Source organism: Petaurus breviceps, unplaced genomic scaffold (assembly GCF_028583685.1).
Source record: "Petaurus breviceps papuanus isolate PSGF00001 unplaced genomic scaffold, PetGlider_PUasm1.0 90692, whole genome shotgun sequence".
Lineage (NCBI taxonomy): Eukaryota > Metazoa > Chordata > Mammalia > Diprotodontia > Petauridae > Petaurus > Petaurus breviceps.
The window spans coordinates 7,677,402-7,902,056 of NW_027187313.1; the positions used below are offsets into that span (position 1 = coordinate 7,677,402).

At 39.1% G+C, this 224,655-nt stretch overlaps 7 protein-coding genes, 9 non-coding genes and 3 pseudogenes across 23 annotated transcripts in view; 11 read left to right on the forward strand and 8 right to left on the reverse strand.

The window, feature by feature from the left end:
* Positions 1-353, reverse strand: part of ZBTB37 (zinc finger and BTB domain containing 37) — a 31,915-nt gene extending 31,562 nt beyond the window's left edge. For 2 of the 4 annotated variants that reach the window (XR_011163887.1, XR_011163886.1), the window contains exon 1: positions 175-307. Coding sequence is in view for 2 of the 4 variants with exons in the window: in XM_069065547.1 (XP_068921648.1) it covers positions 175-298 (124 nt within the window). In the remaining 2 variants the exon portion in view is untranslated. Of the gene's footprint in view, positions 1-174 lie in introns of all 4 variants that reach the window. The other 2 variants (XM_069065548.1, XM_069065547.1) reach the window with 2 other exon arrangements.
* Positions 354-929: 576 nt separating this feature from the next.
* Positions 930-1,007, forward strand: LOC138144254 (small nucleolar RNA SNORD74). Its single transcript, XR_011163895.1, has one exon. It is a non-coding gene; the product is annotated as a small nucleolar RNA SNORD74 (small nucleolar RNA).
* Positions 1,008-1,575: 568 nt separating this feature from the next.
* Positions 1,576-1,637, forward strand: LOC138144262 (small nucleolar RNA SNORD75). The gene has a single exon (XR_011163902.1). It is a non-coding gene; the product is annotated as a small nucleolar RNA SNORD75 (small nucleolar RNA).
* Positions 1,638-2,088: 451 nt separating this feature from the next.
* On the forward strand, positions 2,089-2,159 carry LOC138144260 (small nucleolar RNA SNORD77). Its single transcript, XR_011163900.1, has one exon. It is a non-coding gene; the product is annotated as a small nucleolar RNA SNORD77 (small nucleolar RNA).
* A 737-nt stretch (positions 2,160-2,896) lies between these two features.
* LOC138144255 (small nucleolar RNA SNORD44) lies at positions 2,897-2,959 on the forward strand. Its single transcript, XR_011163896.1, has one exon. It is a non-coding gene; the product is annotated as a small nucleolar RNA SNORD44 (small nucleolar RNA).
* Positions 2,960-3,367: 408 nt separating this feature from the next.
* Positions 3,368-3,432, forward strand: LOC138144261 (small nucleolar RNA SNORD78). The gene has a single exon (XR_011163901.1). It is a non-coding gene; the product is annotated as a small nucleolar RNA SNORD78 (small nucleolar RNA).
* A 534-nt stretch (positions 3,433-3,966) lies between these two features.
* LOC138144265 (small nucleolar RNA SNORD79) lies at positions 3,967-4,047 on the forward strand. Its single transcript, XR_011163905.1, has one exon. It is a non-coding gene; the product is annotated as a small nucleolar RNA SNORD79 (small nucleolar RNA).
* Positions 4,048-4,263: 216 nt separating this feature from the next.
* On the forward strand, positions 4,264-4,346 carry LOC138144256 (small nucleolar RNA snR60/Z15/Z230/Z193/J17). Its single transcript, XR_011163897.1, has one exon. It is a non-coding gene; the product is annotated as a small nucleolar RNA snR60/Z15/Z230/Z193/J17 (small nucleolar RNA).
* Positions 4,347-4,662: 316 nt separating this feature from the next.
* Positions 4,663-4,742, forward strand: LOC138144267 (small nucleolar RNA SNORD47). The gene has a single exon (XR_011163907.1). It is a non-coding gene; the product is annotated as a small nucleolar RNA SNORD47 (small nucleolar RNA).
* Positions 4,743-5,035: 293 nt separating this feature from the next.
* On the forward strand, positions 5,036-5,114 carry LOC138144266 (small nucleolar RNA SNORD47). Its single transcript, XR_011163906.1, has one exon. It is a non-coding gene; the product is annotated as a small nucleolar RNA SNORD47 (small nucleolar RNA).
* Positions 5,115-5,470: 356 nt separating this feature from the next.
* LOC138144212 (heme-binding protein 2-like) lies at positions 5,471-17,835 on the reverse strand. The gene is made up of 8 exons (XM_069065556.1): positions 17,698-17,835; positions 11,281-13,361; positions 8,796-8,860; positions 8,356-8,471; positions 7,610-7,745; positions 6,607-6,772; positions 6,255-6,447; positions 5,471-5,952 (listed from the first exon to the last, which is right to left on the reverse strand). The coding sequence occupies exons 4-8, from the start codon at positions 8,428-8,430 to the stop codon at positions 5,908-5,910; spliced, it is 615 nt and encodes a 204-aa protein (XP_068921657.1). The 5' UTR covers positions 8,431-8,471; positions 8,796-8,860; positions 11,281-13,361; positions 17,698-17,835; the 3' UTR covers positions 5,471-5,907.
* Positions 15,015-54,213, reverse strand: DARS2 (aspartyl-tRNA synthetase 2, mitochondrial). 4 transcript variants are annotated; one of them, XM_069065554.1, is made up of 19 exons: positions 54,099-54,213; positions 53,493-53,743; positions 52,826-53,010; positions 51,146-51,245; positions 49,425-49,491; positions 48,660-48,761; positions 47,409-47,504; positions 45,006-45,129; positions 44,037-44,083; positions 42,154-42,260; positions 34,586-34,655; positions 33,841-34,020; positions 29,804-29,911; positions 27,382-27,444; positions 26,113-26,265; positions 19,580-19,798; positions 19,215-19,325; positions 18,607-18,682; positions 15,015-18,130 (listed from the first exon to the last, which is right to left on the reverse strand). In XM_069065554.1, exons 3-19 carry the CDS (start codon positions 52,959-52,961, stop codon positions 17,910-17,912), a joined length of 1,980 nt encoding a protein of 659 aa, XP_068921655.1. In that variant the 5' UTR covers positions 52,962-53,010; positions 53,493-53,743; positions 54,099-54,213; the 3' UTR covers positions 15,015-17,909. The 4 variants fall into 4 exon arrangements, with proteins under 4 accessions (XP_068921655.1, XP_068921654.1, XP_068921653.1 ...); XM_069065553.1 differs by lacking the exon at positions 54,099-54,213 and adding an exon at positions 53,868-54,092; XM_069065552.1 differs by lacking the exon at positions 54,099-54,213 and having other exon boundaries at positions 53,554-54,092.
* Positions 30,804-33,830, reverse strand: LOC138144213 (histone deacetylase complex subunit SAP18 pseudogene; annotated as a pseudogene).
* On the forward strand, positions 54,189-79,974 carry CENPL (centromere protein L). The gene is made up of 5 exons (XM_069065555.1): positions 54,189-54,351; positions 60,466-60,641; positions 70,513-70,764; positions 71,208-71,750; positions 79,330-79,974. The coding sequence occupies exons 2-5, from the start codon at positions 60,468-60,470 to the stop codon at positions 79,399-79,401; spliced, it is 1,041 nt and encodes a 346-aa protein (XP_068921656.1). The 5' UTR covers positions 54,189-54,351; positions 60,466-60,467; the 3' UTR covers positions 79,402-79,974.
* A 13,853-nt stretch (positions 79,975-93,827) lies between these two features.
* Positions 93,828-165,604, reverse strand: KLHL20 (kelch like family member 20). The gene is made up of 12 exons (XM_069065557.1): positions 165,457-165,604; positions 163,032-163,097; positions 141,663-142,236; positions 124,338-124,496; positions 123,360-123,454; positions 112,427-112,542; positions 111,484-111,667; positions 106,300-106,443; positions 104,607-104,740; positions 103,310-103,518; positions 99,547-99,653; positions 93,828-95,641 (listed from the first exon to the last, which is right to left on the reverse strand). The coding sequence occupies exons 2-12, from the start codon at positions 163,052-163,054 to the stop codon at positions 95,557-95,559; spliced, it is 1,830 nt and encodes a 609-aa protein (XP_068921658.1). The 5' UTR covers positions 163,055-163,097; positions 165,457-165,604; the 3' UTR covers positions 93,828-95,556.
* Positions 133,708-138,219, reverse strand: LOC138144242 (lupus La protein homolog pseudogene; annotated as a pseudogene).
* ANKRD45 (ankyrin repeat domain 45) lies at positions 164,720-220,060 on the forward strand. Of its 2 annotated transcripts, XM_069065559.1 has the most exons (6): positions 164,720-164,798; positions 182,576-182,900; positions 188,505-188,672; positions 208,089-208,183; positions 211,756-211,894; positions 219,921-220,060. In XM_069065559.1, the coding sequence occupies exons 1-6, from the start codon at positions 164,778-164,780 to the stop codon at positions 219,941-219,943; spliced, it is 771 nt and encodes a 256-aa protein (XP_068921660.1). In that variant the 5' UTR covers positions 164,720-164,777; the 3' UTR covers positions 219,944-220,060. The 2 variants fall into 2 exon arrangements, with proteins under 2 accessions (XP_068921660.1, XP_068921661.1); XM_069065560.1 differs by lacking the exon at positions 219,921-220,060 and having other exon boundaries at positions 211,756-211,905.
* Positions 181,046-181,415, reverse strand: LOC138144149 (large ribosomal subunit protein uL29-like; annotated as a pseudogene).
* Positions 192,924-197,821, reverse strand: TEX50 (testis expressed 50). The gene is made up of 4 exons (XM_069065607.1): positions 197,514-197,821; positions 194,711-194,746; positions 194,400-194,508; positions 192,924-193,142 (listed from the first exon to the last, which is right to left on the reverse strand). Exons 1-4 carry the CDS (start codon positions 197,819-197,821, stop codon positions 192,924-192,926), a joined length of 672 nt encoding a protein of 223 aa, XP_068921708.1.
* Positions 220,061-224,655: the final 4,595 nt, after the last annotated feature.

The following is a 224,655-nucleotide window of genomic DNA, read 5'->3' on the forward strand; positions in this document are numbered from 1 at the left end:
GGAGGGGGTGGGGTGGGGCGAGAAAGGTCGCCCCGAGCTCCGGGGTCGGGCCCCCCAACCAGGGCCGGGCTGAGGGGGGGCATGGGGCGGGGCGGACCCGAGTGGGCCGAGGGAGAGAGGGGGAGGCCGGGGCGGAGAGCCGGGGCCCGGACCCCGCCGAGGAGCAGTACCTACCTCCGGGGGTGGAAATGGGCCGGAATGGGCCGGAACACCGTCCCGGAAGTGAAACCCCCCGCCCCCTCCCCCCGAGCGGGCGACGTGCCGGAAGGAAATCACTCACCCTTACACCGCCCCCCATCCTCCTCCTCCTCCTCCTCCTCACTTGCCCCCTCCCCCATTACACTCCTCCCCCCCTCCCTCTTCCTCGGCTCTCCTCCGCTCCACTTCCCAGGCCACAGCCCTGTGTCACGTGTACCCCGCGAGTCCCGCCCCCCGCCGCGGGCAGGAGGAGGGGCCACGAATGCGAGGACGGGCGGGGTTGGGGGAAGAAGGGGGCGGGGAGACGGGGAGGGAGGTGCAGGTGGACCCGGCCAGAGGGAAGGCGAAGACCAGCCGCTGCCTTCAGTTCCCGCTCTTTGGCAGAGGCGGGGCGGGGCGGACGTCGCGGGGGCGTCATGACGTCACTCCACCTTTATATAAAGGGCCTCGCGGCGTCAGCTCTTTCTTTCAGAGGCGGCTGCGTATTTCTCTTCTGGTAAGTCCTCCGTATTTATATGCGCTCCAGCCTTTGCGGGCCTGACGTTTGTGGGGTCGGCCGATGACTACCTCCGCGGCCCGGGAGGCGAGCTCATTTTGAACTGCGTCTTCAACAAACGTTGGAAGGCACCGGGTTGTGTTCGGGGCGGCCCTGGGGTGCGAGGCCTCGGGAACCCAAGAGGCCTCACCGCTTTATGCTGAGGCCGCTATGGGAGAGGCGGCTGGCTTTCAGGCCTTGCCCTGTGTGATGAAAGCAACGTTGGTAGGGACATCTGAGACTGCTGATGAGTACCAACGTCTCTGATGCGGGGCCTGGGCCGAGGCTACGTAGGGGTGGGGGGGCGTCGTGGCGCCCAAGGCCTCGGGGCCTGCCGGGCGGCCACTGGGACTCCGCCAAGTGAGCGGGTGACTCACGGGCGCCTGGGGCCGAAACCCAGCGATCACCGCGCACGGGTCTGGGCGGGAAGACCCGGCCTTTGGAGCCGCGCTGGCTCTGGAGCCCCGCTTAGCGAAGGGGCCGAGGGTCGGGGGTGGGGGGGCGGCGGATGGACTGGGTTAGGAGATGGCCAAGACTCGGGCCTGCTTCCGACCCGCGTTTTTCATTCATGGACCGAGTTTGGGTTGTAAGTGAAGGAAGAAGGCTGGACATGGAATAGGTACTGAGGTTTTGGTATCACTTTGCATAGATTGGTTTCCACAAAACCTTGTTTGTGATTTTTAGGCATGGAGCTCGGAAAAGCCGAAGGGGGGCATGCCCCATGCTGGCTTCCAAGGTAAGCAGCCCAACGGGGTTTTCAGGGAGCTTGGGGCCTGGGGTTCTTTGTGTGGTGGTTGGAGGTGCGCACAGCGCTCAGCAAACATGTCAGATGTTAAGCCTGAAGCCCGTGATGGTTCAGAGTAGTGGACAGAAGTCATTTCTGACAACGTTATACACTGAGGCTTTAACATGGAAGGGGAGGTTCCGGAAGCCTCCAACCCGGCTTTTTGCAGTGTTAAGTCCTTTTGTCTGTGTTGCAGTTGCACATGGTGGATGAAGATGAAGTTGCTGTTGCTGATGTAAGTGTTGGATACCTTTCAGTGAACATGCAGCTTTGGGAAATAGTGTCTTGCCATTTAGTGTCTGGCCTAATCTTAAAGCTGTCAAAAGCATGAACGACTGTGCTTTAATGATGAGTTTTTATTTGCTACTCTTGATCATGAATATGATGAGAACTATTACCACCTTTTTCTTACACTGAAGCACTCAAAACTATGCTTAATTTGGAGGCTTGTACACAAGGAAATAGTTATTAAATGCTGCTTATTTCTCTCCCTAGGCTCTGAAGTCTTACAATCACAGGCAAACAGGTAATCACTGTCTCTAGTGAACACTTAAATGACATAGTAAAACAGATACTATGATGGTTGCATAGTTCAGCAGATAGAATAGTGAAGAGTGCTTAATCTTATTATCTGATATGTCTGTTTTATAAGAAAATTTGCTAAACTTTACACAAAAATCAAAGGAATAATTTTTTTTCTTTCCCACATTTACTTTTAGGAATGACAACTGGAAGTAGAAAGGGTAAGGCCTAAAGTCATTCAAAATAGATCATATGGGGAAACTGAGCTCAAGTGCCATTTATAAGTAAAGGCTATTTTAGGCCTATTATAATAAAAACTTTAAAGTTTGAAAAAAAATTAACACTAGAAACACTAGGGACACCTGTTGACAAAACTTATTATTTTACTTTGAAGTAAACATTTGGTCCTACCTCTTATTTCTTATGGGTGAAAAATTGCACTGCAGCTTACCTCCTCCCAGGGCTTTAAGGATACTAATGTAATGATGTTGGTTGTACCCTTGTCCAGTTTTCTGTTGGGTATGTGACAAATTTGAGGCTGTGATACTTTTGGCTTGTTCAGGGTTAGTTCACCAGTTCAGGTTTTGCTGGTATTAGTGTACAATTAAATTTTTTTGGAGGGGCAGTTGGGGTTAAGTGACTTGCCCAAGGTCACATGGCTAGTTTTTGTGTTTTAAGTGTTTGAGGCCTGATTTGAACTCAGGTCCTTCTGACTTTAGGGCTATTGACTGCACCACCTAGAGGTTCCGTATACAATTAATTTTTAAATGTTATTAATATTTAATTTCCTGTTACCTAGGAAATAAATGATGTAATTTCATAACTGAGTTTCAGGGAAGTTGTCCTGCAGTCTTAAGCCTGTATGATGATAAGCCAATAGACTGACTTTATCATGGAGGTCTAATTAGCTCTAACTGATTTCAGGCACTGTTTTAAACTCTCAATACTAATTCTTGTTTGAATGTTACTTAGAACTAATATTGATCTCTTTTAGGCATCAGCTGAATCTTGAAGTTGCTGCAGTTGGATTATTTTGTGAGTTTTTTTAAGTTATCTATGAGACAGTTAAATTGATATAAAGTACTAGTGCAGGAAGAGTTGCTGTCAGATTCAATTTGATTAGTTGTAAAAGAGTCCATAAATAACTGTTATGGAATTTATTTGTGAAATGGGAATAATTGAAGATAATACCCTCCCCCTTTGAGAGTATATGGATCACTTCATTTAAAGAGCATCTTTTCAAAATGTACAGCAATATATTCAATTTGGATTTTGCAAGGATTATTTGGAAATGAAATAACCAATTTTCTAAAGCCACTTAACAGGGTTTATAATGATGTCTTCAAATGTCTGACCTGAAATCAGCGTGTAGATGAATCATAGCACTGAAGTGCCCTGTAATAAATAAAGCAAAACCTTTGTTTCTCTGTGACAAAGTTACATTTAATAAAAATTTTTGGTTTAGGTTTCCCTGGTCTGTCCAGACACTGATTATCACTTGAAGAAACGGGTAAGGAGATGAGATATTGGTATTAACTGGGTAATTTTGGAAAAATGTATCCAATGGTTATCTAGATTTCCTCAAGAACTTTATTGTCCTTGTGTAAAATTTAAAGAAGAAAGATTTAATGCATGCGGAAGGAGCCTATAGTACTTAGATTTTAACCTTCCTTTGGTATGCAATCTGGGCTGTAGTTGATCCATTTGTAAAATGGGCTACCAATTCTAAACTTTAAAGGAAGTCCTAGTGTATGAAGTGATTTTTGAAAAAGCAGGTACCAAAGGTGTTTTTAGATGCATCACTAAGACTAGTTCAAATGACTTGTCATTTTTGTGTGTAATATACAAGGAGTATATAAAGAGGAAACTTGGCTCAAAGATAGGTTAGTCTATGAATGTTATGGGGCTGTAGAGTTGGCTCATGATGTACTGTTAGTGATGATTTATATAGTAAAACAATGGGAATCTCTCTGAAAGAGAATGAGGATTTTATTTTTCTGAAACAGTACAGTTTTTGAAAATGTGTATAGACTGGACAGTTTGGCAAAGACTTCCATTTTTATTTTGTGTGTTTTTTTTTTTTTTTTTTGCAGATGGAAAAGAATTGGTCTGGGGTAACTATTGGTAAATAGTATCTTCTTTCCTGAGCCAAAGGTGATTATAATTTAATAAAATTTGAGAAATAGCAACCAGATTACAATGAGCTAAAAGGGGTGTCTCAAAGTTGATACAATGATGATAACATAGTTCAGCAGATGTATGGTGGTGAACACTAGATTTGTCTTTCGCTCCTATCTGATGTATCTGCTGTTGGAGACACCAGGACTGTCTTTAATGCCTGTAAGTCATTGCCTTAAAGTAATGACTATGCCAAAAATGATTTTGATTTTGAAAAAGGCATTGAGGTGTTTTTTTTGGGGGGTGGGCAATTGTACTTTGCTGCTGCAGTAAATATTCTTAGAATGAGTGTTTTTTTAGCTTATACTGTTTTCTTTGGATAACTTTGACTTGTCTTCATTGCACTGTGTATTTTTTTTTTTCAGCATAAAATACCAAGGGATTGGAGAAAACCTGGTAAGTGAGATTTTAGATCATCCAGTTGGATATTTGAGTCTTTAATTGTAACCAGTGATGTAAAGATTCTGCCAAATGATAGGATGTGATTTTACTCCTAAACCGTTCCATTTTTTTCACACTGAGGTTACATTTAGGAACATGAATGCAGTTGGCAATATCTTATTAATTATCAGGAATTTTATAATCATGTGTTTTGACTAGAAATGGCCTGAATGTGAGGGTATGGGAAAGTTGCACACATGTAAGGGCAAAACAAGGAATTCTCTGCATGGTAAGAGTCCAAATGTCCAAGTTGCAACCTTCTAAAGTTTTGTTATCCTTTTATAGATTTGGCAGAATCGTCAGGAACCTAAATACTGTGGAGAAAGGGTAAGATCTCTTTATCTAGATTTTGTTGATCTTTTGGGTGGCAACTTCTTAACCAGTGATGTTAATGATTCTGCCAAATGAAATGGCTATGATTTCACCCACAAACCGTTCCACTTTTATTCTGAGGTTAATACAGAAATAAATAGTTGTTGCAGGCATTCAAGAACTTTGGTTAATATTACCTTTTTTTCATATAGGAATGCTTTTGATGAGTAGTCAGAAACAAGACTGTTGGCCTAACTTCCAAGTAAGTTAAGGGGAGAAAAAAATAAATCCCTTCCCTGCCTTTTAGAACATGATGACATCATCCTTTACTTGAACTCTCTCACTGATGAAGTGATGAGAAACTAAGGTCTGATTAGGATAAAATTGGGGGAAAGTATTAAGCTTTTTTTTTTTTTTTTAAACTAAGGGTGGCCTTTTTACATTTACAGGTTAGGACCTTTTTGGAGATCTGAGAAGTGGAACAAAACACCAGTATGCTGTTAAAGTGTACACAACAGAATTTATTTTAATAAAATGACATTGCACGTTAATTACTGTAATAATTTTCCTTTAAGAACTTAAAATAGATAAAAAGCTCAGCTCACTTAGCACCATTAAAGGGAAGGATGATCTATGGCATCCACTCTAGACTATGAGGTATACTTGGAAGGAAAGAATATTTAAGTGACATTAGAGAACGTTGAGTATTCATAAACCTCACTGAGTGAGCCTGTCATTTTGAGTAACTAGGATATTTTTTAAAGTAACCATTTTTTAACAAGAAAGGTAGAATTTTATAGAGTTTTTTAAGTTTGCAAAAAACTACATATTTGACAAAAGAACTTGAAAAGGAATTGCAGGTACATACACAGATTCACAAGGTGCAAGTCAATGGCAGTTGAGGTCGGTGCCCAGGTTTTCTTCACTATAGTGTCCATTAGACTAGAAGTTTGCCAATTTTTCCAAGGAAGTTCTTTGCCATCTGTAACTCAAATATTTTCCACAAAATGACTACCTGGACCCTTTATTTAACTTGCCCTCCCCATTTCCCATGAGATTTGTGAGTTTTAATATCTTTATACTAGGTATCTTACTTGAAAGATGATATAATTCATAAGGAACTGGGTGACCTAGAAATTCTCATTGCTTCACGAATGAACCTAGCTCTACATGAAGCCACTGATGCTTCTCTGTGCTCCCCCAAAACTTTTGCCACCACTTTATAATATAGGTTTGGTTTTATTAAGGCTAAGATTTAAGTTGGCACAAAGAGTAATCCCTTACCCACAACCCTTCTAGCTCTTCCTTCTTGAAATACCATACTTCATTATGCCTGTTGAAGAGTCTATAGGGGCTGTTATAACCAGCAGTGTAGTAGAAGTCAGAATGAAAGGATTGGCCCTCTTTCTGCAAAGTATCTGCCAGAGCTTTTGCTTCTTTGCTGTATTTTTCCACAGAAGCAAATCCTCCAAATGACCTGTAATAAGATGTAAAGTCATAGCACCTTAAATTGACATTCTATAGGGAAATGGTGTTGATGGAAACTAGTACAATGTAGGGTGAAGTCCTGATTACACATTGTACTTCCATGCCACGGGGACCTCGACCTCACTGAAGTGGAAGCACAAATAGCTACCTGACGAAAATGGCTGCTCCTTTCCTCTGCTCAAGGAACACATCCGGGTCTGTGGGCTCTGGTGGAGAACTCTGGTGCTTAGTTGGTACAAAGAAGGAAACCTTGTATTCAGTGGTGCCAGGCTGCACCAGGCAGGTCACTGGCACTGTCATCTCAATCTTAGTCTCTGGTAAGAAAAAACTCAATAGTGACTTACATGTATCCTGCTAAAACCATGAAAAGGGCATTAGTTTGAAGAGGCATCAATGTCTTTGCCTTGGGAGCCTTCAAGAAGCAGGTGATAAAGAGGGGCTTGGATGTTTTGATAACTCATTTGAATTTGGGTAGATTACTGGTTTAGGGTACTGTAGCATAGTGCAATAAGGGTTATGTATGTTTTATGTAGGAAAAAGTTAGACCTGTTATTTAAGGAAAAATAGCACAAGCCAGTTACTGAGTGAGTATACATGTAATACACGTATTGGTGCTAACAGCCACCTTGAGGAAAATTACAAAAATACCAATGTTGGCTATCTGGGACAGTTATGAGAAGCTGTTACCCTGGTTTATAGACCTGGAATATGACCAAAAATAGCTTAATATTTTAATCATAGTTTTAAGGACAGTCACCTTGGGCATAAAAGTTATGCCACTCCACAATTAGCTGTAATTTTGTGTTAACATAAGCTCTGGCTAGTTGGCCAGATGGACAGGTTGGAGAACCTACTTAAGGTGAGACCTTAGCAGTTACCTGTTAGGGGATTCAGTACAGGTCACTGCCTTTAAATCGCCTCTACTGCAAATCTGCCATCAGATAGTGGTAGCAATTTATTCTAAGAAAAAGGGCGAAACCAGGTTTGGTTTTGTAATCCAGATGGAGATAGAAACTTAATAGCCTTAGGCCTTTTACATAGTTGGTCTTGTTTATGGAGCCCAGCTCCAGATTTAGGAATACCACCTACATTGCTAAGAAAGGTCATTTTGGGTAGAGTTTGGGGGGTGGGGGGGTTGAGCAGCTGGATACCTGTCTCATTCTCTCCCTGCATGTAGTGGAAGAGTTTCCTGAACCCTTGACGAAGGGCCTCCTTCTGGCTCCCACCTGTGATCACAGTGCTGGCCCATAGGCCAGCCTCATAATGCCGGAGTTCACACCCGGGCACCTGGGAATACAACCATCTTTCAGGATGTGCTCTGGTGGACAACCATTTATTATTTTTATGTTAGTAAGTGGCCTTGTCATACCAGCTTCCCAAAAGCTGAAACTTCAACTGTCAAATCCTTATCTGATAGATTATAGAGACCCGTGAACAAAACCAAAACCAAGTCCTGCACCCCTGATGAACAGCTTAATCAGTAGCCTCTATTCTTAATGTTGCGGATAAACCCTGGCTTCAGAATCTGATGCTGATGAGGTAAGGTCTTAGAACATGTGTGGTGAGAAAAAAGTCAAGGGACCTAAGGAGAGGGGAACAAACAGTACCATTGCTTAGACCTCGTCTTGACTGCCATATTCTGTGATTAACCTCTGTCTAGCCAAATACTGAGTGTCTTCAACATCCATTACTATTTTAACCAGGCAGGGTCCCTACCATCTTGGTAAAATGCCTGTTGATTTGAATGTAGACTATGACCCAGGAAAAACCTTCTAGTGTCAAAACTACCGCAAGCCCAGGATCCTTTTTCAATTGGCTTCATTTCTGCAGAAACCTATGATAAATCTTATTTCACTTCCCACCACAATTATCTATCCCAAATTCTGACAGCATTTACCGAAACCTTGGCTGGACTCCATTTAGGTGACTCTAAGTTCTGCGACAGCAATGACTTTTTTAAGGATCTGATCATGATGTCCACTTCACAGGAAAGAGGTGCTTGAGTGGAGTTAGCTGAAAGAACAGGCAGAGAAAAAGGAGGTCTGATGTCCAGGAACTGGTAAAGGATCACCTTTCATAGGATTCGGCTTTTTCTGTCTTCTCTACTTTTAAACTGGACAGGATAGTCTATCAAGAGAAGAGCCACTCTTGAAATCAGTCTCCTGACAGATTGAAAGGAAGAGTAGTTGTGATCACCCAACTGCTCTTTGAGAAATTATAAGGAAAAGTGTCTTTGAAAGGTTAGAGATGGATAAAAGTAAGATTTTTTTTTTGGAGGGGGAAGGCAAGGCAATTGGAGTTAATGACTTGCCTAAGGTCTCATGGCTAGTAACTTACGTGTCTGAGGCCAGATTTGAACTCGTCCTCCTGATTCCAGGCGGGTGCTCTATTCACTGCGTCACCTAGCCACCCCAAAAGTAAGATTTTTTTTTTAACATGGGAAAAGGTGGCCTCTGGAGACTATTGGCAGACTAGTTTGATAAAAATCTTCAGCAAAACATTCTAGGGTAGACTATTGAATAGATGACTTGTGAGCACATGGAAAAGAAAGGTGCTTGGTAGGAGCCAGAATGTTTGCTAAGGAAAGTCATCCCCAACATGTCCACACTTCACTGGAGTTGCTGGACTGGTAAGTATGGAACCCTTGACCCTTGGAAATCTCTTTTCAAGGATATCCTTGAACAAGAGATGTGATTCAGGATGATAAGGAGTAGCCCAAGAGCGGCAAGCAGCTAACTTCTTGGCTCAGAAGGAGGCACGAAGACTGACTGGCCCAGTCTCTTAACCTGTCTCAGCTTCTTTATCTGTAAAATGGGAATGATAGCAGCACCTGCCTCCCAGGGTGGTTGTGAGGATAATGGGACATTTGTAAAGCTCTTAGCTAACCTTAAAGTTTATTATAAATGCTATTAATATCGACTGGTTGAATGACTCCAGAGTGATAATAAATGAGCGCTAGATGGAAATCTATTGGTAGTGGGTCATAGAACTGTCAGACGCTTTGTCTGTTCAACATAACTTGAGTTTTAAGGTCTACAGAAATGACAGGTCGGTAGAGTAGGCTGTTGGCTGTTTTACAGGCGAGGCAACAGGCACAGAGAAATGATCCGACCGCCAGTAGTCCTAGCATTTATGTAGCACTTTAAGAGGTGTAAAGTGCTTTGCAAATATAGATTCTCACAACAGCCCTGAAGACTAGGTGTTATTATCCCCATTTCATATGTGAGGAAGCTGGAAAAAGCAGAGAGGTGAAGGGAGCTGCCTAGAGTCACACTCAGGTCTCCCTGACTCCAAGGCTAGTGTGCTTTCTGTTATACCACAGTGGTTGCCATGTTATCAGTAAGTTAGTGAAGATACAACAAAATGCTTATCAAATTTGCAGTTACTTCCAAGCTCAGAGCTGCAATGTTTTTTTCTTTTTGGAGGGGGAAGGAAGGGCAATTGGGGTTAAGTGACTTACCCAAGGTCACATGGCTAGTAAGTTTTAAGTGTCTGAGGCCGAATTTGAACTCGGGTCCTGCTTACTCCAAGATGTGCTCTATTCACTGCCACCTAGCCACCTCAAGCGGTAATATTTTTGGGAGCACAGTCAAAGCTTAAAATGTTTTTTTAATCGGTTGCGACTGTGGGCTGAAACTAATAGCTTATAACTTCATTAAGACTTTTGGTACAACTTGTAAAATGTTAGATTTGATATGAGCTTGATAGTTTTCATTTGAAAAAGACATGGGAAGGGACTTTGAGAATGGAATGTGGGGTCACCAACTTGGTGGTTTGGCTCAAACTTTTTCTTGTTTACAAGGGAGGGGTGTGTGTGTGTGAGAGAGATAGAGGAGGTTTACATCCAGAAATGATGTAAAAGTGAAAAGAATCCATTAAAAATTTTTACCTACAGACTCATACATACAGTTAAAAAGAACCTTAAAGATACTGATTATATCTTAGTTGGCCACAAGGTAGCAGTGTGATGCAGCTGTCATAGAAAGGAACATAGGTCATTCAAAAACAAACCCAAACCCTAAACTGTACATGGAAATAGTGAGTCAAGTCCCGCTTGGCAGCCAGCGTTAGCTGTTTATGAATTCTTTTCCAATAGACTGGAAAGTTCGGAAAGCCTGCAGCGGCAGTTGAATGACTGAGGGACAAGAGATAGGCCGAGCTGTGTCAAGAAAACTACCCTGCCAGTGGAAGCTGACTGGCTTGTTGACTGCCAAGTGAAAGAAGAGACGGAGGGAACACCAACATCTGAGAGAAGATAGTGCAGGAGGAGTAAGTTTTAGTAGGATCCCTACCACTATTTCCAGTGTTCTATTTTCACTATTTTCCATCAAAGATGTATAAAAGAGGTGAAAATTCATAGGATCAAAGGTCTAGAGATAGAAAAGGGCTCTCAGAGATGGATCATCTCACCCAATTTCTTTTTACAAATAAAGAAACTGAAGCCTAAAGAGATGAAGTACCGCACTCAAGTTAATATAAAAATGGAGAGTCACCCTAGACCTCTTGTTGCTATTATTTTTCTTACCCATTGAAAGAGATTAGCACTCACAGATTCTCAGTTACTGGGCAGAGCAAGGATGATAGACGAATAGGCTGTAAGCTTTCCACTCTTACAATCTCAATGCTATTATTTCAGTTCAGCCACCAGGGAGGATGGGAGCTGATCAGTCTAATTTATTTGGGTTATTTTATATTTGACTTGTTAAATCAACAATTTGGTAACAGCCTTCAAACAATTTCCAGAATTAAATCTTTCCTCCCCCTCCCATACCTGCCCCAAGTCCTAGAATTGGAAAGAGATTAAGGAATTGTAAATACTCACATCTCCAAACACTGGTCACTGGTCCCTGTTTTCCAAAGTGCAAACACATATCCAGATGTATGCCCTCGTATGTGTGAGAACACTTATGTCACTGTTGCAAGACGAGGACACTCCTTCCACTTTCTATTGGTGCAAACTGTTACAAGAAGCAGAGCATCCTAAGCACCAGCACCCACATATGGGTTGGTGCGCCATCTGCTTGATGAACGCAGCCTGAACAAAGCCTATTGCCATGGACAGTAACAGGAGCACAAAGGGAGGGTTTATGAGCCGCTGTTCTCAAGCTTCAAGATTCAGAAAGCTGGTATTACATAATAAGACAGCTTCTGTTCGCCTCCTAGCCCATTAGGACGTAGATGACACTGCCTCTGAAAGGACCAGCTCCTAGGTTTCATCTTTTCACAGCACTCTAGCCAACTTCCTATGGCAAAAGTGCACTACGGTTGGTGGAGTTTCCTCTTGGTGTGCTCCCATACCAATGGAATCACAGGGTCTGGATTAACAAGGTTTTACATTAGGTTGCCTGGAAAAATAAAGAAGATGAGACCAGAATCTGGACTAAGAATTCTTCAGTTTGACTGGCTCTATGGGAGCTACTTTACTTTAAATGGGGAAGAGAATGAGCATTTATTAGTTTCTACTACATGCCAGGCACTGTTACGTGGGAGGCAATTGGAGTTAAGTGACTTGCCCAGGGTCACACAGCTAGTATCTGAGGCTGGGTTTCAACTCAGGTCTCTCTGACTCCAAGGCCAGTGATCTATCCAGTGCCACCTAGCTGCCCTGTGTTAAATACTTTTTGCAAATGTTTTCTCTTTTGATCTTCACAACAACTTTGCAAGGTAGGTGCTGTTATTATCCCTACTTAACAGCTGAGAAAATTGAGGCAGATAGAGGTTAAGTGACTGGCCCAGGGTGGTAAGTGAGGCTGAATTTGAACTCAGGTCTGCCTGATTCCAAGTCAATTGCTCTCTTGTAGCTTAAACTCAATAAAAGAATAATCACCACTTACTAAGATTGTACTGATTTTCAGGAATAAACTAGTGAGGTATAAAGACAGAATATAAAATAAGCAGAGGGCCTCGGGTTTGCTTTAAGAGGAAGGCACTCCAATTCCATGGCTTAGACCTAGTTGATTCAGGGCCATGTATAGTATGCAGTTTCTGCTTTTCCCAAACATGACTTCAAAATTTTAGGGTATGATTTAGAAATGACTAAAGACACAATATATAGACTCAAGACAACAACCATTAGTCAATATGTATTTAAAGATGCCTTTCTCAGTACTGATTGATGGTACAATAATGATGCATCTGATTCCAGCAAACATACCAGGTGTCTGAAAAAATGTCTGCTGAAGAAAATTCTTATTTGCAACCTGACCTTGCCTAAGTTCTTTCATCCTGGGCTTTGAATTCAGGCAAGTTTGAGTTAACATATCTAAAATAGCAGCATGACCTTGGGCAAATCACTTGGATTAGTCACTAGTACAACACTTTCATTTTAGAGATTAGGAAACTGAGGCTCAGAGAGATGAGTTTGGGGGTTGGAGTTGGGGTCTGGAGTGGGTAGGAGTGGCTATCATGGACAGTAGCTGCTAGAGGAGGAAAAACATTTATAGCAGTATTTTTTTGGGGGGTGTGGTTGTTGTAGCAAGGAACTGGAAACTAAGTATCCATCAATCGAAAAATGGCTGAACCAACATATCAGCATATCATAGGATTTAGGGCTGAAAGGGGCTAGAGTGGAACACTGTATTTCCATAAGAAATGACAAATGGCAGATTCAGAGAAACCTGAGAAGACCTGAGAGGATTTAGAGTGAAGTATGCAAAACAAGAAACAATTTACAGGACAATTACAACAATGAAAACAATGTGAGAACAATGCCCAGATTTCAGGAGACTGATGATGTAGCATGTTTCTCAGGTCTTGGCAGAGAGGTAATGGCTGTTGTTCATCCTTCAATTTTGAAGAGGACCAGTGACATCATGGGTGATGTCTTGACTTGCTTGTGAATTATATCTAAGTGAGGCACAAAGTAGCAACACAGCCTCACTCTCTCCCAGAGTCATTGAAGTCCTGTGGTGAGACAAAAGTCAAGACAACTGGCATTGGCCTAGGATGCAGTGGATGGCCTTGGATGACCACAGCTTCTGGGAGCCACAGGTGAGAGTGAGGCAGGAGACACCAAAGGAGGATGAATGACCCTGACAAGTGCTAATCTTCCTTGAACACCCCACAGAGTTGACGACAAAGCCAGTGTGCAGATTGTTTGGCCTTTATACCTGTACTAGTGAAGGGAGAGCTATTTGGGGGAAGAGTTGTGGTAACGATGCAACAAAAGAGCATCGAAGAGATATTGGAAACATATAGAAGGGGGCAAAAGGAAGTTCAGAAGGAGACATTGGAGAGAAAGGGAATTTTGCTACTATCATGTGAACTTTTATATTCACTTAAACAGAAGCTCAATTTCCCATGCACTCCTCTTTTTTGTTCTTATACATAAAAGTTTATTAAATTCATAATAAAAAATATTAAGAGAAAAATTCTAAGGGGCAGCATTGGCAGGAGTGAGAGAAAGGTCATTTGCTGTTTGGATTGTATAACCTGAACCCTACCTGTAAGAAAAAATCATGGGATATGGGATAAGGCAGTGTGGGTGGACCTTGTGAAGTGCTAACCTAGTTTCAATCCTGCTTCTGACACCAGCTGTGTGACCCTTGGGCAGTCACTTAACTTCCCTAAGTCCATTTCTTAATTGTAAAATGTGATTATGGACACCTTTGGTAGAGACACTTTATAGGGTTGTTGTGAGGCTCAAAGGAGATGAAACTTAAAGTACTGTACAAATATTAGTAATATTATTAATCTAAGTATTATTAGCTGGAGGCCAAGGGCCTCTAGCTAAAGGAAATGATGAGTTCTCTTATTAGCTCCAAAAGTCTTCATGGAGGAGATAAGACTTTCAGCCACTGTTCAAAGTAGAGGAGATACAAAATAGTGAGAAAAGGATATGGGCGTCTATTAAGTGGGAAATGATATTTTAATAGATGTATCTGACAGAATTTTACAGCCAACACCCCCCCCCCCCCCCCCAAAAGATCGAATCCAACTTTCTGTTACAGAGGAGGATAAGCTTCTGTAGAGAAATACAAGTACTGTGTGCTCACCTTGGGCATTACCTGCCAATCCCTTTCCTTGGAAGTAAGGAAACAGTATGGGGACAGCCAATCTTAGAATGACCCATACTTAAGGTTGGTACAAAGGGCTCTATTAATATAGAAAGACCTAAACTTTTAAAAGGAGAAGGGAAGGGGGATTCTTGGAGTAAACAAATCAGTTGCATAGGACCATTGTTTCTAAAGCAGAAGGGCATAAAAGCGAATCCATCAGACATGGGAATAGAAGTATCAGATGACAACAAGGAGAAATTGTTCACAGGACGAGGATCACTGCAGGACAATGGATACCACTGTTCTCCCCAAGATGTAGCAGTCAGCCTCTCTCCACCTCTCCTACCCCCCTTTTAAGCATGTATGTTACACAGTTATTTCTCAGGGTTTTGGCTGGAATCGAACATTTTGGCTTCAATTTGGAATCAGTTTAAGCATTCCCAAACTGATTGAGAATTCACAAATTCCCCAAAAGCTATTAAACTGTACATGCCCTTGACCAAGTGATACATTTAGTGGGTCTATACCCTAAAGAGATCAAAGAGGAAAAGGACCCATATGTACAAAAATATTTATAGCAGCTCTTTTTGTGGTGGCCAAGAATTGGAAACCCATTAACTGGGAAATGGCTGAGCAAGGTATGGTATATGAATGTAATGGAATACTACTGTGCAATAACAAATGATGAAAGGGATGGTTTCAGAAAAACATGGGAAGACATATGAATTGATACAAAGTGAAGTGGGCAGAACCAGGAGAACAATTCACACAATAACAATAATACTGGAAAAGTAATTAACTTTTAAAGACCTAGTAACTGTTCAACACAACAACCAACTACAATTCCAAAGGACTCATAGGAAATATCCTTATATGTCCATATCCTGATAGAATGATGGAGCAAGAATGCCAATTGAAGCATGTTCTCTTCCTTTTTTTTGGGGGGGGGGGGGTGGAGTGAATATAGCTACTGCAGGAATTTGTTTTGCATAACTACACATATATGTAATATGTAAAGCCATATGTAATGGCTTTTATTTTTCTTGCTTTCTCAATGGGTAAGGAAGAGGTTGGGGGGAGGGAAAGAATCTAAAACTGATAACCAAATAGAATTGAATTTAAAAACAGAGATTTCCCAATATACCCTATTCTTTTTTTTTTTTTTTTTGCCTTTTGGAGGGGGGAAGGTAGGGCAATTGGGGTTAAGTGACTTGCCCAATGTCACACGGCTAGTATACCCTATTCTTGAAATTGCCCTAGGACATCTTAAAAGTTAAACTGCCCGTGGATACTTAGCTTTAAATGACTAACTAGAGACAGTGTGATCTGGTATGTAGAAAGACAGAAAGACTTATTGGGATGGAGTCCTACTACTTTGACCCCAGGCAAGTTATTTAACTTCTCACTGTCTCCTAGACTAAAGTCTTGGAACACCTACCCAACTGTGTGTCTGCTGGGGAGGAGAGGTGAGGACCTTTCTGTATCTGCAGAATCACAGTTCTAGTTCAAAAAGCAAAACCCCCCAAATTTAAAAGTGGTAGAATATTACTGAATTTCAGAATAAGCATTTTTGGGTAGACATGAAAAGGACTCAGGCAATATGACTAAATTCTCTGGGATCTAACGCTGACCTCTGAGATTTTTGGGATACTAATAGCACGCTGATTATGATGCCAGGCTTGAGTTTTTGTCAGTGTGTAGCAGGCATAGTGAATAATATCAGGAAATGGGTGATTACATGTTGATGAAAGAGAGGGAGTTGGAAAAGATGGGGCTGCTCTGCCTAATGAAGGCTTCTGTTCACTTCAGAAAAACCTTCAGTTGGTACAGAACAGGAAAACACAAGTACCTTTTATGTCACCATCGAAGTGCTCCCATGAAAAATTTTCTGGTCATCAAGTGCCCACCAAAGTAAGGTGAGACATTGTTGGTTGGCAAGACAAACTTGAGGGAAAGGCACCATCTACTGGTTAGCCAACTTTTCTATAGTATAATCCCATTCATGTTATGTACAATTCAAAACATAGTCGAAGATAAATTTTATTCACCAAAAAAATTTTTTTTTAGCTGACTAGATCATAAGCCCAAGATTGATATCTCTCACCTGAAACCTAATGAAAAATAGCCAGATATATCAAGCTGTTTTAAAATTCTGGACCAAATGCATATTGTCCAATTTAAGGTGAGTCAGGGAAGTATAATTAATCATATTCTTGTTTGTATTTCTGCTGTCAAGTCTAATCATTAATTAATTGAATCAACCTTCTTCTGTTTCTTTCTTTTTTTTTTTGCTTTTTTTTAGAGAGGGGAAGGTAGGACAATTGGGGTTAAGTGACTTGCCCAAGGTCACACGGCTAGTTTTATGTTGTGTCTGAGGCCGGATTTGAACTCAGGTCCTCCTGACTCCAGGGTCGGTGCTCTATTCACTGTGCCACCTAGCCGCCCCACTTCTTTTGTTTCTTTAGTACCATTAAGGTCACATTTATATAGTGCTATTTTATAGGCCATGGAATGTTTTCCTCATGATAATTTAGGAATTGTAGCTGAATGTCGAGAGTCCTGACCCTACAAGGCACAGGTAGTGTGGCAGTCAGCACTTGAACCTTGTGTACTTTCTACTATGCCATTCACATCTTAATAAGTACTGTCATATAGTGATGCTCCTAATCAGGGCAAAGGATCACATTTAATGATTAAATTATTATTCTTTAAAACAACATAAACAGCTGATTTACAAATCTGTTGACATTAGTCTTTGCTTGGGCTTTAGTCATAAATATACAACTGATTAGCTGCCCCTATGTATATATATATTTTTGGTAATTAATAATAGCACCTAACAGATACATAGCACTTTAATTTTTCAATGGATATTATTTAATCCTCATAACCACCTTGAGAGGTAGGTGAACAAGAGGTATCATGATTAGTTGGCAGAGAAAGAAACGGAGGCTGAGAGAAGTGAGATGTCCCTGGGGCACCTGGACCTGGAGCTGGGCCTCTGGACTAACTTCTTGCCTGGTGCTCGGTCCCCTCCCCTACACTGCAAGTGAAACTACAGTTTAGCCAGTTCTCCCAGGGTGATGATAAACCACACCATCCTGACCCTACGATCACAGCAGCTACAGCATTTTCCTGGCATATTTGGATTGTTTTTGCTCTAAAGGATGCATGGGTACACTGGAGAGCCACAATGAGTGGGCACAAAGCCATGACTGATCTCAGAGAGGAGGCTTTCTCACCTGCCCTTGCCATCTGATGGGCACAGAATCTTTCAGTTTGTGACACGAGATGTGCTCTATTACTCAGAGAAAAGGAGACACCCTCCATGTGTTCCTCTCCTTCACTGGTTATCTGGACATTTGCTGGACTTCCTTCTTTCCAAAAGTTCAGGAGTTTGGCCCAAAGCCAGCTTTTCCGAGGGATCCTCAGTCTTGACAAGGCTTGGAAGGACCTACTGTTGGGAAGACTCAGTTTCACAGATGACGGACTTGACATCTTTTCTGTCTGTGACTTCTGGCCACTTGACTTGGATATGGTAGGACTCTATATCTTCAGGAGATACGTAATCCGGGGCATTGCTCATCAGGTCATGTCCCCGGAAGGACTTTGGAAAGGCAATGACATCTCTTATGCTTGGTGCTCCAGTGACAATGCACACAAGTCTATCTAGCCCTGTAAGTGAAACCTCATATTACTAAATAAAAACCATGTGACTTAGGGTTAATAGGCAGTTTTCTATCCAAACTCCAGATAATTTGCTTTATAAAGTTTTTAAGGAGTCAAATATTAATTGGCTCATGAATCTTATTTGTAGGAACATTTTTTTTCTTTTTGAGACTATATATTTTTTTTCTACACTCATTTTAGAGCAGTATTCAGGATCAATATCCAAATGCTATTATAATGAATAACAAAGTTTTGCTAAGAATTTGCTGATGGCTCTCTGTGAACTGGGCAGTAATATATTACTAGGTAACATAAGTGTAAAAGAAAATAGACTCCTTGTTGGGGTACTTACAATCTGGCTGGGCTGCCTGATATTCGTCCCTCTTCTTGCTTGATAAAGTAAGGGACAAGTAGCCCTTGCAAACAGAAGGTAACCAGCACATTGTTTTTTTAGGTGAAAGGAATGATTTTTATGCACTTACCTAAAGCAATTCCTCCATGGGGTGGTGCCCCAAAATCTAAAGCCTGAAGTAGGTGAGAAAGCAGTTTAACATCCTCCTGTAATTCCAAAAAGACAACAGTCTTAAAGCTGCACAGACTTTCCCTTTCTACTCCTGGGGAATCTAGTACTTAAAGAAGTCTAGAAATTCCATTCATCTTTTTTGATGATATAATTCTAGATCTCCTCAAGCCTTTCTTCCTTAAATTTATTCTATATTTTCCAATAACCCTAATTTCCAGAGTGCTGGCTTATATTCTGGATACCATCTTCTATTACCTTTGCTTTAAATCCTAGAAATTTGCCATATTTCAAATCCAAATTAAGGCTATGTAATGAGTGATATTAAAGCCCTTTTAATTTCTTTCCCTCCTAAGTCTTTTCACCATCATTTCAGATTCACATTCGAAATGCTCTGTATTTACGAGCAATGTCTCAAGCTCAACACAAACTACAAAAACTGTAACAGCAGATTGTAAAGTTAACTTTGTAATGTAAAATTACATTGGTTTACTTAGATTAAAATAAACTTTATCAAATGCCAGGATTTTGCATGGATGGTAGCAGAGGAACCCAGAAGAGTAAAGTCACCTTCAACACTGCTTCCAGGACATAGTGTTGCTGCTGTGCATTGTGAATTCGGATAGAGCCACCTCCTATCTCACTGCCATTCAGCACTAAATCATAATGCTGGCTTCGAACCTAGAAAAGAAGTGGGATTTTCATATAATAGAAGGTTGTTGCCCTGTCTTGATTCAGTTCTATAAGTAGAAGGTACTGCAAGTATTGAATGAGCACCAGTTTGCTAATTACTGACTCAAAACAGGCAAAGTGTGGAACAGTTTAAATATTTTTTGAATTGCTAACAGTGAAAATCAGTATTGAAGACTGATGCAGAATTTAGTTTTCTGTCTTGACTTCTCTTCCTTTTTATTTGAATGTATAGAAAATGGTACCTTTTCTGGGTCAGTGTAGAGGAGATGGATGTCGCTGGGGTGAGGAGCAGTAAATGGATGATGGGCTGACTCCAGTTCTGTGGGATCCTTCTCCTTAGGAAGGAAGAGTGGAAATTCCACCACCCAAAGGAAGTGGAACGCAGCTGGGTCACGAAGCACTACTCCTCTGGCCTCCAGAAGGTCAGCACATTCCAGGCGTAATTTTCCTAATACAGAACACTGTGAATGACAGGGAGAGAATAAGTAGAGGAAGACCCAGTCAACTGGCACTCAGACTGAATGGAGGGGCTTGGCTACTGATAGTCCTTGGAATTTGTAGAGAATTGTCTGACAAATTATGAGCTATCAGTTACCAACTGTTGTTTTCCTGACGAAAAGGATGTGAGAAAAGGCAATAAGTCAGTAACACCTATTTTCCCACTAATTTCCAAAGTTGATTTTGCTGGTTTTATATATGCTCCTTCTTGAGGCCTCATGCTGACATGGAAAAATAAACCAAATAAACCAAAAAAATAAACCACTTCCTAACAGAGGAAGTGAAGGGCATTAGAGAAGTACTTTTAATTTTCTGTAAGTGACTGGTACTGGCATCACATGTGCCCTCCCCCCCACAATGAGTGTGTTCTGATGTTGCTGCCTCCACGTTATTCTGAACATATCTGCGGCCATGGGCTTGAGAAATTTCAAGTCACCAACAGGTGATAAGCACCTCACTGACTTTTTGGCAAATGAGAGCTATCTCAAGGACTATGTACCATTACAGTCTGACATGGCAGTACTGGAAGCAGCCTCAGGCCCACCACTTGACTTTTACTATGTTCTCTGTGAATTACATAAGCTTAATGAAGAGTATAAAGCAAGTATGCCAGGAGTAAAGAAGGCTTTGGGCAAGTGGAAGAAACCACAGTAAATGAACACTCATTCTCTGTGGATCTGACGGGAAAAAGTAAAGAAGCCAAGAAGTGAAAACTTAATGCAGTACGAATGAAAGAAACTTTAAAAGGCAAAAGTTGTTGTTAAGTTTTCCATTTTATGGAGGCAAAACCTTAGGATGATGAGACTGAAATGGCCAAAAAAAGAGGAGTATATCTGGTGACCTTCTAAACAAGTTTCTGTGGGCTGTAACGTTCAGGAACTTCACAAACTGGGTGCACCAGAAGACAGTAATGTTGGAACAGACATGTACAAGGAAAGAATGAAAAAAAGCATATATTAGTGTAGGTGCCAGGGATACGAATACGAGTAAGCGGGTTAGGTCAAGTCCTCAAGGGAGTTTACACTCTAACAGAAGACAATACAACAGGGGAGATGTGTCCAGGGTGGAGGGCTTTGGACAAGGAAGTGAGAGGAAATGACAGTAAATGACTAATGTGTCCTTTCCGGAAACGGTAATGTTGATTTGATCATGATTCTCAGAGCTAGCCTTGGAGGGCAAGGAGAGGATGGGAGCAGGAAGCCTATTATGGCACTGCATAGTGAGGAGAGCATAAGCCTGGGTAAACCAAGGAAGGATCAGCTACCCTCGGTCAGGGTCATGGAAGTGGGAGTTCCTATTCTGGGGTGGGTAAGGAACAGGCAAAATGGCTTGGAGAGGCTGGGAAGTAGCACAGTGGGTCTGAGATTAGGCAAGAGAAGGTAGAACCCTCACTAACTAGAGCCCAGGGTCATAGGAATGGGAGCCTTTATAATTTATAATAAAATCTAAAGCCTACTGTCCTTGAAAACTAGCTATAACTAAGCAAAACAAAACAAAATAAAACAAAAACTAAATGCCCCACATGAATAAAGAACAGCCCAGGAACAATGCAGAGCAGCAGCTGGACACATAGCCTCTAGAACACGGGAGGGTAGGACGGTTGTTTCTAAAGGGCTGTTGTCTAAGAGGGATCAAATCTAGTTTGTTATGCTTGACCTCAGAGGCAAGAGCTAAGAACAATGGATAGAAGGTGTAGACTAGTCGGCCTCAGGAGGAGGTCTTAAGGCAGAGGCTGAATGACCACTCACTGCAGATCTTAGAGAGCAGGGGTTGGCAAACCACAGTCTGCAGGCCAAATTTAGTGCACTGCCTGCTTTTGTAAGGCCAGGTCGGTGACCTAAGTATGCTTTTTACATTTTAAAATACAACATACAATTTAAATACAGTTATAACCTTATTAAGAAATGTAAAAACCATTCTTAGCTCAAATTGTACAAAAGTTGGCTGCTGGCTAGATTTGGCCCATAGCTGTGGTTTGTTAACATCTTCATGTAGAAGAAACTGCTACATAGGTATAGGTTGGACTTGACAATCTCTGAAGTCTTCTCCAAATGAGACTATGATTTCACCACCATGTGTGATATCTTTGAGAAAACCATGCCCCCACCTTCCATCCTCCTGAAATGTTTAAAAAGCTGATTATATTCTAGATTTCTTTCAAAGAAGGTCCAGGAGGAATTAAACTTAAGCCAAAACAAAACTATTTTATTTGGCTCATGCCATTACTTGGCTATCCTATTTAAACAGGATTTTCAAACTGAAAACAAAACAATAAGACCACACAACCAAATCTTCTAAATGAATTCATGAGCAATAAAATCTGTAGTTGTTCAGTCTTCTCCACATTATTGCTATTATAAGGAGAGATTATGGGTTACATTTGGCTTTCAAGTTATACTTTAGGACCTCTTGTAAGAGACAATAAAAAGTAAAACTATCACAGATTATTAGAATGAACTTCATAAAAGTGCTGACAATTACTATAAAAGAGGGATCCTATATACTAGCAAGAGAAATCCTATACTTCCCATCACTAGCCCCTTCTCTCTTGCCTTCAGCCATCCAGAAGCCTACTTCCCACTTTGTTTTATCCTTTTGCCTGGCTGCTAACCTGGGAGTCACCACCTCTATTCCTTCTGCTGAGATGGAGGACCAGAGGCCTGATCACCTGCTGAACCTTTATACCCAGCTGACACAAAGAACCTCTGGGCCCTGCTACCCACTCCAAGGAACTCTCAGGACTTAGGTCTTTCCATCTCTTCTGAAGCTAAACTTTATTTTATGCTTTTTTTTTTTTTTGGAGGGGGGAAGGCAGGGCAATTGGGGTTAAGTGACTTGCCCAAGGTCACACGGCTAGTAAGTATGTCAAGTGTGTGAGGCCGAATTTGAACTTGGGTCCTCCTGACTCCAGGTCTGGTACTCTATTCACTGTGCCACTAGCCACCCCTAAACTTTATTCTAGATGTTGTTACTTCCAATGGTGGGGTCCTGGACAACAGACACTACCTCATTTTTTTCCTCTATGTATTCCTAACACTCAGGACAGTGCTTGGCACATTTGCTGCTGTTGTTCAGGCATGGCTGACCCTTTGTGACTCTGTGAACTGTAGCACACCAGTGCTGTCCATGGGACTTTCTTGGTAAAGATAGTGGAGTGGGATACCATTTTCTTCTCTGGTGGACTAAGGCAAATGGAGGTTAAGTGACTTGCGGTCCACACAGCCAGCAAGTGTCTAAGGCTGGTTTTGAACTCAGGTCAGGCCCAGTGCTCTGTGTGAGCCACCTGGCTGCCCATCTAGCTGGCCGGTACATAAAAATGCTTTTTTCATTCATTAATACTGAAGTAGAGATTTAATCTATGTGCAAAATTGCAGGAGAAGGCCAAAGTTTATACTTTACTGACAGAGAACTGTTGCAGCAAGCACCCCAGTGTCCCCAGGGTTCCTGCTCACACAGGTTCTTGGATCTGCTTTGTTAAAGGAAAGCAACTCAAAATGGGTTAACAAGCTTACTTTAATCAGTCAGACATACATCGTTTACCTTGTTCAGGAGAAAAGGTCAGCACCCTGAACCTCAAAGTATACAGGCATAATTATCAAGACAGAAACATCAAGTAGACAGATTTCCAAACTGTCCAACCATTACATCCATACCCAGTCAACATCTGGGTTTCCACATTCTGGGTTTTTCAAAGCTGGGGGACTCTCAACAACGGCTTCCCAGAATTCAGATCAAATCACAGAATACTTCTCAAAGTGAGTCCCAAAACAAAGCTACACATCAGGGCTTATATAGCCTTCTCCTGGCTCAGAGAATGTAACAACCTTATTGACTCACTGGCCAATCAAGAAGTATCTACTGAAAAACCAGCCTCCCACCCCAGGCTTCAGGTGCACATTAGCCTAGGGGCAGGGAAGATCTTCAAAATTGTGTTGACACCTATTCAGGTGTACTAGTAGCTTGTCCTTATAAGAATGCAACCCAGAAAAACACTTGTAAAACTCTATATCTCATAAGTCTATATTATGGAACCCCAATGCAGATTCAAAGTGACAATGGGTCACATTTCAAAGGCAATGAAATGAAGAAGTATTGTATACTAAACAATATAGAATGGATATATCATATTCCATATTATCCAGAAGCATCTGGGTTAATTGAAAGAATGAATGGATTACTGAAAGAACAGTTGAGGAAGTTAAGTTCCAATAATTCATATCAACATTGGAAGGATAATTTGTTCATGGCTTTGCGTAATTTGAATAATAGACCATTGGGAGGAAGTACACCTCTAGCCAGAATGATGACCCCCAATCTGCAAATTAGAAAACAACAAACACACAAGATCCCAAATACTGAGTATTGGACCTTAAGGCCAGATGTCCCAGCACCGTACCCAGGACCACCTGGTTCGGTGGGGTATGATTTACATTGTTTAGAGGACTTTTGGTTGGACAGAAAAGAAATAAGAAAAATCTCCACTGGGATATGCATAAGAATCCCTAAAAATCACTTTGGACAGATTTTACCCAAATCAGGATTAGCAGCTCAAGGAATACATGTATTGGCTGGAGTAACAGATTCTAATTATCAAGGAGAAATTGTTGTAACATTCCAGAATTTAGGTGAAGGGCCCATACAGATTCACAAGAATGATAGGATAGTTCAAGTGATTATCGTTCCTTGTAAAACAATGCCACTTGTAAAAACTGACCCTTCTTCCAAAATAACTGTCACAGGAACTGAAGGATTTGGTTCTACTGATAGAATAAAATCAGGAGCTAAAGTATGGGTAAAACGGAAGCCAGATGATGTTCCAAAGGCTGCAGAGATTATAGCCTATGGGAAGGATAACACTGTAACTATTGTTTATTCTGGAGAAGATGATTACAAAATTGTACCCTTAAGTCATTTATTCTACCGTGAGTGAGGCTACAATAGTCTGGTTATTGTCTCTTTGCTTCTTCTTGATTTTTTGTTTGTTCACCTTGTTAGATTTGTTTCCACAGGCTTGGTACCCTCCATCTGTAGATGCCTGATAGCTTAAGCTGGATGTCACCCCCTGTCTGCAACTGTGATGTGTCACCCTTGGACCTGGCATCAAGCATATTAAAAACTGACCTCTCAAATGGGACCCCTTAGGACAGGGACAGCTCTACATCCGATTTCAGCAGCAAGTAGCCATAGAAGAAGAGATCTTCACCCCTTACCACAAGATTTTGGGGCCCCATTTGTTTGGGGTGGGGGGAATGATGGGGAGCTTGTGCTCAAGCCCCACCCTAAAATATGGTTTTCTGTGTTTATTGTGTGCTATTCTTGTTATATTGTTGTGAAATTTTGTTGACACCAGTTATTCCTACTGTATTTTTGCCAAGCAATGCACATGAAAGATCTTGGGGCCGAATGTAAGGGTTATGGGATTTAAAGATCTTCCATGGCCCATTGGACGTGCTGACGTAGCAGGAAGGGGCGGAGCAAGCGAAAGCGAAAGCCAGGGAAAGCGAGGGAAAGTGAAAGCCAAGCTAGCGTTCCTGGGGGGGCTGGCGGTGGTGGCGACAGTGGCGGCAGCAGCAGCAGAGGCAGCGGCAGCGCGAAGCCCTTTTTGAGTTAGGACTGCTAAGGACTTTCTGCTAAGGACTCCTGCTGAGGACTGCCAGGGGCCGGAGCTGCTGGGAGCCCGCTTCCAGGACGCTGGGTGGTTGCTGTGCGTGGGGAGAGGAGGACCTTTGCCTGAGGTAGCCTGTTCTGTTTTAAAGGCTTGAAAATGTGGGTGCTTTCTACTTTATCTACCTGTGCCAATATCATAACTACTCTGATGGCTTTCACTTTCTGGTTTTGGGACTCAGTCTTTTGGTATCTTAATAAATTTTCTGGTTTATTCCCCCATATGGCAAACATGACGTATTTTTTAATGGATAATTATATCAGCATATTTGTAATCTCCATAGGCATTGTGAATATGGCATTGCTGATACAAGAACTCAAGGATGTTTTTCTTCAGGTACATTATGAAATATTTTTAAAAAGTTGGAGTGAACATATATTTCCATAGAGATGTTGGGCTTAACAAACACATATGCACTCATTCACAGATTGCCATTCTATGAAAATACTCTCCAATTTCTAATGTGTGCTACACAGAACAGAAGCTGGAGCCCCTGCTCTCAATCCTTTATGTATTCCTGGGCCCAGGACAGACCAGACATACACATTTGCCTCTTTAGGAAAAGCCTCTGCTGGGAGTTGGGAATGTGGACATGTGTATATTTTTCCTTACCACTTTCTTGTGCTCTCCAGCAGTTAACAGGAGCACATCTTCCTCCTGGACCCTCATGAGACTGATTAGTGCTGATTTCTCCTCTTCCTTTAAGAGCCTGCTAAGTGAAGACTTCCCGCTTCCACTGGTTTTCAGAAATAAGGGTGAAACCGCCTATGGTGAAGAAAAAGTCATGTTTATCTTCTAAATACCACCCAAAAAATTTGGCAAAGGGCTTTTGTTGAGCAAGAAATTATTTTCTGTTTAAATTATGTTTTTTTTAATCATTTTATAAATCAAATTACTGCAGACACTTTGTTGGAGAAGAATGATCAAATATGTGTTTGGCTCTCCTGAGCCAACAGCTCTAAAAAAACAAACTATAAACAGAGCTGGATGGTAGTCTCTATATTTTTCAGCCAACTGTACAACTATGAAAATGTGGTCTGGGGGCAGCTAGGTGGCACAGTGAATAGAGCACTGGACCTGGAGTCAGGAGGACCTGAGTTCAAATCCAACCTCAGATGCTTGACACTTACTAGCTATGTGACCTTGGACAAGTCACTTAACCCCAACTGCCCTGCCTCCCCCCCTCCAAAAAAAAAAATTGTGGTCTGCTGGAGAATGTGATCTTTGAAAAATGCCTGTTCCCTAGTCATATTTTCACCAGATACTCTTACTGCAGGCACAGTCTAACAGATGTGTGAAAAACAGACATAAAGGTTGGTAGATAGTAATACCTTCTCTATGAGAAAATGTGTACCAGGTAGCGAATCGTTTTTAAGTCGTGTTTGACTCTTCATGACTCCATTTGGGGTTTTCTTGGCAAAGATACTGGAGGGGTTTGCCATTTCCTTCTCCGGCTCATTTTCTAGACATGAAAAGTGAACTAAACAGGGTTAAGTGACTTGCCCAGGGTCACACAGCTGGGCAGTGTTTGAAGCCAGGTTTGAACTCAGGAAGATGAGTCTTTCTGACTCCAGGTCCAGCGCTCCATCCACTGTGTGACCTGGATCCCCCCATATAGGCCTTACAGTTTATAAAACACTTTCCTCTCAACAACTCTGAGGCAGATGACCCCAAAATTATTATCCTCATTTTAGAGACAATGAGCCCTGCAGAGACTGAACAGCTTGCAGTTCAAAAGTGGCAGAGCTGGAACCTGGGCCCAGCTCTTCTGCTTCTAAGTTCAGTGCTTTTTTCTGTGACAGCAAGATGACCCTCATTAAAGGTTCTAGACCATGAAAAGGAAGTAAAAAGCCCCCCATATAATAGACATTCCTTTCTTACCTGATTAAAATGGTCAACAGCAAATTTCCTAATGGCCTCAAAATCTTTACTTTTCAAATATTTCTGGAAAACAAAACGAAGAGGTTGAGCTCTCAGTATGATGTGTGGTTTCACAAACTTATGGCCTTTGTGTAACACACATTAGATGGGACACGAACTCATTGCCATTTTACAACACAATAATTCAATAAAACTAGTTTCTGCTGCTGAACAATAATTACACAGAATTTTATGTTACTGTACTTATTACAGCTACATATCTCACATTTGTGGATCTTTTCTCTTTGGGATGTGGGACCCAGTAGAAGTGCTTTTTTTTTTTTTTACATAGTCTCTGCATCACTTATATTCTGAAAAATAGGTTAATACCTCCTAAATAACAGAATATTCGTAATTTGATGATTAGTAGCTTTATAAATTTTTAAGTCTTCAGTTTTTAACTGTTTTTATATTCGCATGATTTTTTCTGTTAGAATCATCGTCATCATTAAACATTTACTCAGTGCCTACTGTGCCTATTTTACTAGGTACTAGAGACACTTCTCCCTTCTCTCCAAATGGCACTCTATGAGGGGCTTCCATGGGAGCTGGGAGGGCACAGTCTAAGGATTAAATGAAAATAGTTTATTAACTTTTCAGAGGAACATAGTCTGAGGCAGGTCTGAACTGTCGAAGTACAACTACTTCTTTTAAGTAGTAATTTTAAGAAGTTATTTCCAGGTAGTGATGAGCTGGTAAATGTTTAACAATCAAAAAAGTTTTTTTTGGAGGGGGGAAGCTGGCAGGGCAATTGGGGTTAAGTGACTTGCCCAAGGTCACATGGCTAGTAAGTGTTAAGTATCTGAGGCCACATTTGAACTCAGATCCTCCTGACTCCAGGGCTGGTGATCTATTCACTGCACCACCTAGTCACCCCAACAAGCAATTCTCTTGGAGAAAAAATGTATATATGGTACATTCCCTCCCCCTGCAATTTATTATTTATTTTTTGGGGAACATTAATTAAAAAAATTTTTAGTTTCAAATTCTCTCTAAATTCTGTCTCCCACCCATTGAGAAGGAAATGTGATATCAATTATACATGTGAAATCACAAAAATATTCCATCTGTCAAATTTGCAACAACAACAAAAAAGCAAGCAACATAAAGAAAATAAAAAAAAATTATGCTTTAATATGCACTCAGACTCTACCAGTGCTCTCTTTGGAGAATAGCTCTTATTTTTATAAATTCGACTCAGTTCTCTATATATTTGAGAAATGAAGTCTTTTCAGGGAAACTTGCAATAAAACTTTTCAGTTATATTTACTATGTATTTCCCTCCATCCTATTTTCCCCTTTTATCCCACTTTTGTTCTCTTTTTAACTGTCGATTCTAGTGTGTTTTGCTTCTATCTTTTACCTACCCCAATCCACCCTCCTTTTCTGCCTAATATATATATATGTATTATGTGCAAATAGGGGCAATAGTCACGTATTTTAATCTTCCACAATTAAGATACTTTTGTTGATGTTAATTCTTCCAAGAAACATTTCTTCTTTGAGCTAGAATTTCAGTAAGGCAGCTCTGTTGATAATGTAGAGTATCAGTGTACACTATCAATCAATCAATATCAAAATTAATTTATCATATCTAAAATTACTTAACTGTTTCTTAGGACACTTCAGCATATCAAAAATTTCCCAACAATTAATCTTGAAAATAAAAGAATAAGCCATCTTCTGTTACTTTGTTAGTTTTTAAAAATACCATTTTGATACGCTAAACAACTGATACTGAAATCAGCTGAAAATACTCCAACCTCTCTTCAGCCCATGCTGAAGTGCAACCATGCTGGTGGATAACAGTAGGACAGGTCCTAGATTTGTAAGTCTTTTGAGTGGTTAAAAGAACCTGATGTTCTGTGGTGTGTGTGTGTGTGTGTGTGTACTCTTCTGCCTTCCACTTAATAGTATTTTATTTTTTCCAATTACAGGCAAATATAGTTTTCAATATTCACTTTTACAAGATTTTAGTTCCAAATTTTTCTTCTTCCTTCCCCTCACCAAGATGGCATGCAATCTGATATAGAACCTGATGGTCTTTTTTTTGGTGAGGCATTAGGGGTTAAGTGACTTGCCTAGGGTCACACAGCTAGTGAGTGTCAAGTGTCTAAGGCCATATTTGAACTCATGTCCTTCTGACTTGTGGACCGGTGCCATCCACTGTGCCACCTAGTTGCCTTGAATGTGATGTTTTTAACAACCTTATTGCCCTAAGGGGATTTTATAAATGCTTAATGAAGCCAAGATTTTCAGGTAAATTATTTAGCTACAATATAAATGTCTCTCTTAACAAAATTTGTTTCTGCACCAACTTACTAATATGGCATATTTCTATTTCCTGACTGGATGGCTCTGCTAGTAGCAAAATATCACTTACTGATCCTCCAGGAATACAGATGGTTTTGATGGTGCCTTGGGGCTCTGTAAGAACATTTTGAAGAAATTCAATCTCTGTGTTCCTAAATATGTCACTGACATCAACAATCTGGTAGATGAATAACAAAAATGGGCAATAAAACGTGAGTCACAGCAAAGCTTTTATTTTGTTTTTAAATAATTTTGCTAATGTAATTTAATTCATATTTATATATTCATATTTTTGCTCAACACAGAAATTTTCTGTAACTAGTTAATTTAATTCACATGACATGGGAGGAAACTGAGGCAAAGAAGAGTTGTAAGCTGCTTGCTAGTAAATACCTAGTGATAAGACCTGGGTATTTTGACTTTCCCCAATCTCTATATATTATCTTTTCAGAATTGTATTCTGTTCACTTTGGAAGGTTTAAGTAGAGCTTAAATTTTAAGAAGTTCCCCTTGTTCACTGTGAGTTCCCTCTTTTTTCCTTCACCTCTTATCATTCAGAAACCTTCTGACACTATTTCTTAATTCAAACCTAACTCATATAAGGGACCTTACTTCTTATCAAGGCTAACCCCTCTACTTGCTCAAGTGACCTCATTCCATTCCAACCTCTCCAAAAGATGTCCCTTCTATCATTTCTACTCTATCACTTATTTTCCATCTTTTCCTGTCTCATTTCCTACTGCTTACAACTATGCCCATGACTCCCCCAACAGGAAATCCTCTTTTCATCCTTCTGTCCCTGTTCACTATCCTCCTATATCACCTTGTCCCTTTGGGGCTAAACTCCTTGAAAAGGCCATCTACAACAGGAGCCTCTTCTTTCTGCTCACTTAACTCCCTATAATCCAGCTTCTGACCTTATCATTCCACCAAAGCCAAAGCTACTCTCTCCAAAGTGACCAACGATCTCTTAGTTGCCACATCCAACGGCCTCTTCTCATTCCTCATTCTCCTTGATGTCTCTGCTACCTCTGACACTGTTGATCACTGGCTCCTTCCTTGATACTCCCTTTTTTTTTTTCAAGAAACAGTAAGCAAAGTTTAATATGGTCTCATGCAATCTGAGGGAGATGGTGCCCGATTTGGAGGAGTGATTGCTATATCCAAATAATCTCCTATTTGGAACTTCTGAGACTGTAGGGTCATGGAGTCATCAGTCCCCTTTCTGCCAGACATAATGCTGCCAGTCTCTTTCACTTGATAACTGGGTCTTTTAAGATCCATAAAAACATTGGCAAAATTGAAGTGTATACCCTTCTTTCGAGCTTCTGGGTAGACCTCTTTTACTAAACTTGTCAATTCTTTCAAGCTTGCATTCATCCAGGTGCAGATCTGCAGCTCATTCGAAGGCACATTTCCTCGGGAGAACTCTTCCACTCGGTGGTGTCGGCCGTTATTAGTGGTGAAGACCCACAGGAGCAGCGGGCACGTCTTCTCCTGGTCAATGGGCTTCTCCAGTTCCTTCTTAATTTCCTCCCGAGTGATGCGGGACCCTACTGCCATCTTCCTCCTTTGGCCTCCTAGATGATACTCCCTTCTTTCTAGGTTTTCAGGACACCATTCTCTTTGGGTTCTCCTCCTACCTACGTGACCTCTCCTTTCCTGGATCCTCATCTAGACCACACCCTCTAACCTCAGGTGTGCCACTGGGGTTCTATCCTGGGCCCTCTTTTCCCCTCTCTCTATCCTACTTCACTTGGTGATATAACTACCAAACCTATGATGGTAACTCTCAATCTACCTTTCTTGCTCCAACCTCTCTGCTGAACTCCAATCTCCTATCTTCAACTGCCTTCCAGACATCTTGAATTAGATGTCCACAAGACATCTTAAATTCGATTACATATTTATATTATTATACTCAATATGTATGTATGTATGTCTATCTAGAGAGGCTGTGCTCATTATTCCCTCACTTACCGCTTCCTGTCACTGTGGAGGACTATCTCAGTCACTCAGGCTCTCATCTGAGGCGGCATCCTTTGCTCCTTATTATCTCACTTCCCATAGCCAATCCACTGCCAAGGCTTGTCGATTTCACCTTTGAAACATGTCTTGACACTTCCCCTCCTTCCCTCTCACACTGCACCATTCTAGAACAGGTCTTCATCCCCTCATGCCTGGACAGCAGGCTGCAGGTTGGTCTGCTTGCCTTAAGTCTCTTCCAGTCCAGTGTCCTCCATTCAATCACTAAAGTGATTTTCCTAAAGTGTAGGTCTGATCACGTCACCCCCAGTGGCTCCCTATCACTTTAGGATCAAACACAGACCCTTCTGTTTGGCATTTAAAACTTTTCCTAACTTAGTCCCTCCCAACCTTTCAGTCTTCTTATACCTTACTCCTTTTCAAGCTGGTGACATGGCCTCCTGGCTGTTCCACAAACAGGACACCCCATCTCTCTGCTCCAAGCATTTCCTTGGACTGTCTTCTATGTCTGGAGTGTGCACCTTTCTCATCTCTACCTAGCCTTTCCTGTTTTCCTTTAAGTCCCATCTTCTGTAGGGACCCTTCCCCACCCCCTCTGGTAATCATTTCCTATTTATTCTGTATGTAGCTTGTGTATTACTGTCTAGACTGTGTACTCCTTTGAGGGCAGGAACTGTCTTTTGCCTCTTGTTGAATCTCCAGTGTTCAGTACAGTGATCGGTACATAGTAGGTGCTTAAAACTGCTTATTGACTGATTAACTAAAAGTAGAAACACAGGTAATTAAAAAAACCTACCAAGTGATAGAATTTCAGTATTACATAAATCATAAGAATATTATATAAATCAGAGGAAAACACTGAGGACATTTTGAATAGATGCCCTGCTTTAAGGGTTATACCCCCCCCCAAAAAAAGGGTTATACCCTTTCCCACCAGTTAAATACACACTGAATTTAAATAATTTAGTGAAGACACAAAGTATTTCCTATTAATGTCATCGTCATCATCATCATCATCATCACCAAACCTGTGTTCATTTATCTTTCAAAGTACATCTTTGGTCAAAAATTTCTGGTTGGAAGAGTATTTTATGACAGGTCTGATCCTGAGTCTCCATGTTAAGGCTAAGAATAGGATTTTTCATTTGAATTTATGAGTACCTGTTCAGTTGAAATTGGACTAAGATAATTTTAATCAATTTGGAAAAATTATTATATTTCATGTCAGACTTCAATAGCATTATGCCTGAGATACCCTCAAAGTCATGAGGTAAGAGGCATGTATGACTTGAATCACATTGCTATTCCCCAGATTATCAGAGGCTACCCTTCACTAATGTTTGCTACTTTCTATTCTCATATCATCAGTTTTTCTGCTAAGACCACCACATATGTATATGTGTGTATCTACATACACATCTATGTATGTAGATATACACATAGATGAAATCTGAAGTCAGAGGGGATGGGAAAGGGAATAACCTTTATATAGTATCTACTCTGTGCCAGGCCCTGTGCTAAGAATTTTACAAATACCTCATTTGATGTTCACAACAACCCTGGGAGGCATCTGCTATTGTAATCCCCATTTTACAGCTGACTAGACTACGGCAGACAGAGGCTGAGTGATTCACCCCTGGTCACACAGACAGCAAATGTCAGAGGCCACATGTGAACACAGGTCTTCCTGACTTCTATCCACTATACCACCTAGCTGACTCTAAGCTGCCTAGAATTTGATTACTAAAGTCACTGTCCCTAAAATGCAGTACCAGAGTGAACAGAAGGACCTAGTAGTAGTATCACAGGGCTCTAAAGCAGAGGTGTCAAGTTCATGGCCCCTTGAGGCCCAGGTACAAACCAAAGCAGATTAAAATGTAACTGGAAAATGTTCAATAAAATGAATAAAAATACAGCATAAATAATGCAAATTTATGGGTTTTTTAAAGTAAATATGTGGCCCATAGAGATCTCTTTCTATTTCAGTTTGATACCTCTGCTCTATACCCTTTTCACTTTGGTTGATTAGAAAGCAGCCTGATTTAAAAAAATCAGGCAGTGCTCAGTTTAAAATGAAGACTGCAGGAATGTCTTAAAATGCTTCATAGGAAAAATAATTACCTTCATTCCAAAGCGAGTATCTGGTTTATCAGTCCCATAGAAGTCCAAAGCCTCAGTGTAAGTCATAGAAGGGAAAGGAATAGTAACAGGACTTTTGTCCTTTGGCCATGAATACTGAAGCAAACCTTCAATTAATTTCTGGATCCCGGCCTGGTCTATAAAAGACATCTCTATATCAACCTGAAGTCAAGATAATATCACATGGACACAAGTTTCAATGGCTGTTACTAGTATTTATAACCAAATTTTCTTTTTTTTTTTTTAAAGAAACCAAAGGATTTTATAAAGATGTTATACAGATGACAAAAATCACTGGACTTCTATACAGAAGCCACATTCTAGTTGCTTTTTAATTCAGATTTGGATAGCTAAACTAAGTTGACATAGATGAGAGTTTTCATGAATTTTATCAGTAAATTATGGGCATCATTAACAAGTAGAAGAAAATGTTGATATTCTATTGGTAACCTGGAACAATAAGAAGGCACAGTCCATGAATAGGATGGGTCAAAAGTAGGATAATCAGAAGAATAACTGCAATGAAGTTATGTTAGACATATGACTAAAATTATTAAAGAGAAACGAAATAAAATAAAGTAAAGCAGAATGGCTACTGTGGTCTTGGAAATATTTCTCACACAGCAAAATAATAATGATGATAAATTGTGTTTACATAGTGCTTAACACAAATACAGTATCAGGTTAGTCTGAATCTATAAAATTCAGATGAATGAACTCATGATACCTGGGTAAATTCAGGTTGCCTTTCTGGCTTAGAACCTTCATCTCGATAACAACGGGCAACTTGGAAGTATCTACAATTACAAGAACACCATTCATTTAAGCTCTGGAAGAAAGACATGCTCATTTTCCACCAAAGTACCGTCTTAGCCATGCCAGCAAAACACAAATGAGAATGAACGCCACATCAGGAAGCACATTCTACCATTTTTACTGCTGTTCCAATCTAATCTCTTAACCCGTCTGAAGCTATTCTAAACCTTTGCTTCCCTCTTCAACATTCCCATTCCTCTTTCTACACAGTCCACCCCCACTTCTTTTTTTTTCTTTTTTATTTAATTAAATTGGTTTGTTTATTTACTTTTAGTTTACAACATTCAATTCCACAGTCCCTTGAGTTTCAAATTTTCTCCCCTTCCCTCTCCTTCCCTGCCCCAATCATGGCGGCATGCACTCAAATATAGGATCTACAAATATCTTCACATTAATCATTAGTCAGGTTGTAAAGAAGGATTATAACTGATGGAATGATCAGTGGGAAAGAGGAAATAAGAAAAAGAAACACTGCAAGTGGTGTATTTCAGTCTGCATTCAGACTCAGCATCTCTTTCTCTGGATGTGGATATCTCTTTCCATCATGAGTCTTTTGGAGTTGTCTTATATATAACCTTATGTTGCTGAGAGGAGCCCAGTCTATTGAAGTTAGTCGTCACACATACGTTGTGTCTGTGATTGTGTGCAGATTTCTCCTGGCTCTGCTCTTCTCGCTTAGCATCAGTTCATATAAGTCTCTCCAGGTTATTATGAAATCCATCTGCTCCTCATTTCTTATGGCACAGTAGTGTTCCATTACATTCATATACCACAACTTGTTCAGCCATTCCCCCATTGATGGGCATCCCCTTAATTTACAATTCTTTGCCACCACAAAAAGAGTTGCTATAAATATTTTTGTACATATGGGTCCTCCTTCCACTTCTCTGATCTCTTTGGGATGTAATCCTAGAAGTGGTATTGCTAGGTCCACCCCCACTTCTTCATTGAGAACCCTGCTACTTACTTTACTAAAAAAAATTGAGGTGGGTTCTCTCTCCATCTATTCATCTTAATACCCTTTGACATCATCTCCCACTCCTTTTCCCCAGTGTCTGATAGATGTAGCCCCTTCTCTTTGCCAAGGCCAGCTTCTCAACATTCACTTGATCCTATGCCCTTTTTCACTGTTTTTTTTTTTTTTAAGCAATCAGGGTTAAGTAACTTGCTCAAGGTTACACGGCCAGGTGTTTCTGGGTGGGTGCTAAGTGTCCGAGCCCGGGATTCGATCTCCAGGTCTTCTCAAGACTGGAGCCGGTGCTCTTACTTGCTGTGCTACCTGGACGCCCCCCTTTTTCACTGTTAATCATCTTTCAGAATCTGAACCACTCCTATCAAATGGACGCTTCCCTACAAACAAGAACCTATCATCCTTAAAAACTTTCACTAGATATTACCCATCAGTGTAAATTGTTGTCCTTTATCTCTCTATTCTTGGCCAAATGCCACTCAATTCAAAAAGCTTTCCTGAAAGTTAGCAATGATCTCATACTTGCCACATCTGATAGCCTTTTCTTAGTCCTAACCCTTCTCAACCTCTTTTCTACATTTGACACTTCTGATCACCATCTTTTTACTCTTTTTCTTTCTGGGTTTTTGTGACACTGTTCTCTCCTAGTTTGCTTCCTGTCTCATTCCTTCTTAGTTTCCTTTGTTAGCTTACCATCCCTATTATATCCCCTAACTGTAGTTGAGCCTTAGTCTTTTAAAAAATTAAAATTTTTTTCCCCAATTAGATGTAAAAAATTATTTTCTTTAAATGTAGAGTTCCAAATTCTCTCCCTCTTCCCCATTAAGAGGCAAGCAATATGACAAAGGTTTTGTGAAGTCATGTAAAATATAATTCACATTGTGAAATAAAACACAGATCCAAAAAAAATCCCCCAAACCCCCAAATAAGTTTTAAAAAAGTGTGCTTTGATCTTCAATTAGACTCCATCAGTTCTTTCATTGGAGGTGGACGGCATTTTTTATTTTCTCTTCAGTGAACTTCTGTACCTCTTTTCTATTTGGCCAATTCTATTCCTTTTTTCTTTTTTTTTTGCTTTTTGGAGGGGGGAAGGTAGGGCAATTGGGGTTAAGTGACTTGCCCAAGGTCACATGGCTAGTTTTTTGTGTTAAGTGTCTGAGGCTGGGTTTGAACTCAGGTCATCCTGACTCCAGGGCCAGTGCTCTACTCACTGCGCCACCTAACCGCCTCACCAGTTCTACTCTTTAAGGAGTTCTTCTCTTCAGGGAATTTTTGTACATATTTTTCCATTTGGCCAATTCTGCTTTTCTTTTCTTCAATGGATTTTTATGTCTTTTTTTTTTTTTTAACCATTTGGCCTATTCTGTTTATTGAGGAGGGAAGCTAGTTGGCATAGTGAATAGAGCACTAGGCTTGGAACCAGGAAGACTCATTTTCCTGAGTTCAAATCTGGACTCAGACATTTATTTACTGTATGATCCTGGACAAGTCACTTAACCCTGTTTGCCTCAGATCCTCATCTGTAAAATGAGCTGGAAAAGGAAATGGCAAACCATTCTAGTATCTTTGCCAAGAAAATCTCAAATAGGATCACAAAGAATTAGATACAAATGAGATGACTGAACAAGTTTTTAAAATTTTTTTTAAATTTTAAACTTAAATACAAAATGAGAAAAAAAAACCCAAATTGCCATGTATAGAGCAGACCATAATTTCCATTTCAAGAAAACCTATATAATAAATACTACACATTGTTTTCAAAGCTGCCCAGCTTTGTTTTGCTTATTTGTTGATTTTCTTTTGTTCTCTGCTGTGTACTGTTTATTTTTTTCTACCTTCCCCTACCACCCTAAAGAAGGCTACAATTAAGTGTGTATATACACACACACACCTATATATACATACATCTACAATATACATACACACATATCTATCTAGTTACACACATGTACACTCATACACATATATGTAAGACCATACTATGCTTATTTCCTCCTATCATGTTTGTTCGAAGGTGGATAGCATCTTCTTTCATGAGTCTTTCCACGTTTTTCTAAATCAACCAGCTCACCATTTCCTATGTCACAGCAATATTCCAGTCCACTCACATCCTATCTGAGAGATTCTCTATGAAAGATCCCCTCCCCAATTTACTGCATTTCTTCGATTCTTGGTTACATAGGTTTTATTTATACAAGAAAATTTTAATTGAAAATAATCAAAATTATCCTTTTTATACTTAAACAATGCTCTTACCTTATAATATAGTTTAAAATCTAACACTGCGGAATCTACTTCCTTTACATGTTTTTTCCCCTATTTTCTTTGAAGTTCCTTCCTAAACTTTTGTTCTTCCAAATGAACTTTATTATTTTTTTTAACTCAGTAAAATTATTTTTTAGTAATTTAACTGAGATGGCATTGAACAAATAGATTAGTTAGATAAAACTGTCATTTAAAAAATTATTTTGGCTTTACCTATCCTTCAACAATAAATATTACTTCAATTATTTAGATCTGAGTTTACTCATATAAAAATGTTTTATGTTTATGTTCATATAGTTACTGTGTCTCTTCTGGCAGGTATATACTCAGCTATTTTATACTGTCTAGGTATTTTACCTAGATACTCTTTAGTACCTAGACTCTAGGTATTTTAAATGGTCTAAAACAATACTGAATAATATTGCTAACATATAGTATAATTTCTCTATTTTTCACTTTTGATGAAATCTATTTTAACTTTAACTTTGTCTGAGATCATGATTACTATCGCTGATTTTTTTTACATACTAAATTCTACTCCTGGCCTTCATTTTATCTTTGTGTGTATTTCTCATTTTTGTTTCCTGAAAGCAACATATTGTTGAATTCAAGTTTTTAATCTGCTATGTTTCTGTGTTATGGGTAAATTCATCCCATTCACATTCTTAACTACAAGTCCTTGTATATTTTCCTCTTTCCTATTTTTCCTCACTATCCTTCTCACTCCATTTACCCTACTATCCCTCCTCACTTCTCTGCTTTATTTCTACCCACTACCTTGCCTTCCTATTTCTTAATCTACCCACCCTTCCAAGAGTCCCTTCCTTATCCTCTCCCCTCACTTTCTCCCCCTGCCCTCTTATTTCTCTCTGAATTTAGAAGACTTTTATACCCTTTGAGATGTTTCCCTCTTTAACCCATTCCTGGTGAGAGTAAGGTTTCAGCACTCTCCCCCACAACTAGCTTCTGATGTATCAATTTTTCCTTTTATACCTCATTTGTATGAGATAATTGCTTCTTTTTCCTCTCCCTACAGTTTTATTTTTTAGAATCACCCCATCATACTCAGCTCAGCTCATGCTTTTCTTTCAAACTACCCAAATAATGATGACAATCACAAGAGTACTGCCAATATTTTCACATATATGAAGTAAACAATTTGACCTTATTGAGTCCCTTATAACTGGTCTCTGTTCATCTTAGATTTCTCCTGGATGTTATAAATTTTCCCTTAAATTCTGAGGTTTTTGTCACAAAAAACCTGAAAGTCTTGGAGTTTGTTAAATGTTCATTTTTTTTATTCAGGATTATACTTAAGAGCTACCATTCTTTGACTTAGTAGCTGTTAGGTCTTGTGTAATCTTTATTGCAAATTCCATGACGGGTAACTGTTTTTTTTCTTATTTTCTCCTTAATCTGGGAGCTTTGAAATTTGACTATGATATTCCTGTAAGTTTTCCTCCTGGGATCTCTTTCAGGAGGTGATTGGTGAATTTTTTCTATTTCTACTTTACCTTCTTTTTCTAGAATTTCAGGGCAATTTTCCTTGATAATTTCTTATAATATTGTATGAAGATTATTTTTTCTTTTCTTTTTTTGGGGGGGTGGGGTTTGGAGGTCAATTGAGGTTAAGTGACTTGCCCAAGGTCATACGGCTAGTTTTTGTGTTAAGTGTCTGAGGCTGGATCCAAACCCAGGTCCTCCTGACTCCAGGGCCGGAGCTCTATTCACCCAGCCACCCTGAGATTCTTTTTTCTTAATCATAATTTTCAGGTAGTCCAACTTCTCATATTATTTTTCCTCTATCTGTTTTCTAAATTGGCTGGTTTTCTGATGAGATATTTCACTTTCTCTTCTATTTTTCCAGTCTTTGATTGTTTTATGATTTCTTGATGTCTTGTAATGTCATTAGCTTCCCCTTGCCCAATTCAGTTTTCAAGGAATAATTTTCTTCCATAAGTTTTTGAATCTCTATTTCCAGTTGGTTGACTTTCTTTCCATAATTTTCTTGGATTGCTCTTATTTTTTTTCTAATTTTTCCTTGGTCTCTCTTGTTTGATTTTTAAGTCCTTTTTAAGTTCTTCCAAGAACTCTTTTTGGGCTTGGGACCATTTGATGTTTCTTATTGAAAAAGGGGTGACTTTTTAAGTTCTATTATCTTTCTCTGAATATGAACTCAGTTCTTCTCTAGTCCCAAAGTAACTATGGTTGGGTTCTTTCTCCTTTTGCTTATTCATTTTAATATATATATATATATATATATATATATATATATATATTTTTTTTTTTTTTTGTTTTATTTTGTAGAAAGGGCATTGTCCCAAGTTTCTGTTTATTTGTGCTGCTGTTTTCAGAGCTGGAGCGGGGGAGGAAGGGGAGAGAGGTCCTCCTGTAAGTTTTGAGTTCTTCCAAGGCAGTATGATCTAAGGAGAGGTGGGATCACTGTTTTCATGGCCTGTGTTCAGATCTGTGTGACCACAAGAGCTCTCTTGTGCCCTGGAACTGTAATCAGGGTCCGTGCTTCCCTGGGGTCACATACTCTATTGCTCCTTTTTGGTGTGGGATTGTGACTTGAAAGAACATACGGGCAATGCAACAAATTCCTGTGCCTGGTGCCGTAAAGGGTCCCCTGTAATCTCTTTTTGACCACTTGTCTGATCTCCTTACTGTTTGTTAGCTGAAAGCTCTGGAAGCAGGTGCTGCTGATTCAGCCAGGTATAGTCTGAGCTCTACTCTCATCCCAGTGTGAAAGATCTTTCCTGCTGACCAAAGTTGTCTTGGGCTGGAAAATTGTTTCACCTTGTCCTTTTGCTGGTTTGCTCCAAAATTCATTTTGAGGTGTTATTTTAAAGTTTGGAGGGAAATTTGGGAGAACTCAGGCAAGTCCCTGCCTTTACTCCAGCATCTTGGCTCTGCCTCAAGTCTTATTGATTCTAACTCCATATCTTCTCAATCGGCTCCCATTCATAAAACCACCATCCGAGGTTCTGTCCTAGGCTCTCTTTCCTTTTCTCTCCAGCTCCCATGGGTTTACTTACCATTATGGTGCAGATGATTCACACATCTCTACTGTTCAGTGCCAATCTTGCCCCTGAGTACTGGTTTTGTATCCCAAATTGTTTCTTGAACATTTCAAACTGGATGACTTGTAGATATCTCAAACCCTGTATGTCCAAAACTTAACTTATTTTTCCCCTTAACCCTTCTGATTTCTGTCAAAGGCACTGCCATCCTTCCAATATCCATTGTTTACTACCTTGGCATTATTTTGGACTTCCCCACACATTCAGTCTTTAAATCTTGGTGTTTCTAGCCTTCACATCACCTCTCAAACGCAACTCCTTCTTCCCACTCACACAACTACCATTTTAGTTCAGGCCCTCCTAACCTCTAACCTAGATGACTGCAAAGGCCTCTGAACTGACCTTCCTGCCTTAGGTCTCTTTACTCCTGTCACCTCCACCCTTATGTCAAAGCATTTTTCCTTAAGCACAAATCTGACCATGTGGTTTTGCTATTCAATCAATTTTAGTGGCTTCCTACAGCCTGCAGAATAAGTTCTGTTTACCTTGTAATGCCTTACTTACATAACCTGGCTGCAACATTTCTTTCTAGACTCAGTGAACATTATTCCCCTGCCTGCACTTTGGGATATAGTCAAATTGGCCTTCTTTCTTATTCCTCACAAACACTGACACTCTGCTTTCCATTCTGGGGCTGCAGTGGCCATCCTATATGCTGGAAATGTATTCCTTCCTTATTTCTGCATCAGAGAAGATCCTCTTTTCCAGCTCAAGCACCTTTTTTTTGTATTTTTCTGATTCTCCCAATAGCCAGTCCCTCTGAAACTACTTTGTATTTAACTACTTTGCATATATTTGCATTTATTAACTTTATATTTATGTTGTATATATTTTTACATGTACTTTTAATTTTTTTCTTTAGAATGTAAGTTCCTTATGAGAAGGGATTGTTTTGTTCTTTGTACTTGAATCTTCAGCACTGAGTGCATGGCACATAATAATGTCTTAATAAATACTTGATTTATTAAACCTAATTTTTTTCTTCTGCCCATTACTTAAGGGCATTAACCATTCCTAAATCTATACTGGAATCTTTTGGTAACCAATCTATTAGTATAGAATTTTATTTTATGAAACATCTGTAAATATTGTACCCTTCTCAGAAGTCTGAGCTCCTAAACATTCCTGTTTTTGGTAACAGCTAGATTAAAGAAGTCTTACCTGTCAAAACCACCAACCATTAAAAGCTGCTTGAACTGTTGAGGACTCTGAGGAAGAGAATAAAACTTTCCGGGTTCCCTTGATGGTACCACAAATTCTTTTGCACCCTGATATCAAAGTAAGGAAAAGAATGGGGATATTGTTGAAAATTAAAAGCAAAGTATAAATAATTGGCCAAAGCTACTGTTATATATTACCAAGATCAAGCAAGCTGAAGTTAAAAAAGAGTTCTGGCTTAGCAGTTGGAGTCAAGATTATTTTGTGCCTTATTTTCTACTCAAGTAAATATTAACTTATTTCCTACATTTAAAAAACTCATTGAAATGATAAACTCATTAAAAACAGGGACTATTCTTATTTATATCTGTGCCTTCCCTGCTCCACTGCTTTTCTAGTAAACAGTAGACACTTAATTAATGTTTGTTGAATTGTTACTTAAAAACTGTAGTTACTAAGTCAATCAATAAAATTTTGCGTAAAAATACCAGTCTAGTAATTCAGTCTTCTTGGATCCTTCAGATGAAAGAGAATTGTACAGTATGAATCTTTCCCAGTCCCTTATCAATTAATACCAGTTAAATATCTAACAAATATGAAAATAAAACAAAAAAGTTGGACCCAGCATGGTGATCTCATCTGCTCTTATAAGTTCAATTATTATCTCAGCATCACACACACACACACACACACACACACACACACACACAATCTAGTCCTAATCTTTCCTGTACCTCAGTCACATATCACCAATTGCCTGCTAAACTGCAACCTACTTTTTGTAGGTGCCTCAAATGAAAGCATGTCAAATCTTCCCCCTTCCAAAAGTCCCGGTCTCTGCAAAGGCCCTTAGGGCACAGCCATATTTACAGTCACATTGGCTGAAAACCTTGGCATTGCTGACTCTTCCCTTTTTCTATCCTCTTGATTTTATCAATTATTGAGCCTCATTGATCCTAGTTCCATAACATCTCTTGCACCTGCTCCCTCATGAAGCCGCCACCCTGGTTCATCTTATCAATCCTCTTCTGCACTATTTTAACAGCTGCCTAATTCACCCTCCTTGCTTCCAGTTTATCACCTCTCCAGTCCATTCCCTACAGTTGCCAAAATCATCTTTCTAAGGCATAGGTCTGCCAGTGTCAATCCTGAGCTCAAAAATTTCTACTTTTGGGCACAAATATAATTTCAGAGTTGGGTATTTAAAGCAGTCTATATATATATTTTTAAAGCAATTGGGGTTAAGTAACTTGCTCAAGGTTACACGGCCAGGTGTTTCTGGGTGGGTGCTAAGTGTCTGAGCCCGGGATTCCATCTCCAGGTCATCCCGACACTGGGGCCGGTGTTCTTACTCGCTGTGGTACCTGTCCACCCTAGCAGTCTATATTCTTGCTCCTACTCATTTTTCCCGATTTATTTAATAAGATTCTCTTTCACTAACTTTATGTTCCAGTTTAACTAGGCTACTAACTGTTCCCCAACCTTGACATACTGTCTCCTGTCTGTCTCCAGTGCCTGGAATGTACTCTCTCCTCAGAAGCCTTTTGGCCTTTAAGACTCAGCTCATGTCTCACCTTTGGAGGTGAAGCCTTTCTTCAGTCTCTAGTTTGCTGGTACTGATTATCTCCTTGAGTTACCCTGTATGGACTCATCTGTGTACATGTGGTACTACCCCAGAAGAAGATAAACTCCTTAAGGGAAAGTACTATTTCATTTTTGCCTTTCAAACTCCAGAGCCTAGAGCAGCTCCTGGCAAAGAGCTAGTGCTTAATACTTGCTGAGTCAAAGTGAAGTCAGGAGAAAAACAAAATGACATAATGTTCCAGAATATTATTATATTATATTAAGGAAAAAGTAACAGAAAACTGAGTAAGGACCATACGTACCCCTGGAGTTTTCTTAAATAATGTTGGTGTTTCAATATCCACAAACCCTAAGAGAAGAATGTCCAATTTGTAATCAGTCAACCAGAGAAGCCCAGAATGAAGTACACCATCTCTGAGACTGTCCCTAGAATAGGGATCATGACTGGTGGATGCTGCCTGGTTTATTAATCCCAGCTTCCATAAATACCACCAAGAAACAGGTTCTAGGGATTTGGGAAGTCTCATCTTTCTGTAACAACTTTATCTCTGGCATAAAACAATTTATAAACTATTTATGATTCCTCATCTCCTGTTTTTTTCTGAATGTTACATGAGAATACCAAAGATAACAAAAAATTTAAATGAAAACTAGAAATATTTTCCTAGGAAGCACCAAACAGTGATATAAATACAAGAAGATGGTGAAAGAAAATAACCCATATGCCCTAGTGGGAATGGCTGAGAGGAATGAGTAGATAGGAGGCCAAGCAGAAGCACTCCTTGACTTGCCCAAGTCACACAGGGAATAAGTGGCAGAGCTGGCGTGCAAACCCAGGCCCTCTGACACTAAACTCAGGGTCATTTTCACCCGATCATGTCACTTCTCTTAAGGTAGCACTTTAAGTCTTGCAGCCTCCATTTGCTCAGCTACAAAACAGGGGCAATAATTATCTTATGAGTCTGTGATGAAAGCCCTTCATAAGCTTTAAAGAGCACTATAAAGATGAGCTATTATTATTTAGCTTCCCAAGTTTGTTTCAATTAAAGAACTGATAAGCATGCCTTTTGTCTTTGCCATTTCAGATGTTTTCCACCCACTGATTAGATTTCTAGATTATTTTCCTGGTAAAAATATCCTGAAAATAACCATTATTTTACTCCTACTGCTGTATCCACTGAATGCATCCTAAGAACCAGGCAGATAGGTACATTTCAGTAAACAGAGAAGACACAGGAGCACTTAAAGGAACACTCCGCCATTGTTCTTACCATGCAGATTGCAGAGGTATTCCCGCATTCTCATGACCATCTGGGATCTCAGTCTTAGATTATACTGCATTTGGGAACTACGTAAGTCTAAGTAACGATACTTCATACGAAGAGCTTCTGTTTTCTAAAATTTTTAAAAAAAGTGATGTCTTAAGAAATTTCTATCTCTACAAAATATGCTTTAAACAAATATTAAAAGATATAACTTTTCAGACAAATATTTTTTCTAAAGTGTTAGCATAGCTTTAATTTCTATCATATAATCTGTCAGAATTTATGTATCCAGCCCTAATATGTCTTCATTCCAGTTCATCATAATCCAGGAAAATACACTGTTGCTGTTAACCTCATATTTATCTTTTTTTTCTTTTCTATTTTTTTTTTTTTTGCTTTTTGGAGGGGGTAGGGCAGGGCATTTGGGGTTAAGTGACTTGCCCACGGTCACAGGGCTAGTAAGTGTTAAGTGTCTGAGGCCGGATTTGAACTCAGGTCTTTCTGACTCCAGGACTGGTGCTCTATTCACTGCACCACCTAGCCGCCACTAACCTCATATTTATCAAATGCCAGAAGGCACAATCCTAATTCTACAGATTTCTACTTAATCAGTTTCTGATTTAAATTTCAAGTTTTTCCCCCTTGAATGGAACTAGTCTGCTTTGAGAAATGTACCATGTCACTTCTATTTATTTAATCTTTAGTTCAATTTTGAAATTGTTTTAGTAAATAAACACATCAACTAAGAATTTATTCCTTAGCATAGGATTCTCTGAAAGGGATAAAATGTTGGGGAATAGAACAGAAAAGGGAAGGGCTAGTATGCAAACCTTCACAGCAGTAAAAATAGTTGATTGAATCATCAGGGACATGTCAATGGTTATGCTATACCACTTCTGATGTGAAGCTAGGAGGCCAATAAAGAGGTTACTGCAATAGTCTAAAAAAGAAGTGATGAGGGCTTGAACTAGGGTAGTGGCTATGTGACTTAAGGCAAAGGGACAGATGAAAGAGAGACTGTGAGAGGAGAACTCATAAGACTAAACAATGGTTAGATAAATAGAAGTGACTTCAAAGTTGCAAAACCGGAGGACTGAAAAATATGATAGTGTCAACAAAAATATGTTCCAGAAGGAAGGAATGATTGATGTCACCATTACATAAAAGTCAAGCAGAACTAGTTTGAAAAAGTCATCAGATTCAAAAGTTAGGAGACCACAGGTAACCTTGGAAAAAGCCACTTCAGTTGAGTGGTGTATCAGAAAGCAGATAGCAAGGGAGTGGTTGGAAAAGGAAGTGAAAGACTTGGCAATAGGAAAAATAACTTTTTCTAAGGTGTTTGGCTGTGAAAAGGAGATTTCATATACATGCACACAATATATTTATTATATGTGTGTTTCTATGTACATGTGTGTATGCACACCCATACACACACACACACACATACAAACATACACACATACACCCACGTGCAGAGAGAATGTATGACTCTAGCTTGAAAGAATGGTAGAATCAAGTAAAAGATCTTGAAAAGATGGTGATACCTGGGTAAGCCTGCTAGTGGCAAGGGGGGGAACTAGAAGATAAAAGGATCCTGAAGTGGAAAGGGAGGGGAAGGTCCTGGAGAAGACAGAAAGAATGGAATTAAGGTCATACAAATAGAAGAAGGGTTGGCCTTGGCAAGATGAGACCACCCCTTCAACAAAGACTGAATCAAAGGACAAGAGAATGGCTGATAAAGTTCAGGAGTTTCAAGGTGTGGAACTGGGAGAAGATGATACTACAGCAAACGCCTCAGGTGTCTAGAATGCAGGACAGGGCAATGTTTACCTACCTGATGACACAGTATCATTGATTTTTGGAGGTACAGTTTATTTTTCCTTTAGCAGAAATCATCTTAAATTATGGTGATCATGCCTGGTCTTCTCATTAAGCCTGAGGTGGCTGTGATCTTATGAAGGACCTTAACACTATTCTAAACTCAAGCAAATACAGGGTGCCATGTGTACTCTGAATAGATCCCAACCATCATTTTCATGCCAGGTACAGATTTGCTCCCAAGATTAAAAACAATCACAGAAAGATGGCATAGATTAGCAGAGACAGATGAGTTTACCAAAAGTGACAAAGTAACCCTCAAAGAACAGATATCTAGAATGTATGAGGATGAAATATTAATCTACCTCACAGCACAAAACGTGTTTTTTGGATACAAAGGGAACTACAGCTATTTGAGGATGGTTCATAGGGAAGTTGTTACCCGGGAAAATTTAAGGTATCTCTATCATAAAGTGTTTCTATTTCACTGTTTGGAAATCAATCTTTTCTTTGAGTCCCTATTAATATTCTACTTTTCTTTGATAATATCAACATTTCCTGTAAACTGTATATAAAAAAAAAGACAGTGACCTTCATAAAGTCCTTAATTTCAAAGGGCAGCTTCTTGCAGGAATTCAAAAGCTCAGCTGTTTTCACTTCAATTTCAATTTCACCTGTTGGCATTTTCTAAAAAGGGGGAAGAAATATCTCTCTGTAAAATCACACATTAGGACATAGGACCTTGAATCTCTCAAAACAATCTGAGGAGTTTTAGCTGCCGCTTGTTAGGGTATGCTAGTGTATTTGCCCATGGTGTTAAGAGGAAAACTGAATCCCACAATTTAAGATATGATGTGTTATCCTTTTTGCCTTCCCCTATGATTAGTCAAAGTAAGTCCAGCTTTTGTTGCCTTTCCTGGATGCAAGTTTAAGCTTATCAACTTAATTTTAGTAGACTTATGTTCCAGATGAATACACAACCTACTTTCATTTTCCCTCTACATAAAGGCACATGTGTTTGTGTGCACAAATATTTCTTACATACACAAAATTTAAAAATACTTATCATTTACTAAAGGACAAATATATGTATTAATTCAATTTAGTAATCATTTATTAAGTGCCTACTGTGTGCCAGGCACTATGCTAAGTGCTAGGCATACAGCAAAAGACAAAAGATAGTTTCTGCCCTCGAGGAGCCTAGAATCTAATAGGTAAGACAACATGCAAATAGATACATGCAAGCAAGCTGTGTCATTTTTGTGCAGACTTCTTCAAAGGATCTTGCCAATGGCTATCTGTTTATGTGCTATATTTCCCCAGGATGTGAGCTCCTTGAGGGAAAGAACTATTTTTCATTTGGTCCTTGTATCTCTAGAACATAGCACAGAGCTGTGCACAAAGCAAGTGCTTAATCAATGCATGTTGGTGCCACATAATTACGGAACCACATAAACAAACATATAGAAAGGGGTTGCTTTTTGGCCTGGTCCTGCAATTTTATCAGTACTGGGAGCTGCCAGTGAAGAACTCTCATTAAATGACTTGTCCAGGATCACAAAGCCAAGTTATGACTGAGGTGGGTCTTGAACCAAGGTCTTCCTGACTTCAGAGTCAACTCCTATTCCCTATGCCAAGCTACCTTTCATCAAGAGATTTAGGATTGACAAAGCTATCCATCTTCAGTGTTGCTCTAGTAAAAGTCAACATCCATAACTACATGTCCACGTGTACAAACACAATACACATGTGTATAAAGAAACAAATATATACATCTAGACACGCACATATTTCTAATTCCAGTTACATGAAATTTACATAGACAATTTTTGAAATACTAACTGGATTTTCCTGCCCTGGAGGCCGAGAGATAACAGTTCCAGTAACTTGAACAACAGATTCTATGGGAGCTTCACATAACAGCTTCTTCACAGAGGCAGCTGACTACAAGAAGGAAAAAAATAGTTACCAGAAACACAGTAACTTGGAAGGCATTTTTGGGGTCACCAATGTGATTGTTAGAAAAGGATGGGTACTTTACAAATCAAGTGCCAGAGTGTCTCAAATAATGTCATTGTCATTAACTTTAAGGCTCTTACTGAATACCAAAAAGTTTTTTTTTTTTCCTATTAAAGCTCCTTACAACAAAGGAAGTCAAAATCTCATTCAAGAGTTTCTTAACTCTTCCTTTTGTGAAAGAAGGTGAAAAACAGTATTAACCCTTTGAAACCAAAGTCCATGTATTTTGTACAAAAATGCCTCTCTGATTATTAGTGTTAAGGGGAATTCAATTCAACAGAAGTAATAGGCACTAACTTGGCTGATGTCCTACAACCTGATGTCACTAAACTCATCCTGGATCCTTGAGAGTTTATTTCATATTACAGAAACACAAGATTTAAACAAATACTATTTTCCCCTCAGGAGTATAAACACTAATAAGAACCAGTATGCAAAGTAGAAACCAATGCCTGCTGGCCTGGTGACAAAGTGTCAGTACTTAAATCATCCACAGAAGTTGAACTCAAAGCTGCATCTGTACTTGACTAACTTTCCTCCCTGGCAACCAAGAATTATTCCCCAAATAAAAAGACTCTTCTCTCTTACCTCATCTTGGGGAATGACAACTTGAATTAGCCCATGGAAATCTCTCAGGATCAGGAAAAGGCTTTGCCTGATTCACAAAAAATAAACACTTTCAGAAAAAAATGAACTTTTGAGGGCAAGTCTTTAAACACAGTTTAAAAAAATGAAAGTAGTCAAGAGGATTCTCAAATCTATTTTTCATAAAAATTGTGTACTTTTCACTAGCCATCCCACTATATTGAACTGTAGTGTTAAATATAGAGACAGGGACTGCAGCTATGATTTCATTAGTATAGGGAACTCCTGGGTGAGGGAACTCTTCCTCCCAATGTACTTTTCTATAACTTAATCAAAGAAGGTGGCTTAGGGCACTCTCTTAGGTTAACTGAATCACTCATAGTCACATGGCTAATATGTATCCAAGGAAGGACTTTGAACCCAGGTCTTTCTGTTCTCTATAGGGTCTGTTAAAGTCAAGTTGGAAAATTTCTGTTTTGAGTTTATTAGAAACAAATCTAATTAGTAATATTTGGAATACTGTTATATAGATATTTTTCCTTTACCAAAAAACAACCCCCAAAGCACTATTTTCTCAGGACCGATATCCCTTCTTTTTGAGTTTTTTTTTTTTAATCACATAAGCTCTAGAGCTAGAAGTGCTCTTGGAGGCCATCTGAAGGCCTTCTAGTTCAACCCCTTCATCTGACTGATAAGACTTGCTCAAAGTCCCTGAGTCAAGAACACCAGAGGCAGTCTGCATCTGAGCCTTTCCTTTGTATTGTGCTATGTTTTACATCTTTTCAATGTGAATTATGTAGTCAGTGTTAGGATAACTCTTAGAACTGCACAAATACAGTATTTGGGATAAATGGTTTGGTCTTAAAATCTTTAAACATATGGTATTTGTTTAAATCAGTGTTACCAGGACTGTAACATTAGTATTACTACTGCATAGGTGTGAATTCATTTGCCATTTTTCAGGTCGGTTTTAAATAGAATATTTCCACAGTTTTTAATCTTGCTTTAGTGAATAACATTCTTGTATGAAGATCAGACTCCCATAAACTAAATTTAGAAGAAGACAGAATCTTTCTAAACTCCTCTTGGAGCCTAGATTTTGGTCATGGTGGTCAGAAGAGACAGTTCAACCCAAGGACAGGTCTCTGGGCTCCTCTAATTAGTAGCACAACAGAAGACTCACTATGAGGCACTTAAACAAATGCTACTGTTACATAGCTCCTCCTTACAAATATGACTATAGTGGACTACAATCAGGCAGGATTAACATTTAAAAAAATTAAATTCTTATTATGATCTCTACCCTGAACTAAAAGCCACAATCAAGTAGAGGCTGTGAAGTCCACAAAGAGAGACCTCTTTATTTTTTTTTAAAGCAATCGTGGTTAAGTAACTTGCTCAAGGTTACACGGCCAGGTGTTTCTGGGTGTGGTGCTGAGTGTAAGCCCGGATTTGATCTCCAGGTCATCCCAACACTGGGGCTGGTGCTCTCACTCACTGAGCCACTTGGCCGCCCCTAAGCAATCAGGGTTAAGTAACTTGCTCAAGGTTACATGGCCAGTTATTTCTGGGTGTGGTGCTGAGTATTTGAGCCCGGGATTCGATCCCATGGGGTTCTGGAGCTAAGACTTGAATTGAATGTAGGGCCTATGATTACAAATCCAGCATACTGTCACTTTAACACTCAAAAACATCGTTTCCTTAAAAGTTCTAATTCACTTTACCTTCTGTACTGAATCCATCCACACAAGGTAACTTCTTGGCCCAAGTGAGAAGAACGCAATTCTCCACAAGTATTAGTCCGGACAACAAAACTATTGAAATCTATTAAATGAAAAAATACTCATGAAATTACATGAAATATTAATTTAAAAATGAAAATCTGCTTCTTAAATGAGTTTATATTCAAAATGCTTTAAACAAAGGATCCCAAACCACAACAGCCTTGGTATTCTCTTCTGGTGTATAAAGCTTATAGAACATGAAGTCAAACATATATTTCATCAGTGTGGGCCATCTCAACAAAGGCTACAACCCCTCCAAGATTTAACAGACAATCTTTGAGACTTGATATGGAATGTTATCACCTTGTGATCCACCTACTAGTAAGCCCTTCTGTACCTGACTAGTTTGAAGACTACAGATATTTTTTTTTTTGGGGGGGGGGGCCCAGACCTGTACTGAAGGGCTTTCTACGTTGGACTGGACACATCAGCTTAGTCTTGGTTAGCAAAAGTCACCCCCACACCAGAGTGAGTATAATTATATTTAATATGAATAATGATCGAGAGGCAGCATGACCCAGTAGATGCTGGGTTGGTTGCTGAGTCAGAGGAAGACTTGGGTGTAACTTCTGTCTCAGATACATACTGGCTGGGTGTACCTGGGTCAGTCATTTATCCTCTAAGTGCCCCCAAGCAACTCTCTAAGGCTATGGAAGAGAATTGTAGAAGAGTTACCAGTTCTCATTGGTAGATGAGTTTCTGCAAAAGAGCTCCCTACACCAATGGTATCACAGGTAATTGCTGAAAAGATTACCTTGAATTAAACATTTTGACAGGAAGGGATCTTTTAACAACATTGCTTAAGATTCATATAGTACCTTAAGGATTTGCAAAGTGCTTGACATATATGCTCTCATTTTATTCTCAAGAGATTAGCACAGCACCTGGCACCCAGCAAGTGTTGACTTCACAACAATCCTTTTATAAAAGAAGAAACCAAAACCGAGAGAGGATAAGTGACTTGTCCAGGGTCACAAACCTAGCAAATGTCTGAGGCTGGACTTAAATCCAGGTCGGCCTGACTCCGAGGCCAGCCAGCTCCTACCATTGTAGACGTTTCCACGCTAACCATTCCACTGCAGTAATCCTTAAGGAATTTAATAAACAGCGTCCCCCAATTCTACAGTGCTTTAAGAATTCCCTTCCTTCTTACCAGTACGCTACTGATCACCAGAGCAAAGATATCAGGATCTTATGCAAAAGGCCAAGATATTACAACTGGAAAGGGGCCTTAGAGATGATCTAATCCAAGCCTCTTACTACAAGAGTAGATTACTTTTGACTGGTCTTTTAACATCCTGCTTGACAAAACTTTTCAGCAGCAAGAAACAACTCAGTGAAAAGAACATACGTGTGTGCACACATACAGGTCTCTATATGGGGCATCCTAAAAGTCCTACTGCAGTTTATTAAAGGGTAAATATGTGTCTCAAAAGTGTTAGTACAGTTTTAAGCGTTCAAACGGCTTTTTAAGCTTTTAATACCAGCTTAAAACGGCACCAAGACTTTTGGGACACCCCGTATAGAGAAGAAACAGACATCAGACAAATCTACTGACGCTCTGACAGCAGGAGGCCCTTGGCAGTTAAGCAGACCCCACAGGAGTCCACCAGAGTTTACCTGAAATTCTCTTCTGCGTGCTCAGCATCAGATAGCGGGTGAGGGAGCCCAGAAGTGGAGGGGCTGTCTTTCTGAGGGGTCCTGACCAACTCCTGTACATCCTGTACACCAGGCACAGTCCCCTGGGGAAAGGCATGTTGGAGCCACAGGAGGAGCAGCTGCTGGAGGGGCCTTCTGCTGTCAGTCTTGGAGGAACAAAAGGGACTATTTAAGAAAAAAAAAATCCGCTCTCACTTGAGAAAAGAGGATCCCATTCTTGTTGCCTTTCTCTGGACATCACTGGGTCCAGGGACTGACTAACTGCTGTGTGACCGCAGTCCTGCTACAGCACTTGAAAGTCTGCTGCAAGCTCCCAGCTTGGACGTGTGCCGGGGGATGGGCCCGCGCGTGGTGGAACCCACGCGTGCTGGGGGACGGGCGGGGTGGGGAGTGTGCGTTGAGGTAGGGTGGAACCGGTCCCACCCGCAGGTATCCAAGGACAAAAGAGAACATTTGCAGGTACAGAGTGGTTGTAACCCAGACTTAGTCTTACATTTCATCCAATATGCCTAAAAATGTTCATTAAGTTCGGGCCTGCACCAGGCTCAAGGAGGAGCCCAGGAGCTGGGTTGAAAAGCAAGCCTTTTTGGTCCTCCCTCCTCCCACCAGATAGAAAAGGTGCATTTACTTAGCGCCTTCTGCATGCGCGGCGCCGGAGATCCAAAAGCCTTGGACCTCGAGGAGCTTACATTACAGGATCGGATGAGGCTCACTGGGCTGGAGAGCTGGAAGAGAGCGCCGAGACCACAGGGTCCCCTCGATTCATTATGCCAAGGAGGAGGACCCGGGGGTGGGAGAAGGCAAACGACTTGTCCAAGGTCGTACAGTGGCAAAGGGAACTAGAGCCCAGACCCTCGGCCTCCAAATCCACGGCACCTTCTGGAGGAAGAATCAGGAGATGACCAGTCACCTGGACAGGGCACCCCCGGCACTGCCAGCAAGCTCCGCCTCCGTTCCCCGCTCCCGCTCCCACTTCCACCCCAACCCCCAGGCTCTGCCGAACCTCTGGGCGCCCAGCCTCAAAGCCACCGTACGCATGGCGCGTGCGCCCGCCGACGTCGTGCATCATCTCCTGCGCGCCGGATGACGCCGCGGCCACCAAGTTCTCTGCGGACGGATGCCGCGGGGCGGGGGAGGGGCGCGAGGTTTCCCGGCCCAAGTCAACGGTTTCCACAGGGGAAGATTAGCCCGGAAAGCTGGCTGGCTCTAAGCTGGGGGAGGAGGAGTAACTTACGTCAGACCGGATTACGTTGCTCGCCTTTGCCTTTAGTAAAGATGGCGGGCGGCCAGGCGACTCGAGGCCCAAGGGGGAGGAGTAGGCGAGTACCGCGGGGGCGGGGTCGTAGTCTGGCCGCGCAGCCCGTCGGGAAACAATTTCAAACTGGGGCAGGGCCTCGCCTTCAGGATGCCGCCGATCTACCGGACCCGAGGTGATAGTTAAGTGGGTTAGCCGGCACCGGGGCCGCCCTGCCCTCGGCGGGCAGAAGGTAAGACACGGGAACGGAGCCCCGCCGCGGCTTGCGGCCCGTTGGGCCCCCCGGCAGGCGGCCGGGCTTTCCTTCAGCGCGCGCTCTTTCTGAGCCCTGGCCGTGGGCGGCGGTTTTGGCGGCCTTGGACCCAGCTCCTAGCTCTTCTGCCGCGATGACAGCGGCAGGGCCTAGGGGAGTAGGAGAGCCGATTGTTAAACCGCCTCCTTGTCGGGATCTCCGCCCAATGACAACTGTGCCCCCGCCCTGCTTCTGTTTTATTTTTTTTCCACTTTGTCCTCAGCACCTAGCCAGCACCTCGTACGTAGGTGCTTAGCACCCCTGTGTCCCCTTGGAATCCGCTCCCTCCGGCCCCGGGGCTGCCGAGTCCTCCCTGCTCGGACTCTGACTTTCCGTGGCCACGCTCCCAAACCTCCCCCTCTGTGCACTTTGGCTCCCGTAGCCCCCTTCACAGCAAGCACCCCCTCTTTACTGAGTCCGTCTGCAGGGTCCCTCCGCTGCCTGTGCTTGTCATCCCCTCCTGCCCCAGCTCCTTTGCCCTGTATTTGTGTCTCTCCGCCCTAGACTTATGCATCTGCCTGCCTTCTCCTTATTGTATTTAATTTTTGTCTCTGTGTCTCTAGCACCAAGGACAGTGTCTGGCATTCAGAGCCCGTCTCAGCCTAACGCCAGTCTGCCTTTCTAGCCATAGATAGCTCTCCTCCCTATGCTTGATGTGTTCTTCATTTCGATCAAACCAACCTACCTTCACTGCTTACACTGTGCCAAGAACGGAAGATGCAAATAGAAAAAATAAGCCAGTGTCTGCTCCCAAGGAGCTCACATTCTAATGAGGGAGACAAGGCAATCAGCTCTAAGTCAGATGGGAAAAAGTCCCATGACCCATAGGATGCAGCAGGAAAGCAGATATTGATGCTTCTTTAATGTAATTTCCTTTGGTAAAATCACATCAGTTTTTAATGTTGAACTATTTGAATGTGCCAAAGACTTTGGGGGCAAGAGCTTTCTTTTCTAGGTATTAAATAGTGCTGTCTTGTCACTGTCATTTTAAACTTCCTTCTGTTCGCTTCTGTGCATTTAAAAATGCTTCGTTGATTTTTTCTTTCTTTTCACATTGTTACCACTGACTCCTCCTTTATTTTCTTCTATTCACAAAATGTGAAAGTTCTTATCCCCAAAACTTGGATCTTATCAAACACTAGATTTCTGTGGTCATTTACTACTGTGTATTGTGAACCTAATCTATTCCACTGATCCACCACTCTATTTCTTAGCCAGTACCAGATTATTTTGATGGTTATTGTTTTCTAATATAGTTTGAAATCTGGTAGGCTGTCTTCCTTTGCATCTTTATTTCATTGATTTCCTTGATATTGCTGACCTTTTGGTCTTCCAGATGAATTTTGTTATTATTTTTTCCTAGCTCTGTAAAATAATTCTTTGGTAGTTTGATTGGTATGGCACTGAATAAATAAATAAATTTCTGTGGAATTGTCATCTTTATTATATTGGCTCAGCCTCCCCATGAGCAGTTAATATTTCTCCAATTGTTTAGGTCTGTCTTTACTTGTATGAAAATAATGTGTTTTGTAGTAGTGTTCATATGGTCCCTGGGTATATCTCGGCAGGTAGATCAATAAGCATTAGTTATTTATTTCTTGATGCTTCTTCATATCTTTTGACGATTTGTCAATAGGAGAATGCTTCTTATTCTTATAAATTTTAATCAGTTCCTCAATATCTTAAAATGAGATCTTTATCAAAGAAATTTGTCAGAAGTTTTTTCCCCCCTGCTTTTTGGAGAGGGGGGAGGGCTGGGCAATTGGGGTTAAGTGACTTGCCCAAGGTCATAGGGCTAGTAAGTGTTAAGTGTCTGAGGCTGGATTTGAACTCAGGTCCTCCTGTCTCCAGGGCCAGTGTTCTATTCACTGTGCCACCTAGACACCCCTAGAAGTTCTTTTTGAGACAGTTAGAAAGGAAGACTAAGGAGAGATACATGTTAGTTGGAGAGTAGCTTAGCAAATTATGGCAATGTAACGAAATATTATTGTGCATAAAAATGGTGAAAGGGACAGTTTTGGAGGGATGTGGGAGGATTTATATGAACAGCTACAGATCTAAGTGAGTAGAACCTGGAAAACAGTGAATATAGTAACAACATTGTAAAGTTGACCATCTTTGAAGGATTTAAGAATTGTTGAATATAGTAATGAACCATGATTCTAGAGTGGAGCATGTTATCTACTTCCTGACAGAAAAGTGATGCAAAATGCGACATATTTTTGGACATAGTTCAGGAATTTGTTTTGTTTGATTATGCATATTCATTAAAAGTGGTTATTTTTTCTTTTCTCTCTTTTTCTTTTTTGGGGGTGGTATAAAAGAAAGAAAAATAAATTGTAATTGACAAAATAAAATAAAATTAAAAAATGAATGAGTGGGAGTTTAGGCAAGATAGCTTAATGAATGTTAACTCCCCTGCAATACCTCAAAGAAGATATGAAAGAGTCAAAATCAAAATAAGAGGGGAATGGAAAAAATCCCTTGTAGGATAACTCTCCAAAACTAGCAGAACAAAGAATTAGTAATCAAAAAACATTATATAATGAATCCTACAGAATAAAAGAAAGTGAGAGAAAAATATTCATAAAGAAAGAATGACATTACAAAAGCACTATACCTTTAGAAGAATGAATGGGCACACTCTAAGACCCTCCAGAGAGAGTAGTTTACGATCACAAGAAGAAATACAGTGTGTAAGAATGAATTTTCAGAATTTCTACTTTGGTGTTTAGGGACAATTTTTAGATTTGTTGTTCTAGGTTTTTTATAGTTGCTCAGTTAATTGGTTTGTTCCTTCTCTCTTGTTGATGAAGGTATTTAGAGACAGATTTCCTCCTAAGGACTGCTGAATTAGCTGTAGCTTGCAAGTTTTGGTCTATTTTCTTATTATTGTCATTTTCTTTGAAGACATATTCTATTTGTTCTCATGTTTTATTCTTTGACCCATCAATTTTTAGGATTAAATTATTTAGTCTTCAGTTAATTTTAATTTTTCTCCTAAATCTCTTTGTTGAATATAATTCTGATCAGTAAAGAATGTATAGAGTGTTTCTACTTTTTTAGTGAGGTTTTTATACCCTAGGTCATGATCAGTTTTGATAAAGGTGCCATGTATGACTAGAAAAAGCAAAATTCCTTTTTTCCCCATTCAGTAATAGCCAGATATCTATTCTGTCTATTTTTCTGAGCTTCTCTGCAGGTCCTTAATTTCTTCCTTGTTTTATCTTTTTGTTGTATTTGTTTAGAACTGAAATATATATTTTTATATATGTATGTATACATGCATGTACCTATATATATGCATGTATACATATATGTGTAGATATATGTATGTGTATATATACACATAGAGAGAGAGAGAAACCCTTTGTCTTTTAAAAAAAATAATGGTTTTCATGGTGTAATAGTAATGGAATTTAAAGATCCCCCTCTATTGGCTTGGTTTTTGGATTGGATGTGTTAAAACCCAGAGCTTGTGAATCCCACTTGTGGGATGGACTTGTTGATGTGAAAGAGAAGGCTGAACTGGGAGGAGCTAGTGATGGAAATTTAGAGAGACACAAAAAAAGAGAGAGGCAGAACTTTTTGGAAGCAGAATCTTGGAGGCAGAGAGAGACTGAGAGGATTGCTGAGGGCCAGTTTGAATTGCCCAGGACTTTTGAGAGCTGCCACCCAGAGCTGCCAAGGACTGAGGAGACATGGCTGTTTTGCTGGTACTTTGTCTGTCTGTTTTGATGTTGTTTTGCCAGATTTGTCCACTGGTGAAGGACAGTGCTGTTGTTGCAGAGGTTCTGGAACCTTGCTGTTGGTTCAGAGCTCCTGAGACTGTTCTGCAGACAGAGAGTGAATTCTTGAAGACACTGGCAATGTATCTTGTGGCCTTGCTAGGATTTGTCTCCCCAGGAACAAAGATTGCTGAGAACTTGCCTTGGGTCAAGATGAAGAAAAGACCTCCTTTTGGGTATTAAATGCTATGCTTAAGCTTGTTGTAACTCTGGGGTAGATTCAATTGTGATCCAAGGGTGGGGAACTTTTGACCTTTTTGTGCTCTGTGATTGAACAAATGAATGTACTTTACTTATGATTGGAAACTAATCTCCATTTGAGAAGAGGGGCTTTGTGATGGACTAAATGAATGTACAGCCTAGGGGTGGAGTAGTATTTAGAAGAGGGGCTTTGTGATTGATTTAATGAATGTAATGTCCAGGGGTAGGGTAGTACTTGGAGATTATTGAATTACACTTGGTAAATATTGTATTTTGAATGATGTCATATTTTGATTTTCTCTGTTCTTAATTTTTCACTGAATAAAATGGAGAGCACCTATGCTGGCATTTTGAACCTTGGGAAGTTGCCTTTGCTTGGCATTACACATGGAGTGCGCAAATTCTTAAATTCTTTTGTTTTCTTGGTTAGGTGTTTCTGATATCTAACATCTCATTTTCTTCTATTTTTTCAGCCTTTTGATTTTGCTTTAATACTTCTTGCTATCTAATGAATCATTGTTTTTTATTTAGTCTATTATAAACTTTAAGGATTCCATTACTCAGGTAAGTTGATTTACTAAGCTACTTATTCCATTTTCAATCATTTCCTCTAAAGCTTTTATTTCACTATATTTTTTGGAAGACAAGGCAATTGGGGTTAAGTGACTTGCCCAAGGTCACATAGCTTAGTAAATGTGTCAAGTGTCAGAGGCCAGATTTTAACTCAGGTCCTCCTGACTCCAGGCCAGGGCTCTATTCACTGTGCCACTTAGCTGCCCCTATTGCACTTTTCTTTAAACCTCCAGTTTTACTTCTTCTCGGTATTCATGTAGTCCTTATGGGGAAAAAATCCATTTTTTTTCCTTGAATCTCTGCTTGTAGTTGTTAGTTGCTCACTATTCCTTTTTGTGTATCTCTGTATCTACAATAATTTTTGGTACTGGTTGTTGTTTTCTTTGAATTACTAATTTCTCCAGTTTAGTTCCTGAATTGGGCCTATGTTAGGGGTGAGTCATGGCCTCCTGCTATGCTTTTAGTAGGTTGTCCTGTTTGGTTTCTCCCTGGGTTCCTGAGAAGACCTCCAAATTCCGAGGTTAGTGTTCCTCTCCCCTCTCCCTAATACATCTTTGAGTTACAAAATTCAGGAACTTCAGGCCCTCTCTGGCATTTCAGGGCCAGGGTACTAGGGAACCTAGTGCCCCTGGGGCTTATCTGTTCTAGTGTGAGTGCTATTCTAGTTGCTGTCTTGCACTGGTCTCTACCCTGGCTCCTTCTGACCATCCTGGTGGCATCTGGAATTGGGTTTGCCTGTGCTGGTTCTGGCTTTGCTATTAGCCTAATTTTCTCTGTTCATGGACTTCAGGTTGACTTTTTGTGCTTTTATGGGTTGTAATAAGTCTTGGTGTTTTCTCATTGGTTTTCTTAATTATCAGTCAGTTTGGTATGAATTTCAGGTCTTTGCTGAAGTAGGTATGTGGGAACTGGATGGTCTTAGCCAAAAGTCTATTTAGATTACATGGTGAAGGAACTGTGGAAGAGTTTCATTATTCAGGTTTGTTGTTGTTTGGTCATTTTAGTTGTGTCTGACTCTTCATGATACCATTTGGGTTTTGTTGACAGAGATACTGGTTTGGTTTTCCATTTCCTTCTCCAGCTCATTTTACAGATGAGGAAACTGAGGCAAATTGGATTAAGTGACTTGCCTAGGGTCACACGGCTAGTAGGTGTCTGAGGCTGGATTTGAAATCATAAAGATATCCTCTGACTTCAGGCCCACCACTCTTATCTACTGAGCTACCTCACTTCCCATTTTTCAGGTAGGGAGAGCTTAGTTAAGAGGACTTCCAAGGTTTCTTTCATCTCTGAGATTCTAATCTTAAATGACTAATAGGAAATGGCTAGTGGACAATGTGTATGTGTTTTGTGTGTGTGGTGTATGTGTGTGTACATGTAAATGTGTCTATGTGTGTATATAATATGTAACATGTAAGTGTAGTTGTTGAATCTGTAAAAATGCATTAGAGTTTTAGTGTCTAAAATCAATATTATTTTTCTTTTTGTATAGTAATGGATTCATTGAATGTGCCAGAATTTACTCCAAAACACGGGGTACCGCCAAGGCTTAGAGATTACTTTACCGGTGCCAGCCCTTTTCAAAGACAACAAGCATCAGTCAGAAAACATACTCCATTTGGTCAGACACCATGTCGAAGGAAAATTCCTCTGTGCTCACCTTTGCAAGTAAGCTTTATATAGTCTTTATTTCTTGCTTCGGGGATCCATGGTTATCATATCAGCTAGATTTTTTTTTTTTAACCATTGCGTATTGTGGCGTCTTCAGATCTTAATAAATGATTTCATATCTTTCTGTGGACAAAAATAGGTCATCTGCTGGCTAGCTTTTGGGTTATCAATGTAATAGCTCCCATTTTTATAGTGCTTTGAAGTTTTCAAAATAGTTCAATCATAACAACTCAGAGATAGTGCCATCATTTGAAGAACCTCTGATTTTCAGGCTACTTTTTTTTTTTCCAGCAGGTTTTTTCTGCTCTAGGCCTCCCTGCTTTTTTGCCTGGTAACCTGTTCCTTTTCTGTAACCTACATAACTAACTAGAAAAATCGAGTCCACAAACACTTACTAATCAGTTATAATGTACCAGGCACATTGTTAGTCCCTGGGGATCGAAAGACAAAAGTGAAAACATTCCTCACCCTCTGGAAGCTTATGGTCTAGCCAGACTAAATGTACATATACTGAATGCCCATAAAGTGATTTTGTGGGGAGGGTACAGCATCAGGGAAGGCTTCATGTAAGAGAGATTTTTACAGGCCCGGAAGATGATGCTGTGGCTCACAAAGGCCCAGACAAGGCCTGATCAATGTTGGGGCAAGTTGACCCACCAACCACAAAGGCTACTGCCAGGCCTGTCACTGCAGGTCTGGGTCTGGATGGAGCAGGGTAAGACTCAAATGCAGGGCCCCTGGTAGGGGCAGCAGCTACTCCTGGGACTACCAATCCACAGCCTAGAAATTTAAAAAGCCTCTACCTGGACCTCCAGGGACCAGGATGGCAGAGCAAACCCAGGCTGCTCCAATCCCCTGCTCTGACCCTGAAAACATAGTAATTATTGCCCCAGGACAAAACCTTAAACAGTAAAGGCTTGGGAACCCTAAAGGAAGGGCGTGCCTAGGACCCTGCCTCAAAATGGGTGAAAAGCAGACTGCAAAGACAAAGACTCTGGAGTCTTACTATTGTGAGAGGGAGAAACCAAATTCAGAGGGAGACAGTGTTGACTCCACACCCACAGCTGAAGCCTCAACAGGAACTGGTCTCAAGCACAGGAAGCATTCTTAGATGAGCTCAAAAGGAACTTTGAAAACCAAATGAGAGAGATGGAAGATAAAACGAATAATTCTTTTAAAATCAAAATTGCAAAATTAGAAAAACATTACAATGAAGAAAACAGCTCCTTAAAAAGAAAAATGTGTGATATGGAAAAGGAGCTCCAAAAACTACTGGAGGAAAATAATTCGCTAAAAACTAGAAACTGAAGCCAGTAACTCTATGAGGAATCAAGAATTAGTCAAACAAAATATCAAGAATGAAAAATTAGAAAAAGAGGTAAGATATCTCAATGGAAAAATAACTGACCTAGAAAACAAATCCAGGAGAGATAATCTGAGAATCATAGGCCTACCAGAAAATCATGATGAAAAAATAAGCCTGGACAACATCTTCCAAGAGCTCATCAAGTAAAACTGCCCTGAGATACTAGAACCAGAGGGTAAAATATAAATCGAGAGAATCCAGCAGTTACCTCCTGAAAGAGATCCCAAATTGAAAAGTCCGAGAAATGTTGTGGCCAAACTCCAGAACTACCAGGTAAAGGAGGAAATACTACAAGTGGCCAGAAAGAAACAATTCACATCTTGTGGAGCCACAGTGAGGATGGCACAGGATCTGGCAGCCTCTACACTGAAAGAGTGGAGGAATTGGAATACAATTTTTTGCAACGCAAAAGAGCTCGGGTTACAACCAAGGATCACATACCCAGCGAAATTGAACATATTCTTCCATGCAAGGAGATTGTCATTCAGTGCTATAATGGATTTTGAGACCTTCCTGATGAAAAAGCCAGAGCTCAATGGAAAATTCAACCTCCAGTTAAGAGATGCAAGAAAGACATAGAAAGGTGAACAAGGAAAACACACACACACACACACACACACACACACACACACACACACACCCTGTTATTTAATAAGAGTAAACTGTTTATAGACAAGTGGAGGGTATGGTTATAAATTATACAACATGATGATTAAAAAAACCTTATTAAGGGCTACAAAGGCACTGCAATGGAAGAAGAGGAAAAAATGAAGCGGAAAAGGGTAAATTATGCCACACAAAGAGGCATAAAAACAATATAGTAGAGAGAAAGAAGGGAGGGAGATGAGTATTATATGATCTTTTCCTTCATTGGTTCTGGTGCAAGGAGGGAATAACACAACCAGTTAAGTATAGGACTCTATCGAGAAGAGACACAAAACATATCATAATAGAGGGAAAGAGGGGGGGGGGAGAGGAGCTTTGCATGAGATCTGTTCCTGTCAATCTTGGTTTGAAGAAGAAATAACATACTACATTAAGTATCAAAATCTATCATGTCCTACAGGCAGTAGGAGGGGGGAAGGGGTTGAGGGGGGGGTGGTTAGAAGGGAGGGAAGAAGTAAGGGGGAAGAGGAGCTGATAAGAAGGGAATACTGAGGGAGGTCGTGGTCAAAAGGAAAACTCAAGGAGGGGAAGGGAGAAGGGGAGAAAAATAAAAGCATAAACGGGAGGGAATAGGATGGAGGGAAAGAGACAGATGGTAATCATAACTGTGAATGTAAATGGGATAAACTCTCCCATAAAATGAAGGTGGATAGCAAAATGGATTAAAAACCATAATCCTACAATATGTTATTTACAAGAAAAACATCTGAAACAGAGGGATACACACAGGGTAAAGGTAAAAGGCTGGAGTAAAATATATCATGCCTCAGCTAAAGTAAAAAAGGCAGGGGTAGCAATCCTTATCTCAGATAAAGCAAAAGCAAAAATTGATCTAATTAAAAGAGATAAAGAAGGAAACTATATCCTGCTAAAAGGCACCATTGAGAATGAAGCAATATCATTAATTAACATATATGCACCAAGTGGTATAGCATCCATATTCCTAGAGGAGAAGGTAAGGAAATAAGAGGAAGAAATAGATAGCAAAACTATACTAGTGGGGGACCTTAATCTACCCCTCTCTGAACCTGATAAATCCAACCTCAAAATAAACAAGAAGTTAAGGAGATGAATAGAATCTTAGAGAGGGTAGGTATTATAGATCTCTGGAGAAAATTGAATGGGGATAAAAAGGAATATACCTTCTTCTCAGTGGTACATGGCACATACACAAAAATCGACTATGTACTAGGACATAAAAACCTCACTAAGACATAAAAAAAATTCAGTGCAGAAAGGCAGAAATATTAAATGCATCATTCTCAGATCATGATGCAATAAAAATCATATGCAATAAAGGGCCATGGAAAGATAGACTAAAAACTAATTGGAAACTAAGCAGTTTAATCCTAAAGAATGAGTGGGTCAAACAAGAAATTATAGAAACAATCAGTAACTTCATTCAAGAGAATGACAATAATGAGACGACATACCAAAATTTGTGGGATGCAGCAAAGGCTATTCTTAGGGGGAGTTTTATATCCCTGAGTGCATACATGAATAAATTAGAGAAAAGGGAGGGCATTGAGTTAGGCATGCAATTGAAAAAGCTAGAAAAAGAACAAATTGAAAATCTGCAATTAAATACTAAATTAGAAATAATGAAAACCAAAGGAGAGATTAATAAAATTGAAATTAAGAAAACTATTGAATTAATAAATAAAACTTAAGAGCTGGTTTTATGAAAAAGCCAATAAAATTGATAGACCCTTAGCCAATATGATAAAAAATAAGAAAGAAGAAATCTAAATTATGAGTATCAAAAATGAAAAGGGTGAATCTCCCTCCAAAGAAGAGGAAATTAAAACAATAATTAAGAGTTATTTTGCCAAATTATGTACGCATGAATTTGACAATCTTAGTGAAATGGATGAATGTTTACAAAAATATAAGCTGCCCAGATTAACTGAAGAGGAAGTAAATTACTTAAATAACCCCACTCAGAAAAAGAAATTGAACAAGCCATCAGTGAACTCCCTAGGAAAAAATCTCCAGGGCCAGACGGATTTATTAGTGAATTCTGTCAAACATTTAAAGAACAATTGATTCCAATACTCTACAGACTATTTAGGAAAATTAGTGAAGAAGCAGTCCTACCAAATTCTTTTTATGATACAAACATGGTACTGATACTTAAATCAGGAATAGATAAAATAGAAAAAGAAAATTATAGACCAATTTCCCCCATTAATATAGATGCAAAAATTTTAAATAAAATATTAGCAAAAAGACGACAGCAACTTATCACAAGAATAATACACTTTGATCAGGTAGGATTTGTTCCAGGAATGCAAGGATGGTTTAATATGTATATATTAAAGCAATCAGGGTTAAGTAACTTGCTTAAGGTTACATGGCCAGTTATTATTATTTTTGTGTGGGTGCCGAGTATTGGAGGCCAGAACCGATCCCAGGTCTCCTGACACTGGGGCAGGCGCTCTTACTCACTGTTCCACCTGGCTGCCCCTAAGCAATTGGGATTAAGTAACTTGCTCAAGATTACACAGCCAGTTATTTTGTGTGGGTGTTAAGTATCTGAGCCCAGAACTGAACCCAGGTCAAGGATGGTTTAATATTAGGAAAATGATCAGTTTAATGGATCATATCAGCAATAAAACTAGCAGAAACCACATGATTATCTCAATAGATGCAGAAAAGGCTTTTGACAAAGTACAACATCCATTCCTATTAAAAACACTGGAAAGTATAGGAATAAACGGAGCCTTCCTTAAAATAATAAGTAGTATCTATTTAAAGCCATCAGCAAGTATACGCAATGGGGATAAGCTAGAAGCATTTCCAATAATATCAGGGGTGAAACAAGTGTGTCTACTATCACCCCTCTTATTTAATCTGGTACTAGAAGTAGACATTATAAAATATTTGGGAATCTACCTGCTAAAACAAACTCAGGACCTATATGAACACAACTATAAAACACTTTTCACATAAATAAAGTCAGATCTAACTAATTGGAAAAACATCAATTGCTCATGGTTGAGTTGAGCTAATATAATAAAAATGACAATCTTACCTAAATTAAATTATATATTTAGTGCCATACAAATCAAATTACCAAAAAAAAAAATAGTAACAAAATTCATTTGGAAGAACAAAAGGCCCAGAATATCAAGGGAATTAATGAAAAGAAATGCTAGGGAAGGTGACCTAGCTATACTAGATTTTAATCTGTATTATAAAGCAGCAGTCATCAAAACTACTTGGTAATGGCTGAGGAATAGAGCAGTGGATCAATGGAATAGATTGGCTACACAAGACTCAGCAGCCAATGACTATAATAATCTACTCTTTGATAAACCCAAAGACCCCAATTTTTTTGGGATAAGAACTCACTATTTGACAAAAACTGCTAGGAAAACTGGAATACTGTATGGCAGAATCTGGGCATAGACTGTTATCTAACACCGTATACCAAAATTAAGTCTAAATGGGTGCATGACCTAGGTATAAAGGCTGACACTGTACACAGTCTGGGAAAGCAAGGAATAGTTTACCTGTCAGATTTATGGAGAGGGGAAGACTTCATGAACAAACAAGAATTAGAGAGCATTATAAAATGCAAAATGGATAACTTTGATTATATGAAATTGAAAAGCTTCTGTACAAACAGTCAATGTAAACAAGATTAAGAGGAAAGTGGGAAATTGGGAAAGAATTTTTATAACCAATATCTCTGATAAAGGCCTCATTTCTAAAATATACAGAGAATTGAGTAAAATCTATAAGAATACAAGTCATTCCCCAATTGATAAATGGTCAAAGGATATGAACAGGCAGTTCTCAGAGGAAGAAATTCAAGACATCTATAAGCATATGAAAAAATGCTCTAAATCACTATTGATTAGAGAAATGCAAATCAAAACAACTCTGAGGTACCATATCTCACCAGTCATATTGACTAAGATGACAAAACAGGAAAATGATAAATGCTGGAGAGGATGTGGAAAAATTGGAACACTAATACATTGCTGGTGGAGTTGTGAACAGATTCAACCATTCTGGAGAGCAATTTGGAACTATGCCCAAAGGGCTATAAATAATTTCATATCCTTTGACCCAGAAATACCACTTCTAGGGTTGTATCCCAAAGAGATCATAGAAGCAGGAGGAAGACCCATATGTACAAAAATATTTATAGCAGCTCTTTTTGTGGTGGCAAAGAATTAGAAATCAATGGGATGCCCATCAATTGGGGAATGGCTAAACAAGTTAGGATATATGAATGTAATGGAATACTATTGCACCATAAGAAATGAAGAGCAGATGGACTTCATATTTACCTGGAGGGGCTTATACGAACTGATGCTGAGTGAGAAGAGCAGAACCAGGAAAAATTTGCACACAATTACAGATACAACGTATGTGTGATGACCAACTTTGATAGACTGGACTCTTCTCAGAAATGCAGGGATGTAAGTAAACTCCAAAAGACTCATGATGGAGAGAGATGTCTGCATTCAGAAAAAGAACTAGAAAGAACAGAGTTTGAATGCAGATTGAAGCAAAAAAAATAAAAGATTCTTGAACTGAATATTGAAGGAAACTAAGAATTCTAAGAGATGGTGGGTGGTTTCAGTCTAGGTAGGAGCAACAGCCAGTGCAAAGGCCTGGAGGTAGGAGATGGGGTTTCATGTCTAAGAAGCAGTGAGAAGGCCAGTTTGGTTGAATTATAGTATATAGGAGAGTCATTGTAATAAGAGCAGAAATGTATGTTAGAGCCAAGTTGTGAAGGCCTTTAAATGCTGCTACACAGAAATGTTTATATTTATTAAAGAGGTAATAGAGATGCATGAATTTGTACTTAAAATCATCTTTGGCCCTTGAGTGGAGGATATATTAGAGTAGGGAGATAGGAACAAGGCAAGGGAACCACTATGAAGGCTATATTGCAACAGTCTAGGTAAAGGCCTGAATTAGAATAGTTAACTATTTGAATGGAGAGAAAAGATGTATTTAAGATGTTGTGGAGAAATGTACTACAAGATTTGGCAAATGATATGTGAGGAGGGGAAGAATTAGGAGTCTAGGATGACACTGAGATTGTGAACCTGAATAACTGGAAGAATGGTACTATCCTAGACAGAAAAGAAAGAAAGAAAGAAAATTTTGGGAGAGTGGTGAGTTTGAAGGGAAAGATATCAAATGATGTGTTACTGGAGCTCAGGAGAAAGATTAGGGCAGTAAATAAAGATATGGAAGTCATTAGTGTAGTCATGATAATCAAACTCGTTAGCTATTCAGATCACCAACAGAGAGCATGGAGAGAAAGGAGAAGATGTCCCAAGGCATGGCTTTGGGGTATATCCACAGTTAGGAGGCATGATATAGAAGATGAACCAGCAAAGGAGACTGAGACTGAGAAGAAACAATCAGATGGGAGGGGAACAAAAAAGAGCACTGTGATGAAAACCAAGAGAGGAGGGAGTATCCAGGAGGAGAGGATGTTCAACTGTGTCTTAAGCTGCAAAGAGGTCAGAAAGATAAAGATTGAGAAAGACTATCAAATTGGGCATTTAGGAGATCATGAGTGACTTTGGAGAGTGTAGTTTCAGTTGAACAGTGAGTTTGGAAGTCAGATGGTAAAGGGTTGAGAAGTGAGAGGAGATGAGGTATAGGCATTTAGTGTAGACAGCTTTTTCTAGGAGTGCATCTGAAAAAGGAAGGAGAAATATAGTAGGATGATGGCATTTTCAGCTGAAGAAATTAAAGCTGTAATCATTTGAAAAATGTTCTTAATCACTATTGATTAGAGAAATGCACATTAAAACAACTTTGAGGTGCCAAATCACACCGACTGTCAGATTGACTAACATGACAAAACAGGAAAATGATAAATGTTGGAGAAGATGTGGGACAATTGGAACAATAATGCATTGTTGGTGGAGTTGTGAATTAATCCAACCATTTGTATCAGCAATGCCATATTCACAATACCTATGGAGATTACAAATATGCTGATATAATTATCCATTACAAAATACGTCATGCTTGCCATATGGGGAAATAAACTAGAAAATTTATTAAGATACCAAAAGACTGAGTCCCAAAACCAGAAAGTGAAAGCCATCAGAGTAGTTATGATATTGGCACAGGTAGATAAAGTAGAAAGCACCCACATTTTCAAGCCTTTAAAACAGAACAGGCTACCTCAGGCAAAGGTCCTCCTCTCCCCACTCACAGCAACCACCCAGCGTCCGGGAAGCGCGCTCCCAGCAGCTCCAGCCCCTGGCAGTCCTTAGCAGAAATTCTGGCTAAGTCAAAAAGGGCTTTGCGCTGCCGCTGCCTCTGCTGCTGCTGCCGCAGTCGCCACCACCGCCAGCCACCGCAGGAACGCTAGCTTGGCTTCCGCTTCCTCTTTCTCCGCCCCTTCCTGCTACGTCAGCAAGTCCAACGGGGCATGGAAGATCTTTAAATCCCATAACCCTTACACCATTCTGGAGAGAAGTTTGGAACTATGTCCAAAATTGTGTATACCCTTTGTTTGACCCAGCGACACCACTTCTAAGTCTGTATCCCAAAGGGATCATAAAAATGGGAAAAGGGCCCATATGTACAAAGATATTTATAGTAACTTGTGGTAGCAAAGAATTGGAAATTGAGGGGATGCCCATCAATTGGGGAATGACTGAACAACTTGTGGTATATGAATGTAATGGAATATTGTGCTATAAGAAATAACGAGTAGGCAAATTTCAGAAAAACCTGGAAAGACTTACATAAACTGATGCTGAGTGAATGGAGCAGAATCAGGAGAACATTGTACACAGTAACAGCAGCATTGTGTGATGACCAACTTTGATAGACTTAGCTCTTCTTAGCAATCTAAGACAATTTCAAAAGACCCATCACAGAAAATGCTATCCACATCCAGAGAAAGAACTGTGGAGTCTGAATGCAGGTAGAAACATACTGTTTTCTCTCTTTTTTTTCTTTCTTGTGGCTTTCCCCTTTTGTTCTGATTCTTCTTTTACAGTATGACTAATGTGGAAATATGTTTAATATAATGTGTATGTATAGCCTATATCAGATTGCTTGCCATCTTGGGAGGGGGAAGAGTAGGAGGGAAGGAGAAAAAAATTTGGAATGTTGAAAACTATCTTTACATGTAATTGGAAAAAATAAAATACTATTAAGTGGGGAAAAAAAGATTGTACCAGTTTAATTTCATTAGCTCTTCAATAAAATGCCAACATAACTCTTCTTAATGTAATTATTTTGTTTTTTGTAATATTTTTTCCTATTTTTCTTGAAAATCGGTAATCACAGAATATCTAAAGAGCTTTTGAAATCTTCACTTTTAAAACATAGCTATGTAAATATGTATATAGTTAGTCTGTTATCTGTATTGTTTGCCTATATAAACACTACAGTACTAAATATTAATTTAAAGTTCTTTTCTAATTTATTTCTCACAATATTAATATGTTAGATTTTACATATGACTCAATTGAGAACCAGGAATTTGGTCATATACATCTTTTTGATTAATCTTCTCTAAGTGCAGTTAGGAGCTACTATTGTAAATGCTAAGTTGAACCTGTGGGTATAAGTGGGAAAGCTAGGTTGTAAGAAGAAAAAAATACAATTATGTGTTGAGCATCTACTTTTTACTTGTAGGGAAAACAGGAAAGAGTGGGAAAGGTTAAAGGAAGGAATTGTGAAAAGGACTGTCTATGGTAGCAGTGGTAAATTGCTATCAGTACTTTTCAGAAACCATAAGTTAATTATCTTGGGATTAGAATACATAAAGTCTTAAACACTAAGATAAAATCTCCCCTTATATTTTAAAAAACTTAATGTCTCTCTTGATTTTAGGAAAACGTTGACCCACAAAAGATTGACTTTCTTCTGCATAAACAGTGGACCTTATATACTCTGACTCCCATGTATGGGTTCTCCTACACTAATCTTAAAAAGTATTCTATACTTCTGAAGTGTTTCCTTGCTGCTGAAAAGCAAAAAGGACTGGCTGTGGAAATAGGAGAGGATTTTAATTTCAAAGTGACTTTCTCCACTCTCTCAGGAATGAAAGGAACACACCGGGACCCTGCAGCATTTCTTGTACAGGTATGAGATATATTTGTATATATTTTTTACATATATCTAGAATTAATGACTGAACAGAATGTGTAGATAGCTGAGTGATTTTAATTTTCCACTTAATTTAGCAATTTTTAGTTGTATGTTTTCCAGCTTTAGATGTATGATTTTCCAACCCATTTCCTGTTATTTCTTAATTTAGTAATTTGCAAAAGTTTGATTTTTATTTTGACAAATTTAGTCAACTTATATCTCTGTATTCTTCTTTTGTGCTTTATTCAGTTTCATTTCTGCTGCCCTCTTATACCTTCCTGCCTGATGCTTAATGTTTCACTCCTGTTAATTGAAGATATTTCTTCAGTTCCTGACAAAGTATTTCAGTTGTTATAATCAAAGCAAGTTAAGAGAAATAGGAATTTGTAAGTAAGTAGTTGCACTTGAATATTTTTATGTATTTTTTTCTCTCACAGATTGTATCCAAATCCCAACTGTCATCAAAGAATGCAGAAGATAAAGTGGTATGGACAGGTTGGTTTTGCTGTGTGTATGGAGGTAGTTTTCTGGAGAATGTGCCAGATGATTTTACTTGTCTACCTTTGTTCCTTGCAAATGGGGCAGAGTCTAATACAGCCTTAATTGGAACTTGGTTTCAGAAAACCTTTGACTGTTGCTTCACTCGATTAACAATTAGTGCATTCAATCTTTCCTGGATGGCTGCTATGTGGACTTCATGTAATCTGGAACATTATGGGGCTGCTACAGAATTGCTTTGGTCTGTACCCTGTAGCCCTCAGCGTTTGGACATTTCTTATGCAATAAATCCTGAAGATGCAAAAGCTTTGTGGGACAGCATCCACCAAACACCTGAGGAGATAACACAGGAGGAGGTTGACCTATTCATAGACTGCCTTTGTTCACATTTTCACAGACATTTCAAAATCCATTTGTCAGCTACAAAATTGGTCTGTGTGTCAACATCTGTAGCTTCTGCACATACTGATGGGAAAATAAAGGTTAGTTTGAGCAATTAAACTAGAATTAGTTTTGCTTTACGATATAGTTTGTAAAGTAAATGGCAATTAAATTTTTCCAATTAGCAATAAGAAAAGTGAAAAAAAATCATTTAAGTGTAAGTATGAGATAATCTTAATAATTTATTTGCAAAGAGGATGACTTTATTATACCATTGTACATAATATACTTTTATTTCATTGATAAATTATGCCCGAGTCCTAGCTGTCCCACTTAATTTTTATGCTGCTTTAAGGTTTGCAAAGTCTTTTACATATATTATCTCATTTGATGATTCTCATAACAGATCTAGCCATTTTATAGATGAGAAAAACTGAGACAGGTTATGTGACTTGTCCAGAATCACACAGCTAGTGAGTATCTGAGACTGCCTTTAATTCACCCTATCCATTGTGCCATCCAGCTGCCTATGGACAAATCAATTAGCTTGTCTGAGCCTCTGTTTCCTTCAGTATAAAACAGGACACTAGATAGGGAGCCAGAAGTCCTGACACTGATATTGTGCAGCTCTCTGGCTTTGAATGTATCATTTCACATATCTGGGCCTTGGTTTTGCCTTCTGGATAAGGGGTTATTACTCTTTTTAGTGGTTTGGATGTCTTTGATACTTTGGTGAAGCCTGTGGGCGCCTTCTCAAAATAAAGTTTGTAAGTGCTTAAAATAAAATGTATGAGATTTCAAAGGAAACCACTTCTGTTGAAATGTAGTTAACAAAATATTAGAAGAAAAGCACAAGTTCACAGACCTAAGGTTAAGACTAGATATCCAAAAGGTCTTTGCTAGTGGTCAGTCCTATGATTTTATATTCCTATGATCCTATATGAAAAAAGACTAACTACAGGTAAAAAGGTAAGCCATGTCCTATGTATTGAAATCCATATCATCTATGAGAAGAAAATTTGTCTGTTCAAATGCCATTTACAGATTGTATTATAATAATACCTAGTTTTTATATAGTGCTTTAAGGGTTATAAAGTACTTTACAAATACCTCATTTTATCCTCATCACAATTCCAAGATTGTGAAGGGAGATGCTATTATGATCCCCATTTTACAGATGAGGAAACTAAGGCAGACAAAGGTTTAAGTGACTTGCCCAGGGTCCCACAGCTAGAAAGTTTCTAAGGCCAGATTTGAACTCAGGTCTTCCTGACTCCAAGTTCAGCATTCTATCCATTGAGTCACCTAACTACCTCAAGTAACAAGGTAAGTTATTAAGGCTTAAAAACTGTTAGGAATTTAATCATGAGTTTTAAGTTTGGACTTCAGCCATAATGTGTGATATAAGTTGGCATAGAACCCAAATGAGCTTAAACACTTTTATTATGTGATAGCAATTTTAACTGCTAAAAGCTTCCACTTTTTGTCCTTTTTGTTTTGTTTCTTTGAAGTGCTCTTTTTTGGGGGGTAGGGTAGGGAGACTGGGTCTCCCTGTCTCCCATAGGCTGGAAGTTCAGGGCCAACTCATGGGCAGATCCCAGTGTTGATTGGTACAGAAGCTTTGTTCGTCCCACTTAGGTCGTTTTACCCTTCTATAATGATAAAAAAAAAATTAATAAAAAAATAATAGCTAACATTTGTATACTATCTACTATGTGCAGGCATTTTGCTAAGGCTTTACAAATATTTTCTCATTTGACTTTTTTTCACAACAACCCTTTGAGCTAGGGTGGTGTCATTTTCCCCATTTTACAGATGAGGAAACTGAGGGTAACAGAGCTAAAGTGACTTGCTCAGGGTAACACAGCTAGTAAGCATCTGAAGCTGGATTTGAAATTGGGTCTTCCTGACTCCAGGCCTGAACGTCTATCCAATCTTTCCACTTCACCATCTAGCTACCCTTAGTATGCTCTTTGCTTACCATATTAATGTTAGATACATTGTGGATTTGTCATCCTCATTAGTCCTATTCCACTTAAATGATTATAGGCATTGGCCACCACACCTGACCCTAGAGTTCTTGATAGCTGAAGTTGCTAGATACATGATCCTTGGAGAGATGAGGTGTTTCTGTAGATTTAAAATAATCTGACCAAAAATTAGGCTACAATAGAAACTTTCTGACACTGATGCTTATACCAGAAACCATTCACCTTAAAGTGTCACAGAATCTCAGAGGTGGAAGTAGCCTCAGTTAGCATACAGTCTAAATTGAAGAGGAATCCCTTCTGTAAATCTCCACTTACAAGTCTCTAATGAAGGGGAACCTGCTATGTCCCAAGACAGTATTTCAGTTTGAGACGGTTCTAATTGTTAGGAAACCTTTTGTTATGTGTTACTAAAATCTGCCTATTTACAGTTTACACTCATTGGCCTCAGCAGTGGGTAGAGCTGGGTGAGATAAAGCTCTCTTTCACTTGATAACTCTTCAGGCATGCTTCTCCTTTCCCCTCTGCCAGTTTAAACCTTTTCCAGTTTCTTTAACCTGTGGTTACCATACTTTGGAAACACTAGTTTATAGTTGTCTTCTAAACTGTACTTCCCAGATATGAAGATGGTATTGCAGATGGGGGCCTGTGTATAGCTGAGCACAATGGGATCGTCCCCCTCTTTTTTGTAGACGCTATGCTTCTCTCTTAATGTTACCTAGCAGCATTGCTGGCTGCCGAGTCATGCCGTTTCCTCTTCGTGAAAATCTCGAGCTCTTTTTCAGAACTGTTATCTAGCCAGGCCTTCTCCATTCCATACTTGTGACGATGATTTTTTTTTTAAGCAATCGGGGTTTAGTAACTTGCTCAAGGTTACACGGCCAGTTATTTCTGGATGTGGTGCTGAGTATCTGAGACCGGATTTGATCCAGGTCATCCCGACACTGGAGCCGGTACTCTTACTCGCTGAGCCACCTGGCCGCCCCTAAGCAATTGGGGTTAAGTAACTTGCTCAAGGTTACACGGCCAGGTGTTTCTGGGTGGGTGCTGAGTGTCTGAGCCCGGGATTCGATCTCCAGGTCTTCTCAACACTGGAGCCGGTGGTCTTACTCGCTGTGCTACCTGGCCGCCCGACGATGATTTTTTTTAACCCATTTAATCCTGTTACATTTCATCTTCTTTGATTTGGCCCATCTTTCGATTTAGATCCTTTACCTCCCATGTTTTAGCTCTCATTCTCAACTTCCTGTCAAGTGCAAATTAGGCATTCTATTAAATCATTAGTAAAAATGCCAGATAGCATATGGTCATAGAAAAAGTGGTATACCCCACTCATGACCTTCTTCCAAATTGAAAACTCCCTGTTAATGACTACTGTTTGGGTATAGTCATGTAACTCATTTAGATTCCATCAGAATATTCAAATAATAGCCCAGTGATCCCAAGCCTTTTTGAGTATGAACGTATTTAAGTGTCACATGTGACAGCAGTTGTATTATTAATATCTATTAAGAAAATACTATGAATTCAGTAATGTTTTAAACTTATTGATAACTGTACCTACCTTCATTTGAAAACTTGTAATGTATTTATACATGAAACATTAGTCTGCTGAAGTTATCTAGTTAAACAACCATTTATTTTGTGCCTCCTGTTTGCAAAGACCAGGGAAGCAAAGATAGTTATCATCCTCATCATCATAAAATAGCATTTATAATATATCTTCAGGTTTGCAAAGTGCTTTTCATATATTATCTTCTTTTATCCTCACAACAATCTGTGAGATAGGTGTTATTATTTATATTCCCATTTTACAGATGAGGAAAATGAGGATGAAAGAGGCTAAACAATGAAAAGTCATCTCTGCCCTCAAGTGGCTTATATCCTTCTGGGGGATACAACATGAAAATAAGAAGGAAGATTTGAGGAATGATAAAGCACTGACAATTAGAAGAACCAAGAAAGACGTCCTTGTAGGAGTTTGTATTTGAGATGAGCCTTGATTTGAAGGATACTCAAGTATTCCAAGAGGTTCAAGTGAGAAGGGTATGCATTTTAGGCATAGCAGCAGGAAATGGCAGGCTGAGTTCAGGGAACAGCAAGTTGGCCAGCTGCTAGGCTGAATGTCAAGTGTGTAAAGGGGAAGTAATAGGAAATGAATCCAGAAGTTGAGCTGGAGCCCAGTTGTGAAGGCTTTTAATTGACAGGCTAAGGATTTTGTATTTTATCCTATAGGTAATAGGCAACCACTGAAGCTTCTCATTTAGGCAGTGACATTGCGAGACCTGTACTTCCAATACTTTTGGCAATTTGTGGAGGATGAATTGAAGAGGGAAGAGTGCTTCTTTATGATTTGTGGATCTCTCACCAGAACTCAGCAATACCCAGGGTTTCATGGCTCACAAGATTAAGAACCTCTAATATAGCCCACATTTGGAGCACAAGTAAAGCCTGAGAAACTGTTAAATATTTTGCTGAAATCTAGGTATATTACATCCACCGCATTCCCCAGATCAGGCCACTAGGTGGGACAGTGGATGGAACGTTGGACTTGGCAAAAGCAAGAGCTGAGTTTGAATCCTGCCTCAGATACTCGCCAACTTTGTGACCCATGGCAAACCATTTAACTTGTCTCAGACTCAGGTTCCTTATATGTAAAATGGTGATAACCTTAGTTAACATTAGAAATATTAGCTATTATTACTACTACTGCTAGTATAGCCATTATGTCAAGAAATGAGGTCTGGTGAGACCTCATGGTTTTTAATGAAACTGTGCTGCCTCTGAATTTACCCTACTTCCCTTTTAAAATGCTCACATATGTAATCAGTCTACAGAAGGCGTTCATTTCAGCCAACAAACATTTATTAGGTGACTACTGTGTGTTAGGTACTGGAGAAACAAAGACAAAAGTAGTCTCGAATTTTTCCAGGAATAAAACCAAACTCACTGATCTATTCTTTACAGACTCCATGCTTTTCACTCATTTTGGTAATTGGGACATTTGCTCTTCTCCAGTCTTGTGAGATTTTTCCCATTTTCCACCATCCTTTAAATAACACTGACAGTGGTTCAATAATCACATAATTATGATGATGCCAAAGCTAATAGAATTAGAGATTTAGAGCTGAGAGAGCCCATAGAGGTCATCTAATCCAGGACCTTTATTTTATCGGTGAGGGAAGGAAGGCCCAGAAATGTTAGGTCACTTGTCTGAGGTCATGCAGATAGTAAGTGGCAGAACCAGGCTTCAGACTCAGGTCCTCTTATTTTAAATAGAGCATTTGTTCCACTGTACAATAAAAGTAATAATTCTAAGGCTTGCAAGCTTTTATGTACATATACTGTCTTAAAAGTCAGTGCATTTTTACAGTTATTTAAAAAAAAAAGAAAGCTTAATCTGCACTAAGATTTTTGGGACACCTTGTATTTACTCATTGTAGCATAATGGTGATCATAGTTTAGATCTTGAAGGGAACTTACAACCCTGTGAGAGGTTGGTACTTCAGCTATTCTTTCCATTTTATAGATGAGCAAACCAAGACTCAGAACTATTAAGTGACTTGCTTGTGATACTTCTAGTAATGTACCAGACTTGGGGTCCCTGTGCTCTTTCCATTTATATCATGTTGCATCTCTAAGTGTACAAGTACTTTTATCGCTCTGGGCAGTGTGGTTGAGTGGAAAGTACCCTGGCTCTGTTGTTAGAGGAGCTGGGTTTGAATCCTGAGTCTGATGGCACATCACCTAACCTACTTGGGTCTCAGTGTTCTCATCTATTGAATGAGAAGTTTGAACTCGATGACTTCTAGGTTCCTCTTGGCTCTAAATCTCTGATCCTGTGACTTAAGATTTGCAGGACCTGTTTGTTTATGTGCTTTATTAATGCTTTAATCACAATACTGTCATTTTTCAATTATATCCCCCTTCTTGTTCTGATAGATACTCTGGTAAAAAAAAGAAATGCAGTTAAACAGAACAGACCCCCACAATGAACTTGTACAACAGCATCTGCGGTTTTTTTTGGTTTGTTTTTTTATGAGGCAATCAAGGTTAAGTGACTTGTCCAGGGTCACAATCAGTAAGTTTCAAGTGTCTGAGGCCTGATTTGAACTCAGGTTCTCCTGACTCCAGGGCCAGTGCTCTATATATAGTACCACCTACTGACCCAACAGTAACTGCTTTTATCTGTATCTCTAGCCCATCTCTGCTCTCCAAAGGGGAGAGTTAGGATATGAGATAGAGAAGGGTCATTTAGGTTCTCCCACCATCTTTTCACTTAATTTGGGTTTCAACTCCCTCTTCACCATTTCTATTTTATCTTTCCCTGTCTGAAGGTGTGGTAGGACAAAAAAAGAGAAAAGTAAGGGTTGAAACATTCTGTCATCTCTCCAGTGTCCATTAATATCAAATTGTCCCTACTGAGAAGTGTTCTTTGTCTTGCTTAGATTTTTCTCTTGCCCTGAATGTTTTTTTAGAAACCTATATTTCCCATTGTATTCATCACCAGCCTCAAGTCATTTTGAGCTGACCTGTATTGCTTCTGACACTCCTTTTATGAAAGTATTACTCTTTTGCATTCTTCCTCAACTGCTCTTTCATCTTCTGTAAGTCTTTCAAAAGTCTAAACTGTACAATGAATATCCTGACTATCGTTTGCTAGGCAGCTCATTTTCTTCTTCATCAGAATCTGACTTCCTATTTCTGTGATGCTGTCTCCATTTGAGAAGTGGAGGGATAAGAGTCAACAAAGCCAAGAAACTTTCTGTGAATAATCAGAAACTGAAGTAAAGGGTTGCCATTTCCAAAATGGTCTTTTCCTCTCTGATTCCCTTTTACTACAGACAGTACTTTTTTCCTTAGAAGGAGATCCTTGCTTTAACTATATCTCCCTTTTTCCACTGCATCTTGTGTGAGGAGTTCACCTCAACCTTTTTAAGCTATGCCTCTCAGTTACCAGCATAGACTGAGCTGTTTTGGCTTCTACATCAGAAGTGGTGCATGCTCCTAAGATCACCAGATCTTTTTATACAAACTGGTTAGTCATCTTGTACTTGTGAAGTTGATTTTTTTGTACACAAGTGTAAGAATTTATATGTATTTTTGCTTAGTTTCATTAGATTTAGTGCTCTAGCCTATTGAAATATTTTTGTATCTTGAATCTGTCATTTAGTTTACATATCTCTTCTAGCTTTATGTCATCTGAAGATTTGATTAATGTGCCATTTATTATTTTATCCAAGTCATTGGCAAAATGTTGGGACAGTACAAGGCTAACACAGATCCTTGGGCTTCTGCGCTGGAGAGCTTCTGCCCTGTTGACAATGAACCATTGACAACTACTCATCCCATTTGCCTATCCCTTCATTAGGCCTCCTTTTTCTTTCAGGATAGCTTTACACAAGCGCTTGCAGGCACACACATGTGCACGCGCGCACACACACACACACACACACACACACACTTTATAGAGGAAGAAGGATTTTCCCATGGTCACACATAAAATGGAATGTCTAGCAGCAGGAATCATGCATAAAAAATAATGTTGTTTACCTCTAGTTTGTTTAATGATAATAACATTCTAGCAATCAATGTGATGTGAAATTGGTATTATAATTTTAAATCAAATAAACTGCTTTTTGACATACTTCTTTTGCTATAATTTAACCTTAAACATTTCTGTCTTTTGCAGATTCTTTGTAGCAAATATCTGATTGGAGTATTGGCATTTCTGACAGAACTGGCAATTTTTCAAATTGAGTGACATTGTGTGGACTACACATTGTGGATTGATTATATGCTCTTTGGCTGAGATGGGCCAGGTGTGTGAGCTGTGCCATTGCCCGAAGGGGCCATAGCTTTTCACATCCATCGTGGTGCCTGAGGAGTGGTCTCAGCTGGGAAGTTAACAAGGAGCCAGAAGAATGAGAAAGCTGCAGTGGCTGTTACAGGCAGGTGCTGGTTTGTTAGACAAGATGCCTTCAATGCCACCTTCTAGCACTGCTGGAGATTGCTGATTTTCATTGTATATCACCCTTTTTAATTTAATTTAAAGTCCTCTTAAAATTGGTGTGGGACACTAAAACAAGTCTTTCTAATTACATATGAAAGCCTAAGCCCAGTTAGCATCTTAGACTCATCTAGTTAGTTTTGTCCATTAAAAAACTTGCCCTAGACATTTTAATTCATTTTCCTGGAGTGCAACAAAAAGCATTTGCAGAGGAAAAGCAAGAGGGATTAGATTAATGTGTAAAACTTTGGCTGCTAATCCGTTTTTATTTTGTAATGACTTCAATTATTTTTCACTGTTGAAATAAATAAGCATATTTTAATATGACGTAAAGGGTTTGTTTTTAAAATGCTAGGCCTCTTTTCCTTTAAGATTTCAATTGTTATCTCCCATATGGAGAGAGAGATCATGGGCATATTGGATTTAGATTCAGAAGACCTGAGTTATTCAAATTCTAATTTTGTTTTTTCATACCTGTGAGAGCTTGAGCAAATTGCTTTTCTTCTATAAACCTCAGTTTCGTTATCTGTAAAGTGTAGGGGTTGAACTATATCAACTGAGATAATATCTGTACAGTGCTTAACACAGTGCCTGGAACAGAACAGATCCTAAATAAATGCTTATTCCCTTCCATTTCCCCTTAATAATCTTAAAGGTCTTTCCAGCTCTAAATCTTATTCTTTGTAGAAGGTGGGAAGGTAAGCTTTTTTTCTAGCATGGTAGCATTGGGATCTTTTAGTCCAAACCTAGCCTCATGAAATTACATAACATTTAGTTTAGTATTAAAACTGATGTCCTTGGACTATAGATCCAGGTTTCTTTTCCTTCTGTACCACTCTATATCTCTAGGTCCTAGACCTGGATTCATCAAAGATTTTTCAAATTACAACCCAGATTTTATTAATGATAACTACTTCTGTTTCACAAAGACCTACTATTTTATCCTGATTTTGGTGGAAGATTTGACAGGACTATGCCAGCAGAGCACAAGTGTGTAAAGCCTTCACTGTGCTAGAAAAGCTTAAAGTATTGTCTTGGTGACAAACGGTATGTTGTCTGAGGATCAGACTGGGCAAACAGGAAAGGCTTATTAACATCCATGATTTGACCCCTCTGTGATGAATGCTTGGACCATGGCAAACCAATAGAGCAAAGACATATGATGAATGGCCCTCCATTCTGTGTGACCCCCTTCAGCTTCCATAATGACAGTAACAGTGTCAGAAGACTCTCTGAAGAGGGTGCCTAGAATGACACAGTTAATAAGAATTGACTCTAGGTATTCTAAGTGTGAATCTGCCTAGTTGCCGATGAATTAATATACTCTTGATGGATGTAAGCTCTTTGAAGGCGGGATTGTTGTATTTTTGCCCTTATTTATATGTCCAGCACTTACGTGTGGGCACATAACAAGTGCTTGTTGACTATTTATTGTTGAAACTAAACCACACTAATATTGATTTTCTTGAAATAAAACCAGAAGACATGAGGAAGTTGCAGATAAAAGGAAGGGTGATTCACATATTCTTCTTGGAAAGACAAAGAAATTGGCATAATTGGTTTACTGTGCACCCAAAGGTAACAAGAAATAATTTTTGGGATACTTGGTCAGCTTATTTTGCAGTTGCTCATGATTTGTATAAGAAAAAAGACAGTTGTGAGATGATTGTGTTTTATGGACCCAAGTCTACTGGTGAGGATGAAGAGGCAGAGAAATTCTGTTTTATAACTTGACAAGATCCTTCACATTAAGTCAACATATACTTTGATACTTAATGACTTCTGTGCAACCACAGGCACAGGGGAGAGTGGTGCAAAGCATTTTGGAAGACGGCTCATGTTTAAGAAATGAAAGAAGCCAAAGGCTTGAAGACGATTCAGAAGCCTCAAACCTATATATGTCATGAATACTTTATTCCAGAAGAAGGTTAGCAGGCTCTGGCACAGCAAGGTCTGACAAACGAAGTTGTTATCTGTTACAGGAAACTGGTTATTGATGGGAGTCCTATCAGATTCAATTCAGTGTTCAATCAGACCATTGACTAGTTGAAGCAAAGACCAAGTTCAGTATCAAATTAAAGCTTCAACCAAACTTATTTAAATAAGCAGCTATTCCCAAAAAAGACAAAATAGAAAAAAAGGCAAAGTCAGTGATTTTAAAAATCACTATTTTCTGCAAAATCTTAACCAATGTAAGAAAAAGGGCTCCAACAAGTTGGGTAAATCCTCTAGAAGATTTATGGGCCAAGAATGGCACAGGATGACAGGGCATGAATGAGTTGCTATCCGTACCACTGGAGGAACTGATAAAAGCATAAATTCATTGAAATATTGAAGCTTCTTCAGTGTAGAAGGAAGGAGTTTCTTTAGGGGAAATAAAATATCTAAACTGAGAATCTAAACTGAGAATATTGCAACCTGAGAAATCAGGAAAATCGTTTAGTCTGTACAGGGAGAAGAAGATGAAGACAGTTTGTACCTTTACTCAGTATTTTAAATTGAACTTGGCTGAACGGCTTTCTTGTTTTTAAATAAACATTTCATATTTATAATTAAAACAGTTAAAAATCTGAATGTGGTTTTGCTAAAATTATTTTTGAAGAACAATATCTAGAATATATTAGCTTATTGTATACAAAAACAAGTTGTATATCTGTTCTTGGTAATAGTTGCTAGTCTGATACAATATTGTAAACTTCTGAGTGCCCCCCCCTTCCCTAGCTATAGTAAACTTTTTTTTTTTTTTTGCTTTTTGGAGGGCAGGGCAATTGGGGTTAAGTGACTTGCTCAAGGTCACATGGCTAGTAAGTGTTAAGTATCTGAGGCTGCGTTTGAACTCAGGTCCTTCTGACTCCAGGGCCGGCGCTATATTCACTGCCCACCTAGCCACTCCCCATAATTAGAGGTTTACCTTCCAGTTAGAAGTATCTGATTCAAGGCCCCCATTTGTGTTTCCACTTCCTTTCATTCTTAATTCTCTGCAGTTTGACTTCCATCCTCACCATTTAACTGAAATTGCTCTCTTCAAAGTGATTTGAAATTTCTTAACTGTGTCTAATGGCTGTGTCTTCCTCTTAACTCTTCTCGACCTCTCTGCAGCCTTTGACACTGCCATTGAGTCTCTTCTTGATGCTCACTTGTCTCTAGGTTTTTCTGAACACTGATTCTCTTGGTTCTTGTCTGACCACTCCCCATTCTGCTTTGCTGGATCTTCACCCAGGCCCCACCTACAAACTGTGTACCTTCCAAGGTCTTGGGCCTTCTTTCCATATGCCATTTTGATTGATGATCTCCCCATTTCCCACCTCCTTCACAACTTTTGGATTTCTTTGAACTTCTTCATCATGCCTTTCTTCCCCAGGAAAACACATTGGGAAATCTCATTTTCCTGCAAAGTTGAATCTGCCTGGTACTCACACCTTATTAATTCCCTCTGCATCTTAGATTGGATACTGCCTGGAGGGCAGAAAGGGGCTTCACAGGCTTCTTCCTGTCTTCTATGAACTATAGTTTTGGGACTTCTCCACTTTACCCCTGCATTGGGTAACTCCATCTCCTTTATCTCTCGCCTTCCAATTTTCAGCTTTCTTTTGTGTCGTGTATTTATTCATTAGAATACAAACTCTCTGGGGACAGGGACTCTTTTTTTATTTTTAACTTGTGTTTGTATCCCTTACATTTAGCACAGTGCCTGGTTCCAAGTAGCTCATAATAACTTTATTATTATTTTTTTAAGCAATCAGGGTTAAGTAACTTGCTCAAGGTTACACGGCCAGTTATTTCTCGGTGTGCTGCTAAGTGTCAGAGCACGGATTCGATCCCCAGGTCATCCCGACACTGGAGCCGGTGCTCTTACTCGCTGAGACACCTGGCTGCCCCTTATAATAACTGTTTATTGACAGATGTTATCAGCTCCCATGGATTCAGTAATCATATTCTAAGCAGATGATTCTCAGATCTCTAGTCTAGCTCTCATCCCTCTCTTGACCTTCTGTCATGCATCTACAACTATGTATTATGCTCTTGAATCATGGACATCTTAAACTCAGTATGTCCAAAACTGAACTCTTTATCTTTTCCCTAAGACCATGCCTTCTTCCTGATTTCCCTATTCCTATCAAGGGCACCATCATCCACTATCTTTCAGGCTTAGAACGTAGGTGACATCCTGTACTCTTCACTTTCTCTTAACTCCCCTAACCAACCTGTTCCCCAAACCTGTCGATTCTACCTTTGTAACATCTTTTGTATAGATCTCCTTTTCTCCTCTGACACTGCCACCACCCTGTCCAAGTCCTCATCACCTGACATCGGGACTATTGCCATTCTGGTTGGACTGCCAGTCTCAAGTCCCTCCTTACTACACTATCAAAGTGATCTTCCTAAAGCAGTGGTCTTGACCATGTCAGCACCACACCCACTCCCTATCAAGAAACTCTAGTGGCTGCCTATGACCATCTGGATCAGATATAAAATCCTCCCTTTGCTCCGTAACCTATTCCCTTCCTATCTTCCCACATTTCCAGTCTTCTTAGACCTCATTTCCCTCCATACTCTGAGATCCAGTGACAATGCCCTCCTTGCTGTTGCTCACAAAAGACAATCCATCTCTAAACTCTAGGCATTTTCACTGATTGTCCCTTGTTTGGAATGTTCTCCTTCACTGTCTCTGCCTCCTGGTTTCCTTCAAGTCTCAGCCTAAAATCCTACCTTCTGCAAAAAGCCTTTCCTGGTCCCCCTTAATGCCAATGCTTTTTCTCTGATATTATCTCTAATTTATTCTGTATATAGTCAATCCTCAACTTTTATGGGGAGTAACATAGAAAATGGCATAAAAGTAAAAAATGTGAATGTTGATAAATTGAACCTATGGGAAATAGGGACTTAGTTTCCCCTCGATCACCAAAAACTGACTTCTTTGGGGTGGCTAAGTGAATATAGCACTGGTTCTGGAGTCATGAGGACCTGAGTTCAAGTCCGGCCTCAGACATTTTACTTATTAGCCATGTGACCTTGGGCAAGTCACTTTACCCCAATTGCTTCTGCCTCCCCCCCCAAAGCAAAAAAACAAAACAAAAAGACCCTGTCCTCTTTCATTAGAGACTGATGAAAATATACTTTTCTGTATACAATTCTTCATAATAGAACATTAATTCTGATAATATGTACTTTTCCTAACACAGTAACCATGAAATAACCTATAAGATGCAATACACAAAATAAATTGGTTACATGCAAGAGTTTTCTCTCTAGTAATTCACTAGAATTATGACTTTTGTGTTAACATCTTAATTTAAAGAAAAAAAACCAAGACAGATTTCAACCAATATTCACTTTTCATAACACATGAAATCTATAGTATCATACTGTATAGCAAATAAAATTCTTTTTTATTATCTATATTTTCTTTTTTTTTCATTTTTCAAATGCTTTATTAACTTCTGATTTACATCATTCATTTCTGCCAGATTTTGAGTTACAAATTTTCTCCCTGTTTATCCCCTACCCACCGCCTCAAAATAGCAGTCCCACAGGATATCCCCTCCTCCAATCTGCTCTCCCATATCTTCTCCCATAACCCCCTTCGACTTTTCCAGTAGGGCATGGTGGATCTCTATGCCCCAGTGCCTGTATATCTTATTTACCAATTACATGTAATATAGTATTAATAATTGTTATATATGTATATATTTTTTTAAACATTTGATTTTAAAACTTTGAATTCCAGATTCATTCCCTTTCTCCCTTGTCACCCACCCTTACTGGGAAGATAAGCAGTTCAGTATAGGTTGTACATGTGTAGCTAATGCAAAACATGAACATAGTAGATATATTGTAAAAGACAGACTATATTTCCCTCCCTCCTATCCCACCTCCCACTTGTTCTATTCTCTACTTTGATCCTGTCCCTTTTCAAAAGTGGGTGCTTCCAACTTCCCTCCCCCCAGCCTGCCCTCCCTTCCATCATGCCCCCTCTCATCTCCTTCCCCCTCTACTCTTCTGTAGGGTGAGATACCCTATGTAGTGTGTATGTCTTTCCCTCCCTGAGCCAAATTCAATGCGAATAAGGTTAACCCATTCCCTTTTGCCTTCCTGTTCTTCCCCTCCATTGTAACCATTTTCCCTTGCCTCTTCTATATGAGATAGTTTGCCCCATTCTGTCTCTCCCCATCTCCTCTCATTATATTCCTTTCTTACCTCTTAATTTCACCTTTTAAGTATCATTCCTTCCTGTTAAATTGGTCCTGTGCCCTCTATCTATGTATATCTGTAAACATATATACACACATTCACATATGTATTCATATGCCCGTATACCCTCCAATATAGACATATGTATGTGTGTATTTATATATTTCTATTCCCTTCAACTATTTTCATACTGAGAAAAGTTTCATCAGTTATAATTATTGTTTTTCCATGTAGGAATATTAATAGTTCAACTTTGATAAGTTCCTTATTATTTCTTTTCCTTGTTTATCTTCTCATGCTTCTCTTGCTTCTTGTATCTGAATGTCAAATTTTCTATTCAACTCTGGTTTTTTCAGCAAGAATGCTTGAAAGTCCTCTATTCCACTAAATAACCATATTTTCCCCTGAAACATGATACTCAGTTTTGCTGGCTAGGTGATTCTTTGTTTTAATCCCAGCTTCTTTGCCCTCCAGAATATCATATTCCAAGCCCTTTGATCCCTCAGTGTAGAAGCTGCAAGATCCTGAGTTATCCTGATTGTGTTTCCACAATATTCAAATTATTTCTTCCTGGCTGCTTGTAATATTCTCTCCTTGATTTGGGAATTTCAGAACCTGGCTATAATATTCCTAGGAGTTTTCTTTTTTGGGATCTTTCTCAGGAGGTGATCGGTGGATTTTTTCAACCTCTTTTGCCTTCTGGTTCTAAAACATCAGGGCAGTTTTCCTTGAGAATTTCTCGGAGGAGGATTTCTAGGTTCTTTCTTTGATTGTGGCTTTCAGGTAGTCCAACAATTTTTAAATTATCTCTCCTGGATCTATTTTCCAGGTCAGTGGTTTTTCCCATGAGATATTTCACATTGCCTTCTATTCTTTCATTTGTTTGGATCTGTTTAACAGCATCTTGATTTCTCATAAAGTCATTAGCTTCCATTTGCTCCAATCTAATTCTGAAGGAATGATTCTCCTCAGTGAGCTTTTGAGATTCTTTTTCCATCTGGCAAATTTGGCTTTTTAAGGCATTCTCCTCATTGCCTTTTTGAGCTTCTTTTGCCATTTGAGTTAGTCTATTTTTTAAGGTGTTATTTTCCTCAGTCAGGCTGTTGACTCTCATTTTGTAATTTTCTTGCATCGTTCTCATTTCTCTTCCCAATTTTTCCTCCACTTCTCTTATCTGCTTCTTAAGGTCCTCTATGGCCTGTAACCAGATCGTATTTTCCTTTGAGGCTTTTGGTGCAGGAGTTCTGACTTCACTGTCTTCCTCCTGTTCCATGCTTTGATCCTTTTTGTCCCCAAAATAGGAGTCTAATGTTGGATTGCTTTGCTTGGTTTGCTTCCTTTGCCTGGTCATGTTGCCACTCAATTATTTGACTTTTGGGCTTTTTGCCACAGTAGGACTCTGCCACCAGACAGGGGAGCTTCGTTCCAAATGCTGGGGTTTTCTCAGCTGCCGGAGGTATTAGTTGGGTGCCTTCTCTGAAGCCTCCATACGCTCTGGCAAGCTGGTCACACACCTCAGGAGCTCCACCCTAGACCACAATCCAGATCCAAGCAGGTTAAAGCAAGAGTGATTACCCCTCAGACTGGTGCTTGGTCCCCCTACACTATGCAGGCCAGGAGCTGAAGCTGCCACGTGGCAGCTGCTAGGCTGCAGCCCTCAGCAGCTTCTCACCCCGGGGGGGAGAAAGCCTACACACTCCCAACTACTGGGTCCCAAAGTCCACACTGCACTGACCTCTCACTTTGTCCTTAGCATCTATGTGTTGATAAATCTGGAAACTGCCACAGCTGCTGCTGATCTGGAGTTCCTCCAGCTAGTGGTTGGTCAGGCCCACCCTGGGGCTAAAACGTCGGGGTGAGTGGGGCTGGGGTCGGCTCCCAGAACGCTGTGCTGGCCGATTTCTGCCGGGCTGTCCTCAGCGGGAGGTTAGCTTCTCGGCTTCATTTTGTTGGTTCTGTAGCTCCAAAGTTTGTTCAGTCACCTTTTACACGGATTGGAGTTGGTGGGAGCCGGAGTCATGCAGAGGTCCTGTTTCTATTCCACCATCATGACTCCACCCCAGCAAATAAAATTCTTAAAAACGAATAAATTTTTTAACCCAAATCTTACCTTCCACTGTGTCAGATGGCAGTGTGAGGCCATTGTATTATATAATGAATCATTGATTTTTTAACACCAAACTTGGAGCTGACAACAGCTGTAGATATCCCATCATGAAGCTTATCCATGGTTATTTTCGCACTAAGCTGCATCCCTGCCTTTGCATGCTTAGGTTTAGAGCCCAAAGGACTTACATTACAGTCTGGGGGCATAATTGCAACACAGAACTTGAGTTTTAAAGGTAAACAATGAAAATCGGAAACAAATGCAGGGAGCTCTTTATAGCGGCAGGGCAAGCAGGGCTTGTCAGGCACCTACTAGGGGACAAGCTGCCACTAATGTGCGCAGCTGCCAATGTGAAAATTAAAATGAGGTTACTAATAAAATCACGCCAGTGATTGAAGTCATGCAAGGTAAACACACAGATGTCGAACACTGTCTGTCTCTTCTTTGCATGTTTAGTCCCTCATTAAGATTGTGAACTCCTTGAAGGAAGGATGGCACAATATTCTCAGTGGATAGAGCTGGACCTGGAGTCAGAAGGCCCCAATTTCAAATCCCACCTGAGACCCTTACTAGTGACTGTGCAAGTCATTTAATCTCTGCTTTGGTTTCCTTATCTCTAATGGAGATAGATCCCCATCACCTATCTCCTAGGATTGTGCGGATTATTTGTAAACCTTAAAGCACTATAGAAGTGGTATTATTTGTATCCCCAGTACTCTGCACAGTGCCTGATACATAGACACTCAGTAAATGCTTATTGATTTGCCTTTGGTAAATTATAAAATAAAGTTTTCCCCTTCAAGAGTTAGCTGAAATCAACCTGCAAGAAGCCTTTTCTGGTCCTTGAATTTTCACTGGCATCCTTCATATCTGGGGCTCTCTTACTCCTCATCTCCACCTCTTGGTTTCTCTGGCTTCCTTCAAGTCTCAGCTAAGGTTCCACTTTCTGTAATAAGCTCGCAGCTCTCCTTAATCTTAGTGCCTTCCTTCTGTTGATTATCTCTAGTTTATCCTGTATATGTCTTGTTTATATAGTTGTTTTCTTCTTGTCTCTCCCAGTTAAGACAATGAGAGTAGGGCCTGTTTTCTGCCTTTGTATCCTCAGTAATTAGTATGGTACCTGGCCCATGGGAAGTGCTTGCTGATTGACTGGAAAACCCTCCATATAGTACTTAACTTTAAAAAACGAAACTCAAGTCTAGGTAAAGGGTATAGAAATTAATGTATATCTTTGTAACTATTGATTTAACCATTTATTGTTGCTGGATGGTTTTGTGTGTACAACCCTGTATGGGAATATGCACAGGTGCTAAATTGGAATGTTAAATGATTTGGGTTGACCCTATTATAAAACCTTAAATTGGCCTTTTATGCGTGGAATTTCTTGGACCCAAGAGTTTCATTGTTGTTAAAAAGCAAGGAGACGTCAAAGCAATCTTACTCAATCTGCTCAATTATTTCAGCAAATATTTATTAAATGGCTGCTGTGTGCAATGCAAATGAAAATAATCCCTTCCCTAATGAATTTAAATTAGTGGTTCATGTATGTTTGGGGAGGGAAGCTTCATGGAGGTAAGAGGTGGCCTAAGTTGTGGGAATGTAGGAGGAGCAGATGATCAGTTGTGCCTAACTCTTCACGACATATTTAGGGTTTTCCTGGCAAAGATACTGGAGTGGTTTGCCATTGCCTGCTCCAGCTGGAAGCAAGGAAGAATAGGAGATGGTGAATTAATTGGGGGGCTAGTGGAGTTGGGCAGGGTCATACTGCTAGGATGTTAGGTCTGTGTACTGGGTCATGCCACATCTCCACTGGATCTTATATGGAGGATTTGAGGGAATACATGGGTAAGAAATGCTTAGAATGAAAAGGGATGGAGGGTTTATGAGCCACACATATTAATGACATCAAAGTGAAATGAATAGGCATGTGTAAACATGGCAGTGTGCAAAAGCACTTGGAGGTACAGGACCTGGGTTAGATTCCCTGCTCTATTACTTACCTGTATGACCTCAGGCAAATCACTTAACTCCTAATCCCAGTTTGCTCATCTATAAAATGAGGAAGTTGGACTACCAAATAGCAAACTGTGCCCTCTGAGGTCTCTTCTTCTAAATCTAAAGTTGGAAAAATCCCCAGGTGATGTGTGTGTTATGATTTTTAAACCTGAAAATATTCCTACTACATACATAATTTATTACTTCTTTGCTTAAGTTTGTGGAAAGGACTTTTTTAGTCAGGAAAGTATATCAAAGTAGTATGTAAAGTTTTTGGGAAAAAGAGTTAATACATAGACAGTATTCTGCATTTTAACTTCACCAGCATCAAAATGCCCTCCCCACATTGTCAAATATCTGAATCTATTAATTATATCCTTAAATTGCTTGTCTTAATAAAACCACTTTCTTTAAAATATCTTGTTTTTGAACAGTTTTTACATGAAATGCAATATGAAAGTTTTATATATGTTTTCATATGAATAAGAAATGGATTAGCTGCGGCAGAACTGCTGATTAAACAAAAGAGAATATCCTTTTGACTTCAAGATGATTAATTAAGCACTTCCAGAGACAGCCAGAACAATGTCTAGAATCTCAATCCCATTAGAATTTGTGCTGGGTAAGAACACATATTTAAAGAGACTATGTCTATGATTCAATATCTGATCTAAACATCTAAATTCAATCCTCTAGCATATAATTATGTATAATTATATTTTACATGTGCTATCAGTGTCTGGTGGAGCAAGTAAAAATAGCTAACATTTAGATAGCACTATAGTGGCGGCTACGTGGCACAGTGGATAGAGCTCAGGGCCTGGAGTCAGGAAGACCCGAGTTCAAATCCAGCCTCAGACTCTGTGTCACCCTGGGCAAGTCACTTAACTCTGCCACAGTTTCCTCATCTGTAAAATGAGCTGGAGAAGAAAATAGCAAACTGCTCCAATCTCTCTACCAAGAAAACCCCAAATGAGGTCATGAAGAGTCAAACATAACTGAAATTACTGAACAATAACAGCAACAATCAGTTTAACTACAATGAAGGGTATGAAGTAGATATAGGTCCTGTGCTAGGTGCAGGGGACATAAAGATAAAATAAGATTCAACCCCTCCCCTTGAAAGTGAAGGGACACAAGAGGGCATTAGTCCATTCCAGGAGCAGAGTGATAACAGCATTTTTAGGGTTTACAAAACACTCTCCTCCCAACTCTGGGAGGCAAGCAGTATTATCCCCTCTTTTCTTCAGAGGAAACTGAGGCCCAGGGAGTAACTTGCTCAGTCACATACCTGGAAATCAAATCTCCAGTGGTCTTTCCACTACCCTGACCCTGTCTTTCATGGGAAGTAGTGTGACATACTAGAAAAGAAAGTTGTAGCCAGAAGGTGGAATTAAGTTTGTAAAACTCAAGCTTATACATATCTTGTTTTCCTAGGCACATAAAACTTTTTAAACTCCTAAAAACCCTTTAAAAGGGCTATGATGAGATTACTTACAGACACCTTATACTTAAGTATGTATGCTCCAAAAACACTTTATGTGAAGTTATTATAGATCTCTAGGCTCAAAATACTCCTCTCATCTAGGATACCTACTTTCCTTTAAATTAGGAATTCTTAACTTTTTGTATGTCATGGACCCCTTTGGAAGTCTGGTGAAACCAATGGACAGACCCATTTTCTTAATGTTTTTAAGTGAATAAAAGAAATAAACAGCATTACAAAGGAAAATATTTTTTTTTCTGATCCAAATTCAAAGACTCGCTGAAATCTATTAGTAGGTCCTTTGGGGTCCATGGACCCCAGATTAAGGACCCCTGATTTAAATGCTGTCTAACTCACTTCTGTAAGAAAAAGGGAACTGAATATTTGTCAAGACGCAGTGATTGAAAAAAATGGAATGGGAATGAAAGGGCATAGAATTTAACAGTATGTCACAGATTTCTTTTATTATCAGCTAGCATTTATATAGCACTTTAAGGTTTGAAAGGCACTTTATATATTATCTTATTTGATCCTTACAATATAACTCTGTGAGGTAGATGCTATTATTATCCCCATTTTACAGTTGAGGAAAGGGATTAAGTAACTTGCCTAGTGTCTGAGGCAGGAGTCAAACTCAGATCTTCCTGACTATGTAAGTCCTGTGCCCAATTTCCTGCACCACCCTGCTGCCTTCTGGCAATGCCTAAGCTTGGCATGGTAATACCCCCTTCCTCCATATTTAGTGGGTTTTTTTTTTTTTGCCTTTTGGAGGGCAATTGGGTTAAGTAACTTGCCCAAACTTGCCCAAGGTTACACGGCTAGTTTTTTTTGTGTGGGTGTTAAGTGTCTGAGGATGGAACCGAACTTGGGTCCTCCTGACTCTGGGGCTGGCGCTTTACTCACTGTACCACCTAGCTGCCCCCTTTCTCCACATTTAAAGAGTCTAAATTCCTAATTTCAAAACTTGGGAACTGGACCATTCTGAAAACATAGTAACAATATCAATTCTCTTGGACTGTGCCACATTCAGCCAGTTGTAGCACAGTGCCCTTCAAGTCATTCGTGTAGAACTCTCTCACGAGCTCCCCACAGAAGAGGGGAAGAGTTGCCCCAACCTTTCTTCTTCCCCTTAATTTTCATCTCTCTTCCACTTTTCTCTTCTCCCTTTTTTCTATTTCCTTTTTTTCTCATTTTTTCTTTTCTGTTTCTCATCTACTTAGTCAAACTCAGACCTTTAAGATTCCCACTCCCCCCACCACCCTTCAATAGCACAACCAGCCATCACCATTTCACAACCTTTATCCCTAAGCAAATTTTGCTGGGGGCTTGGGAGAGGCAGGGTGGGTACTCATTCTTTCCCTTCTTCACCAAAGAAGCTTGGTTATGGTTGAGAAAATGTTGCTATCTATAAGTAGTTCACAGGTGGATACACAGAATATTACATAGCTGACCATTTCATCTTTCTAAAGAGGCAACTTTGTCTCTTTGCCAAATTCCTACCATGGCTGGGGAGAAAAAAAACCCATGGTGGATTAGGGTGTGTGTGCATATATGTCAATATACACGAATACATATATTGGTATATATAATGAACTGTTTTGCATTATGGTATCCTTTGTTTTGTGGAATGGATGTGTATCAGGAAAGATGGCTGTAAAGCAAATCTTATTTTTAAATTAACACCCACCATAAATTAAAAAAAAAAAAAAGGGAAATGCATTTCCAAAGACAAAAATCTATTGACAGGCTAGGCTGAAAACTTTTGGTGAAGAAGAGTTTGAAATGGTAGATGGTGCCCCTTCATTGCTTTGATTGCTTTGTAGCACTTTCCTAGCTCTGGGTCTTGTGACATGTTTCTTCCTGAAACTACAGGAATTTTTCTTAAGCCTGGGGGTTCCTTAATTCTAGCAATTCTCAGAATTTTGTTCTTCTCCTCTAAAAAGAAGCAATATCAATAGTGTTGGACAGTACTGGATATTTACTACCAGATGCTGCAAACGCATGCATGATGCATTCCAGAAAGAAAAACCCTTAAGTAAGAAACTTTAGGTTATGTAATATAGGTACTTAATCAACACTACACAGTTTAAATAAAACAAGGAAAGCACATTATCTATTGTGGCATCTGGTTCCTGACAATGTTTCAAGTTATAATCCCTTTCTGAACACCTACACTGGGAAGAACCTTACAGAGGTAAGTATTAATGCTATCTCAACCTATGTTAAACTATATAATTAAATGTCATAATTTTGGCTGACAATTCTCAATTCTCTTATTTCTTTAAATTTAAATTACTCACATCTGAATTGTAAAGACAATCTATGAGGTCTATCAATAAGCAAGTAGAAAGCAGCTGGACAGCTGCACTGATCACTAAATAAAAAGGAACAAGCACTAAATAGCATTAAAGAAATTTATTAAGGTAAACACTATTTTTTTTTAACAAGTTACTCATGCTAGAAAAAGCATAAATGATACATGTAAACAACTGTTTACCAAATACTTTTTTTCTTGTAAAGGTGCAAATGATTTTCAAATGTAAACACAAGAATTGCCAACCATTTTTGTTGGGGGAAAAAGGGATGGTCATTCACTTTTGTTGTCATCATGGAAGTCTTATTCCAAGACTTTCATATCAAACACAGGAATAAGGAAACAAGGAAAAAACCCAGAGGAAATGAGGGTTTTTCATCATTGCTTTTCCTTTTCACTAATCTTACATGCCTAGCTCTTCACCAGGGAGGATGAAGACAACAGTGTGTAGCTTTACACGACAAACCAAATATTGTTAGTCAGACGCCTCAGTTGGTTTTGCTCACTAACATGTACTCTTACACAAACTCCAGAATCCCATCTTGTTGCAGGCAGGCCTCAGCCTCTCTCCAGGCCTTTGTACTAAGTGTAAGGACTTGCATAACAGTATTCACTGAGGGGGAGACAACAACTCTCCCTGCTGGTCCGTGGTAGTGATAAGGAAATAGAAAGCAAAGTTGCTTCAGTCTGCAATGCTTTTGAGCAAGAACTCTTGCAGAGTTGCAGATGATTCTGCAGGGTTCTCCAGGCAGTACAGGAGGGTCCCCTAACTGGCTTTTTAGAGGCACTGAGCAGAGCTCTAGTTCTAGCAGAAAAACCTAGGAGGAACATTGTTTTAAAAAGATCGTAATAAAAGCAGTCAATGAACAAGTTCACATAGGAAAACAAGAATCAAGTTGTCACTGAAGAAAACTGCAGCATTTGAGAGTCTAGACTTTTATTGACTTAACATTCCTTTTTGACTTCTAATGTTTTAAAAATGAGGTTTTTTTTAAAGACTTTCAAGTCTTATGGAACTTCAGATAAATAAGAAGGCTGACTACTTAATGTATTTTGGATAATTATTTTTTGTAATTGTGATCCTTAAGAGCCGATCCATCATATATAGTTTTGGAATTGGAATAATCAGAAAAATAGGTTATGTGTAGTCTTATCCCCCCCAAAATGAGCATTTTCAAAGTCAATTACTTTAACAATTACGGGTTTTGTTGTTTATCTTTTTTTTCTTCCTTTTTTGGTGATAAGTACAAAGAAAACTATATAACAAATGAAAACAAAAAAAATAAATATTCTTCTGCACATTGTCAAAAACTTTTGTGCAAAGGTGGCATCTTGTAGGTCAAGTACTTTTTTTCTGAAGCTTTCTGTAAATAAGGCAAAAGTAATGTTTTTAGTATCATTTTCCACTTTTGCCCACTCCATACTATAGCTTCCACGATGTGGGAAATCATTTCATTTCATCTTGGAAGAGGCAACTTGTTCCCTTTGCCAGACTCCCAACACACCTTTTGGTGCTGGGGTCTTGCTTATGCTGGAGTGCTCTGAAGGTTTTTTGCTCAAAAAGCTTATAAGATATTTAAAAAATTAAAACATAAGCGAAGCTTCAATGTGTTGAGAAGAGTCCAGCCAATGTAGTTTCCAATAGCTGCTCTTTCAGGAAAGTCACTGGATTTATATTTCCACATTGAGGCACCGGCAAAGAATACAATTTGATCTGTTTTCAAGAACCTCATACAGCTCCAAAGTCAATGAGTCTTTCCACTAGACACACAGGCATATATGTGAATGAGAACCACAGGGCTTCCTCACAGTCGCTTACCATATGTGAGACTCACAATGTGTCATTTTAATCACACCTACACCACCCCCTAGCCGACGATAATTCATACCACCATATAACCTGCAAAAAAGAGAAACAGAGTCAGATTTTCTAACAGACTCAGAGACCAGTCACATAATACTAGCACAAGATAACAAATTAGTCAAAAATGTTTACAGAAGATATGTTTCTCTGGTGTGTTATACCTTATAGTTAAAAATGAAAAACATAATATGTCCAGGTATTTGGGGATTTCTCTACTCAAATTTCACTTTAAAAAAATCATTAGTCTATCACTCAGCCAATATGTCTTTATTAATTGTCTACCATATACTAGATATTCTGCTAGGCAATGGGGGATATAAAACCCAAAATGAAACAGAACAGAAACCTCTGATTAAAAAAGCCAAAAACCAAAAAAACCCAAGCCCAGAGTAATCACTCATTGCTAGAAGTGCTCACATAAAATCAATATAACAAAATTTAGAACAGAATCTGGTTTCCTGTGATAGGACATGGCCAGCAAAAACTAATGGTATCCTAGGCTGCCCTGAGAAAGGCATGTCCAGGATACTCGATGTGATAGTGATTCATCTGTTGAGGTCATACATCCTGAGGAACTTGTTCTGCTTAGAACATTATGCCTTAAAGGATACCAATGGGGGAGATAGTCCAGAGGGGAACACTGGGGAGGGCAAGGGGACTCGAGGTCACACTGTACAAAGACCAACTGAAAAAACTAGTTATTTAGCCTGGGGGAGAGGGAACATGGACTTGTTTTTGAGCACTTGACAGGATGCTGAATGGAAGAGGTATTAAAAATGTATTCAGAAACTGGGTCAAAGGGTGGAAACTGCTGGGAGGCAAAAGATCTAGCTTTGACCTAAGGAAAAACTGAGAACTATTGCAAAGGAAAAGGAGCTGCTTCACTAGGGATCATCAAGGGAAGGCTGGATGACTAATTACTCCTCAGAAGATGCTATGGTAAGGATCCCTCACAGATTCTATTTGGGCTTGATGGCCTTTGAGAAGCTCCCCAACTCTTAAGTTTCTGTGACAGACTAAATCACCATTACCCATTTCAGTTTGCTGACCTTTTCAACCTAAGGAAAAGAGGACCGAGGAACCATATTTTAGGATTATGAGATTAAAAGTAAAAAAGCTCAATTGTTCCACAAAGTATACAATATTCCAAGTATGCCAAGCTTCAAGTAGATCATTTCTTTTCTTAATTTGAAATATTAAAATAGATGTTGCTACATTGGAAAGAAATATGGCCTCTCTCAGGTCTTCTAAAGTGACTGATATAATTTTCCTCTTTTTTTAAAAAACATATTTGTACTGTTAAAAAAAAAAAAGAAGCAGTGGTGGAGAGACTATGAGAGAAGGAGGATTATAAGAATCATGAAGGGGGGCGGCCAGGTAGCACAGCGAGTAAGAGCTCCGGCTCCAGTGTTGAGAAGACCTGGAGATCGAATCCCGGGCTCAGACACTTAGCACCCACCCAGAAACACCTGGCTGTGTAACCTTGAGCAAGTTACTTAACCCCAATTGCTTAGGGGCGGCCGGGTGGCTTGGCGAGTGGGAGTACCGGCTCCAGTGTTGGGATGGCCTGGAAATCGAGTCCCGGGCTCAGACACTCAGCACCACGCCCGGAGATGACTGGCCGTGTAGCCTTGAGCGGGTTACTTAACCCTGTTTGCTTAAAAAAAAAAAAAAAAAAGAATCATGAGGGCAAAATTCTCTGGGGCTAGTGTAGAAAGGCTGAACCTAGAACGGCAGCCAGAAACATATCACTGTCCTAAGAAAAACCCCTGACGATCTGGTCAGAGTAGTTAATATAGTAGCAAAAAGCTTAGTAATAGATCTTCCAGCACTCTTCCTTCTCCTTACTTTCTTACCAGATCTTGGATAACTCCACAGCCCACACAGTGCCTGACACACGGCAGGCACCCAATCAATACATTTGCTGAATGAATGAGTGAATTCATGTCTCTTTAAATGCTATGACCAAGTCCTTAAAAGGATTCCTGTTGCTGATGAAAACCAGAAGAACCTATCGGGGGAAATGTCTAAATCAGAAGTTGTATTAGTACAGCATGCTGGCTATTTTTTCTTGTAGGGATTACAGCACCTAGTAATACCTGGTTACAGGTTTTAGCAATTACTTTTTGCAAGTCATAATTTAGTAAGAAGGCTAAATTAAATCAAATCCCTACCAAATAAGCACACTTTGGAAGCTCTTCCCAAAATAGTTTAGCATAGGGTTCAAATAATGGAGTAAGTATTCGATGTAAGTGAATTGTAAAAATTCATGCCAATCCAAGGCATATTGACACTATTTTCTTTCCATGCGATCTGACAGATTTATAATGAAATAAATCTCCTACAAGGATAATGATTACTTTAAAATTATCTGCCAATTAATACAGCATACAAGAAACCAGTCTAAAGCAGCATCAGTTGAAAGAGTGGTATTTTCCATAAAAAACTGTCCAAACCTGTTCAGTTACAAGTGACAGAGGCAGAATAGTACCGTATAAAGGCTAGGGGACTACGGTTCCTTCAAGCATTCAATTCTATGACTCACTGATGTCTAATATTGCTAGTATACAAAGGGCAGCGTCTAAAACAAGAAAAATCATTTCCATAGAATAGAACACAAATCTTTAGAGATGATGAAGTAAGTTTGTGATAAGCATTTGCAAAAACCAGACAGGATCTCTCAGATGATCTTAAAGCATCTCACAAATGTAACCTAGGAATGTGGGAGGCGGTTTGGTGTGCCAGAAAGCCACAGGAGGGGCCACGAGATGTGGATCACAGTACTGGCTCTTGGCACTTATTGGGCCAAGTCACATCACACAAGCCTCAGCTTTGTCATCTGTAAAGTGGGACGGTTAACACCTGCCTCATGGGCTGGAAGCACTTTAGAAATATTCGAGGGCTCCTTTTTCACACATGTAGAAACTCAGCTGTAAGATTATGGAATTAAATAGTAGCATCAATGGAAAACTTTGGATGACTTCCCAAATTGTTTTTATCCAACATTCCCCAAAACCCACGATGAAAAGAAATGCCTCACAGTAAGGGAAGAAAGTCACTCAAGCTTGTGTCTTCCAGAGTGCTAGACCAGGGAGTCGGGAGATCTGGTTTCTATTCCCAAACCTACTACTTATTTTACTAAAAGTTATTTAATCTCTCTGCATCTCAGTTTCTTCATCTTTAAAACAATCAAGTTGAATTCGAAGGTTTCATAGCTCTAAAATCACGATTCTATGAATATATAATGAAATCTATTTTAGGACATCACCTACGGAATCATGAGGAGTTACTATAAGCTGATTTGATTATATGTAAAAGCTGTCTGAATACTTTGGCAAAATGATTCAAGGTAATAGTAATATTGCAATGAACAACTTTGGATTATCCATAAAGTTCTCTCTGTGACTAGAGTTATCTTACAAAGGAGCAAATACCTAAAGAACCAATGTCAGGAACTGCATTAGTCTATCAAAAATTTTTCTAACCAGGAGGGGGATCTATAAGGTTAAGATATGGCTGCCTCGGGCAGCCAGGTGGCGCAGTGAATAGATCACTGGCCCTGGAATCAGGAGGACCTGAGTTCAAATCCAGCCTCAGGCACTTAACACCAGCGGTGTGACCTTGGGCAAGTCACTTAATCCCAATTGCCCTGCCCTCCCCCCTCCAAAAAAAAAAGCAAAAAAAAAAAAGGAAGAAAGAAAAGAAATGGCTGCCTCAAGTGATATAAAGACACAAAGATTTTAAAGCTAGATCACTTAACCAATTCATTTTAATATGGGTTCAAGTCAAATCCAATTAAATACTATGATACTAGTCTTTCGAATGAACTCCAAAAGGAACAACTTGACTCAATTATTCCAGATCACATGTTATCTCATGTTCATATAAAGGCCCAAGTTTGCTGTGAATGAGATGATTTTTCAGTACAGCTTGAAGATTACCTCCATGTGTTAGCATCAGGATCAAAGACTTCAATTGTCTTCAAATATGTTGTACCATCAAAACCTCCTACTGCCATAAGCTGTCCATTCACTACTGCAAGGCCAACCTATAGGAAAAAACATAAAAGTTATTCAGGAGACAGAAAGTCATAGCAAATTTTAGACTGGTCTTCCTGATTAGACCGGTCTCTTTAATAAAAAAAACTCTTTAGGCTCTATGATAAAATTAGATAATATATAAAAAAGGGGTTTGAAAACCTGAAAGGGTTACATAAATATCAGCTATTATATTTATTATTAACTAGTATTCAATAAGAGGCAGCAGTGGAAAGTGGGTTGGCCTCTAAAGCAGAAAGATGTGAGTTCAAATTTTGACTCTGATATCCACTCTCTATGTGACCACTGTTAAATTATTTAAGATCACGGAACACTGTAAGACTATTAAAGTATATTGCAATTGTATTGGTATGGAGGCTTTCTTTATCTGAAATTCCTTACACTGATGAAATCATAGGCTTGGACCAAAAAATACTGTTCAAATTTATTTGAATCCTTCCACCCACATGCAGTCATCTTCAGTTTAATTATATATAAATAGAAAAGGAAATGGATAAGTCTATAAATCTGTTGTTAAATGACCAAATTTACAAAATTACAGTTTTAAAAAAAAATGTCAGAAAAAGTCAACAGCTCCCAAAACATTAATATTCAGATGGAAGAAAATAACGTAATATAAGAATATTTACAAATTCCACTCATTGGGAAAATATAATCAAATGGGTATAGTAATGATATCAAAAAGAATAGATAAGCAGGAGAGTATCTACAGAATGGCAACTAGGAGGGTAAAATATCTAAGGACTGGCTGAAGAAATTGGGGACATTTAGTCTGAAGCAGAGAAGACTGGGATAGGGGGATGTAGTAGTTATCTTTACGTATCTGATGGGATGACATATGGAAGAAGGATTTGATTTGTTCTGAAAATTAAAATATGACAAATTTAGATCTGATGAATAAAGGAAAGACTCAACTATCCAAAATGGAATTAGCTGGCTTGGTAGATCCTCCATCATTGGAACTCTATAAGCAGAGGCTGAATAACCACTTTTTAGCTAGGTTGTAGGGAAGAATTTTTTTTTTTGGGGGGGGGGGCATGATTTGGATTAGATGGCTGAGAGTATTTGCAGTTCTGAAACTCTGAATTTAAGCTAAAAGACTGTTCATTAGTTATAAGTAATATGAGTTGATAGTTGTTATTTCCACTCTTTGCTTTATGCTTTGGCAGTATTGATATTTTAGTTTATTATTAGTGCAAACTAGTATTCACTGATGCTAACCAAAATAACTTCACTGCTGTCCTCCCCCTTCCCTGCCGTAGCTACTCTGGAACTTAACTGCAACCTTTTTGGCCAATGTTCCCTTCTTACCCCTTATGGCTGGACAATGGTCCCCTATTTCTATTCTTCTCGAGGGAAACAAGAATCCCCAGTGCCGTCTGATTTTTAGGCCCATTTGTCCTCATTGTGGAGGCTGCTCCCCTCCCTGCATGGAAGACACCCTCCCTGATTTAGGCCTTTTCATCTACCCTGTGGCTAAGCTCTTATGTGTTATCTCCTTTAATTAGAACATGAACATGTCAGAACATGAATTAGACATGAATATGAATTAGAACATGAGAGCTTTTCTCTAGCAAAGTGCTCAGCACAAAGTAAACACTAAATAAATGAATTTTTATTCATTCATTCACTGGTGAACTCATCAGCATGAGTTAAATTTCTATGCTGATGATTGCTAATTCTTTATGTGTAGCCCTAATCCTCCTCTTGACTTCTGGGCCTACATCAGCAACTGCCTAGTAGACAATGTGAAAAGGATATTCCAAAAACATTTCAAACTCAACATGTTCAAGACAGAATTCATTATCTTTTTTGTAAAAATTATTTCTCTTCCAAACTTCCCTATTTCTACTGAAGGCACCATCATTATTCTCGTCCCACCAGATTCAGAATCTTAAGCTGGCATCTTCATCAACTCTTCTCCTTCACTGTACATACATAAAAGAAGGAGGGGCACTTTTAGCCTAAGTTGCTAAATCTTGCAGATTCCCCACCCCCCCTTAAATATCTGCCATACCTGAACCATTCTCACTTATTCCCATGGCCATATCTCCAGTTCAGGCTATCATTACCCCTGACATGAATTACTGCAGGAACCTCCTCATTCATCTCCCTGCCTTCATTCTCTCTCCTATCCAACTCATCCTCCACATATCTACCAAAGTGATTTTTCTAAAGAGCATGTCTGACTATGCCACTTCCCTACTCAGAAAGTTTAGTGGCTCTCCATTGCCTCTAGGATCCTCTGTCTGGCATTTAAATCCCTTCGCAATGTGGTCTAAATCTGTAATACCTTTATTATACATTATTCTCTCTCCCACACTCTATGGAATGTGGCCATCTTGCTATTCCTCACACAGGACACTCCATCTCCCACCTCCTTGCCTTTATACTGGCTGTTCCTCATACCTAGAATAGACTCCCTCTTCACCAACATCTCTTAGCATCCTTTGTTTCTTCAAGATTCAGCTTAAGCTCTACCCTCTATATGAAATCTTTCCTGATCCCCACAACTGCTAGTGCCTCTCCTCCCCAAACTACCCAGTATTTGTTTATAATATACTCTGCACACCCCTACCCCAATATACAGTGTCCTCACAGCAGAATATGAATGAACTCTTTAAAGCACAGGGCATGGAACACAGCAGGTGCTTAATAAATGCTTTTTGATTAACTGGTAGGACTGGTAGCAGGAAGATGCTATTTCTGCCTTAATAACACCTGGATTTGCACAGCTGTACTTTTACATATACTATTCTACCACACCAGAGGTACAGTGGATAGAGAATTGGACCTGGAGGACAGAAGACCTGAATTCAAATAGGCCCTCAGACACTTACCACTCTGTGACTGGGCAAGTCACTTAACTGCTGTCTGCCTCAGTTTCCTCAACTGTAAAATGGGGATAATAATAAAGCATTGACCTAAGAGGGTTGTTGTGTGGAGTGAATGAGACAATATTTACAAAGTGCTTGGTACAGCACTTTAGTAAAGCCCACTGCAGGAACATAATAAATGCTTAGTCCCTTCCTGTTTTCGTTGAAATCTGGGATTAAAAAACGTACTAAAAATATACCAGAATGAATGTATCCTGTACTTGAACTTCTAGAAGTCATCTCTGTCCAGGGCTATGTCTTGTTCAACAAATCTCCTGAGTCGACCTGACAGGGACCTGTATCTCTAGGATGAACTGGGACAGAAGTGACCCCTGGAGATGGGCAATGTCTTGCCTTTCGGTGGCTTGGTCACTGGGCTACAGAGTATTTTGCTAAAATGGTTACAGATCGAATTAGTGTGGAAGAAAGAAGTAGTTGAAGATAACTTACAGCGTGGGAAAAGATGCAAAACATTAAAAATAAACTCAATTTCCTAATTGAGATATGACTCAATACTAGAATTTTAGCTGGTGACAAAAGTACACAAAAGCTTCATTTTTAAAGGTGATACACTGAAAAAAGCTTTCTTCTATGCACAACAAGTAGACTTACAAACAACACCTGCGGTAAACTAAACAATTAGGGAATAGCAGTCCACAGCCTCCATTCTACTGCAATATCCTTTAAAGATTACAGAAAGAATGTTTCCCTGATAATTCCTTTTAACCAGCTCCCAACAAAGAGAAGCCAGGCAGCTCCCTGGTACCTACTCCGCTTCGGCGGGATGTCATGGCCACCACTGGAGACCACTGGTTGGTTCTAGGGTTGTATCTCTCTGCACTGCTGAGCTCAGTGGTATCATCTCTGCCTCCTACTGCATAGATCATATCCTGATACACTGCACAGCCCAGGTGTTTCCGACGGGTCCCCATAGGGGCTATTGTGTGCCAGCGGTTTTCTTGAGGGTTGTAGCGCTCCACTGCAGGGGAAATAAAATCATTAAGGGATTCTTAAAACATCTCCACTTCTTCAGTATATATTGCCAGTGGGCTTTTGTAAGCCCAGATCACTATAACTTCAATGATTTATAGTTTTAAATAAGGCAAATTCTTAATAGGCAGTCCAGATGTTAACTCCCTTTCAGGCTATACTCTTAAATAGAGCAAACTACTTAATAGCAGATAATTATGGAAAGTCACTTCTACCAGTGTGGAATATCACATATTTTCCCAACTGGATGATCTCTTTTAGGCTTATTCTAACATCTGTTCTCCATTATAATATTCAAATGTTCCCATCATCTCTTGCTGAGAGTAGTCTTACTTCCTATGCCAGGAAAGACAAACCGAGAATCCTAATAGGCTCAGGCAAAAATATTCTCTGAGTCTGGGACTGGTAATGATTAAAATCACCAGCTCCCACCAACAGTTGAGTATCTGTTTTCTTGGACAGGAATAAGAAGAATGGATTAAAGCAAAGCATTTCTTTGTAAATGTGACCAAGTTAAAGAAAGTATCTTATTCTTGTTTTCCATAGCTATCTAATAGCTTGGAAAGAAAAGAAGATTGGAACACTTTTGGTCTATCTTAGAAGCTAAACCTGTAGAACAATTTGGGGAAAAGGCAAAGTTTTAGACCATGCCAGGGGATAAATAGCTATCTGTTCAGTGTCTAGAGGTAACTGCTACTCTTTCTATTTTAGAACAAGAGAAGAAAGCTATAGTAACTTGTTTGCACAGAAGCTCTGCCTAGGGCAGTTAGGTGGTGTAGTAAGCCTGGAGACAGGAAGATCTGAGTTCCAGCCTCAGACACTTGGTAGCTGTGTGACCCTGGGCAAGTCACTTAACTGCTTGCCTCAGTTTTTTCATCTGTAAAATGGGTATAATAATGGCATCTGCCTCCCAGGCTGTTGGGAGGATCAAATGAGACAAATGTAAAGTGCTCAGCACAGTGTTTGGCACATAGCAAGTGCTAGAGATTAGCTACTGTCACTATTATTAGTGGTCTGGCATCTTGGCAACTTTTTCATCTGTTTTAGGGAAGCAGTCATATCTTAGAAAGGACTAACCTGTATTGAGAGGAGATGTTCCATCAGAGCCACCCACAGCATATAAAAATCCTCCTAACACAGCCACTGCCACCCCGAGCCTCCTGGTACTCATGGAAGCCACTCGAGTCCACTTATTCTCCTTTGGGTCATATCTGTAGTAAGAAAATGTAAAGCCTGGGTGCATGTTCTGATTAATAGGGAACTCTTTTTGAAGGATCTACATTACACCAAAGATCCTTGAATATATATTCTTGCTTATTATCAAATGCAATGAACCTGTGAACATTTTAATTAGCTTGTGGGGGAAAAATATCCTGTGGATTTATGCCAGAGTCAGAATGAAATATAAGTAGAAAATAGTGAAAATTCAGTTAACATTTACTGGGCTCCAGGGCAGTTAGATTGTGCAGAGAATAGAGTACCAGGTCTGGAGACAGGAAGAACTAAATTTAAATATGACCTCAGAAACCTTTTAGCTGTGTGACTCTAGGCAAGTCACTTGACCCTGTCTACCTCTAGCTGTGTGACCCTGGGCAAGGCACTTAATCTTGTTTGACTTAGTTTCCTCATTGTAAAATAATCTGGAGAAGGAAATGGCAAACCACTCCAGTATCTTTGCCAAGAAAACCCCAAAAGGGGTCATGAAGAGTCGAACACAACTGAAATAACTGAACAAAGGTAAAAAAAAAAAAGACAACTGTGTATAAAGCTGTATAGGGAGATACAAAAGGGAATGTCAGATCTTGAAGAAGAAAGGATATACCACACATAAATACAAAATTATTTCCATAAATCTACCAAGATTTCAGGATAGCACAACTAAGTGCTAGATAACACGGAGACAACGAACTCATTATATATAACGGCAGAAAGAATGCAGAGTGGATGGCAGAACTGGTTAACGAGGGGGACGAGAATGATACTTAGCAAAATTCTTTTAATGATCCCCAAGTTCCTCCTTGAAACTAAGGTCCATTTTTAAAACCCCAACATTGTTTTGTTGTTGTGATGATGGTGAATCATGGAACACTACAGTTTCTTAACAAAGGAAATGAAGAATCACAATGGAGAGGCAAATGGTGGGCGTGAGCAGGGGATAACACATTGAAAACAAGGAATTATAAAGAAGTATGTCAGAAGAGAAATGTCTGAATTAAAAGAAAGATGGACTAATCGGATGTTGAAAATGAAAAGATAACTAATAGATACTTAGCAGGCTCTACTGATATCCTTACGATGTGGAATTGCCTTAAATAATAGTAGAGTTTCAGATTAACTGAACATTTTTCCTGTTAGTCCTTTGAAAAATGCACTTAACGATTCCCTGATTATTGCAATTCTCTATGTAATAGCTTCTTTTAAAAGATCTACACATTTCTTTCCATTCAGAAACTTATTTTATTTTAGAATGTAAGATCCCTGAGTGTAGAAACAATCTTGCTTTTTCTTTGTATAAAAAGGCCCAGTGTTGGGGAAGGTAGGTGGTGCAGTGAATAGGGCACCGGCCCTGGAATCAGGAGGACCTGAATGCAAATCTGGCCTCAGAAACTTAACACTTACTAGCCATGTGACCTTAGGCAAGACACTTAACCCCGAATGCTTTGCCTTCCTCCCTCCAAAAAAGAAAAAGAAAAAAAAAAGCTCCAGTGTCTGGCACTCAGTAAGCACTTAGTAACTGCTTGATTGATTTAAAAGATTTTTAAAAAATCACCTCTCAACAATATTGAGACAAGAGACGCCATCTTGTCCACCTACAGCATACAGATAACCTCCAAGAACTGCTACTCCCACACTGGTCCTGCAGGTGCTGGTAGGGGCCACGTCGCTGCTCCACTGATTTGTTTTTGGATCATACCTGTCAAAATAAATCAACAGCTGAGTTTAGTTTACTCTGCACGCATGGAAAACCTCAGGTTAATTTACAAATTCTTGTCAAAGGGGATATATATTTTTTCCAAAGCTCTAAAGGTTTATAATGTCTAAGACAATGTCCATTGGGAAGTCCAGTTTTATTAATGGTCTCTAGAAACCTAGTACAATTCAGAACCTACATTTCTTTCATTCATTTATTTAGTCTTTATTATAAATTTGTTTGTTTACTTTTAGTTTACAAGATTCAGTTCCACAATCCCAAGTTTCAAATTTTTTTCCCACTCTTTCCCTCTCCCCTCCCCCGGCCATGATGTCATGCAATCAAGTATAGGCTCTGCAAATACTTTCACCTTAGACATTAGTCAGGTTGTAAAGAAGGATTGAAACCGGTGGAATGGACGATGGCAAAGAGGAAACAAAACCAAAAAAGAAAAAGAAAGAGAGCAGGTTGTTTACTTCAGTCTGCATTCAAACTCTGTTCTTTCTAGTTTTTTCTCTGAATGTAGACATCTCCTTCCATCACGAGTCTTTTGGAGTTGTCTTATAACTCTGCATTGCTGAGAAGAGTCCAGTCTATCAAAGCTGGTCGTCATACATACGACATTTCTCCTGGTTCTGCTCTTCTCACTCAGCATCAGTTTGTATAAGTCTCTCCAGGTAAATATGAAGTCCATCTGCTCCTCATTTCTTATAGCACAACAGTATTCCATTACATTCATATACTACAACTTGTTTAGCCATTCCCCAATTGATGGGCACCCCCTTAATTTCTAATTGTTTCCCACCACAAAAAGAGCTGCTATAAATATTTTTGTACATATAGGTCTTCCTCCTGCTTCTATGATCTCTTTGGGATACAATCCTAGAAGTGGTATTACTGGGTCAAAAGCTATGCACTTATTTATAGCTCTTTGGGCATAGTTCCAGATTGCTCACCAGAATGGTTGAATCGGTTCACAACTCTACCAACAATGCATTAGTAGAACCTACATTTCTAAATCTGGATAATAATAGATAACATTTATACAGTACTTTGAGTTTATTAGATGCTTTTATTGGATACACTGGATTATTTTACAGTAGAATACAGGAGAGAACTGAGTGGTAGAGTACACATAGTGCTAGACTCAGAGTCAGGAAGGCTGAATTCAAATTCTCTCTGAGACACTTACTAGCTTTGTGATCTTGCGAAAATTATTTAATCTGTTAGCCTTAGTTTCCACATTTGTAAAATAGATATAATAAGAACACCTACCTCACAGGGTTGTTGTAAAGATCAAATAAATTAACACAAATTAGATAAAGCAAATCTTAAAATGCTACACAAATACTATCATTTGGAAAGGTGAAGAACCATTACAGAATACAGAGATGAATGGAAAAGTAAGTAATGATAATCAAAGGAGTTCGTTTAATGATGCAAACCTAAGACTAAATTCTTGGCAACTGATTGGCTATTGGGAAAAAAGGGCTTGAGGGAGAAAAAAAAGCAAAAATCACTGAGGTTTTAAGCATGAAGAACTAGCAAAATGGTGATGTAGGTAACAGAAGCAAATAAGTGAAGAATGGGTATAGATTTTAGGGAAAAGTAATTAATTTTTGACGTAATGAGTTTAGGTAGAAATGTCTAGCAGATAGCTGAAAATGTGAGTCTGAAGCTCTGGACAAAGGTTGCAACTGTAAATATAAGATATGCAATATATTCACAGATAGTTGAATGGATGAAACTGACAAAGTATAAAGAGAGAAGACTGAGAGTAGAACTTTTGATTAATGTCTACAATAAGATGGTGTGAGAAGGAAGAAGAGCCAGCAAGGAAGATAGATGGAGTATATTTGGCATAGAGCTATGATCAAAGAGAGATTCTTTATAAATAAGGTAGTCCCTCAGATGTTTGTTTTGGTAGATGACATTGTGCTGACTACATCAAGCCATGCTATTATGCAGCTTCCTAAAAAAAGATCTATAAACAATCTAAATGTTTTTTCTAATTAGCCACATGGGAAAAATCAAGTGGATGAAAAAAGCCTATTGTTCAGACTACAAAATGTAGTGGTACAATCTATACAGTTAGTCTACCAGTAATTAGAGATCTTATACAACACAATGGACAATGACAGGGCCTAATACTGAACAGAACAGGCTGAACTGCCTTTAGGATATTGCAGAATCTTTTTTAATATCCCCCAAGTTCACTAAGACCTATCTTTTTAAACACCTACTTTTTTTCTGATGGTATTATATGGTTGTCAGTTATGGAATACTAGACTCTGAAAAACAGAAATTAATCACCCAAAGAGGGAATTAAGAGGCAAATGTTATATATAAGCAGACTGTAAGATACTGCAAACAAGGAATTTGTAATTCTTTGAAACTGCAAAGGAAAATTATGAAGGTAAACCAGTGTAAAGGATATCATAAGAGAAGTAAATGACTAAAAAAAAGATTGGCTTGCTGTGAGGTCAAGGTGAGGGATAACCAACAGATAACTCATGTTATATTGGTATCCTTATAACTGTAGGCAAAACTGAGAAAGGAACCTAGCATACAAGGTTGATCCTCATGGCAAAGCTATGACAGGACATGGAGAAGATTCACACAGGAGGGGTAGCCATGGATGGCTGTAACTGGTATCACTGGAAGAAACATTTACATTAATAACAGATAATAGATCCATTTGAGTATTCATAAAGAGTCAATTCTCTTAAAATGCTTGTTTTGGAAATGTAAGATTGTTCTAATGTGACTGATATATTAGGGAACATTTCTGAGCAGAAAATGAATTTCAAGTTTGCTTCTGTGAAACTTCTTCTGCATCTTTTACCTTTTCCAGAGAAAACTGCCCTACTTCATAGTAAAGCTAGCACCTTTCTGGTACTCACTTCCACAAGAAGATTTCAGGGCTCTGTCAAGGTAAAGTACCATCCATATTTATTGTGTATCTTCTGATGCAGAAGGAGGCAGATCAGAAGGGCTGGTTCAAACCTGTCCTTCCTTCCAGAGGCCTATAGCTGCGATCTACCCAACTTATATGAGACTTCTATCAGCCTGTATAGCTGGGGCATAGGCCAACCAGCAGCCTGAGGCTATGGATGCCACCAGTATTTACTGTACTGTTTATTTATTTCTTAAGAATTTAAGAAGCATGAAACTCTGCTACCATTTTTATTAGAATGCTATCTTTTTCTGTGTGTCACTAAGTTTCTGAGTAAATGTACTCCAATGTTATTTTCCCAATATGCCCTTCAGTTTTTATTGTGTGATTTTGCATGGTGAGGTGCTTTTTGGAAACAAATATGTCATATTATAGAAGAACAGACGATACACTAAAGAAGTTTATAATCTGGAGAGTGCTCTTTTTAAAAAAAAAAACAGTTTAGCGATATGAAGGAGGGGAGAGAGTGGATATAGTAATTTGAGAAAAAACTGAGGAAGTTTTTTCAGGACAGGAAAGATATGAGCTTGTCCGGAAGCAGAGGGAAAGGAAATAAAAAAGAAAGGTAGGCAGAGGGAAAGGTGGTGAGAAAGAATCTGCAAGAGAATAATATACTGAACAGAGCCTGAAAGAGGTGGGAAGGGATAGGAATGAGAGCAAAAGTGTAAGGGCTGACTTTGTTAAGGAGAAGGGCTGCCAGCTTTGAGGTAAGATGGAAAATGAATAGAAAGGGTGAAGATACAGAAAAGTTTTACGGGACAGGCAAAGAGTTGAATGAGATGGCTTTGATATTCTCAATAAAGTGGAAGTGAGTTCATCTACTGAATACTAGCAGCATGGTTTGGGTAGAGTGGAAAAGTATAACATATTCATTGTAGGGAATAAAGATAGGGAGGGAAGGCAGGACTATTTCATTTTTTGTTTCTGCATCTCTGGTGCCTTTACTCTTTAAAGATTTAGTATTTGTTGAAGTGAAGTGGCAGTGAGAGTTCATGTGGACCCAGTAAACAGTTTCCTGATTTAATCCAGGATATTCTATGTCCTCTAAGAATGAACAGGAAGAACAGAGATGGCAGGGGTGACTGAGGGTTGACAACTGGCAGAAAGTAGAAGGGGCAAAAGATTCTAAGATTACTAATAAAAGCATTGTTGAACATTAAGTGATCATGGTGAGTGAAACCAGAAGAGGGCTGATAGGCCTGATGAGAAAGATAAAGAAATTAAGGTCTGTAGCCTGCAATGAGAGCAAACCGTAGGTTTAAGAGGATAAGGGACTGTGATAGCACATGCACAAAAAGTTGCAGTTAGAAAGGGGAATTTGAAAGTTCAAGATTTTAAAAGACCAATCAAAGATTGTTCACATAGGGGCGGCCAGGTAGCACAGCGAGTAAGAGCACCGGCTCCAGTGTCGGGATGACCTAGGGATTGAATCCTGGGCTCAGGCACTTAGCACCCACCCAGAAACACCTGGCTGTGTAACCTTGAGCAAGTTACTTAACCCCAATTGCTTAGGGGCGGCCTGGTGGCTCAGCGAGTAAGAGCACCGGCCCCGGTGTCGGGATAACCTGGGGATCAAATCCGGGCTCAGATACTCAGCACCACACCCAGAAATAACTGGCCGTGTAACTTTGAGCAAGTTACTTAACCCCGATTGCTTAAAAAAAAAAAAAAAAAGGTTGTTCACAAAAACTTAAGTGATTTTAATATAGCAGGAACAATACTAAGTAGGAACTGTTACATCTATTGCCTAAATTCATGTAAAGACCGAAAGCTTTCAGACTAAATATGTACAATCAGCAGCAAGGTGATGCAGTAAATAAAGAGTCAGGAAGACCTGAGTTCAAACCTAGCCTCAGACATTTGTGAACTGCATGACCCTGGGGAAGTCACTTCACCTCTGCTTGCCTCAGTTTTCTCAACTATAAAATAGGGATAATAACACTACCTCCCTCCCAGGGTTGTTGTAGGGCTCAGATGAGATAGCTATAAAGTGCTTTACATAGTGCCTGGCACAAAGTTAGTGGTATGTAAATGTTAGTTATTATCGTTATTCATAGAGGAAAAAAAAAACCATTGCTTCCACTTACCTTTCAACACTGTTGAGATAAGAGGATCCATCATGGCCTCCTACTGCATACAAGAGGTCATCAAGAACACTGACTCCAACCCCACAGCGCCGTTTGCTCATGGATGCTACCATTCTCCACTCATTGGTCTGGGGGTCATATCGTTCCACACTAGAAATGGCGTCCCCACTACACCAGCCACCCACTGAGGGAAACAAAAGAAAAGGAGGGTCAAAAACATAGAATGTATCTCTATAACAAAGAAATAGTTAAATCTTGGCCCAGTGCCAAGTTTAAATGAAAAATATTTTTTAAAATTTATTTACTTTTAGTTTACAACATTTAGTTCTAAAATCCCTTGAGTTCTAAATTTTCTACTCCCTCTTTCCCATGACAGCATGCAATCCGATATAGGTTCTACAAATACCTTCATATTAAATGTCAGTCAAGTTGTAAAGAAGTATAACCAATGGAATGAACAATGAGAAAGAAGGAACGAAACAAAACAAAACAGAAAAGAGAGAGAGCAAGTAGCTTGCTTCCATTTGCATTCAAACTCTGTAGTTCTTTCTCTGGATGTGGATAGCTCTTTCCATCATGAGAAATATTTTTTTCAAAAATAATTTTTTATTATTTAAGAAATATCAAATTATGTCCTTAAAAAAGTTTAATTCTTTTCTGGAACTTTCTCATACTCAAGTATTTTACATATTCAAAAAGGAATTGAAGCAGAAACAGGAATAGATGGAAAAAATCTTTTTTGTCTTTATTCCTATACATAGGTTAATAAATTTATTGGGCATCCTAGTTCTAGCCTTTACCTTCTCTGAAGTCAATCTTTGTCTCTCACACTACCTTCTAATCATAGAGTTTGTATAGCAATGGGTACACCACTGGCAGACATGCAAATACACACAATTAATATTTTGATGTTGATCACACACCAAGCACAATGGACACAAACCTGCAAATAGTACCTCTCCACATCGAATAGGCTTTCGTGGACGTGTCCTTGGTCCTTGCATCAGTGGTCGTTCTTGTGGCAATAAAAGGTAATTTTTAGCTTCATCCACCAAGTCTCTGAGAGAAGATAATTTTATTTTAGAGGTCTGATTAACACTATCAAGCTTTAACATAATTTAGGAATGTGATCTGATGAAAAACATCAAGGATTTATCAAAATAAGTTACAAATGCTAGGTACTGTAAAAGAAAATAAGAACAATAGTGCAAGTCACACCATGAATTGTTTTAGTTATTATTTTCATTATGAATCCACTTTTTCAGTTCTGGAATATGATACTTTATATGTAGCCTGGAATATGAACTTTTCCAAAATAAAAAGTTTTAGTTTGAGGCAAAATGTGCCTTAACAAGAAACCAAACATCGTTGTGCTGAATGTGCAATACCAGTTGCCATGTCTGTATAATTAGTATTTTGTTTTAATCAGTCAAGATCTACCTTCTCATGTCCCACCCTAACCCACCCTTGCCCCATAATGAGATCCCAAGAAAAACAAAACCATTACAAATATGTAGTCAATTGAAACACATTCTCACATTGGCCTTAACCAAAAGAAGTCTCTCACTCTGCGTGCTGAGTCCTTCATCTCTATCAAGAGATGCGTAGCCTATTTCACTGGTAGTCCTTTGGAATCCTGGTTAGTCATTAAGTGATAGAAGTTCAGCGCAATAGTACTCCTTTATATTATATACCATAACATTCATCTACTTCCCAATTTATGGGTACCCCCTGAAAGTCCCATTCTTTGCCACATGAAAGAGCTATATTTTTGGACATCCTTTGTTTTACTAAAGATTAATTCATCCTCTTAAGTTACCCTCTCTCTAAGTTATTTTCCCTCTAATCTACTCTACATCCTTCTCTCCACTCTTTCTTTTATATTTCCCTGAGTGAAATGTATTTCTGTACCCAATTCTGTATCTGGTCTTTTCATCAAGAATGTTTAGAAGTCCTCTATTTCATTAAAAATCCATTTTTCTCCTGTAGTATTTTACTTAGTTTTGCTTGGTAAATTATTCTTAGCTATAAACTTGTATCTTTTGCCTTTTAGAACACCATATTCCCACCTTTCTGCCCCTTCATAGTAGTGCTGGCTACTAAATCATGTGTGATCCCAACGATGGTTCTTTGGTATCTGAAATCTTTCTAGCTGCTTGCAGTATTCTTTGACCTGGAAACTCTGGATTTTGGCTATAATATACCTGGGAATTTTCATTTTGGGGTTTCTTTCAAGGAGACACCAATAGGTTTTTTTCCTACTTTGCCTTTTAAGTCTAGGACATCTGGTTAGTTTTAAGATTTCTTGAAAGAGTATATTTAGGCTTTTTTTTTTTTTGGTCATGATGTTCAGATAGTCTGATGATTCTTAAATTGTTTCTCCTTGATCTATTTTTCAGGTCAGTTGTTTTGCTATAACTTTGCATTTTCTTCTAATTTTTTTCAAACTTTTTGACTTCGATTTAATATTTCTTGGTTTCTCATGAGGTCATTAACTTCTATTTGGTTCATTCTAATTTTAAGGGAGTTTGTTACTTAGGCAAGGTTTTATATCTCTTAACACCAAGTTATTAATTCCCCTTCCAATTCTTGCTTCTATAGTTCTCATTTATTTTCCAATTTTTTTTTCCCCTCTAGTACTGTCATTCCTTTTATAAAAACATTTTAACTTTTTTTTTAAACATAGTTCAGGGGTGGGGGCATGTAGCGGCAAGCACCCCAGCGTCCCCAGGGTGGCTGCCAACACAGGTTCTTAGATCTGCTTTGCTAAAGGAAAGCAACTCAAAATGGGTTAACAAGCTTACTTTAATCAATCAAACATATATCGTTTACCTAGTTCAGGGGAAAAAGGTCAGCACCCTGAACTTCAGAGTATACACACAGAATTATCAAGACAGAGAAACAGATCAAGCAGACAGGTTTCCAAACTGTCCAACCATTACATCCATACCAAATCACAGTTACCATCAACATATGGGTTTTTCAAAGCCAGGGGGTTCTCAACAACGGCTTCCCAGAGTCTCATCTGATCAAATCACACAAAGTGAGCCCCAAAACAAAGCCTCAAATCAGGGTTTATATAGCCTTCTCCTGGGTCAGGTTAACAACCCTGTCGACCCACTGCCCAATCAAAAAGTATCTCCTGAGAAACAAGCCTCCTACCACATGCTCCAGGTGCACTTTAGCCTAGGGGCGGGGAAGATCTTAAAAATTTACATTCCCATTACAGGGCAGCTAGGTGGTACAGTGAACAGAGCACCAGCCGTGGAGTCAGGAGGACCCGAGTTCAAATCTGACCTCAGACACTTAACACTTACTAGCCATGTGACCTTGGGCAAGTCACTTAACCCCAACTGCCCTGCCCTCCCCTCTCCAAAAAGGGGAAAAAAAAGTAAAAAAAAAAAAAACAACAACAAACCAAACCATAGTACAGGGCCTCCATATCTGGAAACACTTCTCCCTGTACTGGTATACTTTTCAGTCCTGCCCTGGATCTGAGACATAGAACTGATATGTGTGAGGTGGTACCCCGGAGTTGTTTTAATTTGCATTTCTCTAGTTATTTGTGATTTAGAACATTTTTTATATGACTACTGATAGATTGATAGTTTTCTTCCTCTGAAAACTGCTGATTTATATACTTTGGCCATTTATCATTTGGGAAATAGCTTTTTTTCCCTTGTAATTGTGACTCAGTTTACTATACATATATCTTTAAAATTAGACCTTGTTGCAAAGATTCCCGTCCTCCCCCTGCCTTCCTTGCTGTTTTTCTAAAATGCAAGTTAATTTAAGTAGGGAAAGAGTACTTACACTTTGGGAATGGGGAGGCAGTTAGGAAATGCATCTTATAGAACATAGCACCTGAAATGCATCTTGAAGGAAGCTAAGGCTTCTAAGAGACTGAAGTGTAGAAGAACTGCACACTCATAATGGGGGGTAGGGGAGAGAGATAGGACAGCTTGTGCTAAGGCACAGAAACGAGATAGAATGTCGGTTTTGGGAAACTGCTAGGAGGCTAATCTAGTTGGGAGATAAGAGTACAATAAAGTATAGAAAGGTAAGTGGAAGTGAAATTGTCAAGAACTCTATTTTTCTTTTCTTTTTTTCAATTACATGTAAAACATCTTTTTGTAACATTTGTTATTTTTTTAATTCTGAGTTCCAAATTTTCTTCTCTCAACTCTCCTTTCCCTTAGGCAAGCAATTTGATATAGATTATACAAGTGAAGTCATGCAAAATATATTTCCATATTAGCTATGCTGCAAAAGAAAACAAACAAAAAAAGAAAAATAAAGTAAAAAAATGTGCTTTGACTTACATTCAGAATCTATTATCAGTTCTTTATCTGGAGGTAGATAGCAATTTTCATCATGAGTCCTTTGACATTGTCTTGAATCATTGTATTGTTCAGAAAAACTGAGTCATTCATAGTTATCTTCATATAATATTGCAGTTATTACTGTGTACAATGTTCTACTGCTTCTGCTCACTTCACTTTGTATAAATTCATATACATCTTCCCAGGCTTTTCTGAGTGTCCTGCTCATGATTTCTTATAGTACAATAGTATTCCATCACAACTTGTTCAGCCATTCCCCAATTGATGGGCAACCTCTCAATTTCTAATTTTTTGTCACCACAAAAACAGCTGCTATAAACATTTTTGTGTACATAGGTACTTTTTCCTTCAATCTCTTTAGGATACAGACTTAGGAGTGGTATTGCTAGGTCAAAGGGAATGCAGTGTTTTAGTACCTTTGAGTACAGTTCCAAATTGCTCTCCAGAATGGCTGATCAGTTCAACTCAACCAATGATGTGTTAGCATCCCAATTTTTCCACATCCCCTCCAACATATCATTTTCCTTTTCTGTCATATTAGCCCTGATAAGTGTGAGGTGGGTAGAACTTTGTTTCTTAAAAATTACACTTTATTTTTTTCAATCAACAAAAATCTGCTTTCTCCCCCCCAACAAAAGAACAAAACCCCTGTGGCAAACATATATAGTCAAGCAAAAAAAAATTAATATAGACAAATGATACATAAATGCATAAATATACCTACATATGCATGCATATGTGTGATGTACATGCATATACATACTTATATGTATATAAATATAAATGAATATATACAAAACACATGCCTCATTCTATACCCTTGGCCTTAAACATCTCTTTCAGGAGGTGGGTAGGCATGTTTCATCATTGGCCCTCTGAAATGATAGTTGGTCATTACAATGATCAGAGTTCGAAATCTACTGAAGTTGTTTATCTTTATGATATTGCTGTCATCATATAAATTGTTGTTCTGATTCTTCCCACTTCACTCTATATCAGTTCATATAAATCTTCTCAGGTTTCTCTGAAACCATCACCTTCATCATTTCGTACTGCAAAATAGTATTCCATAACATTTATATACCATAACTTGCTCAGTCATTTCCCAGTTGATAGATACCCCCTCAGATTCCCATTTTTTGATATGTCAAAAAGAACTATAAATGTCTTAATTATTTAGATAGAGGTGGTTCTGTTTAGAACAAATTCCTTCCAATTTCCCCTTCTCTCCTTTCCTTGTTGAGTGGAATGTATTCCTGTATATGTATGTATGTGTGTGTGTGTGTGTGTGTGTGTGTGTGTATGTATTCTTCCCTCCTTTTACCACCTGAGATTAGAATGAGGTTCAAGTGTGAGGCCCTCCTCCTTCCTCCTTGTTTGTATAGACTTCCTTTTTTTAAATTTTAAATGCTTTATTAGCTTCTGATTTACATCGTTTGTTTCCACCAGATTTTGAGTTACAAATTTTCTCCCCGTTTTTCCCCTACCCACCAACCCAAAATAGCATTCCCACAGGATATCCCCTCCTCCAATCTGTTCTCTCCCGTATTTTCTCCCATACCCCTTTCGACTTTTCCAGTGGATCTCTATGCCTCAATGCCTGTATATCTTATTTCCCAATTACATGTAAAATAGTATTAATAATAGTGTATATATATGTACACACACACATATATATACACACATATATATATGCACACACACACACACACATATATTTGAAAATTTGATTTTAAAACTTTGAATTCCAGATTCATTCCCTTCCTTCCTTGTCACCCAACCTCACTGGGAAGAAAAGCAGTTCAGTATAGGTTGTACATGTGTGCCTAATGCAAAACAATAACATAGTAGATATATTATAAAAGACTGACTATATTTCCCTCCCTCCTATCCCACCTCCCACTTGTTCTATTCTCTACTTTGATCCTGTCCCTTTTCAAAAGTGGGTGCTTCCAACTTCCCTCCCCCCTAGCCTGCCCTCCCTTCCATCATGCCTCCCCTCATCCCCTTCCCCCTCTACTCTCCTGGAGGGTGAGATACCCTATTTAGTGTGTATTTCATTCCCTCCTCAGGCCAAATTCAATGGGAATAAGGTTGACCCATTCCCTTTTGCCTTCCTATTCTTCCCCTCCATTGTAACCATTTTCCCTTGCCTCTTCTATATGAGAGAGTTTACCCCATTCTGTCTCTCCCCATCTCCTCTCATTATATTCCTCTCTCACCTCTTAATTTCACCTTTTAAATATCATCCCTTCCTGTTAAATTGGTCCTGTGCCCTCTATCTATGTATACCTGTAAACATATATACACACATTCACATATGTATTCATATGCCCAAATAACCTCATATGTATATATATTCCCTTCAACTACTGAGAAAAGTTTCATCAGTTACAATTATTGTTTTTCCATGTAGGAATGTTAATAGTTCAACTTTGATAAGTTCCTTATGATTTCTTTTCTCTGTTTACCTTCTCATGCTTCTCTTGCTTCTTGTATTTGAATGTCAAATTTTCTATTCAACTCTGGTTTTTTCATTAAGAATGCTTGAAAGTCCTCTATTCCACTGAATGACCATATTTTCCCCTGAAACATGATATTCAGTTTTGCTGGGTAGGTGACTCTTGGTTTTAATCTCAGCTCCTTTGACCTCCGGAATATCATATTCCAAGCCCTTTGATCCCTCCGTGTAGAAGCTGCCAGATCCTGGGTTATCCTGATTGTGTTTCCACAATATTCAAATTGTTTCTTCCTGGCTGCTTGTAATATTCTCTCCTTGATCTGGGAATTCCGGAACCTGTCTATAATATTCCTAGGAGTTTTCTTTTTGGGATCTGTTTCAGGAGGTGATGGGTGGATTCTTTCAACCTCTGTTTTGCCCTCTGGTACTAAAACATCAGGGCAGTTTTCTTTGAGAACTTCTTGGAGGATGATTTCTAGGTTCTTACTTTGATCATGGCTTTCAGGTAGTCCAACAATTTTTAAATTATCTCTCCTGGATCTATTTTCTAGGTCGGTGGTTTTTCCCATAAGATATTTCACATTGCCTTCTATTCTTTCATTTGTTTGGATCTGTTTAACAGCATCTTGATTTCTCATAAAGTCATTAGCTTCCATTTGCTCCAATCTAATTCTGAAACAATGATTCTCCTCAGGGAGCTTTTGAGATTCTTTTTCCATCTGGCAAATTCGACTTTTTAAGGCATTCTTCTCCTCGTTGTCTTTTTGAGCCTCTTTTGCCATTTGAGTCAGTCTGTTTTTTAAGGTGTTATTTTCCTCAGTCAGGCTGTTGACTCTCATTTCATAATTTTCTTGCATTGTTCTCATTTCTCTTCCCAATTTTTCCTCCACTTCTCTTATCTGCTTCTTAAGGTCCTCTATGGCCTGTAACCAGCTCATATTTTCCTTTGAAGCTTTTGGTGAAGGAGTTCTGACTTCACTGTTTTCCTCCTGTTCCATGCTTTGTTCCTTTTTGTCCCCAAAATAGGAGTCTAATGTTGGAGTCTTCTGTCTGCTTTGTTTCCTTTACCTGGTCATGTCGCCCCTCAGTCACTTGACCCCTGGGCTTTTTGCCACAGTAGGACTCTGTCACCAGACAGGGGAGCTTTCGTCCCAAATGCTGGGGTTTTTTCAGCTGCCGGAGGTATTAGGTAGGTGCCCTCTCTGAGGTCTCCACATGCTCTGGCAAGCTGGACACACACCCCAGGACCTCCACCCTAGACTGCAATCCAGACCCAAGCACGTTAAAGCAAGAGCAATTACCCCTCAGCTTGGTCCCCCTACACTCTGCAGGCCAGGAGCTGAAGCTGCCATGTAGCGCTGGCTGGCTGTGCCTGTGTCTCAGCAGCTTCTTGCCCCAGGGTGGCAAAAGCCACGCACTCCCACTTACTGTTTCCAAAGTCCAGACTGCACTGACCTCTCACTTTGTCCTTCGCATCTATGTGTTGATAAATCTGGAAAAGGCCACAGCTGCTGCTGATCTGGAGTCCCTCTGGCCCGGCTGGTCAGGCCTGCCCTGGGGCTAAAGCCTCAGTGTGGGGCTGGGCTCGGCTCCCAGAGTGCTGTGCTGGATTCCTGCCGGCCTGCCAGGCTGTCCTCAGCTGGAGGTTAGCCTCTCTGTGTCATTTTGTGGGTTCTGCAGCTCCAAAGTTTGTTCAGAGTCCCCTTTTTACATGGATTGGGGAAGGTGGAAGCCGGAGCCACGGGAAGGTTGTGCTTCTACTCTGCCATCTTGGTTCTGCCCCCCGTATAGACTTCTACTAGTGCATCTTGATATATGTAAGATAATTTTTCCTAACCTTCCTTTCCTTTACCCTAGTGTATTCCTCTTTCCCTCTTTTTTCATTATTCTTTTAAGATAATCTAGACATAATAGAACCACTCTTATGCCCTTTAAGTAGATTCCCTCTATCACTACTGATTACAATAGGCCACACATGTATTATCTCTTGAGAATTTATCCCTGTTCATTCATTTAGTATTGTTCACTTCATTCCTATTTTTGAACTTCAAAATTTCTCCATAGCTCCGGTCTTCAACAGGAATGCTTAGAATTCTTCTATTTTATTAAAGGCTCTTCCCCTCACCCCCAGTAGCATCACACTCAGTAGTTGCTGTTTTTCTTTTTTGGAGGGGGTTAGGGCAGGGCAACTGGAGTTAAGTGACTTGCCCAAGGTCACACGGCTAGTAAGTGTTAAGTGTCTGAGGCTGGGTTTGAACTCAGGTCCTCCTGACTCCAGGGCTGGTGCTCTATTCACTGTGCCACCTAGGCGCCCCATTATACTCAGTTTTACTGGACAAATTATTCTTGCCTGTAAGCCTATATTCTTTGCCTTCTGGAATATGATATTCCAAGCTCTCTGCTCCTTCACTGTGATGGCTGCTAAATAAATCATGTGTGATCCTTACTGTGACCCTTCAGTACCCAAACTCTTTCTTTCTGGATGCTTATAGTATTTTTTTCTTTGACCTGGAAGTTATGGATGTGGCTATGATGCTTTTGGGTGTTTTCATCTTGAACTTTTTCTTTCAGATGGTGGCCGTAAATTCTATATCCACTTTCCTCTTTGCTTTTAAGAAATTTGGGCAGTTTTTTTGAAATATGATGTCTCAGTTCTTTTTCTTTCAAGGTGTTCAAGTACTCTAAAGAGTCTTTTTTCTCCTTGATCTGTTTTTCAGGTCAGTTGTTTTTGCTATGATACTTTGTTTTCTTCTATTTTTTTAATTTTAATTTTGCTTTTTGGAGAGCAGTTAGGGTTAAGCAACTTGCCCAAGATCACACGGCTACTAAGTGTTAAATGTCTGAGGCCGGATTTGAACTCAGGTCCTCCTAACTTCAGGGTTGATGCTCTATTTACTGAGCCACCTAGCCGCCCCTTCGAGTTTTAATATTTCTTGTTGTTTCATGAAGTCATCAGCTCATATATTTTTTAATCTCTTGTACCAAACTGCTAATTTTCTTTCTAATTCTTGCTTCCATGGTTCTAATTCCTTTTTTTCTTTCATGCTCTCCTCTCATTTATAAAAATATTTTCAACTTAAAAAAAAATCCAACTCTTCATCTCCTAAGAATTCTAGCTAAATTCTCCCCAAACGATATATTTTTAGAGGCTTTGCTTGTATTCAAGTCATTCTCTTCTTTTGGATTTGTCTTGTGTATCTCTATCAGCATAACAGCTCTTTATGGAGGTGTTCTTTTTTTGTTTGTTCATCTAGCCTACTTTCTGACTATGGGCTTGATTTTTGGGTTGGGATCTTTGTACTTCTGAAAGGGAAGTACTGAGTTGCTCCTGTTGCTGCTTTCTTGAGAGTATCAAATGCTCTGTAATTCTAGGAATCAGGTACAGCTATGGCTGGGAACCCACAAGCTTTCAATGCTCCCAAAATGGACTGACTCAGGGCAAAGTCAGTGACCCACACTGATCTGAGTTCTGCAACTTCTTGACTTGGATTTGGGTCTTAGCAATAGTACCATGCTACTAGACTCAGGCCACTATCAATCTGACCTAGTTATTCCTCTGTAGGCTTCAGGTAGAATCTGGAACTGAGACCTTGATTTGCTCCTGGAATATGAGCCATCCCACTGATGCTTCCTTTTAAATTTGTTCCTGTCTTGGAGCACAAAATAGGGCCAAAACTGTTCCTTATCCTGGCATGCTACCCCTGGGTGCAGGTCTTCTCCATCCACCCTGGAGATACACACACACACACACACACACACACACACACACACACACACACACACACACACACACACACACACACATCTATATATACATATATATATGCATATGTACATGTAGTTCTATCTAAGAGACAATGAATAACTGGTATTGTCCCCTCTGTTTGGACTGATGGACTCTCAATGCCAGCACCATACCTTCATTCTGAGACTACGGAGAATAAGACACAGAAAATATCCTGTATGTAGAACAAGCACTTGGCCGCACCAATCTGATTCCTTTACTAGGTCTTTTAGTACATATGGCTGCCTGAGTCTCAGGCTCTCTGATGGAATGTCATCTCTTTTAGGGAAACTCCAGCTCCATAACTATATTCTAAGATGGCAAGAAGAGAAGGAATACCTACATGACATTCTAGTTGTGGAAGAAGTAACTTGTTTCCTATCCTTGAGTCCTTACAAATACAGGCTCTCTAATAACTTTGGTACCTTAATGCTCTGGATCTCTAAAAGAGTTAAGTCTCTTTTAGAGCAGGCTCTCTAGTGCTTCTGGTACCATGAAGTCTGAGCCCTCTGATGGATATAAATTTCCTCTGGGACAGAACCTTTACTGCCTATGGTTCCTTGAGGTTCAGGATTTCTTATGGTTCTAAGACTGTTGGTAAATGATGATTGTGAGTGGATGCCTGAAGGCTGGACTCAATTTAAGTACAGCATCAGCTACATAGCTTCATAAATGTTTGTTAAATGAATGAATGAAGTGTCTGAACAAGCAAAAACAGTTCAAAGGTTAGAAGCACTACTTCTTAATTCATCCTAAGAAATTTATATTTGTCAGATTTTAGCAGAGAATTGTCTCTTCAAACCCCAAAATGCCTTAAAATCTTTGACTTGTTCAATAAGCATTTAGTATTAACATTGTGGAAATCCACCTTTAGATTTCATAGCCACTTCTATATTAATAAGGATCATAACACAAAAACTAATAGAATGAGGGGCGGCCAGGTGGCTCAGCAAGAGCACTGGCCCCAGTGTCGGGATGACCTGGGGATCGAATCCGGGCTTAGATACTTAGCACCACATCCAGAAATAACTGGCTGTGTAACCTTGAGCAAGTTATTTAACCCCGATTGCTTTAAAAAAAAAAAAACTTATAGAATGGAATAATGTAAGTTCAGTGCTCTTTTGAGCCTTCTCCTCTTGACTCTATCCTAGAAGAAAAACCTACAAAACAATGTGGTTTTAGCACTAAGAAATATAATATACCAAAAGAAGAATAAGTAAATACAAGAAAGATGAGAAAATATAAATGCTTAATCCCTCAATTTCTTCCTGGGAATGGATATTCTTACCTGCATTCTTCATCACTTTTGATCAGGGGATCAGAGCCTACTGTACCCACCAGGAACTTGGGACTAAGCAAAGGTAGACGAACATGCTGCAGCACCTACAAGATAATAAACACTACTAAAGGTACTAGTCTACAATCTGTGGGACATCCAACTGAATGCATGACTCAGGGATAACTACGTTCTCCAATTTTGCTTTCAATTATATTGTGATCTAATTGGAAATGGTGAAATAGAAAAAAAAAAGGAGATGACAGTCCTAAGATAAAGATTTATGGAAGGACATGGATAAGAATCAAAGGTTGAGAAAACATGAAGCAGTTATGATCTGCATCAGAGCGGGGACTAGCCACATTGATGAAACCACAAATTAGAAATATATATAAACAAAAAAAAGATTTTCAAACAACCAATACAGTGATGCAAACATAGTAATATAATTGAGTCTAGTTCTTTACTTCAAGTAACTTATGTCATTTAAGAAGGTTATTGAGTTTTTAGCAAGCATATACACTTCTCTTGAGCTTATGCAAATGGACTTAAACAAAATTAGCAGTAATAGATAAAATCTAGTTAATCTACTAGAGACTACACAAATTAATAATGGTCATTTTCTCAAATGTTTTCCAGTTACTCAGGTTCTATTATCATCTCTTTATTTCTTCTTCCTCCTTTCCCACCCCCCACTACTAAAAAATATCAGGATTTCTAAGATGTTGGGGAAAAATCATGATATTTTTATATCTACTCAGATTTTATAGATCATAACTTACATTATGTTCTAAATTTATAATTGTCATAAAACAGAGTGAAAATTCTCAGGCAAGTAATAGGGTAAGATACTCAGGAGAAGCAGAAATCACGCTGAATGCGCCCTTGGCCAATTCCGGGCTAATTCCACGGTTCTAGACAGAGAAACGTAAGGTTTCTTTTCATGTCTCTGGCGTAGAAGAGATCCTTACTGCACCTTCCCCTTATTACCTGTGGAAGCTGGGGTCGTCTTTCTTGAATGCTGTATTTAACCCAGGCCATCACAGCACTGAACACCTGTTCTTCACTTCGAACATTTAGTTCATCACTGGATATGATGTCAATGAGTTGGTTGGCTGGAAGCAGCATAAACTCCTCACTTTCCATCACCTGTTTCAAAAGTAAGCAAAGGTAAAATGAAAATGTGTGCAGTCACAGACAACTATGATGAGGCCAACATTCCCGTGCAAAAATTATTAACTTGTTCCAGTTTGAATCAATATCAGACAGTGGGACTTAAGAAAGGACAAAATTAGAATTAAGGAATCTTAGCAGTGTCTTAAATAAAGAAAGTCTAGATGTTTTCAATGGTAAAGAGAATTCCTGAGTAAAAAAACTCCCTCTAAAAATGCAGGTTGGTGTCTTCTCTGGAACTTATAATCTTAGAAGGTTGCACAGAACACTGAGAAGTTAAGCCATTTGCTTAGGGTTACTAGAGTCACTAAGCTAGTACGTGTGGGACTTGAAAACCCACAAATTCCTTACTCCAGGGACAGTACTCCACTAGACCAGATTACCTCAAGCAGATACTTAATAAGTGTTTGATGAATTAAGTTGTCCCCCTTACCTGATACCTGAATCCCCTCTAAAATAAACCTCCTAAAAAGCTCATCGTATCCCTCTGTTTGAATGCCTCTAAATAACAGAAAACTTTCTATTTAATAAGAATGACAGCTAAATTTTAATAGTGCTTTAAAATTAGCAAAGTGTTAATATGTATTATCTCTTCTGAAGTAGCCTAATTCATTTTTTTTTCTTTTTAGAGGGCAATTGGGGTTAAATGATTGCCCAGCGTCACATGGCTAATTTGTTTTTGTGTTAAGTATCTGAGGCCGGATTTGAACTTAGGTCCTCCTGGCTCCAGGGCTGGTGCTCTATTCACTGTGCCACCTAGCCGCCCCCAAGTCTAATTCATTTTTGAGCAGCTTTAAATATTAGGAAGTTCTACTGAGTTCTACTATGCCCAAATCACCCAAAATTCCTCTGATTTTGATACTTTGGTTGTAATGTTGCCCTCTAGAGCTACACAGAACAAGTCTAGTCCTTCTTCTTTCAAGTATTTGAATATTATTATGTCTATTCTATCTTTCCTTCTCTGGGCAAAAAATGCTCAGTTTCTTTACCACAGCATGGCTTTAAAATCTCCTCTGCAGACTTAATCTGCAATATACAGGAAGACAGGGTGATTTGAAAGGTCAGATGCTGTAAAGTTAAAAAGGGTGAGGACTAAGAAAAGATCATCCCATTTGTCAATTAAGAGATCACTGGCAACTTTGGAATAACATTTTTAGCTGAATGATGATACTGGAAATTAGACTACAAAGAATTTAGAAAACGGTAAGAGGAAAGTACAGGCATCAGTTTTAGAAAAGTTTTCCTAGGAATTTGGTTGAGAAAGGGCGGGAACCATGTCAAAGAAAAAGTCAGAAGTGAGTGATAAGGAAAATAAGGGGAGGAGAAGAGGCCAAAAGCATCAAAGACTGCTGAATTAAGAAATCCGAATATAAACAGATTAATCAACAACAACAACAACAATAATAGAAGGAAAATGAGTTCAGGCATTTATGAACACTGCAAAATGAAGGACTTGAAGAGACAGAGAAACTGGAATTTGAGAACATGGAACCACAAACTGCTGCACCTAAGTAGTCTAAAAATGAAATGAGAATTATAAGAGCAGAATTAATGTCCTGCACAGCAAAAATAATGAGCAAGCTAGAAAAACTTGCAATGGCAAGCCTCACCAAAGAAACATATGAGAGAACAATACAATGGGAATCCAAATACACATAAGTGAAAGATAAAGTGTAAAGGTTATGGGATTTAAAGATCTTCCATGCCCCATTGGGCTTGCTGACATAGCAGGAAGGGGCGGAGCAAGAGGAAGCGGAAGCCAAACTAGAGTTCCTGCGGTGGCTAGCAGTGGTGGAGATGGAGGCAGCAGCAGCAGCAGCAGCGGCAGTGGCAGCGCGAAGCCCTTTTTGAGTCAGCCAGAATTTCTGCTAAGGACTCCTGCTGAGGACTGCCAGGGGCTTGAGCTGCTGGGAGCACGCTTCCTGGACATTGAGTGGTTGCTGTGAGGGGGGAGAGGAGGACCTCTGCCTGAGGTAGCCTGTTCTGTTTTAAAGGCTTGAGAATGTGGGTGCTTTCTACTTTATCTACCTGTGCCAATTTCATAACTACTCTGATGGCTTTCACTTTCTGGTTTTGGGACTCAGTCTTTTGGTATTTTAATAAATTTTCTAGCTTATTCCCCCATATAGCAAGCCTGATGTATTTTGTGATGGATAATTACATCAGCATATCTGTAATATCCATAGGCATTGTGAATATTGCATTGCTGATACACATAGTAAGAAGTGAAAGAAGAGAAGTAAAAAAACCTAAAAGAATATTAAAAGAAAATATGCTCACCATGTAAGCAAAACATAAGAATCCTGAAGATAAGACTCATGGAAAAAACCCTAAAGATTACAGGTTTCCCAGAAGAATAGGATTGGACAAACAAAACAAAACAAAACAAAAACCCCGTAACATCATAATGAAGGAAATAATAAAGGAGAACTGCCCAGAACTTCTGAACATAGAAAATGAAATTCCAATTGAAAGCATTCACATATCACCTCCAGAAAACATCTCAAGGCTAGGGCGGCTAGGTGGCGCAGTGAGGAGTCAGGTGGAGTCAGGAGGACCTGAGTTAAAATCCAGCCTCAGACACTTAAATCACACTTACTAGCCGTGTGTCCTTGGGCAAGTCACTTAACCTCAATTGCCCTGCTTTCCCCCTCCAAAAAAAAAAATTCAAGGGTGGCCAGGTGGCACAGTGAGTAAGAGTACCGGCCCCAGAGTTGGGATGACTTGGGATTGAATCCAGGCTCTGATACTTAGCACCACAGCCAGAAATAACTGGCCATGTAACCTTGAGCAAGTTACTTAACCCCAAATGCTTAAAAAAAAAAAATCCCAAGGCTACAAATTCCAAGACACATAGTGGTTAAAGTTAACAATTCAATTCAGAAACAAACATCAGAAGAAGTAGTTCAGCAGGATTTTAGAGAGGATAGGTATGATAGATCTCTGGAGAAAACTGAATGGGGATAAAAAGGAATATACTTTCTTCTCAGCGGTTCATGGCACATACTCAAAAACTGACCATGTTCTAGGGCATAAAAACCTCACAATTCTATGCAGTAAGGCAGAAATATTAAATGCATCCTTGTCAGATCATGATGCAATAAAAATTATATGCAATATAGGGCCAGGGAAAGACAGACTAAAAACTAATTGGAAATTAAACAATTTAATCCTAAAGAATGAGTGGGTCAAACAAGAAATTATAGAAATCAGTAATTTCATTCAAGAGAATAATAATAATGAGACAACATACCAAAATCTGTGGGATGCATTAAAGGCAGTTCTTAGGGGAAATTTTATGTCCCTGAGTGCATACATGATTAAATTAGAGAAAAGGGAGCTCAACAAATTGGGCATGCAATTAAAAAACCTAGAAAAAGAACAAATTCAAAATCCCCAATTAAATACTAAATTAGAAATATTGAAGACAAAAGGAGAGATTAATAAAATTGAAATTAAGAAAACTATTGAATTAATAAATAAAACCAAGAGCTGGTTTCATGAAAAAACCAACAAAATTGATAGACCCTTAGTCAATATGATAAAAAAAAAGAAAGAAGAAAACCAAATTATGAGTATCAAAAATGAAAAGGGTGAATCTACCTCCAATGAAGAGGAAATCAAAACAATAATTAGGAATTATTTTTCCCAATTGTATGCACATAAATTTGACAATCTTAGGGAAATGGATGAAATTTACAAACATACAAGTTGCCCAGATTAACTGAAGAGGAAGTAAATTACTTAAATAATCTCATCTCAGAAAAAGAAATTGAACAAGCCATCAGTCAGCTCCCTAGGAAAAAATCTCCAGGGCCAGATGGATTCACTAGTGAATTCTATCAAACATTTAAAGAACAATTGATTCCAATACTCTATAAACTATTTGGGAAAATTAGTGAAGAAGGAGTCCTACCAAGTTCTTTTTATGACACAAATATGGTACTGATACCTAAATCAGGAAGAGATAAAACAGAAAAAGAAAATTATAGACCAATCTCCCTCATGAATATAGATGCAAAAATTCTAAATAAAATACTAGCACAAAGACTACAGCAACTTATCTCAAGAATAATGCACTTTGATCAGGTAGGATTTATTCCAGGAATGCAAGGATGGTTTGATATTAGGAAAACCATCAGTATAATTGATCATATCAACAATAAAACTAGCAGAAACCACATGATCATCTCAATAGATGCAGAAAAGGCTTTTGACAAAATACAACATCCATTCCTATTAAAAACATTAGAAAGTATAGGAATAAATGGAGCCTTCCTTAAAATAATAGGTAGCATCTATTTAAAGCCATCAGCAAGTATTATATGTAATGGGGAGAAGCTAGAAGCATTTCCCATAAGATCAGGGGTGAAACACTATCACCCCTCTTATTCAACCTGGTACTAGAAATGTTAGCAGTAGCAATTAGAGAAGAAAAAGAAATCAAAGGAATCAAATTAGGCAAAGAAGGGACCAAGCTATCACTCTTTGCAGATGATATGATGATATACTTAGAGAATCAAGTAAAAAAGTACTTGAGACAATAAATAAACTTGGCAAAGTTGCAGGATATAAAATAAACCCACATAAATCCTCGGCATTCCTATATATTTCCAATGAAATTCAACAGCAAGAGATAGAAAGAGAAATCCCATTGAAAGTTACTGTAGACATTGTAAAATATTTGGGAATCTACCTGCCAAAACAAACCCAGGACCTATATGATCATAACTATCAAACACTTCTCACACAAATAAAGTCAGATCTAACTAATTGGAAAAATATCAAGTGCTCGTGGCTGGGTCGAGCTAATATAATAAAAATGACAATTTTACCTAAATTAAATTATATATTTAGTGCCATACCAATTAATTTACCAAAAAACTACTTTATAGAGCTAGAAAAAATAGTAACAAAATTCATTTGGAAGAATAAACGGGCCAGAATATCAAGGGAATTAATGAAAAGAAATGCTAGGGAAGATGGACTAGCTATACCAGATTTCAATCTGTATTATAAAGCAGCAGTTATCAAAACTACTTGGTACTGGCTGAGGAATAGAGGAGTGGCTCAATGGAATAGATTAGGCACACGAGTTTCAGAAGTCAATGACTATAGTAATCTATTGTTTGATAAACCTCCAGACCCTGGTTTTTGGGATAAGAACTCACTATTTGACAAAAATTGCTGGGAAAACTTGAATATAGTATGGCAGAAACTGGGCATAGACCATTATCTAACACCATATACCAAAATCAAGTCTAAATGGGTGTATGATCTAGGTATAAAGGTTGATACTGTAAGCAGTCTCCTAAAACAAGGAATAGTTTACCTATCAGACTTGTGGATAGGGAAAGACTTTATGACTAAACAAGAACTAGAGGACATTATAAAATGTAAAATGGATAATTTTGACTACATGAAATTGAAAAGTTTCTGTACAAACAAAGCCAATGTAACCAAGATTAAGAGGGAGGTGGGAAATTGGGAAAGAATCTTTACAACCTATGTCTCTGACAAAGGACTCATTTCTAAAATATACAGAGAATTGAGTCAAATTTATAAGAATATAAGTCATTCCCCAATTGATAAATGGTCAAAGGATATGAACAGGCAGTTTTCAGAGAAAGAAATTAAAGCTATCTACAAGCACATGAAGAAATGCTCTAATTCAATATTGATTAGAGAAATACAAATCAAAACAACTCTGAGGTACCACATCTCACCAGTCAGATTGGCTAAGATGACAAAACAGGAAAATGACAAATGTTGGAGAGGATGTGGGCAAATTGGAACACTGATGCATTGCTGGTGGAGTTGTGAACTGATCCAGCCTTTCTGGAGAGCAATCTGGAATTATGCCCAAAGGGCTATAAATACTTTCATACACTTTGATCCAGCAATACCACTCCTAGGGTTATATCCCAAAGAGATCATAGAAATGAGAGAAAGACCCATATGTACAAAAATGTTTATAGCAGTTCTTTTTGTGGTAGCAAAGAATTGGAAATTAAGGGGGTACCCATCAATTGGGGAATGGCTGAACAAGTTGTGGTATATGCATGTTATGGAATACTATTGTGCTATAAGAAACGAAGAGCAGACGGTCTTCATATTTACCTGGAGAAGCTTAAAAGAACTGATGCTGAGTGAGAAGAGTAGAAACCAGGAGAAATTTGTACACAATTACAGACACAACGTATGTGTGATGACCAACTTTGATACTGGACTCTTCTCAGCAATGTAGTGATATAAGTCCATCCCAAAAGACTCATGATGGAGAGAAATATGTGCATCCAGAGATAGAACTAGAAAGAACTAAGTTTATATCCAGGTGGAAGCAAATACCTGATCTTTTTCCTTCTCTTATTTGATTTCATGTCCTCTTTACCATTTTTCATTCTAGCTGGTACAATCCGTCCTTATAACCTGACTAATGTATAATGTGAAAGTATTTACAGATCCTATACTTGACTATAAGCTGCCATGGGGGGGAGAGGAGGGAGGGGGATAAAATGTGAAACTCAAGGAATTGTGGAATTGAATCCTGTAAACTAAAAGGAAAAAAACAAATTAATAAAAAAAAATGATTAAAAAAAAACAAAGAAGAAGTAGTTCAGGATGCTGCCCAGGGAAACCTATCCAGCAAATGAGCTTAATCATATGGGACAAAAGACAGACATTCAATAATAAAGAGTTTGAAACATTTTTAGAAGAAAAAACAAAAAACCAGAACTGAAGGAATTATTTGCTTCCTGAACACCCTAAAATAGAAATGCAGTAGTGGTAGACAAAGACAAGGACCGTAATAGCAACAGAGTCACAAACAGAGAGACCAGTAAGAGATTTCTTTCTAAATGTATACAAGGAGACAGGAGTGAAGGCAGAAATCTGATAAAGAGGTAGATAAGAGGCATTATGGACAGAACCTGGTGACACCTTTCTATAAGTGAATGCTTCTTTCATGGAATTACATCACAACATGGGAAGGTGCATCAAAGGAGAGAGGAGGGCAACAGAGGGATAGAGGGGAATGGGTGATATGCTGGGATCAAATTAAGGGCTTGTAATAAGGGGAAGGAGACCTTTGTTGTCTCAGAAAGAGAAGAGCCAACAGGGGAAAGGGAAAGGCAGGAAAGACTGAAACGGGGAAGAAAGTAAAGGAGTCTTACTTTGGAGGTGGGAGGAGGTTCCACTGATAGAACGCATATTCCTATAGGTGAAACAAGATACAAACCTTTCACTGGATGAGGACTTAGAGATTTGGCTTCTGAAAAGTCTATCTGTTCTGTGTTTGGGAAGGGGGAGAGGTGGGAGGCACTGGAACCCCTAGGGGCAACTGGCACCAAGGAGTGGGAACATGGACACAGGGAGACTTCTAGGCAAAAACAGGAAAACCTGTTGACAAGAGGATATAAATCAGTAGAGGAGGGGGGAGATCCTCTACTATAGGACAGTGAGCTCTGAAACACCTGAAATAATTAGCACTGTTCTGAGAATAAGGTACAATGGAAAAGGAACTCATGGGGTAAATCCCAACAAGTAGTGGTAGAAAATGCCTAGAGGGCAGAGACTAGAATGGATACTCTTGAAGCTTTGCTTATATGAAGAATACAGAGAAAACAAAATGAATATAGGGATCATGAATCAGAGAATAAGAGTCTAAAGAGAAGATGGATAATGAAGAGAGTGAAAGAAAACCCCCCCCTTTTTTTTTGCTTTTTTGGGAGGGCAATTGGGGTTAAGTGACTTGCCCAAAGTCACACGGCTAGTAAATGTGTTAAGTGTCTGAGGCTGGATTTGAAGTCAGGTCCTCCTGACTTCAGGGCCGTGCTCTATTCACTGCGCCACCTAGCCGCCCCAAGAAAACCCTTTTTGTAAGGGTTTTTAAGAGGTGCAAAAAATGAAATAAAAAAATAACCCTAATGAATAGAACTAGATGAAGATGAGAGAAAGGGAGAATCATTGAAGTGAAAAAATAGGAGATAAAAATATATAACCAGATAAAAGCAGGAGAGAACCATTAATAAAACCCTAAAGGAAAAGGGATAACAAACGAGAAGAGGGGATCAGGCATGAAAGAGAGCCTTAAAAGGGCCATCTTAAAAAAAAAAAGATTAAAGTTAACCAAAGGAACATAATACTGTGTTTATAGTAGGAGAGGAATAATTAAAATCATAACTAATCCCTCCCCTGGCCCAATTTTTAAGATACAATAGAGGAAAATATATACCTAACAACTTTAAATGTGAATGGATTGAACAATCCAATAAAATGAAAGAGATCTTCTGCTTACAAGAAACACATTTAAAAAACAAAGACATATACAAAGCTGAGGGGATGGGAAAAAATTTACTACGTATCAAGTGAAGCTAAAAAAAAAATCAGGAGATGATATCATCATAGCTATCAGACAAAGCTAAAACAAACATTAAAAAAAATAAAAGGAGATACACAAGGAAGCTATATTATATTGAAATGAACCATACACAACCAACAAATGTCCGGAATAAACTTATATGCTCCAAATGCCTTAGCATCCAAATTCATAAAGGAAACATTATGTGAGCTTCAAGAAGACATAGTATTGAGGAGGCTTCAGTATCCTTCTACCAGTTTTGGTTAGGGTTATTTTTTATAGGTATTGGAGGTGGCTGGAGCGGGAGCTCAAGTAAGTTCCTGCTTTTACTCTGCCATCTTGGCTCTGCCCTCCTTTTACCAATTCTGGATAAATCTAATAGAAAGATAAAAAAAGAGAAAATATGGAACTGAACAAATTTCTGGAGAAACTAGAGTTAAAAGACTTATGGCATCGTATAGCAAGAGAATATAAATATCTGTGTGCCACATGGAACTTTTACAAAAACAGATCATGTACTAAAGCATAGGAATATTGCAAGCAAATATAAAACAAATATAAAAAGGCAGAAATAGTCAATATATTGTTTACAAATCATAATGTAATAAAAATAGAAACAAAAGACATAGGTCTAAATGGAGACCTAATAAGGGAACCTTAAATAACAAATGTGTCAAAGAACGAATGATAACCTTTATGTAAAAAAAATTATGATGAAACAATATATCAAAATTTCTGGGATACAGCTAAAGCAGTCCTCAGGGGGAAAAATCATAACCTTATAATCATACATTAAGAACAAACTGAAAATGAGAAGATTAATGAACTGAATATGCATTTTTTTTGCCTTTTATATAGTATACATTTCATTTGTTGGTATTTCCAACATTACAAACCAGGCTTCACTGAAAGAACCTTTCTTCTGATGCTCAGATCAGTGTCTAAAATGCCAACATTTGCTATCATGAACAAAACTATACATATAAAAAAATCATCCAGATTGAGTAAGGATACCTGGACAACAAAAACAAGTTAAACAAAAATAGTCTTTCCTTCTATTATAGGTGGATATTGAAGTGGATTTCATTTGGTTTTCTTTTTAAAGACCCCCAAATCTGAGACAGCTTAAAACTTACTTAAAATGAATAAAAATTTTTGTATCAAGCTACTGGTCTCCAGCTCCATTTTCTGTTTTCAATTGTTTTGCTGCAGGTTCTTCTTTTTCAGGTTCTTCCTTTTAAGGGATCCTCCAGCATCACCATTTTCCTGTTCTTCATCACTATCAAATTTTGTTTTCTTGCCTTGGAATTGTATTTTTCCTTTATTGGGTGTGCCCTGGACAACTTTACCACTTCCTCTTCCTTTTTCTTTAAATTTTCGACCTTTAGACTTCATCTTATTTAGGGATTCCTGTTGGTCTTCAATGATTTTTTTCAAAACTTCTTTCTCTGTCTCTCCTTCTAATACTTCCCAAGTTACATCTTTGTTTCTTAATTTTAAGTTTCCATTACTTGCTTCATTGGCTTTGTCCAGTGCTTCTTTTGCCTTTTTTTAAAAATAGGATTATTCCCTCTTTTCCTTCTCTGATGAAATCTATCCACTTTATTTCTCCATGATTAGGGAAAAGTGTGTGAAAATCTTCTCTACAGGTTTGGTCATCTAAATCACCAGAAAATTTCAGCAAGAATCCAATCTTTTCATCCAGGGATTTCAATTCAGCATCTTCTGCTTGCCTGTTTTTCTTCTTGCTCTTGTTTAGCTTTTGCTTTGGCTTCTACTTTATTTTGCTTCCTTTCTTCATTCTTTTTTGCAAAGTAATCTTCCTTAAAGAGTATCAGCAGCTCTGTATCTTTGTATTTTTGTCCAGGGGTTTCTATAAACTTCTTGGCAGATTCAACACTGTCAAACACAGCAAATATTGATCCCTTAAATGCTTTATGTAATGTTCTCCTCATCTAAATATTTTGTACTTGACCTTTACCTTCTAACCATTCTTTTATGTCATCAAGGGTTGCTTCTGTTGGAAAACCTTTAACATAGATGGATCTGTTTTTTTATTTCGTTTTTATACTCATCTGTTACTTCAGGGAGGGGTTTGTTTGGAGATCTTCTGATTTTAGTTTTATCCTCACTAACTTCCATGAGTTCTGCCTTGGATTTCTTTAGATCACATCAAAGTCCTTTGTTAGTTTGCTTAATCTGTTGAATTTGATCATTATCTCCAAAGGTACCCAGCCATCATCTATTTTGATCTGTTCCTTTAAAAATTTGTCTCGTGGAAGGTTAAAGTCACCAAAATAGTACTCAATTTTTTGGCAAATTTTGGACTCTAAATCAGTCATTTTTTCACTGTCACCATTCTCAGCCCTTGTGGGAGCCTATTCTGTGAGGTTCCGGCAGGGTCTTCGCTGTCCCGACAGGATCCTCACAACCCATGAACTCACTCTTCGATTCCCTGTGGCTGTGAGGCTGCCTGCCCGTCCTCTATTTAGAGGCCAGAGCTGGGCCCTGGCCCAGAAGCCCCCGCGGCCGGAGGCGGAACCTCTCCCTGAATGTACATTTTAAAATTAAGGAGCCAACAAATAAATAAACCTAAAATAAACACAAAAGAGAAGATATTAAGAATTTGAGAGGGAAGATAAATCTGAAACAAAAAACTACACAGGAATGATAAATAAAACCAAAAGCTTGTTTTCTGAAAAGACTAATTGATAAACCAGTAGCTAATCTGATTAAAAAGAAGAAATTCAAGTCAATAAAATAGCAAATGAACAAGTTGAAATCACAGAAGACATAAAACAAGAACACATAAAAAAATAATCAGAACATTTTATAGACAATTATATGCTAACAAAACTGAAAAGACAAATAAAAAAATACCTTCAAAAATATCAAATATCCAAACTATCAGAAGACTCGATAGAGATCTCAAATAACTTGATCTCAGAAAAGGAAACAGATCTATCTGTAAAGGAAATACCAAAGGAAAAAAAAAATCACTGGATCTGATGGATTCACAGGAGAATTCTATCTAACTTTTAAAAAACAGTTAGTATCCATAATTCAGAAACTATTCTCAAAAACTGAGAAAGAACCTTATCAAAATCCTTTTATAAAACAAATATAGTTCTAATATCTAAACCAGAGAAAGATAAAACATGGAAAGAAAACTATAGGCCAATATATATGTACTGAATATTGACTCAAATATTTTTAAACAAAATCCTATCAAACAGATTACAGTGATTTATTCAAGAAATTATTCATTATGATTAAATGGGATTTATTATCAGAGATAGAACAGTTCAACTTTAGGAAAACAATCACCATGACTAATGATATTAAAAACCAAAACATCTAAAGTGACATGATCTGTACAACAGATGCAGAAAAAGCCTCTGACAAAGTATAACACTCTTTTATGCTAAAAATCCAAAAGAGTATAGGCACAAAAGAAACTTTTCAAAAAATATTATTAAAACCATCTATCTAAAATCAAAAGTAAGCATCATATGCAATGGGGATATAATAGAACCTTTTCCTATAAATACAAAAGTTAAGCAAAGATGCCTATTCTCACTATTATTTCAGATAGTTCTAGAAATGCTAGCAAATAAAATAGTTAAAGAGTGGATAATTTAAAATAGCTAAAGAGTAGATAAAATTATCCCTGTTAGGTGATGACATGATGGTTGACTTGGAAAACCCTGGCAAGTAAGCAAAGATGCTAGATGAGACAATTAAGAGTTTCAGCAAATTTATAGGCTATAAAACAAATGCTCAAAAATCAACTGCATTTCTATATATTAATAACAAAACACAAGAAGCAATAATAGAAAGGGAAGTCACATTCCAGATAATCCAGATAACTGCAAAATTCATAAACTATACTGGGATCAACCACCTAAAGCACACAAAATACTTATATAGATTTAATTACAAAGTATTCCTTAAAGAATTAAAGAACAGGGCGGCTAGGTGGTGCAGTGAATAGAGCACAGGCCCTGGAGTCAGGAGGATCTGAGTTCAAATCCGGCCTCAGACACTTGACACAAAAACTAGCTGTGTGACCTTGGGCAAGTCACTTAACCCCAACCGCCCTCCAAAAAGCAAAAAAAAAGTAGAAAAATAAAAAAATAAACGGGGAGGCCAGGTAGCACAGCGAGTAAGAGCACCGGCCCCAGTGTCAGGATGACGTGGGGATCAAATCTGGGCTCAGACACTTAGCACCCACCCAGAAACACCTGGCCGTGTAACCTTGTGCAAGTTACTTAACCCCAATTGCTTAGAGGCAGCCAGGTGGCTCAGCGAGTAAGAGCACCAGCCCCAGTGTCAGGATGACCTGGGGATTCAATCCAGGCTCAGATACTTAGCATCACACCCAGAAATAACTGGCCATGTAACCTTGAGCAAGTTGCTTAACCCCAATTGCTTAAAAAAAAAAAAAGAATTAAAGAACAACTTAAATTGCTGCAAGAATATTCGGTACTCATGGTTAGGCCATGTCAACATAATAAAAATGATGATATACCCAAATTAATCTGCAATCTTAATGCTATACCAAAATGACCAAGATGATACTTTACAGAGCTTGGATAAAATAATAACAAGATTCATTTGGAAAAAATAAAAAATCTAGAGTATCAGTATAAACAATGAAAAGAAGGAGGAAGGGAGAATAGCACTTCTAGACCTCAAACTATATTATAATGCAGCATCAAAACCATCTGGTATTGGTTAAAAAATAGAAAGACAATTCAATAAAATGAACTAGACAAGGGAGATTCAGAAACAATACAACTTAATAATTCAGTGTTTCATAAAGTGGAAAACATAAGCTACCTAAGGAAAAGCCCCCTATTCGATAAAAAATGCTGGTAAAAAGGGAAAGTAGTATGATAGAAATTAGGCTTAGGTCAACACCTTATACCACACTCCACAATACATTCTAAATGGATACATGACCTTATAATTAAAGATCATACTATTAAAAAATTAGAAGAGAAAAAGATCATATATCTCTTGTAGCTATGAGTAAGAAGTGTATTCTTAAGCAAATGAGAGGAAAATGCAAAAAATAAAATAGATAATTTCAATTACTTGAAATTAAGAAGCTTCTCACAGACAACATTAATGCACCCAACAGGAGTAAGGAACCTGTGGCCTTGAGGCCACACATGGCCCTCCAGGTCCTCAAGTGTGACCCTTTGACTGAACCCCAACTTCACAGTACAAATCCCCTTAATAAAAGGATTTTTTTGGTAAAACCTGGACTCAGTCAAAAGACCGCACCCAAGAACCTAGAGGGCCAAACATGGCCTGAGGCTGCAGGTTCCCCATGCCATCTAGGATAAACAAGGAAGGGGTTGAATGGGGAAAAAAAAAACACACCAAAAAAAACAAAAGTAAATGTAACAAAATTATAATGATCAAATGGGACTTGAATGAAGAGAGATGAAAAAATGCCCCCAACCTTCATGAAGGTAGGAGGTACATAGGTGTTACACATTCTCAATATATCAACTGATTATGATGACACCTCCCCCCTTCCCATAATAGTATTTGTCACATGGGATGGTTCTAACAAGGAGGAAAAGGGGGAAGAATACATGGGACATTATGATTCTGTAAGAAACAGAAAACATCAACAAAAAGTATTTTAAGACACAAACAAAATGAACAGAAAAGGAGCTTTTGATTTCTAAACTGATTATCTCCAAAATTGGGGGACAAGTTTGGGAATTCTCAGCCTTAAACATGAATCAGGTTCATGCTGTATAAGCCATGCAAATTTGGAGACAGCAGCATGATCACCAATTCAACAAACATGGAACACCTTTTAGGTGTAAAGGGCTGTACTAGGCTTTGGGAACACAGAAACAAAAAGTTAACAGTCCTTGCCCTTACTAATATTCTACTAAGGGTGGGAAATACATGTATGCAGTATAAGCAAAATGTATATAATAAAGTAATTTTAAGAAGGAGAAAGTGATAATAATGGGGGAATCAAGAAAGGTCCTGTGTAAGGAAGTAGCACCTGAGTTGTGATCTGAGAGAAGTTAGGGATTCTATTAAGTGGAGGTACGTAGAGAGAATATCCCTGACAAGACAGCTCACTTGCACAAAGGCACACAGAAGAGATGCAATGTCATATATGTGGGATAGTAAGCAGACCAGTTTGATTTGATGGAGAATGTGAGAAGAGAAGTAACATGAAATGTGACTAGAAAAGTCAGTGAAAGTCAAATGTAGAGAGGACGCTGAATGCAACAGGGAATGGAGATATAGGAGCCTTGGTGAGAGAAGATATGGTCAATTCTGTGTTCTATAACTAGCACAGTTATGTGGAAGAGCGTGGAGGGGAGCAGCCAGAGGCAGAGAAACCAATCAGAAGCCTATTGAAGTAGTCCATAAAAGGTGATGAGGACCTGATTTAGGGCAGAGATGCTATCTATCTACATAGAGAAAAGGGAAGTTGCACAAAAGAGGCTGTGGAGGTACCAGCAATAAGACTTGGCAACTGATTGAATATGGGAGTTGAGGAAGATTCAAAGATGATTACATGTATATAAACCTGGGTGCCTATAAGGATGGTGGTGCCATGAACAGAAATAGAGGTCAGGATGAGGGGTGAGTTGGGGGGCAATATAATGAATTCTGTTTTAGATGATCTCTGAGGTCCCTTCCAATTCCTAATTGATATTACATGATCAAGGGGGCTACCTCATCTCATTTATGGGACACTATGAAAAGTATTGTTACATAATTTTGGAAATTATAACTTCACAGGATACAATTTGTAAATGTTTGTTAAACTTGAAAAGTTAAGATGGTTTGTAAGAATTGTTCTGTGTTTTTCGAGCACTGACCAAGGGAGACAGACAGTGGTTTAACTATAACATCTTGTACTGGTAACCCAAGCAGAAATAAACCCTAGAGAGAAGAAAAATAAAACATTAGCTTACATTAATTTGTTATGAAATATCCAACTTCCTTCCTTCCTTCCTCTGGCTCTTTCTTTGTTCACTATATTTTTTTCACTGTGAGCTCCTTTAGAGCAGGAACTATCTTTTGCTTTTTTTTCTTTTCTTCAGCAATTAACACAATAGCTTGGCACAAAGGCACTTACTAAATGCTTACTGATTATGTCACTTTGTAATTTATAAATCAGTCTCCTTAGGAAATTTCCACAATGTATATAAGAGGTAGTATCATGGAACAGAAGGAGCACTGTGTTTGGGAAAGTCACTTAAACTCTCTGGGTGTGTTTCCTCATCTGTACAATCTATGAGTCTATGGAAATGATCAGTATCCCTTATCTAGTCAGGTAATCTTGCTTTGTAAATTATTATACTAACTCTAGTTTATAAGTCAATCTCCTGTGAAACTGGATGTGACTATTCTCTACAGCCTGATCACATGTGGGTGAACTAATAAAGTTTCAGAACCTGCAAGACTGAGTACTAGATCTTAGGCTGTGGTACCCCCATTGAAATGCCTCCACTCTTTAAGATCTAAGAAATTTAAGAAATTTCTCTATGAGTGGCAGTCCACACCTACCAATCCACCATTGTCAAATAGCCAAATACTGGGAAATTAGAGTACCCTTGCCCCCTCTTGGGAAATGTGATTTGTTACTTATTAATAACAAACATGAGACCTAAAATAAAGTTTAAAAAAACAAACAGATTTATGATTTCATTGGTACTGTGAACTTCTGTTAAGAAAATTCCCTTTACCAAGAAAGACTGACAGCTGCTCTGCAATTTACATATAAAAACTTAAAGTTCTAGTGAGTTGTTCAGGGCCCAAAGTCTTATGACTACCTAGGCTCATGTGAAAAATAATTCATTTGGACACCTACTTTATTCCAATTAGTATTAATCAATTTGATATGATGCTATCAGGGGTAGTGATTATAAATTCTATATATTAGGCCTTAGAGCTGTGGACTACAGATTGTAAGCTCATTTGCTTAATTATAGGAAGCTAACTAGAGGCTCTCCACCCTTGTTTTCCCTTGTCATGGTGACCAAGTGTAGTGTGGTGGAGGTAACTCAATTACATGGAAAGTCCTCCAACTTATTTTTGTATCTATGGAACTCTCTCTTGTCCAACATAAGTGACCATCTTATGACCACTTAGTGAAGATGCCCCATCCTTCACCTAACCTGTTACTCCCCCCTCCCTGCTAATCCGTCATTTTTGGACTTCAAGAGGCAAGGTCTATCAAGCAATGAGATTCTGTATTATGCCAAGCCTCTTTTGCATAAATGGGTATCAAATCCTATATCCTGTAAAAACAAGGTACTGGAAGAAGTGGGCATCTTAGATAGTGAGGTAGATCTGAAGCCCACTTCATCAGAGGGGACCATGGACCCTTTAATAAAGTGCCATTGGCTCAGAACTCTGTCTCAGTCTCTTTTATTGTAGCTGGACATTTTTAATCCCCACAGTCACACAGACAATGTGTGGTAAAAGCAGGTAGTCTCCCTGATCAAAAGGTGAGATCTCTATCCACGACATCATGTAGCCTCTCAAAATCAAAACTATTCATGTAATTTACTTTATCCCCTATTTCATTTACTAAATTTTAGAAACAAGATCTTGGCAGATACACGAATAGTTTTTTCCAAATAACACTGGTAGGGCAATAAAGACTAAAGGGTAGCAGTAGTTATAATAACTGACACTGTGGTTAGGCCACTGATGACACTTTAAGGTTTGCAAACATGATCCCATGATATAGTTTTGGAATTTCTAACTTTTGTGAAACAACTCACCTCTTGAAAGTTATGCTGGGTGAACTTGTCTGCAATCCTCAAAAGCTCACGGCATGAATGAGTGTCTGCAAAAGCTCTAATGCCTAGGCAGTTGGATGGGTCTAGCTGTCTCTTTAAGAATTCACAGCAGGCTTCCTGAATTTCTGCCAGCTGAAGGAGGCAAGCAGCTGGTAGAAGGGTCTGAACATTGCCCTCTTCCACTGTGATCTGGGAGGTGTATGCAAAGTCAATCAGCAGCTCCATGGCCCTTTCATCAATGTCTCTGATCACTACCTCAGTCTGACGGCTCTCTGCTAGTTCTCCTGTAAACATGGCTCGAAAATAGGGACTACAGGCTGACAAAATGACTCGATGGGCATAAATCTTCTTAGCACCCACAACTAGTACGACATCACACAGTTCCCGGTGCTTCCGCAAAAGGTTGATTACTTCTAGGGTTTGCCGGGGATGCTTGTCGGAGATATAGGGCATGCGAGCAGGCTGGGGAACCCCTTCTGGAAGCTTGTTGGGGTCTCCAAGGGTACAGCGGCTTGTTACATCCATTCCAGTTTCTCCTGGTCGAGTGCTGGTACACCTAAAGGAATGATGTGGAAAAAGACATAAGAATAGATATATTACTGATTCATCTTTGCTTGAAAGGATAGATAACTCTGAGGTAGTATTGTGCTGGGACAAAAAAGACTGGTCAGAAATATATTCAGAGAAGCATTTTTTTCTGAGAATTCTTGAGTTTAAAAATATTCTGAGAAATCTGGGGAGTCCTGCTTAGTATTCACAACTATTAGTTTTGAACAGAGCACAAAATTTTTCTTATCCGATGCCTTAAAATAAGAAATAAGATAAAGAAATAATTCTGTCAAAATATTTTGATCAAAGAGGTAGGCCAAACCATAAGTCCTGAGGGTTTGGGGTAGGAGGAAGATCCATTAAGCAATTGTAGTCCATTCGTATCACTTTATAAAAGAAATGTGGTAAATGATTATTTTTCTCTATAGAGTACTGGCTTGTGGACTTTACTCTATGATCTGCCTCATCCAAAACACTGTTATTCAATCCTTTTCTAAAAACTCAATAGATTATTCAGATATCTGAAATTTCTCTATGGCATAGTTTAAGATCTGCAGAATACTGCCAACAAAATATGGCCAGATCAGAGGCAGAAGCTCTTCAAGTGAGATATGGCATAATAAAAAGAAACATTTCTTCAATATAAAAATGAGGACTGGTACAACAACATCTGAAGGACAAGCATTAATTGCTATGTAATAAAATCAAGAGACTAAGTTACAAATCAGAAGATCAATTTCTTAATTTATAATGGGAAAAATGTCTGGCAAGAAAATAGTAAGAAGGCCTAACATAGCCTGGACAAACTGACAAGGTTAAAAGATGAGGTTTCTGTTCAGGTCTTAAAGACATTTCCCTATGGAACATGTATTTATCCTCAACGACATTACATTGAGATAACTGATAACAATTCTTTGATGGGGTGGAAGGGAGGGTAGTAGTAACTCCCTCAGATAGTTCAATTATAAAATATTCTGCACGTTGTTTGGTGAGAACAGAATTAGAATAAAGCTAAGTGAATGTTTTAAAAGAATTATTTCCATTGGGCTATTGCAGACTCATAAACTGCTCGTTATTGCTCTAGAAATATTTTTTCTCAAGGATTGGTACTATGGCTTTTGAGAATTAAAGAACCTTTATGTGACACATTTTAGCTTCAGAATCATAGGATTGTAGATTCAGAGAACCTCAGTGTCCATCTAGCTCAACCCTCATTTTATAGAAGAGGAAACTGAGGTCCAGGGAAGTTAAATGATTTGTTCAAGGTCACACAGGTAGGTCTGTTGACTCTAGAACCACTGTATCAGTAGAGCTTCCCCTTTTCTAGACTTATTGAAGATCCCAAAAGAAGACTAGTAAGTTCAAATGAGGTATTTTTAAAGCACTTAGCTTTAGTAGTAGTGCCTGGCACACAGTACATACCTAACAAATGCTTATTTGTTCTTCTCCCTCCCTCTCATCACTTCTCTAAAGGCAGGGACTTGGTCATAACACTTAAAGAATGCTTGAACTGAAAAAAATGATTTTTTCATAGCAAAGCATTTTCATCAAACAGCCTGAGAGGCATAAAGAATAAATATGCATGCCCTCTAACACTGGTAGTTTTTAAAAAACATTCAATTCAGTAGAACAAAAAGCAGTTTTTAAAGGTTCTCCTCAAATTATGTCTCACAAACATGTTAAAATTACATAGCTTTCTGTGACAGATGTGACTGAGGAGACAACTCCATTTAATGAACCACTGAGAATTTACACCAAAGCATAAAAGTCTCTATGTTTACTTAAGATGTTCATCAATTTTATGAAGAATAATCCTGCACAGAGTTCAAATGGGGAAGGATTCCTACGTCTAAATGTTCCTGTTTGCAGATGGTACTATATTCATTGCATCAAGTCCCTGAATACTACAAAGTCTCTTCAGGGAAATTCATAAAAATTTAGAAGAGATTAATTTAGCCACCTACGCAGAAAAACAAAGTGGATTTTGACAAATAGTTGGACAAGTAGACCACTAAGTTTGTCACTAGATATACAGAACATTTATATTTTATAGAGACAATTAGGTGGGCCCACAGTTAAGTGATTAACTGGATAGTATATAGGAAATTGGCCAGTATTTTCAATGTTTGATGTCAAAAAGTCCATGCTTTCTCAATGAAGATATATGGCTTCAAATCATGGGAAGACCATAACCTAAGAAGAATTAAAACTGCAAGAGGTCCAAAGAACAACAGAAAGATGCATAATGGCTCCAAGTATATTACCAATAATGATGTATGCACAAGAAGTGGCATAAAGGACATTATTAAGGTCATAGAAGGCAGTGTGGTACCAGAGAACAAATTATGAATTTGGAGTTAAAACGACCTGGTTCAAATTCCAGTTCTGACACTTTAGTCAACAAATATTAGGTGACAGGCACTGTGGTAAGCACTTACTAAGTGTATGACCTGAGGTAACTTTCTGGGTCTCAGTTTCCCTATATGTAAAACAAGGAAGGTTGGGTTAGACGACCCCTAAGGTCCCTTCAGCTTAAAATCTCTTATCTTGTAATTTTATTCATGGTTGGAAGGAGAGATGGGTTAGTCATGAAGAAAAAATGAATCACAACTGAAGGGCAGCCCACGTGCTACACTGGTACCTTGAGATATTAAAGAACAACAATGATGATGATAAGAATAATTCAATTATATAGTACTTCAAGTTTACAAACTCTTAAAATGCAAAATGAGTTATTTTTGGACATAGCCAATGTGAGAATCTTTTGGCTGAACTATTTATTTGGTATGAGGGTTTATTTTTTATTGTTCATGGGGGAGGAAATGGAGAGATAATAAACGCACATACTAAATATAATGCAAAACGAAAATGTCTTACAAGTAATCCGTGAGACAGGCAGGAAAAGGAATAATGTATGGTAGAGAGTAGGACTTAGAATTAGGAATTCTAATTTGAACCTTGTCACTTGAACTATGACCTTGGGCAAGTCATTTAACCTCTTTGAGACTTTGAGATTGCCTCATCTGCAAAATGGGGATATTATCTATTGAACTTGCTTCAATGGGATATCACAAAGCTCAAATGACCTTAAAGCATTATGCAAATATCCATCATTATTAATGTATTATCCCTATTTCACTTTTTTTTTTTGGAGGGGGGAAAGCAGGGCAATTGGGGTTAAGTGCTAGTAAGTGTTAAATGTCTGAGGCTGGATTTGAACTCAGGTCCTCCTGACTCCAGGGCCAGTGCTCTATGCATTGCTCCTATTATCCCTATTTTATAACAACAACAGCAACAACAACAACACAACTGAGTCTTAGAGAGGTTAACTGACCTACCCATATAGGTACAAGGCTACTAAAAGTTTGAACTAATATTTGAACTTGGGGGGCATCTTGGCTACAAGTCCAACATGATTTCCACTAGATCACATTGCCTCAAGAGGGAGGCAACAAGCCCACTTGGTACAATTTTCATGTAGATTACATAGAAAAGTGTGAATAAGCTTCACACGGGATGAAAGTTAAAGAAAAACCATGAAAAAAACATTAGGTGCAGCAATTGAAAATATCACAGATCTAAATCTCTAAGCAAGAAACTAGGGCATATGGAGGTTTCTTGCTTCTACCTTAGAGTGATTTTAATGTTAGAAATGTCCAAATTGGGTCCTTTTTAGTCATTCTAAACAGATATATTTCTGTATTTAAAGTTAAGCAGGTTTAAACTGCATATAATTCTTGTGACCTGGCAGGAATAATTGCTTATACTTGGAAATGTAATGGTTGAAAAAGCTGTTAAAGAATAATTTTACTCACCCATATAAACAAGCAAGTAAGCTTTTAATCACATTGCTATTGGTGCTACAGTTAGTCTTCCTTATACTCTATAACTTGAAAGTGAAGAAAAGCAGCTTTAACATGTTCCATGCTAACAGAAACGGAAATGTTTGAAATAAAGTTTTCATGCTAATTTTAATTTACATATAATTTTAAAATGTAAAAGCTTTAGTACCATAAAGTACGTATTTTTATGTGTGTGTCTATAATCCTTCCTCCTTTCAGTGTTCTTCTAAGTCATCATTCCAGCTCTGGACTTTTCGTCCTCTTCAGTTCTTATCTTATAGTAAATGAATACAACTACAAACTATCTTGGTATTCCTGAATCCTGTGGCCCCTTGTCCCACGCTCATATCCTGCAAAAGCCCAACTCTGGGTTATCCATACCCGTTTTCCCTACTGTACCCCACTCCATCTACTTCCTTGGATTCCATTCAAGCTGCTAAACAGTAGTTAATGAAAAATCACATACCTATACATACCAGGTCTATTACACATTTATGAAATCTAATCCAAACTGGGCCCCTCACTGCTACACAGTCATCCGTTTAGTCTTCCCTGACTCTTTAGCACATTCCAACAGTGTATGTTCTAAACCTCCTATTCTTGCAGCCCTCTCTCCAATTCTTAACAAAGGACTTTGCCACATACTTTGCTGAGGAATGGAGGTCATTCAAAGTAAGCTTTCTCTATTCTATTCCTTAAAATGCTGATAATATTCATCTCTTCTTTCCTCCAGGCACTTCCTTCCCTTTTTTTTTCAACAAGACCAATTCCTCTGTCTGTACCCATGACCATTCTTTTCTGACTCTTTCTGAATGCTTGTCCCCTGTATCTATTCTTCAATTTTCCTTTACTGCCTACAAACACATGCCCCCCAACCTTAATAAACTTTTATGATGGGTGAAATCTGAAATGACTGAGAAAACAAAGCTTTGAACTTCCAAGAATATCGATTTATTAAGTAATGCATATCAATTGCATGACAAACTGGAATCAGGCTTCCTTAGCTTGGCACTTGACTCTGAACAGAGGAGGAGACAGATTTTTATTTATTAAAATAAAATAATTAATAGTGCATAAACCAGGGTACAAGATCAGGTAATCTGATTTTTAATTGGAGGAAAGATTAGGAACTTTCCAAGTTGGGAGGGGAAAGCAGAGACTGAACAGGTGCAATTCCCTGAAATCAAAAATATGAGGTATCCCACCTCCCCCTAAGTATCTGTATTCAATCAAAGGAAGATGGAAACAGTAACTGAACAGTATATTGCCAGTTTTCAGATAAGACATACGGGTAGCTTGAGATGTATAAATGTGAGAAAATTCCTTCCATCAATCTTTAGATCTGACTGGGTTTCTGGGTAGCATAAACTAGTCCAGGTGGGAAACCTCTGGCCTTGAGGTCACAGGTTCCCCACCCCTGAGGTCCTCAGTTCAGGATCTTTAACCAGCAGGTAGAGATGGTCCAGTTTCCCAGTCACAAGCAGGGATAGGTTCAAACAATGCAATAGTTTTCTCCCCATTCTCATAAATGAATAAAGTTTTCTCACAACACAGAAATTGAATTAGATCCATAAAAAGGGAACTGAGTTAGATCCATAACTGAGTCACAAGATGAAGTCAATATGCTTCATTCAATTCCCACACCTTTACTCCATACATCCTCCTCAGGTTATCATCCTATACAGCTCTCCTACTTTTCATGGCTAAACTTATAGAAAATTTGGCATCCACTTGCCTTTGTTTGCAGTCCCAATGCTTAGCACAGTACTTAGCAAAGGGCAAATGTTTGAAATCGTGACATTTGACACTTCCTGTCAACATGCTATTATTGGCTGAATTCATGAAGCCCATGGAGGGACTTCTGATTTCACTTTTGGCACTCACCTGTTTTATACGCTTTGACTAGAGGTAAATAACTTTTAGTCACATCTGACAAATTTGATGGCATGTACTTGTTATAAACTTTTATTATTGATTCCAGAAGTATTTCTTAGGTTGTTAATTTTTTCTTTGGCTGCCTTAGACATTTAGTAAGAGAGTCTGTGTTTCATCACTATCATATAGATTTTTTTGTTACAATGAAACAGTATAATAATTAACCTCTTGGTGCTCTAGGAAAATTTTCCAAGACTAGAAGTTGTAGAAAAAGTGCTATTTTGCGTTGGTGCTGAGTTTCCTTACCTGAGAGTTCCTTCTACTAAGGAAACCACAGGTCTAGTCTAGTGGTACTTTCCAAATCTGTTATGGTCCATTTTATAGTTCTAAAAGTATACATTAAAACTAGTATTGCTTCAATATTAACTGCTTTAAATAAATCCTACTTCTCATGAATCTTTGATTTTGGGATGCCAGTATCTTAATAATCAATTACAGATTTTTCTTTTATAGCTTCATATTTGATAGGTCTTACCTCAAGGTGACCAAGGCATTTATAGATACCACTTTTGTCCAATGGTTCAGTTTGGACTCTCGATTGAAATTCAAAGCCTTCTACCTCTGTATTTCCTTAGAGCACATTAAGACATTTACAAGTCCAAGTGACATTTTGTCATCAAATTCAAACACCATTTTGATATCATTGGACAAAGACACTATGAGATGAAGAAACTATTTAATGTGCTTTTCAGTAGAAGTACAGAGAGAGCTGGCCTTTAAAATAAATCCAAAACAAATAATTAAATAAATAACAGAACAGGGAACAAAGGGAAGAACTATGGATGCTGGTAGAAATTTTTGTGTTAGGCTTTCAATACATTGATTGTTTTTGCTTCTATTCCTCTTTTTCTTCTTTAAAAAATATTCCTTATAATATTAGGTGGGTCTCTGGTGTCATTTAAAGAAATGTATTGATGTAAAAACGAAAGATATCAATAAAAAATTTACTTAAAAAAATTTTCATCTGAGAGGAAGCTGGTTAAATGATTTGCTAGTAATTCACTTACCATTGTGAAGCACTTGCACCAATAATTAAGGATCTTATCTGACTCTGTTTTCCAGTTTTGTAGAGAAACTAGTTTTTATCACCTCCCTTTATGCAACTGTTGCAGTCATTCGTTTTTTGGGGGTGTGCATATTATTTCTAATTTGATAAAACTTGCATTTTCATTGAGTAGGACTTTCTGCAATCATACAAATGAACAGAAATTTTCCACAACCTTCTTTAGAAGTATTTTGTGATATCTTCACTTCTCAAGTAGTTTCTGATTGATACTGAATTTTACTACTTTGCTCTCTGTGCTGCTGTGACTCCTTGTTATCTATCACCTTATACTTTTGCTTCTACTTGATGATTAAGAAAATCCAGAATTTCATGTATACTTTTGTCCACTGGATTCTGTTCTATAGGTTTCTTTTTTGTTACCTTTAAATGGGCAATATAGTGTCAAAATTTTATACTTCATGTATAAGCTATTACAGTAATCCTATAAACCTTTCTGTAGATCTTCAATTGCTTTCTCAAGATACTTCTGCCACGTTGGTGTCTGATACCTGTGCTCAGGGTAATTTTTGATAGCTCCACAAATACTGTGTGCAGGTCTTAAAATGTTTTCATACTTTCTATCAAATATGGGATATTTCAATGCTTGAATGCATTGTTCTAGAAAATGCCAATGAGTTTCTCAATCACAAAACTGGAAACTAAGGAGTACCCATTTATTAGGCAATGTCTAAACAAATTATGGTACATGAATTTAATAGAATATTATTGAAGAAATGATGACATGGACAGTTTGAGAGAAAACCTAGGAAGACTTCTATGAACTGGTACATAGTGAGGTGAGTAAAACTAGGGAAACAACTTATCCAAGGATAACAACACCATAAAGAAAAACAATTCTGAAAGACTTAAGAACTCCAATGAAGGCAATGATAAGTCAACAGTAGGATATGGCAGTCAAGAAGAGCAAAAATAATCTTAGACTACCTTAAGAAAAGAACAGCTTCTGGGAACGAGGTGAAAATCTTGCTGTACTGTGCCCTGGTCAGAAACATCTAGAGTATTATGTTCAGTTCTGAGGGCCGCATTTTAGGAAAGACATCAGTTAAGTTGGAGAACATTCAGAAAAGGGCAACCATGATGGTGACAGCTTTTTATGTTTATGTACTATCTGGATTATTAGAAGGAACTGAGGATGTGTAGACATAGTGGACATACCTGTGTTCAAGTATGTGAAGCCTTAACACATGGAAAGGGAATCATACTTGTTCTGCTTAATAGGCAAGTTAAATGACCAAATGAGTTAATATAGGAAAAATATCTTGAAAGCTTTGAAGTACTATGCAAATGCTAACTTTATTATTTTTTTTTAGGCAGCATAGAGAATGCTGGACTTGTAGTCAGTAGACTCCAATTCTGCCTAAGACAGTTATTAGCTCTATTACCACAAGCAATTTACTCAGCTTCTCTGGGAATCAGTTTCTTCATGGAAACTGATGGTCAAATGGAGATAATAATACTTGTTCTACCTTTCTCATACAGCATCAGAGCTTATTTTATGAGGAAAACACTCAATACTATTGATAGTATTTTATGATGAAAACACTCAAAACTATCAATATTAAGTACTATGTAAATATGAACTTTTATTGGTAGCTAAATGGTGCAATAGCTGGGCCTGGAGTCAGAAAGACCTGAGTTCAAATCTGGCCTCAGCTTCTTTTTAGTTTGACCCCGGTCAAGTCACTTAATCTGCTTTAATTTCCTCTTCTACAAAAGGGGGTTAATAAAGCATCTACCTTCCAGGGTTGTTGTAAGAATAAAATGAGATATTTGTTAAGTACTTTGCCAACCTTAAACCTATATAAATGCTAGTTGTTAATACTGCTATTATTGTTAACAGGTCCTAGAGGACATAACTGGGCCCAATGAACAGAAGTCACAAAAAAGCATATTTATACATCGTTAGGTAAAACCTCTTAACTATTAGCACTATCCAAAAGGGAAAAGGAGTAATTGAAGAGTTAGTGACTGGAGGTTTTAAGCAACCCTAGATGATCACTTGTCAGATATGATATAAAGTATATTCTAGTTAAGGTTTGGGTGAATTTGATGAGTCTCTGAGCTCCCTTCCAACTCTGAGATTCTATTGGGTGCCTTCTTCCTGTCAATTCTGTCTTCAATCCATCCCACACATTGTACTTAGATTAATCTCTCTAAAAAATTGTTTAGATAATATCATTCTCCTGCTCAGTTTTATATTCTACATAGTTAAGGATGCTATTTGTTTAGCAGAGTACAGTTTCTGTCTGAAATTGGTAAAAATTGATAAATGAACTGAAACAGGTTAAAAAGGAAACAAAGTAAAAATTTTATTGGCACCAAACAGGCAATAAAAGCAGAGCCATTTAAAATACAGTAAAATATTTGCTTTGAGTAGGTACTTAGCATGTGTTGAACTTCTGATCCCAAAGTTTCAGATTTTGTGATAACCTGAAGTTTATTAATTCATTATGAAATAAAGACTAACAGTAAAAATAAACTTATAAATGGAATATTTAGTCTTGTTAATGAAAACCACTTTTTGGGGCGGCTAGGTGGTGGTGCAGTGAATAGAGCACCAGCCCTGGAGTCAGGAGGACCTGAGTTCAAATCTGGTCTCAGACACTTAACACTTACTAGCCATGTGACCATGGGCAAGTTACTTAACCTCAATTGCTCTATCCTCCCCCCTCCAAAATGCAAAAAACTCCCCTCAAAAACCCAAACTTTTTAAGTATTTAAAATAAACCAACTTTCTAGCAGCATCTCATTTTCTGGAATAGATTTTAGACTAGGATAAACAGTGTGGTATCATAAAATAAACATTGGACTTCAGATTCAAAAGACCTGTATACTAGTCTTCAACTAGTTTGTGACTTTGGGCAAAGCATTTACTTTCCTGGATTTCAGTTTTCTCATCTTAAAAAGAAGACTGGATTTAGATAATTTCTAAGGTATATTTTAGCTCCAACATTTTGTGATTCTATTAAAATCCCTTCTTGCTATTTCATGTATGTAAATCATGTAATAGCAAAGGGCTGTTTCCTTGCTCTGACTCTTATTTCCTTTAGATTACCTTTTGTACCTCCTCTAAGAAAATCTGAAACGTGTAAATAAGCTTTGGTAAATGGTGCAATTCAAAGGTATTAACCATACAATTGTTGAGGGTTTGGCTGATGAGAGGATTAGTCAATGTTCAACGTTTGCCCTTAACTTTCGAGATTTCAAGTATTTGCATGATTTTATTAATAACCTCATTTTCACTTTTGAGGTGTCAACTATACACATTCTCAGCTATATGCAGTAGAGAAAAAAATGACAGGCACAATGAAACAAGTTTATATCTGCAAAAAGGGGGAAATTATTCATAAAAGTGTGTGTGAATATGCTCCAATAACTTCTCAAGCACAGATGAGGAAACTGAAAAAAAAAATGGAAAAAGCAAGTAAATTTGTAAGTAAATGAGATGGTGGTCCCCGCTGGTACCCATGCAGCTGAGCAAGTACTGGCATCCCTCAATGCCTAAGCCATTGGGCCAGGCCAAGTTGAGCCACCCCTGGTGGGAGTTCTGAGTTTGGATGGGCCCAGAACTCATCATAGAGCTGGAAAGGAGGTTAGAGATGGCAGATTTCCCTTTTCCCATTTTTACCTTGAGATTTCTTCTGACATTGCTACCCCTCCCCATACAATCTAGTATTGTTTCTCCTCTCTCCTGCATTTCATGGGTTATTTCATGGTTACTGTGCTAGGAAAATTGCATGTTATCAGAATTAATGTTTTGTTATAAAGAACTGTATACAGAAAAGTGTATTTTCAGCAATCACTATACAACCATGCTTTCCATATCGCAGGGATTAGGAGTGTGGTGCTCCCACGATTGGAAAATCCACATAGAATTATTTTGGCTGTCCCTTCATACCAGAGAAGAAGTCTGAATTTTTTATTTTATGGAGTGTAAAATTTAGGTTAAGTATTTGGTCACAGGATATATGTAGGTCAATGTTAAGTAAAAATACCATACATTTATTTCATCCATTTCTGAGTTTCTAAATTTGTTCTGTGTAGTCTGTCCTTCTGAAAAACTCCCCCCAAATTCCCATTTAATTTCTTATGCCAAGTTGTGATATACTGAAACCATGATGGAGAAAGTTGTGATGTGGAAGAGATAACTATAGTTTTGGTGGTTGCAGAAACTTAACCCCCTATTTCCCATTGGTTCAATGTATCAACATTTGCATTTTTTACTTTTGTCATTTTCTAGGAAAGCTACTCCCATGAAAGTGAAGGACTGACAGTATACATAAACGAAGTACTTTATATAAGCTGAAAGGTCGCTACTAACACTATAAATATTTTTGAACTAGTAGAATTTAGGATAATAGCAGAAAAGGGGCAGCTCATGCTACTCTAACTTTAGGACTGGTATTTTGGAGCTGAGATAACAACATAATACCACACAAAACAAAACTGGCTAGGTAGTATGATAGAAAAGGAAAAACTCCAGACTACAAACTGGAAGACATGAGTTCTAGTCCTGGTTCTACTAATCAGATATAACCTTGGAAAAATCACTTATTTTGCTGAGCTCAATTTCCTCATCTAGAAAATGAGGGGTTTGATGAAGATGTCATCTGAATTTCCTCTGAAATTCCATGGGGGCAGTAAATTAAATGATGGGAGTCTATTTCTATATCTTGAATTAATAAAGCTATATTTTGTTTCTAAGTCACAAAACTTTTGTTGTTCAGTTTTGTCTCACTCTTTGCAACCCCATTTGAGGTTTTCTTGTCAAAGATACTAGAGTGGTTTCCCATTTCCTTCTCCAAGTCATTTTTAAATTTATTTTTTAAAGCAATCGGGGTTAAGTAACTTGCTCAAGGTTACATGGCCAGTTATTTCTGGGTGTGGTGCTGAGTGTCTGAGCCCGGGATTTGATCCAGGTCATCCCGACACTGGAGCCGGTGCTCTTACTCGCTGAGCCACCTGGCTGCCCCTAAGCAATTGGGGTTAAGTAACTTGCTCAAGGTTACACAGCCAGGTGTTTCTGGTTGGGTGCTAAGTGTCTGAGCCCGGGATTCGATCTCCAGGTCTTTTCAACACTGGAGCCGGTGCTCTTACTCGCTGTGCTACCTGGCCGCCCCTCTCCAAGTCATTTTACAGATGAAGAAACTGAGGCAAACAAGGTTAAGTGACTAGCCCAGGGTCAAAAATCTAATAAGTGTCTGAAATCAGATCTGAACTCAGGAAGATGAGTCTTCCTGACTCCAGCTCTGGCACCCTGGTACCACTTAGCTGCCAGTACAATATGTTAGCCTACTATTAACATGAAGTAATGTGGCCCTCATTCAAATAAACTACAACAGCTCTCTGAATTAATCAAATATTACTAACTTGTTAATACTTCTAGGCTTGGTCTGAAAGATACACAAAAATATATTATTATAAAAATTAAGGCAGCTTTTAAGTAATCACTTGATATAATTGGCCAAAACATCTCCTTAGGGTCTCTACAAAGTATGAAGTTTTTTTTGTTTTTTATTGGAGAGGGGAAGGCAAGGCAATTGTGGTTAAGTGATTTGCCCAAAGTCACACAGCTAGTGTGTGAAGTGTCTGTCTGATTTGAACTCAGGTCCTAGTGATTCCAGGGCCGGTGCTCTATTCACTGCACCACCTAGCTGCCCCTGAAGTTTTTTTTTTTAAGACCAAAAAATCCCCTCACCATAGCAAGAAAAATTAAAGTATATGAATTGTATATTGCTTTAGTTTACAAAGCAATTTCCCCATATATTATCTTATCTGATCCTTATAATACTGTGACAGGTAAAATAAGTCTATTATACCAATTTTACACACGAAGAAAACAAGGCTCAGGATATTTAAGGGACACAGCAGTCAGAAAGCAAGATAAGATATTCTGATGTTAAATCCAGTGTTTTTTCCACTGTCACAAAGTATTTTTAGTGCTGAGGGAATAATGTGGACTAGTGTTTGTTAAACTAGGGGTCAGAGAAGAAATTGTGGGAAGTTGGGGTAATCGGAACTATGATATATCCTACAATTTCCCCCCAACTCCTCCTTATATTGTACTTGCTGATATTGCTTGTCTTTCCTTCTACTTGGCCACCAAATAAAAGAGATCAGGTCAAAAATTCTTTTTTTTTTTTGACAGGAAGTGAGTGAGCAAGGGAGAGCCTTAAATTAACAAAATGTTGGCAAGACAATACTGCTGTTCTCTTTTCAAAAGGACTGATACCCCAAATTTCTGCCATAGCATTCATTCCTTCAACTCATTTAAGTACTTGTTATGTACCACGCATGGGAAAAAAATCCTTTTCAACTCTCAAAAAACTCTTTCTCTAATCTAGATAGAAAGAATAGCTATAAACCTCAATGAGCATTTACAAAGTGGCAGACACGGTGTTAGATGCCAGGGATACAAAGACAAAAATGAAATTTCTTGCCCTTAAGGAGCTCACAATGTGAAATGACATTTTTTTGGTAGTGAACAACATACTCCCTTCCCTCATCCTCCTCAAATATTGCCTTCCCAAAGCATAGAAACACCTCATTTTACGGAATAAATGTGAAGGTTATGTATATAAACTTTATTCACAAAATTCTGTTTTCTCATCAATCATATAATGAAAGTCAATTTAGCCCAAAGGTTCTTTCTACTACACCTGAACTATTCTGCTCCAAAATGTAATAACACTTTAGTACGTGGAAAATTGTTTAAAAGTAATTTCAAAATAAAGTAATTTTCTAATAAAATAATACTGAAAATATATTATAAAATCAGTAAGGTAAAATTTCATTTTCCATAGACATTTCTCTATGATGTATGTATATATATATGCATTAATATATAACCTTATTAGTAGATCAAATATATTCTATTCAACTTTTGCACTGTAAACATGGCAACTTTTTTTATATTTCAGAGAAAAAATCCCAACGTTGACGATACACTTAAATTGGCCTTAGATACTGACTCACCATTGCAATAATGCAAAGAATTTAGGGTTATTTCTATGTTTAGCTTAATGTTTTAAAGGAAAAACAGTGACTTAAAATGAGTAAATTAGATTTTAAAAGTCGCCTCATTTATATCAAATAACCTACAGCAAGATAACATACAGTTTTCCTAGGGGCTCACTTATAGTTTCCTAGAACTCTTTAAAAAATTAACAGATTTAGAAACTAATGGGAACACAGAAGCAAAATGAAAGTAAGGATTCGAAATGCAACCATAAATGATCAAATGCAGAAACACATTCACTGAAACATACAGAACTGTAACTTAAGTAACAAAGGGAAAATGGACTTGAAAATCCTGCAAAGCAAGTTAAGATGCACTGGATATGGAATCAGTACTATAATTTATATTGAAAATTGCTATGTGGGAAATGAGCTATAGTTAGGCACTGGATCTTAGGCTAGGATCTTCTAGGATCTTAGAGCTAGAAGAGACTTAATACAATACCCTTATTTAACAAGTGAGGAAATTGAGTTTGAGAGAGTTGAAATGATTTTGCCCCTAAGTACTAGCCTAGATTTGAACCCAGGTCCTCTGATTTCAAATACAGCACTCTATCCTTCTATTCTACCACAACTGTCAAATTTGACAGTTGGTGCTAAGTCCTTATCTTGGGTTCAATCACTGAAATAGGTTAAAAAAAAATCAAACTGGGTGAAAATTCAGTTCTATACAATTAGTTTCTTTTACTTACAGGTAATTTTGTACAGAGAATTCATAAAAGGTTAATTTTTCCAAGTCATTCAAACGTCAAAAAAACAAAATTCTCAATGAATATTTGTAAGGTTTCATATATATATGGTGTTATGGAGACTAGCAACTGATTGGATATATGAAATAAAAATTAGGAGTAGAAGATGGCTCTGAGATTGTGAACTTGGGTGTCCAGGACAGTAGTGCTCTTCAGTAATGGGGAATTCAATTAGTAACAAGTGTCTGGGGGAAAAAGATAATGAATTCTATTTTGGATATGATGACTATGAGATATCCAGTTTGAAATATTCAACAGGAAGCTAACAGAATTTAGGAGAGAGTAGAGCTGGATACAGAGATTTGGGAGTCATCTGCATGGAGATGATCACTGAACCTGGAGGAGTTGATAATATCACCAAGTGAGAGCAGACAGAGAGTAAAGGGAAAAGGGTTAAGGACAGTGTCTTGGGGGACACTCCATTTAGGGATATGATAGATGAAGTATGCAACTGAGAAGGATCAGGAAGACAGACAGGAGGGGAATCAAGAGAGTTCAGTACCATAAAAAGCAAAGGAGAAAAAGAGTAACTGGAAGGAGAGGGTGCTCAACAGTGTCAAATACAGCAGAAAAAAATGAGGATTGTGAAAAGGCAATTAGATTGAACAGTTAGAAAATTGTCAGTAACTTTGAAGGGAGCAGTTTCAGCTGAATGATAAGGTCAGAAGTCAGAATGAAGAGAATTAAGGGGAAGGCTTGAACATGTTTGTAAAAGGGAAGCAGCCAATAGATTGTGACAGACTGAAAGATTAAAAAACTGGTTGGGACAATCTGCTAGAGAAGTATAATGGCAAGCAAAGAAGTACTTAGCATCTTGTTTCAGCTACTTAAGTATTTAGCACCTTGTTTGAGCTGCTTGTGATTTGAAGGTGGGAGGAACTTGCTGATGCAACAGGAAGGGGCAGAAAAAGAAGAAGAACGATCATATATAAGAAGGAGCACTGCTGGGACAGAGCAGAATTGAGAAGGGGGACAGTTGTGGAGGCCAGGCACTCTGTTCTGTTGTGTTTGTGATTTTTGTACAGAAGCCCTGGGACCTTACTGGAAGTCCTGAAAGAGGATTGTCTGTTTACAGTTACAGAAGTCCTGGAAGAGGGTTTCAGAGGTTCTGGGACTATACTGACGATTTGGGTTGAGTTTTCAGACCCTGTTTGTGGGTCTGTGTTGATTTCACAGGCAGATAGTGAATTGATGATGGTGCCAGCAATGTGCATGAATGTTGTTTTGGCTCTGTTAAGCTCTGTCTTCCCAGAAACAGAAACAGCAAAGGACTTGAGGTGGACTGGACACTGTGAGCTCCAATATGGAATGGGAACTGAAGGAAGAACTGGACCAGGAGCTGAGAGCTGCCTGCCTGTGAATCCAGGGAGCTGGACCCATGGAAGAAGAAACATGGAATTCAGGAGCCTGTCTTCAGCCAAGATGAAAAGACCTCTCCTTGGGTACTTAGTGCTGATTTACTATGATCTAGGGGTGGGAGAACTTTGTACTTTGTACCCCTTAAGGATGACTGGAAACTAATCTCCAATCAAGAAGAAAGAAGATTTTTTTGACTGAGAGATTAAGACTATGTGAGCTAGGGGTGGGAAAACTTTGACCTTTGTACTTTGCGTCACTTAAGGAGGATTGGCCCTTAATGATGACTGAGTTAAGGACTTACTGAATGCTATCTTTTGTTTAAATCTATGTGGCCACTTTAAGTGAAAACTGTGGCCACTTTAGTGATGAGTTGTAATGTTATATCATTGTGAATACTGTACTTTGGTTTTTGTGAATGTTTTACCTTAGTTTATTGCTGAATAAAGAGAGAGTTCACTATGCTATGTGATTAGAAGCTTAGAGCTATTCACAGTAGCAGTCCTCTGGAGAATTGCTCATGCTTGGCTTTACAAGAGGGTATAGTATCAGGGGTACATGCAGTTTGGTTGGTCTGGTACACAGGAAGGTCATCAAATCATCAGAGACTAGAAGAGGAAACAATGGAAGGTGATGTCACACGGATATAGGAAAAGAAGGAAGGGAAAAGAGGGAGCTCTTAGTGAATAGCTTGGTCTTGGCAAATGCCTTCTATTTTTTTTTTTTTTGGTGATAAGGCAAAAGAGTAGGGAGAAGGAGTGGCAAGGGAGGCTTGAGGAGAGAAGAAAAGGTCTGGAATAGCTACTGGAGAGGATGGGATAAGGAATCAATTAAGGAGTAGTAGGGCTGTATTACTGCAGTGAAGGGACAGTTGAGATTACTCAGCATAAATATGTAGTGGCCCCAGTCAGCAGTTTCACGTTTTCTTCCAGTTCTGTCCAGCAGCATGTGAGTGGTGGGAATAATTCAAGGTTGGATTCTGGTAAGGCAAGACCAAAATACGGACAAAGGAATAAAGGATTACAGAATAGAGGATAGTCTAATGTTCAACTGATGCATCAGGGAGTCAAGGATTTTTTTTTTTTGCTTTTTGGAGGGCATCTGGGGTTAAATGACTTGCCCAAGGTCACACGGCTAGTTTTTGTCTTAAGTGTCTGAGGCTGGATTTGAACTCAGGTCCTCCTGACTCCAGGGCCAGTGCTCTATTCACTGCACCACCTAGCTGCCCCTCAAGGATTGTTTTTAAACTTGGAAGGGACCTTACCAATTATTGTAACTCCTTTATTTTATAGATGAGAAAACTGAGGCCTCAAGAAGTAACTTGTCTAAGGTAACACAAATAGTAAGTAGCAAAGCTAGTATTTGAACTCAGGGCTCTCACTCCAACCCTATACTCTTTCTACAATATCTTACTGTTGAACTCTTAACTGTAGTATCTTATTTTACTGCACTGTCATTGAGAATGAGCAGTAAAAACTCTCTCTGGTTATGATTTAGTTAACCAAGAATCTAATCCTAAATACAGAGAAAGTCTAGTACCTTTTATAAATGACACCAAGATGCAAATTAATGGTCAAAGCAAAAATGGAGAGAGCAGAAGACAAGAGTGTCTCTGACTAAGTGGTAGTGACAAGGAAAGAGCTATTAATCGTCATCTGCCCTAAAATTCTCTTCATTATTGTTGATAATTGGCTGATGACTCTGATATTCAACACAGTAAAAATAATGAGAAGCTGAAATGAGAGGTTAATGAGGACATATTTCATTCAGAAATGATTAATAAACCCCACAATGTGTACCTCCTTTTATGTGAAATAAATAATAAACCCTCTTTTATGAATTATGTAAGATATGAAATTTCTGGCAGCTAAGAATGAGTAGCAATTGAGTTAAAAGCTGAAGTGATGAAGCATTTTATAATTGTGTTGTTTATTTCTCCATGTACTCTGATGTCACAAACATCATCTCTATTATAGGATAAGATAAAAGTAAGATAACAGCACTTGTCACATCTATAGCACCTTTTCATCAATAGATTTCAAAAGGATTCAATAAATCCTAACGCCCCAGTGAGCTGAACTAGTAGGGATAGACTGAGGCAGAGATGGTGAGTAACTTAAGGTTGCCCAATGAATGAACACTAGAGATGGAAACAGCCAATGCATCCTGGTTTTCATTCCTGGAACCAGGCATAAATCAAAACCAAACTACAAAATGTTTCTTCTCTTAAAATAGTTTGACAGAACTATACAATTTATGATTTGAAGTTAACAAATGTCTAGAACAGTTATATGAAATATCAAATAAGAAGATAATTTAGAAATAAAGATTTGCTTTAGGTTTCTGCTATATGAAAAATAATGACTGTTTTGACTCAGTTTCTTTCCTTCTAACCATATTAGTCATGTTGTGAAAGAAGACACAGACCCAAAGGAAAAAACCATACAGAAAATGAACAATAGTATGCTTTGATCTACATTCAGACTCCATCAATTCTTTCTCAGGAGGTTGATAGCATTTCCCATCATGGGTCCTTTGGAATTGTCTTGGATCACTGTATTGCTGAGGATAACTTATTCACAGTTGATTACCGCACAAAATTGCTGTTACTGTATACAATGTTCTCCCGTTCTGCTCATTTCACTTTGCATCAATTCATATAAGTCTTTCCACGTTTTTCTGAAATCAGCCTGCCTGTCATTTCTTATAGCACAATAATATTCCATTATAGTCATATACCACAACTTGTTCAGCCATTCCCCAATTGATGGGCATCCTCTCAATTTATATTTTTGTACAAATAGGTCCATTCCTCCCTTTTTTATCTCTCTAGGATACAGACCTAATAATGGTATTTCTGGGTCAAAGGGTATGCAGTTTTATAGTCCTTCAGGCATAGTTCCAAATTTCCCTCTGGAATCAGTTCACAACTTTACTAATAATGCACCTTAGTGAATGAATTTTCCCACATCATCTCCAACATTTATTATTTTCCTTTTCTGTCATATTAGCCGATCTGATAGGTGTGAGGTGATATCTCAGAGTTGCTTTAATTTGCAATTCTCTAATAAGTACTGATTTAGAGCATTTTTTCATATTACTATTGATGGGTTTGATTTTTCTTTTTTTTTTGCTTTTTGGAGGGGGGAAGGCAGGGCAATTGGGGTTAAGTGACTTGCCCAAGGTCACAAGGCTCGTTAAATGTTAAGTTCCTGAGGCTGGATTTGAACTCAGGTCCTCCTTACTCCAGGGCGGGTGCTCTATTCACTGTACCATCTAGCCACCTTTATAGGTTTAATTTCAACATCTGAAAATTGCATGTTTCTATCCTTTGGCCATTCATCAACTGGGGAATGACTTGTACTCTTACAAATTTGACTCAGTTCTCTATATATTTGAGAAATGAGGCCTTTGTCAGAGATACTTCTTGTAAAAATTATTTCCCAGCTTTCTGCTTTCCTTCTATTCCTGGTTGTACTGGTTTTGTTTATGCAAACCTTTTTTAATATAATCAAAACTGTTTTTTTACATCTATCTAATAATGCTTTCTATCTCATTTGGTCATAAATTCTTCCCTTTTCCATAGATCTGACAGGTAAACTATTCCTTGCTCTCCTAATTTGCTTATGGTATTACCCTTTATGTTTAAGTCACATACCCACTTTGATCTTATCTTGCTCTAAGATGCTGGTCTATACTATACTCTAAACCTAGTTTCTGTCATGCGATTTTCTATTTTCCCAGCAGTTTTTGTCAAACACTGAGTTCTTGTCCCAAAAGCTGGGGTCTTTCGATTCATCAAAAGAAAAAAAAAGATTACTATGACCATTTACTACTGTTGATGTTGACTGAGTTTCAATAAGGATTCCAATGTTATTTGAGAGAAAAGAAGGGTGGAAATTGTACTAGGTTTTTTTTTTTTTTTTGGTGAGGCAATTGGGGTTAAGTGACTTGCCCAGAGTCACATAGCCAGTAAGTGTCAAGTGTCTGAGGCTGGAATAGAACACTCAGGTCCTCCTGACTTCAAGGCCTGTGCTCTATCTACTGCACCCTCAAACTGCCCCTTAAACTAGATTCTAAGAGATTTCAAGTTGCCAGTTTCTTTTTCAGATTGTTTTCTTTTTCAACAGCTCAAGTTATCATGTCTAATATCTTTTCTAGACCTTTAATACTCTGGCCTGCAATGCAGATGTCCTTAGTAATTTGTTTAATTTATTAACATAACGTATTCCAAAAAATTAGGAGCTAATGAAACCAAAATCAGGTTAGAAGTACGTTCCATAACACAGAATTAATGACAGTCATCAGTTACAAAAAGGAAACAACAATAAAAACACCCTTTCTTTTGGGAATTTAACCCTACATAATACTGTAATATGGCTACTGATCATATACCACAGAAATGTTCCAAGAACTTATAAACAAAAAAAAATATTTGCTATGCAAAATTAAATTAAGTAGCTAAAATGCTACAATCAAAATATAGTTCAGGATTAAATAAAAATTAAAAATAGACCTGAGTTACTACCATCAAGCAATATTCTAAGACTAAGTTAAAAAAAAAATTTGCTGATCTGTAATGGCAGAAGGAGTTTCCATACCAAGAATTTCCTACTTAGACAAGATCACAAATATGGACCAAAAATATGTTACTATAACCTTATTCTACAAACATTTGATTTCCTAATATTACTAGTTTGTTTTTGAAAAAGGAAAATTCATTTTTGCATAAATAAATCTTGTTAAAGGATATTTTAACTGTCTAAATCTTCCAGAAAATCTAGGTCATCAGCTGCTGGAATGTAACCATCAAAATTATGTCTTCTTAAATGCCTACCTGCGCATTGGCTTTCCGTCCATGCACCATGAAGAGAATCCTTCTCTCCAAATTTTAAAGCTCAATCTAAAAAAACAGAAAAGCATCAACCTTAAAGAAAGTTGTCACCATTCTTATTACCAACACTAATTCTAAAGAATAAATTCATTTATTTTTTATGTTCATGGAATATAGACTTTAAAAATTACAGTATTCTATAATTCAAAGTTTTAATCCTCTAGTTTCTGTAGGCTAAAAAATACCAACTAGAACCCTGGATAAACTGAACAATCCATTATTTCGTTATCTTAAAGGGAAATAAGGTGATAGCTAGGCAAGTAATCTTGCCTTTTCTTAATTTTAACATCACTGTCACTTAATTTTAGTGAGCATTTATGGAGTACATGGCACTGCCTGGAACTCAGTGTTACTTACAATCAGAGGCTGAACAGAAAAGGCCCTCCTTGTTCCAACATCTGAAGGCTCTTAATATGCATTATTGTAAATAGAATCCAAAGAAAAATTTGACTTTAAATACATTTCTCTGTCTCTGTCACACACACACACACACACACACACACACACACACACACACACACACACACACACCTCTTTTTGCTCCTGAGGTACATACACATCTGAAGGGCACGTAAAACATAATTTTTTAGACTTTTTTTCTTTTAAGTCAGCTTTCAATAACGAATATATGAAGAAGCATTTATTAAGAGCTAGCACCATATGCTAGTTGACAACGATACAAAAACAAAAATTAAGTAGTCTCTGGACTCAAGGAACTTAACATTCTATGGGGGTAGACAAAAGTTACACATAAAAATATAAGTACAGGGAGTGGGCCTGTGAATGTTTTGGTATAGGGAACCCTCAAGTGAGGAACCTCCCTCTACCAATATAGGCTGGTGCTCTTTTTAACTTCTAGTATTTTTTTTTTTTTTGCTTTTTGGAGGGGGGAGGGCAGAGCAATTGGGCTTAAGTGACTTGCCCAAGGTCACACAGCTACTTTTTGTGTTAAGTGTCTGAGGCCGGAGTTTTGAACTGGGGTCCTTCTGACTCCAGGGCCGGTGCTCTATTCACCACCACACCACCTAGCCGCCCCTTGACTTCTAGTCTTGGAGATTGCCTAGAACCACTGAGAGGTTAAATGATTTATCCGAAGTCCGGGTGTTACTTGAACCCAGGTATTGCTGGTTATGAAGCCTGTTCTCTATCCATTATGTCAGGCTCTCTCTACATATTTTATGTGATATATGTGAATAAAAATAGGCTGTAACTAACATTTATAAAGTACTTACTAAGTGCCAGGCATTGTGCTAAGACCTATACAATTATATCCCATTTGATCCTCATGACAACCCTAGGAGGGAGGTACTATGATTATCATCGTTATTATTAACTATAGTTATTCCCATTGCACAGATGGGGAAACTGAGGTTAAGTGACTTGTCCATCTGAACTCGGGGCCAGCACTCCCTCCACACGGTTAAGTACCAAGCGCGCACGTGCATTTATTTATGCACACACAGGAGTGTATTTTCTGTGACGTATTTGTACACACGCACAATGACAAATACAAGACAAATACCAAGTGATTTTTTGGGGGCGGGGGCATCAGCATCGTGCGGGGCCGGGGGGGGGGGGGGAGACATTCCATCCCGCTCGTGCCAAGGCGGGGAGGGAGGAGATGGAACGTCCTTAGTGGGGCCCAGCGAGGCCAGTTTAACTGGACCTCGGGGAGGGAGGTGGGGAAAAATGGAGAACAAGCCCAGGAAGGTAGGCTGGACAGCGGCGGGGGGGGGGGGACCCCCAGGCCCGCGGGCGGTGGGCTCCCGTGGCCCAGACCCATCACTTAGCGGCTGAGGAAGCCGAGGCCCGGACCCTGTTAGGTGACTCGCCCAAGGTTACAGGGGCAGCAGGAGCGAGCTCTGAAGTCGGGTCCTCGGGGGCCGCAAGGCTAAGCTACCTCTCACGGGCCACTCGGGCCCCCGAGCGCCGGAGACAACTTCTGGGCCCTTAGATTTAGAGCCGGGAGGTTCCCGGGAATCCTACCCTTTCGTTTTGCGTTCGAGGAGATGCTCCCCGACAGCAGAAATGACTTGCCCAAGGTCACCCGGGCGGCGGCAGTTGTGGGGTGTGAACTCTGAGGGGCGGGGGGAGGCAGACCCAGCGCGCCCCTCCTGGAGCCCTTGCCCGCGCGTCTTCTCCGAGGCTTGTCAGCAGACGAGCGCACCGCCCTGGCCCCGGCCCCGACCGAGGAGACCCCGCCGGCCGCCCGCGGAGGGGGAGGGGATGGCTGGGGAGCGGTGACAGGAGAAGGGCGAGGGTGCCCGCACCCGCAGACAGCGCAGCGCCGGACCCACCCTCTGGGTACTGCCCGCCCGCCGGCTCCCTCCCCGGCCCCCGGCTCCTTCCCGCGGGGTCCCCCACTCACCCAGCCACACACCCGCTCCGCAGCCACCGCCGCAGCCGATGCCGCCTCCTCAACAGCAGGATCCAAGCCCCTCAGAGCCACTTCCTGCTCGTCTCGGTCCAGCGGCCGGAAGTAGTCCGTGCTCAGGGAGCGTCGAGAGGAAACTCACGCTCGCGAGAAGGGTTCCGGGAGACTCTAGTGGGGACGGGGATAAGAAAGGGCGTCTGATCTGGGCTCTGGGGGAGCCACCTAGGCCTCTCTCCAGAGAGCGCTCTTTTAGAGAGCCAAGTCAGGCCGCCGTAGGAAGCATTTATTAGGCGCCTACTGTAGGCCAGGCGCTGTGTTAAGCGCTGGGGACACCAAGAAAGGCCAAAGACGGCCCCTGCCCTCAAGGAGCTCCCAGTGTAAAGGGGAGACAATGTGCAGACAACCATCTTCTCTCCCCTCCCCGTGCAGGGCTGTCTCGGAAGTCAGGTTAACAGGGGCGTTGTATATACTGATTTATTTGTGACTTGTTCCCCTTGGGGAAGGCTCCCTACCAGCCCAATACTCCGGGCTCTTAGTCTTGGAAAGAGTCCTGCAGAAACTGAATTCTGTTGATTCATTGAATCCAATCCAATCCAATTGATTGGTTGAATTAAATTCACTTGAATTGAATTGAAATGAATTCAGTTGAATTAAGAAAGCATTTATTAAGGTTTGTGTAGTGCCGCACAGTGGATAGAGGTTCAAGACCCGCAGACAGTCAGTGCGATGGTGGGCAAGTCACTTAACTTCTCAGGGAGCCTCTGAGAAATTCACAAACTGAGGGGATGTAGCAGCCAGGCCTTGGGGACGCTAAGACCCAGATGAGACTGTCCCCGCTTGCATTCTATGGGAGGGCTGGGGGGTGCAGTGTGGTGGGGAGAGCACGAGTAGAGGCAAACTTGGTCCAGGAGGTGATGAATGGGGAAGGCACTGGCAGCAGGGCCCGGAGCTGATTAGGAAAGACTTTAAGTGCCTAAATGAGAAGTCGGAATTTTATCCTAGTGCCCTTAGAGAGACTTTAGGGAAGTGACATGGTCAGAAGTATGCTTTAAAAATATCCATTTGACCGTGGTAGAAGATATATTGGAAATGGGAGAGCCTGAAAACAGGGAGGCTGATTTAGAGAGTATTAGAGCAGTCTAGACTTGTCAAGATAATAGTCCAGATAATGACAAGGTATGGATGGAGAGAAGGGGCTGGATTTAGCAGAGATGTTGAGCTTGGAAGACTTGGCAACAGATTGGATGTGGAAGGGAAGAAGGAGGGAAGAATTGAGCCTGACCACAAGGATGTGAATTTAGGTGATCACAAAAATGGTGGCATTCAGCAAAAACAGGGAAGATTGAAGGAGGCATGAGTTGGGGGAGGCAGGGAGAGAAGATGATGAATTATGTTTTGGACATATGGAGATTGACATTCCCATAGAGCATCCAAATGGAGATACCGCCTGGGGAAGATGCCTGGAGAGCTAAGAGAGACCAGAGAAGGACCTTGGGAAATGCTCACAGTGTGTGCCCTGTATTAAGAAGCAGAAAAAGGGGCTGAAGAGGAGCCATGGAAGCTGAGGGAGGATAGTGTTCCCAGAATTTGACTGAGCCAGCCTCTGAACCGGGAATGACCAAACAGAACAGGCCAGAGACAAAGTGCCAGTAATCAACTAGTGGTTTAATTGATTACTTTCATTATGAGGAACAGATTTGCAAATGAGGAATTCCCCAGATCAGGATTCCACTTGCTGTAGGGAAGGCAGAGATTGTAGACATAGATCATAGATGGGAAGGGAGGGGGGAAGGTGGATTACAGTCATTTCCAGGGCCTGAGTGGTTTCCCATAATGCAGGTGTTCAGGAGTCTTATGGGAACTGTATTGTTTCAGGTCCTTGGAGATTGACTTGGTAGGTGACAGCACCAGAGTTCTGTGATGGGAACAGGTTCCACAATCTTTAATTCTCTTCACTTAAGGTACACAGGCACAAGAGCACAGTGATTGTGAGAGTGTTGTCAAGGGACTGATTGATTGATTTGATTGATCAGGAGGTGAGGGGTTGTCAAAAGTGGCCAGTGTTGAAAAGTTGAAGGAGGATAAAGACTGAAAAAAAGGACATAGGATCCAGCATTTAAAAAAATCCTTGTCAGCCTTGGAGAGGGCAATTTTGTATGTGTGGTAGAGTCAGAAACCAAAGGGCTGAGAATGAGTGGGAGGTAAAGAAGTGAATACAGTGATTGCTGACAGCTTTCTTCCAGGAAGCTGACTTGAAAGGGAAGGGAGATAAAAGATGGTCAAAGGAGGAGTTACCTGGGTCAGGTAAAGGCTTTCAAAGGGTGGAACACTTTGGGCATGTTTTTAAGTGTCAGGGAAGGAGCTAGCAGGTGAGAAGGGGCTGGAAATTAGAAAGATAACAGGGGGTTGGAAGTAGAGGGGTTGGCCTCAGAAAGAATAGCTACCTTTTCCTCAAAGACTGGAGCAAAGAAGGAGAGAACAGGAAATGAGGAAGAGGGATTTCCAGATGTAGAATGCCAGAAAAGAGGGAACTCACTTTGTTCTCAGTAAAGCATGAGATGAGGTTCTCTGCTGAAAGGGAGTGGAATGGGGCATTTCAAGAGGCTTGAGGAGAGAAGTTTTGGGTGTGGAGTGGTGGTTGTTGTACAAGAGAGTCACTCAGAAGGAAATAAAAGAGCTGTCTGGTAGCAGTGAGGACCTGGCTGAGATCAGATAGCAGACTTGTAGTGGATTTAACACAGTTGCTTCACCAGGAGCATTTAGCAACATGCAAATAAATAGAAGTAGAGATTCATCACAATAATAACTAGCATTTATATAGTACTTTAAGGTAATTTGTAAGTACCTTACAAATATATTTTTATTGTTACAGGTAGGTGCTATTTTATCCCTATTTTACAGATGAGGAAACTGAGGCTGAAAGCATTTAAATGGTTGTTCAGAGTCAGCTAGTAAGTGTCTTTCTGTCTCCAGGTCCAGTGCTCTATCCACTGTACCATTAGCTATCTCAGAAAAGGCTGTTTGTGGGATTATTCCAGGGTATGGGTCTAGAAAGGGATTCATAGGGTGAAGGGGCAAAGGATTCAAAGACCAAAAAGTCAAGACTATTAAGGGAAGAAAGTGAGGTGAGAATTAGAATCATAGACTGGAATAAAAGGGAGTGGTGGGGGTATTGGAGAGTACAGTTAGGATGGAGATTAGGTATAAGAAGAATGAAACAAAGGGAGAAATTGAAGGGTAGAAAGTTATGATGAGACAGAATTTCAGAGTTCAGGATCATGAAGGTCAAATAATTATGGAGAGGATCAAGGACATGCCTGTCTCCTGCAATGAGGTACAGGTCATGACTATTGAGACAGATGATAAATTGGGGGCCCCAGGGCATTGGAGGGAACGTAATATAATATAGGGCACATAAACTGAAGCCCCCAATTATGAGGGAAATAATTGGGGCCAGAGGTCACTGTTGGCAAGGTGTCCAACTACCTAAGAAAGAAGGAAGCCAGTGGATGGCAATGAGAATGTGGAAAGGGTGAATTATGGTAGCAAAAGAGGTTTGGAAGTATGTGGTATAGGAGCAGGGAGTATGTGTCCCCCTGCTGGTGTACTGTGTCAAGGGACATGAGAGAAGGCGCACCTACTGCTAGAAAGGGTGTCCAAGGATGAGGTATCCTCTAGAGGCAGCCAGGCTTCGGAGGGACAGAACAATAGAAGGAATTTGTTGGGAAACAAAGGGAAGTTTGTTACCCATAGGAGGGGGAGAGAGGATAGTCGGGATTTCCAAAAATCACCATGGGAAGCCAGGGCAGAAGAGGCAAGGAAGGGCCTGGGAGGATTAGGGGTGAATGGGAGTGAGAGAGGAAGGTGGTAGCAGGGTAAAGGGGTGTTTTTTTCTTAGGTAGAGAATAACTAAGAGTCACAAACATTTAAGTGGATGAGAGGGGAATGTGCTGGTCCCAGGATGGGGCAGTGGTGATATTTGCCTGGGGATTCCACCATTAATGGTTCTTTGAGAAGGAAGAGTTATCAGTGTGTTCTATCACATACCTGGGAAAGAGAGAGACATTCCTGTGAATTAGTAAATACCTGGTGACTGAATCCTCAGGGGCCTAAAAAAGTTCACATTTAGGGGCAGCCAGGTGGCGCAATGAGTAAGAGCGCTGGCCCCAGAGTCGGGAGACCTGGGATCAGTTCCGGCCTCAGATACTTAACACCCACACAAAATAACTGGCCGTGTAACCTTGAGCAAGTTACTTAACCCCAATTGCTTCAAAAAAAAAGTTCACATTTGGTACCAGTTCCTTTGCCTTATCTCAAAATGGAAAGGAATGATGCACAGTGAGAAGATGCCCTATACCTTCACGAAATCCTGGAGATGTGAGGCCTACAGGGAGTGTGTTGGGTGAAGACCGAGTTCTTGGTAGACAGAGTGCCCAAGAATTTCCAGTCCAGGATTCCCTCTCTGAACTACTATGGACATTAGAACCAGATAGGGCTGGCTGTCTCTTCATATAAATCACTTCCCTAGAGTATATATGCAGTGAAGGGATTACTCCCAGCCCCTGGTCCAAACAATATGAACAGTTCTGCAATTTTTCTTGCATAATTCCCATTGTTTTCCAGTAGAAACTAGGAGAAGGGGGAGGGGGATGTGTCTTGTGAAAGAATTGTACACAGCCAGTTTAGTGATTCTGCTAAAAAGAAAAGAACAAGGTCACTTTGATATTTACAAATTCTTTGAGGACAGTCTATGTTATCTGGGTGCTGGTTTACTCACCAATCGTGTGCCCTATTTCCTTCTTAACTCCCTTCATTGACTTGTTCTTAGCACAGCAGTGCTGGCTTCTAGCAATCGCTGCATTTTAAAATAAGTGTGCAAACTATAACAACAGCTGACATGCATTTAACCCTTAAACAAGTACCTGAGATAGATCATGTAAGTGTAATCTCCTTTTTACAGATGAGCAAACTGGAGCTCCCAGAGGTAAAGTGATACCTCTGGCCACACAGCTAGTAAATGTCAGAGGTAGGAATTCAAACCCAAGTCATCTAACTCCTACTTGACCAACTAACTATCCATCCCTCCTTTGGTATCAAATTGAAATTGAAATTAGGCCCCTCAACCATATCTAAGATCTTTGCTGCTGCATACTGGCTTAGTTTAAAAGCTTTAATCTCTTCTAGGTGTTACTGTATTTTTATTTATTTTGTTAAATATTTCCCATTTACATTTTAATCTGGTTTAGTCTGTACTCCAGAAGGTGGCTCTGTGTGTTTGACGGCTCTCCTCTGTGATTCTGTGTTGTGGGCCTTGTTCGTCAGGAATACACGTCAAAGAGAATATTGTCGGTTAGTGCGCAAGCATTTATTAGGTGCCTGCTGTGCAAAGTTCTTGGGTTACAAAGAAAGGCAAAAGACCCTCGGTGCTCTCATGGAGCCCAGGCCGGTGGGGGAGAAAACATGCCAACAGGTATGTGCAGACAAGGTGCAGGCAGGACAGATTGGGGGTAATCAGCAGAAGGTGGCACTAGTCCTTGACCTTTCATCATTGCTGCAGTCTCTAGTATGTATTATTATTATTAATTTTGTAAAACAAAAGCCTCTGGGTATTGTTAACTGATAAACCTTCTGGATACACTGGTTCTCCTCCTTCTGATTCTGCACCTTTGTTCTTGCTGCTCTGCCCTGGGGAGAATTGCGCACCCCCCCCCCCCAGCAGCTTTGCCAGACTCTGCCCTCTCCCTTCCCTCTGGTATGGAAAAAGTACCATAGAAGGGAAGAGCCAGAAGATCGAGGTTCCGCTCTCAGTTGATTCTATACTAGTTGATTTGGGGTAAATTATTAATTTTTCTTTGAGCGTTGTTTTCCTCATCTGCAAAGTCAAGAATGTGATGACCTCACTCTAAGTCCCATAGTGCATTGGAATAGATGACCTCTGATGTCCCTCCCATCTCCAAATCCAGGATCGGAAAGTCCTGCTTCCTAAAAGCCTTACCTTGATGGAATGGTAGTGCAGCAGTTATTTTATTCCACCCTCACCCACAGCAAAACCCCAGTCTCAGAACAGATGAGAAACATTGACTTCTTTGGGAGTTTGGCACTTGCTACTTCACTGACTCTCACAGGCTTCTCAGTACTTTCTTTTCTGTTGCCAGCTTGGGATTTTAAATGTCTAAAAGTCAGGCATCGTGTCTCACAGAGTGCCCAAGGTAGTCCTGGACATCAAGACCAGGTTTAATAAATGGCTCCTTGATGGTTGCAGAACAAATCAAGGCAGAATTCCCATGGAGCAAAAAGATCAAGTTAGCATCCCCTTCTAGGGTTCTGCAGGTTTTTACAAATCACCCTCAGAAACCTTTCCTCTTAGAGAGCAAAAGCTGGGGAAGCCTGCGACCCAGTGTGTGCATTGTTTTTAACGTTAAAACCCTGGCTTCCTGCAGAAGGCCGAAGCATCTGTGGTTCGGCTAGAGCTTAGGACCTAGGAGTGCGTCTGAGGACCGAGAGGGAGGGAGGGAGGGAAGGAACCTGCCTCTGTTGCTTGGGCTGCAGGGGGATGGGCTGCAAGCTGCTGAGTCTCCGCCTCCCCCTCCTACCAACTGTACTCTCTCTCTCTGCAGCTGCCCAGTGAAGGCCACGGCTGTAATTACCATGGCAACGGTGGAAGCCCAGGGATCAGTAAGGGAAGAGGGGGTAGGGCAGGGCAAGGATGGGTTGGGGCAGTGTCCGGTTTGGTGGAGAGAAACTTGAAGGCAGAGTGGTGGCAGGGGGGTGCAAAACAGAGCGCCGGCTAGCTGCCAGGTGTCCCCAACACCAGCCTCTGTGAAGGGCAGCCATTCTGATTCTTTCACTGGCATCTGATGTGTGTGTGTGTGTGTGTGTGTCACAGTCAGGGACATCACGAGGGCTCTCCTCTCCCTCCCCTTCCAGCAGTGGCATGGAGTGATGTGGCTTTCTCAGGGGAAGTCTCTCTGAATCCACATCTCAGTATCTTTCTCTTCTCCTGTCTTTCTGATCTCGGCAGGCCAAGCATCTCCTTGTGTTGTGTTGCTTTCTGCAGAGAGCCCATAGGTCTGGGAAAGAAGGGATGATGTCTTGGGAAGTATTCTCAGGGGTGGGGGAGGGGACGGGCAGCTCTCTTGGGTGTCAGCTGGTAGAGGTCTTCTTCTTAGGAGGGAGTCATCAACATCACCAACACCACCACAAGAATAGCAAATCCCCTTTCTGCTGTCTGCTACTGGAGTTATGCTGAAGATAAGGCAGCATCCCTACCCAATTACAAAAGCAGTTCTTTTATTCACCTGTGTAATAGTCTACACAACATTAAATATAAAAGGAATGATGGTAGGTAGAGACTAATACTAGTCCTAGGACCATTTCTATCTGAACTCCTTTGAAAAAGATGAGATTTAGAGTAATGAGGATGATGATATATACCCCTGACATTTATAAAACAGTAAACTTTCCAAAATACTCATCTCAGTTAATTGCCCACAACCCGCAAAAGTAGGCAAGATAGGTATTCCCATTTGAGGGATGAGGGAATTGAGGTACAGAGAAGTTAAATGATTTGTTTATGGTCACAGCTAGTTAGTGACAAGAGGCAGGTCCAGAACACAGGCCTTCTTATAAATAGTAGTTTTCATTCCATTTATACCATGTTACTATCTAGTATTTCCACAGTATCCTCAGGTTTGTATTTTAGCCTGAATTGGTGGTGATTGTTGTGTAATCGAGTGATAAAAAACAGAGAGAGAGAGGTCAGTAGGCTCTTGCAGAATGTTTAATGGAGTGCCTTCATCTTGGTAGGGTCACCAGGAGTCTCAGAGTTTGGTTTTCAGGTTTACAAATTTAAAATGTTACTTTTATCTTTTCACCTAGGCATGAGCATGACCTGAAGGGGACTGCTTCATGCTAAGTATCTTTAAAAAAGACAATTTCATAAGCCATAAAGGCAGTATATTAATTCACACTGACAAAATTATTGAATAGACCAGAATATTGTCATGCTGTCAATATATGCTCTCTCCCATAAGAATGTTTATTTGGTAAGCAAAGTTACTGTCACAGGTTTGCTTGATGATTATAGTGATGACAAAGGAAGTTGACTGATCTAGATATCGTCTTTAAGTTATACTAGCTTGCTGCATTCTTGACTGTAAGGCTTCATCTGCCAGGCAGACAGGGATATTCAGTTTGACTGGGCAGGGCATCCTTTCTTTTAAACACTACTAGGGAAACATGTTCTTATTTTTGATTCTTTTTTTCCCCTAAGCTCCTTGCAGAGAACTACATAATTTGATAATTTAGTGGATGTTTAATTTCCGCAATGTGGGTATGCCCAGTATCTTTCCAGATCACAACCCACGTACAGCTCATCCCAAGTTCTTGGCCACATTCTTCCATAAATCCTATGGAGAGGATCTATCTAATGATCTGGGGTTGGGGTTGGGGAGATGTGTGCAAACCTTCATAGGATCATAAAAGGGACCTCTGAAGTCAACTGACTTATTTTTACCAATGAGGAAACCAAGGCCTAGATAAGGTCAGGTGGCTTGGCCAAGGCCATATAAGTGATAGAAAGTAACAGACCCAGGATAGGAGCCTAGGTACTCTGACACCGAACCAGGCACTCTTCCCGCTGTGCCATGAGACGGATTCCGTGGACATCTGTGCAGCATTTGGACTGTCCGTTTGTTATCCCTTGTTCTTCTATAACTAGCCCACTGCGCTGGCTCCTCTGCTGTCCGTGTGACCAGTCTCAGTCTTTTGGGCTTGCTTGTCATCCATAACTCACCCCCTAACTTTAGATGTACGCCAAAGCTCTGCCCCCATCAGATCCCATGGGTTTATTTTCTCTACACAGAATACTTACAAATCTCAATAGGTAGTCACAGTTTCTATCATATGATCCAGCCCTCCATCACTAGCTACTGTACCTCTTAGTCATTTTGAACTGAAAGTCCACATGTCTAAACCAGAATTCCTCATTTTTCTTCCCCAAAATCCTCTCTTCTCTTGAACTTCCCTATTTCTATATAGACTACCAACATTCTCCTAGTCTCCCAGATTTGTGAGCTTGGTGTTATCTTTCACCCTTCACTCTTCCTCATTTCTTCCACCTTTCTCATTGGTTACCAAACCTTGCTCTTTTTTTCCCCTTCATGACATCTTTTGTATCACATCTGTTCTTTCTACTCGCAATGCTACCAACTTATCATCCCCGGCCTAGACTACTGAGACAGTTTTCTAGATAGTCCCCCTGCCTCATCTTTCCCCACTCTGATCTATCCTCACAGCTGTCAAAGTGATTTTCCATAAGTGCAGATCTAAACATTTCACTCCCCTACTTGATAAACTCCCTTGGTGCTACTTTGTTTTTAGGATCAAATGTAAAACCCTCCATTTTTCTTTTAAAGCCTTTAGCACTTGGCCTGAGGGCAGCTAGGTGGTGGTGCCACAGTGCACGGAGGGAGTGCTGGGCCTGGAGTCAGAAAGACCTCTTCCAGAGGTCATATCTGGCCTCAGACGCTTACCAGCTGTGTGACCCTGAGCAAGTCACTTACCCCTGTTTGCCTCAGTTTCCTCATCTATAAAACGAGCTGAAGAAGGAAATGGCAAACCACTCTAGTGTCTTTGCCAAGAAAACCCCAGATGGGAGCGTGAAGAGTTGGACACGACTGAAACAACTCAGCAGCAGCAGACCACTTGGGCTGACCCATCTTTCCAGCAGCCTCTTTATACACCACTCCTCTTCCCACATTCTCTGTTCTAGCTATGCGGACTTTGTCTCTGCTCTTCACATAGCACAGGCCACCTCCCATCTCTGACTTTGTGCCATCGCCCACATCTGCATTGCACTCTGACTTTACCTTAGTTCCTCAAATGCTGGTATTTCTTTAAAATGTAGTTCAGGGGGTGGGTAGGTGACACAGTGAAGAGAGCACCAGCCCTGGAGTCAGGAGGACCTGAGTTCAAATTTGGCCTCAGACACTTAACACTTACTAGCCGTGTGACCTCGAGCAAGTCATTTAACCTTAATTGCCCTGCCTTTCCCCCTGCCAAAAGAAAAATGTAATTCAGGCACATCTTTCTACTAGAAGCTTTTCCTGTTTCCACCCAGCTGCCAACATTCTCCCTCTCTGCCTGCTATTTGTTTTCTGTTTATCCTGTATAAATAAACACATCAGTGCTGACTCTGTGAGTCTGGACAAGTCACTTAGTGCTCTAGGCAATGTTAACATGATTATAAATTGAAGAGAATGTGCTGACCTACCCTGGTAGAGGAAGTGCCTCCCTGGACACTCCCTGCCCCCAGTGAAATGTTAAGGCCCCATGTGTATTTTCGCTGTACTTATATATGTGCATGTTTCCTTCCCTGATAGCATCTCAGCTGCCAGGTACTCTTTTATGCTTTTATCTTTGTACCCCAGTGCTGAGCTTCTTGAGGGTAGAGGTTGCCTCATTTTATTTTTGCAGAACCAGTGCTTGGCGCAGTGCCTGGCCTTCAACAGATTTCATAAATGCTTGCTGACTGACCGCCACATGGAGGAAGGGAAAAGTGGGTAGTCTCTCTCTGTCTCTCTCCCTCTCCCCACTTGGCTCTCACTTATTCAGGCACTCTCATCCCACTGTCCTCCCAATCTGTAGCACAACTACCAAGATTTCAGTCTGTCTGACTAGCCAATATCCTCCAGTATTTTCATGTCGCCTCCCTGGCATGAGGTGAGGGTAAGAATATATGCCAAGTCCTCCTTTCCTGATTGCTACCACCCTTACAAGCCCCAGGCATCACCATATGTAGCCCATGGAGGGCAGAAACTTGATTTTATTTAGTTATTTATATGGGAAAGGGAAAACATTTCTTGATACTGGGAATATATTTCTTCCATTTGTTCCCTATGCAGATATTCTCCGTAATAGTGGCAAATACCTTTGGTCTCCCTGTTTTATGCTTCAGTGCATATTGATAATTAGTGAATCATCAAGGAAAGTTATCTCTGTGGTAACATCTGTCAAGGAGTCTTTTGTAGTGTTCATTTATGGAAGGAAGACACCTGATTGAGGTAGAACCTTTAAGAGGCTGCATTTTGCCTGGAGTCAGTTTTATTTGTTTTGTATTTATTTCTTTTGTTATTAAGAAACAAACACAGTGAGATCTCACTTACATCATCTGTATCTTTCTGGCAGTTGTGAGTCAGCTGTAGAAAGTCATTTAGGAAATCCTACCTATTCTCCTTTCACATTACAAGCAAGGATAACTTCAACACTTGTGTGGACCATTCTTAGAGATTTTATAAAGATGGTAAAGTAGGCACATGGGTTGGTAGTTACTGATGCCTTTTTTAATCACTTTTTTTTGGCAACAATATTGTCTGAATTTTTTTTGTATTATTTTGGAATCTTTTTTTTTTTTTAAAGATCTGGTCTTAAATATCTTTCCCTAAATATCTTTAAAGTTCTGTGTTCTGGTCCAGCAACTTTTCCACACTGTTCCTTCTTAAATGCCATTACAATTATTCATATAGTGATTAAGTGTTGAATTTTTAGAGTTCTAGTGGCTGGTTTTATTATTATCAATAGGGACAACAAGATGCTATAAAGATACTGGCCGATATGTTTAATTTTGTATCTATAGCTTGTCCTCTTTGCAGTTTTATCTGCTCTCTATGTGTTTTGGGATGATCTGGCTACGAGGTCTCATGCTGAGCTTTTTATAGCCTTGTCTTCCCCTTCGCTGCTTTTTGCTGTTTTGCAAAGTGATACTACTCATCATCTTTTTTTTCTGCTTGTTAATATTTTGCAAATATCTTTGCTTGGCGAGGAGATAAAATGCCTATTGGCTGGCAGTTTCTGGACTCTTCTGGTTTTAATGTGGTGACTATTTTATATCAGTTTAACTTTAGGCAATGTTAGTAAGCACATTTAGTATCATTACTTTTATCCATTTCCAATTTTTAAGCCAACAATTAAAAAATGGATGGATATGGATAAGGTTATGGATAAGGTTAGAGCTATTATAATTATATGTAGTATCTTTTAATATTTTTCTTTTTTTTTAATTTGGTGTTGATTTAGATCTTTGCTTTAACCAAGTAATGATCCTCTGCCTTCCTTGCCAGCCTCTTCTGGATGTTTTCCAGTTTGTCAGGCTCCTTCCTAAAATGTGGCACTTAGAATTAAATAAAATGTTCCAGATCTGGTGTAACCAGGTGAGGGTATAACAGGAAGATTGCTTCCTTTGTTCCGTATGCTGTGACTCTCTGAACATGACCTAACATCACATTAATTGTTCTGATTGCCATGACATATTGTTGACTTATCTTGACCTTGAAGCTCACTAAAACTCCATGATTTTTTTTTTGACAAAAAGCTAGCAACCGTGTTGCAGTGCTTAAGACCCCAAAATACCAACAAGCTGGGTCCTGCCAAATGAATTCAACTCAAGTCTTCTCTCAGTCAAAGAAAAGCAAAGTTTATTAAAAGTTCACCATATTGGGTAGACTCTTAAGGAGCCTCAGTATCTGTGAGGCTTGCATTGGGCAAGCAGTCCAGAATAATCTAACAGAGAGAATCTGGGCTCATTCTCCAGAAATCAATCTCTGGCCTTCTGCCTTCTCATGGAGGCAAGATGGGGTCTTATATACAGAAAGACAGTGGGAGGAATCTAGGGGTGGTCTAGAGGAGGAGTTTGGGGAGGGTCTTCAGGAGAAGTCAGATGAGGTCAGAATCCAGTGATGAGAGATTCAGGAAGTAGCTAGGGGCTACCTGGAGATGAGACATTGGAGGCTTTGGGAGGCTCCAGGGTGGGAGATAGCTGGACAAAGGAGAGCTAGGCTAGTAACAGAGATTTGGGCCCAGCCACAATGAAAGGCTTATGGCCTCAGGCAAATGCCTCATCAAATGGGAAGATTCAGTCCAAGTTCAAGGGGGTTCCCAGAGCCTGTACCTCATCACCCTCAAGGAACTCATTCCGGGGGAAACAAGATACAAATGACTAGGTAAAGTCAAGAGGTAAACAGATTTAAGGGAGTGAATTACGTATCCTTTATAATAGCAGTGGCAGTATTGATTTTATTTTTTATGGCTTCATAACTGGAAAGTAGAGAGTAGATTTTGCAGTTGTGGCAAGGCAGCTGGTGAGAAACGGAGGAATGAATGAGCTCTCAAGTTTTCAACTTTTTGTTTCCCCAAAGACATTATTCAGTTGAGTCATCTCATTGATTCTCTGAGACAATTCATATAATTAAATAAAAAAAAATACTATGGTTAAAATTTTGTTTTGTGAGAAACATGCTCACTTCTAGAAAGAATAATACTCATTGTGAAGCCAGGAAAGTTCTGTTTTATTTATATTTACATTCATTCCCTGAATGAATGGAGTACACTTATTGAGACAGATGCAAGTCTTTTTATGCCCAGTTTCCAATTCGGATTTCCCACCTGCCTCTTCTTGGCCACGTACTTCAGGGTTCCTAAACTCCACCCCATGGCCACATTCCTCATTTTCTTTGTGGAATGGCACTCTATAAATTCTTTTAAAGGAATTCCCTTAATTGATAAGAGGGCTAGCCCTGGATGTTTTTAAGTTTCCTTCATTATTAACATGACAAGAGTAATTCTCCTCTGGCCTTTGAAGTTGTGGATTTTATCTAAAGTACAGGGAAGGAGTGATTCACCTTTTCAGATATGCTGATAAGCAGGGTCCACATCCTTGTGAAGTGTTAATCAACATTCCCAAGACTTTCCAATCCATTCCTTTTCTTGCCTTCCCCAGCAAATACCAGACTTCTGGTATATTGCATATTTTCTTGTGAGAACAGAAGTTTGGTTCATCTCTTACAGTTTCATTTTGTTTTTTGTTATGAGGGTCACTCAGAGTCATTAAAAGCATTGCCCAGTTTTAGAAATGAAATCCTATCTGCTCTCCTCCTCCTAAATTCTTATTTGGGTGGTTTCCATCTGTATAGCTATGATATTTAAAAAGTTTGAGAAACATAGTTTCTGGGCAATGTAGTAATTTTATTAATAATGGTAGCATGTTTATTAATAAAAGGAGGTCAGTGATACTTTTGAATGCCAAAGACATTAGAGTTTATATGCCCTTGGAAGAATGAGTGTTCCTGAGGGTGGCAATCAACTCTGATTGGTTAGTAATTAATGAGAGAATGAATATTATAATGGCAGGTGTGCTATATTCCATTGAGGGTCTTGGGGTCTGTGACTTGGATCACCTAAGTCTTGGTCAAAGAGACTTATCAATTTCCATATCACCTGTCTGACAAAAGGGAGAATCCATGTTTTTCAAGACCTGTCTGAGCAAACGAAGTATATTAGCCTAAATTTAGAATTTCTCTTACTGTCTTTGATTAGATTTAGCCATCCTGGCTAGGTAAGTCTTTGAGAGATATTTCTCACACTGGTTGATTTCCAGATGAGGAAGTAGAAAGGGGGAAAAAACCTTGGTCTCAGTACAATAATTAGTTATTAATACAAGAGAGAAATAATTTTTCTCATAGCACTTACTATGTGCCAGATGAGTTACTAAGTGTTTCTGCAAGTATTATCTCATTTCATCCTCACAACAATCTTGAGAGCTAAGTGCTATTGTTATCCCCATTTTACAGATGAGGAAACTGAGACAAGGAGAGGTTAGATGAGTTACCAACGGTCAGTAAGTGTCTGAGACTGGATTTGAACTTGTATGAGACATAGAAATGGTACACAAGTAGTAGCAGAGGCAGGCAGGATTTGAATTCAAGCCCCTGTGATTTCAGATCTAGTGCCCTCACTACTATCTCCTAAGAGGTATACAAAGTTCTTTCTAACTGCAAAATCAGCTGAATTAGTTGACCCTGGAAAGTAGCTACTCTTATTATCCACATTTTATGAGTTGGGGTACAGGGGCCCTGGTCACGGTTCTGGGGAGAAGAGTGGTCCCTTACAGACCAGAGCACAAGTTTGGAGAGCAGTGATCACATCTCTCCTTGGAAGAATAAAGGGCTTGCAGACCCCCAAAATTAGCTCTGATAAAAGCACCTTGGCAGGAATGAAAGTCTTGGAGAAGGGTGGGGGGCGGGTCATGAGACCAGAGATATCTGTTCTGCCTCCCTTGCAGCCACATACAACTACAGCCCCTCACCACATGTGATCCCTCTCTCAACTTGGGGCACCATGTCCTTATATGTGGGCTTTCTGTCCATAGAAATATAATTTTGGTTGCTTATATTTAGGGCTTGGGGGCTAGATTTCTTTCTAAAAGCTGGGACCATTTGCTTTTTGTCTTGTGCAGTTTTCATTTATGATTTATTGAAACATATCTCTGAATAAACAAGCTCTTAAAAAAGCTGGTGATTCTCTGGACCAGCCCATTGTATTTCAAATGGAGCTACCTGACTACCCTTTAAACCCATATCACTCTGTCACCTAAAGGCACCTAAATAGCTCCAGCCCCAGCCTCTGTAGCTCACTGTTTAGATTTAGATGGCTTAGAACAAAGGTTCCCAAACTTAATTGGCCTACTGCCCCGCCTTTTTTTCCTACACTGGTTATAATAATTTGTCTTTTTATTAAACACCTTAACAAATTATGCCCTAAGAGCAAATTTTCGAAGGGGATACAGGGATTCCTTCCTCTGCTGTTTTTTTGGTCTTCAGGCTTTCCTTGTGCTTTTTAAGCCTGTGGCGCATGGCAGGAGTGTTCTTGGGCCAAAGGTTCGGGGGCTTGTATTTCTTGCCCTTATAGAATTTCCTAAGGTTCTCTTTCTGTATCTGCTTGATGATAGTCAGAACTCGAGCAATAGATTTTCAGATGACTCAGATATTAGATAACTTGGATGCAGCTCCTTCAGTGACCTTGGCCACTGTCAATTGGGAAAGTTCCACCTTTAAATCATCTAACTGTTTGAGTAGCTCCTCCTTCTTCCCACAAAGATCCCTGGCCTTAATTTTTGCCATGATCTTGGAGAAGACACACCACCACTGGCTCCTTGGGGAAAAAGGAAAGGGGAAGGACCCTTACTGCCCCCTTTTAAAAAAAATTACTCTGCACCCACCTGGAAATTTTTAACTCTTTAGCAGTTTTTAAAAATATTGTGTCATTTCAAAAAAATCTAATTTTAAAAAATGATGCATCTTAAATTTAATAATTTATTGTAAATTTGTGGGGTTTTTCCTTCATTGAAATTTTGATGATCCAACATTACATGATGTAACATATAGTATCATATTGTAAACAAGTCATTATGCACACATGTTCCTGCTGATGCATGCTGGACTTCCTGTTTGACAATCTTGCTTGTTAAAATCTGTCTATAATCAATTGATTGATTATAACTTCCATTTTGTATGTTTATTTGGAAAATAATGTAATCACCACGACTTTAGCTGTTACACACAGATGAAATATGTATGAGTGGTTTTTCAATATTTTCTTCTCTTCTTTCCTTCCACCACCACCTTATTTTTATTCAATACCCCTCAATTGTACCTGAGGCTACTACTACCCAGTGCCCCCCAGTGGGTGGTATCACCTACTTTGGGAACCTCTGACTTTGAATGAGTATAAACAGCAATTGTTTTCTGTTCTGTCCAGAAACTTTTGAGGATTTTCCCTTTCCAGATCAATGTTCTTGTGATGGTAAATTAGGCCACTTTTTGCCTCAATTCTTACCTAGTCACTGAAAGGGAGTTGCCTCAGACAAACTGAAGTCTGGGAAAGACCTTAATTTAGAAAGGCCAACGTCATCCACTGCATTCTGGGTCACTGCCAGTCTTGACTTTAGTCCTGCCACTGGACTTTAATGACCCTGGAGGAAAGAGTGAGGCTGATGACTTTGTGCAGCTCTTCCTCACTTAAATCCAGTTCATGAGCCAATCAAGACATCACCCTCATGATGTCATTGGTCCTCCCTGAAGAACAACTATAGTTCAATTCAACAAACATTTTAAAGCATGTATTCTTTGCAAGGCACTGTGCCATAAGTTTCTTTTGGGCATAGAAAGTCTTTCCCTTACTTTGTAAGCACTCAGCGTGGTGCTAGGCCCAAAATATGTGCCCTACATTTATTGCTTGGCTGTTTGGAACAATTTTTATATCACTCATTTTTCTCTCTCAGGTGTCACACAAGAAATCAGTTACCTTACCGGAGACGGAAACTTCCAAGGAAGCCGAAATTTCAGAACAAGAAACCAGCGTGGAGTCTGAAGTCGTATCTGAGTTAAATCTTCTCCATCGACATGTTCTTACAGGAAATGTAGAGTATCTGCAGAAGATTTTTGAAGACCCAGAAGAGCCCTATCACTCTAAGGTTATGCAGCTAATTATGGAAGAAGATGTCATTGGTAGGAACTTATTGTATACAGCATGCATGGTTGGGCAAAGTGACGTGATTAGAATATTGGCCAAATATGGTGTAGACCTGCATGAGAAAACGTCCAGAGGTATTCTATTCTTTTTCTTTGGTGTTATTTCTTAGGAATGAAATCAGTCAATTAACAAAGCAATCTAATATCTTTAATTTAAGGTTGAGTTAATTTGACCTCCATTTTTATATTTTCGTTCATACACAGTTAATGGGTGTCACCAGGAGCAAGGCAGCTTAAGTGACCATTATATTGTGTGAGGGCAGGGAAATTCCCTCTTCCATAGCAAGATGACTTTCTTTTAGCTCTCTCTTCCCTCAGACTGGAGAAGCCCATGTTCCAATTGCTCTTGAGACCCCAACTTAACTCTTTCTGACCAAGTCTTTTGTCTCCTTAGAACAGGAGTCCTTGACTTTTTTGTGTCCTAGACCCATTTGGCAGTCTTGGTGAAGGCTATGGACCCCTACGCAATATGGTTTTAAATATATAAAATAAAATACATGGGATTACAAAGGAAACCTATTATATTGAGATAAAATCACCAGCATTTTAAAAATAAATTCACAGACCCTGGGTTAAGAACCCTTCGCCTAAAATGAACCCATGGAAGTCATGGGTTTAATTATCTTCTGTGTGCAAATCACTCTCAGATTTAGATATCTCTTTGGCCCCTCCCCCCTGGGTGACTCCTGCTCGGGTGCCAGTCATTGGCCTCATCAAGGCAGCTCCCCCAGCCCCTCCTGCTGCTCCCCAGTCCTTTTCCCCTTGGTTTCCCTTCTCTTTTTCCAAACAATCCTTGTTTCTTGCTTCCTACGCCATCCACATCTCCTACCCTGCATCTCCCACTATGGCACCTCCCCATCAATGACCCCTGCTCAGGTCCCAGCCATTGGTCTTGCTGAGGTGCCTCCCTCTGCAGCCCCTCACCCTGAGGCGACACCCACTCAGGCCTGAGGCCCTAACCCCACTGCAGTCTTAGGCTTATCTCCTCTTCTGACCCCTTCCACTCCTCAGCAGTCTGATCCAGTTCAGCCAGGACCCCCCAGTCACTTCCTCACAGGAAGGGGAACTCCCTTTCCAAGCCTCTGTCCCCACAGTGCCTTCAGGATTTTTTCCCCTAAGGTAAGTGCCTGTCTCTCCCCATGGAACAACTAGAGTGCATGTCCCATTCTCATTTCAGATCTCATCCAAGTTAAAGAAAAATTGGGGAAGTTCTCTGAAGATCCCACAAAGTTTACTGAGGGCTTTAGAGACATATCCCTATAATTCCAGCTTTCTTGGGGTGATTTGCATATCCTCTTCTCTACCTGTTGTTCTACTGAGGAGAAAAGGAGGGAACAAGCCCCAAAATTTGGGGATCGTTTGGCTACCAATGACCCCAGAAAATGCCCCCCAAAACAGCTGCTATTGCCACTAGTGACCCAGGATGGGATTACCAAAGGCATGAGGATAGGGGAAAAAGAGACCACATGGTACTTTGCCTGTTAAAAGCCTAAGAACTATATTTCAAAAGCAAGTAAATCATCTGAAAATTAGGGAAATTACTCAGAGAGAAAAAGAACCCCGCCCTTTTCCAAGACTGACTGGTAGAAGCTATTAAAAGGTATACAAATTTAGATCCTGATTCTATAGAAGGGGAAGCAGTCACATTCTGGAGTCTGACCCCTTGAATGTGAAGTCTGACCCTCTTGAATGGGACTTAGAGAGTCAGGGACAGCTCTACACCCCTTGCCAGCAGGAAGCATTTTCAGAAGCTGAGACCTTTGCCCTTTAGCCCAACAGAATTTGAGTCCCATTTGTTTGAAGGAGGAATGATGAGGTACAGACTCTGGGAACCCCCTTGAGCTCTCCTTGAATCTTCCCACTTGAGACATTTGCCTGAGGCCTTAAGCCTTTCCTATAGCTAGGCCCAAATCTCTGTTACTAGCCTAGCCCTCCATTGTCCAGCTACTTCCCACCCTTGATCCTCCCAAAATATCTATACACTCTTAAACTAGTCTAGCCCTCCATTGTCTGTCATCTCCAGGTAGCCTCCAGCTACTTCCCACCCTTAATTTCTCATTACTAGAGTCTGACCTCATTTGACTCCTCTTGAAGACCCTCCCCAAACTTCCCCTCTAGACCATCCCTAAATCCTCGAGCAACCTTTCTGTATGTAAGACCCATCTTGCCCCTATGAAGGAGCTGGAAAATTATCTAGTGCAGATTCACTCTGTCAAATTATTCTAGCCTGCTTGTCCAATACAAGCATCACAGATACCAAGGCTCCTTAAAAGGTCTACCCATTGTAGTGAACCTTTAATAAACTTTGCTTTTCTTTGGCTGAGAAAAGACTTGACTCGAATTCATTTGGCAGGACCTGGAATATTGGTATTTTGGGGTCTTGGGCACCCCTAAACCTTAAATCTCAACATTTTTTGGTTCCCTGATCTCAACATTTTATGGTTTCCTGACCTCTACAATAGATCCCAGGTTAAGAACCCTGCCCTAAAATAAACTCATGGAAGTCATGGGTTTAATTATCTTTTGTGTACAGATCACTCTCAGATTTAGATATCTAACCCTACACTCTCTCTTGAACTCTAATCTCACACCATAGACAGCCTAATGCCTATTTTGAATTGGATGTCCCATAGATATCTTAAACTCAGCATATTAAAAACTGAACTCTGTCTTTTCCCTCAAACTTCTTCTCTTCCTCTCATGCTTTTCTACTTTTGTCAAAGGCATCACCATTCTTCAAGTTACCCTTTGTATCATCCTTGACATATTCTCTGCATATACATACCTATTAAACATATTTTCACATTATTCATGTTGTATAGAAGCATTAGAATGAATGGGAGTAACCATGAGAAAGAAAAACACAAAACAAGACAAAACAAAAAAAGAAAATAGTCTGTTTTAGTCTGCATTCAGATCAATTTTATTTCTCTAGCATCTCTCATATACATCTTCAAAGCCTAATTCAAGGCTTTATCACAACTTACTTGGACTCTTCTATTACAGTAACCTCCTAAATGGCCTCCTTGGGGGCAGCTAGGTGGTGCAATGCATAGAAGTGTAAGATCTGGAGTCAGGAAGACGTCTTAGATTCTCACTAGCTGTGTGACCCTGGGCAAGTCACTTAACCCTTTTGCCTCAGTTTCCTCATCTGTAAAATGAACTCGAGAAGGAAATGGCAAACCACTCCAGTATCCTTGCCAAGAAAACACCAAAAGGGGTCACAAGAGTCAGATGGAAACAACTGAACAACAAAGAAACAGCCTCCTTGTCTCATCTATCCTTTCACCAATCCATTTTTTCACAGAGCTGCCAAAATGATTTTCCTAAAGCGTTGGTATGATCATGTTACTCTCTCGCTCATGAAATTCCAGTGACTCTTTATTACTGCCAGGATTAAAAAGCAAAAGCAAAAAACTCCTCCATTTGACTTTCACAACCTGGCTTCAGTCTACCCTTTCAGGATTATTATACATTACAATCTCCCATGTATGATTTATCCAGGCATGCTTTTTTCATGTTGTTTCTGTGGTTCCTCCCACACAGTGCTTCCTCTCCTTTCTCTGTGCCTTCTTCCATTTCTTAGAATCCCCAGTTTCCTTCAAAGTTTAGCTTATGACTTTCTATACGAAGCCTTTCCTGATCCTCCCAGCTGCTAGCACCTCCCCCTTGAAACAACTCGTATTTATTTTGTCCATACATATAGATGTATGTGTTGTCTCCCATTGAGAGAATGTAAGTTCCTTGAGGGTAGGGATACTCTCTGTTATGTCTTTGTTTTCCTAGCACCTGATGTAGCACCTGGCATATGGGAGGTGACTGCATCTATAGAGACAAGGAAGCTATTAGGGAATATTTGAAAGAAAGGCGTCCTCAGCCCAGACATGAGAACATCCTCTCCTTGTCATAACATGTGCAAGGTTTCCTTTCAATGCCACACTGAATGTACATTTGCACTACTGTCCCTTAACTTTGTACTGCTAATAGTTTTCTAGCACCTAGTGGGCACTCTTTGCTTTACTGTGAGCCTGTGTAGACAGATGCCTTTCCAGTGCCTGAATATTTGCGTGACATGGGAGATACTGGCACAGGACTGTTCGGCATGGTGCTCCCCCGTCAGAGAAGGTGCTGTGCTCTATGAGTAAAGCAGAATTGAAGCAACTCAGAAGAAATGGGAGATGAGCAAATATAGAGAATCCACCCCAAATGTTCCCATGGACTATTTGTGTCCGATCTGTGGCAGAGCATTCTGAGTTCGTATTGGTTTGAGCAACCACATTCCGACACACTGAAACTTGGCTCTAGCATAGTAATGACATTTTGGTCCTCTTCGACAATGAAGGTCAACAACTAGCCTGAACAAATGTTTTGGGGGTTCAAAAGCGAGGCTGCTTGTTATTTTAAATGCTAAAAACCTAAATAATGAGTTTTTAAAAATGAGATTATCTATTTGGTTCTCAAACTCTTTTTTATTGAATGGATACAGTCACAATCACAATCACTACTGTCATTGTTGTTTTCAGGACCTGGATTCTGTCTTCTTGCATTTTCAAATGGGAAAACAAATGGACAGAGTGACTTGTTCAAAGTCACAAAGTGATTCCATAGTTGTGTATGGATGATTCTTAGAGGCAGCCTGGTTTAGTGGAAAGAACACTGTCGCTGGTGCCAGAGGCCTAGACTCAAATCTTGTCTCTGACACTGTTTGGGCAATTAGCTTCGCCTGCCTGGGCCTCAGTTTTCTCATTTGTTAAATGACAGAGTTGGACTAGACATTTTCTGAGGTCCCTTCCAGCACCAGAGCTGTGATCTGATGAACAGAATAGAGGTGGTGGTTTTACTTCTGAGTCTTTAAGCAAAACTTTGCAAAAATTTTTCTTATTCATTCATTGTTCCCAGAAAGGCCCTTTTCATATACCTGTCATGGCCTCATCCTCTTTTGGACGTTTAAGCACTAAAAAGTGCCTTGGTCTGAAACAGAAGCTTTTTACTGGGGTACTTTTAGTCATAGTAACATTTTGTTATGTTTTCATTATCATCATGAAATAGTTACCCAGTTTTTTTCTGATACTTTTGCTAAAATTAAGGGGGGATTATATGAACTTTCTCTTTGTGTTTTAAGTACTTTCTCAGTCTAATTTCTTCTGGAAAGTAGTAATTTCCATGACTGTAGCAATAGTGTTTGGGCACAGGATTTTATGATGATTCCTGAGTTTGTAGCTCAGAACTGTAACTAGGGTAAATTGAGCAGAATCCTTTCCCATCTCCTCTGGAAACTAAATTTAGAGGACACTGACAATACTTTATTCTTAACTAACCCCAATTAACTCTTCCCCACCTGGCCTGGACCTGCTTTTCTTCCTTCTTCTTCTTCTACCTTGTAATCCCTGAGCAGTGGCCTCTTGTCCCAGGGTTTCCATTTCTCTACCATGCTGCCATCCCCCCATGAGTTTGTCTTTAAAAATTAATTTGAGGGCATATTTCATGCTCCTTGACTCGGGAATATTTTGTGAAGCTTATCTTAGGTCTTAGATGGCCTTTGTGGTCCCTTCTAGCCCTAAATCTTTGATTCAAAGGATCCAGCTTGCTGCATTTTAGAGACTGATCTCTTCTACCAGAAAAAAGTGCTCTGAAATATCCAAATATATTTGATTGGATTGTCTTTGTTCACTTTGTCAGGTTACACACTCTTACACTGTGCTGCAGCCTGGGGCCGAGTGGAAACTTTAAAAGCACTGGTGGATCTGGAAGTCGATATTGAAGCACTGAACTTCCGTAATGAAACTGCCCGGGATGTGGCTCTTCGGTACTCTCAGACAGAGTGTGTTGATTACCTGGACTTTGCAGGTACCTGTGACCTGAGCTATAAGCATTTTTCTGTTTGCCTTGAAAGTCATTGATTCAAAGGTTGTGCCACTGAGTCAATCAGTCCGTCTGAATGATGGCTAGTACATGATGAGGCAGGCTCTATGATGTAGAGAAAAGGTACAGAATTTGAAATTAGGAGAGATGTCAGTTCACATTCCAATTCTAACACAAGTTGTGTGGCCCTGGGTAAAGCACCTAGCTTGAGACCTGAGGAGAATCATTCTTGTGTTACTTATGTTATGGGGCTGTTTCAAAAATCAAACAAGATAATGTAGGTAAAGCTTTTTTGTAAACTTTAAAATTGTCTATGTTGTATTTCACTTTTTACACCCACACTGAATAAAAATAGTTACAATCACCACTGGTGTTCTTGCTTTCAGGGTATGGATTTTGTCATCTGCTGAATTTTGCTATAGTCATGGAACATTGCTTTGTATAGAGTGGAAAATTGGCACAGCAGAAGCTTTTTACTTGGCTTCTCAGAATTTCAGCAGGTATTTGTGTTTGCAAATGCTTAAATATAGGTAAATTTAGTGCATGTGTTAATCTAGTTTCTCAGGGCCCAGGCAGAGTGGCTCATTCTTTCAACAAAAACATTTATTTTATTTGTACATTGTGGGCTACACTCCTGAAGTGACATTTTTCTAAAAGAAAACTAAAATATAGCAAGGTACCCATAAAAAAGAACATGCAATTTATAGGAAGTGTACTTAAGCTTTATGCAAACTGTGTTTAGAAAAAAGTACAGTCTGAAAAAAGCATATTTTATAGTGAGACCACTATGGCAGCAATTTGATGGTACATTGTTTTCATTTAAAAATAATTCATTTCAACAAATATTTGTTAAGCCCTTATTATATGTAAAGAAATGGATTTGCAAATATAATAATAACAACAACAACAGTGATAGCTAGCATTTTTATAGTGCTTTAAGGTTTGCAGAATACTTTCCAAATATTATCTCATTTTATCCTCACAACAACCGTGGGAGCTGGTACTGTTGTACAGATGCAGAAACTGCGACAAACACAGGTTAAGGGACTTGCCCAGGGCCATATAGCTAGGAAGTGTCTGAGGCTGGATTTGAACTTATCATCCTGACCCTAGACCCAGTGCTTTATGCTTTGTCCTGTCTATCTGCCTAGTTGACAAAGATGAAAACTACCAATTTTCCTGCTATCAAGATTATAACATTTTTGGTGAATAGGGCACATGTACATGTCTCTGTTGTTATATATGGTAGCATATGATAGTGACAAAGGATAAATCCAGACAAAGTGTTCTAAGTAAATTTAAGGAGGGGATACTGAAAAAAAAAATGGAAAACACCCTATCTGTTCAAGATAAACACTGAACAAATTATGAAAGGAAAAAGTATTTGAGGAGGGGGGGATCCATTTTATCTGGGGCAGAGCATCAGTTATCTTCATAATGTGGAAGTATTGGTCAGGATGTCCATTCTCTTGAATTCCTCCAGCCTGCTTGATAAAATTGCAGAATGTAAGGGGCAGGTACCAGAGACAAGAAGAGTTAAGGTCTTAAAGTGTAAAGAAGTATTTATATTTGTGTTTAATACTCTATTGATTCTTTTAGGAGACATGAAGAAGTTCTTTAATTGAATTCAATGGAATTATAGAGTGGTTAGCTTTTGCCTGGTCAAAGAATTAGCCATGCCCTTGGTGTCCTTTAAAAAGTAAGGCCCTGTCTCCAAGGAGTCTGTCAAGGTAGGAAGCAGACCTAAGGGGGATGAGCTCTGGCATTTGAGAAGGGAGCCAGCTGTGGAAGAAGAACCTAGTTCTTGAGAGGGCATTGCTCCTTGCCTCTTGGCAGAAGGTTGAGGAAGAGTAGTGGTGGTGGTGGTGTGTGTGTCTGTGATTTCTCTCTGCCTCTCTGGGCCATCCACCATGACTTGATGAGGGTAAAAGAGGAGAGTGTGAAAGCTGGCTTGAAGCTTAATATAAAACAAAGCAAAACAAACCAAACTAAGATCTTGACAACTGGTCCCATCACTTCCTGGCAAATAGAAAGAAGAAATGGAAGCAGTGCCAGGTTTTATATTCTTGGACTCAAAGATCACTGCAGATGGGTGACTGCAGCCATGAAATAAAAAGGTTCTTTCTCTTTGGAAGGAAAATAATAGAAAGTAGAGCCATCACCTTGCTGACAAACTTCTGTATAGTCAAAGCTATGGTTTTTCCAGTACCAGTGTATGGCTGGGAGAGTTGAGTTTTAAGAAAAGTTGGTGCTACAGAAACAATACTTTTAAATTTTGTTCCTGGAGAAGACTTTTGAGAGTCCCTTGGACAGCAAGGAGATCAAAACAGTCAGTACTTAATTAAATCAGACTATTCAGTGGAAGGACAAATACTGAAGCTGAAGCTTAAATACTTCAAGGATTTGAGTATTTCAATTTAAAGTATTTTCAATACTTTAAGGAGACGACAGGACTCATTGGGAAAGACCCTGAGGTTGGGAGATATTGAAAACAAAAGGAAAAGGGGATGGCAGAGGATGAGATGGATAGTGTCATGAAAGCAACAAACATGAGCTTGGACAGACTTCAGAAGATGAGTGGAGGCTAGAAAGACCTGGCATTCTATGGTCCATGGGGTCACAAAGAGTTGGACATGACTGAATAACAACAATACTTATATAGTTTGACTAAGAATGGAAGGGGGAACTAGAGGAATCAACATTTATCAGATGGCTACTATGTGCCAGGCATTGTGCTAAGTGCTTTCTGAATATTATTTCGTTTGATCCTCACAAAAAACCTTGGAGGTAGAATGGAAACAATGATTTAAAGACTTGCAGTACTTCAAAAAAATTGAATATAACTTATGTATTATGATGGAAAAATGTACTTAATTAATTTAGTTACAAAATCCATTTTATTTCCTTTTTGTGAATAAACTCTATGATTGATAATGACACTGTTTTTTTTTACACTCTTCTTAAGAACCTCTAAATTTTGAGTTTATCAATAAGGTATAATCCCATATGTTAATTCTTTTCCTTCTCTTACTGGAAGTACAAAGGAGAGAGCTGTCAGAGTCCGAGAGAGACAGAGAGAGACAGAGAGAGAGAGAGAGAGACAGAGACAGAGAGAGAGACAGAGACAGAGAGAGAGAGACAGAGATAGAGACAGACAGAGAGAGACAGAGAGACAGACAGACAGACAGAGACAGAGAGAGACAGAGACAAAGAAAAGAGAATGAAGAGATACTGAGAAAGGTTCAGAAGAGAGATAGGAGAGGGAGAAGGAAGGGGAGGAGAGATAGAGAGAAAGGAGAGGCAAGGGAGAGAAGAGATGAGGGGAGAGAGGAGCTTTGGTTCTCTCCTTTTACAACCTATTGAGTGAACGGCTTTTCCTCAATCAGTTGCCAATCATCTTTGACCATCTCCCATCCCTTTAACTTTGAGCCAAGTGTACATGACCATCTCCACAGGACCAGAACAGACACACTCAGGTCCAAGGATGGTGCCAGGAGGAGCTAGCACTTAGGAGCATGCACAGCATGCTTTGCCTGGACCCTCTCACCTCCCTCTCTTTGGAGCATGTGGAAGTATTCAGTGACTCTTTCCTTTCTTCTTACTGTGTGGGTCTTTTAACTGGTTGCTGAGTTGAAACTAGGTGTATACAATAATATACTAATTAGCCAAATCAATCTATTTTCCTCCCTGGCTGTGTTTGAGTAAGGTGTATGAACTGTCGTGGACCTCCAGGTGGGGACGTTGGTGTAAGGGATTGTATCACGCATTGCACACTAGACTCTCACTGAGCTTTTCTGCTTTACACTAGTAAACACCTATTCACTTTACACTCCACTGTTTGTGTCCTCCTCCTATGGTCACAGAGCTTACTCAGGAAAGCTTAAAAAGTGTCCATAAGTGTTACTTAATTCAGAGCTTTATTAGAACACCAAGCTAAGATGCTGTTCTATAGAAATTCTTTATTTAATTCCTAATAATTCATCATTTAAAGAAGAGCTGAAATACATAGCAATGATAGTATTAGATTTTTTATGTCCATGTTAGTAAAATACTTCATGTAATAATGCTTTTTTTAACTGAGTAGAAATAACTTCTCTATATAGAGCTCATGGATATAGGTCTCACAAATGTGGCAAAAATATGACAAAGGCCCCAGATAGGTTTTTTTTTATCGAAAAAAAGAATCTCCTCTTTCAATAATTTCCTTCTAAAAGCTCTATACTAGAGAGATTTGAATTAATGTGTGAACACATTTGGAAGCTCCAGTCGTGTGTCTCCATCCCTTTTTTTCTTTGATTTTCTTCTGTGTTTCGACTTTTTGGAGGAATGGTGTGATACTTGCTTTAGGTATCTTGTCAGCATTGATGTGGTTGACATTAACCTGCAGAGGATTTGGTCAACGTCATAAATGGACTGATTTTGTTGATCACCATTTGATGAAAAATTATCTTCTGGCTAAAAGAAAGAAACAACCAACAGCATAAAACATTTTTCTTTCTGGAGACCAAACCTAACCTGTTTGTGAATATATGAACTCAGACTCTAGTGATATGTTCCCTCCCTAATTTTCAGTTTTCTAGCCAACACATCATTCTGAAGGGAATGTAGAAATGAAGGCATGCTGTTCTTTGCATTCTCCAACCCGTCTCTACCCCAAAGGAGAATCCCCTTGATAGACAGTTATCAGGTTCTTACTCAGTAGCAGGCAGCTATGCTATGAGACTGAATTCAGTTCAACTTAACCAGGAAATAGCAAGGATTAACTCGTTCAACCCTTGTCATTCCTTTCTCTGAACCTGGCCACATCTTATTGTGCTCTCTAGTGGGCTATTCTTCTAGTGTTCAGCTGACTTCACAGGTGCTGAAACCCTGCCATGCTGGACGACTTGCTGTCTCTTATAAGTGTCTAGAGGTTTTTCCAAGTTTGGGCCTTTGCTTGTGACTATAATGCTCTCCTCTCTATCTCCACGTATTGAAATAGTGTCTATTTTCTAAGACTCAGTTCAAATTGTACCTTTTGAAGCCTTTGTTGATTGTACTAGTCAGAAATAATCTTTCTGTTCTTATATTGATTTATTATTTTATATCACCTTCTGCATTATGACTACTTTATAATTATTTAATATTTGTATATATATGACTTTCCTCTTGATAGACCAAAGTCGATAAGGTCAAGGACAATTATGTACATAGCACAGTAGTTTACATGTTGTAGGTGCCTGATAAATTGAATAAATCGATGAGAACTTCTCTTAAGCAGCAACTAGGTTTTTCTGGAGTCAGGAAAACCTGAGTTCAGAAGTGGCCTTGGGAAATTAATAGCAATGTGACCCTGGACAAGTCACTTAACTTCCATCTGCCCCAGTTTCCTCATCTGTCCATTGAGGATAATACTCAATAATACTCACCTACCTCCCAGGGTTATGATGAGGATAAAATGAGATAATATTTGTCAAGAACTTTGCAAATCTTAAAGCACCAAATATATTAGCTATTATTACTGTTGTTATGCTAGTGAATTATTCATGTTGCATGTCTGTGATTATAGGATCATAGATAGAGAACTGGAAGGGGACTTCATAGTTCAACTTCATTCTTATAGGTAAAGAAACTGATGTGGAGACATGGTTCACTGCCTAACACATGGCCATGGAAATGCTGCCAGGCATGGGATCTGCACCTAGGCTGTTCTTGGCCCCAAGTCCAGCATACCAATACTACTCTATACTGCCTGGTATCATCTAGGGAGAAGGAAAGCTCAAGAGTGCCATCTAACATTCTGCTCCCCGTTTCAAAGCCCCCTTTGCCCCAAATCACAGGCCTATAGAATCTCATTGTTAGGAGGGCACTTAGTGAATATGGCCTACCATCCACACTGGGAAGAGAACTTCCCTATTTATAGCTCAGAATTGAAGCAGAGGAAATGACAAAGATCAACAGACAGAACTTACTGAGGCATAAAGCCCTACTCCCGGGCATGTCAGACAGATCCAGGGTTGGGGAACATGCTGCCTTGAGGTCACATGAGGCCCTCTAGGTCCTCAAGTGTAGCTCTTTGCCTGGATCCAAACTTCACATAACAAGTCCCTTTAACAAAAGGATTTGTTCTGTAAAACTTGGACTTTGTCGAAAGGCTGCACCCAAGAACCTAGAAGGCCACCTGTGGCCTTGAGGCCGCAGGTTCCCCACCCCTGGAACTTAGTCTATAAAAACCCACAGAACTTAAGAAATGAAGGTGAAGGGAGACTAACCTAGAAAGGGCAGAATTTGGGTATAAGTAGATGTGAATTCTTCTCCACCCCTCAGAACCTTTTTTTGGTTATATAAAGAGGCAGCATAGTATAATGGAAAGGGCATGGCCATAAGGAACTGGGACGAGGCATTTGGAGGATAAAGTTTGCAAATTGAATCTCCCCTGATGTCATGTTTAAAAATTCTGCTGCCATATTTTCAAGACTTCTGCAATACATTGAACTTGACTTATTCCAAAGTAAATACCTTCAGTGGAATTTTTGGCACTCAAATAATGTACATTTTACAGAGTAATGTACAAGATCTGGTCCTTCTCCCACAATTACCAGCTCTAGGTGTTGTAAGCCACCCACTTTGTCTACCCCTAGTACTCATTTAGACACCAGAGTTTTGGTTTTGGCTGTGGCACTTACTAGCTGTGTGACCTTAGGCAACTTACTTATTGTTCCTGAAACCCAGTTTTCTCATAGTAAAATGAGAAGTTTAGACAAGCTAAGTGTTGCCCAATAGCCTGGTAAAATTTTTCAAATTCTCTCCTGTGGACTTTAGTCATCTCAGTTTCAAGGTTGGCTCAGGGAGCTGGCATCATGACCTTGGTGAGATAGTTTGGAGGGAGAGGAAAAGAAGGTTAGGAGGAAAAAGTCAAAGGGTGAAGGTGGAGGAGAAGGAAGAGTCAATTTTTTGAGTTAATAAGTTTTGCAAAGTAAGGACCTTTGGTAGTAATTGTTTTTTGTCTGTGTCCTGGTTAAAAAAAAATTGCTATGATTTCTGCCAGTCAAGTTAATTTAAATAATTTATAAATTAAATATTTTATATTTAGGTATTTATGTACTTCTATAAATGTATAGGAAACTGGCTTCAGAATCCTAAAGGCCTGATAGAACATGTGATTTCTTAGTGCACCAGGACCCTCTTGAAGACCTCAAAATGGACCCGACCAGTGTGGCAGTCTACATTGGTAGAAGTAGTTTCTTCATTGGGAGTTCCTTACACTAGAAATTGAAGCAAGGGGCCACTAAGTCATACATAAGGCTGCCTGCAGTTACATATTGACTTGGAAACCACATATAATTATCTATGTTCTATTATATTTTTATTAATTAAATTAATTATTAAAATTAATTATTAATTTAAAATGTTTTCCAATTACATTTTAATCTGGCCTAGGCTACGCTTGAGAGTATAAGCCTGCTGTTTGATACCTCTGCTTTACACCAACAAAATCACAAAACCCATTCTCCTTCTTCTCCACCCTGTAACTCTCCCCCCAGAAAGAAAATTAAATATGCTAACATTAGCATTTGGATACATCTTGAACTCTTAAAAAGTTTGCAGTGCCTGGACCTTTTTATAAAATAGTAAGAGTCAAGACCAGAAGTTGCAATGCATTATCTTTTTCAATACTTTTTTGGTGGGGAGAGGAATGGATTTGTGATTTCAACCATTGCACATCAATCAGCAAGTGATCTGTAGCCTACATTATTGGACACTTTGCTGGAGGATGTGAAATTAAGTGACTTGCCTCTGGTCACACTCCCAGTATGTGTTAGAGACAGGCCTGGAAACCAAGTCTTCTGGGCTCTGGGCCACTTCTCTATACACTAAATCTTGCTGTCTTATCTCTAAGCAGAAATTCTTAACCTGAGATCCATGAACATTTGTTAAATACAGTTTTAGAACTATAATTTAATATAATTTATTTCTTTTGTAATCATCTTATATATTTAATTTTAAATTTTGTACATTTAAAAGTTTATTCTGAGGCTTTACCAGACTATCGGAGGGGTCCATGAGGCAAAAAAAAAAAAAAGGTTAAGAACCCCAGCTCCAGTGGAAACGGGTTTGGATTGGCAGTCAGGAGATCTGAATTCTATACTCAGTCTTGCCAAATAGTTCTGCAATCAGTGATTTAAACTCTCAGAGCCTTAATTACTTCCTCTGTGTAATGCAGAAAATATATTTTCACTGCTGACCTTATTGGGATGTTGTTTGTAAAAACAAAGTATTATGTAATCAGTGTGAGTTGTTATGAAATGTACTGTGGTACTGTGACCTTTTTTGTTGAGAAAGCACAGAGTACTTAATCAATATTATTCTTATGAGATAGATTAGCGACAGTAGTATATTGCAAATAACCCATTGGCAGATGCAAGAAATATATATATTTTGGTCCCTGAGTTTTACAGTCCTAAGAGACAAAATTAACCATTATGTATTCAGTTGGTGTGTGTGTGTGTGTGTGTGTGTGTGTGTGTTTGTAAAATGTCACCCTTTGCTGAAAAATCTCAGGGCACAATACAAGAAAATCATAGGATAGCACATGGAAAGTTTAGTGATCTGTCCGGGGGCTTCTTTTACTTTCCCCAAATAATGTTCTTCCTTGGCAAATTATATACAACCAACAAGAGCTATTTCCCCCAAATGATGTTGGGGATTTTCCCAACATAAGGTTGACTTATAGTGAGGATAACCTATTTTTAGAATGACACACTACATTCATTTGTGTTCTTGAGGTGTTTGCAGGTATGTATACCTACATTATAAAACATTTTCATTACAAATTTCCATCACTACTTCACCTTCCTTGTGTGTTTCTTCCATTGGGTCCAAAGATAATGTCCAGATAAAATAGTCAGGATTACAAAGAGAGTTTCCACTAAAATATAAGAGAGCTTGGTACAACTCCAAAAATTGTAGCCCAGCTGGTCCAGAGAGTAGGGCAAATAGGAAGGTGGAGGCGTCAGCTGCATCAAGTCTACTTCCCCTGGAAAAATCTCCCATCCAACCTTTGCCCAGGTTGTTCTAGCACAAATGCAGAAGCTCTCTTTGACAAAGCAGATGGACCATAGAGGAATGACTAGAGACAGGCCTTGAATGAACATGGTTTTGTTTTTTTTTTCCAGCTGGGAAAAAAAATTCTGGTGAGTTGACTTTGTTTGTGCTAGAGGCAATGTCAGAGATTGAGCAGAAAAAAGTCCTTAAAATTCACAATGAAATACTTTAGGTCCATTTTAAATAGCATGATATTTCAGTCATAGCATTTCAGATGAGAGCTATAATTTTCTGAACCAGGGCAGCAGTAAGTTGGGGAGCATTGTGACATCGTCAAATGGACTGATTCAAGGATAGTTCTGTGAGGTCATAAAGAACTTCAAAAGTTCCTAAGTTGGCAGGATTAGAACTAGAAGATGTAACATAACCTTCCTGCACTGTGGATTTTTTCCTCTATGTGTGTGTCTGTTTATTTGATTTTTATAAAATCCCTTTTACTCAGAGAAATGAAGGCACATTTCACATAAATCATGAAACTATAAATCTGTGCCAAATATTTAAGTTAAGTAATAAAGATGGATAGTATAGCCAAATATTTTAAGTTTATGGGTAAGTATAGTGAGACAGTGGAAACAGGCAGAAGGAAAAGGAATCAGGAGCAAGATTAGCTCTCCCTTGACAGCTCTATATGAGGCCTCTTTTGAAAGAGCAAAGAGATGGAAAATAAATTTTTGTGATTTTGAAGTTGATATATCCTGTTTTAAAAGGCAGCCAGGTGGTACAGTGGATAGAGCACAGGGCCTGGATGCAAGAAAACCAGAGTTCAAATTTGACCTTAGACATTTACTAGCTGTGGGTCCCTGGGCAAGTCACTTAACCCCATTGGCCTCAGTTTCCTCATCTGTAAAGTGAACTGGCAAAGGAAATGGCAAACCACTTCAGTATCTTTGTCAAGAAAACCCCAAATGGGGTCACAGAGTCAGACATAACTGAAATGACTGCACAATAATAACAACATATCCTCTTTTAATATTTCATAAAAAACCCTGATATATATATGTATATATATATGGATATATATATATATATATATATATATATATATATATACACACACATTCCTTCCAAGTATAAACTTCCTTATAGGGTGATGGTGACTAACATATACATACGTTTGCTCTTTGTTAAAAGAAAGAACAGGTCACTTCAGGTTTTCCCATTAAAAAAAATTCTTCATATTTATCACTCCTTCTGGAACATTAATATTCTACTATATTCATGTAGTCTACTAATACACACACCTTTTTCAGCCAATTCCCAATCCAATTCCCAATCCAATTCCCAATCTTTGGGTGCATAGTTTGTTTTCCCAGTTTTGCTATCATAAACAGTGTTTCTATGAATATTTCAGTACAGATTGGGCTTTTACTGAGATCAATAACTTCCTTTGAGTGTAAACCCAATAGTGAGATTGTTGGGAATATTATTATGAATGATTTTAAAACTTTTTTTTAGAAAATTTCAAATTATTTTACAAAATAATTGTATCAGTTCACAATTTTTCCAACAGCAAATTAATGCCTGTTTTCCTACATCTGCGCTAATTTTGACATTCTTTTGTGTGCTAAATGATACCCATGATATTTTAATTTACATTTCTCTGATTATTAATCATTTCTGATGCTTTTAAAAATGACTGTTGATAATTTTAATTTCTTTTTTTGTGTTCTAGTCATATTCTTTCACCATCTTTGAGAAATAGCTTATAATCTTTTAGATTTGTGTTAAATTCTCTATAAATTTTGGATGTCAGACATAAAAATCTTACAGGTGTTTTGTGTAAAGTTTTTCCTGGTCTTTTTTTTTCCTTTTTCGTCTATCTGTATTTATTTTATTTTTATAAAAGATTTTTTAAAAATATAACGTTGCCTATTTTGTTTAAAAAATTACTCTTTATGTCACAGCTAATGAATTTACCTTGCCCATTAGTCATGATTGTGAGAGATATAATTTTCCATTCTCCAAACTTCTTAATGATGTATCTTTTCCTATTTATTTTGCTTATCCATTTTTAATTTCTTGTATTCAATGTATATGTAATATAATTTAGGATAAGATGCTTAGCTAAGACAATTTTCTATCAACCTATCTACTTTCCCCTAGCTATTGAATAAAGAGGTGTTTTTTCCCTTTTCTCCTATACATTGTGTTCTTGGTTTAACTTCCAGTTAGTTAATACATTTTGTTATTATTTCAAATGTTATTTCTCTATATATCTCTTCTTCCTGGTTTTTCTTAGCTATATAGAGAGTCTCAATAATTTTTGTTGCCTTTTACGGATTTTCTAAGAAAATCATATTATCATCCAGAAATAGAGATACTTTGGCTCATTTTTGCCAGTCCTCATTCACTATTTTTTTTTTTTTTTTGCCTTTTGGAGGGCAATTGGTGTTAAATAACTTGCCCAAGGTTACACGGCTAGTTTTTTGTTTAGTGTCTGAGGCCAGAACTGACCTTGGGTCCTCCTGACTCCTGCGCCACCTAGCTACCCCCTAGTCATATTCTTTCACCATCTTTTGAGAAATAGCTTATAATCTTTTAGATTTGTGTTAAATTCTCTATAAATTTTGGATGTCAGACATAAAAATCTTACAGGTGTCTTGTGTAAAGTTTTTCCTGGTCTTTTTTTTCCTTTTTAGTCTATCTGTATTTATTTTATTTTTATAAAAGATTTTAAAAAAATATAAAGTTGCCTATTTTGTTTAAAAAAATACTCTTTATGTCACAGCTAATGAATTTACCTTGCCCATTAGTCATGATTGTGATATATATATGTATATATATATATATATATATATATATATATATATATATATATATATAAAATTTCTTTTTCTCATCTTATTTCCAGAGCCAACATTTCCAGTATCATGTTAATAAATAATGGATATAGTGGGCATTCTTGCTTCACTACAGAGCCATGGGGAATATTTTCAGTATTTCTGCATCATAGATAATGCTACCTCTTGGTTTCACAGAAATTTTTTGTATATATTAAGGAAAGATTATTTCATTCCTATACTTAAAAAAGCCTATGCTTTGTAGTGTTTAGCATAAATGAGTGCTATATTTTAATGAAGGATTTTTCTGTATCTATTGATATAATAAAGTTGTTATAGTACCTGGAGTGCTCCTATTTTCATATGGTCTCCCTAGTAAAACAATACCAGGATCAAGGGGTCCTGTGACTCTTGATTTACTCAAATCTGTGGCTGATGCAACGAGGTGGCTCATTGGATAGAGTGCTGAGCCTGCAACCAGGAAAACCTGAATGCAAATCCAACCTTAGACACTTGCTAGCTGTGTGACCTTGGGCAAATTACTTAACTTTTATTTACCTCAGTTTCCTCAACTGAAAAATGGGGATAATCATAGCACATGCCTCTCAGAGCTATTGTGAAGATCAGATGAGACATTTAAGTGTTTAATACAGTGAGTGGCACTTAGTAGGTACTATATAAAAGCTTATCCCCTTTCTTGATGAACTCTTCTCTGCCCCCACCCCCAATTTGCTTATTTTCACTAGTCAGAAGGAGTCAGGAGCAAAAGCATTTATTAAAATAACATAACAGAATAGTAGCAATGGAGTATTCCTTCCATAAACTTGGGACACTCCCACCAATTTATATACCATCATTGGCAATGATGATCATGTATTAGGAGCACACATGTGGAGAGCTTGTGTCCAGGGCACACAATAATGACAGATACAAAAAGATCAGGAATGTGTGTGGCCATAGTACCCATGTGGAGGGGTGTATATTTAGGGAATGTATGTGTCCAGGGTACATATGTGGAAGGGCACCTTATCTGTTTGACATTATAGGGCTGGTGGTGGCTTCTGCTGGTACACTGCTCCTCGTGGGCCTGCTTCCCAATGGGCACTGATGTTTATAATAACATTTTATTCCTGCTTTCCATTGGGCATTGCATCACATCTCTCTCTGCTGATACCCACTGGGCTTCAACTGGAGTCTTCAGCTACCATTTAGGAGGAGTGGTTTCTACCATCTCTTTTTTAGCTTAAAACCCAAAAAGAGCTTCAGTTCGCTTTCAAAGACAGGGAGGCACCTCTTATATCCATTCATTGGACTAGGAAAGAAAACCCAGGTTCTTTTTCTCCATAAAGAGAGTGATGTCTCAGTTCCCAGAGCCTCCAGAATCCGGGCTCTTTTGGAACATAGAATAGCTAAATAGCCCAAATGCATTTATACTATCTTCTGAACTCCTTGATAGAAAGCTCCTAATTCTTTTCCTAATTGTCTATTTGACTTAAAGTCAGAAGGTTTCCTTTAGAGGCAGCATGGTATAGTAGATAAGGCACAGGCCTTGGAGTCAGGAACTTGTATTCAGATCCCACCTCAGATACTTACTAGATGTTACTAGATGTGTGACTGGGCAGATCTCTTAACTGATGCCTCAGTTTCCACCACTGTAAAGATTGCCTACCATCTCAGGTAGGAGAGAGGGGAGGGAGGAAGGGATAGAATTTGGAACTCAAAACAAAAAAAAACTCAGTGAATGTTAAAAAAATTGTTCTTACATGTAACTGAGGGAAAATAAAATATTATTTAATAAAAAAAGAAGAGACAAAAACAGCCATTTGTGGTGTGAGTTACAATGGTGATTCCTTTCATGTATGGATTGGGCTAGATGTCTAGATGTCTACACTTAATTTCTGTAGGACACAACAAATTTTCCTTTGTTAGCTGGATTGATTGTTCTTTCTTAAAAAAAAATATATATAATAGTATGTTTATAATTTTATTTATGATTTTTCCATTATTTTCTATTTTTATGTATTTGGACTCAGTAGAGACCTGGGCTTAAATGCCCCTTCGGAAAATTTTTAACAGTGGGACCATGAGGAAGTTTCTTACTCTCTCTCATTCTCCCCATCTGTAAAAAGGGATAATGATGTCTATAGTACCCATTTTACAGGGTTGATATAAAGATCAAATAAGATAATATGTACAAAGAGCATTTTTAAAAAATTTTTTTTATTTTTAAGCAATTGGGGTTAAGTAACTTGCTCAAGGTTACACGGCCAGTTATTTCTGGGTGTGGTGCTGAGTGTCTGAGCCCGGGATTCGATCTCCAGGTCGTCCCAACACTGGAGTCGGTGCTCTTACTCGCTGAGCCACCTGACCGCCCCCAAAGAGCATTTTGTAGATCTAAAATGCTAGTTAATATCAGTTATTATTACGATTTATTGTTCCTGGTTATTAAGCTAATTTTTTTTAAAGAATAACTATCTTGGGGGGTGGAGCCAAGATGGCATAGTAAAAGCAGGGACTTGCTTGAGATCTCCTCCAAACCCTTCCAAATAGCTGTAAAAAAAGACTCTAAACAGATTTAAGTGCTGTAGAAACCACAAAATGACAGAGTGAAACACATCTCCAGCCCAAGACAGCCTGGATGGTTGACAGGAAGGGTACATTGCACCCAGTTAGGAGCACAGCCCCTTATGGGCCATGCTGGCACAGACAGGGTGGGAGCAGGCCTCAAGGGACTGAATTGCTGGCAGCTGTGGCAGTTTCCAGACTTCTCAACCCACAAATGCCAAGGAGAGCATGGAAGGTCAGTGGGGAACTCTGTGGGACCTGGGTGAAAGAAGAGTGAGGTCTGGCCCCAGCCAGGGGGTGGTGGTAGCTGCTTCCAGAGCTCTGGGCCCACAGACTGTGGGGGATCCAGTGACTGATACAAAACCCCTGAAGCCTCTCTCACCCCCATTGGCAGCACAGTGCTACCTTGACAAAGAGTTAGAAAGTCAACTATTTGTGTTTTTTATTTTTTTAATTAAATTTTATGTTTATTTTTAGTTTACATCATTAATTGCCACAAGATTTTGAGTTACAACTTTTCTTCCTGTTTTTCCCTTACCCACCACCCCAAAACAGTGATCCCACTGTATACCCCGTCCCCCAATCTGCTCTCTCCTATATTCTCCCCATGCCCCCTCCAACTTTCCAGTAGGGCAAGATGGATCTCTATACCCCAGTGCCTGTATATCTTATTTCCCACTTGCATGTTAAAAAAAAAAAATATATATATATATATATATATATATATATATACACACACACACACACATATATATATATATATTAAACATTTGATTTTAAAACTTCGAATTCCAGATTCTTTCCCTTCCTCCCTCATCACCCACCCTTACTGGGAAGATAAGCAATTCAATATAGGTTGTACATGTGTAGCTATGCAAAATATTTCCATAGTGGATATATAGTGAAAGACTGACTATATTTCCCTCCATCCCATCCCACCCCCACTTGTTCTATTCTCTACTTTGATCCTGTCCCTTTTCAGAAGTGGGTGCTTCCAACTTCCCTTCCCCCCAGCCTGCCCTCCTTTCCATCGTCCCCCCTCTCATCCCCTTCCCCCCTACTCTCCTGTAGGGTGAGATACCCTATTAAGTGTGTATGTCATTCCCTCCCTAAGCCAAATTCAATGAGAATAAGGTTGTCTCGTTCCCTTTTGCCTTTCTGTTCTTCCCCTCTATTGTAACAGTTTTCCCTTGCCTCTTCTATATGAGATAATTTACCTAATTCTATCTCTCCCCATCTCCTCTTATTATATTCCTCTCTCACCTCTTAATTTCACCTTTTAAGTATCATCCCTTCCTGTTCAACTGGTCCTGTGCCTTCTGTCTATGTACACCTGTACACATATATACACACATTCACATATGTATTCATATGCCCATAAACCCTCTTATGTAGACATATGTGTATATGTGTGTGTGTGTGTGTATATATATATATATATATATATATATATGTTTCTATTCCCTTCAACTATTCTCATACTGAGAAAAGTTTCATAAGTTACAATTATTATTTTTCAATGTAGGAATGTAAATAGTTCAACTTTGATAAGTTCCTTATGATTTCTTTTCCCTGTTTACCTTCTCATGCTTCTTGTATTTGAATGTCAATTTTCTATTCAATTCTGTTTTTTTCATCAAGAATGCTTGAAATTCCTCTGTTTGATTGAATGACCATATTTTCCCCTGAAATGTGATGCTCAGTTTTCTGGGTAGGTGATTCTTGTTTTTAATCCCAGCTCCTTTGGCCTCCAGAATATTGTATTCCAAGCCCTTTGATCCCTGAGTGTAGAAGCTGCCAGATCCTGTGTTATCCTGATTTGTATTTCCACAATATTCAAATTGTTTCTTCTTGGCTGCTTGTGATATTTTCTCCTTGATCTGTGAACTCCAGAACCTGGCTATAATATTCCTAGGAGTTTTATTTTTGGGATCTTTTTCAAGAGGTGATTGGTGGATTCTTTCAACCTCTCTTTTGCCCTCTGGTTTTAAAACATCAGGGCAATTTTCCTTGAGAATTTCTTTTTTTTTTTTTTTTAAAGCAATCGGGGTTAAGTAACTTGCTCAAGGTTACACGGCCAGTTATTTCTGGGTGTGGTGCTAAGTATCAGAGCCCGGATTTGATCCAGGTCATCCTGACACTGGAGCCAGTGCTCTTACTGGCTGAGCCACCTGGCCACCCCTTCCTTGAGAATTTCTTGAAGGATGATTTCCAGGTTCTTTTTTTTTTTTTTTGCGGAGGTAAATTGGGGTTAAGTGACTTGCCCAAAGTCACATGGCTACTAATTGTGTCCAAGTGTCTGAGGCCAGATTTGAACTCAGGTCCTCCTGACTCCAGGGCCGATGCTCTATTCACTGCACCACCTAGCCTCCCCAGGTTCTTTTTTTGATCATGGCTTTCAAGTAGTCCAATAATTTTTAAATTATCTCTCCTGGATCTATTTTCTAGGTCAGTGGTTTTTCCAATGAGATATTTCACATTGCCTTCTATTCTTTCATTTGTTTGGATCTGTTTAACAGTATCTTGATTTCTCATAAAGTCACTAGCTTCCATTTGCTCCAATCTAATTCTGAAGGAATGGTTCTCTTCAGTGAGCTTTTGAGATTCTTTTTCCATCTGGCAAATTAGGCTTTTTAAGGCATTCTTCTCCTCATTGGCTTTTTGAGCCTCTTTTGCCATTTGAGTTAGTCCGTTTTTTAAGGTGTCATTTTCTTCAGTCAGGTTGTTGACTCCCTTTTCATGATTTTCTTGCATCATTCTCATTTCTCTTCCCAGTTTTTCCTCCACTTCTCTTATTTGGTTTTCAAAATCCTTCTTAAGGTCCTCTATGGCCTATAACCAGTTCATATTTTTTCTTGGAAGCTTTTGGTGCAGGAGTTATGATTTTGTTGTCTTCCTGCCATTCCATGCTTTGATCCTTTTTGTCCCCCAAAAAGGAATCCAAAGTCGGATCGCTGTATTTGCTTTGCTTCCTTTGCTTGCTCATGTTGCCACTCAATTACTTGACTTTTGAGCTTTTTGCCACAGTAGAACTCTGCTACCAGAGAGGAAAGCTTTGTCCCAATTTGCTGGGGTTTTCTCAGCTGCCAGAGCTATTAGTTGGGTGCCCTCTCTGAAGCCTCCACACCTTCTGGCTCACTGGTCACACCCCAGGACTTCCACCCAAGACAGCAATACAGATCCAAGCAGGTTAAAGCAAGAGTGATTACCTGTCAGACTGGTTCCTTCATCCCCCTATAATCTGCAGGCCAGGGGCTCTGAAGCAGCCATGTGGTGGCCACGACTGGCCACAGTGTCTCAGCTGCTTCTCACCTGATGGCAGAGGCCAGACTGCACTTCTGGACCACTATTCCCAAAGACCACTGACCTCTCACTTTGTCTTTGGCATTTATGGGTTGATAATTCTAGAAACCACCACAGCTGCTGGTATTCTACTCTCCTGGAGTCCCTCCAGGTTGGGCCTCCCTGGGGCTAAAACCCTGGGCTCATGGGGCTCAGCTCAGCTCACAGCACGCTGTGATCTGACCTTTCCTGCCAGTCTGCCAGGCTGTCTTCAGTGGGAAGTTCATTTCTCTCTGTCACTTTGTGGGTTCTCTAGCCCTAAAGTTTGTTTAGTGTCATTTTTTATAGGTATTTGAGGTGGTTATGAGGGGAGCACAGGGAGTCTTCCTGCTTCAATGCCACCATCTTGGCCCCTCGAGATGAAAGTCAAGTATTTGGCTAGGAAGATGAGCAAACAGTGTAAAAAAAGTCAGACTATAGAATCTTACTTTGGTGACAAAGAAGACCAAAACATACCAGAAGCAGACAACAAAGTCAAAGTTCCTACATCAAAAGCCTCCAAGAAAAATATGAATTGGTTGCAGGCCATAGAAGAGCTCAAAAAGGATTTTGAAAATCAAGTAAAAGAAGTAGAGGAAAAATTGGGAAGAGAAATGAGAGTGATGCAAGAAAATCATGAAAAACAAGTCAATAACTTGTTAAAGGATGGAGTGGCTAGGTGGTGCAGTGAATAGAGCACCAGCCCTGGAGTCAGGAGGACCTGAGTTCAAATATGGCCTCAGACACTTAACACAAGACTAGCCATGTGATGCTGGGCAAGTCACTTAACCTTAATTATTATACCTTCCCCCCTCCAAAAAAAGCAAAAAAAAAAAAACCTTACTAAAGGAGACCCCAAAAATACTGAAGAAAACAACACCTTAAAAAATAGACTAACCCAAATGGCAAAAGAGGTCCAAAAATTCAGTGAGGAGAAGAATGCTTTAAAAAGCAGAATTGACCAAATGGAAAAGGGAGTCCAAAAGCTCACTGAAGAAGATAATTCCTTAAAATTAGAATGGAGCAAATGGAAGCTATTGACTTTATGAGAAATCAAGAAATTATAAAACAGAACCAAAAGAATGAAAAAATAGAAGACAATGTGAAATATCTCATTGGCAAAACCTCTGACCTGGAAAACAGATCCAGGAGAAATATTTAAAAATTATTGGACTACCTGAAAGCCACGATTAAAAAAAGAACATAGACATCATCATCTTTCAAGAAATTATCAAGGAAAACTGCCCTGATATTCTAGAACCAGAGGGTTAAATAGAACTTGTAAGAAAAGAATAGCTATCTAACTAGATTATAAGCTTCTCATGATAAAGGGCTATTTCTTACATTTATATATTGGGTTGTTAAGCCCTCATCCTAGAGTACTACTGAGTACATGGCAGGTATTCTATGAAATGATAGACTTCTTGGGTACAGGCTATAGCTCTTGTTTCATCCCTGCATTCCTAGGACCTAGCACTTGAGCCTAGGAGACAAGAAATATTTGAGGCACTGAGCTGAATAAATAAGTGCTTTCTGATTAAGAAGTTTCTTTGTTGAAGTTCCATGAAGACAACGTGGCAAGCAGAGTAGATTTTTGACAAGGTGGTGTTGTTATTTTTTAAATTGCACTTTTAATTTGTATTTTTTTCAGTTGCTCACCTGGCTCTGAAAAAATCCATTGCAAGGATCCAAGCAGTAGTTACAGATCCAGAGAAGGCGCCAGGAAAGATGCACAAGGAAGACAAGGTATTTTGCTTTGCTTTTATTCTGAGAACCCCCATGTTTCTAGATCTTGATGATAGCATCATGTATATGGACACTTGTGGTTTTCATTAATTACTTCATGAATGAACAAATAAAACATTTGTTTGGTTTTCAATTTTATTTTTTTCTTAGAATAAAACATTTATTAAGCAAAGCTCTGTGCTAGTCATGGTGGGGTACAAATTAAACAGGAAGACAGTCCCTTCTTTCAAGGAGCTCACATTCTCATGGGGAGGATAATGGATGTGGAAAGTTTCAGCCAAAAGTAGATGGAAAGGTCCTATGGGTGCAGCAGCAAAGCAGATGGTCATGTCTCTTATTTTGTATCATTTCAACTTATAGAATGGTATCACTTTTTATCTCATTTAATCCATGAGATAGTCCTGTGGGGTTGGTAGAACAAATCAGATATTATTATGCCCTTCTAAAAGAAGAGGAAAGCTAATAGACAAAAGAGTAGCTAATTCCCATACATAATCAATCAGCAAACAATTATTAAACACTTCCTATTTGCCAGGCCCTGTAATTAAATTAATTGTTTTTGCTTTGTTGATTAATTAAAAATATTTAATTAATTAATAGCATAACTATTCAGTAAGAGAGCAGGGGTTTTGACTGAATTCAAATGCACCCCTGTCTCCATCTTACATCTCCACCATTCCATTTTGCAGATGGGTTCTGATCCTAAACTGCTATTACTGCTATTATTACATGACGACCTCTGATGAGAGAGAGGCTCACCAAGGTCAAAATAGATCATTATTGAGCGACACGGAAATGTGTCAAACATCAAGAAGAAACCAAAAAGATCCTTTTTGTTCCTGAGACACAGACTCTGATTGTCAGGAATGTGTTTGTGTTTGGGTCTTGAACTCATGAATTTTTCTCCACAATTCTCTGGGTCTTCCCTTAGGGATTTTGTACTTCTGTGAAAAAAGAAGAACCTGAAGCAGCCCCCTCTACCCTGAAACAGTTTGATAATCCCCCCCTTTCAAAGGACATGTATCAGGCCTGAGCAAGGGAAGCACTCTAGAAATGATTACATTATATAATGAGACTTCTCCGTGGCTTGGTCGGTAGCCCATTGATGAGAGAGTTTTGTGGATCTGGTTACAGCAGATTCTTTACAATGAATAATCCTAACCAAAAAAAAAAGAAACAACTTTCTTTTACCCATCTGTATAATAGGCCATGCTTTCCAGTGAAAGAACCATATTGTGTGTAGTTTGCATTGTAAGGTGAGATAGGAAACTAAGGTAAAACTGTGTTCTGTACTGTTGGCTTTTTTCCCAGTTACCAAGCACAATAACTCTTTAGTGTCCTTATTTCTCCTTATCTCAAACATAAAAAAAACTCTTCTGCAATAAAATCCCTTTTTGGGGGGTGGGGGAAGGCAAAGCAGTTGGGGTTAAGTGACTTGCCCAAGGTCACACAGTTAGTAAGTGTGATCAAGTATCTGAGGCTGAATTTGAACTTGGAGCCTTCTGACTCCAGGGCTGGTGCTCTATTCACTGTTCCACCTAGCTGCCCCAATAAAATCCCTTCTTGAAATCACAACTTTCTGCTCTTCCCATCCCCAGAATATTCAGAATTGTTGAATAAAAAGGACATTGAATAGGGGTGAATCTTCTACACATGCCTTTAAATTTTCCCCTTCTGTGTTAGCACAGAATAGTGCTTCTTTTCACATGTAATTTTATTACAGAGAGCAGACTCTATTCCTTTTCCAACTCTTGCAAATTTGGCATGTGTTACTTGTTTTTACAGTATTTGTTGATTTGAATTTTCACGTGGTCAGGGACTGCAAAGAGTACCCTGTAAGGCATTGGAGTGCTTCTTTTTTATTCTTTTATAGGTGGCAATCTCCTGCTGGTTTGCTGTCTTAATTATCTATTTGTCAAACAGGTTTAAGTAGCTTTTAGGAAAGAGTATTTATTGAGATGAAGCAGTAAGAAAAGTTTGTATAAAGCATCCCTCCAAAAACTTACAATACACTTTCTCCCACAAATCCATAGAGAGTCCAGGGGAAAGTATACTCAAGCTTAGAGAGCATATATGCCAAAGGACTAACTCAGATCCTGGAAGTCTTCAACATATTGCTTTTTAGGTATGGTTTAGTTTTTCTGTTGGGTTCTTTGTAGAGCTGAATCTTAATCTAGTCTTTCCTTAGCTCCTGATACAGTCATTGCTCTCAGTTGTTCCAGAGACCGTGCTAGGAGGCCAGTGGGAAGATAGGAATCCCATAGGACCTCTGAAGTTGAGAAGGCCCTTCTTCTGCCAAGGTGGAGGTAGGGGGAGGAGGAAGGAAGAGAGGGACACCAAGGCCAAATCCCAAGTGTTCTTTTTTTTTTTCAAGTGCTCTTTCTTCAGACAACTTCTTTTTAGGGAGTTCAGATGTAACACCCTCCTTGTTTGCTGCTTGCTGGAACCCAAATCTCTTGACAGATGCTTTTTAATAACCTGGATTCTGAACTGGCTTTTTATTTTCTAGACAATCTATGAAAAGGCACTAAGTCTTCTTCTTCGGCGTACTCCAGTAGTTCCTAAGACATTTCCCAATGAATTTAATTGTTTTACTGATTGACTAAGACTTGTTCTCATCTTATTAAGGAATAATATAAGGGTATCTTATCTTTACTTTGAGTGAGGATTGTGTGACTTGATTGATTTACTCAATAGTTCTTTTTGTATCTCCAGGTTTAGCATAGTGACTGGCAAATAGCTGATGCTTGATAAATATTTGACTCAACTGACTGATTAATTCCATCTTTCACAACAAAATGGGCAGGTTGGTGGTGCAGTGGATAGAGCACTGGAGTCAGGAAGACTCATTTCCCTGAGTTAAAATCCAGTGTGACCCTGGCCAAGTCATTTAACCCTGTTTGCCTCAATTTCCTCATCTGTAAAATGAGCTGGAAAAGGAAATGGCAAACCACTCCAGTATCTCTGCCAAGAAAGCACTAAATGGGGTCACGAGTCAACCATGACTGAAAATTACTGAACAACAAAATTCACAACAAAAGGAACCTTAACAATTTTTTTTTTTGGAAAAAAAAGGAGGTTACTCAAGGTAGATGGTGATAATAGGCAAGACAGAGAAGGCAGAGCTTCAAAATTTCATTCTGTCATCCCCTTTTCCCACCTATGCATATACATTTGTATCTAAGATACAAATTCCACCCCTTATATAAATGACCTTGGGCAAGTCACTTAACCTCTCTAAAATTTTCCCTCCTTTATATAATTTCCCCCTTATCCCTATAAACTATTTCCCTCATCTATCAAGTAGAATAATAATAGGACTTATAGGATTGTTGTGGGGAATCAAATGAGATAATATAAAGTATTTTGCAAACCTTAGAGTGATATATAAATGTCAACTGTAGTTATTATGGTCACGTGAGATGGCATAGGTCACTACCACCTCAGATTATGAGAGGGAATACTGTTTCCTTGGCAACACTATTTGGAGATTTCCTGGGGTTGTTTCCAGTGGGGGTGTGAGTTGTTGACCTTTTAGCAAGTGGAATTAAAAATCCCCATTTCCTCTTTAGAACTTTCTCATCAGTGCCTGCCGGGCCAAAATGGAGTGGCTTGAGCTCCATCCAGAAACCACTATAGAAGAGCTTGTTGTACAAAAACAGCAACTGGAAGACCTTGTGAATCCTATTTTTGTGAAAATGGCCACACCACGTGAGTATTAAACAGGAGAGCTGTTCAATGGGAAAATGCCAGTAAGGATGAATATTAAGGGGAAAATATTTTTAAGATGTCCTAATTTCCCAATATCTTTTTCTACCAACTGTAGTCATAAATATTTTTTGAGCTTATCATTACTAATTGGTCCATTAGTTTAAAAGTAGTTGTAGTTCTCTACTATAAATGGTATCAGCTTACTTAACCTTTTAGATGCCTGCTTTCACTAAGATTAATGTCATTCCACTGACATAATTTCATACTGGATGTCAAATGCTATTTTTTTAAACCATTTACACAGCACATTGACTTGGAAAATCTTAGAATTGTCAGCCAACAGGCAGCTAGGTGGCACAGTGAATAGAGCACCAGTCCTGGAGTCAGGAGGACCTGAATTCGAATCCAGCCTCAGACACTTGACACCCTTACTAGCTGTGTGACCTTGGGCAAATCACTTAACCCCAATTTGCTTGTCTTCTCCACTCACAAAAAAAGAATAGTTAGCCAATTGAGAATATTATACACACGCACATAACATATATTCATATATATGTTATATAATATGTTAAGATGGAAATATCACTTAATTAGGAGTCAGAAGAACTGAATTCTAATCTAGGAGCTTTGACTGATTTGCTGTGTGATGTTGGACAAGTCATTTAGGCTTTCTGACCCTTTGTGTTCTCATATGTAAAGAGAAGATGTTGGATTAAATGACCTATAATGTTGTATTAGTTCTAAAGTACTTGGATTCTAATTTGATACGTAATAGGAAGTTCTGCCCCTCTTCTTCTGAGTCTTTTGGGGATCCCTCAAATAGCCTGGAAAGATAGGAGATGAGAGGAAAAATGGAAAGCCAATAAGTATGCTTTTCCAAATCTCAGAAGACTGAGTTGGAGGGCCTGATATGAGTGGAAGACAACACTATCCATGTTCTGGGGAAGTTAGGCATTAAATGGCTACTTCTAGAGTAGATTAGGGACATAATACATTATAGTACATGTTCATAGTAATTTAGTGTTTGATAAACCCAAAGATACAAGCTTTTGGGACAGAAACTCACTATTTGCCAAACTACTGGGAAACAGTATGTCAGAAAGGAGCTGTAGTCTAAAATCTCACACCATATACCAAAATAAGGTTCAAAATGGATACATGATTTAGACATAAAGAGTGATAAGCCAGTCAGGGGAACATTAAATAATTTACCTGTCAGATCTATGAATAAGGGAAGAATTTAGTATCAAACAAGATATAGAGAGAATTAAGACATATAAAATGGATTATTTTGAATATATAAAATTAAAGAGTTTTTGCACAAACAAAACCAATGTAACCAAAATTAGAAGGAAAGCAGAAAACTGGGGAAAAAATTTATGACAAGTATCTCTGATAAAGGCCTCATTTCTCAGATATATAGAGAACTGAGTCAAATTTATAAGAATACAAGTCATTCTTCAATTGATAAATGATCAAAGGATATGAACAGGCAGTTTTTAGACAAAGAAATCCACACTATCTATAGTCATATGAAAGAAAATTTTTAAATCAGTACTGATTAGAGAAATGCAAATTAAGACAACTCTGAAGTACTACCTCATACCGATCAGAATGGCTAAAATAACAAAAAGAAAAATGATAACTGTTGGAGAGGATGTAGAAAAACTGGAATGGACACTAATGCATTGTTGGTGGAGTTGTGAACTAATCCAGCCATTCTGGAAAGCAATTTGGAACTCTGCCCAGAGGGCTATCAAACTGTGCATGCCCTTTGATCCAGCAATACCACTGCTAGTTCTGTATTCCAAAAAGATAAAAAGAAAAAAAGGAAAAGGCCCCATTTGTACAAAAATATTTATAGCAGCTCTTTTTGTAGTAGCTCTGAATTGGAAATTGAGGGGATGCCCATCAACTGGCAAGTGACTGAACAAGTTATGATATGTGATTATAATGGAATATTATTGTGCTATAAGAAATGACAAGCAGGTGGCTTTCAGAAAGATCTGGAAGGACTTAAAAAACTAATGTAGAGTGAAGTGAGCAGAATCAGGAGAACATTGCACACAATAATGGCAGTTTTGTACAATGAACAACTTTGAGTGATTTAGCTATTCTCATCGTTACAATGATTACAGTCCCAAAGGAATCATGATAAAAAATGATATTCACCTCCAGAGAAAATACTGATGGTGTCTGAATACATATGGAAGCATAATATTTTTTATTATTTCTTTCTTTTTGGTTTGAGTTTTTTCCCCATAAAATGATTAATGTGGAAATATATTTTACATGATTGTATATGTATAACCTATATCAGATTGTTTGCTATCTCAGGAAGTGGGGAGGGAAGGAAGGAAGGGATAGAATTTGGAACTAAAAACATAAAAGAATGTTAAAAAAAATTGTTTTTACATGTAATTGAGGAAAAATGAAATGTTTTTTTTTTAAATGGCTACTTCACTATGAGCTAACCTTGAGCTCACTCAACCTCACCATGACTTGATCTAGAGTAGGGAATAGGTATTTACACATTCATTGATAAAACACAGGAAAGAAATGTTTTAACAACTATGTGGTAGAACTTGAGAATAAGGTAAAGGTGATCACCTTCAGTTATAGGAAGAGGAGAAGTCAGTATGAGGATGAATGGGGGTGGGGGGATGAGGAAGGATTAAGGAGCTAAATAGAAGAACTCAATGGAAACTGAAGTTAATTGACAGGGGAGGATAAGCAAGATAAAGCTGTGAGAAAAGGGAAAGGAAGTAGGGTGTGGCTAAGAGTTCTAGAGACAAAGGGAAGAAAGTGGAGTATGATTGTACAGTTGTTAAAAGCAGAAGCTGGGCTGTAAAAGTGAAGTGTGAGCACCCAAGGTTAGTTAAAAAACAAGGCTGAACATCTCAGGATCAGAACAGGGATAATTTTGCAGTGATTTGCCCTGAGTCTGTAATGTTTGTATTTCTGCTACAGCCAAGTGACTTATGTATGCTCCAAGATTATGTTTGTTTTCTTCCTAGAAGAGAGGGGAAGGGATGCAAGGAATAACTCTCCACACTCTAGACTAGCAGTGAAATGTTCCTAAAAACGAAACACAGCAATAGGGCTGCAATGGGGGAAGGAATCTTAGTACGATGCATGGAAGATGGTAGGTACTTCATAACTTGACTGATTGATTGATTGACTGAAGTGGCAGAGGGGAAATGTCACATGGAGAAGGCAGAGAAGGAAGAGGATGGATGTGCACTAGGCTATAAAACAAATCTGAGACTTTCTGAAGACTGGGGTGCTGGAAATTCTAATGGGTAAGCATTTCCTCATCCACACGGAAATGGTAAAGTATAGCCACAGAGTCAAAATTACCCAGGAAAGATCCAGTGAAGAAGAGATAATGCATGTGGCTGATGACTTCCTGCCAGGATTACTGAGACAGCTATTTGTTGACTTGATAGCAACAATAAAGAGGCCTGTTGTCTTCTTAGGGGTTGTAACCAGGACTTAACAGAGAATGTTTCATGTGCTGTCAAAACAAATGACTACCCTCCACTTCTGGTGGTTCATTTGGGTACAATACTGCTTGAAGGAACCTATAAAATATTGCCAAAGATTATACTGTCTTAGGCAAGAAACTGAAAACCACAGAGGATGTAGATTGTGTTTTCCTTATTGTTGCCCATTGAAAGGAAAAAAATGCATCAAAGAAAAGTTGATTCAGGAAGGGACTCATGAGAATGGGATTTGGATTTTTGTGCTGCGGCTTAAAACGATGGAGTGCTAGGCTGTTGGTCAGGGATAGAGCACACCTAACAAAGGTTAGTAAAAAAATTTATTTGTCCGGTATCTTACAAATCCAGTAAAAATCCTTTACATAAAAAAAGAATAGCGAAGGGATAAAAGTGCCCATATATCTCCCTTAAGCTACAGAGGGGCCACAAAGATGGAAGATTAGCAGCTGGAATTCCCAGAAATTCACAGGAGGCAAAACTTAAGAAAAGATACAGTCGAAAAACTGATGGCCTTCATTGTCAAATCTCTGCAAATGTCCAAAGTTTAGACAACCAATGAGAGGAACTAACATATAAGTATCACTGAGATCTGTTGGGATGAAACCCATGGCTGGAATATGGCTTGGAGATTATACTTTATCCAAAAGAAGTCAGATGGGTCAAAGGGAATAGGGTGGGGATAACATTGTGTACTAAGAAGGTATGTTCATGTGAAAAAATCCAGGAACCAGAGAGGGGAAATCTGGGAACTAGAAAGTATAAATCTAATGGTAGAAAGTATTTGAGTGATATCAATGGAAAGAGAAGGAAAAGGTTTTTGTTTTTTTGTTTATTTTGCTATTGGAGTATGCTATAGATAGAAAGAAGAAATTAGATGAGGAGTTCAGAAAATAGGTCATGAGTCCAACACAAAAGTATCATATAGTAGTGATGGGACTCTATTTATTTAGATATCTGCTTGAGCTCTCTCTCCTCAAAACAGAGCAACTAATGATTTCTTGATTTGCTTTAACGATTAAAAATGGTGGAAGAACCAAAAAGGAAAAATTCTATTCTGGATCTGATTCTCATTAACAGGAGGAACTGGTTCCAGGGGTGGAGATGGTGGAACACTGAAGGGAAGGGATCACTCTGTCATTGAATCTGTGACAAAGAAGAGGAAAGTCAGGCATAGTCTGACATGCAGCCAAGATTTTGGGAAAGCTGACTTCAGAGGGTTCAGAAGAAGGATAGGTAGGATTCAATAGGAGTGGGGGGGGGATCAGCTGAGGAGGGATGGAAAGCTCTCAAGAATAAAATTGAGAAGAACAAAGGGAAATCTTTCCATTGAGAAGGGAAGACCAGAGTTATCTGAAGACACTGATATGAATCCACAGGGAACTCAACATTCAAATTAGATTTTTGAAAGATATTTACATACATATATATGCGTGTGTACACATACATATGTGTGTATGTATGCATATATGTATGCCCACATACACACATTTTATATATATATATATGATGGAAGCACAAATATAAGAACATGGTATGTTCCTATGAAAGTAGTATCAGAAGTGCTAAAGCTCAGAAGCTCAAAATAAGTTGAAGTTGGCAAGGAAACCTAGTAACAGAAAGGGTTTTATTAAGTGGAGGGCTACAGGCTTGCTGGTGAACAGGGCAGTGCTGACTGACAACAGAAAGAAAGTGGAACTCCTCAGTTTTTCTTTTGCCTGCATTTTTCCTTTCAAAGAAAATGATCTTTGCTTTGAAAATGACAGATTAAAAAGGCTAATGGGGGATTGCCACCTAGGATAATTAAGGAGATACTTAGGCATGTGACCCGGGAACTTGTGGTTGTGATCTCTAAGCCACTGTCAGAGTATTCCAAAAGTTGTGGAGAATGGAAAAGGTGCCATAGGACTGGAGAAGGGAAAATCTTGTTCTGAGTTTTCAAAAAAAACCCCAAAACAGGGAAAACTATATGCTAGTGAGCTTGACTTTGATTTCTGAGAAAATTCTAGGATGGCTCACAGAGATAATGAGCATCTGCCAAAGCAAGCGGTACTTTCCAAGGGCCAGTTGTGTCAGGAAGGTCTTTTTCTCTAATTTGTCAGGGTCACTCAATTGATACATCAGGAGAATGTAATTTATGTAGGTCACTTTAATTTTACCAAAGCATCTGATAGAGTTTCTCATGTTATTCCTGTAGAAAAGATGGGGAGGTCATTTAAGATGGAATAGTCATTAACGATTCAATATCAACATGGCTGGAGGTCTCTAGTGGAGTGCCCCAGGGATCTGTGTTGGCATTTGTATCACTGCACTGACAGCAACTATGAATATGCTGGCATAGTTCTGGATCACAAAACTGGATAACAGACTCTCCATATGGAATATAGAAGCAAAACATTTATTCATATACCAGAAAACCAGATCCCAACACCAGAAAACTGAATCCATCATAGCAACAAAGAAATCTATACATAATAACACTGCAGGGGGCACTGCTATAAACTCTAAGCCTTCCCCCTGCTAGGGTCTTCCCACAAATAAACACTCACAATCCTAGCTGTCTCCTTGCCTGTGTCCTCTGTCTGCCTCTGCTCTAACTGCTCAGACTCATTTCCTGCTTCAACCCTTCCTGCTCCACCTGTTCAGCAAAATTCTCCCACGACAGGCTCTATGTGGTTACACTCTGCCTGTTAAGGGGCAGGGAAGATCTTCTTATTCCCATTACCATTACAGCATTGCTATTCAATGTCTTTTATTCAGTGACCTGGGTAAAGGTATAAATGAAATGCTAATCAATTTTGCAGATGACATAAAGCTGAGAGAAATAGCTAACACACTAGATGACAGAGTCAGGATCCAAAAAGATCTTGATAAGCCTGGGATGAAGGTAATATGATGAAATTCAATATGGATGAGTAAAAGCCTCCTTCTTCCTGAGTATAGGGTGGTGTGGAAGTGGGATGTGGGCATGGTAGATGGAAGTTTGTGTGAAAAGCATCAGGGATGTTTAGTGGATCACAGCTTAATACAAGTTTTCAATGTGATGTGATAGACAAACATATCTTGATATCTGGTTGCATTAGAGAGAAATAGGGATAGGGACCACACCTGTGATTTTACTGGGCTGGAGAACTCCTTCTGCCAAGGCAAGGCAGAACCTTCTCTGCAAGTTAGTCTTGGAGAGGTGCCTAGACCCTTGAGAGTGACTTGGCCAGGGTCACATGGCCAACAGGTGTCAGTGATAGGACTCAAACCCAGGTCTTCCTGGCAATGATGCCAGCTCATTATGCTTCTTGGAGGCATTATGCCATTCGTTATGCTTCTTGGAGGCATAGTTTATTATGTTGAAGGGTTGTCATGTGGAAGAAAGATTAGACTCATTCTTTTTGTCCATAGAGGGCAGACCCAGGAGCAATGATGAGAATTACAAAGAGGCAGATTTAAGCCTGGTGTTAGGAAGACCTTGCTAACAATTCTAACCATCCAGAAAGTACCCTGTGTTCTCTCTCCAGTTCCACGTTTCATGGACCATCATCTCCCTGTTACCAGAAGCATGTACCTAAAGAAGGTGCTGGGACTTATACAGCCCCAAGAGAAGTGGAAATTAGGAAAGAGTGGTAGAGGAGATGAAGCTTTGACAATACAAAAGGGCAAGAGGGATGGAACCTCAAGGCAGGGCTTCAGTACAGGCTCAGGGTGGAGGAGCTTGTGACTAGCAAGGAGCTTTGTGGACTGAGGATCAAGGAAGCAGAGAAGCATAACGTGGAGGAACACACCCAAACTTTGCCCTTTGCTGGTCCTGTGAATCACACAAACTATGTAGATCCAAGTGGAAGGTTGACTTTGTATCAATCCTGCTGTCTCCCCATCTGAAAAGGTGAAGTCTATTAGCAGGGGAGGATTTATTGACTCCCCAACAAACCTAAGCCACTCAGGACAGTACTATAAAACAGAATGGTCATATGGATCCCTGTGGAAAGGAGGAAGAACTTTTTTGATTGCCTGTTGACTCAAGTATGAGTTCTTTATCAAGTTAAATAAAACCTGCCCTATATTTAATATCTTGTTAGTTTGAGTGTTTGCAAGGGAGCCAAGAGTTCTTTTTGGGAAAATGAAATCATCTAAATACTGATTTTCTTAGGGTTTCTCTGGATGGGGAAATAGAGATTTTTTTTTGTGTGTGTGTGACAGAGACCAAAAAACATATTCATTCCCAGGGTTTCCCTCCATGGGGTCATGGGCCAGAGAAATATTGTTATATCTTCTCAAAATTGTACCTATGTCCATAAGGTTCATGATCAGGGCCCAAATGACATGAGTAACATGAGGTAAATGTGTTCTCAAAGTTTAAGGTAAAAAAAGGGAACTTTTTAGAATGGCACATATATAGTTACAACCTTTGTATTCAACTAATAATTCAGTCAGGTTAGGATATGTAACTTTTTTCTTTGTATATTATTTCTTGAACTGACAGCTATTTTAACATTGGAAATGAATTAAATTTTATTAAATCTGCTTACTTCCAGGTCCAGTGAAAAGTGCCAAATGATTCTACCTTCTCATGAATATATATTTATATAAATATATTTTTAAAGAAGCATTTTCTTTTAACACTCCAAAAGAAAATCCTTCAAGTACTAATGGAAGTTAAGATAATGTTATTGCTAAAATGCAAAATAAAATTTTAACTCTTTTATTATACCCTGGTAGCATGTTAATAGCACAGACTTCTTGGGTTTGTATCCATATCAAATAAACAAATCTATGTCATGTTTTTGATTCTCCTATACCAGAGCTCTTGTATATAGAATACACTGAAATGTTTCCAAGGCTACTGAAGTGACCAAGCCCCCAAGGAGCAGGGGGAAGGCTTGGTTGGAAGCATCAAACATGCAGGAAGCAGCTGCTAGATCAGTGGCCAGTTTTCTTTAAGTCTGTTTCCCCTCATGTTGCTTGAATCCATAAAGCCAGATAGATAAGACAAGTGGTTTTTCCATGACTTCACTCCTAGGAATGCATACAAAACAAGATTTCCTGACTTCAGCTATCTATTCCAGGCAAGAATCACCACAGGGAACCACAAAGAATTTACACCTCAGGACAGTACCCCGGGTCTATAAAGACAACTACCTTATATCTGTGAAGCCTTGGAGGATGGCAGTGGTTGGTCTAGTAATGCCAATGATTTCATATCATCTTGGCCCATTTTTAGATAAATGGTTACTGGTCCACCAAAGCAGAGATCCAGGTACCATTTCTTAACCTAACTATGTTTTTGCATCATTTGCTGATGACACTCACACGATACTTTATTATTTTACAGGGGATGCCAACAAGGGTATGAATTCAACATATTCTTTGGTATATTGTATACTAAAGTTGTGTGTATGTATACACATAAATATATATAATATACACATATGTATATACACATTATATATATATCCATATATCTACATGTCTGTCTGTCTGTCTATTGAGCAGTGGTTCCTAATATGTGTTCAGTAGACCACGGCTTGGAGGTGGGGGTAGGGGACTGCCGATTCACACACACCAAGCATTGTCATTTTGCCATTACTTTTTCTTTTTCAGTGAGTGGATATTAATAGTTCAACTACTATCATGTGGGTATAGAGGACAGAGACTGGCAGGATGCAACTATATTTTTATGGCTATGTCTACATCACATTGAGTATAAAGTTTAGAAATCACTCAGATGTTTTATTTACACAATACAAAATAATATCAAAAAACTTTTAAGAGTGGATTGAAGAAATAGGATTTTAGAGCTAGGGATGATTGATCAATTCACAAGCATGTGTTAAATATTTACTATGTGCTTGGTTCTGGAAATCCAGAGACAAAATTGAACAGTCTTTGACCTCAGAAATGACATTAAAGTTTGGGATAGCTAAAGAAGGCTTAACTCAATTAATATGTACCCTAGACTTGAGGAGAGTTGGTTTTGGATTTGTGGGGAGATGGCTGTTTGCTAGGGCACAGAGGGTTCCAGAGGCCCTGCAAACACTCAACTGTGAGTTATTTTTCTCTATACTACCTCACCCAACCCAGGAATACCTAGAGGGATGCCCAGAGTCCTACAGAGATCCTGGTCAGGGAGAGAACACAGAGACCAGCTCCCAGGTGGAAGCTTCCAGGAAGTTAATACTCGCTGACACAAGCTTTCTCTAAGTTATGTGGTTGATTGCCTGAACTCAGCTCAAAGGGAATAGTCTTGTGGTGATCTGCACTCCTGACCTGAACCAAATAGAGCTTGAGAGCAGTGTAGCCCTAATGCCTGAACCCAACTCTAGCCTAGAAGAGAAGGCAGCCTCCTGGTGTTCTACAGCAGTGGTGTGAGCCAAGCTTCAGGAGTTGGAAGAACTATCATCAACACAGCCTCCATTAATGATTGTAGAGGGCCAATGATGAAAACGTACTATCTGTTACAGAGAACTGATGGATTTGGGCTTCAGAATGAGACATTTTTTTTGGTCTACAGGTATTAGGAGATTTTGTTTTACTTGCTATGCATATTTCTTGCAATAAACTTTTTTTTCCCCTTTTCAATGGGGTGGAGAATAGGAGGATGAGAAAATATATTTTTGTTGAATTTTTTAAAACAGAATGGTTGGGGGGCAGCTAGGTGGCACAGTGAATAGAGCACCAGTCTTGGAATCAGGAGGACCTGAGTTCAAATCCGGCCTCAGACACTTGATACTTACTAGCTATGTGACTTTGGGCAAGTCACTTAACCCTAATTGCCTTGCCTTCCCTCTCAAAAAAAAAAAATAAAGGGGTTGGAGGTTGCTACAGAAGTGAAATATTGCATTTACTTTTAGATGAGGTCACTGTATTTTGCTTACCTGTTTTATTTTGTTGTGGGACCTCTCATAAAGTAGAAATAATTTGTATTATAATATGTATGTATTGTATGTAATAATATGTATGTAATATAAAACAAAAACATCAATAAAACTGAAAATGAAAAAATAACCCAAAAAATTGACGGAGTATGAAGAGGATTATAGGTATGTAGCTTGCTCATGGACATACCACTAGTAATATTGGAATCTCGGTCTTCTTGCGTCCAAGACCAGCCATCTCTCTTCTATAGCATGATTCCTTTGATAAGTGTGACCACTAATTCACAGGGGACAAAAATTTAAGAAAGAAAGTAGCAATAAAACTCCAACTTTCCTTATACAAAATATGGGCCATAAGCAAGGTTCATATGAGAACCAAATATAAGGAATGCTAAAGAAAGGAAAAGGTACTTTTTTCTTTTTCTTCTGTCTTTTAGTTAGAAATCATGAAAAAGAGAAGAATCCCAGAATGGATAGGATGGCTACTTGGGACTGATGGGACAATGCTAATTAATGTGTTACTGAGAGGATAAAACTAATAAACTTTGATTTTCTTCTATTTTCTCTGTTTTGCACTGTAACGGACAGAACAAAAATGACTAATAGGGAGCTGAAACCCAATATATAGAGAGTTTAAGTCACTAGGCTCAGATGCATTGCCTACTGAGTATTGAAAGAACAGCTGTGTGTGGTTACTGATGATATCCATAATTTTCAAAAGAGGATGAGAAGGATATAGGACTAGGAAGGTGGTAGAGTAAGCTGGGTCTCAGCACGACTCCCAAACCCCATCATTTCAAATCAGTCAGAAATATGCCTGGTATATACTAAGTAAGCTTGTATTGGAAAATGGGGGATATCTCCATGCAATCTAATGCCCTTTGAAACCATGGTGGAGCAATGAAGAACCCATGCCCTCACCTGTGTACCAACACAACCTGTCTGACCCCCTGGAGCTCCATTTCAGGGTCTGGCTTTGATGGCTTCTAACGCTCTTTTCCTACAGCCCATCTGATACCCCCCCTCCCCCCAATCACCTACTTTATTTTCTCCTCAATGAGAGGCAGGGCATTGTTCTTACCTACCCCCATGATTAGAGAAAAGAAACAACTTTGAGTGTGAGAGGAAACCTAGCAGTGTAGATATGTACAAGAGAAAAGGAGGGTACCAGCTCAGATGCATTCTCCCTGCCTCAGTGCAAAGTGAGTTCTGAAGTCACCCAGCCCTAGTGGTGTGGACAGGAGAGCATGGTGAAAAACAGCTGACTGGAACTTTAATGTAATAGCACCTAATCAGAAAGAAAGGGACAGGGGTGGCTAGGTGGTGCAGTGAATAGATCACCAGTCAGGAAGACCTGAATTCAAATCTGGCCTCAGACGCTTGACACACTAGCCATGTGACTTTGGGCAAGTCACTTAACCCCAGTTGCCCTCCAAAAAGCAAAGAAAGAAAGAAAGGGAAGAGAAAGTTGGGAAGGAGTCGAGATCTCAAATTGGGAAAAAAGGGTACTCATGAGGAAAGAAGAAAAACTGAATGAGAAAGCCAGGAAAGATTACAACACACACACACACGCACACACATGTATGCGCACACACATGTGCAAATTATGCTATAATTGAAAATAACCTGAAACTCCTCAAGACATTCATCTAAGGTAGCTACTTGAATGTAGTCAGGCAGCCCAATTCCTAACACCCACTCCCACAAAAACCTAAAAATAGTACCAGGCTGAATAATGATCAAGAAATACATGAAATAGTAATTTCATCCACTCCAGAACTCTGCAAAAAGTTGAGTCAGAAGCTGGGCAATAGAAAAGGGGGTCCACCAGAAAAGCCAGTGCTGCCAGACAAGAAGAACTGACAAATATGTATGTATGTATGTATAGGATAATTTTACATATATAAATATAATATATATTTACCTATTTGTGTCTAATGTTATGGAAGGAGAGGAGGGAGGGGAGAAAAAAGGGAAAAAATTTACATGGCATATTTGGAGGGGGTAGCATGATATGTGCACGATAAATTTGTAGTTTCATAAGCAATCATCTGTTGTATTGCATTATGGAAATACTTCTTCTGTAAATTGAAAATAAATTTTGTAATTACCACCCCCCCCAAGTAAGTAAAGGGTAGCATTTGAAAAATCCTTTAAAAAAAAAGCCAGTGCCAGCAGACGAGACAGAGGCCTCCAAGTATAACCAGAGATTGGCCAAAGAAATCCGTAGCCTACAAGGCTTTATTTTTAATCACTCTATCTATCTATCTATCTATCTATCTATCTATCTATCTATCTATCTATCTATCTATCTATCTATCTATCTATCTATCTATCATCTATCTACCTACTATCTACCTATCATCTATCTATCTATCTATCTATCTATCTATCT

Excerpts from the sequence above, each read along its gene's own strand:
- LOC138144212 (XM_069065556.1), bottom strand. The coding sequence starts at position 8,430 with ATGATCAGATCCTTAAAAAAGTCATTGCTGTCGCAGAACTTAGAGTCA. Across the intron at positions 7,746-8,355 it reads GGAGTCCAGCCAAGGTTTCG|GTGCCCGGGTGTGAACTCCG; the intron begins GTAAATGCTGTC and ends TTGTATTCCCAG. Across the intron at positions 6,773-7,609 it reads GCAGGGAGAGAATGAGACAG|AGACTAAGATTGAGATGACA; the intron begins GTATCCAGCTGC and ends TTTTCTTACCAG.
- TEX50 (XM_069065607.1), bottom strand. The coding sequence starts at position 197,821 with ATGTTCATTCAAGGCCTGTCTCTAGTCATTCCTCTATGGTCCATCTGC. Across the intron at positions 194,747-197,513 it reads AAACACACAAGGAAGGTGAA|GCAAAGAGCTACACTTGAGG; the intron begins GTAGTGATGGAA and ends GTTTGGATCCAG. Across the intron at positions 194,509-194,710 it reads GAGGACCTAGAGGGCCTCAT|GCCTGTGATTTGGGGCAAAG; the intron begins GTGACCTCAAGG and ends GAGATTCTATAG.
- ANKRD45 (XM_069065559.1), top strand. The coding sequence starts at position 164,778 with ATGGAGAACAAGCCCAGGAAG. Across the intron at positions 164,799-182,575 it reads TGGAGAACAAGCCCAGGAAG|GTGTCACACAAGAAATCAGT; the intron begins GTAGGCTGGACA and ends TTTCTCTCTCAG. Across the intron at positions 188,673-208,088 it reads TGATTACCTGGACTTTGCAG|TTGCTCACCTGGCTCTGAAA; the intron begins GTACCTGTGACC and ends TATTTTTTTCAG.
- DARS2 (XM_069065554.1), bottom strand. The coding sequence starts at position 52,961 with ATGCCTTTCCCCAGGGGACTGTGCCTGGTGTACAGGATGTACAGGAGT. Across the intron at positions 26,266-27,381 it reads CTGTTGACCATTTTAATCAG|GCGGTTTCACCCTTATTTCT; the intron begins GTAAGAAAGGAA and ends TCTTCACCATAG. Across the intron at positions 19,799-26,112 it reads CTGGAGAGCACAAGAAAGTG|TGTTCTGTATTAGGAAAATT; the intron begins GTAAGGAAAAAT and ends TGTCATTCACAG.
- KLHL20 (XM_069065557.1), bottom strand. The coding sequence starts at position 163,054 with ATGGACGGAAAGCCAATGCGCAG. Across the intron at positions 112,543-123,359 it reads AAAAGTGATGAAGAATGCAG|AGACTTGGTGGATGAAGCTA; the intron begins GTAAGAATATCC and ends ATCTTCTCTCAG. Across the intron at positions 104,741-106,299 it reads TGTCTCAATATTGTTGAGAG|ATATGACCCAAAGGAGAATA; the intron begins GTGATTTTTTAA and ends TTCTTACTACAG.
- CENPL (XM_069065555.1), top strand. The coding sequence starts at position 60,468 with ATGGATTCATTGAATGTGCCAGAATTTACTCCAAAACACGGGGTACCG. Across the intron at positions 60,642-70,512 it reads CTCTGTGCTCACCTTTGCAA|GAAAACGTTGACCCACAAAA; the intron begins GTAAGCTTTATA and ends TCTTGATTTTAG. Across the intron at positions 71,751-79,329 it reads ATACTGATGGGAAAATAAAG|ATTCTTTGTAGCAAATATCT; the intron begins GTTAGTTTGAGC and ends TGTCTTTTGCAG.